Here is a 220,826-nt window from a genome sequence, read left to right as displayed (position 1 = left end):
TGAAAAGAGTGAAAGCAAGTGATGTTCCTGCTGGGGCATCAGAGCTTACAAATTTCATGACTATTTAAGCCCAAATTCTAGCTCTGTTCCTCCAAATTCTAACAGGAACAGCTGATGTAAAAGAACCACACTGGACCATGCTAATGCAAATGTGGCCCAGCAACCTGTCTCAGAAGTGGCCAGAAGCAGACTGTAGGAAGAGAATATATTTGCCCTTTTCTTACAGGAAGAGGTTACCCTTCACATGCCTACCCAGCTCCTGTTATGGCTCTGAAAAAGGTATAACTTCATTGTCTAATTTTCATGTGTCAGTGTGCAATTCTATAATGATGTCTTTGTCAGCCAAACTGGCTTGAGATGTTATCTGTTCCCCCCCCAGCCACTCATTCCTCATACTGTGTCACAGCCACTGCTGCCACAGTGGTGCTGACGTAGATGTTTCACAAACCATATTGTAAAGTGGATCGCTGGAGTTTAAAAAGAAGGTTAAGAAAGAAAGATTGGCTCACTGATCTAGTTTATAGGCCCACAGAGAGACAGATGCAGCAGCACAACCAGAGGGATTAAATTGTGGGACTGCAGCAAGAATCTTTCGAACTGACTTTGCTGATGGAAAAAATAGGAGGGAGGCATACTTGAACCCCAAGGTTGGGGAGGAAGGGAAGAGCTCTGCCTACGATTTGAAACAGTTATTCTATCTTCCACCTCTCCCCAGCCATCCACCCACACAGTCCTGTGTGAACAACCTGCTGAATTCCTGTCCCTTCGTTGTGGTTCTTGCTTCAGATTCAGTGAAAGAGAAATGTGTTCTTACTTTCTTAACATACTACCGACAAGACCTGCAGCTGGAAGATGGAACGTTTACATGCAGCATCTCTGCTGGGGTATAGGTCAGAGGCATAAATCTCTATCCATCAGTTAGGTAGCACAGTAAGTAAATTTACTTTGCACCAGAGACCCTCCTTTCAATACAATAGAGCTGATGCTGTGTTGTAGAAGGGGTCTAACTAGGAAAGCAGATTGTCACAACTGTGCTTAAAGTCACGGGAAGTGTCCTCTAAAACACACCTAAATGAAAATTTCTCTTTTAGGTAGAGAAAAGCTCTCCTTGGAGCTTGTGAGTTCCTCCAAATCCTGGGATGGAATTGCAACTCCATTATGCAAGGTTGCAGACACCGCATTCCTGATCTGACATACCAAGAACAATGGCCCAGAGCTCTTTACCTCCAAGGAATTCAAATATAATTATCGCTGCTATGTAAGTGCAAGTACTGTGCTAAGCAGAATACATTTTTAGTTCAGTATACCCCCTTCCTAACCTTCTTTCCTCTAGCCCTGTTCTCCTGCTGCTAGCTATTTTTCATCTAGCTTTAAAAGCCAAGAAAGAAATTATACAAAAGGAATTAAGTACCAGAAATGCAAGCCATGCTGCAAAAATGTCTTTGCCCCCCATCTAACGTGAGATCAGAGTTGTCTGCCTTGAGCCTAATGCAGCTTGTCCAAAATGCCAGCAGAACACATTCTGTTACCTTAAATAAACGTGCCATCTCCTTGCCACAGAAAACAAAGATCATTTTCACACAAACTGTTGTGGTTTAGTTCCTTCAGTGATAATTCAACCAGTACCAGGCATAACACTTTGGACTTGCCTGCCCTGGCCTCACAGCTCTGTCTTTCACAATTGCTACAGGTCCTTCATTAGCATCTCAAATTCCTCCTTGTCCTTCTCCCTTTCTTAGAGGGGGTAAGAAATGCTTCAAATTCCTGAGTTCAGAAGGGCTTGGGGGCATTCTTTACTCAGTAGAGGATAAGCTGAAAGGGAATAAACATCCCTGTTGCCTTGCAGCTGTCATGCTTGTGACACACAGGTTGCAAACACACTGGCTAGGGTTGGATCAGATATTGATAAGGAGAAAATACTTGGAATGGATTGTCAAAGCCATCTAAATGCTGCTTTCCTGGTTAGGTAGGGTCGTGGAGAGCTATGCATTGCCTCTGCCTCTCTTTTCCTTCATTGGTCTCAGGCTGGGCCCAGTTTCCACAGAAACAAGAACAGAGTAGCAGGAGAACAGGACCAAGTTCAGAGAATCTGCAAAGGTGAATGGTGGTTTAGCTACTGTACAATGCTTACATTGTTTAAACTGCATTTCCACATCACTCACCTCTAACACACCTCTATACAAAGGGCATCTAACTGGATGTTCACTTCCCTTGCCCCCTCCCCGGGCATCTTCTTCCTCCAAAGGGAACTGAGTCTCCCTTTTTTCATCCCTGCAGGACATGGGAACAGCCCCACTTTCAGCCTGCTGCCTTTCCAGAGGTTACAGTGTGTGTGCTAATGGTGCCTTGAAGCTTACCTCATGTTTGCTGTTTGGTTTTGGGTTCAGCCTGCAAGAGTAATCGAGGCCAAATATTTGCTCAAATGAAGTGACTCCGTGGTTCTCATTCCAGTGAGCTGGCTGAGGACAAAGTGAAACTAGCTTGAAATATTCAAGTATACCCAAGAGATGCTTGGAACAAGGGATTTTTCCAGAGCTGTAGAAAATCATCCAGATGCCCGTTACAGCTTTGTTGTGGGAACTGCAGGGGAACTAACTAGTTTATAGCCTACCACAACTAAAGACACTGCTCTTGTCTGCCAGAAACCAAAGTCGGTCCGGTCAAAGCCAAGCTTTGGGCCCATTCTGTTGGGCTATGGCTTTGCAGCCAGAAAGACTTGATGTGCAGTCACACCAGCATTCACCCTCTTCTCTGAGCCTGGAGCCACATTTTTCTGATAAGAGGAGGCTACATCCTTTGTGCATGCAAGTCAACAGCAGGTCTTATAAACACACCCACAGATTCTCAGTGTAACATATTGCGAGCTCTGTGTGGCTGAAGCCAGTGCGTGCTTTGCTCAACAACCCCCCTTTCCGTTCTGCCAAGATTCCCTCCCACATTTGGGACTTCTTTCTTCCCGGCTCCCTTGAGAGCCTCCTCCATTCTCCCAGATCCCTCCAGCCTCCCACTGCCAGCACGCACTGTTTGATACAGCCTTTGGGAACATGTGGGGCAGCACAGGAAGCTGGGCAGAGATGCGTGCATCGTCCTTGTTTCAGCCCTCTGGAACAGAAAACCTGAAGAACTGACAGTACCAGGAGGGAAGGCAGAAAATGAGCCCTGGGGACTTACTGAGGCATTATCTTTGCAGGATGTGAGAAAATACCAACAAATAGATGAGGTATAAGCAAAATGGGAAACCACATTTTAGCCAACATGCAGCCAAAAGCCCCACTTAGTGCAGCCACCTTTTTCCACATTTGTGAGAACACTGTTTCCTGGGATTATTCTGCAACAAAGAAAGCAACTCAAGGGGCACCCTGTGTGTTTGTATAATGAATTCCTGTCAAAAATCAATACGTCACTGAGGAGCAGCAGGCTGCTAGACTGCCCAACCTCCGGCTAGCACCCACCCTGCAATATCTCTCAGTTATCAAGAGGCAGGAAAGCATTAGAAGAACCAAACCCACAGATCAGAGATGTTTGTTGTGAAATCTCTCTGTGTAAGCAGCTACTTGCATTAGGCTGGGAGAGAAGCAGTCCTGCATGCCCCTCTGCCTTCTGGGCAGGGATATAGAAGGAAGTTGGTGAGAGAGTACCCAGACTTTGAGATAGAGGTCCACGCATGACACAGATCTAAAACACTAAATGAGAAGATAGCTCTACTCTCTTCTACCTATTGGGTGAAAACATGTACTAAACAAGCGTGCTAAGAAGTCCCATCCCTTCCCTCCTTGCATTTTCCATTCACATATGGAGCAGAAGCACCCTGTTCATTACAGGGGAGTTGGACTAGATGGCCCATAAAGGTCCCTCCCATTCTATGATTCTCTGGTCCTAGCTGCTCTGCCATTGCCATTTAGCTGCACTGAACTTCAAGCACTCACCTATATACACATTTGCAGCTAATTGTGAGACATAGGAGGCCTATTAATTCTTTGACTCTTTACAGAAGAATGTACATATTTAAAAGCTTTCTGAATTTCCATAAGCCACCCCTTAGATGTGGGATAGCAAAACACAAAAAGATGAAAACTAGATGTTCATTCGATGATTCAGCTTTCCTGCAAAGTTTCTTCCAACAGCCATCAGAACCCTTAAAATAATCACCCTGACCCCTTTTCCCTGTGGTTTAGAAACACATCAGTGATGGGAATCAGAAAGATAAGGGTTTTGTTCTTACTTGGAATCCATGAGAAGGAGTATTGCATTACATGGAGAGAAAAATGCACGCAGGAAGAGGAGGTATGTGTATTATTATTTTTTTAACTTAAGGAATGCTAAGTCAGGTTTGGCTTTGCTAGGGGACATACCAGCTGTCTTCCAGCTCTTTTTGTTATGATCTCTCTTGTACCTTAATTGGAAAAGCAGGGTGTGGAGCCTTCAACAAAGGCTCCCCTTTGTGGTGTGTTAATTAGGCACAGGAGTCAACTGAACCCCTCGGTTATAAACAATTACCTTTCCCCAGGCTCACTTTCATTTCCATGCTACCACGTTTTTTCTAATGTTCTATTTGTTCTCCAGAGTGGACAAAACTAATTTCTAAAATTAGTCTTCTAATTAAGGAGGAAAAAAAAAAATCCCAAGCAGAAAAATATGTAAAGCAAGAGGGGAAACAATATATAATTAGACGCACATAACAATGCCTTATTTGTGTTTCTTAGGAAGGTCTCTTCAGATCACTGTAATGTCTTCTTTAAAACTGGAAACCTGGATTGTGCTCTCCTGGAAGTGACTCTGGGTGGAAGTTCCTGGGGCAGGGAAGAACCAGATCTGGACTCCTGTGTCCTGAAGTGGGTGCTACGTCAGCAGTAGTTCCATTTGCAAAGCCAGGTTTGCATAAAGCAGATGCTTGGCCCTCTGGACACTTCTCTGTGTGCCCTGGCTGACTGATCCTGCTCACACAGCACTGTGAAGGGAGAGGCCTCTTCACCTGTGAGCCAAACCTGGCATCACCCTGATAAGCATAATCTCACCTCTTAGCACTGCACTGCCCCACAGCCACCACGGCACCAGCACTCCTCCTCTTCCTCCTCCAAGGCAAAGAGGAAACTGAGGGGCTGGGGTCTGTCTGTCTCAGAGCTGGAAGAGGCAATCCCAGGGATGGGAAACTGGGATAAGGACAACTGAAGTCTTCACACTAAACATTATATGCCCTACAATGGCACAAAACTTTGTGCTGCTGCTCTCTGATTTCTGTTTTCTGTTGGGTTCCTGGAGCAAGGTGGAGTGAGATACTTTAACCCAGCTATGATTCAGTGTCCGTGTGAACAGCATCATGCTTCCTTTGCCACCCATCCTCCAGCCCTGTGCACTCATACACCAGCACAGATGAGGTCCTCCACTCATCCTCCCCAAAGGCTGTCTTTGAACCCAAGGAGCTGCTTGGAGGGCAGTACTGAATTGGAACTGGGGAAAGTGTAGCTCAGACCTATAGAACCCCAGCTGCACAGTGGGCTGTGCAACAAGGACCCTGTAGGTCTATGTCTCCTGACCTGGAGAGGGCTGTCTGGGAAAAACTCATCATTCCCAATGGCAGCCTCCCAAGTACAGTGGTTCTTTTTGGGAACATCCCTGCCTCTTCTCTCTGAAGGAGACATCTCCTGAAAACATTCTCCCCTTTATTGCATCACATCACATCACATTACAGTCCTCCTTTCTTACTGCACTGCAGTAGTGCAGGTTGCTTCTCAAGCCAACATCAGACCTTGTTCCTTTCCCTAGAGAGCTTTCATGCCCAAGTGAACCATATGAGCTCCACGAGGTGGCAATGAGAAATAAAGAAAGGTAGAGATTGGCCCCAGTGCCCATAGCATGACCAGGTGGGATGTGGGACAGGATCCTGCTCTGACTGACTGGGCAGGCTGGGGAAGCAAGGATCTCATGGAAGCATGCAGCCACTTCACATACGATGGAAAATGTTTCAACTGCTGGAGCTGAGGCCCACAGGAAAATTTTGGGAAGCGTGTGCTGGGTCTAAGACAGGAACCAAGAGAGTCAGTGTTTAAAATATGCACTGACAATGAATTGCTTCATTACTTAGAGAAAAGTTGAGAAGGAGGAAAGGAGTAAAACTCAGCTACATTAGGAAACAGGCAAGCTATTGTCTGATGGGCACACCAGGTTGCTCACTGCTGGTGCAGGGCTTTGTGCTGTTCAAACCCATGGTGTCTTCCTCATCATGGCAAGCTTCTCCTTCCGTGATACAGCAGGGTCTCCTGTGTTTTTGGGTATTTCCTGCTGGAATGCACTACATCTTAGAAAGGGCATTATGTATGCCCTCAGAAGATCATTTTTCCACAGAGAAGTGATGGAGGTTGTTGTCAGTGTGGAGGCTCATGTTATAAGCAGGAGACACAGGACACTGACAGCCACGTATCCCCTTGCTGCAGGGGACCTCACATGGAAGAGGCAGTGCAGGATTAGGGCCTATAGCTCAGCATCCAGCCGGCCCACATGAATTCTCTCTATGGGATGGAGACCCAAAAGCAGCCAGCAGCAATGTGAACAGTGCTGTGTACCACCTTTGCAAGCGTGTTGTTATGCCATTTCCTTTCTTCTCTTAACCCTTCCCTGAAAATAAATGCTCAGTTGAAGGGGGAAGCTGCCAGCCTTCAAAGCACGGAAACTTCTGGCTCACGAGCAACTGAAAAAAGGGAAGAAAAAAACAGTACAAGAAGCTGTGAGCCTCCTCCCACAGCACTTTGTGAAGCGAACGAAGAAATCTCAGAACAGAGGCTTCGTCAGCGTGGAGCTCTCTGAAGTGAGCTTCTAGGCTCCTGCAGAGCAGGGCAGGTAACACTCACACAGCTTTTTATGGCGTTTTTTTTTTTTAAATATCTATTTCCTCAGCAACAACCACAGCCTTATAAGGGCAGGAGCACAGCACTGGAGGCTGCGCGGAGGTGGGGCCTCCCGGGGCTGGAGGCCGTCCGGCCCTGACCTCCTTCCTGGGAAAAACCCTGGGAACCCTCCTGCAGCCCAGCTGCTGGAATGGACAAAACTGCACTCTCCTCCCTTCTGCCCCGCTCCTCCCTGCAGAGCTGCAGTGAATCAGCTGCTTTCTGCATTTTGGGACTCTGCAGGAATCTGGGAGCGATGGGTTGCACAGTCCCCCGCATCCAACATGGGAAACCTATTCCCATCTGGTTGTGATAGCACTGAGAATCGGAAGAAAAAAAGGAAGGGAAAGCAAACAGCCTCTACCCCACGTGGCCGATCAGGCACTGGCAAGTGTGTGAAAAGCTGCAGCTGGCAAACGGTGCTCACAGTGCTGCCTCCCTTGCCAGCTCTGGGATCCCCCAGCAATGCCATACGCGAGTTTGTACAGCCCAGCCTGACCCATCCAGCTCTGCACGCTGGTTGCGAACAAGACTAAACATAAACACACTGAGCATGTCACTGTCATCAGATAAGGCCGCTATGCACATAGCATTCCTAACACATAGCATTCCTAACACGAGTTCATTAGACCGAGGACACGGAAATCAAGGCAGCAGATCACGTACACGAGGTGGCTGGAGTGGGGCAGGGGCACAGTGCGGTCTGCAGCTCTGGTGCTGAGCTTGGTGCCAACCTGCAGGACATCACCCCAGTTTCTCTCAGTGGGCAAAGAAAAGAGAGGTGTCATGGCACCAACCTCCTGAAAATGATACTGTGTTTTGGGAAAGAGCAGGAGATGAGCCACCTCTCTCTTAAGAATGCCACCACAGTCACTCCTTGGCTGTTTGGGGGCTGCGTCAGGCTCAAGAGAGACTGAGCAGCCTTTCCTTTGGGATGAGTGACTCGGGTTAGGTCAAGCTCCAAGTGAACATCCTGTTCCTTCTCAGCCTCAGAAGGTCAGGGCTGTGGTTTGAAAACTGCACAAAGCCAACCCAAACCTGGGCAGCCCCCAGAGGAAGAAGTCCTCTTCCCTTCTCTTCCCCTCCCTCCTCTGACCTTCGCACTCCCACTGCCAGCTCCAGATCTCACAGCTTCATTTAGCTGGAAACTGGCCCAAACTGAGAGGAAGAGCTATGTCTTCATCTCAACCATTTCCTTGGTTCGGTCAAGTGCCTGGGTGCTAGAGAGGCGTTGGACATGCGCAGTCATGGGAAGGACTTTTCAGTGACAAACCAGACAAGGACTGAGGCAATCACAGACCTGGGAGACCAAGAAGCCTCCATTTCAGTGATACCACAAATTAATTTAATTAATTTTAGCCTGTGTACCCTGTGATGTCTGGGCACCATATTTTTCTCCCAGCGGCTCTGCCTCAGCAGTTGTAGGTCCTCCCCCCTATTGTTACTGGAGATGTTTACCAGGTGGATCTGGTCAGGTAGCTTCTCCATTACTCACCTCTCAGCTATTGCTGTGCTCCAGTGGCTCGAGTAGAGGGAGGCGGGGTGCACTGGGCAGCAGCCTGGGCTGGAAGACAACAGAGATCATGTTCTGCTTCGGTGATGCTGCCTGAGGGCAATGCATCACTCCTCTGAGGTCATATCTGTGAGGCACGGCCTTTAGAGCAGAGTGAAAAGAATAGCCACTTGTGGGCAAGAAGCAATCTGAAAGGAGGTAAGTGGGAAGGGAGACCTCAAAGCTTTTACTCGCTGCCTTGGGGACAAGGTATGGAAAATGACACAGAGCTGCAAATCAGCCATGCCTTCTGTGGTATCAGGAGCATGTTGTGATGAGCAATCCCTCAGCAGTCTTCATGAGAGATGGGAAGTAAGACAGGCTGAGACAGGTTGTGGGCTGTGGACTGAGGAAAGGCACGACAGAATATGAGATTTGAGGCTGCCCAAGAGCCACAGCCAGGCAGGAGGCAGGGACAGGGCACCCCGACTGCTTTCAGGGGTGAAAACCCCAGGGGGTCTCTGCACCACCCAGAGAGAGGGCCTGGGGCAGTTTGGTACAAGGCATGTTTTTCACATGCTGTGTAGATATGCATGGCAGGCTGCGGCCCAAAGAGAAATCTGTGTGCTGGGCCTCAGCATAGCTGAAGCGCTCAGAGCAGGACAACGTTTGTTCCCCAACTATAGAAGGTTATTGCAGAAATGCAATAAAACAGGTTTTTACTGTAAGCACAGGATGGGAATTACCAATTGCTCGTGTCACCTGGCTTGCTTATTCTGAAACAACCCGTGGTCTGCTTTAGATCCCATGAGCAAAAAGAGGTTGGGATTAGGGTTGAAAAGCAGAGCTTGTTCCAGGAATCAGCACTTCCTGCTGCACCCTTTAGTCAACCCCAAAGAAAGGTGGGGAGGTGAAATTCAGGCTTAACTCAGCCTCCTCCAGCAGTTCCACCTCCGGACCTACAGAGCCCACCAAGGATTGACCCTGAGCAGCCGGGTATGGGTTTGAACCACTGAATCATAGAATGGCCTAAGTTTGGAAGGGACCTTAAAGATCATGGAGCCCCACCCCACGTGAGCAGGGCTGCCCCCCACCAGCTCAGGCTGCCCAAGGCCCCATCCAACCTGGCCTTGAGCACCTCCAGGTATGGGACACCACAGCTCTCTGGGCAGCTGTGCCAGTGCCTCACTGCCCTCATTGTGAGGACTCTTCCTTACAGCTAACCCAAATCCTACCCTAGTTTAAAGCAATTACCTCTAGGTCCTATCACTCCACTCCACAATACAGAGCTCCTCCCCACCTTCCCAGAGGTCCCATTAGATACTGGAGGTCTCCCCAGAGCCCTCTCTTCTGAGAGAATACAGCCACCATAAGCCATGGGACTTTGCTCTCTGCCCATCCCTTCCAGCTCTGCCATCTGGCACATCTTACCAGGCTTATCTGGTTGCATGCCCTCCTCCCTCCCTAGCTGTACCCCACGGGCCAGACTTTCCTGCTTCACCCCAAAGGCTTATTTTTGTTATTTTAAAACAAACAGAGTTGCGTCTGTTTTGATTTCCAGCAGGAGGTTAGAGGGAGGTCAGAGCAGACATCTGGTTTGGAGATAACATTCCCATCTAATTAGCAAGCCCTGAATAACGAGGGCCTTCCTGTCCCTGTCCCCTGCCCCCCAGCCCTGACCAGGAGAGGGCAATGCAATGGGGCCCGGGCAGAGAAGGAGCACCCGGCCAGGAGTGGCCCCGATGGATGATGTCTCATTTCCACAGGCATCCTCCATCTCCACGCAGGCACCAATGGCAGGACCCCAAGTGTGCTTCCAAGCGTCATCACAAACTGGGAACTGAACTTGAGCTGCAGACTGGAGAGGGGGGAAGGGGAAACCCATAGAGGTACAGAGGCAGGGGGAAGTTGGGCGTCCTTGCTGATGAGTGCTGGAGGAGCCCAACCGAAGGCTCAGCCCCTTGAGAACGAGTGAGGGAGGAAGAAGAACTTGAAGGTTTTGTCTTGCAGCTTCCTGCCAAAAGCTGGCACGGCCCTGAGATTGTGGACTCAGAACAATGAGGCCTCCTGTCACAGCAGCTGCTACAGCCATCACCTGGGGAGCTTCCTGCCACGGGCTGGGGGCAGGATGAGGGGTAGATCCCAAATGCTTTCCTGCAAACTGCCACAGCCTGATTTACACTTGGCTGCATCCCTGCCACCCCCTCCCCAGCACCCGGTGTCCCACGCTCGGAGAAGAGGATGTGGCTGCTGAGGCTTCTCCAGGCAGAAGACACTTTCTTCATCACTTCTGGGTCACCCTGCAGGCAGCAATTCTCCTGCAGGCACCTCTGATGCATTCTCTGTACCCATACTGCTTTAGCTTCAGCACCCCAAAGCACTTTGCAGGTGCTCTCTGGCTGATACACGCTGCAGATGCACCACTTGCAGCCACCAAAGGGCTGGCACGGTGCTGCCGCCGGCTTCTTTTCAGGCCATCATGACTTTCCAAAGCATTCATCTGCTGGTGTGAGGCCGCCTCACGGGTGAGTATTTTTAGAAAGTTGGAGCTAAGACCATGCAGTCACTCCTGAGCTATGCCAGGATGAAAAGAAAACAACTGCTGCTGCCTGAACAATGCAAGCATGGAACAAAAAGCCACTGCAAATGGGATTTTTCAGCATCACTCAAACGTGGCCTAGCTTTGAAAGATGAAACTTGTAGTAAAAAAATAAAAATATAGAGGCTCCCAGTGAACAGAGAGGGCTTTGACAATTTACTTAAAAAGCCAGATTAAAGCAAAATGGTGTTATATAAATACTGGCAGGCGTGCTGCAGCCTGCACGCAGCACAGCCCTGTGTTTGCCCTGCAGCTGCTATGCCGGCCAAGCTGCAGCGCAGTGCTCAGATGCAGCACCTCTGCCCCGAGGCACAGCCTTGTGCTGGGGCAGTGCAGGACTGGTTGTGGACATGCACCTGGGTGGGCCGCAGAGGCAGGGGTGAGGAGACGGGGCACTGTCCTATGAGCTGCTCTGGTCTGAACTTGCATCTTTTGTACTGTACCTTATCTTTTTGCTTAGGATATTGCAGCTGTCTGAGCTGCAACTTGCTGAACTTACAGGAAGCCAAAACCTACAGCACAACCTGGCAGCACTTCCAGAGAATCATAAAAGTTGGACCTCTAGGATCACCTGCTCCAAATGCCAGCCCATCCCATCCCCGCCATGCTTACTAATCATGTCTCTCAGTGCCACTTTTTCACATGGTTCTGTAGGGGCGGTGACTCCACCACCTCCTTGGGCAGCCTGTGTCACTGAAGCACCACTCTTTCAGAGAAGAAAACTTTACTAATATCCAACGTGAACCTTCCATAGTGCAACTTTAGACTGCTACTTCTCATCCTATGCTTTGGAATAGACAGTCCCAATGCCCCATACCCTACCAGCACATCAGGGGGATCTCAGCACTGCACACCTCTCCCCATCATGAGAGCTTAGCAGCAGACCCAAACACCTTGGGAAAGGAGCAGCTGCCTTTGGGCTTGATGCAAGCCGGCAGCAAGGAGAGGAAGAGCCCCCACTTGCTGAAAATTGGGTGTCATTGACCAGACTGAGGGCAGAAGCACCACATGTGAACCTGGGGGAGATTTTGGTGCTGGGCTCAGAGAGCACCCAGGGAGGGAGTGGCAGGCCCAGCTCCGCTCCAACAGGCAGCGATGGCTGCACACTCCTAAAATAGCAGCTGGGAACATGAGAAGCGGAACGCTGCTGTAATGCTTGGGTGGGAGGGAGTCAATGTTTAACAGATCAGGGGAATTTTGGATGTGTTTAACTCCAAAAGGGAAGAACGACATCCTCGCCCTTGGCAGCCATGCAGTTTCTGAAGGATTGCTCACAGGGCACTGTCTATGTGGCTCTTCAGTATTTATCTCAAAGAAACAGTTGTGGCTTTGACATAACGCACCCTAGGGCATAGCCAAATGGGACACTGGCTCCACTTTTCCTTAGAAGGAAGTGATAAAATAGCTGATTTATACTGTCTCTTAAACACACAATGTAAAGTCACTATGTTTTTTCCTGTTCCGTGGGATGGCGAAGCATAAAAGTTGGCTATTGTTGGGTACGTGACGCTATTCCCCTACTCTTCCTGCACATGCAGAAAAATGAGGATGGTCTTTACTAGAAGCGTTCACAGGGCAGCAGGAACACTGAGGTGCACCAAAAAGGCAGGGCAGATTAGAACAGGACACGAGCAGCTTTACTTTTGCGGTCTGCAGTACAAAAGCAAATGCCACTGCCTACTGCTCACAACGTACCAAATTACAGCCCGCTGACATCAGCGCAGGCAGTGCGCTGTGCAGGCAGTGTGCCAGGGTGTGAGCTCAGCCCTGCCGGGAAGGCACCCACCTGGGGGGCTGCGCCGTTCCCGATGGACGCAGGTGGGAACACCGCTGCGGTTGTGGTGGGACACGCAGGACTTGGATGGCTGCTTCCCCGCTCCTTAAAAGGCTGTAAATTGTTGGCGCAAAGGTGCAGAACAAACTCGCCTCGGCGCTTGGAACAACCTATGGCAGGGAGGCAAAATGGAGCAGAGCCAAGGCAGAGTTAGGAGTGATTGAGGGAAACGGGAGTGGGAAGGAAAACAAGAAAGCAGCTTTTACGTGGCTGTTAAGCACATATAATGTCCTCATGCATCTTAGCTACGCAAACCGATGTAAAGTATTACAGTGGGCATCGGGGCATCAGCCCTGGCGTTGTGCTGTGCCAGCAAGAGGGAACTAGGAGCAGGGCACTGCCAGGGGAAACCAAGAGGACCTTGAAGTTACCAAGCATTTGCAGGGAGGGAGAGCTGGGAAGGGCTGAAGGCTGTTGGTGATACGGGCACACAACTGCCTCCCTCGGTCTAAAGGTCGGGGCAATTAAAGAGTCAGAAAACCGCCTTCGTCAGGGCTCACCCATGTGAGCAGACTTAATTATCTACACAGAGGGCAGCTCTCAGACAGGAAAGGAGATGAGGAAAGCATGGGGGGCAGTGAGCCACTGCCTCTGCACAAAAGAGGAGTGCCTTTGCAGAGCCCAGGATTCAGCTGCACCCAATGTGGGACACAGGAGCAGCGCTGGGAGTTCTGTGACAGTGATCCACTTGTTTTGTTTTTCAGAACATTACCTTTTAGTAGAAATCAAGTCATAACCTGCACTCTCCCAACCCATCATTAGGAACCAGCCACTGTTCTGCTGATAGTGCCTCTCGCTTCACTGGACAGATAAGGGGTTCCCCCAGGGTTTCAGAGAATTGAGTTTCATTCTCCAGCTAGACAGATGTGATGATAAAGTTCTCTTTATTACAGACCTACAAAAGGAGATCCATAAAATACTTCTATTTGCTCTTATAAAATTATGACGGGAGCCTGTGGGTTTGCAGAGGATTTGTACCTGTCCTGGGGACATCCAAACAGAGGGATCAAGACAGTTTCCACAGACAAGGCAGAGGCATTCTCATCTTTAAACAAACCCACCCAGAGCAGATAAGCCTCCACATGTTGTGGAGGAGCTGCTCCATGCAGAGAAACAGCTGCCCTCTGCACTGGACTGTCAGATGCTAGACAAAAGAAAAATATTCCTCCTCTTAGCTCAGCAGAAGTTCCACACATCAGCAATTTGCTGATGAACATGGGCTCCTAATCCCAGCTGCATTCCTCATTTTGAGGATGAGCAGCCCTGCTCCTCAGCACCCTTTACAACTACTGCTGCTCAAGAGAAGAGGGGAGCAGGAAGGAAGGATTACAATATTGTCCATCTCCTAAAAACCCCAAACAGAAGAAAACCCCAGGCTGTACGAGGCAGGCAGCCCGCATGCTCCTCAACTCTCCTAGACAAGGAACACACAACATGGACATATCCAGAGGCAGAGGTACAGCCACCCTTTAACTTCAGGCTCCAATGAGTTTCTTGAGGAATGCTTCCAGCTGATCCTCGTCCTTTATCCCCACAAACTTATCCACAACATCTCCATTCTTCATCGCCAGCACTGTTGGCACTGCCGACACCTGGGGGCAAGAGAGACAGAAACCCATGTGAGCAGAGGCTGCAAGAAGCCCAGCTGCAGCCAGTCCCAAATGAAACTCTACAGCTGTGCCCATCCAGAGTCTCCTGCCACGGACAGGGAGACAACTGCAGCTGGCAAAGGACTGAAAGCTTTTCTCTTTGCTAAAGTTTCGCTTTGAACTGCAGGGACTTGGCTTTCTGAAGCTGAGGGCGTTTGGTTGTAAGCAGTAATGGCTCTGCCTGCAGGTGAGGGAGCTGACCCCACAGTGCTCAAAGCTAGCACATACCCTACAAACAACTAGACCGAGTTCCTTCTTTCTGTGGCCTCATCTCTGCATTACCTTATACAGCAGTCTGTGTTAAGTCTCAACAGCTTTTCTAGCTTAAATAAGACCCACAATTTAAAAGACAAGACCACACCTAATATGAAAGCAAAAGGTAAAGCTATTTTCCTCTCCAGTACAAGTTCTCCTTCCCTTTTATCCTATCATAAACAGACAAACCCAGGCTTTTACCAGGCTGCCTCTCTGACATGATGACCTTTAGACATTTTATGGCCAGGGTGGTATCAGATAGGACCTGTATTCCTCTTCAGATAGCACCGGAGCTGAAGGAGGGCTCCCCACCCATCGGCAAGCAAGAAGACGACTTTTGCCATCCTCCAGCTCCCTGCGACCCATCTTTCTTCTTCTGCTCCAGCTGATCAGGTAAGACAGAAATCCCTCTAGCCAGAGCCCAGCAGCCAACTGCACTGCTCCAGGTGCTATTTTTCTCATCCAGAACAAAGTTTGCTGGGAATTATCAAAGAAAACAGCAGTGAAAATGATGACACTCCCTGGGGACTGAGGGTGTGGAGACAGAAGAGACCTCATGGATGTGACCACGAGAAGCAGCTCAGAGACATGGTCACGACACTGAGCAGACAGCCTGTTCACCCCCCACCCAACTCCAGCACAAAGCCTCTCCCCCCATCTACCTCCTGTCCTTATCTCGCCCCTCTGCCAGCCTGTAGGGCCTTCTCTAGTGCACTCCAGCTGTCCCAGCCCTGCTGCCAGCACGGATCTGCCATGCTCACAAATCCTTCCTGCAGGAAACCCTCCAGAGGTCTGGCTTCTCTCCCAGCAGGAGGCTGAGATGAAAGGGACATTTTGTTCTTCCTTTCCCGCCTGGACCAGCAGTCTGTCCTCTGGGGTTTGCGCAGTTCCATCTGAGTGGATAGGAGTGCCGGTGCTGCTACTACCCTGCCAACCCTGCTGGTTCTTCAGCTCCTCCTAGTGACAAGCTGAGGCAGGGCCGGGCTGCTCTGATGGCAAGCTACTTGGGATTTTAGGGATGAGAAGGATACTGAAGTTGATTGGTCTCTTCCTGGCAAAGCTCCACCGAGCCTCCTTCTGGACTGCAAACTGGGTTTGTAACAAGTACCCTGAGGTTACAGGGCCAGGGATCAGTGAGGTGGGTGAGAGCCAGCAGCCCTGCGGAACCCTGCTGCTGCTTAGAAACAGAGTGCTTTGACAGCATCCTTCCTGCCATACTTGGATTTGCTGCAGGGACTATTGCAGGAGTTCATACTTGTCTTTGCTGCTTATGAAGCAAACAGCCTGAGAATTACTGAAAAAGCAAACTTTTTTTTTCCGTCTTTTTTGGGGGCTTGGTTTGCACTGAAACTAAATAAACTCTCTTCTTCCTTCAAAGCATTTCTGAAGAAAAAGTCAAGCTGCTTTTGATCAGCACTGGCCAAACAGATAAATGTAAGCAGACATATGGGCTATTCATGGCAGTGCTCACACTGAGGGAATTCTCTCTCATCTGAAACTGAGGACACCAAGAGCTGGGCACGGGAAGGCCTTCACCCAGCCTTAGGAACAAAGCATAGCAGGAACGAGCTCTGCCAACAACCAATGTCCCCACATCCATCAGTCCTCAGGGCAGCTCACATGCCCACAAGCAGCAGCAGGAGCGAGGGCTGCTCCTTCCCAACAGGCACCAGGCCAAGGCAAAAAGGGAATTTAAGGAATTTCAAGAGAAAGCTAATTAAACAAAAATACTCCTCCCTTCCTGCTCTCAAGAGGTCAAGAGCTGGCTGCAGGAGCAGCAAAAGGCCACAGCTGGCAAGAAGAGGAGCAAGACAAAAGGAGGAACTCTCAGAGAAAGAACCTGCATGCTGCACTACCTGGATGGAGGAGGGTGCCTGGGACATCTCTGGTGTCAGGAAATGCTCCTTTGTGTCATGCTAGATAGGGCTGCTGGGAGCAAACGGCATACTCCAGCTCCTCCTGGGGGCTCTCTCTTCCCCCCCACCAAGGAAGCCAGTGGAAAGTACATTGTGCAATCAGGCAGCAACCTGGGGTGTATGTGTGTGAGCAGGGGAATGGGCACAGGTCGATGAGGCTTCCTGGCAGCTAGCAGGGAGTTGTGAGGGTGGCACAGACCCTGAAACAAAAACCTCAGCCTGTAAATATCCAATCTCAGATGGAAAGACTTAAAAACAAACAAAGAAAAACTCTTTGACTCAGCTTCAGCGTCTCCCCATCAGCTCTCATGCCCACCATCTCTCCTTAGGTGGCAGCTGCCCAGAAGACAGAAAAAGATCAAGCATGAGCATGGTGCATAACCCAAACTTCTGCCCTGAAAAGGATGCCTCAAAACATGAGGATCAAACAAAAAATTTATCCTTTACCCATCTGCAGCTATCCTACTCACCAACACTACCTGGGAAGGGATTCAGCTGCATGCAGAATGGTCAGGACCAGATACATGCATCACTGCAAGAGCAGAAGATGCAGAGACGATCCCAGGGTCCTCTTGCAAAACAAAACTTCACTGTGTCTGTATGTTAGGCTCCAAAAAGAAGCCAGTCCTTGTCTGCACCTACACCATCAGAGCTGCAAGACATGCAGACCCTGCAAATAAATAGCTGTATACCTGCAGCTTCTCACACACATTCAGCAGCTGTGCGTGCAGTGAGTAATCACACTTGAGGAACAAAGGCACCTTCAGCCTCCTTTTCAAGACCTTTCTTCCCATATTTGTACTCTGCTTGCCATTTTCCAGTCATCTGAGATCATCCTCCTGTAATGCTAGCTAATTCAGCCTACTGGAAGGCTTGGAACAGTATCACAGTTAAGCTAATAATCTCCATCCTCTTCTCCTTAGGATGGTTGCTGCAGAACCTCCCCTGAACCTATCAGGATTACCTACTCTCTGACTACAGCAGAAACAGCCTCTTCAACTTGTTCTTACCAGCATCCCTGAGCTGCAGAGCCATCAGGCTGCAATACAGTGAGCCAGCACTCATTCTCCTTGGCTCTGGTGTGCCTGAGAACACACCGCTGCCAAAAACAGCATGAGAGGCTCTTGTGCTCAGCCCACGGAAGCTACAAGTGACACTGGTGGGCAACAGCTGAGAGGACATTCTACCAAAGCACCAGCAGGAAGTTCTCTCTGGGAAAGAGTGGGAGGAAACAAACAGCTTTGACTTCCTCATCCTTCTGGCACAGCAGAGTATGAGAACAGGACAGTACATCTCCTCCACACTTAAAGTGATGGCTTGCTCAGGAGATGGCGTGCAGTTTGCTGGGCATCTCCGGAAGCTTCCTGTGTTAGCCTCAGCCACAGGGGCAGGACTTAGCCTAGGAGAGGGAACAGCTCCATCTGTGTGATACTCAAGTGAAAATGAAGCACTTTCTTACTTTCTTCTCTGTAAAACACAGCAGCAGGATACTCCAACTCTTGTTGCTTACAAGAAGCAGCCAGCACAGTCCTCAAAGGAATTTCTGCATTTCATAAACTGCCTAATCACTGAAGGGGTACAAGGGGGAGAGAATAAAAAAATCAAATATGCTAAAGCTGTGGCCTTCTTCAGTCACCCTGCTTGCTCCTGGGAGCAAGGTAGTGCAGAGACACGGGGAACAAGCACGTGAAACACTAACGCAATCACTGAGGCCCATGCTTGTGAAGAACAGAATGCACGCTCCTGCTGTGCTCAGGTATTCTCTGACCTGTGTTCCATCTGTCCAAACAAAGCCCACGGCATCTCCTTGTGATGCAGCTTAAGGACAAGACTCTGTCACTCAGCAAGAATGAGGAAAGGAGAGAGAGGAAGGGCTGCCTGCATGGAGAATGGTGTCTAAGAGTGCAACAGCCTGGGGCCTGTTACTTCATGCTCCCACCCTAACCCAAGCAACCTGTGCACAGAGTACAATGCTGCACATGCTGACTGCATTTACGGAGACAAACTTCTGTGTGGCTTAGAGGACACACAGATTTCTGTGTTTCTGCAGATGGGGATGCCAGATAAGAGCAGCAGAGCTGGAGGAAAGGCACTCCACTCACTGGAGAGTAACCCAGTGGACCAGGAGCCAGTAGGCAGAACTTGGCTTCCCCTCCCCACCCAGACTACGCTGTGCTGACATCCCCTCTGCAGAGGAACATGCCCTGCACTGACAGCATCAGCAAGCTTGTGCTTTTTTGGTTCCTACCTCGTACTCAATCGCAAGGTCTGTGTGATCATCGATGTCCACTTTGGCCATCACCACCTTCCCCTCCTGCTTGGCCACCATCTTCTCTAACCGGGGGCCTAGGATCTTGCAGGGACCACACCACCTAAGGAAAAAGAGGAAAGTGGACATAAAAAGAGGCAAGTGCAGCAGCAGCTGTAGAAGGCTGGCTGGTACACCAGTACCTTTAGCACTGTTTTCACCTCTTCTGTCTCCATGCTGACCTCTGTGCCATAGGACAGTAGTGGCACTTCAACACTGAGTGTAAACATTAACCAGGTCCAGCAGCCTTCGCTGTCCTCCATACACTTCTCACCACTTGTCCCTCCTCTCACATGCTGAGCTGTTACCCAGCTGATCACATCACCACCATGGTGCAAGCATCACAGTCAGGTGTATTGGCTCTTGCTGATTATCAAACCACAGACTTCAGCTCCATATGCAACCTGATCTAGCGCCAGATCTGGAGGCTGGTGGTCCTGCCTGTGGCAAGGGGATTGGAACTTGATGATTCCTGGGGTCCCTTCCAACACAAGCCATGCTATGATTCTGTGATATGCACTGCATGGCTTACAGAAATCCCCCATTAGCTGCAAAAATTAGAGATGCAGCAGCTGCAAAAAGACCATGGCAAACGTGGCAGATTTTGCAATGTTCTGTACAGGGAAAACACTCACAGCTTCCTCTAGCTGCACTGGTAAGGAAGATGTGAACTTCCTCAAGTGGGGGAAAATGTGAATGAAAGCTCTGAGTGCCCTTTCCATCTAAAATTGATGCTGTGGTGAGATTTGTTTAGCCTCCCTCCACGAAAGGTTCTAGGCTTTCAATTATTCGTCCTCTTCTCCCTGGATGATCACTGTTAACGTAGATTTTGGTTTGTTCAGAGAAGTTTGAGGGGTGTTTTAACATCTGTTTGCCCAGAATCAGCCACAGCTGGCTCATATGACAGCACTACAGGGATATAGAAATACTTGAATAAACAAAGGGAATCAGTATTGTTAATGCAGCAGATTACATCTAGGAATATTTTTACTGGCAAGAGAGTGACAATATCTTTACCAACCACAAATGCTGCTACTGGTAAAACAAGGCTGTTGCCAGTTTTTGGTATTTGTTGTTGAGAGCCCTGGTTCAAGAGCACAGAATCACAGAATGGTAGGGGTTGGAAGGGACTTTTGGCAATTTACCAATCCAACCCCCTGCAACAGCAGGTTCCCTAAAGTAAGTTGCACAGAAAAGTATCTAAAAGAGAGATCTTTAATATCTCCAGTTTGTGCCCATTACCCCTTGTCCTGTCACTGCACACCACTGAAAAGAGCCTAGCTCCATTCATTTGACTGCTGCACTCCAAATATTTATGAACAGTGATGAGATCCCCCTTCAGCTTTCTTTTGTCCAGAGTGAACAGTCTGAGGGCTCTTGTACAGGAGATGCTCCAGGCCCCACATTATCTTTGTGCTCCTCCGCTGGGCTCTGTCTAGAAATTCTCTGTATTTTTTTGAACTGACGAGCCCAGAACTGGACACAGCAATCCAGCTGCAGCTCCACCAGTGCAGAGGAGAAGAGAAGGATAACCTCACTTAAACTAAAAGGCACTGTACTTTTTGTAAAGTGCCTCAGGATAACATTAGCTTTGTTGGCTGTGAGGACACTTAGCACTGAGAAAACTGGAAAGCCACAACGTGATGCTACAGGAACACACAAAGCACAGCGTGCTCCCAAGGGACAGCAATATCATTTAACACTTTTAAGGGGGATTTCACCCCAGCAGCTAACAAAAGATGCTATAGGAACTCCCCAAGCCCGGAGGCATCTGTTACAGGCTGACACAACACACGGACCGAGTGACTTCGGCACAGCCAACCCCGCCCTGGGGAGCTGTTCTCCACCGCCTCTGCAAAGCTCTGGCCTCGCTGTGCGTGGCACTTACTGCGCGTGGAAATCCACCACCACGGGCTTAGGGCTGTTCACCACCCGCTCCTGGAAGTCACCTCCGTCCTGCACGTTGAACGCGCTGCAGCGGATCGCCGAGCCGCCGAAGGCCCGGCTGGATAAGCCCTGCGGGACCAACTGCCTGGACCCGAGGGGCAGCGGCCTGCGTCCCAGGGCCAGCAGCCGCCGCAGCGCCAGCCTCTGGGCCATCTGCGAAGAGAACGGAGGGGACGTGAGGATCACGGAGACCCCGCAGAACTCCGAGCTCCTCTCGCCAAGCCCCAGCCCCACCGCGCGCACGGCTAACAACCCCCGGCCCGCACCTTCCCGGCCCGGAGGTGACCCCTGCCCAACCCCGCTTCCGTCCAGCGGTCCCGCCCTCCAGCGCGCTGATTGGCCTCCCTAACCAGAGCCGTGGACCCTTATTGGCTGCTACGGCTGCCAGTTAGGGAGGAGGATGTTGCACTGCAAGGGCGGATCCCGAGCGACGATTGGCGGAGAATAACGCCAATCAGAGCTCAGGCCCCCATCCCCGCCTCGGAGCGCGCTTTTCGCACGTGGCTCGACGAACGACGGCGCACCTCTGGGTTAACGTTATGATTTCTTTTTTTTTTTTTTTTTTAAGCTTCGTAGGAAGAACATAGCCATACAAAACGTGTTCGTTAGACAAGAGTGCACGGCAGGCAGTAACTCACTTTAACACAACATACACCGAAGTACAGCGGAATCCTGCCTGCCAGCTCCAAGGCAGCAGGATGGAAGTAAGAGCTTCCGTGTTTCATCAGCAATGCACGAACAACACAGACCTGCATTCCCTTCTCAGGATCTACCGGCACCACAGAACCAGGTGGCAGTAAAACCTCTGACATCTGTCACTGGATACAACCCTGGGAGATGCACATGGAGCACAATGGAAGAGTAAGTGGGCAGCCTCTTATCCTTCCCTGGATGAACCCAAATAAAAAGCCCACAGTGCTAAGGCTGTAGCAAGGAGCTTCTGATGCTGATCAACACCAACTGAGCATAACATCATTTCTCCAGTCCTGCATGTCAGAGCAGGTAGGTACAAGCATCCTTAAGAAGCAGCACATCTAGCAAGTACAGTACACGCAAATAGGAGCAAGAACTCATTTGTCATCTCATCCATTTCTTCTGTTGCCCAGCCTCTGCAAACACAAAGCACAGATGGTAGGATCTGTAGTTTCACTGAAACAGCTGGACTCAAAGGATCGTGAGAGCTTTAGGTACAGCCCTGCTATGATCCAGGAAGCACAGATACAAAGGGGTATTCTTTCAGGTGCTACGGAACTGGAAGATGCGCATGGAGATAGAAGTCTATTCTCTCTCACTGTCTCTATTGCCTAGAAATCACACAGACATTCTAAGGCTGAGCTCAAAACTTCTCCTACTTTGCAACTCCAAGGTCTTGGAAGGAACCCCCAGGAACCCACAGACAGACAAATGCACATGGCAGGCAAAGAGGGAGCAATAAAGTGCAGGTAACCAACCAGTCAATGCTTGTGAGACTTCAAGATGACTGGAGGGGATAAAAAGAAATAAGAGAATGAGCATTTTAACAACGTCAAAGTTCACCCAAAACTTTCTTGATGGGACATAGTGCAAATAGGAAAAATATTGGTCATGCTTTATAAAACACAGGGGTAACATTTCAGGTTTTTTGGTGTGGGAAAAGAAAAATGTTAGGACAGGGGAGTTGAGCTCAGTGTAACTGTTTCTGTCCTCACCCAGCTGTTCATCCGTGCAGAGGGAATGTTCTTCTGAATTGCTCTGCCAAAGTGACAAGTTATCCTACTCATACTGTAACTAAAACCCACCACCTGTCTCCACTCAAGCTCTGTGACTGCCCTAACTCAAATGCAGGGAAACTGCCATGAAGTTTGTCTAAAGTACCATGTCAGGACGCAAACAAATCTTCAAGTACACAGAGCATCCAGTGACCAGAAAGCTTCCACCAAGCTGAAACAGAACACAAGCCAGTTCTCTTGGAAGAGGCAGGTGACAGGAATTCCTAAACTCTCCCTTTTTTGACCTCTGGACATCACTGTAAATTACTGGTTTACTACATAAACACAAACACCATCTTCAAGCAACTCTGAACTCTGTGAGGACAAAGCAGAAGCCTCAGCATCATTGGATTCCAGGCTCTGACTTATCCTTCAGAGCATGTTGGTCCTTTTTGTAACAGCAAGATCTGAGCAGGTCTTTGGCAATTCATGATCAGTGGAAAGGGGTGGGATGTAAAAGGCGTGTAGGAGAGGGAAGAATCCCACCGTGGATCTCTGTTACATTACTGTCACAATAGCACCTGTGGATTGCCACGTGGTATGAGAAATTCTAAAATTCATCCTTGGCATTAACAAAGTGGTGCAGAGGACGGAGTGGTATCACATGATCTCTCAGCAACTGGTCTTGGGACCCTTGACGGCTGTCAGGGAGTTTGTCACCTGAGAAGTCCATGACAGCATAATCCTCTAGGAGGCCAGCTTCCACTGCATGATGCCGGAGCCTCTCATTCCCGATAAGTCCTTGCAATCTTGCATACCCTTGCTGACAGAAGGGAGGCAGCTTCTGACGTGTGAGGGCAAAGAGGAAACAGGATTCTGCCAGGGAAAACATTTAAAAAAAAAAAATCAGATTCACCAGGTAAACCATTTAGAGAACAATTCACACAAGCTCTTGAAGACACTTAGAAAAGAAGGCAGAAAGGATCAGGGAAGACTGGAGTTTCCCACCTGGCACTTTGCACCAGGGTTGCAGAAAAGTAACTGACTCAATGCTGCATGCATCAGGAGATGCAGATTGGCACCTCCAGTCTACACTGACAGAAAAAACATTTGAGTTTTCAGCCCTCTGTCATCACATTCATGCCAGAGAACTGGCTGTGTGCCATGTGGTGTTCCCCCATTAGGTTGCCAGACCAAGAAAGGAGGCAGCAAAGGTTCTCCAGCTCCCATATCCCAGCGTTCCCATTTTCACTCATCTCCCTGCTGGAAACAATCTCACCTGTGGTAAATGAGAACAGATAAGGCATCTGATGGCAAAAAGGAACATCTGGATAATGGAAAAACAAGGTAAACTACAGCTAGAAAGGAGATTGAACCAAATCTCATAATGCTCATGAATCTGTGTGCAGTTGGGTCAGTCTTTTTGTGGAGGTGAGGAAGAGCAAAGGCTATCTGGGAACATACACACAGCACCAGCATGTTCTGCTGTTTCTACAGCTGTTTATGAGGGTGGATAGCGATAGGACAAGGGGAAATGGTTTTAAACTGAGACAGGGGTGGTTTAGGTTGGATATTAGGAGGAAGTTTTTCACACAGAAGGTGGTGACACACTGGAACAGGTTGCCCAAGGTTGTGGATGCCCCATCCCTGGAGGCATTCAAGGCCAGGCTGGATGTGGCTCTGGACAGACTGGTCTGGTGGTTGGTGACCCTGCACACAGCAGGGGGGTTGGAACTGGATGATCATTGTGGCCCAGGCCATTCTATGATTCTACTGTCTGGAGAGTGCATCAGAAAGGTGTCACTGACTGTGAGTGTCAGCACATCACAGGGAAATCTCGGTTATTTGCAGAAGAGATCACTCTTGTCACACATCCCTCGTATCCCCCCCTTCTCCTCCTGCATCCTAGATCCTGGGCTCAAATTACCTGCAAAGAAATTGCGCAGGTCAGTGCTGAGGCAGTTCTCCAAGAAGCGCCTCAGTGGCAGGATGTGAGCATTTGGGGCTGTCCAGTCTGTCAGAAAATCCTCCACAATGTGATGGATGGCATCTGGGCGGGGAAGAGGCCAATCTGGGGGATGAAGTCTCATCTCACGCTCTGCCAAGAGAACATTAAGGGAATCTCTCAGCATCAAAACTGCATTAAAAAGGGCTTGGAAAGCAGAAAGCAAACACAGCAGCTGTTCAGTTTTTGTTCTGACCTTCTAATCCCTACTTTACTTCCATTTATGACCCCCTCTGTCAGCTCTGTCCTGAAGAGCCCTGCCACCACAGAGCTCCTCCTTATCCCTGACCACAGTATTTCCTGCCATTTCATTTTTCACTCCAGTTCGCTTTGGGTAGAGACTGCCAGCCAGGCTGAATTGTATTCAAGCTTTAATGCTGCTACCGATCACACTCCTTTCTGTGTAAGTCAGGCCAGACTTCTGGAGATGAAGATTCAGCACATGCATTTCCCAAGGAAATGTGTTCTGAGTGGGTTTGCTGGATAAAATATTCATCTTCAAATGTTTGTTTTGGCTACCCGAATCACTACATGACCTCTCGGACCTGATGGGTCCACAGAAAGCAGCTTCCTTCTGGCAGGAACACAAAACAGCCCAACTCTGACTGCCAGGACTCTGCAGAATGCATACACTGCAGGCTGCAAAGGCAGGCAATGTTCATCGCTGCCTCATGACTCTGGAGACAACATACCTGTTTATTCATCTTCTCCAATGTGAGATCTCTAGTATAACCTACCCCATTTTGGCAGGACTAATGGAAGCTTCTTTTCTTCAGCTCACAAAGTGGCAGCAAGCACCTCACAAGATGGATGTGAAGGTAGTAGAGCAGGAGATTTGCAACACGTTGCAGTCTTGCCCCATACCCACTCTGGCTCTCAACTATCCTCCTCTCTCTCCATTTTGCTCTTATCAGATAATTAACATAGAGGCTAGAAAGCTCACCTGTAGGGAGGCGCTTGTAGTAGTAAATAACAGGGTGCAAAAAGTTGGACTGCCAGGCATGCTGTGCCTCTCCCACAGCTCGGTTGTAGTAGAAGACATCCTTGTCATCTCCTGAGAAATTCCTCCCGTACTCCATGACGACAACAAACAGCCCAGCAGGGGCTTTTCTCCCCGTCTGTGTTTCCAACTCAGCCAAGATTCCAACTGGGTATTCTTCCAGGTATTCAAATGCTGTGGCATTCCTACAAATTGCAACCATAACCGTAAGACCTTTCTCCCACAGAAAAACCACCCGGGATCCAACACTCCCTCCACAGATTGAGGCTAAGGCCAAAGAGCCATCAGATAGTTATCATTTTTAGTCACTACAGATTTGGGCTGGGCTTGATGCAGCGCTTACAAAAGCTGTATGTACTGCTACAAGACTTCATTCTACTCCCAGACTCTGAGATTCCTCTATTAACAGTGCCCAAGGAAAGTTTTTCCCTAGGGACAGTGAAAGAGAACAAAAAATCCAAGCCCAGCAGAAATGCCTGGACCATCTTGGACTTTTAAGAGAAAATAATATGCAGAACTGGGGACAGCAGCACCACTCATTGCAGCGGTACAGGTTTTGAGGTGTCTGCCTGTGTGACATCAATGGCAGCAATGCAGCAACTTTTGTGGTGGCACCAAAGGCAGTGACAGTGAAGAAAAAGAAACGAAACAGTGGAACACAGTGCTGGGAATAATTGCTCACTCACTCACTCTCTCAGCAGTATGATGTCAGCCAGGACACTGAACATCTGGTAGAGGCCCGAGGCCTCGTTCACCCGCCTGATGATGGAGTTGGTCAGCTGTGTAATAGGGTAGACTGCGGATGGCCAGGGGACACCATGGTGACGATTTTCCAATAGGCGGTGGACTGCACGAGCTAAGACATTGAGAGAAACAAAGAGAGCTTATTTAAAAATCCAGCCTTGCACATTTGGGAAAAAAAAAATCCGACTGCTCTGCTGCACACAGATCCTGGCAGGACAGGATAAAGAAGCTTAACCGCTCAACCCACCCAGATTGCTACCAGCTGCAGTGGAAATGCGCTCAGAAAACTGATGTGATGCTGAGTGGCTGGTAAGGGGGCAAGGGGTCCTTGGGGTATTTCATTTCTTCTGAGCAGCTCTATAATGATAAGGATGGACGCGCACACAAACAGAAATTCCCCCTGCTGCTGAAAGCTGTTGGGTTTTAACACTGCAGCACAGACCTCTCACCCACAGCCTGCCACGAGGCACAGCATCTGGCAGGCAGAAATTTATTGTTACATAAATAAGAGACGGCGGGCCAGAGAGACACAAGACAAAACAAAGACAGACAATCAAAGACTTCAGATATGACCCCAAGGCACTTCCATGGCCTCTCCTCCCCTTCAGACTATGCAGCTGCATCTTGGCTATGTTTTGTTATTCTTACTGCCAGCACAAGATGAAGGGTCACCCTTTTCTAGCACTAAGCTATGAATTCTTCTTTGGAAGGCAGCACTGAACCCCAGCCCCTGCCCTTTCTGTAAGCCCCAGTACTCACTTGTGTACCGGAAGCCATGGATGAAACCCCCAGCAGATTTCCTGAAGTCAACAGAGTGGCTAGCAGTGCCAAGAACAAAGAGCCCCCGAGTGCCTCTGGACTCGTAATTGGTTTTGATCTGAGGATATTTGCTTTTATTCCCTCTTCCTGGCATCATTCTAAGGGATCTGATGTGCAAAACAGAATAGCAAGCTGTCAGGAAGGGCAGGAGTGAAAAAAGAAAGAGGGCTTCTGATAAGGCATATATTACACGGCAGTCACGGCAACACACTGCTCCATGTTCCCTTTGCCTTTAGTGGAACTCACTAATTTCCCAAGAGCATAAGGTCAGGAAGGATCTTCCAGAAGAGAAGGGCACTCCTCTCGAGTAGCTGTGGCCACCATCAAATACCAGCCTAAGCCACTGACAATGAACTTCAGGAGATAACAAAGTTAGCAATACCATTTCAAGCTGAAGAATATATTAGGATACAAAGGTGGAATGAAAATTGCACCTTCAGGAGAAAAAAAAATAGCAGATGAATCCTTTCTGTAGCAATCTGCATTTGTGCCATCCTCACTTGAAAGAATGCTACCTTCTCTCGATTTGACATGTTGAGCTATAAAGACACAAACTTTTCCTGCAACTTCCAAGATCCAGCACTGCCATTTGCTCATCCCTACAGCCTATTGGTCAGAGGGCAGCAGCACACACATTCCTACTGGAACACAAACACAGCTGCAGGGCAAACACAGGACTGTGCAGCACCAGGTAACCTGGAGCACATGGAGGCCTGGGCAGTGCTACCAGCAAAAGAGCTGTGATCACCCTATCTGGCTTTCTCCTCCTCCTTACCCTGGCCTGTCAGTCTCTTGCTATAAATATATTCTTCCCTAGACACTGGCTCTGCCTCACCTGTTGTAGATAGAAAAGTCAAACTTCCAGCCCAGGCAGCGGATGACACGGTCATATGGTGCGCGAGTAGCAAAGTTATCCAGTTCATCCTGTGGGAGGGTGATCCCATCAATGCCTGCGCTGATGTTCTTGTTCTCTAGGTAGAACCGAAGTGTGATATGCAGCTTCCCTTTTTTGTCCTTGACAATAGCTAGATCTTCCAGGTCACCTTCCAGAAGTCCGTCCAGAGATTTCAGCTGGTAGGTATCCAGTAGACCATTGTTAATTGCTCTGCAAAGAAAAGGGAAAGAAGAAAGGCTAATCGGCACAGCTGGATCCACGGTTTGGTCTCAGCCTCTGGAAATGGGACAAGCTTACCAGGTGCACCTCAGGGCTTTGATAACACAACACTGATCACTGCCATTCCTGTGAGCCCTTGGCACGCTCCCCAGTGTGCCTTGTACAAATGAGAGGGGAGCTCTGCCTCCTCTGGCCCTGTTCCTGAACACTCATTAATGCCTTAATTCTCACTGCATTCCTGCTGTGTACAGCAGTGCTATTAGCCCTGCTGAAAGACAGACACGCACAGAGGGTGTACACAGCATGCTGACAATCAGCTAGGAAGTCCACAGCAGAACAAGTAACCACATGTGGGTCTCTGACCCCCAGGCTCACTCTGATCAGAGTGCTGCCCTTGCATGATGCAGTCAACCTCTGAACTCTCTTCCTTGATTGCAAAGGGCCAACTCGGGAGCCAGCACTTCTTAATGACAAAGAATCCATGGGAACATCTTCCTGTTTCATACTACTCAGCAGCTGCAACCTGGGCTGCTATAAACCAAGGGCCTAAAGGTAAAAGGACTCATGTTTCCTCCTCCTCCAGTCTGGCTGATCTCCTGAGCAAGCAGCAGCTCTCACTTGTTTTTACTCTAGCTGCATTAGGAAGAAGAACAGTTTCCTACCTCAGATCCCCGACGTAGTGAGTAGCCCAGGAGAGGCGCACGCGGGACCGGCTCACCATGTGGATGAAATTTGTGACACCCAGAATGTTCTCTGCTGTCTCAAAGGCTGAGTTTCCTCGGCCCAAGATCAGCACGGTTTGACCAGCAAAATCCTCCGGGTTGGTAGACACCGTCTCATAACCCTCAACGTACTCCGAGCCAGGAAAGTTTACCACATTGGGGACCCATGTGCCAGTGGCAACCAACAAACAGCTGCAAAAAGAGGATTAGCATTAAAGAATACAAGAATCACAGGAATCAGACTGTCTTTCCATCTCACTGTTCCTAACACAGAGGAAGTGAGCCCTATAGAATCATAGAATGGCCTAGGTTGAAAAGGACCACAATGATCATACAGTTTCAACCCCCCTGCCACGTGAAGGTCGCCAACCAGCAGACCAGGCTGCCCAGAGCCACATTCAGCCTGGCCTTGCATGCCTCCAGGGATGGGGCATTCACAGCTGACCAGGTTGACTGGTACTGCATACATTCCAATTTCAATAAAAACTTCCCCCTAGCTTCACCTAATGACTTGCTCCTACCCTTCCTGTCATTATGGTGATGAGGAGGGCTCCTAAAGGCATTACGTGTAGCACAAATCAGCGTAGACACAGTACTTACAAGCTCCACTTATTTCCTAACCTTCAGTTGCTTGTGGATGTGCAGCGCTACTACGCGTGCTGTAATACTAACATCTTTCACAGGTGGACGATAAGCTGCATAAAAATTACTTTGATTTAAAATGTGTGCTGCCTTTTCATGCAGTGGAATGGACACTTTTCATGCAATGGAACAACAACAACAAAAATTTAAGAGGGATTATAAATGCTATCACGTTTACATGATTAGGACTTGCAACAATGCTGATCGTTAACACTAAACGTAAACACAGCAGTGTTTTCATAGCTCTGTAAGAACAACTGCCCAAGTATTACAGGAATTATTGCAATTGATAAGGAAGCAGCAAGCAGCAGAACTGAGAAGCAGTGCCTGCTCACACAGCTCCCGAGAGCAATTTGCTGATGGTGCGTGGGTGTCCCATGCTGAGCTCTGCCCCCTCCAAGCCTAACAGCCGGCACACCTTTAAGTGACAGTCAGTGTGACCAGCTGACATAGATCTGAGGCTCTCAAGAGAGCTGAGAAATACACTCCATATGTTCATGAGTAACTCCAAGAGGGTTTTTAAGAATGTGGTTGAGTAGCAGTGTGGGATGTGTGTCTGAGCATGACAAGGGGCATTTGGGGAAGCACTCAAGTTTCACTGGGACTTAAAATCATAGAATTGTTAAGGTCGGAAAAGACCTCTAAGATCCACTAGTCCAATCATCAACTCATCACCACTGTACCTGCTTTCTGCCAAAGACAGAATTGAACATCAGAGACTGCATGGCTTAGGTTGAAAGGAACCTGAAAGGTTGTAATTTCAGCTCAGCCCTGAGATCACCTTATTCCAGCACAGCCCCCTCAGCCCCACTGCTCCCCAGCTCCCTCCTGCTGCTTCTGAGCTGAGCAAGGACCTCAACAAGCTGGGCCACACGCGTATGGATTAACTGAAGTGAAAACAATCCACTCCACCTTACGTATCGACCAGCCTATGCCTGATCTGCCAGCTCCTCAGGTGCCTGATGTGAAGCATCACTGAGAGAGGCACCACGCTGCCAGGAGCTGCTAACTTCTCCCCAGCAACCTGCTCACCGTGGTTGTGCTCCAGCCTTGGGCCAGGCTGCAAAATCTCCACTTCAGCAGGCGCTCAAGCAGGCTGTGATCAACCTGAAGCAGGGGGCTCGGACAAAACAACCTCTGATTACTCCACAAGCGAAAAGCCACGCGGAGAGCTGCGTGCCCATTACCTGCACTTGTAGCTCTGCCTATTCTGGTCGCTCAACACAAAGTAGTGCCCGTTCCACGCCCGCGGCTCCTTCTCTAACGTGACGTGAACGATGGCGGTGTCGTATCGGACGCGCAGCCCTAAGATGGCGGCGAAGTCCTCCAGGTAGCGCACCATGGCGTCGGCGTGGGGGAAGAACTGCCTCGAGTAGCGGCGGAACAGCAGGCGGGGCTCGTGGCTGAGGAGCGAGTTCCAGTCATGCCGCAGGTTGAACTCGCTGTTGGACTTGCCTGTGTGCCGCTTGTTGATGCTGATCAGCTTGCGGTGCCGGGGGTAGATGGCGAAGAAGCTGCCGGGCGCGTGGCTGCGCTCGAACACCACGTAGTCGCGGCCGGCCCGCTGCAAGAAGTAGGCGGCTTGCAGGCCGGCAGGGCCGGCTCCTAGCACGCAATAGTCGTGGTAAAGGAAGGCGGCGGCGCCGGTCGCACACAGGGCGCTGAGGACGAGGCGCAGGAAGAGGCCGCGGGCCATGGCGGGGTGGCGGCTGCTGGGAGAGGAGCGGGAGCGTCGCGGCGCGCGGCGCCGCCAACATGGCGGCACCGCCGCCCCTCAGCGCCCGGCGCGGGCCGGCCCCGCCCCTGCCGGCCGCCGGCCAATCGAGACCCGCCGCTCCTCACCCACCCGCCCCACCCTCATCCAATCGAGTGCGAGGCGTGGCTGCCGCGCGTGATGCGCGCCGCACCTGGCCGCGTCCCGCCCGCAGCCGCACCTGCACCATGGACCCGGCCCGCGCCGCTCCTCACGCGCCGCCCGCGAAAGGGAAGGGAAGCTGCGGGCGCGCCAGGCCCGCCACAACCCCGCGCCGCGTCACGTGACTCCGCCTCCGCGCCGGACCACGTGGCCGAGGGCGGGGACGGACCTTAAAGGAGCAGGCAACCCGCACGGCGCTCTCACTACCACGTGGTCGGCCACCCTCCCTCTCTCCCCCTGCTCCACACAGCACACGCAGAACAGCCGTGCAGAGAAAAGCCACTTTTTATTCCGGCTTCTTTGCCCATCCGGCCATTTCCAGCGGATCCCGGTGCAGGGATGTGCCCAGTCGCAGTCCCTGGTGCTCAGCTCTCTTCTTCTGCAAGAGAAAGCACAGTGAGGCTGCCGCGGCAGAAGGAAGAAGCCACATCCCCACCCTAATCGAAACAGGACCACTGCTCCTCCCTGTGCTGTAGCAATGCCCTGGGCAGCAGAAGTAGGCAGTCTGCACTCCACTGCCGCCCAAGTTGTTATATGTCACATAGTGTAGTCACCGTTTCTAAAACTGGAGTAAAAAAAAAAAATAGAAATAAAAAATCCAAATCCAGAAGAACTCAAGGCCTGCTGTTGTCAGCATGAATTCCAGTCCTGTGCTCTGGGCCCATACCTCTAACACATCCAAGCCCTCCCTGTCCATGTGTAGGCACAACCCCACTTCTTGCTCCCAGCTTTTTTCTTCTCATTCAACAGTCCAACTCTTCCCAATATCCTCTTTCCACTACGTACTACAGCATTCTCGGGGCTGCATCTTCCCCAGCCCCATTCCTTTCATCATTCCACCACATTAGCTCTCATCCTTACCCTATGTTTCCCCTTTCATCCAGATCACTTAAAGGCACAAACCCCTTAGAATACTACAAACCTTCCTCTTCCTCTTCTTCCTCTTCATCCTCCTCATCCTCATCTGAGCTGAAGGTGCCATCAGGCAAGCTGTAGATTCGGATCACCTGTTTGTTGGGGTCTTTGAGGATGAGGTACTTCCCCTCATCCAGCTTCATGCAGATGTCAATGACGCAGCGCAAGATGCCCCAGGCATTCTCTATGCTCAGGTTGATCTGGCTGGCAAACTCATTGGGCTTAAACTGCTGTGTGCCCAAAATCACATGGCGGGCAGAATCCTTCACATGGTAACGGGACACGTACCTGGTGGGCAAGAAGGAAGAGAGGAGTAGCAGGGGATTGATTTCAGCCACCGAAGTGACATCAAAAAAACCCAGCATGATGGGTTTGCTTTTGTTTTCTGAGAAGGAAGAACCACCCTAACTCTCCAACACTGAAAGCTAAGAGATCTCCTGGCCACTGGCTGTTGCCATCAGTTACACAACTGGAATCCTCCCACTATCTCAGATCTGATTGAGCAGTACAGAAGAATTAGCACCACAGATAAAAACTAAGCAATTGCATGATAACTTGCGAGTCTAGACTACAGATATCTCACACCCGAAAACAGAATACTGAATTGCAGAACTACCAAGATTGAGTCCTTTTCACTACCCCCAGCTATTATTTTCATTTACAGATAAGATGATATAAGCTCTGTGTTGGTGCTGTGCAAAGAAATCATAGGAAAAGCACTCTGGTCTGGATTTCTGCAAAACTGGATGGCTGGCAGAAGGCAGCACACACAGCAGCTCACTCAGGCCATCAATAACAGGGCACAGACTCAATTGGTTTTAAACTGACAGTTCAAAACGGGCTGTGGTGATACCTCCTCCTCCACTCAAATTCTCAGTAACGGTGCACTGAGGACCTCAATCAAACTCCTGACAGGTAGCATGGTCACTGCATTTATTTCCCTTGCTGTCAATTTCAGCAAATAGGCTGGGAATGGCAGAGGCTGCCTGCTCGTCACACGCATGAGGTCTTACAAGGTCAGCCATAACAGAGGGCACATCAATCAGATGTTGAGGGAAAGCAGTTAAAGCTAAGGCCTGAGCCACCACTGGCACGTTCACTGCAAGCTTTACCCACTACTGTTCAAACTGTGAAGCAATTTTATGATCATCCAGACTCTACCAACAGTTCTCTACAATATAGATTGTGTTAAATCACTGAGAATGCACCTGAAAGATACTTGGTGTGAAAACCCTGTCTTACCCAAGTTTGAGATATTCTGATCCAGCCAGCAGCGCACAACATGTCCAGCGAGCTAATTTGTAGCTGTTGTTTTTCAGCTCTGTGGCAATCACAGCTCCTCTCTGTGAGTCAAGCTTCTGACGCCAGTCTACTCCATTGCAGTACTAAGAAGAGAATCAAAACCAGAGTGAACCTAACAAGCCAGCAGCAATTATCTCTTCAGCCATTGCATGGGGAAGTTTCTCCTATCTAAACTATGATACCTTAACTAGGGAATGCAAACTTCTACTTGCAGACAGAGTCCCTGCACTGCAAAGGGAGAAATGCAGTACAATGGCTAGGAGAGGAAGTCTGCTAGGGATGGTTAACGAGGGCAGCACTGATAAAGATCAGCTACTGCACAGAGCAACTGAGAACCAGAACAGGGTTCAAACCAACTACCTCATGCCTGGGTGAGGCTTAATAGTACTGCTAGTCCACCAAAGCTATGCATCTCTGATGGAAGGTAACTCAGGGGACACCACTAGATGTTTGTCTCATCTTGCCTGCTATACCTGGCTTGTCAGGCAGCAGTGAAGCAGTTAGAGCTAGCTTTGGGATCTTGTTCTTCCTCACCCTGGAATCCCATTCGTTCAGAGTTTTGATGTTGATGAATGACACTTCTCCATTAGCTCCCGTCATCACCCCATCATGCTCACAGCGGACAATGAGATCTATGTCATCTCCCAGCTTCCACCTTCGGTACCTGCAAGCACAGTCCAGATGGTTATTTCTGACCGTGGTTCTTCTCCAAACCTTTCCAAGTACTCAGCAAAATCCTTTCATCCTTTAACCGTTCATTCGTTTTGATTGTCTTTTCCTTGCAAACCACACTGACATCCTGCACCCTTGTCAAAGCTGGGAATAAGAGATACATCAGCATACCTGTAAGCAACAGAAGCTACTTCGTTCTTATCCATGTCATCTTCCACAAAGGGGTTTGGGTTGGGAAACTTGTATTTCTCCTTTCCCTATATATGGAAACAGAAACAAGCAAAAGAACAAAACTTAGAACTCTCCTCTTGGATGAATACTCTGTTATAGCAACCACAGCTGACTTCCCTACACAGAAAAGACACTGAAATAATTAGGATGACTGATGCAAATCCTCATTTCCATGGTAACCATTTCCCTGTAATCATTACTCCTCTTAGCACTTCAGCTTTAATAAATGTACTCAGAAGCCTGCCCACTTTACCAACAGGCATGGGATTTCCTCTTTGTAAAATAAAGGTGAAAATCATTTTATACAAAGAGTCACATTGCTCACCATAAGGAATCCCACCTGGTTCAAGCTGAGGTAACATCAGTGCAAGCTACCTTTACCAACTGAAACACTTCCGTGCTGAGCAGCTGCATTAAGCAAGTCTGAATAAAGTCTCATTTCCAGACTCTCCACAACTCACACCCTACTGCCCAGGACTGCTTGGCCTTACCATCCTCAGACACTGCTGGGAAAAGTTATGGTTGATGTAAGTTGCTTCCATGGCAAGGTTGCGTGGAGAATTAAAGGAGTTGCCCTCTTCCTGCGGTGGTTCATTAGCTGTTTCACTCACTGTCAGTAGATCTGAGAAAAAAAAAAAACAGTCACAAGCTGTTACACTTGGATAGAACTTCTATCGGCTTCAATGAATCTCTACCACCCATGCTGAAGCAGATCAATGTTGAAAGTACTCTCACAGTCAGCAACATATTGCAGCAATCAGTTTGCTCCAGGTATCTCAGTCTTGGCACTGAGACATAGAATAAATTAAAAAAAAAAAAAAAAGCCACCACCACAAAAGCATAAAGAAAACTGGGATTAGCAACAATAATAAATTTCTTTCAAGAGTTTTCCTCACCAAAATCTGAATTGTCCCTCTTGTCAAAGAAAAGCTTGGATCCAACTCTCTGGACAATGATGTCCCAGGAATACACAGAGCGAGTGCAACTCATCAGTGTGGCCAGGATGGCATCTGTGGCAAACACATTCCCTTGAGTCTTGGCCAGCTATGGATACAGAAAACATTATGTTTCAGCAGCACTTACAGACATACCTTTCCTTTCCCAGCCAAGATCAGAAGTGCTACCAAACCAGATCGTGAATTTCTTCTTCCATACTGAGAAAGACAGATTGCTGGGTACACCGCTGACAGCTATGCCAAGTGTGGAGTACTACCTAGCAATCCAAGCACACTCCTGCTCAGACAAGCAAAAAGAAACCTACTGCAAAATGCAAATCTGCTGTTAAAGGACTTGGTTCCTTACTGCTGACAGAGTCATAAAGAGCAGTCCTTGAGCCTCCCTCATCTCCAAAAAGCAGAAAACTCTAGAAGCAGGTTTTCAAGGAACTGAAGTTCCTTTTCCAGCGCTGTGCAAGTACTGGTTTGTTCACCTTTCCTTGGCCAGTTTTACCTTGACCTAGCTTTGCCTGAGGTCTAAGGAAAGTACCAAGGTAATACTTTGTTTCCATTTTGCAAGCTGAGAGATGTGGATTTTTCCTGTTTGTCTTCGGCCTGACTGTGACCGGTCTTGAACAGCACATAATGAAAAGCACACCCTCTGATTTGGCAAACCAGTGAACATACCTTTCGGATAACTGGGTCATCAGTAGTAGTGACCGTATGGAAGATGCGCTTAATGCTCCTCAGCAGCTTCTCATTCCTCGTTGTAATGCGGTCAAAGGCTTTGTCATAGTATTCTAGGGCTCCACAGCACTCTCTATGGGAGAGGAAGGGAGAATGAGCTTGATCACACAAATACCTCCACTGACAAACCACAAAGGACTGAGGGAACGATAGGGCATTCTACCACTCTCAGCTTTGGATACCTCAGTAGGAACATTGGGACCAACCCAGGAGACCCCTTGTTCTCCTGCCGTCCAAAAATTCAGTCTATTCAGGAAACTGTTTTAGGAACTTACATGTCCTGTGGCTCTGACACCTCCAGGTAGCGCATCTTCATCAGTCGTGGGAAATCCATCTCTTCTTTCACCTCCCAGTCACTGCGAACTTCCACAGAGGAGTCACGAGGCTTCTGCTGCGCAGTCAGAGGTGAAATGGGTAAAGAGAAAGAAACACACATAGCACATCAGGATTCAGGCAAGGGAAGTTGCCTCATGAGCACAGCCAGAAAAACAAAGCCATCTGACCAGGGTCAGAAAGCTGGCTAGTTTACCTGTGACTTCTGGTCCCATTTCTGCCTCACTCCAAACTGCTTCTGAAACTTCTTCTGGAGCCGCAAACGATCCCTACAATGACAAATATGTGAAAAGCCTTACAAGAAGTTCCTGACACAAGAAGCTCCCTGCCACAATGACTCCTACACTTCCAAATAATCACCAGAGGAACAACACTTTCAGGTACCAAGCCACTGAAATGTTTACTGAGAATTCTGTTATCGAAACGCCTGGACCATTAAGAGCTTTGTTCTTCACTTCCAACACCCTTCAAATGTTCTTATCCTTAATAACTACAACACAGCTTTCAGAAAGAGTACATTCTGCTTTAAATTGTCACACATACCTCCTAAACTTGACTCAAAATTTCTCCTAAATTCTTAAATAGCTGCTTCAAATCCATGCCTGCGACTATTACACACATCAGCAAAATTTAAAATATCCTGAAATGCTTTGCTAGGAGCTTTGGTGGATTCTGTTATAGTAACTTAAATTATTTATCAACAGTATGTTCACACACTCCAGAAACAAGTGCAGAATGCTTATATGTGATGCCCGCACCTCTCTTTCTGCTTGGCACTCTTTGGCAGTGTCTGCATGCTGAACTGCAGCATGTTCCGCCGGTCCTTATCTCTCCGAAGGTTCCTCTGTAGAAGTGCAGCAAAGAAAAAAAGGACAATTCAGTGGCAAAGTAATTCTGCATTGCTCTATGTCTCTTTTGAGCCTGCTTCCGAAAATAAGTGTTACCTGTGCAAATCGCATGCGATTCCTCTGGTATGCAGTTTTCTGTGTCCGTGCTGTATCCACCAACTGGAAGCTAGTCTCATCCTCCTCATGGAAATATGCATACTGACTTCCACCACCAAACTGTGACGAGTACTTGTCTGGAAATAAAATAAGTCATCTTGCTGTGAACCTTGGAAACAAAAATATGGCACTCCACCCCCAAATTCTCCTCAGTAGCCTTGACTCAAGTCTAATGCACCAGCTAGTACTTCTGCATTAGATTCCACATTTCCTCCCTGCTCTGAGCCTCCCAGAGAAGCACCAGTCAGCACACAGTACAAACCCACAAGGAAACCCTAAGGACAGGGAGAGCCCCACGCAGCTCTCCAAGTGGTGAGACACACTTCTGAAATTAAGAAGCCTCCTCTGCTGAGGCGTGCAGGTAGCCGGTAGAGCCAGTGTGAAACATGAAAGCAGGTATGACGTTTGAAGAAAACTCTGCACAAAATAAATGGCAGGGACAGCCATCAGACAACACGTACTTGTGTATCTCTTATCCTGATATGTGGCTCCCGTCCAATCCGCCACCTAAGGACAAACATAAACAGTCAAAATGAGGCAGTGTTAATGTCGTGTCCCCCCACAGTAGGGCTTCAAATGGCAAAACAAGGGACTGCTGTATGCTCCTCATTCCCACCTCCATAAGCGAGCCTCACAAAATGCTCACAACTGACAAGGTGCCTGAGAACCATACAACATCATATCCCAGAACAGCTCAGGTTAGAAGGAATCTTAAAGATTATCTAAATCCTGCCACGGGCAGGGCAGTCTCCCACCAGCTCAGGCTGCCCAGGGCCCCATCCAACCTGTCCTTTAAAACCTCTGGAATACCGGGCACCCACAGCTCTCTGGGCAGCCTGTGCCAGTGCCTCTCTGAATGAAGAGCCACCTCCTAACATCTAATCCAGCTCTCCAGTCTCGTAGCTCGGTGGAGAGGCACAGGGGTTCACTCAGCAGCAGCACACCGCAGTACCTTGCCCAGGCGGTCTCCCTTGCTGAAGGGCTGGTAGGGCATATCCTTGAACTGCTCGGGCACGGCGCACGGGCCCCAGCCCGAGGGGTTGTCCTGGATCACTGGGGTCACGAATTTCGCCATGGCTCACAGCTCTGCGGGGAGCAAGCGGAACGTCCCCTCAGTGCCCGCCCGCTCGGTGCCACCGCGAGGGGAAGGAAAGGGGCACGGAGGAAGGCCGGTGCGGGCGGGGGCCCCGGCTCGGCCCCACCGGAACCAGCGGTGACGCCGGGGCGGGGCCGGGGGGTCGCGCCGCCAGCAGACAGGTCCCGGTAGGGCGGCGGAGCGGGACGGGGCGGCCACGGCGTCCCCTCACCTGCGCGGCCACGTTACGGCCCCGATGACGGCGGATACGGGAGCGACGGCGGCGAAGGCCGGCGAGGAAAGGCCGCGCGCAGCACCGTCCCGCCCTTATGGCGTCAACACTGCGCGACGGCTACGCCGCCGAGCGCCACTGTCGTAAAAGAGAAAAAGCGAGGAGCGGAGCACGACTGCCGTAAAGCGCGGATATCCCAGCAGGCGCAGTGCGCCCCGCTGACGTCACCTTCGCCATCGAACTGCAGGGGGTGTGGCTGGCAGTGGGGTTCTGCGTTGTGCCTGTAGCCTTTCATTGCCCTGCTGGCAGGGGCGTGTGGACTGCGGATTCGGCCCTGCAGCCCTATGAGAAGGCCAGCAACCCGTCCTCACCGTGCCCATAACCACGTCCTCAGTGCCACATCCACACGGTTCTGGAACACCTCCAGGGACGGTGACTGCACCACCTCCCTGGGCAGCCTGTGCCACTGCAGCACTGCTCTTTCTGAGAAGAAAGTTTTCCGCATGTCCAATCTGAACCTCCTCTGGTGCAGCTTGATGCCAATCCCTCGTCCTATGGCTGTTACCTGGGAGCAGAGGCCAACCCCCACCTCACTTCAACCTTCTTTCAGGTCATTGTAGAGAGTGAGGAGGTCTCCCCTGAGCCTCCTCAGACTGAACAACCACAGTATCTTGGAAGACTGTTTCTTCCAACTGTAGGGGAGCGAAGGCAAAAACCCAGCAGCAAATCTCAGATGTTCACACATCAGAGAGCCCAGAATTGTCCCTTCCTTTCAGAAGAGCAGCATTCAGTTTAGAGTTGTCTACAGCTCACGGGCTGAAGCCCAGCTGTTTGCAGAATAACTTCCCTGGGCGTCTTGCACCTCACAGTCTAGATCAATATTTTTCAGGCAGAGTACTGTGCGTTTCCTCCCTTATTTACCGTGTTTAAATCCTCCTCGAGAAATAAGTGAAGCAGTCTGCTTCGCCAGGAGGCCATGCCATTAATCAGAAGTCAGATTATTAAAGCAGGTTTCCCCGCAAGCAAAAAGAAAAATCCACTTACAGACACGCGGTTTATAAAATACCATTTGTAACTCTCTCAGGTAAACAGCCTTCTTGGTGACAAACGTCAGTGCTGGAACAGCCCTTTATTCCACAGACTCAACCTGAGCAACGTTGCATTCAAGTCCCGCTTAGGAGACATAAAAGGAGCAGAAAGTCCTAAAGAAAAAATGTGACTAGAGAATGAGTGAATGAAGAGAAAACAAGTAGACTGACAAACCTAAGCTCTGCTTTTCCCTCGCTTCCCTTAGAGTCCTGTGTGAGGTGCTGAAAGGCAAGCATAGCACTGCTGCTGCTCTGAAGAGTGCTTGCACTTCGGGCCCAGCCCCTCAGGCTACCTTGTCTGGGAATGGAGCTGGGTATAAGTGTGGTTCAGAGAGGAAAACAAGCACAGGGAACGGCCAGCACAGAATAATAACTCCTGTGGGCACAGCATAACCTACACCTACCAGTTTCTTATCAAGAGGAAAAGCTTCAGCTGTAAGAAAAATCCAGCCTTAAGGAAGGTGAGATTTGTTCCCCCATTTAAGTGGGATTTACTGGAAGAGGGAACTGGGTGGCTTTGACTCACTCTTATTTAGCACTAGACCCTGCCCCTCTCATCTCGTGTCCTGGGCTGCAGCTGGGGCTGTGCTGGTGTCAGCTCCAGCACCATTTCTGGAGATGATTTGCCATCCGGCCGTCAGCTGTCATTAATAGCACGTGAGGCACACAGTGTCCCAGAAAAGTGCTGACTTTGCTCAAAATACACTGGCTTGCAATCACTTGATCTGTGATCCATAATTTCAGTTAATCAGTTAATTAATCAGTTAATAAGGCTAATCACTTTTCCCTGGAAGATGCTTATGAAACAGTCAGGATAAATTGCTTCCATCTGGTTCTGCATTCTTGTCTTCTGCTTCTCCATTTCTGGGATCTACGCTGGTGTTTGCGGATACATAAAAGAGGAGTTTTGTTCCAGCACTGTGGTTGCTGCAGTCCAAAGCCTTTGCAGCCATCAAAAATAGCCAGTTGTTTCTTTTTCTAACTGAGCAACAAACACGCAGTATGCCTGTACCATATATTTAGCTCCCACTGTCCTGAGCTCCTCAGCAAACCCAAAGAAAAGAGTCATCAGCCCTGACACCTTCCTCAAACTGAGAAGCCCAACATTTCCACACCTCTCAGCTCAGACTCTCTGAACTCTCTGTATTTGAAGCAGCAAATCTCACTGCTGGCTCCTGGTTTTTCATTGCAGCCCACCATCGGTGTGTGCAGCAGCTGCCTTCTTGCTCAGCTGCTCTGGAGGCTCACAGTTTCCATCACTCTCTCTGTGTCCACAGCCTGGGAAGCCCTCCTTCTTCCTTGACATTCCTTTTCACATCCCATTCCTCTCACTGTGCTTCTATCTGCCTCTTCCTGCTGCTTTCTGAGGCCAGGTGCTTTGCTGCTACTTTTTTTTCCTGGAAAAAAAAAAACCAGCCCCCGAGCAGCTCCCCATGCCATGAATCTGGTTTTCAGTTTGCTGCCTGTGCAGCCTGGTGGGGCTGGGAGCAGGTGACACCTGGCAGGGTTGCTGTGTGTGCTGGGAGGGTCCAAGCAGGAAATGGGCTGAGTTCATTCCTGGTCAGGGATTGTGTTTCCAGTGAGAAACTTCCTCCATCTACTTGTTCCAACCATGCTGAGTGCTTCCCACATCTGCTGGGGCAGACTGCATTACCTGTGAAGGTGGACTGAAACCTGACAGAAGCAGGCTTCCCTGCCTTTCGAAACTGTATTGCTTCTGCTCTGGGCTCAGAGCCTTGTCCTGCATCACTCATTCCTTTCATGCTTTTATGAAAAGGCTAAGGCAGAGCTTGCTGGAATTTAGACTGCACCCCAAAATTATCTGTTCTAGCGCTGCCTCTTGCCTGGCTTTGGCCATTCCTGTCGCCAGTGTTGGATCTGTCCCAAGGCTCCCCTAGCCCTGAGCATCAGGGCTTGGAGCACATGCACCATCAAAGACGCAACGTGCATCACGCTCCATCCTCAGCTGCTGAACGCTGCCCTTTCCAAAGCAAAGCTGTTGGGAAGATTGTCTCCTTTGATCTGCATTCAGCGCTGGATTTTATCCCGGCAGCCAACAGGCTAATTCCACGAGTTTATTCTGCAAAGCTCAATGAGAGCAGCTGGTGCCGGCAGCGTCCCTGCTGGCTCTGTGCCTGCTGGAGGCGGGGAGGGCTGGTGCAGGGGCTGGGGTAGGAGCCTGGTGCTGCACAAAGCAAGCTGCAAATCCCTGCTGCACTGTGGTCCTGCTTGTGACCCAAGGAAGGGTTCTCTTCGAGAGCCGGGTGCTTGGATGCTGTGCAGGATTGGAGTTGGGGAGCAGAGTACAGCACCATTGGCTTTCCTTACAAGGGCCCTGCACGTGCTAACAACCGCTTCCTTCAGCATCAGCAACGTTGCAGTAATCTCCGTGCAAAAAAATCAGCATCTTCTGGGGCTAAATGTGCTCTGCAAATGCCCCTGCCCAGCTGATCCCTCCTCTGAAAACATGCTGCTTATGACAGCCAGGCAAAGAGGTCTAAGCAGGACATTAGCAGGAGCTGAGGCAGAGCTGGTTCTGCTTTAGCCCTTTTCTCCTTACCTCCCTAAAGCAATGCTACTGAATGACCATGAAGCCACAGTACAGAGGCCACCTATACATCCCCTCTGCCCTAAGGCTTCAGTCTCCAGGAGGAAACGTCCCCATGAAAGGGAACAGGGGCAAGATACGCAGAGCAGCCCCATATTGCCACCCCCTCCCCCCCATCTCTCGGTCAGTTGGAGATGCTCGGATGTGGACAAATGTCCGTCTGGAGGTACACGGGGAGCTGAGCCCTGGGGCTGTTCCTTTCTCTCCTCTTGAGCAGATTTCGGTGCCATCTGCTCTCTGCTGGCTTTGGAGGAGTCAGCCTCGTGCTTTTGTCTCCTCGGGCAAAACCATGCTGCATACAACCCCCACCGGGCTGCGGGTGCTGCGGGGCAGCCGGCAGGAGTGTGTGTCCCTCACTCTGCTCCGAAGAGCTCCTGCTGCAGCAATCCAAAGTGTTCCTTTCTTTCCTCTTCCCTGCATGTCCCTCCAGAGCTGGCACTTCCCAAGGTCACTGCTGGCACCCAGGGCAGACACTTGTACTGAAGCAGCTTCTAACACTGTGGATGGGGCTGAGAACTGTGTAGGAGGGGACTAAGCTGGCACCTCTTGGTTTGAGATGGCCCAGAAAGTGATGCTGAGGGGCTCAGAGCCCTGCATTTGCTCTGACCTCCTAACACTGCACCTCCCCACCTGCTGCCTGGACCCTGTCCCATTGGAGCAAGTCAGATTCTCACATCGAAGTGGGTTATGTCCTTGGGTCTACTACCAGATTTCCTGCAGGAAGGAAAGCAAACAGAAGTGGGGAGTCCTGAAAAAAAAATGAAAAATGTCCCCAGTGCCCCACGTGCAACAGCAGGATGCCGGTCCAGGTCCTGCCATCAAAGGCTGGACAAACTTGCAGGTCCTCCGGCTCTGCTCAGCGCTGTTTTGGGGCCGGGCTGCTGTGCTGGGCTCATCCCACGGGATGGCAGTGCCTGCTCAGCCATGGGCTCAGCCCCGCTGTTGGCAGCAGGGCCTTCGGCAAATTGCACAGCGGTGGCGGCTTCTGATTGACGGGTCCCCAGAGAGCAAAGTCTCTCGTTTCCTCTAGCCCGGAGGGGATCGGGAGCAGCAGGAGAAGCAGCAGCAGTGCAAACCTGTTCTCCATAAGCCAGTGCTTTGCCCTTGCAAATCTGTTTCTGGGTCTCAGCCCACGACCGTACATCTTGACCCCTTTGCAGAAGCTGCTGGCTTCCTCATCACTGACTTTGCGCAATGTCAAGAGCCAATGGCTGCAGAGGGCACCGAGATCTCCTTGTCCTCATGCCCAGCCCTACACCCCCCATCTCCCGTTTGTGTTGACCTGGAGGTTTCAACAAAGGGAAAGTGAAAGGAGGACAGTGGGGTTTGGCATCATTCACACATTGTTCCTCTTGGTGGAAAACCAGCACAAGTGACAGTGTGCTGCCAGAAGGGTTCACGTCTGCACCAGGCTGGGATTTGCAGCCCAGGATCCTGCCACATTGATGTGCCCGTAGGAAGCAGCATGGCCCTTGCTCTTCCCAGAAATAATGGTGAGGCATTGAAACAGGCTGCCTGGGAAGGTGGTGGAGTCACCGTCCCTGGAGGTGTTCCAGAACTATGTGTGGATGAGGGACGTGGTTGGTGGGCATGGTGGGGATGGGATGGGATGGTGGTTGGATTGGATGATCTCAGAGGACTTTACCAGTCTTGATGATTCTGTGATTCCTCTAGCATTCCTCTGCTGCAGGAAGCTTTTGCTCTGCAGGAAAGCAGGGCCTTCAAGTTATGTTGTTTGTGTGGGAACCTCCTGGAAGCGGCTGGAGGTCTCCAGGCCATGCTTGAAAGTTACCCTCCCTTTGCCACTCTAAACCGTGACCTCCTCCTCCTGGCTCTGCCTCTGGAGACTCCCTGCAGCAAGAAGGCCCTGGGGGTGTCTGCTTCTCTGGAGCCAGCCTTGCGATCAGACAGTACCCAGCACTCCCAAGCAAGCCCTGTTCTCGGCCAGCCTCTCTCAGCCAATCTCAATAAAATCACAGTATCATTAAGGTTGGAAAAGACCTCTAAGATCACCTGGTCCAACCTCAGCCCATCCCCACCATGCCCACTGACCATGTCCTCATGGCCACATCCACACGGTTCTGGAATACCTCCAGGGACAGTGACTGCACCACCTCCCTGGGCAGCCTGTGCCACTGCAGCACTGCTCTTTCTGAGAAGTTTTCCACGTATCCAACCTGAACGTCCTCTGGTGCAGCTTGATGCCAATCCCTTGTCCTATGGCTGTTACCTGGGAGCAGAGGCCAACTCCCGCCTCATCACAACCTCCTTTCATGTCACTGTAGAGAGCAGTCTCTCCTGAGCTCCTCTTCTCCAGATCGAAAAACCCCAGTTCCCTCAGCCGCTCTCCATCAGACTTGTGCTCCAGATCCCTCACAGCTCCACTGCCCTTCTCTGGACACACTCCAAGGCCTCCATGTCTTTCTGGTAGTGAGGGGCCCAGAACTGACCACAGAACTCGAGGTGCAGCCTCACCTTCCCCACTCCTCCTGTTGCTTGGCCTCCTGGTTTCAGGAATGTCCCACCATGGCAGTAAGGCAAGCAGCCTGCATGCCTGGCACTCAGCCTTTCCCTTACAGTCGTTTGGCACTGAAAATTATCTGCAGACAAAAGCGCCGTACCTGGGTCTTAATTTCCTCCCTCGCCAAACCATTACTACTAATTATCTCTCCTAGGTGTTGAAACCGTTTAAGCGACACTGCTAAATGCCCTGTGTTAATTTAATTGCCATGGAGCCGGGTTTCCCTGCATGCAGAGCTCTCACAGGGTCTCAGCAGAAGCAAAGCTGTCTCTCATACATTCTTCAGCCCTGTCTCTGTGGGACCAGACACGTTGGCTGGTCTGAGAGTCACAGGGCAGGAGGTCTCTGAGACCCCCTGGTCCTCTCCTGGCACGGTGGTGTGGAGGAAAAGGCTGTGGTGAAGGAGATGGTCAGGAGCCAGCGGAGCTAGTGCTGGTAGAAGTTAGCTGGGACAGGAGGAGCACCGTGACCCTGGGTGAAGACAGGGCTGGCACCCACCTGAAATGTCCGCATAGCCCTGGGGACGGGGCAGAGGAGGACTGCTATCCACGCACAAGCCCTTTGCATTGCTCAATGCGACAGATTCACTAGAGAACGTTAGGGAAGTGCTTTGAACATGAGAAGTGCTGAGTGCTGCTGTTCCTTATTACTGCATGGAGGCCGGCCCTGTCTGGGGCACCAAGCAGAACTGGGCATGCCTAATTCCCAGACGTTGCATTCCCCCTCCTGTCCTGACCCACAAAAGTGAGGAGGAAGAGGGACAACGTGGAGAGGAAGAAGGGAGCACACTTTTAGCCCTGGTGAGGAAGGAACATCTCTGAAAGCCGGGGGCTGAGCTGTGCCCCCCATCGTGGCCGGGCACCATGCAGGACATGGGGCTGGAGCCACGTCTGGTAGCGTCCCACTTGCAGGGTTGGCCACATCCTGTCCCGCTTTACTGCCTCCCCCCTCCCCCCCGTGCCCTGGTTTTGTGAGGGAAGGGTCCCCAGGGAGGAGCTGAAATGGGGCAGCGGGTGGGGGGAGCATGGGGAGCCATGGCTCAGTGATCCCATCCTGCCCTGGGGAGCACAGCCGGGAATTTGGGGAGCGGTCGAGTAAAACCCTCAACACACCCATCCTCATGGCCACTTCTCAAGGCTGGAGGACAGCATGGCTTAAGTTTACCTGTGCTCACTGTAAAGCAAAGCCTCATCATCCCTCCTCTTCCTCCTTTGCTGTGAAGGCTGTGGGGCTCAGTGCCACACTCTGGGTGAAGGCATCAGCAGGGCTTGACCCCATTGCCATTTTCCAGGCGCTCCTCCAGCCCATCAGGGCCTTTTTCACTTTAATTCCACTCCCCTTGCCCCCTCCAAAAAAGAAATCGACTTGAACAAGGACCGAGTTATAAAAAAAAAAAATCTTTATTTCATGTACCAGGAATTTTTTTTTTTTTGTCATTTTCTCTTTTTAAAATTTTTTTTTCTTTTTAACAGTCTGAAAAAAACCCACGAAAGAAAGTAAATGGAGGTCGGTTTTTCTTGTACTGCTTTGAGCTGGACATGTGCAATACCCTCGGAAGAACGCATCGCTGCCAGCCCTCATCCCTCCCCATCCCTGGCAGGGGGGTCCGGCACTTGTCCCCTGCCTCGCCCTGTGAATGCTCCCCAGCTCCATGGAGCTTTTGGGTTTAACCCCAAACACTGCTCTTCCTTATGCTGCATTCCGGGGCACCGAGCATCGCTTGTCCTTATAGGCCGGTGGGGGTTCGTTTTGAATTTTTGTCCCCTTTTTTTTTAATAATATTTTTTGGAGTTTGGAGGGAGGGGGGCCTGTGAGCAGGGGTCTGGATATCCAACCTGCTCCCCTCACCCTGCCCTGGGGGCTGAGCTGAGATATTTGGGGGCAATGGGGGTGGAAGTGTAGGGATGCTTTTAAGCAGAAACCCCACTGGGAGCTGAAGCGGGAGCCTGGCAGGCTCCTGAAACTGGAGCAGCAGGGACGGGAATGGAAAAAAAAAGAAAAAAAAATCATATTAAAACCAGAAATTTGGAAAAAATAGGTCTGAGCTGCCCCAGGGCTCGGTGCACCCATCCTGCGCACCCCACAGCTATGGGGGCAGCCCCTGAGGGTTCTATCCCCAGGGACCCTGACCCTCTTCCCCGCTTCCTGTCCCCATCCCCCCCTGCGCAGGTGCACCAATTCTGTATGAATTCAGCTGAATCCAGGCAGCATGGGGGGACTGCTACAAAGGGACCCCCCCAAAGGGGGAGATGGGTGCCCTGGGTGGGGGGAACGGGGGCTTGTTGTGGGGAGGGGGAGGTGACCAGGCGTATTTGGGGAGCCCGTGAGCATTCACAGGGGAGTGAGTGCGTGCCCCCCACCCTGCAGCAGCCCCCCCGCAGCAGCACGCTGAGCAATGGGAGCCCCTCTCCCCTCCGGGTCCCCCCGCCCTGCAACCCCCCCCTCCACTGCCCACCTTGATTTTTCACAGTTTAAAGCTGGAGAAAATAAAAATGAAAACAAAAATAATGCTATCTGTTTTCTCTTGCAAGTAAATCCACTTATTATATTTACATTTATTTATAGTTGCCTTTTTATTAAAAAAATTGCCACTTTTTTTTTTGTTTTTTTTTTAAGAAACCTTTTTTCAACCTTTTTTTTTTCCCTTTTTTTTTTTTTTCTTTCTTTTTTTTCTCTTTGACATTGTGTGTCTCTGCTTTTTCACGCTGTCATTGCTGACCCTGGTCGGTGGGAGGGGAAAAGGGGGGGGTCCCCAGAGCCAGGGGAGCCCCCAGGACCCCAGGGGACACTGCAGGCAGCTCCAGGGATAGCGGCCACCTTTGCTCATAGGGATCCGCAGGGGACAAGCGGCTCCTGGGCTCCCAGGGGGGCCTGAGCGGGTCCTGGAGGGGCTGAGTGCCCCCCTGCACCCTGAGAGCCCCCATAGCCCTCGGGTAACCTTGGGGACATAGAGGGGTTGCTGCAGGTCCGAGCCCCCCAGGAGCCTGCACTGAGCTGAAGGAAGTGGGAAATGAACCATAAAATTAAAGAACCCCCCCCCCAAACCCAAAGAGCTGCCGCCTCCTCCTCTTCATCCTCCTCCTCCTCTTCCTCCCACTTGGTTTATTGTCGTTATTTCTTGGTTCCCTTTTATATTTTTTTTTTAAATCTCTTTTTATTAAATGTTAAAATAATGGTACATGGGAAATCATGCATTTTCTTTTAAATTTATTTCTATTTTTTTTTTTTTTAAATCTCTTTCTCTCGGTTTTAAAGTTTTTCTTTTTTTTCTTTTTTCTTTTTCTTTTTTTTTTTTTAAGTTTTATTTTTTTTTCTCTGTTGTTTCTTCCTTCACGTTTCCTTTTGTATTTTGTTTGCTTGCTGTACGTTTGCTTTGTGTTCGCGTGCTCGTTTGTCTTATCTCATTGCTCGCCGGTCGCTCTGTATTTTATTTCCTATTTTCGCGCGTGGTTTTTTTTTAATGCCTTTTTTTTTTTTTTTTTTTACACTTTTCTCTCTATGTTTTTTTTTTTGTTTGTTTGTTTGTTGTTTGTTTTTTGCGATTGCGAGGACCCCACCCCGGGGGCACTCACACCTCCTCCCACCCCGCCACCCCCTTTGCCCTCACCACCCAGCCCACCCCCCCATCCCCCACCCCGTCCTCCTGCCTCCTCCTTCCCCACTTGCAGCTCCTGGCGGCGGCTTCATACCGGGGTGGTCCGGCGGTTGGCTGTGTTGGTGTGGATCGAGTCCTTGTTCTCCTTCTGGATACAGTTGTGAACCTGGAGGAAGCTGTTATCCCTGTCGGAGTTGTAGGTAGCGGTAGGGGTGGTGGTGGCCTTCAGCGGGTCCCTGCTCAGGGTGTACATCGAGATCTCTGTTGATGGAAGGGTGTTGAACCCTTTGATCCCGACGGGAGAGGCATCCCTGGAGTGTGAAGGCTCGGTGGAGCGGGAGCTGGAGCGGCTGCGTCTCTGGTAGCGGTACCGGTAGCTGGGGATGCGGGTGATGGCGGAGGACTGGAGGTAGTCCGTGGCGCGAGCGTTGGCGCGCAGCTGTTTGTGCCGGTCAATGAACATGTGGACGGCCAGCACTCCCACCATCTCGGCTATAATGAAGGACAGGGCCCCAAAGTAGAAGGACCAGCCATAGGAGTAGCTGTTCTTCTTGGAGTCGCTCTTCGAGGGGTCTCCAGCGTTGGCTGATATGTATACGATGATCCCAATTATATTACTCAGACCTGGGGGAGAGGCAGCCGTCAGGAGGACAACGTGTGGCGGTGGCCGTGGGATGAGACTCCTGCCCTCCTGCTGCCAGGAGGGGTAATGGGGTCCCAAACCTACCTGCTGGTCTCCATTGCAGCTTTTCCTGGGCAAGCCCTTGCTCCTGCGTCCCCCACACCCTGATGGCCCCCTAAAACCACCAGCCATGAGGCTCCTCCCTCCTTATGTGGCAGATGGAGAGGCTTCCTCAGGGTGTTGCCTTCATCCCAGGTTGGAAAAGCAGCCCTCCCTTACCCCTGAACCTGGCCCATGCATGTCCCATTACCTGCAGACACGAAGAAGATGCCGGCACTCAGGATGATGTTGTGTCGAGTTTTGTAGAACTCGCTGGCTGCAATGCAGAGTCCACCCATGAAAAGCAGAATCACACTCAGGATCGGAAAAATACTAGAGGCTCTAACAGCCCCTGTGGAGGAAAGAGGGAGAGGGGCAGAGACAACAACGCATGTGTCAGAGAGAAGAATCAGGGCTGTGGCAGCAACATGGGGCGAGGGGACCAGAGGGCATGATTTGGGGGAGTCAGAGTAATTCATGGAGGAGTAAAAAGGGGGTGAGAAGAGAGAGACAAAGTGTGTCAGAAGATGCTGGTGATGAAAGAGCTGGGCTCTTTCCAGAGGACAGGAATGGGTGTGCGTGTGCCAGCTCCATACACACGCCATTGGTCAATAGTGGATAGCTCAGCTGGCAGAGGGCAATGACACCGATGCACAAAGATGCACAATGAACCCTAGAGCTCTGGGGGAAAACTTGCGTGTATTCAGCCAGTTTGCATTGGTTTGTGTTGGCACTGTTTGTGTTTTTTTTACTGAGAAGGGCTTCCCTCTTCTCTTCCCAAGAGGAAGTAATCTGTAAAGCGTGAAATGAAGCCTCGCTTGCTAAAGAAAGGTATCAGACGGGCTGGTGCGATTGCTTGTGGAGTAAAGATTGGGAAAGAGGGATGAAACCCTCCTGAAGCAAATCACAGAATCATAGAATATCCCAAGTTGGAAGGAATCCATAAGGATCATCAAGTCCAGCCCCTAAGTCCCAAAGGTGGGACTTTTTCTGGTGCAAGAACAGACTTTTTTCAAAGACCCTGCTGGTGTTTGAGTCCTACCAGGCAGAAGAAATGGGTTCTTTGAGTGGGGGGCCAAGCCCCCTGCCGGTGTGTTAGAATGCAATAAGCAAGGACAAACCTCTCTCTTGCTTTCCATCTCTCCTTGGCTGAGTTTCAGGGAACAGGAGAGTGATAATAACCATCTTAATAGCTTCTGGAAGGCAAGGCAGAATTCAACAAGGTGAAGCTAAATGGAGGTGAGCAAATATCAAGCAACCATCCTCTGTTTGGAAGGTTTCTAGAGGGACGCTCACAACCCTGCTCTGACCTTATCAGTCTTATTTGAGAAATTCCCACATGCTGGGAAAACCAGAACGTGCTGGCTGATGTGGGGAGCTGCAGACAGCATAAGAAGTGTGAGGATAGGCCCTGCTTTCCGTTCCTTGGAAGGACCAAGGAAGCAAGAGAGGGGCAGGATTTAATCTGGTTTTCTGGATTCTTGGGGCTAAAGACAAAAGGATTTGTAATGGTATTTGGATACTCATAGCATCTGCCTATTTTCTAACTTGATGTTAGCAAGTGAACATAGGGACGCCGCTGCTTCCTCTCTAATGGATGTTTAATTCTCAGAAACATGAGATACCTTCTGAAGATGTCTGGCAGGCATCAAGTCTGAGCTCTTCTAGATGGGCCATGGGCATGTCCCATGATTATCGTGGTCCTTGAACCGAAGGGATTGCTTAGGTTGATAACAATGAATACCCTCCTAGCTGCCCTTGCTAGCACCACCAGGCATCGCCCATGCAGAGCACCCATGGACTCAATTTGGCAGAAGGCTTGGGGAAGAGGCTGCGTGGTGGGGTTCTTATGCAGCCAAGCAGCAGAAGCCCAACTTCCTCAAAGGGAGACCTCAGATGTCCTTAACTAAGTGGCCAAATCCCACTTTGAACCTAATTTTTCAAAAATGTTCTGTCTTTGGACACTCTCAGGTCCTGGCATTGGCCAGATTTTGCATGTGAGTCTTGTTCCCTCTGAGAGAATGGATCCACAGCTCTTGGGATGCTCACTCCCTTCCCCCAGCTCTCCTTCCTGAAGTGCAGAGGATGCTTGCAGTTTCCTCACTCCCAAAAACCGTGCAAGCAGTAAGAGCCATCTCTTTTCACATACAAATGAGCTTTTCAGAGTCTAAATTCTCTCTCTCATCTCTGCCGCAGGGCTGGGTCTCCACATCTGGCTTCCAGCACAGCTGGCTGACAAGGAGCAGCTCTGATATGCTGCTGGTCTTTGGAGACCTCTGGTGCTCCACCTTGGGAGGTCAAAATCTCTTGTCTCAGCTTCCTGAATGAAGATGATCTCTTCTCATGGTGCCAAAAGATGCTGTGAGTGTGCAGAGGGTGGAAAAGAAGGCAAGGGGGGAGATCTGGGAGGGGGAGTGAATCCTGTTCAGCTGAGCTCTCAGGGTAGGAGGAAGTGGTGGCTCATTGCCAGCTGGGGTGGCATGTGCTGTGGGTCTGCTCTGTAGAAACGCAGTGTTTGGAGAGAGGTGGAACAAGAGAAAAATGGGTGTCTCCATTCACTGCAGTCCAGCAAATTTCTTAGATCTGATGCAATCAGAGTATGAGGTGAGGAAGCACAACCTTGTTCTATGTGAGGTTTGGGCAGAGAGGATGCTTGAGTTAGATCAGTGATACAGAGGGAAGCTTTGGTGTTCCTGTGCCCAGGATTCAGCTGCAGAATCAGCTGCAACTATGAAGGATGGCCCCTGCAGCTCTCCTCTGTCCGCATGCATCTTGCCCACTGGAGAGGGGCTCAGAAACTGCTATTGTCATGTGCCAAACTCTGATGCTTTTGAGTTAGAAGACTCTGGGCTTATATCACAATGAATTGCTGCTAATAAGAAATGCCATTGGTTGTCATGACACTTGACCTGCCTCAATGGCAGCTCCCAGGGAGATGAGACTGCAGTGAGATGCAAAGACTCAGTGGATCTGGGGGGCCCCTGCCCACCTCTCATAGCTGTCCCTCCCTCTGCCCCCTGAGCTCCACAGGATCCAGGATCTGCACTGCACTGTTTTCAGAGAGCAAAAGGCACCCGATGACAGCACCTATGAGCAGTTTCAGGGAAAAGGGCCTGTGGACTTACGGAGGAAATATTCTGCTGTATCGGCTTCATAATCTGCATCCTCAGGGAAGTGATCGATTTGCTTACACAGACCTTTAAAATTCCCTAGGGAACAAGAGAAAAAAAAGAACAAATGAGAACACCAGCAACCTCCTTGAAGGAGCAACTGCCCTCTGTGTTGCTCCTTACTCCCTCCCTTCCTTTCTCCCAGGCAACATGCACACTCACATGGGGACCATTAGCTGCTCTCCTCACATGCTCACACACCCATCTCCCTCTTCTTTGCACAGGAACACGGGCCAGACACAGACTGAGGTCTACTTGGCCCAATATTCCTTTCTCTGGGATGTGGCAGCACTGGAGGTTTTGGCCATGCATGGACAAGGGGTCTGTTCTGCCCCTGTAGGAGGTGGAACCGGAGTCACAGATGGCAAAACTCATGGGTTAGCATCCCTTCTGTTGGCATCGACTGAAACAACTTCAGGTGTTTGCATAGTTACAGAGAAGCCAATTCCCCACTTGAATTTCACCTGGCATAGCCTCGGTGAATTCCAGTGGTGTTGCGTACAGAGGGCTGATTGTATTTGTGCAGAGAAGTGTTTGTTTTCCTCTGCTGTGAATTTGCTATACCTATTCATTTCACTGGCGGGATATGTTCCATTGTTCCGCTGTTGTACGAGAAGAACAAAAGCTCCTAATCTACTTGCTCCGTATGACTGCTTGCTTTGTGTACCTTTAGCAGGCCTCCTCTTCTGTCCGCTCACAGATTAAGCCTGCAAGAAGCTTGGCATGAGTGTTGGGGTGCAGCCCTGCAGCCAAGAACCCCATGTGCTGGAGGAACCAAATCTTCTGCTGTGGTTGAGAATCTGGGTCACCCACAGATTTCACCAATCTGGTGAAAATCCCCCATACAGGTGCTTCTACCAGCCTCTCTGCTTTAGCCACAGGGCACCCTCTTTCTATGACCAGCAAAGCCATCTCACCAGAAGGCCAGAGAGATCTTCACAGTCCATCATCATCTGAGATTTCTACCAGTCTCTTCTTTTCAACATTTGTGTCACTCTCCTCTTGAAATTAGAAATACCATTGCAGATTGGTAATCTTTGAGCATAGTCATCATCATGGCCATTGGTTGACTGGACATTGATTAGTATACTGAGGTACCTGGTTGTTCATGTTGGTACAGGGCTCTTTGGGAAGGAGGACCACAGTACCCAGGTGGGTGCATGGCTAGGCATGGCTGTCCCAAGGGCCCCCTAGCTGGAGATCAGCTATCAGTGTTTCAAACTGACTGAGCCCTCAGCTGCAGCCTGAATGCTGAGAATGGTAAGTGTTGTGGCAACCTGAGAAACCTGCTCTGCAATCCTTGCCCAGCCATGGTACCAGCTGGGTATGCAGGGCAGGGGATTTTGAAGCTACCACAGTTGTAGATGTTGCCTCCAGGAAGGGTTGTTTGTGAGGAACCTAGAACTCTTCCAGGCTAACTCTTGCCAGACTGAGACCTCAGGCACCATGTCAGGTTCCTGAGTCATGTCTCAGAAGATTTGTTCCAGATGATTTCCAATGATCTCTCAGGTATTTGGGAATATGTAGAAACATAGATGATTTTCCCTGGGTTTTTCTCCAGGCAAAGCCTTGCTGGAACAAGGTTTGGGAGACTGCACAGACTGAAGTTTCTCTGGGTCAGCCCCTATGCTTGGCTCTTCTGGGTCCTGTCAGTTTTTGCTTGGTATCTGTGAGATACCTATCACCCTTCACGCTTCCAAGAAGAGGCTAGTCACAGTGGAGAGAAGTGTGTGTAAAAGGTAAGCACTAGGAGGAGAAAGTAGGAACAAAGCCTCTCCGTGTATCTCTGAAGTGGTATTCCTACATCTAACCCATGGGTTATAAGTTATTAATCATCCTTCCATAATGCAGTTACCTCAAGCGTCTGCTTCTCAGTCATGGCTCTCCTGGAGGGAAAGATCCACAGCCAAGCAAATTTCCCCACTACACTCTCACTTGCTACTTGCCCACACAGTACAAGGCAAGTGGACAGGCTCTTTGAAAACCTGCTCCTAGTGCTGGATGTCCAAAGTGTGCTGCTGCTGATGCTCAGCAGGGTGTTGGCCATTGGGCTGTCCAACCCTGCTTACTTAAAATGCCATGACACTGAGGAGCTGCTTTTCACCCTGGGACGATGTGCTGGTCTGGTCCTGGTTCAGCCCCACTGGTGTTCATGAGGTCAGCGTGGGCAGCACTGGTCCCATTGAGTTGCTGCTGTCTGTGATACAAGCATGGAGCTGTGGCTCCAGAAGACAGATGCTTGCCTGTGCTGTCACAGCTTCTCCTCCAATGCCTCTGAGCTCATCTGGGCAATGGATGGAGAAAGGATGCAGAATTTAGGTCATTAATGTGGTGACTGGGAATAGGAGAGAACAAGATTCAGTTTCTGTTCTGCCACAGGCATGCTGCTGAAACCATTTCTTATCTCTGCCTTGGAGACCCACCTCATGAGATGGGGGGACAGCACTGCTCTGCCTTGCACTCCTCCAGAGGGCACAGGGTGGCTGCACGGCTGTCACAGGCTGTGTATGTGCTCAGGGCAGATGCAACGGCTCAGAAATCAGCTCAATGTGGAGAAGTCGCCTCTCATGCCAAGGCGGCTTGGCAATCCTCTCCTAGACATCTGTGGCCTGCTGGGATGGTGGGACAGCCTCCCCAGCTCCTGTGCCAGTGGAAGCCCCTCAGTCACTTGTGGGGAGGGTTTAGAAAGCTCAGCAGTGTTTCAGAGGTCTGACACAAGGCCCTTCTCCCGTTCTGCACGTGCCATTTGCAAAGCCGGGAAGGGAAGAACCATGTTCCACACCACAGTTAGTAACTCTGAATGCCTGTGCATAAGCACATCTCTATTTTGGAGGATGTGCAGGACTCTGGGACCCCTTTAAAGAGAGAGGAATGATGTATCCTCATACATACTCATGTCCTTTTGCCCTTCCCGTTCTTCCTGATGAACTGTTTCATGCTGTGAATCCCAGGCAGGTGTTGAGAACTGTGACTTCTGCAAGCCCACAAGAAACTCAAGCTAGGCATTTCCACCCTCTTACTGCAGCTCTCCCAGCTTCCAGTTCTCCCCTCACCCTCCAGATCCTCCTCCCATTTCTCAGTATCATTCTCTACAGCCACCTTCTTCCACCCAGTATGTTGCTGTGGGGCTCCTGGGGCAGCCTGATTTTGGATGTGCAGAACAGCTGGGGAAGAATTCTGACTTGTCTCTGGGCCAAAAAGGTGTGGATGCCCAGGTCCATGGAAAACACCCCTAATCCTGGCCCACAACCTTCTGACACAATGGCAATATTCCAGAGCATCCCCCAAGATGCTGCTGGGTGTCCTTCAGTCAGACCCCCAGCATTTACCTGTCCGAGCTTTGGAAAGCTTGGGAGCAGAGGCAGTGCTTTGCACTGTGACCTGCCATAGTGCCAAGAGGGACTGAACATCTAAAACGCATAGACATCAGCACTGACTGAGTGCTTGGTCTCAGAGGGGCCTCCTGCGAGGCAGCCAGCCATCGTTTGGGTACATGCTGTCTATGCAGGGCAGCTGGCAGCTGCCGGCTCTGCTGCAGCGCGAGCCGGACCAAGTTACCCCTGATGGGAACCTGGCTCAGTGCTGTTGATGGCACGGTTTATTTTTGTGCTGCTTTGTGCAGCCCTGGCTTTTTCAGAAGTCTCGCCTGCCTGCGGAGTGCAATCCATTGGCAAATAGTAAGTTCCGAAGAACACAAAGCTGCTCCCTTCCCACAGGGAGAAGGGAATGCTTTTAGATGGTCAGGACTGTACATTTGAAAACTGGGAGCCAGAGGGAGAGACATCCAAAAGGAGAGAGGCAGACAAAGAGGGAAGAGAACAGAAAGACCTGTTTTTCCCAGAATGATTTGTGGTATTTCCATTTACGGAAAAAAGCAATCCGCTGAAAGCTTTCCTTTAGCCTCCCTCTCTAATTTAGCAGAGGTTTTGGCATGGTGGCTTCTGGAGAAATAAATAAAGGTGGCTGGATATAGCTGTTGTCTCTAAAAGCTCAAAATGATGGCTCAGTGTTAGCCAAGGATTCAGCACCTCCACACATTTCCTGTATCATTTTAGCAAGTCACTTAACCCCACTCTTCTGTCACAGAGCGAATAACGGTATTTCCCTGCCTTGGGGAAACAGCCTGAGGATATCTGTATTAGAAACATGAAGGAGATCAGACACTGGAGCTGTTTGGGCCAGATATTTCTCCCATAATGTGCTCCTCCTTGATGTGACCTTCTCTCAGATGAACACGAAGGCTGTGAAAGACCTCCCAGATCCACACTTGTGATTCCTGCCTTAGAAGTAATTGTCATTGCAGATTAAATTGATATTTACTATTTGCCCATGAAAGAAAAAGAGCAAAACAGCACAGGAAGGACAGGAGGGAGGACACGGAGCTCGAACATTTCTTTCTGCTCCAAGATTCTGTTTCTGAGATTATTCCCTTTGGGACCAGGTGGCGAAGCTCGGAACTTGGAGGACAAATTCCAGTGCTGTATGGCAAACTGCTGGTATGTGAGCTTTACAAGTATTGCCAAAGGACTTGCAAGCCAGGAGAGAAAGTTTGCCATCACTGTTCCAAAACGGTGGTGGTGATACCAGTGGGGTGGGAAATGGAGTCTGCAGGGCTTAGCCTGGGAAAATACTGGAGATCCTCTGGAAACTATGGGCCATCAGAAGCCTCATCACCTTCTCGTGTAAATGCAGTGTGCCTGCTTTGATGTGGCCTTCCCCAACATAAACGTGCAGCAGTGCATATGTTAAACAAAAAAACAACAAAACCCTAGCAACATAACCAGTATGCTGCATACATAATTCTCTCCCTGGGGAGAGGATAAAAGAACAAACCACATGTGACTGATATCAAGCCCCATCACTTAATGTGCCACTGAAAATCATTCAGATATTGTGGCAAAGAAGACTGTAAAAGGACTGATGCAAAATAGAAATTGATCTTACAGTTATTAAAGAATATCCCCCCTGCCTACGAGGGAGAACCATTATATCAGCTCTCCTCACCTTATCATTAATAATCGTGTTTATTACAGCTGCTGCTAAGGATCAGATAATAAAGAGTTTTTTTCTGCAGTATAATGGTACAAACACTGCCTTACAGTGCCTTGAGGAGCCTGAAGGAAGGGCTATATCGCACTGCATTAGCCATGACCAACACTGCAGCAGTAAGCAGCCTGACAGGAGCAATTCTGGGAGGATGACTCGGGCTGGGAGGCAGTTAATAGATGGAAATAGAAGCACTGACACAGGTGGGCAGGGGAGGAAAAAGTGAGACACCAGCAGCAGAGAGGAAAGGGTGAGCAGAACCAGGTTCCCATCGTGGCATCATGGTGCTTGGTCTCCTCCTGGGCACCAGGCCTCCCTGCCTCCTCATCCCACCCCATGGCCTCTGTGGAGGGAAGTGCAACAGAAGCAAAACCTATACTTAAGAATATCCAAAGATTTCCATTTATAAGCACCTTCTTGTTATAGGCTTGTAATTTTCAAGAACATTCGTGCCATTGCTTGGAATTTCCCCTGCTTTGTCACAGGCAGAGAGGGGGATTGGCTGAGGAGCTGGGCAAAGGCTCTGGAAGGCGTTTTGGTGCAGAGACAAATCCAGCACGTTTGAGCTTTATAAGCTAAAGCATTGCGGGTGGCTGGTTTTCAGGCACTGCTAGACATCTGTCCAAGTTACAAATTAAAAAACCTAACACAGCAATAATAAAAGTCATTCAAAAAAAATCCTTCTCTTTTTTTTTGCATACGTTCAGTACAAGCGTTTCCCCTGGTAATCAATTGCCTCTATTTTCTAGACGTTGCCAGAATCAAACCTGAGCTGAATTTCTTCTAAAAACAGTAATAAGCAGAAAAACGTTGTAGGCTTAGCTAAAGCTATGGGTAAGTTCACTCCTCCTAATGTTGTATTTCTTGCATTTCTCAGCTGGAATTGAAAACAGTTTTACATCTACATATACAGCAATTGCATGTTGTGATTTCATGTAGACACATCAATAAAGGCATTTGAGTTTCTCTTGCTGTTGTTTTCTTTTGTGGTTTGATGGATGTGTAAAGCACTGACAGCGTCTGTGATTCCTCAACAGATTGTTTAGGAACTCATTCTGCAGAGACTGGTGCACAAAACCTTGTGAACTTCCACGTGTACAAGACCTGCCACAGGGTTTTCAAGGTATGTCAGCTGAGCTGGCAGAAGTTATTGCCTTTTCCATTTAAGAAGAGGCAAAACAGGTCTGTAAATGAGCTGAGAACCAGAAAAGGGGTTGAGAAAAGGGTTTTTAATTATCTTGGCTTATTAGCTTGGATGTTGCAGTGCAGTGTTGGGGTTTAACCTCCCAGAACACAACTGGAGCACCAAAGCTGCCAGTTGAAAGGTGGAGGAATGAAAGCAGAGGATGGTCAGGGCATAGAAAGAAGTCCTGACGAAATAGAAAGGGCAAATGAAAGAAATTGAGATATTCGGGAAGAAAAAAAAAAAGAAACACAGCCAAACTGGCAATTTGTAGCAAGAACATTTGTGTGTGTGTGGAAAATGAGTCAAATGTGACACTACAACTGTGAGCCGAGTGACAGGAAGGGTGATGCAATTATCTGCAGTGAGAGAGAAATGATGTGCATAAGGTGTGGGAGGAAAGGAGCTGCTCCACCACTACCACAGGCAATCCCAAGCTGCGGCGGCACATCCAGATGTCAGGGGAAGGGAGATACTAATGGAAGCCTGGGGGGAAAGGGGTGGATGGGATGAAGGGAGTGTTTAAGAGCTGTTGCTTCTTCTTTTTTTTTTTTTTTTTTTTCCCCTGTCACGGCAGCAATATTGCAACTAGGACAGTTTTTACATACAGGGATACAACGTCAAACTCTCAGAAAGCAGAACGTGTAAACACCATCCCAGCTGATGGGGACGTAGGCACTGAACAGCCTCCAACCTGAGCTGAAAGCACACAGCTCAGCTGAGCCTGGTCCTCCCCAGAAGCACACAGAGGAAATCCTTGAGGCAGAAGATTTATGGTTCAGCTCGTCTGCTGGGGTTGCATTTTCTCCCCGGACAAAGCTATGGTGCTGATCTGTGTGTATACATCGGAGGACAGGGCCAGGTTTGCCCTGGAAGGTTATGTTTTGGGTGGGTGGTGAGATCATAACTCTAGGGGTGATTGGAAGTCATGGCACACGGATACCAACACTCACAATTGCAGTGCCATGGTCAGAAGGCTTTGTGACCACCATTTCATTAGTCATTTTTAAATTATGAAGGAGGAGAAAAGGCAACTCAAATTTTTCACCTCCAACCCTACGCCGCATTTATCTCTGACATATCCTGCTGGATCTATAGGGAGAGGCTGTCCTCGGCTGAACTGGTGCAAACCCAGTGTGACCCTGAGCTGCTCCTTCAGCAGATATGGTCACAACTGAGTGAGGAATTAGGCTCAGCTGGCAATTAGCTTATGAAGTATGTGGTGCGCTTTAGGGTCCTTCAGGATGCAAAGTGCTAGATAAAAATTAGTTATTAATAATAAAAACATCCGAGTACCCCAGGGAAATAATCCAGAGAGTGGAGAAAGCCAAGGACAACAGCAGCTTTTGCTCCATCCTCCATATCCTCTGCCCTTTCGGCGCTGCTGCCCCTCTGCAAGGCCCTCCAGGGCTTGGTAAGATCCCACCCCATGTGCTTAGCAATTGATATCTATAATGAAAACTAGGAGATCAGCCACAGTTGCAAGACTTGGGGTGATTGGCTTTGCTGGGCATGCAAACCCTCTTCTGGCTAGGAAGCAAGTATGGAGGTGGTTTTAGGCAAGAAAGCAGAGCAAGGGCAGGGCTGGCTTTCCTCCAGCATGTCTGACACTGGGGGAACTCAGAGCCCTTCACGCAAGGCTGAGGAATGTCCCCCAGTGCGGGGCTGCCGCACATGAGCGCAGCTGCCATTATGCGCTTACTGAGCTTGCCCAGGCTTTGCCCAGACAGGGAGCATCTCCTTTAAGATAAAGTGCCCTGGGGATTTTGCTGTCTCGTCAGGAAGCAAATGCCCCCAAAACAATAAATAAACCGGGGGAGAATGGGGCAGATGTGATGCACAGCAAGCCCATTCTTGCCAGCAGCTGGGAACAAAGCTATTGGTGTCTCCAATGGCTGGAGAGGGAACCTCCCACCCCAGCAATGTCCCCTTGCTGGGAATAGCCCTCATTGCAGCCCTTTCCCCAGTCCAAAACACGCTAGCGAGCATAGCTTACACCATGTGGAGCTGAATAAGGTATTACACCTAAGTATGGCATTCAGCTGTGCCACAGCTCCCAACATCACCAGGTGAGCGAGTGCTGCTCTGACTAGGTGCTCCTAATCTACATCAAACACCAGATGTCGGAGGAGGTATTGCACAGATTTAATTTCAGGTCCCTTCATTAAGCAGCTAGAGAAAACAAATGCCAAGCCTGACAAGCAGTGTTAGCTTTCGGAGGCTGCTATTAGAACGTTAATAATTTTATTACTATTATTCCTCCTGAGTTGCAGATACCCCGGTGCTTTACAAGGAGACAAAGTGCCTTGGCCCTCTCCTGAAGTGCCTGTAACAAAAGTTAGACTTAAGCACAGCACTGGGGTTATTTAACAAGCAAACAGTGCCAGCAGGGTGTTTGGAAGAGGGAGGTTTATGGCAGCACATGATCATGAGACATTTATGGTTGTGCGTGCGCCTGTATCCTGTTAAGTTTATGTTTGCTTTTAAAATGAAATCCATGGAGGGCAGAAGTGTGCCAGATTTAGGGATGATGCCTGCAAGAAAGGTGAGTGGAGGCCAGAGAGGGGAGGATGATTTGGAAAGGAGCAAGCAGATGGGAGGCTGTGAAGGATGAGCGTTAAAGCCCCTGTGGCACCACTAGAGCAGGTAGGGCTGCTCAGCCATCAGAACCCCTTTGAAGCTTGACTGCAAGCTGTGCTGCTGCACCAATATTTTTTCATTCATTGAACACACTAATTCATTACGAAAGAGTCTGGATCTACGTGCTAGGGCTAATCTCTGAAGCGTTTTCAGCTTTGCTACACGTAACATTGCTCTTGCATCCTGGGGAGGAGGCTATTCATAACAGGATAAAATTTACTCACAGTACCAGACTGGGGAATATCATTTCTAACATGACCTGGTCCCGTTACACTCAGTTAAAAACCTGAAGGGCCGTTTCAGGGTTTTGAATCATGTCCGAGCCACCTATTATAGAACACTATCATAGAACACCTCATGTGACTGGGATCGGATTCCCTGGAGACGCACCCATCAAAGCTTCTTGCCCCAAACTGCACCTCTCTGTCTGCCCCATACGTTGGGTAAGGTAGGTCTTGGATCTGAAGCTTGCTATGAAACCTGCAGAACCAGAATTTGTCATCTGGAGGCTGCCAAAACCTCCTCCAGGCTTGCCTATTTTCCCCTGAAAAAATTCTCAGTTCTTTCTAGAAACACTGAGCTGAAATTCCAGCCCCTTCCCCACTTTCTAATTGACTGCTGCACTGACAGCAGTCTGAGAAGCAACAGAGCCTTAAAATGCTGTGCTGCACCTCAGATCTTACCCTCGTGATCTTATCTTTGTGCTGGAGCTGCCTGTCAGGACGTGTGCCAAGATCAAAGAACTGCAGCGTTTCAGCCTCACTTTGTGTTTGCCTTTCCATGAGTAAACCCTTTTTTATTTTTTTCCTTGTGCTACAGCTGCAGCAGAAAGCCTTTCTCTCTAGCAGGTGGTCAGGGTTTTTCAGAGGAAATTTCTTTGAGGGTTACAGAGACTGTGACTTGATCACCTGAATTCCAGATGAATGAGATGAATGCCTGAACTGTCGGCTTACTGACATTTTCAGTACATCAAACTCATGGTTTTGGTCTAGAAAAATCTTTTTTTTTTTTTTTTTTTTGTCCCACCCAGTCTGCCTCTTTCCTCTATGAACCTCTCTCTGGCCCAAACTGTATTTCCTGGAGCTGCTTTTAGTGAACATCACAATGAGATTTGGCCAAGCTAAGACCTAACCATGCAAATACCTCTCCATGGCCAGCCTCTGCCCCTGCAAAGGGCTTCTGCTGCAGTGTGCTTGGTGATGTGTAGCAAAGCAGAGGGGGTTAATACATCACAGCAAGAATGCTTGGCTTTGCCCAGCCACCGGGATCCTGTAACAACCCTGGTGCTTGGAGATTCCCCAGCAGGGAGGGGAGAAGGTAGAGCATTTCTTGACTAGCTGGAAGCCCTGTGTACAGAATACCTGTGGAGACTGGCAGAGCAGCGTGCAAGCTGGGACTGGATACCTTCCAAGCATCAGAACAAAACTGAGTCTCTCAGTGAAGGATGCTAAATTTTGACAACGGAAAAGGAGCAGATAGACAAAGGGTGAGTGGGAGGGGAAAGCCTTTCCCTGCTAATGCTGTCTACTAGAAGTGTGAAGCGTTATGTATTTCCACATGCCTTCATGTGTACATGGCACTTTACTGGCAGCTACAAAGGCAGACTCTTGCCCTAGAGTTTCATTATACAAAGACCCTGACCTTTGGGGCACCAGCTCAGCTCTTCCAAAGGGGGCTCCCAGCACTCAGGCCTTTGGGATGCATCCACGAAGCCTGGATCCTGCTACTTGTAAGACCAATGGGAAATCACTGGGAACGTGATTAGGTCTGAGATGTGCAGGCTGGAATGAGGAAGCATATGAGAAAGGTCACAAGCTAAACTATTGCATGTTCATTTCTTGTTTGCTCCTGGCTTTAGCTGGGTATCTCTGAATTATTCCTCATTCTGAAGATGCAATGTAGTAAACAAAGTTAATAGTCAAAAGGGGAAATGCTTGCCAAGGACACAGGAGAAGTGGAAGTCATTAGCACAGGAAGACCAGCTGCACTGAATGAGCCCTGAGGGTGGGTGGCGGGGAGGTGGCCAAGGCTGGGCTTGAGAGGGGGAAAGAGGAACAGAGCTATGGCTTTAGGAATGTGGAGCGGCTGAGGAGTGGGAGATGTGCTGGGTCAGCACAGGGTAGAGCAGGGGACAAAGGGAACCGAGCCCCAGCAGAGCCACGTGAGGCCATGGAAATGAAGTGAGGAGCTGAACTTTGATGTCGAAGGAGGCTGGGAGTCAGCACAGGGATTCGAGCAGAGAGAGTGACACAAGTGGAACAGCAGGTAAGGAAAAGATAACGCTGCTGTGCACTAGACTTTCAGTGTGAGTATTAAGCCTACCCTACAGTCCTGCTGGGCCTCTACGTCTCCCAGAATTGAGTGGGTTTGTGTTTTCGTGATCTAGTCTGAATAAATGCAGCACTGCCTCTGGGTTGCTCCTGCCTAATCAATCACCCACACGTCGGGAGCGATAATTCCCAGGAGGAAGCAGTCACAGGGAAAGCACTGTCTGCATGCAATGGGATGAAGCTGTGGGTGCACTGTGGGGCTGAGCATCTCCTCTCCTAGCCCACAGGTGTTGGGCACTACAGAGAGGAAGGCAGTGGGGTTGCCTTCATTCTCAAGAGCTCTCCATTTCCACATTCTACAGGGTTCCAGGGAGATCAGTGCTGTTCTCTCTGCTGTTTATTGCAGTTTCTCTGGATCATGTCCAACTAAGAGTGCTCCCCGCAGGACGGAACCGACAGCATAAGCAAGAAACCTCTCCATCCTTGTGGATCTTCCACAGGAAAATCTCCATCTCCCACCTTCTGTTCAGGATAACATCTGGGATAGAAGGAGCAGAAATCACACAGTAGTCCCTGAACAACAGTTTCTTTTCCTGAAACACGTGGAAAACAAGAGCTAAAGGACGAGCACTATGGAAGATGGAAGGAGGATAGAATTCACCTCCGCATGGCAGCCAGGGACAGGATGTGCCAGGCCTAGGCACCAGGTTTCAGGTTTAAGCTCAGTTAGATCATTCTGAGAGCAAGGACAGCATCCGGATCACTAGGCTGTGAAATGTGATGGATTCAGTTTCTGAAACTCTAAGTGGATCCTTCTCTATTTATTTATTTTTTAACAGCTTAGCACTCTTTCACTCCTGAGACAGCATCCTGCATGTGAATTTCTTCTTTCTTACCTTCTATAATGCTCCAGATTTCTTACAGTCTTTGTTTTATTATTCTATGGTACTCTATTTACTTCTCCTTCCTCCCCAAATATTGCCATGCAGTTTCTCTCCTTCAGCTTCCTGACCTCTGAGACTCTGCTTAATGCACCCAACTTTTCCATCCCTTCCCACTGCTGCCTTCCTGAGTTTGCACCACTTCTCTGTTGTCTCTTCATCTCAGGATCACACTGAAGTTTTGATTGCCTTCAAACATTCTGCCTGCATGCCTACTAGTGTTCCTCTGCTGTGTAACTGGCTCCCTCCTTTCCTCTCAGTCTATTATGGCAATACCTGCAGAAATGCATAATCTCCATTTCTGTCCAACACTGGCTGCATTAAAGAGCAGAAAAAAAAATCCATCACTTCAAGATCTTCTTCAAGAGACTTTGTCCAGTCTCTGATTTTCAATCATTTGGCTTATACCTTTGGAAACGACAGTATGAACACCTTCTCCGTGTCTAGCAGGAGACTTAGGGCAGTTCATGATGTACTGCTCCTATTCCTCCTTCATTTCTGTAGCTGCCATTAGCCCTTTCTCCTCATTTCTAAGACTCTGCTGTTCTTCCCAGAACACCCATGTTGTTCTCACTTAGTCTTTTTCCAGACATATACAATATACTTTTTTTTTTTTTTTTGTCTTTTAGTCACAGATTGCCCTGATTTAGCTCACCTAGACTTAACATCTCTCTTTCCAGAACCTTTCTCATGGCTCTCCTCCTACTCTCTTTGTGGCCTTGGAAACATCTGACATAATTCATTCACTCAAGAAAACAACCACTTCTCTTGACCCTGGTACGTCTCATCATTTAGGCCTATCTCCTTACTCCATCTTTTTACTTTACTCCTGATTCCAGTAATTCCTTAGCTTCTGGTGCACTGCTCAACTCTTTGAAAATAAGCCATTATCTGCTGTGCTCCCAGGCTCCTGTGCTGACATCGTCTTTCCATTTAACAAGCACCCAGATCCTCCTTATTCTTCATAGACTGCTTAAGAGAGTCACTCCCTCTTATCTCTCCTACATGACTGTCCTCAGCCATTTTCACTGTGGGTTCATGCAGACCGTAGTGCAGGAATCTAATGATCTCCTTGCTGCTAATGATGCCTGGTCCCATCTCTTTTTCACCTTGTGGCAGCTTTGTGAAATGGTTGCACGCTCCATCCCTCTCAGGGTATTTATAGGGATGAGGGTACTCTGGTTTCTTAGCAGCTGCTCAACTTTCAGGCACTTCTTCAGACAGAGATGCCTCTTCTGTTCTGGGATTCCTTCTCCAGGAATAAGTGATCTTTTATGTATTTTTCTAATAAAGATGATTATCGTACTTAACATCCATTCTGGTTTACATCTGTAGAGCTCAGAAGTATTTGGAAAAATCCGTAAGCATCATTTTCTCCATTGTAGAGATGGAAAAGCTGAGTCACAGAGATATTAGGGCCAATATTTTTATGTGTTCATTCATTTTATGCATCTCAATTTCTGGGAATCCTGTCTGAAATAACCTAATTGCTTTGCTGTAGGACTTGAAAGGGAGCAGTAGGTCTTCAACACCTTTGAACAATACCAAATAGAGCAGGAACTGTGTGATGATCACGACCACACAGAACTCAGTTACTTTTGGCATCAGAGCCAGAGGCTCCATGCAGGAGAATATTGCTGCTTCATGGTCTTCTTCTGCCTTAAGTGGTGGAGAGGTGGTGATGCTGCAAAGCATCCAGGTATTCTAGAAATTTCAAAATAAATCTGCTGTTTGTGTTGTGACATATCCAGACGTCCTCAGTTGTTTTTATATGTGCTCTGAGGAAGGGAGAAAATCCTGCCCTAGAAGATGTAGCAGTATAGCAGCTGGGCTTGCTGTCAAAATTATGAAAACATTGGTTAAAAATTCTTCTTCTCACGTAGCAAAATCTTCACCCTGAATTTTCTCTATTTTAGGTGAGTGAACTAATTACTTGGCTCTTTTGATTGCCTTTTCCCTTTCTCCCCGTCTAGTGATCCCATCTTAGATCTAAGCAACCTTTTCCGCTGAGACTAGAAAGTATGTTCCAACAGAGAGCCAGCTACAACAAACTGACTTCACAGATGAAAAATGTGTTTCAGAAGAAAATTCCTGTGAGCTCTACCAGTCACTTTTCTGTCAATAATGCTCAAATACACACATCTTTTATATCTTCACTGGCTCTTCCCTGCTTACCTGCAGTACTTCTTGAGTAAGAAAGCGTCTGGATTTGTACCAGATTTTCTCATTTAACTCCCTCACAGCAGGAATAGGTCCTCTTAATCTAAAATGCCTCAGAAAATCCATCTTTCTGTTCTGTCCCTCTTTGAGATCTAATCTGTGTATGCTAGGCTTAACTTGGGCCTTATTTTTATCCAGAAAAGCTGTGGGTGCCCCATCTCTGGAGGCAGTCAAGGACAAGTTGGATGAGGCCCTGGGCAGCCTGAGCTGGTGGGACTTTGAGGTCCCTTCCAATACAAACCATTCTATCATTCTACGTTTATTCTGAATTTTCAACTCTTTTTCCAACCTACTTATGTCCCAACTGCAGATCTACCAGTCCCCATGTCTATAGTACAGTCTGACCTTTGCAGCTTTCTTGCTCCACACTTTTCCAAATTGTGTGCACAAGAAGACAACAGGATTGCATCTTTGCCTGCTCATCTCAGACTCTTTGTTTCTCATGCATTTTGAGGCAAATTTTCAAATTCCTCTCCTTCGTTTCCAAAAGTGATTTGCTCCCGTCTGTGCCATTACTCACATTTCTCTGCCAATGCCAATTTCCTCAGGGTCCCACACAGCTTCAGCTGTTGACCTATCTTTTTCAATTCTGCTTCTTTGGCCTGGACTCTTTCTCTTCTCTCTCTGTCTTGATTTCAATTGATCTCAGATTTGCTTCCAATTGTTTTTTAAAACTTCATTCTTGTATTTTTCCACTGTGAAACAGGACAACCTACATTCTTCCAGTGCGCAGAACAAATGTTACAAAAGATGGGATTTAAAAGCAGTGTAAAAGTACGATTCTGTGCCTGATCAGTAGAAAATCTTTCTCTTTTTTGAAGAGCCGGGGAGATGTTCAGTCCCACAAAACAATTAATCCTTACTCCCATCTGTTTTTAAATCTTTTTTGGAGGAAAGTCATAATTTCCCCTAATTTGTTTGTTGATTGACATTTTTTGACAACACAAGGTCACTTCAACCTCTGACTTGTTTGCTAAACTGTTTCTGCCAGCATTGCTTTAAGTATATGAGATGTGAAATTTAGGTTTTTTTGTTTTGTTTTGTTTTTTTTTCTGACTGGGCACGTATTCTGAATGACTTTTAATCCATGCAATCAACTGGAAATGGAAAATGTTTTACTTTCCATTGCTCCTTCCCCCCCAGAAAGAAACTGCTCCTCAGAAGAGCTATTTGGAAACAATTGTCATTGTGTGTAAATTCTCAGTTTCCAACAAACAAACATTTCCAGTAACAATTTGATTGTGGCTTTAACTCGTTAATAGCAAATACTGTTTCACTGTGGTTTCAACATCTGCTTTTTACAAACGTGTTCGCTTAAATGTTGCTGTTTGGGTAAAAATCCGTGCCAGTAAATATGTTGCTGGAACACTCACAGAAGGCAGATACAAATGGAGTGGGAACACAATCGAAGCAAATTTGTTTAACGTAAATTGAACGATCACATAGAAATGTTTAACGTGCTATTTACCAAAATCCACCTTCTCACGTGTCCGATGGTCACCACATAATTTTTGCAAAGTAAGACACCAGGTCCTGCCAGTCCCATTGGATGGTAGGAGTTAACCAGCAGCGGGAGACGCAGCACACCGAGATTTCATTAGGAGAATAGCCTTAGAGGCTACTCCAAAATTCAGGTCACATACACTGTGCAGTCCAAATGTATGCATGCGTTCAGTCCCACTTTGACTGCAGCTGCAGAATCCCTCCTTGATGAAATAAGCCATTTAACAAAGAAAATGTGACTTGGGAATCAATACTTAAGGATAATGATAGGTAGAGGGTATGAATTGCTACCTTCTCCTGGCGGAAATATATCAGCTTTCTCAATTACTGGTCTACCCAGCTACATTTCTTTCCTTGGCTGCTCTAGGAATGCTTTTGCTATGGCTCAGGGCAGCCTTGCAGGTGCTATTATGAGCACCACATCGGCTTATAGGGTGGCAAGGGACAGACGTGGGGGAGTCTGGCGTTGGTAGAGATAGCTGAAGTTGTGTGAGTTATGTGCCGGCAGGATGGAGAAAATGACATATTACAGCAGCTCACACTGCCTCCAATTCACTTAGCTCAAGCTGTGAATGCAGCCAAATGTATACGATTTGCCGGAATTTTTATTACTTATAAGCTCCCATCTTCTCCATCCCAGCCAGCCAAACCGCTCTCGTGGCTCATTGGACAAAAGGCTTCTGAGTGGGGAAGTCCTGGAGCTCATTCCCAGATGTTGCACGCAGCGAAATGGCTGCAGTGCAGTCATGGCTGCGGGTAAATCAAGGTGGTAGAGGAGCCGGCATTGCAAACATCTGATGAACCATTTAAAAGAGAGCTGACAGAGCCGACAACGCTACCGCATCCAGCTCTGGATCAATCGTGCTCTTGCACACCATTACATGCCTAACGTATAGATTATAAGCTAGCTATAAAACCGATAAGCAGCCCTTGAAAACACTTGCATTTCAGACCCAACAAAACACCAAGTGCTCATCTACCATATGCAGTGCTGTGACACTGTGCTACAGGGTGTACTAGTGAAAATAAGCACACAGATTGGGGGCCATTTGCAAAGCCATTTGAGTGGGTTCCTCTGGCTGTGTAGCTCTGAGGAGGGAGTAGAGAAGCCAACTCCAACACAGTCTTCACTCCCAGCTGGGCACTGTGCTCTGGGATGTGGGAATCATAGAATCATGGAATCATAGAGTGAATTCAGTTGGAAGGGATCTTAAAGATCACTGAGCCCCAACACTTGATGTGGGCAGGGCTGCTACCACCCAGCTCAGGCTGCCCAGAGCCCCATCCAACCTGGCCTTAAACCTCCATGGATGGGGCATCCACAGCTCCTGGGCAGCCTGTGCCAGTGCCTCACCACCCTCTAAGTAAAGAATTTCCTCCTGAGATCTAACGAAAGTTTGGGAAGGTTTCTCTGGCTGTGGGTTTGCTTTGATTGAACTTGACCCAGAGTGGGCCAGATGAAAGCCTTTTTCTGTGTTTATCTAACACGTATCACAGCAGGGGATACTGCTTTCTGAAATACTTACTGTTTCTAATTACAACCCAGGGCTTTCCAGATCTGTGGCATTGGCTGACAGACTGTCACGTGGTCTCAGATTGCTTTTTACTGTGTTTTTGTCCTCCCATTTGTCCATTGGGCCATTGAACTATTGAGCAGCCCCAGCTGACACAGTTTTCAGCCCTGGGACTTACAGCAGCAGATCCTCAGTGCATAGGAACTATGAACCCTTATCACACTCAGGGAAAAAAAAACAGTAGTTTTTTGTCTGAAATAGCTACGTATGTTGGTGTTGCTATTAAACCTTTCCTGATCGGTTTGCACTGCATTACAAAACTACTAAACCCCTTGTGCTTTGGTCAATTTCCTGCATAAAGTGCCAAACAAATGTGATTTCACAAGGATATTTTTCTTCTTGTCTCTCCTGCCATTGGCAGCTCATTGCCTCCTGGTGCAGAAATCCAAATCCAGCAGCACCCAAGCTAATCAAAGAGAGCTGCACTGGGTTCAGACATCTGCCCCTGGTCCCAGGGCTCTGAGGGTGACCCTGATGGTTGGAAATGCCTCCAGGCTCACTCTGAAAGACACAAATTGCTGCAATATACACAACTCATGTAAGAGATGACTCACTAAGAGGAGTCTGCTCACGGCCAGGGAAGCGGAGAGTCTCACGTGCATCTGACTGCAAGGGATTAAAAATAAAGTGTGTGAGATTTCACCTTCCGGTCCAGAGATGCACAAGAAATGTTTCCATGGATTCACAACCTCTGGTGTCCACTCATGAACTCTCAAGGGTCTTGGCAATGAAGATCACAAAGATCTCATTTTTCAATCTCCAGCCTCTCTCTACCTTTTTTTGGAACACTTCCTTGATCTTCTGTGTGAAACCTCAGGAGTTCTGTACCATCAGACACGACAAGACTCTGTCTTGATGTGTATCTCTTTCTCTCTACTTTTGTGCATCACTCTGGAGAAGTCATACAGTATGCCTTCTTTAGCTTTCTTACAAGAATCTGGCCCAGCAAGGCTTGGAGCTTATATTGTTTTAAGATCTAAGATGGGCTGTTTTCAGTCCTGGATCAGTTACATAAGGGGGGCTGCTAGAGTAAGGAGCAGGGATAAGTTTCAAAGATGTGATGCACAAACCAACAAAATCAAAGTATTAATTTTTAAAAAGCCATATGCCTCTGGAAGTTTGAGAATCACTGTTCTTTAGTGATATATAGCATTTGTTTGAAGTTCTGCTGGGATATGATATCAAACCTGACTCTGGCTATATAAAGTCCAAAGCAAACTGGCCTGGCCTCATAACTGACCCTGCTCTGAGGTCCTAACTAGGGACTTTGTGAGGTCTCTTTCCACCAAAAGGCTTCAACCTTCCTATAACTCAAACTTGACTAACACAGCTGTCTGACTGCCTTTTCTTTCCCAACATCAAGTTCCCTGTGATGGGAGGATGTCTATAAGCAATCACAACCAGAGGTGAAAGTCAGTATTATGTCATCGGCGAAGCCTGGAAACCCAGTACTAAAATACATACACAGCATGATAATGGCCGGACTATAAATACCTACAGAGAAACTGTAAAATTTCATCCTGTCATGGGATCCAGCTGCTGAACTTGAGATATAACTAGCACTTGCAAGGAGAAAAGGAATGAGATTGAAAACCATGTATAGGGAAATACAGACTTTCCCAGACTAGCTGCATTTTGACAGACATTTGTGGGGCATCATATATTAAAGAAAAAGGAGCATACAGATGAGTCTAAACAGAGGGAAGGGTTGAGTGCTTCAGCAGATCCACTCCATTGGCTGGTCATGATGATAAGACTTATCATAACTGATTAGCCTTTGAGTTCATTTGAGATGGAAATCCAGGCTTAAGACTTATAATGCATTATTATTTCCAACTTACTAGTGAAACCAAATGAGAGAAAATGACTGAAACTGAACTCCAACTCAGGCCACAGGTGCCTTTTTTGACTTGGGATAAACATGGGCCTATCACATATGAGAAGTGCTATCCACAAAGCAGGAAAAAGAGATTCCTGAAATCATAGAATCATAGAATCACAGAATGGTTTGGTTTGGAAGGGATCTTAAAGATCCAACCTCTGCCATGGGCTGGACTGTCACCCGTCAGGTCAGGCTGCCCAGGGTCCCATCCAACCTGCCCTGGAGCATTTTGAGGGATGGGGAATCCACAAATCCTGATGAAGCAGTGCCAGCAGCCAAAATGCAATGCATTTCTTTGGAAAGCAAAACCTCATCTTGTAGTTCACAAGAAATTGCAGCAAATATCCAAACCCCACTGATTCTTAAAACCAGCAGTAAGTCCTAGCTACTTTCCTCCTCAGCCGTGGGCATGGGGTTTCCTCAGAGGCTTGCCAGGTCACTTCTAGACATGCACTTGCTGTACAAGAAAGAATGGGGGTTATTATCTTTGTCCCCTCTCCAGTGGGGTTTGTACAAATTTATTCAATTACTGCAGTGATGAGACTGGTACGGGCAATGGGGTCATGACTGCAGTTGCCTTGGACCTTCGAGGGTCTCTGGGGAATTGTAGCCCTCTTCTCTAGGAATGCAGCTGCACACTTTCAACCTGCATTTATCTGACAAAGCAGCACGTCTGGAATCGAAGTTCTGCACAACAGGATTCTTCATAATGGACTTGACAAATCTGGGGCAGTACAGAGAAAATCTCCTTGCAAGGGAACAGGTTCAGGTGCACTGACACGGATTTTCACTCTTCAGCAGATGGAGGGCTATTTGGAGGAGCAACACTGGAGATGGCGTTATTGCCAAGACCTGCACCCTGGGGTTGAGGGAAAGGGAACTGTTAAATGGTAAAGTTATGCTGTTAAGAAACTCTCAGATAACTCCAAATCCATTCCTCCACTCCAGCAGAAGGAATCAATGACCTTGAGCAGATATTTCTATTATGGGGTTAGAGAACTTAAATTAAAAAACTGTTGTCCTTGAGGAATGTGTGCAAGGAGAGTTATGAGAGATGTCTGAAGTAAGAATCTAAGATGAAGCAAGAAGTGTACAGCTATCCAAGCAGATGGAAAGTGATAGTGCTGACTGGCCCAACATTCATTTGTATGTGGATGGCGTAGTCTGGGGATGAGCTGCCAGGGATGACTGAGCACGTTCTGTCCCTGAGGATTTCTGTATGGGATCTTTAGTCTGGGATCTCCCTGTGAGCTCAGTGAAGTGTACACCAGTTCCAGACTGTGTTGCCATGCTCCATAACCTGTGGGAGATGAGCAGTGTAAGAACAGTTTCACAACCTTCATTCCTCTGCACTGAAGGAAACGTCCCAGGGAGAAGCAAAGTTCCACAGTAGTCATAAAGGAAAAAGCTAAGATGGGCACACTTCAGCTTCTGATGAATGGCAAAAGGAGAGGGATGAGCAGGCTTTTCCTGTGGTATGCTCCATCCTGCCAGCAGGCTTTGGACTGCTGAATTACTGCTAACTCATTGTGGTAGTCTGCTTGCTAACTCCCCATGGATATAGGGGAGGAGCGAGGCTCATTTGGGAAAAGGCAAAAAGAGAGGGAGTATGGAAAAGATGTTGGACGGCAACCCAAGGGCAATCAGATGTAGTCATGATGCTTTGGCTGAGATATATACTGAATAATACTTCTGAGTTGCCCGTAAAGTCAACTATCTGGCAGAGGATGGCTCTGTATGCTAGCTCAGCATTTGTGTGCTATGGTGAGAATACCACAGGGACTCAGTCCATTTTCCTCATTGAAATGATCAACTCAAATAAAGTGAATTAACTTGATTTCCACCTCACCCTGCCTAAATCACCCTCCTTTGAAGTTCTCCTTCCTCATTCATGCTATGTCTGTGCCCTATATATAAAATCCATTGTGTCTCAAGGGCAGCTGGAGTAGAAACCACAGAAGGGACACAGAGGCCTTTTATCCTAAACAGACTTACACAGAAAATTAATCCCGTTTTGGGACACGGTAACAGCTTTCAGATTAGAGAGTCAGAAGAAGGTAGCATGGCTGGACTGCTGACTGTACCTCTGCTTGCTGCCCTTGAAAGGGACTGATTCAGGGAACTTTGTTCACCCACAATAAAATGCTCAGTGAGTGAAAGGAAGGTGCAAAACCTTGTTCTGATGCTATGTAAGCATATCATGTAACTTAAACTGAGGGATCAGTTCAACTCTGTAACTGTGAGCAGGCATAACCATAGTGGAGTAAGTGGCTGTAAGAAGTAAGAATGGGTTTAGGGACTGACTTTTCTGTTATATCTCTCAGGGAGAAAATCTCAACAAAAGCCACTAGTATTAATGAAAGCCAATTGGAACTTGATAGGAATTATTTTGCTATTTTGTCAGCGTTGGTTGGAACACAGGGATTTAGGAAGATTTTGTTTGTAGAAGCATATGTAGGAACATTGTGCTCTCTCCTCTGGGCTGTGAGATGCACAAACCTTTGGGAATTCGTATTTCTCTCAGGATCTGGTTTGTGTTCAGCTTTTCAGTCTTTTATGGGAGACCAAGAAACCCACTTCACTGGTACTCAATAACTGGACGAGAGGGCAAGAGCACAGATACAAGTCCTACCTGCATGCTCTGAGAGACCCAGAAGAATGGAAAGGAAAGTTGGATTGCGAGCTCTAAACAGTGCACTTCTTCTAAAAATCGCCCCTATGAGCTAGAAGAGGAGAACCAGGAAGGATAAACACAGGAATTTTCACACTGGGTTAAGCTGTCGTGTTGCCAGGTTGCAAAGGATGGTCCTTCTCAAACAATTAAATAGGTCATATCAGAGGAACAGAAAACAAGAAGGTGGGCTCTGTTGCCCACCGCTTGCTTCTGTTGTGCTGAGGCATCAGATTTGCACATCTTGCTAGCAGCTCTCCATATCCATATGGATATCCAGCTCTCCATATCCACAGGTCTGACAGGCCTAGGGGAGGCTCTATGGAGCAGTAATTCAGTTGTGTGTTGTGATGGTGTGAGGGTCCAGGGACTGGAGTGTGCAGGGGACATGGTAAGCAGAGACCAGGTCAGTGTGTAGGACTGAAATTTCCTAGTTGTATTTGCTGGTATTACACTTGGCTCTGACCAGAGATATTTGTTCCTCCTTCTTGGTAGCACACAAACGCTTCCTCCCATTTAAAAGGAAGGAGAAGGAAGAGCTCAGCTGCAGGGGAAAACAGAGAAATCACAGAGCGAGGGAGGGAGCAGTGGAGGAAGGAGCAGGTGTAGCATACGTCCTGCAAGGTCCATCTGTTCCTCATTAACCAGATGTCCCCCACCCACCTCCTGAAGTGCCATTGACTGTACATTGTCAGGACAAGAAGGGGATAACAATGCCACCATGGCGCAGACATTCATACACCAACAGGAGTCCTGCCATGCAGCCATCCTTCCCTCTACTGCCCTTCCAGATTGGATGCCAAGTCCCTCTTTTCCTAATCAGCTTTTAAACAGTTACATCCTCATAACGCTTCTTGCATTATAATTGCCATGTGTTTCATTCTGCTCCGAAAATGGCAAGTTATTTCAGCCCTGCTTATCAAAATCTGATCTTACTTCCTGTAAATGTGTCACCACTTCCTCAAGTATTTAAGCAGGGGAGAGTGAATCCTTGATCTAAAAAGTGATTTTTGGTTGCCAAACTTCATCATTTTAAGAGTCAGCGAGTCCTTGGATTCACACCTGTATCCAAAGAACAGCAAATAGATTTATGGACAATTCAACCTACTAAAGATTATTCAGAAATGCAGGAGGAGCCATAAATTACTTTGTCTATGTTGTTAGCCAAGGATCATTTATAATAAGAGCCCATCGAACCATCTTTACTCCAAGGGTGATCTGTGAGTTGGTCTGTGTGTGGGCATGTCAATGTAGGAAGATTTTGTCTCACCCTAAGCTTTATTCACTGCCTGCTTATGGGAATTCTTCCCTCACCTTCATGTTCCTGATGAAACCAAAGCTCTCTGTCCTCTAAATCATACCCCATCACGGCTCATAAATTGCACTGTGCAATTGGAGCATCTGCTGAGCTGCAGCTGCAGATAATGTGATGCTTCCACCTATTTTCCTTCCACCTACAAAACCATGCAGGTTTTGCTGCGCCCTGTGTCCCTGACATCAGGAAGACGACCTGCGTCCTGATCTTCTCTTGATGCTCTGAGCTCCTGCTCAAGGAACTTGAATGGGTGGAAGAGATCCAGGTGAGCAGGCATCCTCCAGAACCAGCAGTCCAAGTCTCTCGCTTAGGCAAATGTCTCTACCTCATTCAAAGTCACTGTACCCATTGAGCTTTCAGTGCTACTGGATTAGCACTAGGTCTTCCCTGGATGTCAGTTTGGAATGTCAACTCAAGTTGTTCTGGGACCTCTGTATGAGTTGAGTGCCTCCTTGATGTTATAGTGTTGTTACATAGCTGTTGCTGAGGGAATAGTTTCAGTGTGGATGTGTACTTATTATTAGATGGGGGAGATCGTGAAGCTCTTCACATATCTCTGATGGTAGCTGGTCCTAGAATCCTTGTGGGTCATGACTGAGATCCAGCAGAAGGATGTTGGGATTGCTGAGGCCTCTGCATGTTATGAAAAGCTGAACAAAGCCATGTGGGGACAGAAAGGATTAAAGAAAGACTTGGATGAGGAACAAAAGAGCAAACTTCATCAAGAGGCAGGAGAGAGTAGATGGCAGAGAGGGAATTGAATGTTCTCTGAAAGAAAAAGCTAAATTTAGTGGAGGGAATAACCATGTTCAGAAAAGACAAATTATGAGCTGGCAACCTGAAGGTAGGGGATCCCCCACAGAGTCAAAGAGAGAGGGAGCTGTGCACAGGGCATTGTGTTTGTTGTTTTCTCATGATCTGTATTTTCCAAGCAGTGCTGGGTTCAGACATTATGAGCAAAGTTCATCTTTATTGTACTTTTTTTACATCAAGCAGTGCCTGATGAAATAAAGTGTAAGCCAGAAGGCTCGTGCCTCATGACAGCTTTCTGTGAGAGGCTGCATTTAAGCTACCTAGGGAAGTTGTATGAGCCTTCAGGGAGAGGCAACTGCAGCAGGAAGTCAAGCTCCTGGGAGGAGATAGTCAATAAAGGTTCTGTGCCCCTCAAACATCCCTGGAGAAACCCAGTCAGGTGTAGTGCTTGTCTCTCTTTAAGCTCCACAGGCTTAAAGCACACTGGAAAATCAGCAGCTGGATTCTGGGGTAGCAATCTGAAGCACGTCCAATGAGTGGCTCCCGGCCAGATTTGTGACAATCTGATCCATCAAATTCAGAAAATCCCTTTTTAGTTCTACAGTTGACATTGGAAAAAACCTGGGAACATGCTTGGGAACTTAAGAGTTGAAGGCACCTGCTGAACAGGAATGAGAAGAAAAAGAATAAGCAGGTGGAATAAATAAACAAACAATAGTGAGATGGTTCCTTGTGCTGTTGCATGGTAGAAAACAAGCAATAGGAAGTGCCAAAAACTGTCTCTGCCTGCATCATGTAGCATACATGAGTTTGTACTGCTGTGGCAAGTTAATGTGGATGCACAGCCATGGCTTACTTGTGTGGTAGAAGAACACACCAAAAAATTTCTCCAGGTGGCTTCCAACTCAAATGGACAGCCTCAGGAGGAAGCTGGTATCCAGCAAGATGTGAAAAAGCATACCTACAATGACTGCTGTTGCTATTAAACACCGTCTGTTGCAGATGTACACAGGAACTCAGTATTGGATCCTGCTTACATCACAAAGGCTAAGTGAGATAATCTGCTGCTTAGCCTCACATGCATCATTGCAGAACGGAAGAATCAGTGGTTTATGCTCACTTGTACCAGCTATGGATTTGACCCAGGATGCCAACAGAGGCCTTACTTCCCTGACAATCTCATTGCTCAAGACATTGACAGCATGGATTTTCTTTCTCTTTTTTTCCTTTGTTTTATTTTATTTATTTTTTCTTCTTCTGACTTGAAGCATTGTAGAGTTGTTTTTTAACAAATCCTTTTCTAGGTACCAAGTACGGCTGCAACTGCAGTAAGAACAATACCCTGGTGTTCTCCCTTTCCATTTGGTTCTAAGAACCTCTAAGTATCAAAGGGACTTTGCTTTTGAGAGAAAAATAGATAATAATGAATGACTTGAAATAGCTCTGCTGAGGAAAATATGAGTTTGATTTCAGTTGCTGAGGGAATAAGATTTTTCCTGGCTCGCTCTCTGAGTCCAGCAGAAGACTAGCTAGATCTGATGCAGTTCCTGCAGAGACCTCCCATGTGCAAAGAATCCAGGCAAGAAGTACTGTAGAGCTTGAATTTGTTCTAATACATTACTGATTGCATCCATGACATTTCCATGGTTCTTTAGAGATCATCTATGTACTTCACTTTGTAAAACAAGCCCCGTCCTTCTATCACGTTGTGATAGGCAGTGGGGCCAAGTAAACAGAGCTCTGGAAAGATGATGGAGGAATAATCTGGATATGGTCCTAAATCTCAGTAAAAAAATGAGTTCAGCTCTGCCACAGTCTTTGTATATTTGACAAACCATTTAGCCTTCCTGGGTCCCAAATTTTCCAGGTATATCAGGGGCATGGAAGCATTTCCTTGTGCTCCAGAGACACTAGGTGCTGGGATACATCGAAGGATGAGGAATAATGCACTAGCAGAATGACTTCAATTGCCCTGAGAGAACAGTGACGTTATGCAGAGAAAGTACAAACTGAAACCTCACCAAAAGCATTGTTTTTGCCAATGGAAAATGGGAGATTTCCTGCAGTAAATCACCTGCTGGTCCTTGTTTTTCTGACCAGCGATGGCACCAGTGGGGTGGGGATGTCATCCTGATTGGTACCAGTAAAAATTTCCATACCATAATTGCCACTGTCTGCTCTGGAGATGCCACATATCACGGAAAGTAAATTTACTTTGAGAGGCTTAAAAATGTTAGTGAAACTATTATTGTGTTCCTTCTCTGTGAAAGCAATCATCAATTTCTACTAAATTAACCACAGAGACCATGGGATGCCACAGTATTCTTTAAAAAAACCAACCCTCAAACAGTCCTTCCACACATAAAAATGTCAACATTTTAGATTCCTGTCATCTAAAGCGAGTTCTTTAGAGGAGCTGAGTATTTCCAGCTTTCTCAGTGGTATCTGAAACAGTGTAGACAGTGTGGCAGCTAAAGGTGGCTTTGTGCTGCCTTTGTATTTTTCTGACTGTTAGACCAGAAAAGATTGGCTTAGTCTCTGATGCAAGTTACAGTCACCTCAAGGCTGTTCTAATATATACCTGACCAAACCATAACTTAAAGCAAGCTATCACTGAAGAGGGGGACTCCTGGAAGAGATGTATTGTTGTCAGTAATCTTTTCCTCTTGATCCCATCCCCTAAATGAAGGGAAGTTTATGCATTTGTTGGCTACGTGGAGATTTCTCTGTAACAGGGTGATCTCCAAGCAGCCACTAAAACCAGCAATGTGCAGTCATGTTAGTAGAGGGCAGGATCCCTTTCTGACTCTACGGAGTTGGATAGCAATATAATCAACTGGAATAACATGATGTTTTGTCCTCTGAAAAAGAGGTCACTGGTTCAAGACTAGATCTTGCCTGTTTTGGGCCTTGGGCAGGTGGTGTTTTGGAGGGGACAAAACACAGAAATCAAAGTGGCTGTTTAAAGTAAGAAATGAAACAAATGCACATTTTCCAGGGAAGAGGCACTTCATCCATGAGAAGAGGCAATAAACAGGTGCACCAGAGGCTATGCAGCATACTGTTCTCATCATTCCTCCAGTGCATTCCAGGAGGGCTCCTGACAAGTTCAGGAGATGGTATCTAAGGGACTCTGCATGACCCCATGACCCAGCAAAAACCTGTATGACACAGCAATACCTGATATAACGAGTGCAAAATCACCACGATAACCTAGCGTGACCCACTGGATTGACCCTGTGACAAGATTTGATTTATTACAAATGACATGGATTTAATCACTCACCAGAGAATGCTGAATGACGCAGCACAGCGATGCTCACTGTGGCCCTACTGAACTGGCACACTCTGATTGGCTTAAGGAGCACACCCATTGGGTGATTCATCCAATTAACGAGCGGCCAATCCTCCCAAAGCTAATGAAATACAGCTCTATTTTACATGGAGCACTTTCTAGCAAGCCATTTAGGCTTTTCTGCTGTTCTCATCACCCTGATGTATGAGCACATTGCAATTGATGGACAGTTCGTTTGCGGTTGATGATAAAAGAAAACCTTGTTCCAAATATCGTTGAATACCATTGAATAATTTGTGAAATTATAATCAAAATTTAAATGTTCAGTCAGCTAATTAATTACTGTATAGGCTTAGTGTACACTGAATGTGCCTTTCATCCCAAAACATTGAATTAGAACTTTTAAGGACTATGAATAGTGAGGCAATCAGTATTAAAACACTGATGCAAAGTGCGTAAACTACATCTCAAATATAGTTTGAAATTTCCTTCAGACTATGAGGAAGATGCTGTGGTTCTTCAGTACTGGAAAGGAAAGTATAGATAATTTCAAGGTGCATAGCAAGCTGTGACTAAAATCAGTATGGCATCAACATTTGTCACCCAGAGCACAGATGTGAGGCTTGGCCCTTAAATTACATCCAGTTGTTTCACACCACTTAATAACACAAACCAGAAAAGACATTTGCTTAAATCCCTTTTGAAGACATTCTGTCTGTCTGATATAAGTTCGGAGACATGTGAATATGAAGGCACTGGTAGATGCTTTTTTCCTCTTTCACTCTGTAATGTGTGCAATATACACAGGCCAGAAGACCAAGTCCAAATGTAAAGAATAACCAACAAGGCCTATTGTGAACTGCCTTGGTTCGATAATGTTGTCTCATCCCTCATAATAAACCTCTTTTCCTATCAGAGCCTCAGTTTCCTTTATTCACTTTGCATATGTTTGTGTCTAATTTCCACGAGATCCTGGCTTATTTCCTTCCCAGCAAGAAGAGGAAATCTCCCCTCAATAGCAGACCTTGTTGTAAGGCCCCACAGGTTTTGCTACAGTCCAAAACCAGATTCTCTCTCACCTGCTCTCACCACTTTCCTAATCTGATGCCTTGTTGTTTTTGTAACAGCATGTAGAGATGTGAACTGATCTGATTCCCATCCTGCCATCTCCTGACCCAGTTCCCAGGGCCTGATTTTGTAGTATTATGGGCATTTATTCCTGAAAATTGATTACTGGCCCAGAGGGTACGTATTTGTTATCTGGAAAAGAAAGACGGCATAACTATTTTTCTTGAATTAGGGCCTGAAAAGGGCAGGAAGTCCTACTGCATTAGCAATGAAAGGAAGAAGAGTGGCTCAAGAGAGTCTTGGCAGGTTCAAAAATCACAGCATTTGAAAGTAGAGTCCACATTTGATCACCTATCAACAATTTATCAATAGCACAGTGATTAAAAACAAAGCTCTTTCACTTCATTAAACACATTCAGTGCCATTTGCTCTACATTCCAAACGGCTGAAATGATGTTCCGATGCAGCCTATTTTTAGTATTTCTGATTAGTTCATTATTTGGGAAAAGCTGCTGATGATATATCAGTTGCAGAGATCTAATTCTTGACCTGGATCTCAAAGAAGACTGAGGTTTTATATGGGTCTTAAGAATTTGTTTGGATGAGAGTTCAACATCCAGCCCTGCTTTGGTGCAGCTCAGTGAAGAGATGGCCATGGAGTTTTCCTCTCCTTGAAACCATTCTTTTGTTTTTATTATAGGGAAGAAGACATGTAACATATTATACTTTTTTTTTTTTTTCTTCAAGAAAACTAAGATCAAGAATGACAGAAAATGAGCAGTCTCAGTGAGAATTAAACAAGATACTCAAAATAAGTGATCTCTTGGGTGTCTGAGTAAATTACCACCCCCAGATCAGATTTTTATTTATTTTCAGAGCAAACTATTTCTTTGCTGGTAAATCCTGCAGTTTTGTCATGAATCCAATGAATTTTCACTGGTAAGTGACAGCCCTGGAGACAGAAGTGGCCATGTATCCCCAGGGCAATAACCACATGGGTGAAAGCATTCCAGCATTGCCTTTTCAGCAAGCTTCAGCCCTCATGTGAAAGGACAGAATCTGCGGGTCACATGGAGATTAGTCTCTGTGTCCTTCAGCCCTGCCTGCTAAAACCACAAAGGAGAAATCCAGCTGTGATGGCTTCTTCTGGCTCCAGATCTCTCACCTACTCAGAGACGCATCTGGGAACAAGCTCCCTTTCAGAATCCCAAATAACATGGTACCCTTTCTAGAAAAACTGATACGAGATGTGAACAGTTCATTTCTTTCATACTACCTGTGGTTACCTAATAAGGGAAATAAACCTCCAAGTACACAGGCATACCTGTTTGGAGATACAGGAATTAGATTTAGATTGAGAATTAAGTGAGGCTCTTGCTATAAGTCTCCATGGCACAACATTATGTGACCTCACATGGGTCTCAGAAGCAGCACACGCGAGTAAGTGCTGCATCCTGACAGCTCTCAGACATGCTGCTAATTTGTCTGTGCAGAGCACTATGCTTGAGTAGCCATTAGAGATGGAAATACCTAAGTTAGCTTGCTTCGAGTTATTCAGGTATCTCTTTCTGGTACTGCCTGGTGCTGGGCAGATGTGCTTTGTTCTGCATTCTGCTCTCCTTACTCTGGAGAAGGCGATGAAATACTCTCTCACTGGTATCAAAAACAGTGATCCAGAAACAAGATTGAAACGTTTCCTGTATTGTGCTTTGCTGTATTTCATGTGTCATTTATCATCTTAGATTGTCACTTCTTTCACATCCGAATGAGAACTTTTGTGTATGCACAGTGTCTAGAATAAGGTGCTTCCATCACACATGAAGCATTTTGGTGCAACTGCAATGACACAACAACAAAAGCAAGTAAAATGCTCAGAAACACTCTGCTGAAGATCAACAGCCAAAGAGGAGCATTACAGTTTGGTTCTTCTGTTTTACTGAAGATAATCTGTCCATGCCATAGATTCTGTAGCACAAAAACTGTACCCCAGGCCTCCAGAAGGAGACAGGTCTAAAGCAGGGAGATACGTCATAGGAGGTGGCCATATCTGCTTTAAATTGCTTACACGAAAAGATTTTGTAGCTTCACCAAGAAAAGGCTGAGGCAAAAATTGTACACTGCAGCTCCTTTGACTCTTCTCACCAGCCTTCCTTTGTCAATCTTTTGTTGCCTGAGCAATGAGTACTGATCACACTTCCCATATTGGTGGTGCAGCCCCATGTTTGGCTTGTGTGATCGATCCTACCCTGTCTAAGTGTATTTAAATCCTTCTTTATGCCATGGAACAGAAGAAGAGAGGGTGAAAAGGCCTCTAGGGGTGTAACTCAGGAGGAAATCAGTGCCATTCCACAAGGCAGAGAAGATGGACGAGGAGGCTGTCTCTCCATGCATCAGCTATGACTGATATTCCTGCTTCTCTCAGACCAGAGCAATTCAAGACTGTCCTACACATGATTTCTCCTGACTCACATTTCTCTTTCTGACCATATATCCCAGCTATCTTCAAGGCATCTCCTTCTATCCCTCACCAACTCCCCATGCCGTGCTGTGGCTGAGTCCTGGGTCCCCCTTATCTCAGCTCTCCCTCAGGCCAGTCTGGCTTTACAGATGCCACAAGATCCTTCCATTCCCAACCTTCCCTTTCTTTCCAGCAAACAGAGATGCTTCCCTCTACCATAAGTCTACTCCCAGAAAAAACTACAACAACAAAAACCAACAAAAAAAAACCCATGCACTTGGTTTCTGCAGAAGAGTGTGAATCGTTCCTGGTGCTGGTGCCTCCACATCCTCACAGTGTTCTTTCTTGAAGTCTTGTCTTGCTCTGAATGCTTTCCCCCTCACTGTTCCTGCAAATGTGGGCCAAGCTGTAATGATGCAGCACACAGAAAAACACCTTTCTTCTGTGATCTTAGACAGCCCCTGGAATTAATTCCTGGAAAGCTGCTCTTGGCCTTACTGAGTTATTCTTTCCTGCGTACAAAGGGAGAAAGTGATGGCTGAAATGGGGGAGAGTGGTGAAATGATTGGGGAAGAGTGCTGCAATGAAAAAGCAGTCACCTGAAATTTAGGAAAATTGTCAGTCTTACATTTTTTTCCTGAGTGCTGTACTGCTCTTTGCATTACACTTCACTCTGCAGGGTTGGCATATTAGTTTCTCTGTTTTTCCTCCTCCCAGTAGTGAAATAGCTGCACCGCTCTGCTCTCAGCAGTTTTTTCCTTCAAGATGATGAGGTGCTTGAGTACAGCTGCAATGGATGTGTCTTAGCTAGAGGACACCGAAACCTTCAGCTGCATTAATCCCCAGCTGTCCACAGCTGCTATGTTAACCCAAACCCTTGCACTTCAACAGACCCTGCAATCCTCTCTGGTTTCCTCCCAAGCTTCCTATTGAATTCTCTATGAATTTTCTTCTTCTGCAAAGGAATACGTCGATCCTGCTTTTGGGGACACAAAGGCAGCAGAAGAAATTTAGACATCTCCATGACTAGAAGACTTAGGAGCCTAGCCCAAAGCAAAATCTCTCCCATCTTGAAAGTTATAAAGAATCTTTGTTCAGGTTATTTCTTGAGGGAGCTGCTACATGTCTCCACTTCTGTTGTTTTACAGGTCAGCTTACAATTTCTCTTTACACTGAGTACTGGCAGGCTCTGGCACGGAAATCATCTGTGGAGTTTCTAGGACAGAGGCTTCTACACCGAACTGTAGCACCCCTTGTCTCAAAAGCACATTGCAGGATTGCTGTGAAGCAGGCTGGAGGAGGTAGGAGCCTGGAAATGGCTACTCCTGGACCTTTCCTCTCCCGTGGGCTGCGTTTCCATAGCACGTTGAAAATCTGTGTCTCTCACTCAGCTGTTTCCTTTGCACACCACCTCCTCTTTCTGTCCCCAAAATACTCAAAACCACCTTCTTCACCATGCCTACAATGTTCCCACTGTCTGTGGCCAAGTGTGAACTCCCAAATGCAGGAAAACCATCCTTTAGTCATGTCATTTAGTAAAGGTTCATCCTTGCTTCGAAATATTTCCTGAACTTTATTTCACCCCTCAAGCGCCATTCCTTAGTCTCTGAATATTTGATTTCTGCCTCCCCCCCTTCACACAGGATGACATTTTTTTCTGCTCGAGTCCTCTCAGGCACTGCTGATCTTGAAGCTGCCCAATTACAACCACTTTTCTTGTGCTGGTGACACCTTAAGAGACAACAGCAGCTGCCTATAAAGGGCCTCTGCCATCTGTTTCCTCTGCCACTTCTCTGAGACAGCTCTAGCTATATACAGAAAAATATTTATCACAGTTCATTCACTCCTTCAGTCAAAAATGAGTAAGAGAAAAATGTCTTCTTTCATGGTTCTGCCACTGCCCTTCAAAAAAACCATGACCCTCAGCCTAAGGAAAAGGGCAATGCTTGAATCTAAAAGAAAGCAGCAGAAATTCCTGATGATTGATTCCTTGGGACCCTGTACTCTGAAGGCAATTCTGAGGGCCATCTGCATTCAGAAATGACTCCTCAGGGCTCTCTGAAAGGCAAAAGTCAGAGCTAGGATACTTCATCTCAACTCCCAGGCTTTCTAACTGACCACATCTGAAAGGAGATACACATGCACACGCATGTACACGTTTAACTGTCAAACCACTTTCACCATTTCTCTGTGGAGGATGAGCTGGGATTGGGGGTGGCTCCTACCCAGGAGAACTGAGGAATTGAAATATAAAGGGAAGAGAAGAGAAGAGAAGAGAAGAGAAGAGAAGAGAAGAGAAGAGAAGAGAAGAGAAGAGAAGAGAAGAGAAGAGAAGAGAAGAGAAGATGGCACATCTGAGAGAGAAAGTGAAGAAAAAGGGAAGAAAAGTAGAAGCAATGAATTATGAAGCGGACTGATGAAATGAGCAAAGAACAAAATGAAAACAAGAAAGGAAAGCTCTAAGCAGCATTTCCAGGAGGGAGTGAAGCTCCAGAAACAGGTTCGCAGAAATGTGCTATTTGCAATGGACAGGTTGCAGGAGTCAGCGAATAGGGTTGGATGAAAAGCTGTGTGACTGACAGTGCTTGGTCTATGACACTGAATGAACATGACCATAAACCTGGGAAATATTCAGTGTTCAAGTGAGATCCATCACACTGCAGCTACACTGGTGGTATAAACAGGACCTGAAGGAAGAGGGAACTTCCCTGAGCGATGGCAAATTTAAGAATGAAATGCAGTTATGAAGGAGTGGGAGGAGAAAAATAAAACACACTAAAAAAATCATGTTCATGGAGAGAATGAAAACTGAGAAATAGGAAGAAATCCAGGGGATGGAGGTGGATAGTGTTATTCTTTATTTGACAGAATGTATACTTTATACAACAAGCTAAATCAGAAATTTATAGTTGTTCCGCTTCTAGCAAAAACACACACCAGAGGAATTCCTATCCATGGATAGCATGGCACTGCAGTCTCAAGTTTTTGTATACCATCCTCATTTTCTCTTTTTCTAGGCTAACAGGTAGAAGTATATGCTCTGGGGGAACAGGAGATCCAGGATAAAGTCCATATACTTCTCTGGGGAGTTATAGATTTGATAGGAAGCTGGTATAAAAGCTCCAGCAGCCTGTGCCGCAGAAACAGAAGTGGATTTCACCTATCCTGCAGGGCTTGTTATGAAAACTCTGACTGTGTAGTTTGGAATTTTATAGGGGAGCTTTTCCGTAGCACAAAGGGGATAAATGGAGCTGGGAGACAGAAAGCTGTCAACAAATGACAGAGATCTCATGAAAGACAGAAATGCAGAAGGAAGAAGGAAGCTGAATGTCAGGGGATGAATGGTCTCCTCTACCCTTTCACACTTCTACCAACCTCAGGTGGGGAGCCCATAGGAGGATTTTGTCCCACAGTGAGGGATGCCAACCTGGACTTATTTAGAGAGGGTGACAGATGATGAAAATTGAAATAGTTTTTAGAAAGGTACAGCTGGACTGGAGGAACAGCTGGCATAAATGGGTATCCCATGCACTGAAGGCAAACTGAGCCCCTGCTTTGTGGGGTATGGCGTTGTGGAAGCAGGGCACAGGGTGACCTCGAGGGACACAGCTGTTTAAAGCATGCACAGCCCTTCCTCAGCCTGATTTCCCTCTTGCCTTCATGGACCGTGAAAGCAGCACAGCTCCTTCCAAGTCACTGAGGTTGCAGCAGTGCAAAGGAGGTGAGAATCAGACCTTCATCCCTTGTGCATAGGAACACTACAGTGTTGTACGTCATCAGATGCCAGTTCAGTAATCACTGCCACAGATGCAAGAGAAAAGAGACAACCTCATTTCTAATTTAGTCATGATAGCATCAAAGAGACCCAAAGCCTACTGCTTTCTGGAAAGCAGGGATATCAACAATAATAGTTCTTTGCACTTATATAGTACCTTCATTGCTAACTACTTACTTCATACCCTGGGGTGTGAAGAAAAAGGACTCCACTTAATTCTGTATGCTCTTAATTGCTCTCTATCCCAGATCCTTTCTAACAAAATATGATAGAAATACCTAAACTCACAGTTAATTTGTCAAATTAGGGCAGTCATTGACACTGGCAGAAATGCAGGCCTAGTTTGCATCTTCTGTTGCAATTGCATAGCACAACATCTAGAAACAAAAGAAACGCCAGACTAAGTAAATCTGAGCTCTGTTTAATCCCTGACAAATGTTTCAGGGAAGAGGCAAGAAGCACATGGCAGTCAGATAGGGGATAGACTGCCCTTGTGAAATGTTATCCTAGTTTTTATGGAGCCTAGCTTAATTGCTGAATTACGAAACACCCAAAACGCTGTTCATATCCATTATGAGGATGCTTAATTTTAGTGAACTCCGTTGTAAATGCCCACTTGCTTGCTAAATGTTGTTAAAATCTTGGCCACAGGAGCTCCGGTGGCAATAAACTCCACAGCCCTGATACGCATCAAATGAGAAAGCTTTAACTGGGTCTCCGGTGACTCACGTCAGGTCCTCTTGTCTGTGTGTTACAAAATGGGGAAATCAAGAGCTACTGATCCATCTTCTCTTGCCCATTCATTATTCAACACAATCCAATTGCTTTCCCACTCATTCACCTCCTTTTCCAGGCAAACACATTTAAGTCTTTCAGGCTGTCCTCATACGCATGGTCTTCCTTACTCCTCCTTATCTCTGTCCACTTTTTATGAATCCTCCTATGGTTTTACCTTCTTTCCCAAATGACTCCTTGTGCTCTGTTATCCACTCTGCTCCACTCCTAGTGCTAGGGGACTTGCTGCTGGTGAGTTTTCTGTCTACAGCCATGCACTGCCCTGAGCCACAGCAATATTCCTTTTTCAGGGAACTGAGGATCTGCTGCATTTCATTTAGAGCCCTGCAAGCCCTACAGCCCTCCTTTTCCCATCAGCCGATGGTACTCTCTGATCTGACGACTGAGACCCACTGAAGACCCCAGCCCCATTCTCCTCACCCCTCCGGGGTGGTCCTGAGGATCTCAGAGAGAATCCTCTCCCTGTAAGCAGCTTGAAAAGGATGGCTGTTTGCTGAGACGCTCCCTGTAGTGCACAGCAACAGCCCCAGGGTGATGGCTGCAGAGACCCCGATTTTCCCATTGGAGCCTGGCCTGATTCATGTCTGAGGGCTGCTAGGGAGGGTATTTAGGGCTGCCGGGAGCTCCTTCCAGCCCAGTTGCTGGCTGCATGCAGATGAGCCAGCTCATCAGCTGCGCTGCCAGTGAACCCTCCGGCCACGGAGGTTGGAGGCTGCAAAGTGAAGGGATGTCAGCTTGACCACAGGCAACGAGCAATGAGGGGAGCACAAGGGGGGAGGAGGGGGCAGAGGGAGCCATAGTGCCCTGTGGGTGAGAGAAGGCAGCAACAGCAACCGGTGTCATAGGCTGCTTAGAGGGGGGGGGAGGTTGGCCAGAGAAAGAGGAGGGGGACGTCCACCCCAAGGGGCTGCCTTGGAAAGGAGCTTTGAAAGGATGGGGTCTCTGGCCTGAGAGAATGCGAGATGGGGGCAGCCAGGGTGATGTGACGGCAGAGAGAAAAGGAAAGAGGACAGACAGATGAGATGGCAGGAGCAAAGGGGACAGAGGAAAGCAAGGGCAAGCTAATGTAACAGAGGAAAGAGCAAAGGGGGATGGGCCTCGGAGAACTTGGAGAGAATCAGGGAGGAATAATGAAGGGGAAGCTGCTTCTGAGAGAGCGTAGAAGAGACGTGAAGATGAAAGAGAAAAATAAAGAGGAAAAACAGGGGAGGGAAACGAGAACAAATTAAAATGGAGATGGATAGAATGAGTCAAAGATGGAGGGTGAGGAGCGAGCTGGGGTCACACAGGCAAGGGAAAAATAACTTTGGGGTGCATTGCGTTTGCAATGCTCCCCACACTCCTGACCCATTCTGCGCTCTGCATTTCCCTGTTGGGCTGCTGCAGCCCTGGGGCTGGGAGCCCTGCTGGTGACCCCTCCTCAGGTAGCAGACCCCAATCCTCTCAGAAAGCCTGTCTCAAAGGGGAGGCTGTGGTGCCCAGGAAGGCAGCAGTGCATCTACAGCAGCGGGGCGATGTGAAGGGGGAAGCAGTGCAGAATGCGGTGGCGAGGGCTCCCCCTGGGATAAAGAGGGTATGCTTGATTGGGAATCCTGCTCTTAAAACAGGGGCAGGGGGCAGAGCCAGCTGAGAGCCTGAAATGTTCCCCGTTCCCCTCGGCAACCTCCTCGCTTCTGCTTTTAAAGGAAATAAATATGGAGATGCTGCTGGCGAGCCCCGGCGGCCCTCCTCCCATGAATTCCCGATGAGGTTGCACTGAACCGCAGCTGAGTGAGACGTAGTGGAGGGGCTCGGGTGAGAAAGGGATGGGTTAACATGGAATCGTGGGATAGGAATAGCTCCTGGTCTCCCTGGCAAAGAGACATTTGTTCTATCTCTGTGTAATTTCTTTATACATTACTGCTGCCACACTGCATCTTCATGTCCCTCCCACTGCATTTCGCTCTCACTCTCTTCAGCAAGGCAATTTCTGGTGCATTTCAGGACAATATTAACCCATTCCTCTTTCTCTGTCAGTAGGGAGATCCAGAATTTAAACACAATTTAGAAGTCAGTTCTAGCAGCTGGCTGGCAAGGAACAGCATTTCCTTGTCAAATCTGAAATGAAGTGAGCTTGCAGGTCTCAGCCCATTGAATCCCCAGCTCTCAGTGATGTGTGAATTTAAGCTCTGTGAGAACTAAACCCACCAATGCCTGGGATCCCATGTGCCTCCCCCTCACCACCTGCACCCCACTTCTGGAAATCCTTTGCCTCCCTCTTCACACCAGGCCCGTGCAGCTCTGCACCCTCCCTCTGCCTGGCAGAGGCAACACCGGCAGCAGGCAGTGCGGCACTGAGCCTCTGCCTCCTGCATCTCTGGGCTGTGCTCTGGGATGCTGCTACACTGCCAAGCGTGGGGACTCTCATTCAATCTACTGCTATTTACACTGCTTCCTCAGAAATCTTCTGGTGTAGGACAAGAAGAGGCAGGGGAAAGGACCCCACCAGTTTTGTGGATCCATAGAAATAAGACAGCTCTGCAGAGTGGAACTAGGGATGAGGAAAACGAAGGGTGAAAGATAGATAAGAGAGAAGACAAGGAAGAAATGCTCATAAGATCATGTGAAGGGAAAGAAGTGGCCCATCAGCAGACAGCAGTGAAAGAAGCAGTGTGGAAAAGAGACGCAGCACCAGGACTGTGTCCAGCGCCTGTGCCTTGCCTTGCCTTGCTGTCGGCTTTTCATTTCTGCAAACACCAAAATTGCACTTAACTCTCATGCGCTGCTCAGATATAACTAACTGGAAAGGGAACAGATCAGCTCATTAATTTTCCTTGGGAAGGGTCTCTAGGCAGGAATTATTTTCTGCATCAACATCCATTCAATTATTTGCCTTCACACCAGTAAGATCTACAGGGATGTCTAACCCCATGCGCATCACTCATGCCTGCCTGCCCTGAACTCCAGTCTCTTCCTTCTCAGTATAAAAGCCTCCCATACCTATCCCTTTCCTAATAATAATGACAACATGACAAAACCAATAACCTACAGATATAAAATACATTTCATTTACTTGCTTCATAAGACCCTGATAAGGCTTCGTCATTCACTTTTTGAGATCCTGTAGGAGATCTACAGGAGCTAATGAAAGAATTAGACAAGGCATCACTCATAATAAGAAGTGTTTTAAAAGCATTCGGTGCCAAGGAGGAATTAGGCTGGAAGCTCCGCAGCCATTTCAAAGTTGTAAGAGGTGCAGCACTTTTGTGCGCCATGAGCTCATGGGTCTCAGCTGCTAGATGTACATTCACACTCCATATATACGTGGTCAGGGGGCTGAGGTAGGTTCTGCCATTTTTCTTGTAGAGCAAAAATTTTTGAGCACCTCAGGTACACATTTAAGCACTCCCAAAGCCTTAGAGAGAAATATCTGAAGGAAGATTAGAAAAATAATTGGAAGCATGGTCTGCAGTAATGGGAACCACCATCACCTTTCTGCTCTAGCCTCACTGTTGAACAGGGGCTCCCTGTAGGATGCAGGAAAGAGAGGAGAGGGATCCCAACAGAGGCTGAACACCCAAAATGATGCTGCTGTTTGGAGAAACACAAAGCTCTGAAGATACTGACTGAGAATGTTGAATGACTGGACAGAGGGGAACTGTAAAATCCTAAAAGCCCAGGAACCAAATTGTTCAAGGGGAACTCGCTTTCTGATTGCAGCATATCTGTGCATACAGGCTGAGCCTCCACGTTCCTTTTTGCTATTGGATATCTTGGCTAAGATAAAGAAATACAATTTACCACAGCATTGAAATATGAAGAGTTCACCATTTCTGACAGCCTACAGTGCTGGCTAGTGCTAGCATTCCCTTATGTCCCCCAAAATGAAGTCAGCCTCATCAGAGCCTTCCTATTGTTAGCAGAAGATTGTTTTGGCTCCTTCTTTGATTATTTTCTCATTAAAATTCCTCTGCCCTCCTCTTCAGTGACTCTCAAAACCTTATGGGCCTGCCCCATTTCTGTCCCACACTCATCTCCAGGTTTTTTTTTTCACACTGTGAGCAGGGTGTGAGCAGAGTCCAAGGGTTTGGCCATTTCCACAGTCTCCTTGGGAGCAACTTTTTCCTTTCCCAAACCTGTCCAACCCATGCACCACAGGGGAAAGGAGCCCCTACAGCACCCTTCTCCACCCAGATTGCAGCTCTCGCTTGGGAGATCAAGTGAATCAAGGACACCTTTCTGATTCCTTATGCTGAGAAGGAAGACAACCTTCTGGCTTATCAGATATGATATCTGGAAGTTGCCCAGTGCCCTCTCATGTGTGTCTATTGGGGGTATCTGGCTGTGCCATTCTGGGATTAAGGAGTGACAGCCACCAGCCCATGCAGACTTGGGATGAGGGGAGCCAGTCAGAGGTATCCTCAACCATGAGGAACAGCCATGCCCATGTCAATGCTCAGTGTATGGCCATGGAACTCCTGTTACCTAGCTCACCCTAAAGTTCTGGGACAACCTGTGTCCTCAGGCTGGTGAGGGTCAGAGCAGGGTTTGCTCCCAGGCAGTTCCTAGAACCTTCCAGCCCCACTTAGAACTTCTGCCCCACATCCAGCAGTTTTGGGGAGCCAATCAGGCTCCTCCTTTGTGTGGTGGGGACAAAAGAGAATCCCACCATCTCTCATGCTGCCTTTCCCAGCTCTTGTGTAGGGCTGCAGTCTGAGTTTGCATGAGAGCATGGGCAGGGGACCAAGATGGCATTGGGAGGAACTGGGAGCACTTTGGAACCTTCAATAGAGAGCATCCTGGCAATTTCCCTTATCACGCAACCACTTCTCCACAGTCCCTATGGGGTCCTGCTGGATGTAAATGAGAAGGAGCCTTGAGCTCCTCCAATCTGACAAACCTCACCCGCCCCTTCCTCCTCCCCCTCTGATCGTGTCCCTCTGGATCTGGCTCTATGGGCACATGGACATGATCTGAATTCACTGCCACTCCTGGCCAGGGTCCTCACACCTCTTATCTCCTCCCCAGCCTCCTTCCGCCCTCTGGCTCGGGGACACAGCTCATGAGGGGAGTTCTCCCTGCAGCCTCCCTCCCTCCTCACATGGCTTTGCTTTTGGGCTTGCTTTTTTTTTTTTTTTTTTTTTTTTTTTTTGCCTCCTCTCTCATTAATTTTTAATTAAGGAGATGTCTCTCTCCCCTGTTGTAATGAATAGCCATGTGAAAGCCTTTTCATTCTTTATTAATATATATCTCCATATATTTATCTATTTGGAGGAAATGCGTGCATGTGCGCGAGCAAGTGTGTTTAAAACATCCCCCATTAATTTACTGCTATTGATTTTCTGGCGTGGAGACAGCATATAGTATTCAGCATAGAGCTCCTCTGCAGGATATGTTAAAAGGCAGCAGTTTGGGTTGACAAAGGGCACTAAATGCAGTATGCGTCAAATAGACCATCGCTCAATGAAGTCACTTAGCTATTCAAAACATGTCCAGCCATCACTCAACCGTTTGCACCAAGAATGGGGGGGAAATTTGCTCTTCTTCCCGGACACAACCATTTCTAAACAGCAGCTCTAGCTTGCTTTGGTGGGAGATATTAGGACATACACAGTTTATTCCCCCTCCCCCTGCCTTGCATCTCCCAGTGTACTCTCAGAAAATCGCTCCTGCGGTACCTGCTTCCCCTCTTGCCCATCAGGGAGCTCCAGGCACACCCAGCTCTGGGGGGCACTAGCAGACCCAGGCGTTATTCACAGGCACCCACCAGCCCTTTTAGCCCACTCTCTGGCTGGGGGCTGATTCATAAGCAGCATTTTGATACTGGGCTGCAATGTGCGCTGCCTTGCTCTCGCTCCCTCCTTCTCACTACGTGTATAACAGAAAACCACGCATTTACATTAGTAGCCCCTATCTCTCCAGCACCAGCTGCAGTCCACCTCCCCAGCCCACATGTATGCCAATAGCAAGACTGAGCAACACATATTTAAAAGTGAACCGCTGGCCCCTCGCTTCTCTCCCCCTCCCTTACGAACGCCTGATTCCAGAAGTTGGCTGCGGCAGTGGCTTTTCTGCCATCAGACATGTCACTGAGTTGCTGTGCAGTTCCACCACATAAGACTTGGGCTGATTTTTCTATACAGACACTTGTTTATTTTTAGCTTCTACCATAAACCTTAAAGAAAAGCCCCCAAACAAAAATCTAACCCCAACAACGAACAAGTGGGGGAAAGATCCCAGCCCCAAAACAAACCAATCAGCTGCCAAATAAACCCCCCTGCACCCAGCCCAGTAAGATGTGGTTGCTCACAGACATTATGAAATGCTCTGAACTCTGCTCGAGAGGACTAGAATCACCAGATTTACCGTATGAGACATTTTGGACATAGCAGACTTATTTCCCATTCTCTCTTTTTTCCTCTCTAAAGTGAACCAATAATTGCATCTGAATTGCTTTGCAGTCACCTCCTCCCCACATTGCCCCTCACTCCCAGTTAGTCTTTGCAAATAAGCCATTTGCAAAGAGACAAATTATTTCACTCTGTGGTTGCAGACGGAGCAAAGCAATAACACAGCATTTTGGCATTGCTTTCCCAGGCAATACAAACAATCTGAAGACAGGTAGATCACATAGTTGCTTTTTGAAAGGGTCTCTTGGTGTTTTTGTAAGACACATATTATTCCCGTCAGAAGGGGGGGGGGGGGAGTGAAATTCTGGGGAGAGTGTAGGGCAGAGGCTGAGGAAGGGAAGAAGGGAACGGTGCAAAGAATAATTTGCTTGTCTTCTTGCCTCCGTACCCCATGTAACTAAGCCCACCACTCTCAATTGTGGTGGAAGGAATGAAGTTAGAAAATGGTGGAATGTGAAGGGATTTATTGGGAGTAGTGTGTGTGTGTGTGGGGGGGGGGGGGGTATGGGATAGGGGGAGAGGAAAGTGGAGGGAGGTGGGGGGGTGGGGGGTGGAGATCCAGAATCAAATACCTTCCAGGCAGCAGGTTCTCCATAATCCAGAATGGGTCATGACTTCCTCGTTCTTTTTGCTGGTTTCGTTCTCACTGACAGTTTTAGTCTTGCAAACCCCTCTGGAGTAAAGCCAGTAGTCGGTCCCCACAGCTATGGTCATCAGGCTGAAGGCAGCGAAAGCACCAACGGTGGTTAAAAGCATCTGAACACCTCTGTCAAAGAGCCCCATAATTCTTCATTATACAAATACCCAACCGCCTTCTGATTCTTGGGGTGTGTGTGTTTAATAAAATAAAAGAATAATAATTCCGACTAATAATATAATGGGTATATATAGAGAGATAGATATCAAAAAAGAGAGGTAAGAAAGCCCACGGAAAAGAGTGTAAATTAGAAAGACCACACAGGAACAGGCTTGCCTTTTAAATCGGAAACGTTCTGGTTGAAATATAAAAAAAGGAAAAAGGAAAAAGAAAAAAAAAGAGAGAGACAAAAGAACCAAGAAAAAAACAAACAAATAAAGAGAGAACCCCCCCCAAAACGAGACGCCTTAATCCCTTTTTCTAAAATTCTGGTCTCCAGTTTCCATATGTAATGGCTAATTTGGAGATGGCTTCCACAGTGAACAGGGGAGCAGCAGCAGCATCCTCAACACAATCTCTCATTATCTGGACCTAGACAGTTAGAGACTGTAAGAGCAGAGATGCAACCTTCAGTCTTCTTGCTTAGCTCTGCAGCCTGCGCCATGAAAATCCTTTTCCTTCCCAGTTATCTTCCTTGGGTTTTTATTTTTTTTCTCCCGGCAGCGGCAGTCGCTCCAATCCTCTCTCACTTTTTCTTGCTTGCTTCTCCTTCCTTTCGTTCGCTCCTACCACCAAGCCAGACTGCCCAGTATACTGTAAGCCCTTGATTTCAGCTGAACAGGTGCCGAGGTCTTGCCTCCCATGGCTTTTCCGCACAGCCGCGGCGCTCGCTCCCGGCGGAGGTGGGCGAGGAGAGAGGGGGGCTCCTGGGGGAGGAGGGGGACAGGCGCGGCGTTCTCCTGGGCTGGGGGCTCGGAGCGGCGCCCGGCTGCGGCACCCCCTGCCCCGCGGCGGCCCCCGGCGACTCCCGGGCCCCGCTACTGCATCAAGGCGGCGAGGCGCTGGACAGATCCCCCGCGGCGGCGGCGGCGGCCCGCGGTGCTGAAGGACAGCTCCCCGGTCCGCGGCGCGGGAGGAGCGCTCCCGGCCCCCCGGTGCTGAAGGACAGCTCCCCGGGCGGCAGTGCCGGAGCGGCGCTCCGCGGCCCGCGGTGCTGAAGGACAGCTCCCCTGCCCGCGCCGCCCGCGCCGCCCGCCCTGCCCGCGCCCCAGCATCCGCGGGCGGCAGCCGCCCTCCTTCGCTCTGCGCGGGCAGGCAGGCAGGCAGGCAGGGAGGGGCGGAGGGGGCAGCCTCCCCCCTCCCTGTGCCTACCCCGCCGCTGCCAACCCCGGGCTGAGTTGCTCCCCCCGGCTGCCGGAGCCCGGGGGAAGGCGTAGCTGGGGCTCTCCCTCTTTCTGCCTTTCAGCCTTTCGCCCCCACCCGCACCCCCCCCTCCGCCCCCCGGCTCAGCTGCCTCGCATCCCCGCCATACGTGCCCAGAGCGGCAAGCACAACCCGCACACGCTGCAGTTAGACCCGTACAAAACTTCAGGCAGCCGTTTTCTCTCCCCAGGAGACGGGTGAAATGTAACGTGGAAGGGTAATTTAAAAATAAGCATTTATTTCTCTTATTTTTGTTGTCGTTATTATATTTAAGTGCTCGCTTCTCACTCTTCTCAGCTTTGCTGCAAGTTGCATATGTTTTGGTGTTGCTCGTTTTCCGTCCCTCTGTCTCCCCCTGACCAATGTTGTGTGAATCCCTGCATTTTGACTTTCTCTTCGTAGCTTTCCGTGAAATCCCATAGCTTGTTTCAAGAAGCAGACATTTTGGGAAGATTTTTCACAAGAAAGGTCGATTTCTTGTTATTACTGTAATTTTGCTAAGGAAAGGGACCACCAAACTGAATTCCTCTCCCCCAACCCTGGAAAGTATTCCACATTTCAATCTTCATTTTTCCAGAAAGATGCATGAAGTGAATGGATGCAGGCTGAAATCAGTGCTTAAGTTTTTGTGTCAGACACAACTTGATAGTACCGAGAATGTATATTAAATTGTGCAATGCTAACATCTTGGTATGTCATAACTGTCTCTTCATTCCTCAGCAGTATCATTACATCAGGTTAATTACATTAGTCACCTCCTCGTTCTATACACGTAGCTGCTCATTAATGCAGCAATCATAAAGAAAAGAAATCATCTAATTCATGATGCTTCCGATTTTGTTTCACTCTGATCAGATTCATTGTTCGGTTAAGAGAGCAGAAGGACTGCATTAGGTTCACTGCTCTTCTAGGGGAATTAAGGGGTTGAGGGGAGGGGGTGCCGGATAGTTGAACCAGTTGGAGAGCTTCAGCCACACTGTAATTTTGTAACTCCATTTATCTCCTCCATTGTCCTTCTCTGGGTGCAACTGGGATTGGCATTCCAGGACAATCTCCCTCAGGACTGTTGGACATGAAGGACTCTATGGAAAGCAGCAGGAGAGGAGGGGGCACAAAAGGCAGCTGAGCATTTCCTCTCTTCAGAAGAGACCTGAGTACATGATGGGGTGTTTACCAGCAAGCACGGATGGTGTGTGGCATCAGCCGTATGCAGATTGTTACCAGCAGGTCCTGGGGAGGCAGAAGGGATGGGGGATGAGGCAGGTGACAGTGCAGGTTGGGTCCACTAATACACTGCTGAGGGACAACCACAGCTCCTAGCCTCATCTGGGGGGGTCCTGGCCTTCTTCTCTCTTGGAAAAGGTTTTTTTGTTTATTTGTTTGTAGGGCTTTTGTTGTTGTTGTTGCTTGGTTTCTTGTGGGTTTTTTGTTGTTGTTGTTGTTTTTTTCTTTTTCTCTGCACTCATGGAGCTGCCAAACAGCTGAGGATAGGCAAGGGAGGAAGTGGCCCTTGTGGGCTGTGTATTTCAGCTTGCTGGAATAGTGGTGAGCATGGTAGCTGTGGGGAGGCTCTCTGAACTGTTGGCCTTGGTTCAAATGAAGGGTGAAGAGATACAGAGAGTCCTCCTAGGATGGTGGGAGATTACAGCTCTACAGAGGTGGCTTGAGATGAGGATGAGGTCCTCCAAGGCTTTTAGCTAGGGGAGCTACACAAGAACACCCTAGGACTTCTCTGCTCCTGAATGCTTTCTGCTAAAAGAAGGAAGGTTAAGGGATGAATGTACCATTCTGGTGGTTCTGAGCCATTTATTTTTGTGTTGGTGGTCATTACTCTCCATCCCACCACTGAGGTTCTATTATTCAAAGGAAGGTTGAAAATTTGAGCCAGGAGCCTGGAAGACTCTGAAGAGGAAAAATTTCAGCAGACTACGTTGGCATTAAAATCCATCAGGCATCAACACTGAGTACATGGAAGGAAATCTCTCCAAGCAAAGTGGGCTCCTCAATTATTTTGTGCTCTCAAAATAGTGCGGTACAGCTCTCCCATTAATGTCACAAAGCATCCTGGCTGGAGTGAGTGGAAGCAGAAAGGATTCAGGCCTTATAGAACCTCACTTGTGCCCAAACAGCAGGGTCATTCAAAGAGGATAGGGAGAAAAGGTATATTTTCACTGTGGGCTCCCCTGGGCACCCCATGCTGTTAAATGTTTATTTTACTGTGACAGATTGGAAGGCCTCTTCAGATCAGGGTGTGTGGGGCTGCACAAATGGGAGCTGTCTTTTGGTAGCTTCTGCTGGAAATTGAGTAGAGTGAGACAAGTAGAATGAGTGAACAGCCACTGCGGAAGTTGCAGACTGGGACTTGCAATGCATCCCAACACAGAGAAAATTCACAGATTTCATCTGTAATCAGAAAAATACTGCTGGAACTGCTGGATTACTTATCTTCACATTTGATTAATTCAGATAATTTCAGAGGATGAAGCAGAAGCTGGGCCAAAACAGAGGCCCTCAAACTAATCTGTAACTGTTGCCTTTATTATGTATTTCTACAGATTTTGCAAGTTTGATTTCAGATGACTCCACAAACAAGATAGGGACACATTCTCTCCAAAGAAACTGCCAGTACAAGAAGGCCAGGCCTGCAGAACAATGAGTCTTTTAATCTCTGCCTAAGAGCAGTGGGTCCTGTGATGGTTTATTATGTCTCAGGATCAGGACTAAAGGTGACTTCCTGCCTCACACTTCCCAATTTTCAGAAATAATTCTCTTCCTGCTACCCTACTTATATCCTCTTAAACCATTCACAATAATCCCTCTACAGTTGTTCTAAATGCTGCTGGAGAAGAACAGAACAAAGGCAATGCAAATGCCAGAATGTCCTGTGTGACTGCTTGTGCTGTGGCTAGATGCTGGGCTGAGATTTCATCTTTCCTACAAAGAATCGTTAAAAATGATATAACAAAACAAGAATATAGATTAAAAACACTGTGGCAGAATTTTACAACAGTTGCATCTTACTGAATAGCGCAACACAGAATGACATCTATAGAAGAGTAAGGAGAGAGAAATTAATAGTCTGGAGGAAATAGAGAGATTTTAAATTACATTTTAAATTACTTGAAATGAGAAGCTGATGAGACAAGGAGCCGCAGGAAGTCTGCTTCCAATGGCAAACCAAGAGTGCTGCTATTTGTGGAGAGAAGGGGCAGTGCTGTAGGAAAGAAAGGGGCACAAGAAAGATACAGGAAGGGAGATGAAGGGCATGAAGTTGGAAACAACTCCATGGGATGGTAATGGAACTGAATAGAGTATCTCTGGATCGAGTGCTGCAGTGGAGATTTTTGGCTCAGGATAAAATCAGACAGTGATTTGGTACCAAGGAATCTTCATACTGGGCAGGCCATCTCAGGAGGTGCTGCTGTAATGAGATGTAAAAGAAATGGAGTTGATGCAGTTGTATTTGCAGGCAGAGCAGAGGTGTTAATAGACAGCTGCAACAGCAGAGGAGATGTTAGGAAAAATAAATTGGGGTTAGAGTGATGATTATAGAACTGAAAACCAATGGGGCAGAAAGATATAAGTGAGATATGATCCAGAAAAGGAATTAATATTTAAAAAGTTTCACTGGAGAAGGTTGAAAAAACCCTATATATCCATGTGTTTAGATAAGCAGAGAGGGTGATCAGAGCAGTCATCACTGGCATTCAAAGCTGGGGGACCCAAAATATGCAAGAAACATTATTTACATCATATCTGCACGCTGGTAGTATTCTTAGACCAATTTAACAAACTAGCAAACTGAAGAAAGAAGAAAATTTGTGTTTTGTCCAAGAATCACATGTGGAGATGATAGAGAGATAAATACAGATGTACAAATCCTCAGTGGTCCTCTCTCCTTAACTTCAGGTCTTTTAAGTTGAGGATCAACATAAAAGTGTAAACATCAAATATTTGAATACTATATGAAATTCATCTCTAGCATAACACTATGATCAGAAGGGGAAAAAAAAGGAGACGTGGTATAGAGGTCTCACAAATAAACTGAGGAAGTCTCTCTGCAAAAGTGATGTTGGGGCTATCCCAAGAGTGCATAAAAAAACTACACTAGATATAGGTGGACCAAGTGTGAGAGTATAAAGCTGTAGTACGTAACTCCCTCAATTTCTGACATATATCCTTGTTTAAGACAAACACTTTGCAAAAAAAAAAAAAAAATCATTTACCCATAAAACACTCTTATAATGTAATGCTTGAATTACTTTGCAGAGGCACTGAGGCACTGAAATCACAAACCCCACCAAAGCTATTAGCGAGATCGGAGTATTGTCATAAATGAATTGAATATCAATGGTTGTCCAATGTTGCACATTGAGTCTTGAAGCTAAAGCACCTGGGCTTCCAGTGCAAGATTCCCTTGTCTCACACAATGTTTTTTTTTCCACTGAATGGCAATCTCTGAAATGTTCGCTACCTCAAATAACAGGAAGAAAGTCATCTCATGTGCCTTATGGATTGAATTATTCAAAAAGGGAAAGGTGTCCTTCTCTATTTGAAAGGGAGAATGAGAGAAGATTGGGACTCCTAGGATGACATTTCCGCCATGATGAATTGCTGGGTTGAGAACTGTTTTGCCTCTCTTTCCCTTTCCATGCTGTGCTGAGGTTTGTGTGGACAGCAGCCTCCTAATCAATAGGAATAGAAAAAAAAAAAAAAAAAAAATCAATGCCTGCAACCCATTAACTGTAACAGAGGGCAGGCTGCTAACCAATCACTCTAGCTGGAATTACAGTATTTGGTAAAGTATCCTCAGTTAGGATATATATGCATACACATGCAAACTTACTGAATAGGACTAAAACAGACAATTAGTTGTGGGAAAATTCCCCACCTCATCAGAATGTCTATTCCATGTATTTGCCTGTGTTAAACTAAAGACACTATCCTCTTCACTCAGATGCTGTCCCTCATAATTCTCCACTCCAGAGTGTACATTATTTGGCACGTGACATATAATTCGAGCCTACCTTCATGCTGGCCCATCCTGTGTGTAAAAAAAAAAATGCATTCCTCCTTTACTCCCTGATAAACTATGTCCCATAGAAATCCAGTTTAAGACCTGATTATTCATATGCCACTCCTATTCTGTTGCTGTATCCTCAGATCCTTTACCTAAATCTTTTTTTTTTTTTTTTTTCCCCATCCATATGCAAATTCAGGCATGCACAGTTCTCACAGACATCCATATACTCCCAGTCCTGGAAGCATATTCCAGGAAACAGGGCAAAGAGGTACAGAGCCTTGATACCTGAATAAACAAATGCCTGAAAAGCAGAGTGAAAGGATACAAATGAGAGGAGAAAAAAACCCGAGCTGAGTCACACCTTCCTCACAAAAAGTTAGTGAAAAGAATATAGCACAGGCTTTGTGATCAGAATCTGCTTAAAGTCAAGACACAAGGGAAAAGGTCTTCAGAATAGATCATAGAGCAATGCGTCTCACTGGAACTACATGAAGTATGGGCAGAAATATCTTGGTCTTGTTCATAATAAATCCATTGCCCATCCATCAATTAACTATAACCAGAACTCACACCAGATCCACTTCTCATAATCAGGGATGGTCTCTATTGCTCAGAATCCATGGGTTAAAAAAGCCATAATTTGTTGACAAAGAAGTATAGAAAATTCCAATGAGGAAATATGCAGCAGCTGCGGTTTGACTCTTAAAGAAGAAAAAAGCCTGTTTTTATGTAAACATAGCAGTAATCAGAGAACTGTAAAGAATAAGGTGAGAAAGAGAAGTTGTTGGGTTTCTTTTTTTTTGAATTGAAGGTTTTTGGTAGCTTCCTGGAAATATCAGCACAGTGATAAATGCTGGAGGAAAGGTGAGGCCTACAGTGAGGATGCTTCGTGTTGACCTTGATCAGTGTTCTCTGATATCAGACTTTCCTCCAGCATAAAGGGCGCAGAAGAGGACAAAGAGGATCCTATGCAGCCTCATCTAGTCAGTATTATCATTTAAAGCCACAGTCCAGCCTGAACACAGCTTTTGCCTCTGGTCCCCACCAGCCACAGAGGCATTGCTGAGGCCTTCTGTATGGGACAAACTTGTTCTTCTAGGTCTGGAGGTAACAACACAGGTAATCCTTCTGCAAAGGAGCTATACAGTCGTCATCTTCAGGGCATCCTTAGCTCTTCTTCTGTGACATAGCTTAGGGTATAATGGAAGGAATACTTCTAATTTCTCTGATGCTCAATGAAAAAACAAAAACCAGGATTAAAAAAAAGACTCTTGAAAGAACATCCTAAGCAAATTAAGAAAAATGGTTAGCCTCTGGGATAGATCATATCATCCCTCTGACTTTTCAGAGGGACAAATCAAGGAAAATATGTATCCCAGCACCTAATTGAGAGCTCCGTGAGTAGGGAATCTTAGAAAATTCATAATCACAGGGTTCCACTGACATCAGTGATAACAGGCAAATAATTTTAAAATGGGGAGGATTTCTTTTTGTAGCATCTTACTGTCAGGGAGACATCTCATGAAATGTACATGCATTGCAGACGCTGTTTCATTGAAAGCCAGCAGGTGTATTGTGGACACAGAGCCATCAAATTAATTCCTAGGATTTGGTTTTGTATTACTTTCATAATTGTTTAGGATCCAGAGAGTGAATTCCCATACAGGAATTAGGTTAAACACACTGAGTTAAGACAGTCAGATGCTAGACCACAGTGATGCACAGAAAAGTGTACGTGAACAGAAGCTGTAGAGAGGTGACATTCCTTTTCTCGGGAATGGGGGCCTATTTTAAAAAGAAAGCAAAACACATGTGTATCTAGGCTTTTAAGTCCATGTTTAGACATTGAAGAACTGCCCTGATTTTCAGTTATGCTGAGCAGTCAGTATCTCACATTGATTTTACAGAGATGAAGAGGCTCCAAATGACTCTGAAAATCTGGATGTCTGTTTTGATATCTAAATGTCATCTTAACAGATGACTCTTATATCAACAAAAAATTTTTAATAGAAATGAAATCAGAAGTTACTCATCAGGTTTTGCCACTTTCAATCATTCACTGCAGCTAGTAGCCACTTGTGAAATTTTCTAGGAAAGGTCTGAGAGCAGTGTTTACAGTCTGTGGAAAATCATGGCAAGTGAGGACTCTTATGCAGAACAAACCAACTCCCAGCAGCGCCAGGGAGAGGAGTTGGTTCTTCCAGCTTAACCAGGCCAGGCTCAGAGCCTTGGTGACATCGCTGCTGGTGGTGTGAGGCTCCTTTGCAGCACCATCCTCGGCAGAGATTGGCCAAACATCTCCAAGGGTTTGGGGGTACAGTCCTTCTTGGTTCTCCACTAATCTCTTTGCTCTGTTGTTGCCAGCTCTGACCTGGTGAGCAGGTCTTGAAGAGAGCACGGTGAGGTGTATCTCCACTATGTTCCCCATTCCATGCAGGGGTCAGATGGATGCACATAGGAGAAGACCACTCAGAGGCAGGAACATGGAATTTCAGGCTGGTTATTCCCTGAGTTAAGAAGGTAACTGTAGATAAGCAGAGCCTGTGCAGGGCTTGGCTTTCCTCCCATGCTCACCACTCCTGCACTCTTTCACAGGACACTTTTCCAGGTTGCTTGCGTCATTTAGATAAAACTGTTCAGTTGCCATCTTTCCAGTAGCCAGTCTGAAGTGTCAAATCACTTCTCTGTTTCACAGACCACTGGGACTTTCTCTGCAACTGACCTATATTAGTTTCAAGCTTCATTCGTTCTGGCCTGCACTCCCCTCTATTCTCCCACATGGAGCACATGCACTGCTCCTCCCCCTCAAACAAACACCTTTATACATCCAAGGACATTGTAAAAATAAAATGATCACAACCTGGCCCTCCGGGAACCTCAGTTTTACAGTTCGTCCCACTCTGATGCCAACAGAATTCACAACCCAGTTCAAAAGAGACAGACGGAGAGTGAGAGAAAGCAAACAGACAGGCACAGACAGGAGGAGATGGAGGAATCAGGAAGAGATTAAAAGGAGCAAAAGAAATGAAACAGGGCAACTAGAAGGAATAAGCTGAAACAACAACGAGAAGCATATAACCTAGAAGCCTACAACATAATAGATGAAGTTAGAGGGAAGAGTATAACATTAAAATGGCAGAAAGTTGAAGGAAGACATAAATAAGGAGACAAAAAAGATGCAGCAAGGGACAGAAATGAAATGGTAAAAGAGAGAGGTGCTGGCTAAGTCAGGCAGCAAAGCAAAGTGGTATCTATGACATGAGGCAGAATAACCGAGAAGGTGCCTATAAATTTGGGCACTGTTTTTTTTTTCATGTCTCTTTGTCCATTGAGAGTACACTGTGAGGAGAAAGGGCAAGAGGAAGGAGAATAAAATTATAAATAAATGTCTGACCTGCCATCATAAACAGCTCCTAGCAGTCAAGCAGGTACACTGGAAATAGGCAGTCCACAGGTTGCAGATGCTCAGGTATATTGCAGTTCAGCAAGCAGGAAGCACCCTGCACTAGAACAGTGGCATTTACATTCCCAGGTCCACTGGGTCTCTGTGCATTGGCAGTGAGCCCTGTGTATAAGAAAATGCTTCTTTTTAGTCTTATGGAGTCATGCTTGTATTTCTGCCCTCTATCCTCTCTCAGGTCCCACTAAGAGAACCTCAGCCCCAAACACGAGTACTAGCACTGTTAGTCTTCCTTCTTCTCATAAGAGCTTCCCTCCTCTCTCCCCGCCATATCTCCATTCTTATTTGCACTCTGAGGGCTGCTTTGCCTTCCCACACCTCTCTTCTTCCCACATTTTATCTCTAGATTTGCTCTTTTGCTCTTTCTTATAGCTCTGCTTTATCTCTTTCTTCTCTCCTTGTGGATGTTCTCCCTCCCTGTCATTCACCCAGTTCCCCCCTACACAGGCATATACAAACACAGACACACACACAAGCAGTTGCTTCATCTCCATCTCTGGTTATCCAGTTACTTATTACCATAGCACCTAGCTGACACACATCTCTCTCCCCACTACATATCAGACAACTCTGCCTGTCTGCCCTTCCTTCTCAGCCTTGCTCTCACTGTCCCCAGCCAGTCCATTTCTTTGTTTCCCTCTATCCCAGTTCTTTCTTTCCCTCCTGCCAATCCATTCCTCTTGCCTTCTCCCCTACTCTGCCCATCTGTCTGTCTGTCCTTCCTTCCCACAGTTCTCTCTAGCTGATACATATGTACCCCCAGCCATGTCCCTTCCGTGCCTTCCCCTGCTCCTTCACGTATTTTATCTCTTTGTGTCTCCTACACACCCAGGCCCACGCTTGCTCTCTCCCATACTGAGAGGAGGCGGCGGCAAAGAATTTGCTGCTGACCGCTGCATTGCTAGGAGGCAAACACATGGCTGGCCTTGTGCAGGCCAGTTTCTGCCTGAGTGCCCCAAGTCACATATCCCCAGCATCATCTCTGGCACTGGGAAAACAGATGGTGTAATAAATGAGAGCAGTCTAATAAAAGGAGGAAAGGGTGCCTGCTTCAGATGCCCCTCACCCGCAAAGAAACACACATCCAACATGGGCAAAGCTCTCTCACTCCCATACCAGTTCAGTTTTGTGCCAGAACTAGCTGGATGAACAAGCTCTACCCTAGCACCAGATGGAGAAGAGAGGGGCAAAAGATGGTAGTAGTGAATAGGAAGTCCAGTGCTTTTTCCTGACATCAGTGTATAACCTCACAAAAGTGAGTATATGTGAGGATTTAAGGAGTCTGAAGGTAATGAGGGGAGGAGGGGCATTATAGCATGGGAAGCATAGCAGAGTTGTGGGGATGTATGGCTACAAGCAGCAATCAGGCCTCCATGTGCAGGGACTGTTCATAGGCTAGAGGCGTGGACAGTACAGAAGAATCAAATGGTTGTGAACCACGTGGCATCCAGTGGTCACTTCTGTCTAGGTGAAAGGGATGCCACCCTACTGGCAGTCTCAGCTAGAAGAGCCATCACCAGCAATGACTCAGTCCACTTAAAGGAAATATCCACAGGCCTGAGTGGGTGCAGAAACTAGAGAGGGCAGAAAAAGCTTCATTAGTCTGTTTGTGTCCATATCGGAAATGTCCTCCTGACCTTTCCCAGTTTCATGACACTGTCCAAGAAAGCTCCCTTATACCTCCCCTGATATCTGCATTCAGAGACTTGCAGCATCATATCTAACTCAGTTCCAATAAATGACAATTGTTTCCTGTTTATAAGCTACCAGCATTCCTAACCCATCTAACATTCTCCTGTTGCCTGCAGCCTGATACCTCTCTGCTGACAATAGCACTGAAAAGCGTTATCTTAACCTTGTAAACGGTCTTTCCTAGACATACTGTTCTGCATTTTATGCCTGATGCTTCAACTGCAACATGAATTCACAACATGAACACTTCCAGTTTCAGCCCCCACACTGAAGCCATTCAACATCACAAAATCCAAGACCTAGAAATAGCACACAATGGCCACACACAACTGTGATACTAAGAGTAAGCGATGCTTCACAAGAATTAAAATTGATTAGCAAAAGTGAAGGGAAACCAAGAGAGAAAAGACATTCCACTCAATCGCAGCTAAATGCATTTTTATTATAGTTAGTAGCAAATTCACAAACAGGGTGATTTCTATCTGCTTTACACTGACCACATACACATTGCATTTTGTATTTTTTGAGGTTAATACTGATATTTTCAGGAGGTCTTCTGCTCTATTAGCTGGTCATGAAGAGTTTCTGTTGTGAAATGTCAATCCTGAAGTTGTAATGGTCACTTTTGCTTGGTCAAATGAGATGAAGGTTCTCTTTCCATTCTCTGAATGGGCGGATATAATGTATGGTGCAGCACAATTATGTGTAAGCTTATGTGTTAGTCTCTCCATCCTCTCTCCCCAGGAAAAAAAAGGTTTAAGCAAGTGTATCACTCCAGCTTCTGGTAAAAGAATCTAACCTCTTTTTTTTTTCTTTTTAAATAACACAAAAATTTGCAGGCAATAATTGTGTTTATTTCCTTGCACTCAGAAATCCTATCGAAGAATTGCACTCAATCTTTTCCAATCTTTCTTTACATTTTTCCACCCTTTCAGACCAATAGTGTCTGTAGTCTACCTTTATTTTTTTTTAATTTTTTTCCAGTCTCCCCTGAATATGCTCCTCAGAGCATCACAGCTTGCTGTGTTTATTTCCCCACGCTACTGCTAGGCTTACTATTATGGGTTTTCACTATTGCTGCATAACTCCAGCATCAACTCTGTTACACAGACTTTAATCCAACCTGCCTTTGTCTACTGCAAACCCTTTATCTTGAACCTAAAAACTCATGCTTGCCATTGATCTTACTCATCATGGCTCTGAATTCCCTAAACCAACCTCGACCAGGAGATCTCAGTCCTGCAAATTTCTATCCAGTTATTTATTCTTACCACCTGTTCTACATCCTGCAGTGTCATCTAGCACTATATTGTATCCTTGTTTTCCCTCAATGGCTCAAGCATAAATTATGTTTCCTCTCATTTAATTTCCATACATAACTCTACAAGCCAGAAAAAGCCTTAGGTCTTTCCATCCATATTTCCCACTCTCCCTCTGCAAATCCCTTGGGCTTTTCATGAAGGAATATAGACCGTACTCATTCCTATTCATTCCTATTCCCTTACTGCTCCTTCATTTCCACTGTTTGAGGCACAGCAGCTTAGCAGTTCTGCCTATATACCTACTCTGCTCACACTCCCTGACTAGAAGTCTTCACATTGTATATTTTTCCAGTACTTGTACAGAAAGATAACAGGCTCCACATTTCTCCAACTGATGCATATCTGGCTAGAGGGAAACTCATCAAACTGACCCCATCCCTGACCCCAGTTTGACATGTAGGGTCTGTCACATTTCCCTTTTAAACATTGCCAAATTTGGATTTGATCTCAGAGACCAGGAAAGAGAGCAATTCCAGACTTTTCTTGACAAACAGCTCTAGGGGAAGAAATATGTGAAGCTGTGACAGAAGAATGAGAGAAGAACCCCCAAGGAGTAAAAACAAAACAAAACAATAAGCAAACAAACAACCAACCACAACTCCAAGTCAGAATGAGAACAGCCAGTGTCAAGTTATACTGCAGCAAGCTCTGAAGAGCCGAGATGAGGCTGCGGAGACTCCGCTGGGGGTCTTCTGCCAGAAAATTACACTCTAGACTGAGCAACATCCCCACCTGTCAGGTGATTTCAACAAGGAGTCATTGCACCTAAAGTTCACAACACCTGAAAGGACTGGAGATTGAGATGCTCTCTTTTTACTCCCTCCCTAAGCCTTGCTGTTCCGGGTCAACAGAGCCAAGGGCAACTGGCTCAGAAGACATTGTTCTCAAGGCAAGATGACAGCAGGAGGAGAAAATAGGATGCAAGAAGCAGAGAGATGATTTGCCCTCAGGCTATGAGAAACGCTGAGGGGGCCAACATGGCCCTCGAATATTTCCTGCTTGCAATCCACTTCTGCTGCAGAAGGTCCTAGAAGCCTCTTAGCCCCAGGACCAGAGTATCATCTACAAGATCGAAAAATTACTTGCTAAAAACAAGCAGTGGTGGCTATTCTCCATGAAGAAGTGGAGATAAAATGGAAAAAGAAAGACTCAGGGAAAGAGAGAGGGGTCCCATAACAGATGGTGTCAAGAACAGACACATCTTCCTTCTACTAACAGAGATCTGCTATCAGACCACCGGCTTTATATAGGCAGATGAGAAAACAACTGCAAGCAGCTGTCAGCTGAATATCATTGATACAGCAATTATTAAAAGCAGAGCACAGTCCTGAGTGGGGTATGGACCCCCATGGATCTGCGTAAGCACCAGTAGAAAGCATTTGCTGCCTAAGGTACAGAAATGCAGTGTTTTCCCTGCTGTCAGCACCTGCGTCAGGCTCCTGGTTTCTCTTGAGATACAGCTCTTAATTGGGATAGATTGTACATTTTCTGCTGTAGCCCGGCCCAGCTCCCACTTTAATTGCTAGTTTATGACTTAGCCTGTTTTATGCTTTCCACGCTACTTCTTTCCCCACTTAATCTAATAGAATTATAGAAAGTATTGCTGGGAAGACCTCAGGAGGCCGCAGTTTATCCTTCTGCCCCAAGGCAGTATTTCATTTTCAACAACATCATGTGTCTTTTGCTATCAGGTCAGATCGGTCCAAGATGTATAGAAGGTAAAGAAATGAAGCTTACCCAAGGGAGTCAATTGGCATAACTTACTAAATCCAGCCCTTTAAGCCACTGATGTTATATCAGAAATAACTCTGACCAAATAGTATCCTTTATCAGATCAGTTTTCTAAAAGATGTCCTTTCTTGTTTTAAGTCTGTGAAATGAACAGATCTCTAGAAGAAATTGTTCTGACAGCCCCATTTCAGAATATGTGTTGCTTTATTATGAACAGCAGTGACCACTCCATTGTTAAGATTGAACAGAAATTATCACTGTATGATCAACTTTGAAATTCTTATTAAATCCAACAACAAGGATTAATCTTTCTGGAATTTTATATCCTGCATTTCACTCCATGGTAGAACATGTCTGGCAAGACAAAACAAAATTATGAAAGCAATCTTAATGAGACAACTTCACAAAAATGAATTTCCAGTAAAATTTCAGAATGTCAGTCAGTTTATGAGGTTCATTCTTCTGAGATAACTTGACTAAAATTCCACTTCTGTTTATCCATTAATTTCTCTAAGACAAAATGTCTTATAGTCTTGGGAACAGTCAATGAAGAAATTCTAAAACAATAAAAAAAATTTTACCACATAGAGCAAGGCACAAGTGTAAAAAGGTTTCTATGTAGTAAAAAAAAGAGAAATGAGGACCAAAGGAAAGGTAAGGAGGAACTCTGAAGAGAAAAGACAGTTTTTTCCCCCAGTCAAAAAAAAAACCAAGCAGGAAAAAGGACTACATACTTCTTAAAGATGCTAAAGGCCTGCTTGTTTCCTCTCCTGTCTTTTGAAATTTCAGTTCTGGCTGAATTAGGGTTCTTCTGGATTGTAAGCATGCATGCTGAACACACAGAATCACAGAATCATATAATGGCCTGAGTTGGAAGGGACCTCAAGGATCATGAAGCTCCAGCCCTCCAGCCACACACAGGGCTGCCAACCTCCATATCTAATACTAGACCAGGATGCCCAGGACCCCATCCAACCTGGCCTTGAACACCTCCAGGGATGGGGCATCCACAACCTCTCTGGGCAGCCTGTGCACCTCATCACTCTCTTAGTAAAGAACTTCTCCAACATCCAACCTAAATCTTCCCTTCTTTAACTTAAAACCATTTCCCCTTGTCCTCCCATTATCTATCCTTGTAACACCTACAGTAATGCATAGCTGGACATAGAGGAGCTGTAAGAAGACAACAATGGCCAGCAGATATGCTTTCTGCCTTCCTCCCACTGTCCTCCACAGCACCTGTAATTTAGGGAAATGCAAAAGCTAAGCAGCAAACAAGCATCCTCACTTTATAGACAAAACTTTTCCACAGCCTGGTTGTATCTGACTCCCACAGTCTCCATTCACCCTTCACTATTAGTCTCTATAACCAAGGTCACAAATAAGCTAGGAAAACAGCATCACCTGCATCATGCTGCTATTACATAGCCTGTTAGCTAAAAAGAATAATACATTCTGCTTTTAAAATGCATTCAGAATGACAGAGATGGTAATGGCCAAACACACTATTTTGAAGGATGTTAAGTTATGACTACTTTAGTGCTTGAAATAGTTCTGTAAAGAGTAAGGTGAGCTATGTGCTTTAGACAACCCCTTTTCTAATTCTAGCCTTGGCCTGCAGAATGAAGGAAAGGGGCAATGGGTGAATCCCTAGTGCTAGCTAATTAGATTATACATTTCCTTTCTCTGGCAATATATCTTTCCCTGCATGGGATGCATTTTTCTTCACTAACCTATCAAAAGCAGCTTCCCAATAAATCACAAATCACCACCAGCACTCCCTTAATGAGATCCTCCAGCTTTTGTGTTCATTTAATAAAACACTGTTCACCAATCTTCATCTTACTGGTGCATTTAGACTGCTTATTTGAAGTTATGGGAGGTCTTTCTGGTGCAGAGAGATTGAACTCACCCGTTAGAGATCATGCAGGATTAATTTCATCACCTATTCCTAAGGCATTCACACACCCCTCCTCACCCCCATGTACCATATCACAGGGGGCAGACACAGCTAGCAGGCTATTTTCAAGATGAAAAAAAAGTCTTGTGTTGCAATCACATCATCAACAGAAGTATGGGGAAACGAACTACCTTCTTTAGATCAGCTCAACATCCAAAATAACTTTTATTCCTAATAGTCAGAGGTACTAGCATCCGCAGGCAAACTTCCATTCAGCCTGTGTAAATCAACAGACACCCCCAGGATTAGCAAGGCAACCAATGTAAGGTAAAGTCAACCCAAGCCAAAAAAGGTGAGTTGTTTCTAGTGACCCTAAGCCCATGGAGGAGTCCTCTTTTTCTTCAAATAAGAGCTTTCCCAGCTATGTCTTTTTTTTTTCCCAAGTGGATTTGTGAAAAACAAAACAAAACAACAACAAACCTATTTATTTTCTTTTCCAGCAAGCTCAGGGCCTGCTTAACCTCTTTAGCTTGTGTTCAGGCTCCCTAGCTAATTCCCAGCATCAACATAGTGTTGCCAGTGAAATGAGCCCAGCTGCTATTGCAGGTTCTTGAAGTGCTTCATAAACTCTGCTACAACATCTGCAGTCATATTCCTAGCACTGGGCATAAAAGTGGTTATAAAATATACGTATAAAAGTATTGAAACACAGATTCCTGAAAAGCTTGCTTGAAAAACTCCTTAGTGTTTATTCTCCTCAGAAATTAGCCTTCCTTATCGAAGGGAGGCTAAAATAGTTCTACAAGAGAAGAAATGCTACAGTTTTGAATTCTTTAATGTTAGGTCCAGCTGCAAGGCAGTACATAACTGGATGTTTTCACATACTGCATTAGCAAGTATTAGCAATTCTTACATATGCAATGTCAACATCTCACGCAGTGTTCTGTCCAGGCTTTTACCCCTTCTGATACAAAATTTCCAGCTATATGTGGCTGAATCAAATTAACTTAGCTAGTTTGTCTTTCATTTCCTGAGTCCTGTTTCCACAATTGAAAGCAGAATCATAGTTTGTACTTTGAAATTCAAGGATAAGCTGGGAAAGTTTAACAACAAAGATGAATGATTCTAGTAAGGGATTGAGAACTAAACCTAAGAGAACATGATGTGTTAAGTTCAGCTGACAAAATACAAAATGACACAGAAACAAATAAAATAACAAATGCATGAAGAAGGAAGGGCAATTTCAGTTTTAGACTTGCCCCTGGAATAAAAGAGGTATTCTCACCATATGACCTCATTTCACAGGTAAGCCAATTTGGGTAAGACTATACAAAGTCCTTCTTGCTTCAACAGAGGTAGCTGCTTCAGAAATTTTGTGACCTGGGGCCAGCAGAGGGCACTGCGTTACCAAGTGACAATGGCACAGACGCAAGACAGACCAGCAGTGGAAGAGCCTCATTGAAGAAAACCAAATTCTAGGCATTACAAGGAGGTGTTAGTCATCACTGTATCAATCCTAGAACTGATACAAATAACACTGTTAAAATAGACCTCAAACTCTGGGCGTTCCCAGAAACACACCTAAATCCAATCCAACTACATGTCCATTTCAGGCCACAGACTTTCTACTGAAAATGCTTTGCAAGTAGTAGGGCTGAATCAGTCCTGCCCTCCAACGTACCAGTGCTGGGTTGCTTAAGCTGCAAAATATCTTCTCTCCTCCTCCAAATCTCTACATCCTTGCTTACAGCAGCAGGAAGTTTGTTCAGACATGAGACAAGGCACTATTATCAAGGCAAAAAGCTGGCAATTTCCATTCTGCCCTCCCCCTTTTACTCTGCCTCCTCCAGCCTAACAGACTTTCAGTGAGCAGAGAACTGAGGTAAAGGACATGAAGGGGATGCTAAGATAGCAATTCCAAAATAATGTCTTTCCACTCGCTTATTTCTAGTTTATTTTGAATTACCAGAAGATGACCGTGAAGAAGCAAAAAGCTCATCTTTTTTCCTCTCTCTGTATTCCAATCCATAGGATTCTGGGCACTAGAAGAAGCTCTGAAGTTAAGTCATCCCAGTCACGGCCCTCAAGCTAGTGAGTGAAAGGTTTCCACTTTTTCTTTGTACAGTTGGTGGAATGACTTTGCCAGGATGTTGAAAGGGGCCTCAAAATTTTTCATCTCCTTCTGTAAAAAGAAAATTGTAAATGACAGATGAAATAAGCATTTTACTATTTCTGCTCAAACAGCTTCACAAAAGATAGACTAAAACAGAGGGTGAGTTAGAGGACAAATAAGTGTAAGTGAGCCCCCAGTTATTTATCCTCAGCTAAAAGAGAAGATAACTTTACAAATTCCCACTTCTATAGATGGTGAAAAGAGCAGATACTCACTACTGATGTCTCACAGTATTCCAGACCATGTTTGTCAGCCCATTCCTGTGCTTGTTTCTGTTCCACAACTCGACGACCAACCAGATCTGTTTTATTCCCCACTAAGACACCTGCAGAAAAGAAAAAGAAACAAAGGAAATACAACTCAGAAATGATGATTTGTTAGCAGTAAATTTGGGGATATTGCAGAAGTATCTGAAAAAGTTGGGGTGAGGCAACTGTGACTATCTAGAAAAGTTTCCACTAAGGAACGATCTAAAATACATTCATGTCTTTATCTGCACTGTGAGTTGGAGGAAGCCATGCCTGCACCTGCCTTAAAATAAATGCTCTATATCGCAGCTCAACAGAAAGGACTGCTGCCATACAAGAGGGGTGCAGATAGCAAGAATATCATCCATTTCTTACCTGGGATGTGCATTCCAACTGCTTGTGCCCTCAGCTTTTCCAGCCACTTGGCACAGTTGTTGAAAGATTGCTCATTAGTGACATCATACACAAGGCACAGGACATTTGGTTGCTCCCACTGCACAGCAAGAAAGGAACATTGTCAGCTCTAATGAAACCAATGTGGTCAACAGCCAGTCCACATCTGCATGGCAAACACAGATGCTAAGATAAAAATAAAAAGCCTAATACACAGGAAACCTATGTCTGGGCTGAGGTTACACATCTCTGTTGAGTTGATTAAATGGATAGCTGGCACTGAGTGATACAGTCTTGCTTTACTTCCTCATTTCTATCTTTATGGTCCTGCTCCTTTATTTGTACCAGTTCTGGCACTCATCTTATTCCCAGGGAAGCTGATTCTTCATGCTCAATCAGCACAAAATTAATCCTATAGAAAAAAATTAGAAAGGTTTTTTGCCAGTTTGAGAAGCTGAGTCAGCTTCCAAAGGGGTCCCTTGCAAATCAGACCTGGTGCAAGGGCAACAGGGCAACTGCCTCTTGTAGACCAGTATTAGGTTGACTTAGCTGTCTTGGGAAACTTCATATCAATTAACTGATTCTACCTTTCAAGTGAGATAGTACAATGGAGAACTGTACCAGAAAATACAGGAATGACTGAAGGAAAAAAAAAACCATACAACAGTCAAGGGCAGTATTATGCTCAAGGACAAAAATGTGTCCTGCTGTATCAAGATATCATTACAAAACAAAAAACATCACTGCTGAAGTAGCAGCAAAAATCGATGTATTTCTGAGAAATAGAAATACTTTAACCAACAGCACATCATTACTCTCAGTTAAAAATCCCTACTTCTTTTGTAAGAAAACTGAAGGATTATCTGCTTTCCTTCCTCTTCAAAGTATTTGTTCTAGCACTTTTACAAGTTTCAGAAAGGTAGAACAGGAAGCATTGGCAACTGAAGTAAATGCTCCCATTTGCACTAAAGACAAAGTTTGCTATATCTGTCAGACTGAGGAGTTCAGATCTTCAAAGCAAAAGCACTCCTTTGGAAGAAGAGGACTGTTACATAACACTTACCAGTTTCTCCAGCATCTCAGAAAATAGATCCTTGCCTGCAGAGTCAAAAATGAAGAATTCCTGAAAGCAGAAGCAGAAAGAAGGTTCTTGCCAGGAACACTGCAATGTAGAGGAAGGTTTTGAAAGTAAATTACCACAACTTGTCATCCCTGCATTTTATTCAGTACGGCAGTCCCATGTTCCTAAGAGACATGCTTTTTGGCACTGTGCACACCCCATCTTCAGACAGTATGATAAAAGAAGTGGCTATTTTTTTCATGTATAAATGATAAAAGGATTACCTCCAAGGTTCTAGGCCTTGTTTCTACCTCTGCTGGAAACAGAACACTGGGAAGAGTGGGACAGTAAAAAGCTAATTTTCACTATTTGTATAAAATGACACAGGTGTCCACATTACAGTAGTGGAAGTGTAGGGTATTTAAGGACAAGGAACAGTTTTAGCTTCCGTAGTTCTAAGAAACATGAACTAAACCTGATTGTCCTAAAAGACAGAACAGAAAGCAAAAAGTGCTTGCAACAGCTTTGGTTTAAGATGTCCTTTTAGACACAACTATGTAAAACACATTTCAAGATTAAGCTAACCCTTCACAAAAGCAAGCACAAGAAATTGCACATGACCAGTCTCACTTCCTTACTGCAACTTAATGGCCTTACAAACATACAGTGCAACCTTCTAATGGAATGAGATGGAAAGGGAGGCTTGAGCTCCAGATGTCTCTTTCTGACCCAATTTATGTCACAGAAAAACTCACCACACTATCACTTGTCTCTGGAACTGATATAGCCTTCACCAACAGTTCAATGCCCGTTGTCTGTCAAGAAGAATCAGGAAAAGAGGGATCAGAAGAGTTTTTAAGAGCCTGCCCAACTGCATACCAACTATGCATAAGATTGAGGCAATTTTTGCAAATCATTACAGTCCCATCAAACAGACTGCTGGGAACTCAGCAGTGCTCCTCATAGCTTTGGTAACATAGTCCTCCTTACGTGTCACAGCTGTGTAGGTTTGCTCAAATGTGAAAAAGAGTACCAGCATTCAGAGCTTTGTTTGTATACTAGCATATTAGTTAAAATCTGTGGGGCTACATTCACTGTCACACTGCTGCTCTAAAGCAGCCTCGGAACATTTTGCACCAACCATGTGATCAGCTAACATATGGGACTGAGATTATTTGTGCCTCTTCCACCTTTTATCTCATTCTGCTTTGTAGCTTGTTTGTTTGTTCTATTTCTATCCTTAACTTCTGGTTTCCATCTTTATTTCAATGAATAAACATAATATAGGGTTGGGTTTTTTTTATTCCCCCGCACTCATATTTTCCTTTTTTTACTTTACTTATATTTACTTTTATTTTTATCCTGCTTCTGATTAGTCATCACCATTGATTATCTCACTGAAAGACTGCAAACTGTATCCTCTTCATCTGGGAACAGTTTCTGCAGATTATAATTATCCTGGGGCTATGCAGAACATCTTCATGTTTGCATAGTGATAAGCACAATGTCCACATGCACACTGAATAGTTGGAATTAAGAGCTTTCTCCTTCAGCGATGCTTTTTCATAAAGTGTTTCCTAAGGGGGGGAACTCTCTCAGACCACAAAATTTCGGGAAAATACTGTTTCAGAAGGAAAATTAGAACAATTAATTAATTTACTCATCATTCTTTCAAAACCAGCATCCACATAATGTAAAAGCTTACAGAACGTTAAATCATTTCTCTTCTAAGAGAAAAAACTATGTAAGACCCACCATGAATGCATCAACAAACCATATAATTAACTTTGTTCTAAGGCTTCTTATTTATCTCATGTAACTTAGAAAAGTTTCTGGAGAGCAGATTGAGCTTGTTGTGTAAATTGCACTTACCAATGTATAGTTCTTCTGAAAATGAGCCCCATCATTGCGGAACATCTGAGCTAAAGCACTCTTCCCCACAGCTGGATCACCTGCAAAACCAAAGATTAAAAAAAAATAATAATAAAATTATTTCATCTTAGAGAATCTTATTTTCCCTCAGTTCTGATCCTATCTTATGCCACAAGACATTGAATACTAGAACTCTGAATGCAGGCAAGGTAACTGTCACAAAATAATCTGAAACATACTACCTATGTGATGAAATAAATATTGTTATTATGCGTATTGATGCTGAAATCAGGTTTTTGCTTGATGAACAATAGTAAAGAGTTCCCAGATCAGGGTTGAATTGCTGTTTGTTTTAGAATTTATGTTTAGGAACCTACCCTATACCTTTACCTAAGAACTCACATTTTCCAGGCATGGTGTTACAAAGAATCTGACAACATGATACGGGAGACTGAACTGCACAGGCTGTTCTCTCTCCTCAAAATACACATTTCCACAAATTCAAATCCTTGTTAGTGTTATACTGAGTTTAGTGGAGAGGCAGGTCTTCCATATAGTACAAAGCTGCTTAATCTGGTAGCATTCCTCGATGAACTCTTCTTGCTGACCCTGCTAAGTGAGCAGCTCTTGCTGACTCAATGCTGCTGGTGGCTCATTAGTTGCATCCTGGGCATAACAGAAGCAAATGTCACTTGGCTGGAGAGGAAGCCTGCTGATTCATCCCTGTATGGAAAGCAAACGAAAGGGCTTTCATTTTTGCTCCTCTAGAACAAAGGTTTACTGGTGTCACTTGCATAACACTTTGGGCAAATTTCTGCCCTTCTTTGGCCCACTGTTACAATGTTCTGCAAGACCTAAAGGAATAGCAGAGAACTGCAGAATTCACGTAAGCCCAAATCTTTCCATGAAACAGATCACAGTCCTTGCAAAACAGAGTTAACTTAATGTTCTCAGGGAGCTTATCTTCTCTTCACATATCCTTTCAGCAGCCTGAATAGTTCAAAAGGGACAAAACCCAGGAATTAACTATCTCAGTGTTCTAGCTTTTTTCTGTCTTGAAAGGAACACTCATGACAGTCAAGCTGGAACACAAACCTTCTATGTTATATTGGTAATAAACACACTCAGAAAGGGGTACATTTTGGCCCAATTAGAACTTCATAGGTGGTGTTTTGAAAGAGATTGGGAAGTTATCTCCTCACATGATATTTCAAAGAAGAGTACTTTGGATACTAACAATTGCTCCTAGATGTATCAACCAAAGCAGTTCTTGTTTAAACGTTTTCAGTATGCTTGCTTACTTTGAGCTGAGTTGGGTTCATAATATTTAGACAGGAAAATCTGGTAAATCAGCTTGTTTGTTCCCTGATCAGTTCAAGCTTGTGCTGAAGACAACACTCTGTTCTGAGTGGAAGCTATTCTGTATTTCAATAGATAATTAGATCTGTCTTTGTAAAATGAGATAGAGAAGCATACACTGCTACAAACTGTGCAAGCTTCTTTTATTTTCAACACCCAGTGCAAATTCTTACCTAATCTGCTCCTTTTCTTTTATTTGACAGCCTCAGCTTTTTTTCCCCCTCTTTTCTTCTTCTTTGCTGTTCTCTTAGCCCATTACATCATTGCACTTCTTTCTCAAAATAAGTTTCCTTGCATTTTCCATTTAGTTTGGTCTCAACTGCAAATACTGCATCCCACAAAATTTATTCCATCCATATTTCTGTTATTCTGCCAGAAACTGTTGCATGTCTCTAAAATGTCTGCTACCAACAAGTTTATCTTCTTTTACAAAGAAAACCCTTTCATGTTGCCTCCAAAGTAAGCTTCACAGTATCTTGGTTTGTGTCTGTAAATTACTCTTGAGATAACAAGGAATCGCTTTCTATTGTCAAGTTAATAGCCTCTCCTCTACTAACAAAAGTCCTTTTCCCTCTGTTGTACTCTTGACCTTGGCGCAGCTCCCAATACTGTCAGCCATTCTATTCCTCATAATCATTTCCTTAGGTACACAAGAGTTTCTTGATCTACCTCAGACGTTTTTGCTTCTACCGATGTAATTGCATTCTCTTGTTCTCTCTAGGTTGTGGTTTCTCACCTCATACATCTATTTCATTATAGTCATCTCTCCTGGAAGAAAGACGTTATCTTGCCTGGTCTGCAGCATTCATTCATTATTTTCAACAAGATACACATACTATCCTAGTACTTAGGAGCACTACAAACAGATCTGATTCTATGACACGGAAGAGAGCCTTTCTGTTGTTTGCACTGTGAACAGAATTGAAAGGGCAGCTTCAAACCCAGTAGGGATTAAGAACATAACTGAGTCACAGAAAGAAAACCTGTGTGAGTTCGGGAGTGTCATGGAATCAGCCTGGGCAGCTGATTAAAGAAAACCTATACTGGGTCCTGGAAACTTCTAAATGGGAAGTGATGTGCAAATCTTGAAGATGGTTAAGGTACTCATGTTGTCTATGGTGTCAACAGGGCAGCAGGGAGAAGAGCTCTTTTGCATTTGCCAAAGCTTGCACTTCGCTTTGTGCAAGATGACAAGTTACCTGCTTCCAAGGAAAAAGCAAAAACAACAAGGAAAAAAGAAACAACAAAACAACAACACAAAGATTTAATTCTGGATGGAAGAAAGCACATTTGGAGCAAGGAGTTAAGCGCAGAGTTGTCTGCACAGCAAGGCGTTCTGGTTCTGCGCTCCCGGCCCATAGCACGCGCTCAGTGATGAGCCTTTCCTTCCTGCGGCATTGACAGCCGGCTGAATTCACTCTCGGCACCTCCCTAATCCATTCTGATGGAATAAAGCGCTGTCTTCACCTCACTTCTCCCTCGCTCAGATTAACCTCCAGTTCACGTGTGGACAAAAAAGCCTTCGTGAAGCAGGCGCTCTTCGCCCTCCCCCTCATCCTCCATCCTCCCACACCCACTCGCTTCGGACCCTGCCCTTCCTCAGCCGATCGCACCGCACTTCGCGCCCTCCCACGCGAACAGCGGGAGGCGGTAACCACCGCCCCATCCCTCGGGGATGCTGCTCTGCCGATCTGCCAGGCCGCAGGGCCCGCCACCACCGCCCTCCCAGAGCTCCCGCCTCGCTGAGGAGGCCGGACTCACCTGCCAGCAGGCACTTGGCGGAGAGCTTCACCATCGCCCAGGACCGAGGAAGGCGGAGGCGGCGGGTCGGGAAGGCGGCGGCGGCCGCCACCGCGCTCTGTCGCGGCCCTAGCAACAACGCGGCCCTAGCAACGGAGCGCCCCGCCTTCCTCCGGCGCGCTAAATCCGGTTGGCTGTGAGCTCTGCTCGTCAAGGCTAGCCGGAGTTACTATTGGCTGCTGTGTCTTTGCCCGCCCTCCGAGCGTCCTGTCACTCAAATCCTGGTCCCGCCCTTCTTGTGGCTGAGGCGGGGCTGAGCGCTCAGAGGGCGGTGCGGCTGTGGTACGGATTGCTAAGGCGGGGTGTTGTCTGCCCAGCAACTACCTACGTATGAGGAACCGGCTTGTTATTGGGCAGAGCACAGGGGACAGTACCGCGCAGCCAAAAATAACTCACTTGGAAAAGGGCAGAAAATAATAAAGTTGTGGGCACAAGTCTACAGAATAAGAGTTTGGAAGCACTAAGAAGCGAAAAGACAAGTGAGAGTGAGGCAGAAAAGCCTCTGTCTTACACCTGTCTCCTCCCCACGCAATGGAATCTTCCGGGCATAAGGGCCCCCACTCGCATGCATGGCGGGATCTTTTCTGCGCATGCGCATGGCTGGCAGTCAGAGGGCTCGGGCTGCTCTGCGCATGCGCTGTGATGGCCTGGTGTCGAGTCGCCCCTGGTCCTTAATGGACGAGGCGGGGTGGAAGGTGTCGAAGGGGCGGTTGTTGCGTCTTCGTTTACACGCCAGAAGGCTGTGGTGCTGTTCAGCGAGAACTGGACGGGCTGAGAGTTGGGCGGGGAGGAAGGAACCTGATGAGGTTCGACAGGAACAAGTGCAGAGTCCTGCATCTAGGGAGGAATAACCTGCTGCAAGCAGAATCGCCTCCTCCAAAAAAAAAGCAACTTCATATATATACCAGTTCCTGATGCTGTGTCCCTCCCCAGCTTCCAGGCTGAGAGCACTGAGTCTGTTCTGCCTGGAAAAGAAGGCTGAGGGGAGATCGTATCAAAGCTTATAAATATCTGACAGGTGGGAGTCAAGTGGATGGGGCCAGGCTGTTTTTAGTGATGCTCCACAACGGGACAAGGGGCAGCTTGCACAAACTGAAGCATAGGAGGTTCTGTATGAACTTGAGAATGTATGTATTTATTTATTTATTTACTTTGTGGGTTGCAGAGCACTGGAACCTGCTGTTCAGCGAGGTTGTGGAGTCTCACAGAGTCACAGAATGGTTCGGGTTGGAAGGGACCTCAAGGATCATGAAGCTCCAACCCCACACCACATGCAGGGCCATCAACCTCCATATCTAATACTAGACCAGGCTGCCCAGGGCCCCATCCAATCTGCCTTGAACCCTCCAGTGACGGGGCATCCACAACCTCTCTGGGCAGCCTGTTCCAGCACCTCACCACTCTCTTGGTAAAGGACTTCCTCCTGATATCCAACCTAAATCTTCCCTCCTTCAGCTTAAAACCATCTCTGGAGGTATTAAAAACCTGCCTGGAAGCTTTCTTCTGCAATGTGCTCCAGAGAACCTGCTTTTAGCGGGTGTTTGGACTAGATGATCTCCAGAGTTCCCTTCCAACCCCTACAGTTCTGTGATTCTGTTCTATTTGTGCAACCTTTGCATTATCCTTGTCTATTTGTAATATTGTCCCAGTTTACTGACAGGTTTGTATGCGAAGGCTTTGAGACTTCATTATGATGTACTTGAGATTTATTGATCGTGTCTGTAATGTAAATGTAAAGTACTATCCATCAGCATTTACCAAGGTCTCCAACATCTCTACCATTTCACTCTGGGGATATTTAATAGAAGGCATAGATTATGCTAGAAGTGGAATTGTCATTGCTATTGAGAATTTCTGCTGGCTACATCCTTCATCACATTCTTTACTTCTAGCACCCTGGTCCGTTGTCTCATTTCCATGTTTCCTGCTTTCCTCTGCATGCACTTAGCATGCAGCAAGGACTTGTATCCTTGCTTTATTTCAGCTGTCCTTTTGCCCCACACATTATATATATTTTTTCCTCTGCCTGATTTCTCCTAGGTAAAAGTCCTTCCCTTGTCTGCACTGACAGTGATAGATTAAGGATGGAATTACTTATCTACACCTTATAATCCAAGCAGAATTGCATTCTGCTGTTAGCAGTCCACAGGGGTTGCTGCTGAATAAATTGGAGTACTGGTAGCTGTGCTCACTGAAGCTTCTCTCATCTTGAATACATGAAGAGGGAGGGAGAAAGAAACCCTGCAGGCTTGAAAAAAAAAACAACCAAGCCAAACATAACACAAAGCAAAACACCAAAAACCACAGCACAGGATGAGGTTCTTACCCCAGAGAAGTGTTGATTAAGTTAAATCCTGTACTTAGCAGCTAAAGAGAAATAGAGCACTCCTTTACTCACACATTTCATTTCTTTATCAAATATAGCAAGGTTCCTTACGTGTCAGAAGTGCCCCTTGTCTAATGTGAGCAGGATAAGTTGCCCTGGCAGCTGCAGGACCATGAAATTTGAAATCATGTTTTCTTTAGGCAGTGGTCACGAAACAGCAAATAAACAGCATGTGGGGCTCACAGTTCATCGGGTTCCAGACAGCACCGTGGCTCCAGCAGGAGCAGCAAAGAATGGCAACAGCAAAGTAAAGTAGGGCTTTGCAATAGGGATTAAACAAAGGTGATGTGATCTTTTAAACTGATAAATGGTTTGTGTATCTGTGGGATGCTTAACTATTCCCTTTTGTTATGTCCTTCACAACGTGTGCCTGTTCAAAAGTGATTCTGGTGTGGCAGAACTCAGTAATATTCCTAGGACTTGGTTTTGTATTTCAGATTCAAGGATTCGGGGTATGTTCTGGGTTGAGCAGGTTACAGCCTGTGTCTTGAATGGGCTGATGATTCTGAGGTACTTATGTAGCTCTCCTTGGAGTCAGCAGTGCTTCTCAGGAGGGCATTAATGCTGGTGAAAGGAATTAGTAGATCTTTAGGTAACAACTTGCTTAAATACAAACTGTAAACTATATCATCAGTTCCTTTTTAAATCTTATGTTACTAAAAAACAAACAATATGACAAAACAGAGTAAGAAAAACCTTGAAAATTGAAAATTGATGAATGTTCAGAGTTCACGTGGCTCTTAATCTGTATGCATCCTCAAACACTGACTTTGAATATTTAGTGATATGTCTGGAGAGCTCTGAAAACTGCAAAGAAGTGAGGGGGGATCCCTCAAAATTGCTTTTTGTTTCTTTTTTTCAAAGTGAGACTATTAGCACAGAAGTATGGATGTGGATGCTTTCTATATTGCTGTTGATAGCAGGTCTTCTGATCTTGCTCTTTTGTGGTAGGGACCGAGACATGAAGGCTTTTTGGATGAGACTCTGCACTGAAATTTAAGATGATTATGAAATGGTGGAATCAGCCAAAGAATTTTTTGGCAGCTACAGCAGCACTTCTGACCGATCTGGCAAATCTGCCATTTGTTTCTGATGTACTACACTGGGAAAGTGGAAGTTAGAAATGAATGGTGGTTGTAACATCAATAGAAAGTGGTAAATTATTATATGTAGAGTAGGTATCTCTGCAAGGTTAGAGACTTGGTTTGAGTATGCTAATTTTAACTGTTTTGTCCTCTATTCTGATGAATATGGAATGAGGGACAGATTTCTCAAGGATGTGTTCAAATCCACGAGGATAAAGATAAGGAGAGTTATTTGGAATAATTATTCTGAATATGCCTGGAAAAATTCCAGCTTGATTCTTTCTTATTTGTTTGCTCTTGCCTATAGTAAATAGGAAAATCAGAGTCACAGTTTAGTGTCAGATTGCACTGAAAAATAGTATGGCTAGGAAAAATACTGGGAAGAGAACCCTAATCTTTATGCAGTTTTTAGCAGTATAGCCCAAAGCATTAGACATGGATGGCTGATTTGGAAGCTGAAGTTTCATACAGAAGTCTTCATGTAATATAGATTTCTTAGCAGTGGTTTATATGTTGGGACTAAGGATTTAGTGTGTCCTTGCATGCAGTCTGCACCTTTCCCAGCTCTGAGTATGCTTTTACTGGAGCAGCCACTCTTGTGCTCATAAGCAAGCACTGAATGTGCTTCTGCATTGTGGGGAAGGGGCTGTAACATACAGAATATAAGAATGTGTGACGTCTTCAGTTGTACTACCCATAATTTCATGGTGCCATTTGTTATGTGGTGATGATGGTCATGGTATCAGCTGGAAATCTTTTTTTTTTTTTTTTTTAATCTCTGGCTGCTGTCAGTGCTTAAAAAGCAACTGCTAGGTTTACACTAGTACCACCTCTTATATTAAAACTATAAGACAAATTCCATCCAGATAATCAGTTTTATAAAAAGTAAGTGGTGATGTTTTGTTTTATATTGTTCCTAAGTTTTTAGGGTTTGAATTTTCAGGATTTTCTCTGCCACCATGACTGATAGAATTTTTTGCCCTTTCCTGATAGCTGAGTGTCAGCCATGTGACCACAGCTTTCATGGGAGACAGAAAAAAATAAATACTTGAGACTCCTGAAAGAAATCAGGAATCTGCATCTTGCTGCTTTCTACCATATCCTCTTGTCTAAAAGGTTGTTGTTTAGGCACAAACTTTTCCATACTATGCATGTCTTTTCTTTTCAAGGTCAATTTATGATAATGTGTTGATAATATAATAAAACCTCTCCTTCCCCAAGCTATTCAAATCATCACTCTAATCACCTGTTCTGGATTTTTATCTCCCCAAGTTCCAGACCCCAAATTTCTATGTTGTTCACCCTCTGGCCTCTATATTACAGCTTTCTCCATAAATTTCTAGCTCTCTAATACTAAAATCAAAATTCCCCCTCCTTAATTCCCTGTAGGTGTTCACACCAGCTACTTCCTTCCCATTTTCTGTCAAGCCTTGCTAGATGAACTCTTCATCACTTTTTTCCTACAGATGTGGATCCTTGGTTCCGGCTTCTGACGAAGTCTTAAACACAGAGTGAGCTAATAAAAATTCTGAATGAGTAGGATCTCGAGCTTGTAAAAATAGCATACATGCTGGGGAAAAAAAAATAATTACGTGGGGAGCCCTTCATTGTTAACCTGCTCTGTGGTTTGTACTCAGTAGACTAGGTGAAATTTTAGGCTAATTTTGACCTATTAGGCCTTCAGTAAGAAATAACTTACATTATACCGCTTACCTTCCTTTGGAGCATTCAAAATGAAGATACACTTGAATGCTAGGATCCTCAGCAGGCAAAGAAGAAGATGTAGGCTCATTAAATTTATGGGCAAATGTCTCTTAAGACTCCTCTGCTTTGCTAAGAAGACTATCACGTGTGAACAAGAGAGTTAATGCATGCAGGGAGGAACAGAAAAACACTGGCTCTAGTAATGGAGATTGTTACAGAACATAATTGAACACTGACTGCAGCAAAGCTGAAAGGAGACTTGCATTACAATTACATAAAATCTTTATTTTTTCCCCTAACCTCTGATTTGAGCTGTCTGACTAAGAGCAGGTGCTGGGCAATAGCTCAATTTCAACAACCCATTGCAGCTGAAAGAGTGGATGCAGTTGTGCTGTATCCAGCAAAATTGAAAATTACTTTAAGAATTGGGATGGAATGCAAATGTTTTAAGACAGAAAATCTTCATTCATTTACAGAAGGAAGCCTAAAATTAGCAAAGCCACATCATTCTAATTTGTCTCTATATTAGAGCAGTAATAAGTGCTTGATAATTTGCTCTTACCTTTCTATTTTCATATAGTGTTACATTTTTAAAACTGCGTTGCAGTATGGAGCTACAGGAAATGAAGTTTGTTAACCATTGAAATATACAAAGTACCCTTCCAGGCAACATTTCCAAAACAGAAAAATGGTTCTAAACCATTTGGCTTTTCAACAACCCATGGCCTGTCCATCCAGTAGTGCCTATTAGACATTTGACCTCACTTTCTCCAGCTCAAGCTCTAGACTGGCAAAGTTGGAATTAGCAGATAGTTACTGTATTCTTTCCACTTGGCAGCTTGAGTATCTGGTTGTTAATGCCAGCGTGGTACCACTTAGAATGAAACCATCTGCATTTTTGTACGTGAGCTGTTAACGGCTCAAGATGAGAATCCCCTAAATTAAAACCTGTAGTATTATGAGCTGGCCATTCTCATTCAGGCACTGACAAGATCCTTTCACTTAGATTTTCCTAGATGGAAGACCAGATAAGTTTATGAAAAAAAAATCTTTTCTAGCTATATGATACATTGCCTAATTAAGTACATTCCAGTGTTTTTATTTAGGTCTTTTTATGTTTGTATTACTATATTCTTGCAGCTACTGCAGTTCCTTCTATTTATTTGGCAGCTGGAGAAGTGACTCTAATATTTGCATTTATATTAATTTTTGTGTTTAGAAGTATATCAAGCTTTGTCAAGCTTTGTCACTTTATTAACTAGGAGAACACTAAGCAGAAATGTACCTCCTCCCATGTGAAATAATTGTCCCACAGTAGGAGATCCTGCAGTGTGGGAAGGTTTTGACAACTGATCGCTCATTATCACAGCTAATCTCCTTCAGAAACATTTTGCTTTGCTCTCACTTATTTAATTGAAAAGCTGTTTTAGGAGTGGGATTTCTAAAGAGTGTTTCTCTTTGGAAAAGAGAATCTGCCAAAATATCATTTGAGAATGAAAGCTGAGTTTGTGCAGCAGTTTTCATTCACACACACCTGAGCAACGAGAGAGGCCAGGACCTAGGGGAGGTGTTCCAATGACTTGCATGTACTGAAGACTGGGGGAAAGCGTCCTTACTCTTTGCTCGAAGATGCAAAGTCCGAGGAGGCAAAAGAAGCAAATGAGAAAGCTTTTCTTCAATGAAGTGAAGAGTGGAGGCATTCATGGGACGTTAGGCAGTGATACACTCGTGACCGGTAGATAGACTGTAAATATAAATTCTACCTCAGTTTTTGCAAAACGAACAGGTGTTATGGCCTCCAGTCCATTGGTTCCAAAAATAAGGCATGTGGGAAATTGCTGATCCATGAAACTCCATTAAAAGCTTGGCAGGAGACCTTGTAAAGCATAAACAGTTATGTGTTTGTTGGTTAAAGATTTGGTACTGGTAAACAGTGATCTTAGAAATGTTAAGAGTCGATGATGATCTGTTGGTGTAAATCTTCTTTGCTGAATATTTTGTCCTTTGTCAGGAAATCATATTTTGTCTCTGACTTGAGGATCTGCTTCTTCCTTTTGAGCTGCACCTGAGAGAGATCTCTGTTTCTTTTCTACCAATATGTAATATCAATATGAACAAGTAGTATCTTTTTCATATGGGTAAACGTAATTTACTTATCTTAAATCATCCAGTTGAGTCTTGTTTCAAGCCACTGGTTTTATACCTGATGAAGGGATGTGTGTTGGTTATTTAAGACTTTGTCATTGATGTGATGATGGAATTGTTGCTGTCTTTGTTTGTTTGTTTAATAACTTCTGCTGCATTACAACCAGGGAGTAAACTACAGAGGATTTACCATTCATGACAAAGATGATAAAGAAAATTAAAGGCAAGTAAAGGCAAAGAAAATTAAGGTAAATGTTTCTCAGAAAAGCTTAATTTCTGTGCAAATAAGCACATCTTTCTGAGTGAAATTGTACATCACAGGGCAATGTGGATTTTTTTACATACTATGAATCACACCTTGCTGGAAAGCCTGATTGAATTTTAAAGCAAATTCTGCTTTCTTCAGTCTTCACAGCAAACAGCTGTGACAGTCTTAATGATATTAAAATGAATCATTTAATACATTATATATGTTCTGTTTTCTTGTAAAATTATGCATTTAAGCTTGCTGTGTTTTGAGTCAACTGGGGAAATTCCACCTAACACAACGTGGTTCTGAGAGTTTTTCTTGGATGGAAATGGAACAATTCAAGATTTGAGAGTGGCCTGGAAGTAATCTGGGAGGGAGAAATAAGAACTGAAGACAAACACTGAGAAATCAGCAGTGAAGGAAGTGGTAGTTTAATAACTGATAAAACGGTCCTTTTGTGTTTGGGCAGAAATGTATTTTCATTAGACACCTGGTTTTTTTTTTGGTTTTTTTTTTTTTTTTTTTGTCTCTACTGCTAAAGGCATGAAATACTGAAATATGAATTTAAAATCCAGTTAAAAATAATGATTTAAAGCAGAGTTTGAGAGTTCTGATGCTGTGGGTAGATGACCCAGGTATGCTGGCTGCATATTTGCACAAACAAACCAAAGGGGCGGATAGTGAGGTGCTGATTCTTGTTTAGAATATCAAGTACTGCTACCATGAAAAGTGAAGGTGCTATGCTGGAGGTCTCTGAATGTATTGTAAGTGGTATTCTGATTGTAACTCTTTCTGTCTGAAGGTAAAAGGATACTTCTTTTAATCTTATCCAGTGGAAAAATAGAGGCCAATTAGACCCTAAGTGCTGCTTGTTCAGGGGTGATTGAGAGACAACTGTATAAACAGACTGATGGAATCACTGGAGTCTTCAGACTTTTATACCAGTAAAGTATCTCAATGAATGTTACTTTAATGTGCTTTATTTCCAATAGAGTTTTTTTGGTTTTTTTTTTTTTTGGTTTGTTTGTTTGTTTGTTTGTTTGTTTGTTTTTGGCAAAGCCCTGGATAAAATTACAGGCTTTTTTTTTTTTATCACGCACAAGAATGTATTAAAATGTAAGACAGACAGAGAACATAAAAGCCTTTGGCTGTATAACGATTTTTATGGTATTTCTTTGATTGAATGGATCTTTATTCGTGATGCTTCTGTGTTCGTGGGACTAACGTTTTGTTCTGTGGCCCTCTGTACTCTTGTAATTACGCCTCATTACCACTTGAGGTCAGCAGCTGCCGAGAAAGAAAATAAATAAACCATCTCTCTTCGTTGCAATCCATTTTCATTTGCTTTATTTGGATACTTAAAAATCAATACATTTTTCAGGTCCGTATATACATTGTGCAAAACTAGAGGATTTCTTTTGGATGAACAGCAGCTTCAGCAAAAAGTCTTCCTTGTAAGTGACTATAGAGGGAAAACCTAGGATGGCTTTAGGGAGTGTTTATTGGCTTTGCAAGTAGCATCAGCAATTGCTGTGGCAGAGAATGGAGTCTGTACAATGTGGTGGTGACAGAGTTTCAGTCTTAACCTTTTTTTTTTTTTTTTTTTTTTTTTTTTTTTAAATATGAGATTAATGATAATCAGAATGGATTAAGATATTGTTGCTGCAGGGAGTAGTTTGGAATCAAGAGATGGCAAATACCTTTCCTCTTAATTGAAGTATTAATCAATGTTCTGTCAAAATGTGGGGGAAATGTTGTCTAAAAGTGATTTATTTCCACTCTAAACGTTGATTAAAAAAAAAAAAATGGAGAAAAAGCAGTAGCTTGGTTTCAAAGTTACTGACAAAGATTTGGGAAAGAAGCATTTGCTTCTTTGCTCTGTCATAGCCTTACCATTGGCTACTTACTTCTATAGTCTGAGACTCAGTTTCCTATATGTAATTCTAAGAAAGATGTTCACTGTTTTTGATAGTTGTAAAAGATACATTTTTTTTTTTTTTTATAAAAATATTTTTGATACTCCATTTTAACAGTGGGAATGGCAGCATTAGCATCACAGCCAAATCTTGATGCTCCTTTCCTCACATTTGTAATGTTGTCTCTTTTGAGTAATATATCCTTTCTGTCCCAGGTACTTGCATAACACTGCTAATAAACATATCCTGTGTTTCAAAAGTGATTTTAATACTTTACAAAGTTATCCCTGTGCATGATGAGCAACTACTGATACTCTTGTCAAATCTTAAAATCCCCATGCACCAGGCAGATCTAGCAGACTACATACAAATAATTTACCGGTCACCCAAATGCATCAGAGAGAAGATGTAGGTTAACATATAGGAAATTCATTTTAGCTATAGCAACTGATTAAGTCAGAAGAACAAACTGCCAAATGAAGTTGGGTGATTGCCATCGCTAGTGATTTTCCAGGCTATGAGTATGCATCCATCTATGGCTTAAAAAGAATGCAGTCAGTTCTGCCACAATTCAGAGCTTGGACTGAATGACTCATTTTGTGCAAGTTTTATCCCAAATAATTACACTTTACCCTAACTAGGGATAAAGCAGCAGGGGTGTCAGCAATAAGTAAATAAAATAAATAAAATAAAATTTTCACTCAGTGTCTGCCAAGACTACGCGAAATAAGAAACAAGTGATAGCGAGAGAGAGTGAAGCCCAGATTGATGTGACCTTTATTATTTTAACAGTGTCTTTCAGCACAGTTACAGAGTTGCAGGATTGCAGAGAACAGAGCTGGAGTATAAAATAACATAAATAAATAGAACAGGAGCCAAAGCAGTCAGCGGGAAGTGGTTGGAATTGGGCAGTGAAGGATGGGTGAAGGGTTTGCATTGCTTAAAGCCTTTATGATTCAGCCACCATTGTTGCAAATTCTGGAGAGGGGAAAAAACAAAAAAAAAAAAATCAGATGTTAAAAAAAGGAAGATATAAAGAAAGAAGAATCAAATTACAATGATTACAGATTCACTGATGTAGCATAGACATCACAAGAACAGAAGAACAAAAGAAATCCAAGTTAATTAAAGTTAATTCCTAAGTCGCTGTTGACTTAGGAAATCTTGTAGTGAAGTGAAATAATTTTTTGAGGGCAAGGGAGAGAGAAGCTATGCATGCCAGACTGTCAGAACTGTCCGCTGCTATTCATGTGAAGAACTTGATTGGTTTCCTGTTTTTCTTTTGTAAATCTCAATGGGATGAAGGCAAGAGCTAGAAATTTAATTCTGCAGTCAGATAAATTTTCTTTCTATCAGATTTTGGCAAAGAGACTCATGAATGAGTCTTTCAGAGTATTTGTGCCCCTGTGTTATAAATATATATATATATCAATTTAAACTTGATTTTGGACTGGCAAATTGACTGAAAATGATAGATTACAAAACAGAAGGCTGACTCCGCTGTAAAAACCTACGTAGTAATGTTGACCAGATTGATGATGATGAGAAAAATTCCTGTGATTTCAGAGGGCTGGGATTTTATTCTGTGGCTTTTATTAGTTTTATACCCATAATGTTTACATAAAAGTATCTATCTGCAGCTTGGGATAATTTTATAGTGTAATATGTATAATGCCTTTCAGAGCTGTATTACCTATGGGGGTTAAACTTCATAACTCCATCTAAACTTGGATGAGTCACAGTTGTATGTACTGAAAAGTGTTAAAAATGACAGATTGAAAGGAATCCCAGCAAGGGAAACAAAGACGATGGAAAGATTAGAGGGTCTACAGAAAGAGAAGTTTATGGGTTTAACATAACGAGCTGAGAGGAAGGTAACAAATGGGAGGGAGACATCTGTAAAAGCTCAAAAGAAAATTATTGGAGTTTGACATAACAAAGAGCAATGTCTTTCAACTAAAAAAAGCAGGTGAAAATTAGGCATTTTACAGAACATTCTAACATTCAGCTGGAAAATGTAAATCTCTAACTCATTGATATCTCTACTGATTTGTATGTACAAACATTCAAATATATAATTCTTCTGATGACGTGTCCAAAAATATTTTGCCAAACACCCGCACGCCAGACTGAGAAATAAGTGTCAGAGGGTTTAAATTAAATTCACAATTGTCCATAATTTTGAAAGAAGTACATCCAAATTAGGATTAGTTATGCGGATTACCTAACATGAAACGTGTATAAATCCTGTACATGGTGAGGGTGCTTAGATCAAAAGTGTTGCAAACTGAATTTAAGAGATAACATAAACCACTTGTGATAGAAACCCAGGCTGTTCTGGGCAGAAAGGGAAAGTGGTTATTAAATCAGTGTGAGAATAGATCCTATAGAGAGAAACATGAACTCCCATAGATGAAACCTTTCTAAAAGGGAAAACTAACAATGCACATTCTATTAGAACAAGCTGTCATACTTGCTACTGCTAAATTAATTCATTTTTAAAACAAGCTGTATCTACAAAATGTATTTGGAAAAGGTTATTCAACCTGAAGCAAGAAAATTTCTATACAACCTTATGCTAGTGATTTTATCACTTGATGGCAATATATTTCAAGGGTACTTTCTGAAAGCCACCAAACCATAAAGCCATAAAACGTTCCTTCATGAATAATTGCTATACACTTCATACTTTATCCAGTATCTTCAGTATTATACTTTATAGTTATTTCAGAGATGCTCCAGCTGAATAATTTTGCAAACTACTTTGCCAACTATTTTCATGTGAAGGTTAGTTCAACTCTAGGTGGATTGTGGATGCATTGTCACAAAGCATATTCACATATGCAAAATTTATGAGATATGGCACTATTTACTAGACCTTGTATGTTGCTCACTTTGGTGATAGCTTATTGCTGTTGAATGGCCTGTTGGTGAGATAACCCTTCTGATTGACTGCATCCTCTCCTATAGCTGCAAGTCGCCTTCCAAACAAATATAAAAATGCACAAATGACAATAAAAGGATTTACAGTATTTTGCTTGCTGTCTTGCATTAAAGCTCTGATGTAAAAGGAAAGGATTGTCCCACTGTGTTTAGTACACCTTAATGGTATATACTCTAATGCATAGCTGGTAGTACTTTACCAAAACGACAGATTTAATTACAGAGAACAAGTTGTAGAATAATAGTTTCTCTCACTGGATTCAATTTCTACGTTATCAAATGTATTTATAATGACTTACACTAATTTATTTTTTAAAAAAGCAAAGAGAGAGATAAGAGAAGGACTTCCAAAAGATTTTTCTCTGCTGTAAATGACTTTTACTAGTGGCAAGGTTATGGCAAACCAGTTGCAATTTGGAATGCAGGATGCCTCACTTTTGCAACTTTTAAAGAAAGTAATAGGAATATTTGTAAAAGCTTTAGAAGTTGACCTGTGTTGAGTAAAAAACTTTGACTTAGGGTATTTTTTTCCTTTTGTTCCATCTACAGCATGCGAACATTGAAAATTTTCTACATATACTTTAATACTTACTTATACTCTACGTATACTCTATACATACATATACAAACTAGGAATCTGTTAGTTATAAGAAACTGAAAAGCACGATGTGTCTGTCCACTGCTAAAAACATGATAAAATTTCAATAAAGCACTGTGAACGAAAGTCTGCCTTTTTTTCCTGCCTCCTTCTTACAAGCATTCCCCTGAAGCTGATGGTGCTACTTCAGTATCGCTTCACATTTCAATCTGAAAGCTAATGCTTGTGCTTTTATTAGGTAACCAACCTGGCTTTGGCCTAGATTTTTTTTTTCAAATTCTTCATTTTCTGTTCACATCAATGAAACATAAAGAGGCTTGGCATCTCGGAGAAGATAATTTTGTCTTGCATGAACATGCTGCAGGTTTTTAGCTCCTTGAAATGGGCTGAGCAACCACAAATTACAAATCTCAATTCAGTAAGTTGATACAATAATTTCTGGGCTGGACAGTCTTGCAGAAATGAAAGAAAGCTTTAAATGAGAAACCTAAGAGAAGAATTTGTAATGTGAGACCTCATATGAAAGAAGGTTGATTAAGAGGTTGAGATTAATGTTTGTGGTGAAACAGCTGGGAGAAACAGCTTTGTGGTGGTAAAAGACAATCCATTAAACCTGACTGCTATATGATATGATGTACATTTATGACTGTGATTAATTTAGGTGGTTAGTTACGAGCACTTATAATCTGGAATTGGATTTATGAACCAAAGGAAAAGGTATGAAGTATTAGTCATCCTCGCCCTTTGGTCACAGTTCCAGCTGTTTTCTTTGCCTGTTCTTCCAGTCTTCATGGAAAACGAAAACTGTTTGTCAGAGTCAAATTTAAGAAAGGGAAAAGGAACAGATTTTATGCAGTAGTGATGTGGCCAGAAGAAAGAAAAGTAAAGAAGCTCTTCATTCTCATTATTTGATGTAAATTCAGAGTAATTCTATTTCAGAGTTAAGGAAGAGTGGTAATTGCAGAAGAAGGAGAAAAAGAAGTGTTTCATATTGTTTTGTTATAGTGTAATAACTTTCAGACATTGTGCCAACTTTAAAAAAAGTGCTACGGTCGATATTGCATGAAAGTGTTAATGTCATTCTTTCACATTAGCCAAAATGGCTCTGCAATATACTTATTTTATTCCAGTTGAGCAGATTTTTGCTCTGCAGCCTTCTGCATAACTGAGAATGTGTCTGAGGTGAGGTTGGCCAATCAGCTGCAAGCTTACTTACCTGAATCAAGTTTTCTTCTGAAAACTGTGCCCACTGATTTTAGTGTCAGTGCCACTCATTTTAATGGGAATAAGAAGGCCCCATGTAGTATATCAAATGTTAAATAATGGCATAGTCCTCAGCCTCGGTAACGCTGCTAAAGTCTAGCAAGAGCTTCCCCTGAGTGCTTCACAATTGCTCCTCTGCAACTGTAATATAATCAGCATCTAATAAATGAACAACTTCTAGATTAGAAACAGGATGATAGTCATGGATATGCCATTGTGCTACAAGCAGACGCTTCAGCAAATATGTCATCTGACTGTCCAAGGATAACTCTGTATGACACTGCTTCAGCTTCTAAATTAGGAGACTGTTAGATAACCTCATTTTGTCTTTTATTCCTTTTTATAATTGCTTTTTATTTGGAGACAACTTTTTTTTATTGATCTCAGAGTTCAGATAAGAGAGATGTGAGGTTATTATTATTTTTTTTTTTTAAAGATATGTTTACACTTCAACCTATCATGTAGTTTATCAGCATGGTGAAAACTTAGCAATTGCCTGCTGTCTGGGTGATTTAGTGCTCTGGCCACAATCCCCTGCTATCATCTCCTGCAGTGAGGAAGGATGCAATTCAGAAATGCCTCTTCCAGTTTGTCTCATGGATACAGAAGAAAAAGAGGGAAAAGGGAAAACATTTTCTTGTGGGCCAATTTGATTCATCCCAAGGGGAAACTGAAAACAGAAGTAATTTTTCTAAAGCATCACTGTGAGAGGGAATTTCAATCTCCTCATAGTTGTCATATTTAGAAAAAGAGAGTGATGAGGTCTTTAGGCATGAAGACCTACACAGGCACTAGCAGAGTGGATGGACTGTTATTGGATGACACTGTGGTGGCAGACTCGCTGTACTTTGAATTTTAAGGACATTGCAAGACTTGGAGTGATTTCAGAAAGCATTACTTTCTTCTTCATTAGTCACCAAGGCAGAATGCTGGTACTCAGCTATTTTCTTTTCTTAACTCTATATTCACACCTTTCTGTGAAGTCTCAGTGTCCTGACCCACCCTGCACTGAAAAGGAATAAAATGATTTTAAGAAGAAGTTGTGTTGGTATTTATTCCTACGTCCTTTAATTACAAACTGAACTCTAAACTCTTGCCCCCTCTAGTGTCGGAATTCGGCTCCTATTTCCCCCGAAGCCTGCGAGCAAGGTACGGGCAATGTAGCAAGGCTTGACATTTCATTAAACCCACATTGTGCCCTTCAGAAGGTCATAGCCCGCGGTGATTCCTACTTTTACTCCGTTCTTGTGTGTAAGAGTAATATTGGATTTTTCCTATGGAAGTCTATTCCTCTGGTTACATACCATCAGCGCCAATTTTACCATCACCGTCCTTATCTCCAGCAGCCAGAAGAGCCTTTGTCTCTTTGTCTGATAGGTCTCTGCCATCTGGGGTAAAGCCCTTCAGCACAAACCTAAAGAGCAGAATGGAACAAAAAAAAAAAAAAAAAAAAAAAGGAAAGGAAAATTGTTTGTTTGTTTGTTTGTTTGTTTCAGAACAGTTTAGCTTAGTATTTATTCGCATTGCTGTTTCCATATATGAGGTGGAATCCATGGTTGTGTCTTCAAGTAGAGGTCATAGAATCACAGAATCACTTTGGTTGGAGAAGACCTCTAAGATCACCTGGTCCAACCATCAGACCATCCCCACCATGCCCACTGCCCACGTCCCTCAGTGCCACATCCACACGGTTCTGGAACACCTCCAGGGACGGTGACTGCACCACCTCCCTGGGCAGCCTGTGCCACTTTATTATCCAGAAAGAGCACTGTACTCTGAATCTAAGTGAAGTACCATCCACGAGGTATTGATCACTCAAGAGTTTGAGGGATCCCGCAGCTAGCTAACTCCAACACACTATTTTTCTTACAACCAGCAAACAACCGATTATTGTACACGGATACCAGTTGGGAGGCTGAACCATAAGCTGTTGTCTAGAGTCCTGTGAAAAGGAACTCAGACTCTTAAGGTGAGGCTATTTGAGAAACACCATATCTTTACTTACTTTAACTCTTCCTCTTCAATGAAGCCACTCCGGTCTTTATCAAGGATATGGAAAACCTTCTTCACATCTTCCGGGCTCTTCTTTTTCAATCCCACCATCTCAAAAAACTTCTTGTAGTTAAAAGATTCGGCTGCTATAAGGGGGTGAAAAGCCATAGAATGATTTAGAAAAATCTTTAAAACTTATATACATACATAACTCTGTGCTTTTCTTCCTTCCTGCTTCATGTCCCATCCTGGGAGGCAAAAGTACATTCTAGCCTTGCTGTGGCAGGAGCTAGATACCTGCACTGCAATAGTCATGCTTCACAAACACTCGTTTAAATAAACAAATGGTAAGAAGGGCACTGTTTCCACTTTGCAGATGAAGAACTGAGCTACAGAGGGATGGAGACTTGCCCAAGGTCACACAGGAACTCTATGCAGAGTTGGAGGCTGAAGGCTAACTTGCCTACTCTCATTTCAGTGCCTTAAAATATGTCTTGCTGAGTTTTACACTAAAAAAAAGAGAAGTGTTCAGAGAGCAAACTCCGCCTATTAGACCACTGTCACTTTCTGATATTTCCACCCCCGTGGACAAGATCTATTTTAGTGCACATGGCTCGTACAGTTCTGGTCCATTTTTCCTGAAGGCTCGCCTGAAATTGGAATAGAGCATTCCTACCACTAAAGGCGTGTGCAATCACAGTCTTTAAGCTCAGGCTCTGCAAGGCAGCGCTGTGCTGTTCCTGCAGGACCCTCTGAGACAGAGTCGCTGGGGAAAAAGCAGAGCCCTGGAGATCGGAGAGGAGATAATACATGGGGTTTACCTGCTGCATCCTTTAACCAAACAACCTCTGTCCCACCCGTGCAGCCCCCTGCTAACGGCTATGGTTCAGCCTAGGAAGGTGCTGCTGAAATCCAATCCCATGACCTCCACAAGGTGCTGAAATATTGTTGTTGTTATTATTATTATTATTATTATTATGCATCTTTGTTCCCACCGCAGCTTTTCCTATTACATAAAGCAAAGAAAGATCAATCACTCGGGATCTGCTTGGTTGTGACCCGTCATTAGTAGCTCCTAATTACTTCTGCTCCGGGACTTGGAAACGGCCCTGGAACAATGGGAGTTAATGAGGAAAACAGCTGCCGGATCGAGCAGAGCAGTTCGTTGGTCCCCGCGACTTTGTGGCTGCTGAGTTTGTTGGGGCTCAGCGGGTTTTGCACTCCCTCTGTTCGGGAAGGTCACCGCACAGAGCAGGAGAGAAAGGCACTTCGGGTCAGGGGGGGCATAACGCCGCTGTTTCCTTAAGAGCAACCCTTAACAGTAGGAGCACAAAGCACGAAAAGGGTTTGCCGTCAGTTTTGAGAAGAGATGAGGAATATCTGAACACCGGAGGAGCCCGAGATATATGGGACGTAGGGACCGCTGCAGCCATTCGCCCTGCAGAAAGCTCCTGCAGTCGAGCAGCGCACTCGCTTGTTCTGCTGCCGTCCCTTCTGCTCCATCCCGAAAAGCAAAAGGGATTCCGCAAAGGGAGTAAGGAAAGAGCGGGTTTCATCTCCTTGAAATGCAAAAGAGCAGTTCTGCAGTACTTGAAACTGAATGTTGGATGGCTGGAAAGCTGCCGCCGTCCCTATCCTGCATCAGGACATAATCCCCCTCCGTTCCCTTAGAAGTCTCCTCTCACGAACAAAGCACAGCCTGCAGCTGCTGCTCACCTTCCTTTAAAAAGGAACGAGCATTTCACCTCCTTCATGTGCAGAGCAACTTTGCTGAGGATGCAGTCCTGCTACCTGATAAACCTGTCACGCCTTCGCCGCACTTCTGAAAACGCGTCCTCTTTGCTATCTAATCTAGCTGTAATTTTCCCCTAGCTTAGATAAATGCACTGCCATCCTTGGCTGGAGAGACGAAAGGGAGAAGAAAAAAAATAAAAAAGAAAGAAAATTAAGCACTCACCTGAAAAGGCTCCCACAGCCTTCTTGATATCCTCAGCGCTGAGCACGTCAGTCATCGCCATCCTGCAACTGTTTGAACAGGGAAGCAAGTGCGAAAAGATTAAAAAAGTGCTTTTCTCATCATTTCTGCTCATATGACCAAAGCTGCAGTGCCGTGTGGGGATGATGGCACGTCGGGAGCGGCTGGCCCGGCGCCAGCTACGGATAAAGCTGCTTGTGGCGGAATGCCACGGGCTGCCGCTCCCCCGGTGCGTACGGAGCGGTCCCCTGAAGGACGGGGTACGGGGATGCCTTCGTGGGGACCCGGCCGGGAGCGCTCCCTGCGGGGCGGTGCCTTACGGGAGCGCTGCGGGGGCTGCGTCGGAGCGGCCGTGCCAAGGTCAAGTCCTCGGGTGCGGTGGAACTGCAGAGCGGATCCCTTCCGTTGGGGAAGTCGGGATGAGCTTTAGCAGTTGTAGTCGGAACTGCAGCATATGCCAAGCTTCAAGCGGCTCTTGGGGTCGGGGAGCAAATGGAACGGAGCTCGTGAACGTTTGCTTTCTCGTTCAAACACTTGAAACGTCCCCCTCCCATCCCGCCTCCCCCGCCACCCCCCCTCCCCTTAGACCTCGTTTCTTTCGGGCCACTCCATATTAAGCATCATCCGCGCTGAATTCATTATCACATCCCCGCGAATCCCACGGCTGCCTCTCGCACTGTGCTGCAGAGCCCTCCGCGATGGGATCTGCCGAAGGGGAAGCGGGAGGTGACCCCGCACTCGTGCCGAGCTCCTGCAGGGCGCCGGGATCCTCAGGCAGGACCCACAGCCTCAAAGAAGCAGCTAAAAGGACTAAGGGATTCTGTGTTTTCTAGGTTTGTTTGCTTCAAGAGACAGTGCCCGTTTCTCACCTCGGGTCCAACCCGCTCGCAGAGTTTGGGCGGGAGCCATCGGGTTGAGGTAGCCAAGGTTAGGGCCCAGGAGTAGGGCAGATCTCGGTAGGAACACTGGCATCTCTGCCTGAGGACAGGCGGGGAGGGAGGCGGTGTGGCAGCAGCATCCCCACCCGCTGTCAGCAGCTCCTGCCCGACCCCGCTGACGCAATGGCACCCATGGCCCGAACGCCAGAGCGGCCTCAAAAAGGAGGGGGCTGCTTTGCAGGAGCGCCTGGCTGTCGGTAATCCCTTGGTAAAAGCACGAGCCCCCACCCTCACCTCGGCGGCCCGAGTTCAGCTCCAGCGGGTGAGTCATTAGCGTGTCACCGAGCGCAGAAGGACGGAGGAGGAGGTGACGTTGGGGTCCCTTCTTTTTCTCTTTTCTTTTTTAAACAGCGAAGTCTTCCCTGTGGGAGGGACTGTCGTTTGGAACCTTTTTTTTTTTTTTTTTTTTTTTCCTCCCTAATTTCTATGTATTTCCTAGGATACAAGAGAGGCTTTGTTGTCTTCAAGGACAAACATTGGTGACGGATGGGGGAGCAGCATCCATCTCTTTTACCCACAGGACGGGATGCACACTCAACCCGGAGGGCTCTGCTCTCCTCAGCTGCCCTCAGATTTCCTGAAGTGGTTTCAGGGCCGGGAGGTGGAAGTGGTGGAGTTCGGCTCAGAGGATGGAGCTGAAGAAGCTCCGTGTAGTGCAGTCAGTCGTCGCCCTGTTTTACACAGGTTAATTGTAGTCCCGCCAATATACAACCATTAACAAGAGAAATCACCGTGCTGGTTTCACGATCTTCTGTAATCGGCATCTCTTTACTTGTTCGTATTGATGAAAGAGAAAAAAAAAAAAATCCTTTTTTTTTTCTCTCTCTTCTTCTTCTTTTTTTTTTTTTTTTTTCCAATGGAGACGCCTCCATCCTGCTAGGACATCCTCGTCCCCTTTGCCAAGTTCAGCATCGGTGCCAACCGCTCAGGAGCTGGGCTTCACCTTCCACCACTTCTTTGCTTTCTTTTGTGACCCCGTCCCCGAGGTTACTTCTTCCTTGGAGCCCCAGAGCCTCCCTTAGGGTCCCCACGAGCGGGGCTGGCTGCTGCCCATCGGCCTCCGAAGATGCTCTCGTTGCTGGTGAATCGGGTTTCGGTGTCGGCCCCGCTCTGCTGACACGGCAGCGCTGATAGAGGGCTGCCCTCCCCCACACGTAACCCAAGCCGGGGGCTGACAGAGCTGCAGTGCTCGGAGCCTCCTGCCCGAAGCCTCGCTCCGCACCCTGGACTGGGAACCCGCATCTCTAACGATGCGGGAATCCCTCAGGCCTCAGCCTTTTTGTGGAAGGGAAGAAGTGAGAAACACCAGCAGAGCTGCCAACGCATCAGTTGGAGCCCTTTGTGTAGCACGAAGCTCACTGTCTCCAGACTTCCCGTAGAAAGTCAAAGCAGCCGCACGTGGATTTACAAAGCGGCACAAAGGGGATCTAAAATGCAGCAGTGGCCGAGGCCCGTCTCTAATCTCGGCACAGCATCCGCCAGCAAATTTCTAGAAGCTTTCAACCGCCCAGCTTTAGTCACAACTGTGATGCTATCCTAATATATGTTATCCTAATGTATGCTGTCCTAATATATGCTATCCTAACATATAGAAGGCGTTTCACGAATTGGCAGTTTCACACTCGACCCCTCACCTTTTCCACATCATCCCTCCGAGATGAATGACACGTTTTGCTTTATTGCTGAATTTTTGCCAATTTCTTTCCCTTTTTTCTTTTTTTTTCTTTTTTTTTTCTTTTTTTCTTTTTTTCTTTTTTTTTTTTTCTTCCTGCCCGAACTCTTTGCAAAATCTACACCGTGCATTCCCAAGCTGACTGCAGGGTTTTGCAGAGATAACTCCCCCTTCTTGTAGCACCAACGCGGTGATGTCCTCACCGGCATCGAGGAAATCAAGTCGAAATCGAGCCGCCCTTGCCAAAGCAAGCGACTCTAGAGAACGGGAGGAAGCAGCAGAAGCCCCACGCCAGCAGCTCGAGCTGCAGGCAGGCGAAAAGGGTGACACATCCATCTTCCTAATGACCGCAATCAAGGGGAGCGCATTCATTCCATCGTTGCGCATAACGAGACATTCCCTTTCTGCCACGTGTTTTGGAGTTGTTTTCTTTTCTTTTTCACCTACTGTGTGTGACTGAGCACTTCAGCAAATTCTGCTTGAGGAATCCTCGCGTTCTCCTGCTCTTTCCACTCTCCCTTCCCTCTTCTGTTGTTTCCACTTTCTCACTTTTTCCCCGTTTTTTCCTCCTCATCCCCCCTCAATGTGTTCCATTTCCTCTTCCTTATGGCCCGGAATCTTCTCTGCGGGAATCCACTCCTCTGTGCGGGGGAGATTTGCACCTCTTTAACCTTCGGTTTTTGTCTGTGGGAAGGGCCATAGGATCAGAGTGATGGAGGCTTTTCCCCGTTTACTGTCCGGTCGGGCGAAGGTCCGGGATTCTGCCCGGACCGGGCGAATCCACGTTCTCTGTGGAAGTTTCAACATTTTCTCGCTACTTACCTTTTGGATCTCTCCTAAGCACTCCTGATAAGGTTCTTAGATACGGACGTGGTCATAAAGAAGTGGAACTCGGGTTAGGGACCCCACTTATATAATCTCTCCTGCTCTTTCTATTTTTAGCAAGTGATACCCACTCCTCACTGGTATCTGATATTCAGGGATTTTGGTGACGGTGTCACATTTATCTTTTCCTTAACTAAGGAACACTATTAATAATCCTTGGCACTCACCTTCGCCTGGCTGTGAAAACCTATTACCTCGGCAAGCTGATGGTCTGCTTGAGACTTTATTGTTAAGGGGAGAGGCGGGCTGCGGGGATCAGCTGTGCAGAGCAAATGGGCCTTCAGATTCCATCAGATGGAGGCAGCTCGGAGAGCTCCATCAGGGAGTCCAACCTGGAGACAGGGCCCTGCTCAAAAAGAAGATCTCACTCTCTACAACGATCAGAAAGGAGGCCGTAGCGAGGTGGGATTCGGGCTCTTTTCCCAGCTTAGGGGATAGGATGAGAGGTGATATCCTCAAACTGCACCAGGGGAAGTTCAGGTTGGATATTAGGAACAATTTCTGGATGATAAAGAGCAGTGCTGCAGTGGCACAGGCACAGGTGGTGCAGTCACCGTCCCTGGAGGTGTTTCAGAACCGTGTGGATGTGGCACTAAGGGACGTGGTCAGTGGGCATGGTGGGAAATGGGCTGATGGTTGGACAAGGTGACCCTGGTGGTCTTTCCAACCTTTGTGATTCTGTAATTCTATGATTTTATGAAGATACAACCACTTCATCCATTAGTGGAGGAAAATAGAGGCAATTTGAAAATTTGTCCTCATCTCTCCTTAGTCTTAGCACAAACCACTTGAAACCAGCCCTAAGCTGCAACCCCCACCTAAAGCTGCACCGACCAGCTTTAGAATCATGGAATCATGAAGGTTGGAAAAGACCTGTAAGATCATCTAGTCCTGACCTTGACAGGTGGCAGAAATAATTTTTTTCAGTGCAGGCCACAATCAAAATGTAGGAGGTGCTTCCCACAGGCAACTGCAAACTCTGTGCAGCATTGGTTGTTCCTACAAAATCTCCAGTCTGGACCCCGTTGGGCAAGGTGCTGTGGAAGCCTAAACAATTTACAACCTGAGCTCACTTAGGAGAAGTGGAGGACTGTAAATGAAGAGATACGGTATATATGGGCATAATAAATGGACTCTAACATTCTCAGTGTATGAATTCTCTTTATGTGCAGTTGCTTCTTCAGGGGAAACAAACCTTTGAAGATGCCTCTATTTTTTTACTCTATCAAGCAATAATAACAAAATAAAAGCACACGTGAGAAATATTTGCTCTTTTGTACTCCACCTGGGGACACTTTTCTTGATTTTGAATGTTTTTCTGTCAGGGGGAAACAGTTTATGAAGGACTGTGAATCATATTTATCTGGAGTATATTCTGAGGTAACAACATATATTTTCAGTTTCAGGATGCAAATCCAACATTTCTTAGGCTGCTGTGACACAATGAAAATTATCTTTCAAGGCAGGTGTTGCAAAAGCGAGATTTGATTCTTCTAGCTTCATTAATTGATCCTAGAAGGAAGGAAAGATAATTGAGTTGTGTGTGGGATAAGAATATTTAAAAATATTTTGCTAATGCCAGCATCATTACGATGCCAAGTTCTGTGATAACTTGGAAACTCTCCAGGAGCTTTAGATAATTTCAGAAGAGGAAGCTTTATTGAATCAAAGATGACAAGTGTTAATTCAATCAATTTAAATTTCTCTCCCTTATTTAATTGTATTACATTTCCTTTAGCGGTCTTTGAATTTTGCATGTACTACAGTAGTGGGGAAAGGAGTATTGCATTTCAGGTGGGCTCCTTTATTCCTCATGCTGACAAACCTTCCTCTGTGCCCTCGCTCAGAGCAGGTGAAGCCTACTGCTCAAATACATTATAAAGCAGCTGACTCTCGTGGATTCAAATGTTTCAGCCGAATGATGTGTTGCCTGTGGAGCAGTACGATTCAGCAGTGCTCAGTTGGCTACCTTCAGTGATGCAGATCTTTCACATATTATATACTTTTGATGCGTACCACAATCACATTCTGGTTTAGACTTGCCAGCATCTTGTGGTTATCAGCTGGTTGCTGTATTTCCATTGGTAGCCAGCAGAACAACTTTTCCCTCTTCCCTACGTGTGGCAGCTTAGAGCGGATAAGGACAGTAGGACGGTCTTTTTGACTACTGGAGTATGACTTCCATTTCTGTCTGATCTGTTGGAGCGAGAGCAAGAGCAAGGCTGGCCATTGCGATTTCTCTGAGTAATTCAACCATAAGAAAGCTATCCTGATTAACAAAAATCCTTCCTTAAATCCTTTCTTATCCATTTATTTAGTTCCTGCTAATGCTTATTTAGAAGGAGAGAAGCAGACTTATGACTTTGTTGGACAGATGTTTGTCAAGTGTTTCGTTAATTAAAACTCTTTTTACTTTTTAAGGATAGTAGTAAAACACTACTAGTGTTTTACACTAGTAAAAAACCTGATTTCTCCAGGTTATTAGTACAGATTTGACTGAAAGTGAAAGATGAGGAGCATTGTGGCTACAGGACACTTGACAACTCAGAGTTCACCTATATGAAAAAATAGATTTTAGGGAGAATGTTTGCTTGGCAGCAGTTGTCATCTCAATCAGGCTTGTTCAGGAGTAAAATAGGACCAGACTTCCCCTTTGATAGACATAAATACTGCAGTGTTAATTGGGACTCTCATCCATTTACACTTCTTTTTCTCAGTCCATACATAAACAAATGTGAGCTGAATAATAAGGTTCCCCAAGTCCATACCTGCCAGTGTACCTGAAATTTTCAATGTTAGTATCATAATGCATCACCAGTGCTTTAAAAGGTAAGCTTGTCTTTCTGCTGTCTTCTATCTAGTACATGTAAGCCATACAACATCCTTTATTGGAAAATAGATTCTAAAATTCAGAGTTTTCATTGATGAAAAATGTTTCTTTGGTGCCAGTTAACTTTTCTCATACCTTTTTAGATCATCAATCTCTCATATAACTCTCTGGATTAATCTATTTTTTCACTGTCTTATTGGTGTTTATGCCTTCCATTTGATATTATAGTTATAATATCCTCTAGTCCTTGCATTAGTCAGGGTATAGCCTGTATACAGAACTACCTATTTTACATCTTTCCTCACAGATAAGTCTCTCTATGCCTGTAATAATTTTCTTTTTCTTGCTTGTTTTGGTGTTCTTCCAGTTTTGTTGACATTTTCGTGGTAGGTATCTGTTATAGTTTCTAAACTGTTCCTGGGATATAAGCCAGGAGTGATAAATCTGCTTAAGTTTGCTGCAGTCCAAGACAGGTGTGTATCTATTCACATTGCATTTAGGTTTGGAAACAGCGATTTTAAACCTTAAAGAAAACCAACAGATATGTATATACAGTATGCCTGCAGCATATTTCGTATTAAAAACATTTTGAAGCATTTCATAGCCATTACTCACAACATACGAGCCCCTCCAGTTTCCTCTACTGCAAAGCTTTATGCTGAGCTCACCTATGTGTCCACCTATAGGCAGGATAGGAAGCCTTACAATGACATTATTTTCTTTGGTGTTGGTTTGTGTCTGTTCTTTTCCTCCTTGCTTCTGCCTACAATATGCTAGGTATATGGTCCTCTTCCATATTGACTCTAAATAAAGGAAGGAATATTGCATTGCTATTATGTTAACTGAAATGATAAACTTTAACTGCTCCGTATTACTGTAAACTATAAAATATTGGGAGTCTAATGTATCAAAATGTTGTACCAGAAGTCTTTTGGAGACAAAGGAGTCAATATTAGTTTGAATTACTATAACTCATTTGGAAGATGAAATATCAGTACTCACATTAGAAGTTGTCCAGAATTGCATGATAAAACTGGAAAAAAATTCACCATGTTAGTGAGAACAATTTCCAAATTTTTCAAAGGATAGTAATAATAATAATAAAAAAAAGTATATAGGATATATAGTAAAGATGTGACACCTATTACATTTAGAAACTGCCATACAGTTTCCCAAGAATGTTGTGATACTGAGGGCTTCAATGTATGGAAGAGGGGAATAGGCAGATTCATGAAGGAGAGCTCCATTGAAAGTTACCTAACTTATATAGGCCACATCCAGCCTGGGAAGTTCCTGAGATAAAGCGGTTGGGATCTGGGATGGGATTTGGGAAAAGTGTCCCAATGTGTTTCCCTTGTGCTTATCTGCCTCCAAAGACTTTTGTATGTGTCCACCACTGGGGACAGGATTCTAGACTGGAGGGAACATTTATTTTTTAAGTGATATTATTTTCCTCTTATTTTCCTTGGTGTAGTTTATGATAACCACACATGTGAAAAGTGGAACAGTCAAGTGGAGAGAATATATGTGGAAAATACATCAGTTAAAAGAACGACTGACTACCCATGGGAAAAAAAATCTTTTTCCTCACTAATATAAACCAGGAAACTTCAGTCCTTTTTTACCATGACTATTTGCTTATATGCTGCTCTTCTCTTCATATATGGGTTCTTTAGGCTGCATACGGGCATGCTTGTTCAGTTGTACCTATAGTTTACACTATTACTATGTGATTGAGAATACTAGTTGTTTTGTATGTATTAATTATTGTTTTTTTCTGCCATATGGATTAAATCAGATTGATGAGATGCTCCACCCATGGAGGCACTCAAGGCCAGGTTGGATGTAGCCCTGGGCAGCCTGAGCTTGTGAGTGGCAGCCCTTGCCCATGGCAGGGGATTGGAACTGGATGACCCTTGATGTCTCTTTCAACCCAAGCAATTCTGTGATCCTATGATTCTAGCTTTTTAGGTTCCATTACTTCCTAATATTCCATGCAATTGACTATTTTTGGTTTGCCTGATAGAAGGTCATATTCCTAGGATCAAGATTTAGTAGTTCTGTTTTTCAGTGTGACTACTCTGGTAATTGGCTGAAAAGCTGAAAATAGCAAATAGCTACAAGAGATACCCCAGACACCAGAAGCAGGTCACTAATAGTCCATGCCACCAGTGAGTTTTGGGAAAGCTGCAGCTTGCATTGCAAATAATGTGGAAAAGAATGTGAAATGTCTTGAGCAGTATGACCCAAAGGAGATAATCCTTATGGAAATCAGCAATAGGTGTTTCTGTGCAAACCCCTAGTGAGAGTTAGGCTCAGATTACTAAACACAAAAAAGCTAGTGCTGAAAAAGGAGGTCTGTGTATCATAACACCTTCTAGCAACTCTCAAATGCATACTTATAGCAGGAAAAAAAGCTGTTAGTCCCAGTGGGAAGCCTTGACCCTGGGTTAAGAGAATGGAAACAGTTGGTTTTCTTTACAAGACACTCGTGGGTATCAGCCATTTGTCATAATTGACACTCTGGTGGTGTTCACACTGAGATGGATAAGCCCATGTAATTATTACCACAGGGGTTATATTCTAGGAAAATGGGCACAGCAGAAAGATGGCTTCATTACTTATTTCCCTTTGTATCAGACTGCTGGAAGGGGAGCAGTCGAAGCATTCAGATCAGGGTAGGTAGCTTTTGGGGAAATCAGATCTCTGTTTTAGCAGCTGGAATCCTGTGGTAAGACAAATTCTGTTAGTTCTTCTCTAATCTTTTTTCCCCCTTATGTGCCTTTTTTCCCCCTTATGCTTTTGTAATTTATTTCAGAGCTGTTAGTGCACAGTGCAATGGAGTTAAGTCAGAAGTTTGTAAAGGACTCATATATTTCTGGGTAAACACTGAGTGGGAGGAATTCCATGGCAATGATGCTTGAACGGGACTTTCCCTGCCAACCTCCAGGTAGAAAGTTCCCAGTAAGAAAGTCTATAACTAGCATCAGAAATGAGCAGGGTTACATCAGCTCTTTGTTCATCATCACTATTTCATTAGAAAACAATTCTTCCATTTACAGGATTGGTAAATCTTCTCAGGCTCAGGTAACAATTTCAATCCCTCCAAGGAGAGTATCAGCAAATAAAAGTCATCTGTAATATGGTAATGTTCTGTAATATGGTTTGGTCATCCTAATGAAATGAGTTCAACAGTCCCAGGTTGGTTGTTAATAGACGCGCACAAAATAAACGTGCTGTCACCAAAAGAATGTCCCCATGTAGTTCCCAGACTGAGTCAGACCCAACCACCCAATTCCCCTGCACTTTCTCTCCTTCATAAATTTGGGTTGCTGTTCTCTTCTGCTGAATCTGGGATTCCCCTATCTGAATGTCAAATTCAGAATTTGAATTTATCTTTCGTAACACACTCATCCTCTCATCTTCTGGGGAGAATGTATATCAAGGATACTCTAGCATCTTCTTAAGGGTTGTGGCCATTACTGGTGAATCACAATTTCTTACAATTCCCTTTTAAACACTACTTTTTATAGTAAGCTCATCATCTTGTTGATATTTCTCTGTAGAGCGATTTCGTTTTCTTCTCAGTGATGTGAAAAAAAATTATTTTCATGATTTACAGTATTATTTGCAAAAAAAACAACAACAAATAGCTTTATTGGGCTAAATCATTTTATAAAAACTACCATTATCTTTATTTTATTTTATTTTATTTTTTATTCTGCACATCTGAATTATTTCTTATTATGGACATACATTTGTTTCCTTAGACACTGGTATACTGGTATTCTCTCTCCTTCCTAAAGCAGTTCAGAGTGGCTGTTTCTTATGTAAATCGCCTTACTATTAGGCTTTTTTTACCTCACCTTTCAAAACGTTGTGAATATTCCTTGTCCAGGTAAAAGCAATTTTGTAATCTAAAAGTGGAGCATCAAATGTAACATGTGGTACAGATCTGAATGATACGCAGTGAAGCTTTGGGTTTGTGCTGAGGTGTTTTCACAGTCACTTGTAGGAAGCAGTAGCTCCCAGAACCTTTGGGTTTTGATCTCAGCAGGACAGGAAGCTGCTGTCTTGAAGAAGAGTGAGATTGTTTGAGTGAAATGTTCATTAATACCTTGCTTTTGAACAAAGCAGAGGCTCGCAAGATACAAGCAATGTGATTTTTGTCAGCGTATTGCCTCTTTGAAATGAATCATCTCTGTTATTTTCCTGCACTTCTGATGACATTTCTACCCCCTACCTTTTGAAAAAGAAAACAAATAGCAGAGCATACTAAAAACTGCTGATCTCTGAGCTAATGGACCTCATCTACCTTCATACACTTCCTTTACTGCTGTCTGACTGTCTTGGATTCTTGTATCCTTTTCTTTATTGCTGCTTTTGATCTCAACTGTGAGAAGTACAGCCCATGGTAGTTTCACTCATGTGAAGCGCAGGGATCTTCCCTGTGACAGAGGGGATCTGTTTGGTACGTGACCACTTGTGTGCTACTGAGATCACACAGTGTACTGCACAGAATATAGAACCACAGAATCATTAAGGCTGGAAAAGATCTCTAAGTTCATCTGGTCCAACTGCCAGCCCACCCCCACCATGCCCACTGACCACGTCCTCAGTGCCACATCCACACGGTTCTGGAACACCTCCAGGGATGGTGACTGCACCACCTCCCTGGACAGAGAAGTCTCAATTTCCATTGCCTTTCCTTAATAGAGCTGGATTTCTCCCTCGTTATTAATATTATTCATAAGCATGTATGTTATAATAGCGCTTGCAGCAGTAATCTCAAGAGGCAGGGGAAGGAAAGTGGCTCTTCTCTCGGGAGACAGAAAGTTTGCTAATGCCCTGTGAGGGAATGACAGATGATTTCTCTCTCAGGTTACACACGCTCTAAATCCTCTTCACCATTTCTCTCCAGCAATGGGGAGACCAGATGCTACTGTAACAGCACAGAGCTTGTGTGAGTCCCTTACAAGGACCTTTTATTATTGCAATGAGTAAAAACAAGTGGCTTACATGGCCGCTCCCTATTTTTAGAGATGCTTACATTTCTGACGGACGTATTTGATCCCCTTACATGGTTTTGGCTAGTTTTCCATCGTTGATTTTACTTTGATTTTTTTCTTTTCTTTTAGTGTGATATGGGAGGATGAAGGTGGGAGAAAGCTAACGTCTGTTTCTCGGAGCTGTTGTGTTGGAATCTGTTAACCTGACATTTTGTATGCTGTGATGTGCCCAATTCCCTTCCTAGCTGTTCCTAGTAGCCATGGGGATACAGACAGCAGAAATCACACCTCTCACACACACTTTCTCTACTGAAAAGCAAAACTGGTGAAAATGATAGACGAATGATTGTGGAAACAAATCTTTGATGTGACCTCAGATAAAAATGCTACGAGGTTTTTGAAGAAGTTTGCCTTCACTTCACCATTATACTGTAACCCAGTGTGCAATAACTGCTTTTATACCCAGAGACCAGTAGTCTTAACTCAGTTGCCTTTTTAGGACCTGAGCCATCTTCTACATTTGTCATTGGAACTCCTTCTGGTGCTTTCCTTGGAGATTTGACCAGACCTCTCTTCCAGGGATTTTTATAGAAATTTCAGTGAGATAGGGATCGGTTAGCAGCTCTGAATAATTACTTTGTGGAGAGAAGGTCGATCTGTTATGAACTTGATTGAGATGCTGGTCAGCGTTGGTACTGATCTCTAGTTAGATATTGCTGGATTTTGAGAACTTCTGATAGTTTATTCACAATTACTGTCCTGGAGGTAAAAAGTTGCTTCCTTATATCTTTTCCTCTTAAACATTCTTTTTTTATATTCTATATCTTTCTATATTTTCTTAAAAAGATTCTTTTCCATTTCCATGTTTTGTTGGCTATTTTTTTTTATTGTAAGGATATGTAATAGTCCATCTTCTGATAGAGAAGTGCACAGCTCTGGAATAATAGGGGAATATGACATAGAGTCATCAAAACTAATCAGTTATTGATGTTGACATGCAAATTATTTCAGTCTGAGTATTTTACTACTCATCTTAAAGAGCAGGATAGAGAGCTGAGGGGTATCTGTTCTGATGAATGCTTTGAGTGTGAGAGCAGCAGCAAGGGAATGATTGATTGGGTGAGGACAAGGGCTGAGGAAAAGATACACATACACACACAGAGGCACACACACACACACAGATAAATACTGTCCACCACAAGTGTGGGCTGGAAAAGACACCTCAAGTGTGCATGCAGCCTTCGTATGCATAGAAATGCCTTCTCCAGACGTGATGCACACACTTGTAGAGGAAAGCGTGTGCCTGTGAGTGTTTATGCACGTGTGCATATCTGAAACAGAGGTAAATGATAGACAGTTTCAGTAGTTCATTTCTTGCTTTTATAAAATCAGGAAATGGTGGTGATCTTCAAAAATCTGAGGAAGCTTTGAGAAACCTTTGGAGAAAAGCACGATTCTTCCGACTCTTGTTAAGTAGAACATTTGGAGCTGTCTGCTCCACCTCCCCTACCAGAAGTGCATCTGATACACTGTACAGAGATTTCAAAGTTTAATTTAGCTTAACTCTTGGCTGCAATCAACTGCTGATAAATTTAGTTGGGGGATTAGGGAACCTAAAAGGCTAATAGCTCCTTAGAAGGAGCCTGAAGATGAGAGAGCAAAACAAAAACATCTGCTAAAGATCTCCCTTAAACGGTGGCACACCACGCACTGCTTACAGAAAGTCATCGTTTTACAGAAGTAAATGGGTGGTTTTCAGGAGAGAAGAGGTTTCTGTAGGTACAGACGCTTGGAGGAAGAAATCCAAAGGTGCAACTATTTATGTGTTGTTACTTTTACGAAGCCAAGGAGGTGATATCCTGATTGGAATCAATAGCGTGTAGCAAATACCCTTCAGTAGCTCTAGATACTTTGCTATCCCAAAAGAAAAAAGCTGTTGGTAACTTGTCATGCCTACTAAATCTTATGTGTAGACTGTCATGTTTAGATAAGGTCTTTGCACTTCTGTGGCAGTATTAATTCAAATGAGAATTCATAAGCAGGGCTTCTTAACACTTTCAGCAGATAGTAAAGGGGATGCATTGACCAGTATTTCCTATGCGCAGTCCAAAAAGAAGACTCAAACCAAATCAATCCATGAAAATTTGCTCAGTTATTTACTTGGAGAATAGCCTTATTAGAAAAGATTAGAAGTTTCTTTTCCTAAGTGCTCCTTCCTCATTTGTTTTTGTATTGCATCTGTTTTTGTAGATGCAGCTGTAACCAGGGCCTTTCGTGAGTACTGCACTTCAGTGTCTCACAGAGAAACAACTCTTGTGCCAAAGATATTGTGATTGTGCATCTCTGAAATCTGATTTAGGATTTAAATGGGAATGGTCAGGAACTATTTCTTGCCTCTCCCTTCCTTCTCCTGCTATCCCAGCTATATTTTCAGTTTTTCCATTGTCCGATGGCCCAAGAAAGGACTTATGTGAGAAAAGGTCAAAAAAAAAAAAAAAAAAAGTATTTGAATAATTATTATTCAAATTAAGATGGAGTAATCATTCGATAAAAATTAAATCTGCTTAAAAAGAAATGTCCCTTCACACAGAGTTTAATTATCTGGTGAGTTTAGCAGCTGGATGTCTATTATTCCAACAAAGGGTTCACTGAGATTTGAAAAAGGATTATATGTAAAAGTAGCATATCTGCTGTTAGCCTATCTAAGCCTTGTAGGCTTTGAAAGCATCAGTCAATCATCAGGAGGACTAAGTATGGGAACTATGCTGGCTGACTCAGCCAAATGTGTTTTGTTATTTTTTTTTCCTGCATCGTATAGGTTAAGGCACTATTGGAAAGAAGGGACTCAAAGTAGGATTACAGGTCTACTCTTAGGAATCAAAAGATGGATTCAAGAGTGAGAGAAGCTAAACATTTTGTTAGTACAAAATTTTCTGATGTTCATAAACTCTTTGCAGAGTTACATCATGACATAGGTGGACTAGTAAGCATTACGTCTGGCATGCAAACGTATGTGAACAGTGTCATTTCTGATTGGACTGTGGATGTAAGAATCCAATTTTAAGCTCCATAACTTTTCCTGTATCCTTTTTTTTTTCAGCGCATCAGACACGTAGCCAGGCATGCTAGATTTATTTATATGGTTTTATTTCTTTTAGTAAGTATCTTCATGTCTAAAGGCCGTAGCACTGGCAAGAATAAAGAGACTTAGTAGGAGCCAAACTACGTTGACAAAAGAGTATCTGAAGAACTACATTTATTACTGATATAATCAGTGCAGTTTGGTGCTTGTGCAGTGCATGTGTTTTGCCTCTATGCATTTTCACAATGACTGTCTTCCACTCCTCCCCCAGTTGCAAGTGGGTTTCTATCCAGATAGTCAATATTTCAGTTTTTAGGATCATAGAATGGTTTGATTTGGAAGAGATGTTTAAGATCATCTACTTCCAAACCCCTGCTATAGGCAGGGAAACCTCCCACCAGGTTGCTCAAAGCCCTGGCTCCAAAACAAGCACTAGTATTCCATATAAAACCTTGCAAGCATTTAGTAGTGAAGAAAAATAATTTCTCATGACCTAATGGCTATTTTTTTTGACAATTAATGAAGCTAGTCTTGTTAGTAATCATTAGCCTTCATCGCCACAAATCACCATTGCTGACTCATGCTTAATTCATGTTCTCCATCAGGCCCTCCCAGGTCCCATTTTACAGGGTTGCTCCCCACACTCTTTCTAACCTGGCTGCAGGACTTTACCTTTGCTGAATTTCACGGTTTTGCTGTTGGCCTATTGCTCCAGCTTGCTTAGGTCCCTTTGAAAGGTGGCTGTGCCCTCCTGTAGGCCAACAGAATGCTGCAAAAAAGTGCTTCCATCCAGTCAGGCAGGAAACAAGATACAGATCCGGATAACTGGAGAAAATGCTAAAGCAACCAAACACAAGTGCAGGCATCTTTGACATCTCCCTGTCTTGGACTTGCGTCCTTTTTTGTCAGCCAGAAAAATGACCTCTTAGTGGTTCTCTTTTCCTAATAGTACTCCTCTTAAAATAGCCCTTTTCCAGTGTGGAATTCAAAGAAAACACAGGAAATCAAAACAGAGAACAGTAAGAATAATGGCAACAAACAGAAAACAGGAGAATGAGAACATAATTCAGGACTGGTTTTAGACTCTTTCTAAAGATCAAATCAATAACTAAAATATGAGAAGAGAAATGATGAAGGTGTATGAAAGAAAAGGATTTGAGCAAAGCTGGTCAGCATAATTGCTAGCATCACAGAGCTGAAAGAGGGAGGAGGTATGCTAGGCAGCCATGCTGGCAGACACTGGAAAAGGGCTCTGATCTGCTGGCTTTTATAACAGGAAGTCTTGGCAAAGAGCATTATCACTTCAGGGTACCTGAGGCAGATTTTTAGGTGACAAGAGAGCATATCTCAAGCAGAAATAATCCAAGGAAGGAAAGGGAATGGTTCTTATTCCTCAGTTTTCTCTTCCTTTTTCCTAATATAAATCATCCCTGCTTATCTAAGAGAAATAATTTATTATCAGCCTGCAGGCTGGTCAGCTTCAGGTCTCCCATAAATTAGATAGTCAGACACATGTGGGTCAAGTGCAGAAATGCAAAGCTTGTCTTCAGAGGAGGGATGGATTCTTCTCAATCCTTCTTTACCTTTGAGTGCTCTTACACATCTCTATTTAGTGCCTTTACAAATTTATGTTCCTTTTTCTGTCCACTGCCCTTACTTCGCTTTTTATTGAGCAGATATTTTGACAGCTACATCAGTGCAGTATACAAATAAGCTGACTTCTATGCCTTATCTTTTGTTTATTCCACACTCTACATATGGAATAAAGGACTATGTTCCTCATCCTGGTCTTTCCTTCTTTGTTCTCTTGTCCTCTTCACACTGAGAGGAGCTACAAATGAAGTTGTCTGGACATTAAAGCTCATTATACTCTATTGCAGCTGGACACCAGTAAGTATCTCATTTCTTTTAAAATTCTCAAGAAAAAATTTCTTTAGTCTCAGCTATATCTCTGGACTATGACAGCACTTGTCACACTGTACAGCTAGGACTGCCTTCTTTTTCCTTGAGACCAGGTCTGCACTTAATACTGCAGGTCAGTATAATTATACCAAAAGAAACATTTGGGGGGAGGATATTGTACCATCCAAAGAAGTCTTCAGGCAGCACACTTTATTTTGTTCTAATGGAAAGTGTTTGCAGTAGAAGTGAGAATTACTTTTTTTTTTTTTCTATTTAACCTATTAACTATAGGTAGTTTGCCTACCTATTGGTTGATCAGTCAAAGCAACTTAAAAATGGAGGAGGGAGAAGAGAATGGTGTGGGATATTCTCCTTCTGGTATTATCAGCATCAGAGTAGAAATAAGCAGTATTGAAAATGAGTCTAATTCAATGCTTTCTGTACTGTGGAAAGGGATGACTCCACTATAAAGGTTCAGTAAAAGTTGGTCCAGTTGGCAGAAGCACTAAAGGGTATCTGGCACAAAAGTTTTTCTACTTACTTAATGGGAACACATCCACTTCCAATTCCTTTTTGAGTACGGTCAGGCCGGGTTTTGAAGGCTATTGACCATTTTGATTTTGATAGAATCTTGAATAATTCAGACTCTTGTCTGAGATGCACAGACATCAACTGGGGTCGGGAAAAAGAGACAGTAGCTTCTCTTTAAAACCTTTGATTATAATCTTGCAGAAATTGGTTCTTATTCTGTCTCATTGTAGAATTAAAAAAGCCTCATGGCCAACAGTCTGATTGAGTATAACAGCAGCTTCATAGGATTTAACGTAACGAAAAAAGGGGAGAAGAAAGTGCCTTGAGTTGACTTTTTGGAATTGTTGGCAGACCTATTGGATCAATCTGTTGACAAACAGCACAGGGAGAGATGGTGAAAGATCCCTTGTATATCCGAGAGCCAGAAATTAGCCAAACAGCTCTGAGAAGCTTGTTGCTTGTCTGGCTCATTTCCACCTCCCTTCCCCCATTTCTCCGCAGCAGAAGCGGTGTTGGAAGGTGTGTACTCTGGTTGGCAGGCTGTCGGAGGAGACTGGCCTCAAATTACACAGCATGAGAACTCTGTGCATAAAATTAGCATCAGAGTTCTGTGTATTAGGCGCCAGGGAAAAATGTCACATTCAGCAGAACTCAGAGGCGAGAGGTGGAATAGAAAGAACTGGAATGGGACATCATATCCCCCGCCACTTCTGAGTGTTTCACAGCAGGCTGAACCGAGACTCTCCCAGTCAGACAGCTTGAAACAAAATTGCTCAGATAGCAAATACATCTTATTGTATTTCATTGTAAAAAAATTGATTTTTCCTTTTTTCTCCTTCGCTTACTCTTTTTCCTTTTATCTGCAATGTCTTACTTTGTGCCTTTTCACAAGGAGATCCCTCTTCACTCATGAAGAAGAGCTATTGACATTTGGTTTTCTGCCCTCCTTTCCACTCTCCTGTTATCTGATTCCCAGTGAGAAACCCACTGTGGTGGCAATAAATTCCAATTCTACGGCAGATTCTACAAGCTGTTCGTAGTGGAATCTGGCAAACTAAATGAAGGGCTGGCAAACAGGGCAAAGGCATTAAAGCAGAGAGACGCAGCTCTTCAAGGACTGGATTCTTCAGATGCTATCTCAGTAGCAGGTATGTCATTCAGAAAAACCATTGCAGAAAAGGTCACGTCTGAGGTTGTGTTTTGGCTCCCTCCTTACATCATAAAACCAGGAATTTTTTTTTTTTTGCTGTGCCAGTCTTAGATTGCCCTGAAGCATGTATGGTGGATGGTGCATTTTCATCTGTATGTAGAGGTGAATTACCAAGAGATGTGTGGTGTAGGTGCACCTTTGAGTGACTGTTTGGAGATATACGTAGGTCACTCCAAAAGTAATGCTTCCTATTTATTTCCATGGAAACTGCTACAGCTCAGTAACACTATTTGATAATGCAAATTCTCAGATACAAAACACTGTTTTTCAATATAGTCACCACCACGAGCAATTCATTTTCACCAGTGATAAACAAGAGCAATGAACAAAGGCAGTGATCAGAGTTCATAAAAATTTGCACTAGCAGAGGTGAGCCACTGTCACTAATGCCACAGCTGAAACACAGCACCCACTGCCTCACTGTGCTCACATCCACTGTTTGGTCTCCACACATGTTCAGCAAGCACTGGTGAATGTCAGTGGGTGCCATTTTTTCCATGTGAAGTAATTCAGTGACACACTTTTGCTTCATACGCACTTCCATGGCTGAGGCTGTTTTGTCAGACTGCTGCTCTGCTGCCATCTGTCACATGGCTACAAAATGTAATGTTGGTGGGAAGGTTCAACCTCTACTGCTATTTCACCAACATCTGCAAGTGATGTTGTGGGCCAACATCATAAAATAGAAGGCATTACTTTCAGAGCAGCCCTCGCACCTGTACACATACATACATTCACTCTACAGTCAGAGCATGTTTTTATAAGACAAAGTTGGCAGCAATGTCAATTTGATGCCTTTCCTCCCCTTTTAATCCATATTTATTGCTATAATGTGAGTTGATCTGAGAAGCTGATCTGTGGTTTAGAAAGTTTTTACATCTGGATCCATCGGCATTATACAGCACAGCCTCACACGTGCCTTTCTGTGGGGCAGGAAAGAGCAAGACTATGTGAGGACAGGGTATTTCCTAAAGTACATGACCATATACTCGTTGCATGAAGCCACATCAGCCAACAGCCATTACTTTTGCTGGGCTCAGATTACTGAAGCAATCCGCAAGCAGGCTGATGCCAGTCTTGGGCAGAAAGCTATTCCTCATTTCCTTTTCTTGTTCCCTTTTCTGTAGTAGAACAGGCCCAGTGGCTACTGCTGTTTAACAGATGTGATATTTTGGCAGCTGTATTACTTTGTAATAGATCAGGAGTCAGTTCTAAGACCTGACACCAGCACATACATTACTGGCACACTATTAAAGAACGACGTTTCTATATTTTCAATTTCCATTTGATTTTAAGAGCAGGTGGGCTGCTAAGGATGATAGTTGTGGTTTATCACTTCTCACCTAACCTAGCCAGAAAATTATCACTCTATTGAGTTTTTCCCCACCTCACTATCTTCTCACGAAAAAAAATATTACTGTCAACCCTATTTTACAGATGACAATGTTGAGGGATAAGGAATGACATAGTAAGTCAGAGGCTGAACAGAAAGCATTTAATTAAGAGCTCTCTCATTTAGACACATTTCTGTGTAACGAGGCAGAGTTCTGCCTGTTGAGATGTGGAATACAAAACCTCCAGCTTTCACACCTGAAATGGATATACTGGCAGCTGGCTTGGGATGAGATTGCTTATTTTTACAGCTACTTCTGGGCTCATTCCACCAGCTTAAGGCATAAAGGCTGAATTAATGGCCATTATTTGAGGCAAGCTCTAAGTGTACACCATGAGGAATACTGGCAGAGCAAAACTTTGAAATTTATAGCGTCTTGATGCTTATAACTTCTACATTTGCCACTTGCTTTCCTATCCTAATCTTTGCCCACCAGTTTTATTGGGGAATATTGTCCCAATTTATGAACCATAATCTCTCTGTAATAAGCAGGCTGGATATGTCTGCATCAGAAAATTGTGCTTCTTTGACTATATCAGTGTAGCTTAAGTAGTACAACTCCCCTAGGGTAATGACAATTATACCAGTGTAAAAGTGCATATCCAAATATAGCTGAGTCCCACATGGGAAGTTACCTTTATACCAGTAATAACTAGGTCCACACTGAGGCACAGATTTATATCCCTAACCTTAGGAACCCGAGGTGACCAAATCGGGAATATAGTTATTTTATAGTTCACATATATTTCAAGGAGCTATATAAAACCTTTAGAGGTGGAGTTGGCCCACTTGAAGTGTGATTTATTGACCAGAGGTGTGTGTCTCTCTTCACTGTCTATTCAGAGAACTTCCACTTAACTAAAAAAAACATTCATCTGAAGTTTCTAAACTAAGTTAAAGGAATCTAGTCACAGGATTTCATCAAATGGATGGGGAAGTTTAACTATTAGGAATGGTGTAGGATGGTTTGAATGCAGCACTGCAAATCCTAGCCCTAGTTTTGAGATTTGGGGAAGAGCAGTGAAAAAGAAATTGAGTAGATCTTTTGAACTAATGAAACAGATGAAGTAGAATCTTCTTTGCCTTGAATAGCAATAAGTATGACTGACAGATTTCTGATTCTTCAGAGACATTTAGGAATCTAAAACACAGAGAAACTCATACCAGGAAAGGTCACTGCTGCTGTGCACTTGGAGCTATTAAGCTTCTGGAGGAATGGCTGTAGGCATATAGTTACCTCATGGAGATGTTCTACTTCTGTGCCTGCAATGGCCATTTACCAGATTTGATGCTGGTAGTTAACTGGACTGTCAGTCCACCTCCAGCTCATATCTGTCCTACACAGTAGCAGTGACAAAGTCTGACATATTTCTTTTCTCTTTCTTCCCCTTTTGCTTCTTTTATCCTGGAAGTGACATGCTAGTTGGTTAAATAAATGCTCTGTTCCTGTTTCCAAGCTTCTGTTTATTCTCACTCAGCCTAATCATGGGCATGAGTACGTGTCTGAGCTCTGCAAGAACAAAAAAACCCACCCATTGCTCATCAAGAAGTTACTACTCTTGTGGTAAGATTTCCTGAATTCTTGCTTTCTCAAGCAATCATGTTGTATCTTACCTCTATTTAAAGATCCATGGTAAAGGCTGAATTGTTTTCCACAGTGAGATGGCTACAGCACCAAGAACTAACAGAATCCAGAATGATACTCTTCAGTGCATATTTACAAAATAGCTGATAGAGACTAAAGAAAACCCACACTTCTGGGGGGTACTTTTTATTCCTCAATTGCCATTCTTTCATGAGTTGCATTACTCGAGCAGTTAAGGTGCAAAGTGCGAGATTTAATTATGAGATCTGATTGATATCCTAAAAACAATTTCGTTTTAAAAGATGGCCACTGTTTCTTTAGTATTTGCCCCTGCGGTACGTATTTGTCTTGAGTAGTAATTTCTACTATAAACTGCATGATCAAACTCACTGTCACGAAGAGTGGTAAGTGTTCACCTCTACATTTCTTTGCTTTGAGATGGATTGTTTAGCTTTGTTATGTTAGCATGGCATGATCATAGTTTTTTTCTGCAACTTTCTGCTTTTTACCCTAAATAGGCAGTCATGGAAACTGTAACCAGCTTTAAATCAAAGCATATTTCCTAAACTCTACATATCTGTTTTCCTGTACTTTCTTCCTCCCAATTCAAAGTGCTCTCAGCCAATATGGATTGAGCCACTACCTGATGAAGAATATAAAAACAATCCAATCTGTTTCTTTTCTGTCTTCAAAGCATATATCCGAGAAAGAAAATATTGTTACAGACCGCTAGAGCAGCTCCCTCCTAAGGATTTAGTATCACTACCTGCAAAAGAACACTGACAGTCACAAGGCAAACATAACAAGCTTATTTTATGTAACTTTTATAAAAATTTTTCACAGCCATAATTCAGTTATGGGCACAGGCTGCCCAGGGAGGTGGTGCAGTCACCATCCCTGGAGGTGTTCCAGAACTGTGTGGATGTGGCACTGAAGGACATGGTCAGTGGGCATGGTGGGGGTGGGCTGGCAGTTGGACCAGGTGATCCTTCTGGTCTTTTCCAAATATTTTAGAGGTTCCTTTAATGATTCTCTGATTCTATATGTGCTATTATAATAATGATAACAAGTTTGAATATAACTGTATTTGAAAATAATGTAAATGTGCATCAAAGCCTTCCGAAAAGCAGATGGTGACTCTAAAAGCAAAGTCTGTACAAGTATGTAATATGAATATAGCCCCAAATCACTTTTTCCCAAATCAGTTTGTCAGTTGCAACTCAGCCTCAAGCAACCACTCAGCTACTAATGCTGTTGTGCTACGGAAACAAATATTCTATATACTTTTCTAAAACAATAGATTGAATGAAAATGTTGTGTAAAACAACTCTTTTGTTTGTGTTTCTTTTTGCTGTTCAGATTTCTTGCACTGATTGTTGCAATATTCTTTCCTTTATAGATTAATACGTGATGGGATCAGATATCTTTTAATCGTATTATTCTTCTTCACTTTGTTCTGTCACTTAATACATTCTTTCTATGGCTGATGATTGAATGTGGTTATGCAGTACTTTTATAGGAAGGTATGCAACAGATAGAAATTATTTTTCCTTTTCCTTTTCCTTTTCCTTTTCCTTTTCCTTTTCCTTTTCCTTTTCCTTTTCCTTTTCCTTTTCCTTTTCCTTTTCCTTTTCCTTTTCCTTTTCCTTTTCCTTTTCCTTTTCCTTTTCCTTTTCCTTTTCCTTTTCCTTTTCCTTTCTTACTGGTGTACACAACCAAAGTGATACATTAGCTGTAGTAGTAGTAGTGTATGTAGCACTGTCATCAGAATTCATTTAGGTGAGGATTTTTATTATGTTCCTTTATAATAGACTCTTTCAATTAAATAATTTGTTTGTATTAATTGTACTGGATGCCTGCTTTTTCTTGCATATGAATAAATCAGCTATACATTCTTCTGAGAGTGGAATCTGTCTTTTCCTTTTCCTTTTCCTTTTCCTTTTCCTTTTCCTTTTCCTTTTCCTTTTCCTTTTCCTTTTCCTTTTCCTTTTCCTTTTCCTTTTCCTTTTCCTTTTCCTTTTCTTTTTTTCTTTCTTTTTTCTTTTCTTTTCTTTTTTTTTTTTTTTTTTTTCCAGAAAGCAACTTCTTCAGTTTGGTTTAGTTCAGAAAGAGAAAATACTTTCAGGATCAGAAACTTTCATACCACGTTTAGCATTATATCGTCAAATCAGTATTACTACTGCCTGTAATCTCTAGTAGACCAAAATGGGATTGGAAAGCTGCTATAAAGTTGTTTCTTTTACTCACCCTGCAGCATAGCAGTTGCACAGACAATTTATCTGAAGTTGTTTGTCAAGCTATTCTCAGAAAGCCTCATCGTGTAAAGCCAGGCCAACAATGAACTAGCGTGTTTATGTCATACCTTCTGTCTCGTAAAAGATGTATCTGCACCATATCTAGGTTGTCTCACAAGAGATTTGAAAAGATTAGGATGTCCTTTTTATGAATTTCACATCAAAACTTTGGAATACATCAAATCTTAGCATCCTTCCAGTCTTTCTCTTCTGTTAAAGTTTTGCCTAGTTCTTGTGCCTTCTACAATCTTTTTGCATATAAGGAGAGTCCCTCTGAATTTTCATGAGTTTATATATACTGATCTTGGAATTAAAAGTTCTGGTCAAGGTGATCTTCTTCTATTTCCTCTTGAAGGTCAGGAGAAAGCAAGAAGATTGCAGTTAGAAAATTTATTTTCTCATTCAGGGCAAAGGAAAGAGAATAATTAGTCTACCCTTAGGTTACATGAGAACTGCCCAGATAGCAGGCCTAATCAAGAAAATGAAATACATAGCAGAGTGAGGAGATCTGGAACATACTTATATCCAACATCAGCATATTAAAAGTTCACAGGAAAGAGATGGGTGAAGAATTTATTTCATTAAAATGCAGTAAAATTGAGTTTACTCTTAAGTCTGATGATTACAGTTGTCAATAGATCGTTGCAGTGAGGGATGCTGGTTGAGTTTTGCTCCATTGAGATGAGACTTTTTTGGTGCTTGATGGCAGAAGGATGAGAAGAAACAAGGTATGCACTGAACGTGGAATAGAGTTAGAGGCTGAAGGGTGGAGACAAAGGTATTACAAATGACAACTTTTTGGCTAGGGTGGATAAGATATACCACAACTTATTCTTTGCATTAGGAAATGATGGTTTCTCTGTCACTTTATTCCTTTTATTTTCTTCTTGGAAGATTTTAAACTCACATTACACAAATACTATACCACTGCCCTCTGTGTGTGAGGCCGAATAGTTACGATTCTCCTTGGGTGATCTGTGACCTTGTCTTTGTGGATGGCGAATGTGGATTGTTTGGAACATATGAAGCTGAAAATTCTCTGGTCTTTGCAGGGCTCATGTCTTACTTGTGTTGATCATTCCTTCAGAACTCACTTTCTACCACCTGTGCCTGATTTCCTGGCACCTGTCTCTTTGACAAGGTTGAATTTCCTGACCATCCTTTCTGTTCCTCCTCACAAATTTATTCTTTAGCTCCACCTCCTGGCTCATGGTCCAAGGGAAAGAGGGTCCTTGGGTATCACAGGGGCTCAAGAAGGGATCAGAGGTATTAATTCTAGCTTATATGCCTTGTTAGTGCAGTGACGTTATAGCTGGGGCTATGCTGGCCCACTCATACTGGCTTCCAGAGACAAGTGATTCTCTGAAGGGGTGAACAATGTCTCACAGTTTTTGCGTTTTGTTGGGCTTTTGGTTTCTCAACAGTGGCACTTTCAATACGTAACAGAACTCACAAAAGAATCTTTCTTTATGACTGGTTTTATTGTAGTACTTCCTCAATTCAGTGGGGGTGGGGAAGTACAGAAGAAACTGACACTGAAACATTAGAAAAAAAGATCTCTGAGGCCTTGCAAAGGAGTCTTGATTTATACAGGGACAAGCACTGTGAGCAGTCTCATCCTATTCATTCAAGATCTACCTAAGAAGCAGAGGAACAGAGCTTAGCCATCTGGATTTGGGAAGCTGAAAAGCATGTCTCTCCCCCGACAGCTGCGAGAAAAGAGGTAATATGTCTGTCCTTCCTTCCTACAGGCCTCCATGTAGCCATTACGATCTGCGTGTTTAATTTGGCAGCAAGCTTCTTTGATGAGTCTAACAGGCTTCTTGTTACCATAGCTGCCTGGCTATTGGGTTTCTTAGTGTGGAGCACGCTATGTAATAAGTTGGAGTGGACTTTCTTTCTCCTTTCCTAGGAAATGTTCATGACCTGGGACAACAGTGAGTCACTGTCCTCTTTATAGCCACAAACAGTTTTGCTTTTACTGGGATTTGTGACATGAGTGTTTGTAATATGACTATTTCTATCTCTTGATCTCCATAGCCACATCCCTCTTAACAGTACGTGGTGGTATTTACGGTATTGTGGGTGGTGTTGATTCATGCCATTCTCCTTGTACAGCAAGATATTACAAGACTTTGCATCATTACTTCAGCCCTCCAGAAGAGCTACGTGTTGCGGAAACCCCTGCTTGGAATGTCTCATAGCAGAATAAATTAAGCATTTTTTTTTTTTCTTACGACCAGAAGATGTAAGATTACTTCAACTTGGCATTCCCTAGTGGATCCTTTTTACAGTTTGTTTTTTCTCTCTATCTCACTCTTGATCCTTTTTATTTAAGTGTTAATATAAATACCACTCTAACAAGTGGTACAAGATGGAAGCAAAGGCGAACGTCTTCTATTCGTTGAAGATTTTGTGCCAGTGACAAGGTCCCATAGGACAAAGCACCTGACAGTCCATTTGTTTTCTTGTGTGGACAATGTAGACAATAAACATCGGAGTCTGGTCACATGGCTGCCCTTTAGGTGTTCCTTCAGGGATCCCCAATCCTCTTTCTCCTTCCTGAGTGACTAAAATCTTTTCTTCTTGCTTCACAGTGATTTTGACCAGCTTCCAGACGATGTACCTGTTTCAGCTAACATTGCAGATATTGAAGAGAAGAAAGGCTTTACTAATTATTATGTAAGCAAGGCGATTTATCTCTATATGCTCTCATCTCTGACAGGTGTCACCAGGAGAACCTGGTGTAGCTGCTTTTTGGCATGAATAGTTCCATGCTGAAAACATCTCAGTGCTTGTGTTTTCTGAAAGGGAGATCAGTCTATCACACATTTAGTCCAATTTTTTTTGTTGGGTGAATCCTGACAAAGGTGTCCTCTAATACTAATACTTTTTAGTTTCTAAATTCTTACCTAATTTCTGATTTATTTCCCGTTAGAATGTTGTAACCTTGGTGAATATAGTGGGGAAAGGAATTCAGAGAGGGTAGAAGGGGAGGGTATTAGATCCATTTTCCCATGGTACTGGCAAGTTAGGATTCTGCCATCTACATAGAAGATAGCATGTCTTCCATATCATATTTAGATCTGACCGTGAGTCATGAAAGTGTGCACACAAAAGGAATATTAGGGAAAAGGATGAAGATTTTCTGAAGAGGGGTTTTGCATAAGACCAGCTCAGTATGACCTCTGCAGATTGTGCTTTCTTTCCTGGAGACATTGCTCATAAAATCTTTCTACAGAAATAAGCAGCTTTTACTTTAGAATGCAGTGATATTTTGCTGCTCAATCTTTATGTTTCCTGATGGATCCAACTGCAATGTGACTCAGAGGTCAGTGCATGGAAATCAGGGACTCTTACAGCAAACAAGTTTGGCAACAGATAACGCCATAGGAGTTTGAGGGAAGTCATTAAAAGTAAATAGTCTGAGGGTTTTTTTTGTTTGTTTGTTTGCTTTTGTTTTTCATTCTATCCTTACTTTTGGTCAGATTACATAAACCATCATTTCTGAAAATGTGTACTTCAAAGTCAGAGAGAAGTATGAATGCCTTCTACTCTGAAATCCAGTTCATTTACATTCCTGTCTATAGATATAGATGTACATCCTACTATTGAAAATGTTGGCTTTGATTCCTTGGTATCTTCATTCTATTTTACATGACAGTATTTATATTTACCTCCTTAATATGGTTTGCTCTTCTCTGAGGGAAGGTGTGTAAGCACAAAGTGTCATCTATTCATTTCTGGTTTTCATGAGATAGAAAGCAGCCGCAGGAACAAGATGTATAGGAAAGTTGAACCCATACTTATACCACGCTATGTAGTATTAAGCTGTTAATTTCTAGTACTTGAGTGTGCAGATGCTTAATTGGAGCCTTGCCTTCCACTCTGCCTCTAAGGCAATATTCCTACCACTGTGACACTGCCTATTGTATGCCTCACACTAATTTCTAAACTATTTTTATGCCTGAATGTCAACCTGAGTCCTCTTTCTCTGTTTCAGATGTTTGTCATTGAAGTAAAGATTAAAAGTGGTGGCAGATACCTGATTTTCCGACGCTATCGTGAGTTCTATGCCCTACACACCAAACTAGAGGAGAGATATGGGGGGGAGAGCAAGAATAGCCCTTTTAGCTGCACGCTCCCTGTATTGCCAGGTAAGCTGTGAGTACCAAATCTGCACGATTAGTAGCTTTGTCCTTTCTTAGTCTGTCCTTGAGAGGAGGGCACTGTATGGAAGTACACAAGATAACTATCTGGGACAAAGAATTAGTTCCCAGCTGTGGAAATTAAAGAAGTCAAGGCCCATTGATAGTCCCTCCACATGTGGTAAAATTCATATAGAAACCTAAAATCCTAAAACCTATAAAACCTAATATCTATTTTCTTGGAGTTCCTGCTTTCTCTTGATTGCATTATTTCTCTGACAGCTTCCATTGTTTGTTTGTTTGTTTGTTTGTTTGTTTTCAATAACTTCAATAACTGCCACTGGTTCTATGTTTCCTAGGGAAAGTTTATGTTGGGGCCAAACGGGAAATTGCTGAGAACAGGATTCCTATCCTGAATATCTACATGAAGGTAAAACTTTGTCACAGGATTGCACTGAGCACTGCAGATACTTCACCCCTTGAAATCAACAGAGAGAGACGTTACTGTTGTAGTCCTGGGTATCTGCTGCTCTCTGCACATTTTTTCAGAAGACACAGCGTCCACACATGGGACAATCTGTGATCCTAGTCGCCAGATTGTTCAGACTGTAGGGATCCACTGGAATACGCACTTCACAAAGGAAGTGAAAACCTGCCTTGATGTCTAGATAGATACATTTACAAAACAAACAAACAGGATGTGTGAGGAAATGGTGAATTGTAGGATGTTGCATGAATATGGGGTTAAGTTCACCTAAGGGATTAGTAAAGCAGAGTGAGCTTTGGAATATACCTGCTTGACAGTCAGGATACAGCCAGCAACATCGAGGTGAGAAATTATTGACTGCAGGTTAACGGGAACTCTGACTTTAAATCAGTAATGGTCTGAAGCGTAGGTCAAGTCTCCCAGTGCTTAAGATTGCCCTCTTTCCACAGTCATTCACGTTCTGAAAGGAAACACGAGGAAACAATTTACTCCTGCAGTAAATCAGGCACACAAAGAGTGAAGCAATATGTTGGCCAACTCTAAGAGTAAACAGGAGAAACTGTCAGCTGTTCAGCCTAGTCCTGCTGAGGGAGAAGGGAGAGGAGGGAGATTTTTCTGGCAGCAATAAATATTCTTCATGATCTTGTAGATCAGAGAAGCATATTTGGTACATGCAAATAAATAGAGAATTGATCTTTCCCACTGTTATTACTCTACTTCCTACTTGCTCTTGGCACAGAACCTACTCTGCCTACCTGTTTGGGTGTTGATGGATGAAGAGGTGCGTCTGTTCTTCTACCACTCCAATTTTGATAGTGAACAGGTGCCCAGAAGGCTGAGACGGCTTCGCCCACGGACGCGCCGAGTGTAAGCGATTGACATGTTTTTTTCAGTTTGATGTAGGAGATGCTGTCCAGTTTTGTGAGGAAAGAGCTAAAAAGCTCTCTAATTCTACCTGTTGATAATTCTTTAGTGATAATATCTTGTGGTTTTAAGTTGAAGGAAGGAAGATTTAGGTTGGACATCAGGGGGAAGTTCTTTACGGAGAGAGTGGTGAGGTGCTGGAACAGGCTGCCCAGAGAGGCTGTGGATGCCCCGTCTCTGGAGGGTTCAAGGCAGATTGGATGGGGCCCTGGGCAGCCTGGTCTAGTATTAGATATGGAGGTTGGTGGCCTGCATGTGGCAGGGGTTTGGAGATTCATGATCCTTGAGGTCCCTTCCAACCCAAGACATTCTATGATTCTATGATTTCATGTATTATAATGTTCAGGCCAAGCTTAAGGATGCAGGCTTGCACCACAAAAGTCACTGTGAGTTTTGATACCAAATCAAATGAGATCTGGTTCAGACAATAAATGAAACTGAATATTCAGCCTGTTCTTGTCCTTTGTCTGAATATAGGCCCGTCTTACATGCCAGCAACAGCACCCTTTGCTAAGTAGATGTTGTACCTCATTACCTTCCACGGAAATTAATTTGCTTTTCAACACAGAAAAGATGGACTTGATTCCTTTTCACTTACTCCAAAAGGTGCAAAACCTGTGAATGTGTATGCATTCCTGAATGTATGTATGACAGCAGTTTGAACTGAGTGCCATAAATGCTAGAAACAGAAATGCCCAGAAGGTAGAGTGGAGGGGCTGAGCAATGCTGTAAAAGACAGGTCCAGCATACTCACTGTATTGAAAATTCCATCTGTTCTCAGCAGCAGACATCATCAGATTGCTGCTGCTCTGTACTGAAACCAGGAGAACTAGGGCAATGTTGCTGCATCCATATTTATTCAGTGCTGCACACATAGTCATGCACTTTCTCCAGTGATTTGTGGCTTGTCTGCATTGTAAATAATGATAATGTGGACACTGTACCGATCACGTAGTGTTTCTGATGACTAAAAAGACAAATTTACCTCCCTGTTTTCTCTTTCCAGTAAAAGCATTTCATCCCAACTGCCTGTTTTGGACCGTGTAGCAACTCCTCGGGCTGAGGTGAGTAATCCACACAATCTGTCATTGAGGACAGAGATTAGCTCTGTTTTGCTCTGGTATCTCTTTGATCAAGATGCCTCTTCCAATTAGAGCTTTGGGAAGAAAGGGAAAGTGAAATTGACACAGGAAAGCAATTGCTTTTAACAATAATGAATGAAATACAGAATGGAAAGAAGTGCTCTGTTCCTCGTTACATAAATAATAAGGAGGGCTGTTGTGAAGTCAGAATAACAGGAGATTCGAAACTGAGAGACATGTACTGCCAAATGGTCTGCATTTACATAGTTACAGCCATAAATTACACTTAAAGCAAACTGAAGCTTCGGTCTCATTGAATTCAGCATATGTTTGAAAGCTTTGCAAGTGAGGCATCCTGGCAATTTATGTAACATTAGAGTTATGCTGAAAGTGCCTATACTCTTCTCTTTTGCTGTAAATCGTCTCGGTATTAGACACATAGAACTGCCTTGCAAGTGGTGCTTGTGGACTTGCTTTCTGGAACACGTGACTTTTTCATGTTAATAAAAAACATGCAATTGCTTTGAGGTTGTTTTGTTTCTACGCTGATGATAACCGCTCTCAGATCTGCCATATCTCTTGGGTTTTATGTATTCTTTTATTAATATTTAATCTACCTACCAAAACTTTTCAATAGATCAAAGAAAGGCTTTTGAAAGAGCTATTAAATAGACATATGAACTGCTAGCATGATAGTTATTGTCTCTTTTTATTAGGAGAACTGTAAAAGACAGCCTTATAGAGGATCTGAAATTTGGCATTAACAAGACCAAAAGAACCATCACAACACTGAATAATAAGGAATATCTTTTCATTTTTGCTCTTCTAAGAGCATTTAAATGACTGCTGTGTTCTCAAAGGACAATGGGTAGATGTGTGTTTATGATAACTCAGCAATTTTAATTATTCAAGAACAGCCTGTTAAGATGGTGGCATATGTTTGCCTCTTTTTTTTTTTTTTTTTTTTTTCCTGAAGGGGGCATCTAAGTTCCACTTTAACCACACATTAGTTTCGTGGACTTTCCCAAATCTCTCAGTTCAGCAGACAGGCCTGAAAGCTAGGTGTAGAAAGAACAGTTAGTTACCCTTAAATTAGGACACAATTCCACAACTCCCTAAGGCTCTTTGTGACATTTTGCAGCAAATCAGAAAGCTGTAAAACTACAGAAATAATACATTTTTGGTTTGATTCTCAGGATTTCAAGTTGTCAAGATTTCAAGCTGTCAATCGTTTTCAACTCTGCTGACTTACTTGCTTTAATGTGTTTTCAATGTCTTCATTTCCCTGGTGCTTCATGTCCTGACACTTCTAGAATCATAGCATGTAGCCCTTTCAGAGCCACACTTATCCCGATGCTCTCACTACTCCCACAAAGCATTTTTGCGTGTGCAGAGTAGGAGAAGGAATTGTGAGAACTGCACGCTGCAGTCATTTATATGACCTTACTTCAGAAATAGATCTGTGCTGACAAAGTGCATACTATTCTGCTGCTTACCTTCTGTCTGTGCACTTCAGGAGCAGATTAAAAAAAATATATATATCACATGTATAACTCTGAATTAATAATTTCAGTTTTATTGCTTTCCATAGGCAGTATTTGATTTCTCTGGAACCAGTAAACTGGAACTCAGTTTCAAGAAAGGAGACTTGATCTACCTACTTAGCAGAGTAAACAAAGACTGGTTGGAGGTAAGGCTGTGACAGTGGTACTGAATTATTGGCATACCTTTACATATTTCATCTCTACAGTAGAAAGGGGCTTTTCTAGTCCTTGGGATCCTTCTCCTTCTTTCAAGGGGAAACTGTATCATCATTGTGTGTCACAGCCAGGAAGAAATCCTTGACTCCAAATTTGAAATTGTTTTCCCCTGTAATGGTTTTTAGCTTACAAATTTCCTGCCCTCTAGACTTCAGTTTTCATTTGCATTTTCTTCTGCTGGAATGTCCTTTAATTCTTTGGAAGTGATTAGAGCACAAAAAGGCCGCAGAAAGGAGATGGAAACTCCATTTCAGCGATTAATTGGTTTCTTGCCTCGGGGTGAGTTGCTATATACTTCATGCTTCATACCACAACACACGTCAGCTTAATTACAGAGAACTTGGGCAATGCAGCAGTGTTCTGAAAAAAGGATGAGGAGAACATACTGCCTGTTTGTTGATACGGTATCTCTGCTTGCTCGAACACCACAGCATTCCCTAGTAACCATCTGATGTTCATCTTTTTGCACTCAGTTTCACTCATTTGCCTTGTATTTGACTATACAATTGTGTAATCCTTGTGTAGAGATAGCATCAGGTCACTCCCATAGCCTGTCTTTTCTTGCTTTTAGAAGAACAATTCTTACTGTTGTTTCCATGGAAATTAATTAAATTTCAGAACTTATCATATGTAGCCAAAATTGCAAGTTTTTCTTCATGCTAACCCTTCCTGTAATTCCAGGGAACAGTTAATGATGCCACTGGGATTTTCCCATCTGCTTTTGTGAAGATCATAAAAGATTTACCGCAGCAGGAAGACACAGTTAATAAAATACGCTGTTATTACTATGATGAGACAGTAAGCACTATCAGGTAATAAGTAGTCTTCCCAGTTTCTGCTGAAAAGATGCCAATATTCTCTTTCATGGTATGCAATTATTAGATTTATCTGTGTTACAGGGATATATCAGTGGAAGAGAATCTGAGCAGCATTCCATTATTCAAAGATCTTATGGAACTGATAAAGTAAGTGGAAGCAGCTAGATGCCTATTTAATATCACTTATCCAGTTTCTTCCAGTCCTAAATTTTCTACATTTTACTTGGCCATCGCCATGTTTTGGATGTGAAACTCTTTTCAAGTGTTCTCAAGAGTGTGTAATGTGATTTGGCTGAGGCCCATCTGTGCAGACAGCAGTTTGCTTTGGGATTGTCAGCAAATGTTGCATGCCACACACAAATGCCACATGTGTTCTGGGCAGTATTTTCTATTTCTTGCTGTAAGATCAGAACCATGCTCCCAACCAAGGATCTGTTGTCTAATATACTTCTTTAGGATGCAGGACACCACTTTATAATTTGTAAAACCAGCGTTGAACTAGATTGAAGTAGCACTGAACATCAAAACATTAGAATATTGAATATCACTAATATTGTGATACAAGTAAATATTCTTCCATTCCTTAACCTGCCCTTCTCTCATAAAAGGGAACCGTAAGCAGGCAATAGTGGTGAGTAACCACAGTCAACTCATATGTATGGGAATTTTTTCCAACTCACAGAGTAATCATGCTGTGCACGTGGACTTACTGGAGATGGTTCTGTCAGGTTTCTTAGCTTAAATATAACCCAGCATGAATGCGTCTGTAGGATTTTTAGTATTAGCTGTATCAAGAATGCCAAAAGACCCAAGGCTTAATGTGACATTTAGAAAAATTAATTAGATTGCCTGTATATTGTTCATCATGTGTCACCTCCCAGGCATTCCCTGACTTGTGGCAATCAATTCATTTCTTTTCTACCAGGCAGGAGTTTGACCAACATGACATTGTTTTGAATTACCGGGACCTCGACGGCGATCTGATCCGGCTGCTCTCTGATCAGGACGTTGAGCTCATGGTGTCTCAGAGCAGGAAGAGGTCCACTGACAAGCATTTCTTCCCTTGGAAGTTGCACATCACTCACAAGGATGACTTCAGTGTCTACAGCACTAGTCCAGTAATAGGTGATACACAAACAGTTAGGGCAACATGAGTGCTGGAGGGTAGCAGTTCTAGTAGGTAGCTACATCGTTCTTCAGGAATCCTTCTCTGCAGACAGTTTATTTTAACAAGGCTTTGAAGACATCTTGAAAAGAGTCAACTTGCCTTTCAATGTAAAATCTGTACTTAGCTTTTTGAGCTGTTTAGCACTCCTCTGTAACAGAGGTATCTTCATGAAGACCAGAGAAAGTGAGGAATAGAGAATTTGTTCACAAAGCAAGTCAGTGTTACACTGCAATAAAGGTTGAGTGTCCTGAGCCCAAAATCTGCTCTCATCTCCACCCTTGCTTCCAGAGCCAATTACTTGCCCAGAATGTTTTTATAAGCTTTTATTTTATTTTATTTTGTTTTATTTTATTTTGTCCCTGACTGCAGTTCTGGAAGCATCAAGAAAACTTTATTTCAGCAAACAAATTACAGCCTGGTTTTGCTTTCTTCTTTCCCTTGGCCCATATTTTGAATTCTGTAAATCAAATCTAGTATACTTGCAGTGTTACTTATAGACTTCTCGTAATTGTACAGTCTATTTGCTTCCACATTCTGGGATAAGTGATGTGATGCCTGTCCAAGTAGTAATCTCTTCTTGGTCTCTTTTCTTCTGCTTTCTAACCCCTCACTGCAAAACAGAACTAACAATAAATTACTGTATCAGACTTCTCCATAAATAAACTTATACATTTGTGTTTTTTTTATCAGTTTCTATTGTATTTTTAAATTTTTATTTTTAGAGGGGATGAAATAATTAATGCTCTTTTAATTAATTAATTAATTAATTTTGTTTAAGAAGGGAACTTGGAGAAAGAATTTAAATATTATCTATTTAGCTTTTCTTAAGCAGGAGTTTGTTATTTAAAGAAGCCCCAAACTTTCTGGTGTTTTATTTATTTACGGTCATGCAATTAAAATGTTCTTCTTGAACAAATTTATTGCTGCTTGTTACAATAACAAGTTACGTATGCTTTATGTAAATCCTACAATACCTAAAATACTGTATTATAAAAATACCATGCAGTCATGGTGTTAAAAGGATACCATCATGCATAAATATAATCAGGAAAAAAGTATTGTGCTTTAGATTCATTTCTTAGTTTCTGTGGCATTAAACTATACTTCCCCATTTAACCTTCCCCATTTATCTGTAGCTTTACATTAATGCATATTTGTGTTGTAAATAATTGAAACAATTTATATTGAAAAGTAAGCATTTAGTTTCCTTAATTGAGATCAGTAAATAATTTCTTACTTGACTCTTTATTAAGCATATAGACCTAGCAATATACTAAATGTGTACAGACCTGTATAAGAAAATATTCATTTTCCAAAGTCCTGTTACATGCTGCAGGACACATATGCTTTTCAGGTTCAAAAGTTCCACCTGAAGAATCCATGCATATTGAATTCCAGTGCTAGATTATATATCACAGAATCACAGAACTGTGGGGGTTGGAAGGGACATCTGGGTATTGTCTAGTCCAACCCTCTGCTAAAGAATCTTCTCTACAGTAAATCTACTGTAGGCATCCTACTTAGGGAAGAAGCCAAGCAGATTTTTAATATCTCCATAGAAGGAGATTCCACAACCTTTCTGTGAAGCTTGTTCCAGGGTTCTGTCATTCTCACAGTAAAGTAGCTTTTTCCTTTTCCATATGGAACGTTCCATGTTGCAGTTTGTGCCCATTGCCCCTTGTTCTGCCACTGCACAGCACTGGGAAGAGCTTGGCCCCATCCATTTTACTCCTACTCATTAGATATTTATACGCAGTGATGAGATGCCCCCTCAATCTTCTGTTCCCCAGTCTGAACAGTCTCTGGGCTCTCAGCTTTTCCTCATAAAGGAGATGCTCCAGGTCCCCATCATCTTGGTGTCCCTCCCCTGGTCTCCCTGGTCTCTCTTAGAAGTTCCCTGTCTTTCTTGAAACTGGGAGCTCAGAACTGGACACAACACTCCCAGTGTGGCCTCAGCAGGGCAGAGGAGTGAGGGACGATCACTTCCCTTGACTTGCTGGCCACACTTTTTGTAATGCACCCTAGAATGCCGTTGGCCTTCTGGGCCACAAGGGCACACTGCTGGCTTATAGCCAATCTGTTGCCAATTGGGATATCCAGGTCCTTTCTACAGAGCTCCTCTCCAGCAGGTCAGCCCCTCACCTGTACTGCTGCATGAGGTTATTCCTCCCTAGGTGTAGCACTCTGCATTGCTCTTGTTGAACCTCATCAGGTTCCTCTTCTTCCAACTCTTCAGCCTGTCCAGACCTCACTGAATGGTAGCACAGCCTTCTAGTGTGTCAGCTACTCCTTCCAGCTTTGTATCATCAGCAAACTTGCTGAGGGTGGACTGCATCCCTTCATCCAGGTCACTGACAAAGATGTTGAACAAGAGCAGGCTCTTCCCAGTGGGGAGAATCACTAGCTACAGACCTCAAACTCGACTCTGTGCTGTTGATCACGATACTCTAAGATACTCATGAGAGACACAGATTGTCATCCTTTTTCCAATGATGTAAGATTTTGATGGACATTATTTTATTAAAATATTACAAACAGTAACTTCTCACTTTAAAGGGTTTAGGATGGAGATGAAATGACATGCAGTGATGTTAGTAATCTTGCATCATGTGATATACAAGAGAATACATTGTAATTTGCAAACTAATTGGAAACATGCATGTAAAGGTTCTGGTGTACAGGAACACAAGTTATTTGTGCAAGGAGTTCAATGGGGCGAATAATATCTGATTTTTGTGGACAGCTAGATGCTAGTGTAACCAGAAGCTTATTAAGTCTGTTTGAAGATGGAGGAGCTGAGGAAGAAAAGAAAGGAATAATGTCTTCTGGGAAACAAGAAATCTATTTTCTATGGGTAGAGAAAGAATACATAAAAACTTACTGGCCTTAGAAAGTCAGTGCAGGAGAATAATTTTCTGCATTTATACTGTAATGCAAAGTAAATTCTGCTATTCCAGTAAAGTAATGTAACTACAGCTTTTATATGAACACATCTTAGTATCAAAATGACACAGTTTCCTCAGATTCTCCCACAACCTCCTTGCTCTGTACTTGCTTCCCTTCTTCACGGAATGTATATCTTTTCCCACTGCACACTGAAGTAATGGAGCAAATCATCTTGGCGGAGATTGCACGGCATGTGCGTGGTGTCCAGGGGATCAGGCCCAGCCAGCACGGGTTCATGAAAGGCAGGTCGTGCTTGACCCACCTCATCTCCTTCTATGACTGGGTGACCAGACTGATAGATGAGGGAAGGGCTGTTGATGTAGTCTACCAAGACTTCAGCAAAGCCTTTGACATGGTCTCTCACAGGCTTCTTCTGGGGAAACTGGCTGCCCGTGGTCTGGACAGGTACACACTCCTTTGGGTAAGAAACTGGCTGGAGGGCCGTGCTCAACGGGTGGTGGTTAATGGAGCAAAGTCCAGCTGGCGACCTGTTTCAAGTGGTGTCCCCCAGAGGTCAGTACTGGGGCCTATCTTGTTTAATATCTTTATTGATGACCTAGACGAAGGGATTGAGTGTACCCTCAGTAAGTTTGCAAATGACACCAAGCTGGGAGGTGGTGTGGATCTGCCTGAGGGTAGGGAGGCCCTTCAGAGGGACTTAGATAAGCTGGATCGCTGGGCTGAAGTGAATGGAATGAGGTTCAACAAGGCCAAGTGCCGGGTCCTGCACTTTGGCTGCAACAACCCCATGCAGTGCTATAGGCTTGGGGATGAGTGTCTGGATGATTGTGAAGAGGAAAGGGACCTGGTGGTGTTGGTTGATGTTCGGCTGAACATGAGCTGACAGTGTGCCCAGGTGGCCAAAAGGGCCAGCGCCATCCTGGCCTGCATTAGAAATAGTGTGGCCAGCAGGAGCAGGGAGGTGATCATCCCCCTGTACTCAGCACTGGTGAGGCTGCACCTCGAGTACTGTGTTCAGTTTTGGGCCCCTCACTACAAAAAAGACATTGAGGCCCTGGAGCGTGCCCAGAGAAGGGCAACGAAACTGGTGAGGGGTCTGGAGTGCAAGTCTTATGAGGAGCGGCTGAGGGAGCTGGGATTGTTTAGTTTGGAGAAGAGGAGGCTCAGGGGAGACCTCATTGCACTCTACAACTTCCTGAAGGGAGGTTGTGGTGAAGAGGGGTTTGGCCTCTTCTCCCAGGCAACAAACAGGACCCAGGGAAATGGCTGCAAGTTGTACCAGAAGAGGTTTAGGTTAGACTTAAGGAAGAACTTCTTCTCTCAGAGAGTGGTCAGGCACTGGAATGGCCTGCCAAGGGAGGTGGTGAAGTTGCCATCTCTGGCAGTGTTCAAGAGGCGTCTGGACGAGGAGCTGCGAGATCTGGTTTAGTAGCTTGTGGTAGCAGTGGCAGTGTGAAGACGGTTGGACTAGATGATCTTATAGGTCATTTCCAACCTTGTGATTCTATGATTCTATGATTCTATGATAAATACATTATATAGCTAAATCTGCAAAGTATGGTTTTGTTCAGTTTTATGGTCTAGTGGCAGTGCAGAACAAACAGACATAAGAGTCCTCTTGTGTATCTGGGAACTCATCTCAGCCCCCTGAAGTTTACCCACAGAGTGACAGCCTGAGTGCGTCTTTCACAGAACCACAGAATGGCTGATGGAAATTCTGGAGTTCATCTAGTCCAATGCCCCACTGAAGCAGGGACACACAGTCCATGGTACCGTGATAGATGACACAGTACCACAAGCACAAAATCCAGAACCTTGTCCAGGTGGATTTTTAAGATCTCCAAGGAGGTTGCCCACTCTGGGCAACCCTTGCTGGTGCTCCATCACCTGCACAGTAAAGAAGTGCCCTCTGATGTTCCAACAGAACCACTTGTGTTCCAGTTTGTGCTTTGCACTGGATATCACTGACAGGAGCCTGGATCCATCTTCTTTGCATCCTGCCTTTAGTTATAATACAAATTGATGAGGTCCCCCCTAAGCCTTCTTTTCTGAAGCCTGAAAAGGAGCAGCCTCTCAGCCGCTTCTCACAGGAGACATGCCCCAGTTCCTTCATCATTCAGTTGGATCTTAGTTGGGACTGTTACTAATAGGTTCATGACCCTCTTCTACCAGTAGTACAATCACTAACATGCAGATTAGCAACGACATATTTCCTTCCTAATTTAACAGTCCCATCTAAGTAAGTACTTTGGGGCTTAAAATAGGAAGTACAGAATGCAGTTACAGGCAGTTGCTTTCCCTGAAAGGGTGTGGTCTGCTTCTTTGAAATTGGCATTTCAATGTACAGCAGGTATATAAAAAGTATAGTACTTATTTTAAAGACTTAATATCAGGATAATCTTGTACTCATTTATAGATTCCTTTGTAGGGAAGTGGCTGGTTGCTGCATCAGACGATTCTCATACTGCTGGAGAAGCTGAACAGTGAGGGTCATCCATCAGGTTTTATCATCTGCCTCACAGACAGCTCTGGATGCAGGTAAGGGAACTGCTTCTTTCTGGGGAAAGCAAAATAGCAGTCCTCTCTCATGGAAAGTCTTGAGAGCCCTTAAGGGAAAGCTTTGCAATGATTATGCAAGGGCTCATACAGCTGTTTCTGGTGTCAAGAAGCGGCATTCAGCAATCTGAAAGTCAACAGGAATTTAAAAGGAGACCTCTCCATGTTCCCCCGCAGTAGAAAAGAGCTAGAGAGTGCATGTTCCCTGAGTACAGGGGTCTCAGCTCTGTAAGCTTATTATACTTTTGAGAGAGCAATGAGAAATGGCCAGAAGACCTAGTATTCTAGTACCAAAGACTTTGGGCCATAGTCTTTGAACTTCTCAATAAACTCTAGATCTTGACAGCCCCCAAAAGAAGAGAAATAATTTATCTGAAATTGTTGCTAAAATTTGCAACTTGTCTGGGGAGTAGCTGGAGCAGTTGCATGCTGAAGAGAAACCTGAAAGCAAATGAGTACAGCAGTTCAATCACAAACTAAGGAAGTATGTGGTGTGGAATAAGTCTTTATGGAAAGCAAGAAAAGGAATTAACATGCGGATTCATTAAAAAGAATATAAACATGAAGAACTTAAGAATGAAAGAATTTGCAGGTTGACACTATTCACGGAATAGGCATTTTTCTACTTATTAGTTTTAGCTGAAAGAATTCCTGTGCTTCCTTAGATAAACACATTTTTACTTCTTCATTCTTTGCTCATGTTGCAGGTTCACACAACAAGAAAACAGGGCTATTACCTGTCAGTAAAGGCTTTGTAGACATTCTGTCTGAATTTTTACAAAGTAAATACGCGGAAGGAGGTCTTTCTGAATGTCACTCCATAACAGTGCAACGCCCTAAGTTCCCTAATTCAGTTTTACTTCTCTTTACATGAAATGAAAACCAGAAGCTCCACAATAAGACAAAAAGAAAAGCTGGCAATGAAAACATTTGTTTTTAATAAAAACATATTTTCAAAGGACAGTATGAAGATGAAAGGGTTTTGCATCTTTTTGCTAAATCTGACATCAGTCTTCAGTGACCAAGCCATTAATGGTGAGTTTCAGATTTATAATTTCTTTTATTTGATTCTTGCCTTTTTTCTATTCTTTTTTGAACCTGTCCCCTCTCATCAGTTACTCTTCCCCATTTTCTACTTTCTTTTGCTACCATCCTCTCCGCTGTAGGACAACAAGCATTCTGACCAAAGCAGTCAGTTTGAGTCGGGCACAGGTGCAGACAGATAGGTGAGAGTGTGGAGGTTGGCTCCAAAGAAGTCCAATAGAACAACACAAAAAGATCAAATAATTACCTCATCCCTGCTGACACAGTGATATTTACTATGCCCAGAAAACTGTCTCTGCTTGGAATTGATACTTTGGCCAGAAACACGTCTTGCAGGCTCAAAGGTCTCACTTCACTATTGTTGTACCCAGGCTTGACTCTTATGCTGTGGAGATGTGTGGAATGAACACAACTTCAAACATATTTGCACCAAGGGTCATTATTTGGTTCCATCAGATGAGTGTTGTCACTGGTGCCTTTCCCATTCTGACGGCAGAATCATTGTACTTCCCGCTAGCTCTCACTATTTCCATTTGTAAGCAGTGCATCTTTATTTTGGCTGGCATGCTGTTTCAGAAAGCGTTCCGATGAAGAGCTTGAGATGCCACAATGACTACAACTCTCTTGTGACGTGCACATGGAAGGAACATTCAGAGGCTCATGCTCTCCTTGGTTTGACTCTGTACCAAAGGAATATTATTAAAAAGTAAGTACCTGAAATGGACCGTGCAGGAAAAACATCCAAAGAGTATTTGGCCACAACTTGGAATCTCTGGGCCCGCAATGAGGTTTTCAGAAAATACCAGCTGTTATTGGGTTACACTCAAAGTCGTGCTTGCTACTGATGCCTCTCCTAAAAAGGGGAGGACTTCTAATCATGTGCCAGGGGAGTTAATTTTATCATATTTTCAATTATTTTCCATAAGTTTGCAGCAGAATCCTGGATAGGAAATACGAAGGGGCACGCAGATGGCTGTCCACGAGGTAGAGAAGATACATTGAGAAGAGGAGTGGGCTCAAGGGTGATTCATAAACCTATCAGGGGGAGATGTTTCCCCAGTTATTTTGCCTGTTTAGGATCATCACTGAGAGTATAGTTTTGATCAGTTCTGAAGACCCTGAATAGGCTATGCTTGTGAAAGTGTGAGCATGGGTAAGTTCATCTGTGCTATCAATCTTCCTCCCAAAGATACCGGTCTGTTGATGAGAGTATCTCTGTGCTGCATCTGTTTCCTTATGAAAAGGGAACAGAATCAGCAGACTTCATCAGTTGTGAGGATAAGAAGGGCCAAATAGGGAGGAACAGGCAAGGAAGAGAGGAAGATAAAGATGGAAAGCTGAGAAGAAAATGTATTAGCATCTTAGGATACAGAAAGGAAAGGGAGAAGAGGGAACGCTTGATTTTATTGTAGGTAAGAGAGAATTGATATACCTAAAAGCAGATGAAATGAGCTGAAGGTCTTTGGAAAAGAACCTTGAAGCCAGATATTATGGAAAAAAAAAAGAGAAGGAAAGAAAAGATGAAAGAAATTTACTCTGATGTTGTGAGTCTGCACTGGAACACTGTTTTATGATGGAGTGTTTTCAGTGGCTGATACAGGAATCGTGACCGGTCAGTCTCATCCTTTCTTCATCCCTGGTTTCCTTACTAGTACCCAACTTTGGCTGTTATCAGTACTGCTGAATAATGCCTGCTGACATATGGTTGGCTCGGAGACCTCATCCTGTCCTGAAGGACAGTAGCTGAGCTCAGATATCCATGGCTTTATCTGTACGGGAACAATGGGCATGAATTCATAGGCTCATGCAGAAGTCCGGAGGGTACAAAAAGGAGTACTGCATCTCTTCAGCAACTCAGACTTCTGCAAGCACACAAAGCTTGTCCACTTCTGACTACATAATATATTGTTTTTAATCTTGATGATGCTTTTTGGCCAGGAGAAAGGCCATCTAAAGTGATGCCTAGCATTCTGGAGGAAGTTAATGAATACATACGGTCTCTAGACAGAACAGAACTGCTAAGGCTATAGAAGTACATTTTGGCTGAATTAAAAAAATGCTTAAGTGTCTTTCTGGGACTGCCAAGGGAATTCCTTCAAGAAGCTAAGGATCATCAGAAACATCCTTGCCTTTCACTCAAAGTAAACTATGCATTTCTCTGATACTATTTTTCATCAAACTATTTCTCACATAGAATTCTGAGATCATCAAGGGTTAGATTGAAAACTAACAAAACTAGACTGATATGAAAACAGAACATTATGTTGCATACTTTGAAATGAAAATCCATCTATCTATCTTTGATAAAAGATTAATAGTGATAAAAATGCTAGTAATAGTAACAGATGCAGTATGGGAATATCAGTGATAATGAGGATAGAACTTCCCACATGAATTAGATAATCATTATGGGGTGGAACTATTTTCTGACATTTATTTTTGCATGAACTATATAGGACCAGGTCAGACATTATAGATTACTTTTTCTATTCACACAGTGTCAGTGAGGAGATGCACTGCCAAAAGGAGCTGGAAGATTTACGTGAGGCTTCAGATTCCTACAGCCATTGGATTTGCTCGAAAACAGTAGAATACTTTGGAATCGGGGTGGATGACTATTACAGCTTCAAATCCATGCAGAATCTTGAAGCACAACTAGAAGTTCATCTTTTCCAAAATGGTAAGGAATAAATTCCAAGGCAAATTTTCAAATGCTTTTGGGGGATCTTTGAGAACCTTCTGATGTTCAGTTAGGCGATGAATTGCAATGATATTGCAAAAACTGACAAACAGTTCTACCTAGAGATTGAAAAGGGCGAGTTGGAGGTGGACGTTGGAGGGGCACTCAACAAGCAGCTGCCTACTATAGGATTTGATAAGATATTGTGGAAATGAGGAAGCTTAACTACATGTTTTGTTCCCCTCTTCATGTGCCTGTCCTCCATATTGCATCTCATGTGTTGTACCTTCATCTTGCAGTTCAGCCCCTTCCACCTCAGAACCTCTCAGTCAGAGAAAGTTCAGGAGACTTCTTGCTGACCTGGACAGCACCTGATGGAAGCCAAGGCCTGGGCAGTGCATTGGAGTACGAAGTTGCTTACAAGCGGGAGTGGGAGTCCTGGGAGGTAAGAGCAGGAACAGCTGGGCTGACCTGGCCCTGGCCGCAGCCTTTTGGCTGGTTGAGGGCTTCTGGTAAATGCTATGCAAATGGGCAGCCTTTCTGTTCTCTGGTACTATGAAGAGTTGCAATAAATGCTGATTTAGGCCAGGTGGAAGAGGCTTTGTTTCTGTCTGCAAGTGACTTTTCTGGTGAAATACCACTTGTCCTGACTTGAATGCTAACATCAATTCTTCGCTGTGAAAAAGCAATGCAATTTTTTGAGTTGGAATTTATTTAGCCCTGCGTCCCTCCAACATGAATTTAAAGCACGTTAGAAGAGCAGCCTGTGGGCTCATGTGAGAGAAAGGCAAAACACCTTTGAAAATGTTTCATGTGCAGGGGACAGCTTGGAGATGCATCTGTACTCCTTCCCTGTCTTCCCTCCACCCCTCACCACTGTTTCCCATTCTCCTTCCTTTCCCCTGCTGACAGAAGGCTGCTTCACGCCTGCTCTCCAACACCACTCGTTGCCACCTCAGCCACCTCATCCCAGGGAGCAGATACACTGCCCGTGTGCGAGCCAGACCGGAGCAGGGCAGAGGTTTCTCTGGGCAATACAGCGAGTGGAGCACAGATGTGTCCTGGGAGACCCCCGAAGGTAAAGGGGGATGGAGCAGGGCTGTGCAAGGGTGGGAGGTCAGGCTGAGAAGCCAGGGCAAGGCAGTGATCCTTGTGGGTCCTTTCCAAAGGCAAAAGTTGCAGGGGAAGCCCCTTCTAGTCATGGCTTTCTCTCAGAGAGCCTCAACACTTGTTTCACTGGGATACTCCTAGCAATAATGAAATGGCTCTGGGCTGTGCTCCCCTGAAGAAGGTCTGGAGCCCTCCATGGCACCTGATTGTGACTTGGGATGTGGCTCATGAAGAAGTCCGCTTATCGTCTTCCATTGTGGTGTTGGTCTTGCTTACACTTGGAAGGCTAGGTATGTCCTGAAGGGCATGGAGAAGTTCGAAAAGCAAGCAAGATCAGGTGCCTATCTTGCCCCTTTCAGTGTACTTTGTGTTTCCACCCCATTGTATGGTACCTGTTCATGCAAGACAAAGGCTTTCACTGGACTTTTCCTGCCTCTCAGCATGCTGTCATCTTCTCTGTAGGTGGCATTCATCCCAGGAACCTTCGTTGCCTCTTCAACGGTGCAAATCTGAAGTGCAGCTGGGAAGTGAAGAAAGCGATTGCCAGCTCTGTCATCTTTGCCTTGTTCTTCAGGACCACTCCAGCATCAGCGTACGTGATCTGCCAGTGGCAGCACACTTACCTCTGCCCATCCTGTTGGGCAGCTGCTCTGTGCCATTCCTGCTGATCTCAGCACCACCTCCTTTTCTCCCCTCAGGGAAGAGGAGTGCTCTCCTGTGTACGAGAAGGCTTTGCCCCATGTGCCATATGTGGTGCAGAGCTGTGGGATCCCTGTTAGCAATATCAGCAGTTGGAGCCAGTATCAAGTGTCTGTGCGGACCAAGACGGAGGAGAAACTGATAGAAGCCTACAAGAACAGTGAGTTCCTGTGTGGAGTCTTGCCTCTCCTGGGAGTTTTTTGGGAGGGTGGCTGCATGGGCAAGATATGATGAGGCAGTCAGTGGGAGTGAGGAAAGGTGTTTGGGAGGAAGAAGAGATTTGACTTGGTAAGGGAAGCATATGGTTGATGTGGTGGGTCGGATCCACTGGAGCTCCCTGGGGTTTGTGAAGTTGTCCCTGGAGCACAGCATGAGGTAGGGCTGATCTGCTGCGTGAGGTGTGACAGTGGATTGTCTCTGCCTGTATGCACCTAGAGGTACTGGTGATGTTTTCACAGACTGGAGCCAGGGAGAGTTCCGCAAAGGTAGAAGAGATCACTTTGTAAGTGAAAATCTTAGGAAAGGTGGTGGATGATACCAGAAGATGTTGAATGGGTGTGCTGGGTCTGTTTGTTGATATGTACTCTGGGATATTCTCTGTGTCCTAGTTAAGGTGCTGCCACCTGCAAATGTGTCAGTGGAACTGATGAAAAACCAAGAGTATGAACTGAGGTGGAAAAAACACACTTTACGGTATGGTTTCATAAGACAGCAGTATGAAGTCCAGTTCTGGAAGCACAACCAATATGAAAAGGTGAGTGATAAGAAGTGCTGGATTTCTCTTTGCTTTGTGACTGGGGATATCAGTTCCTCTGACCTCTTTCATTTGTGCTTCTTTCCTCTCCCCAGACTGTGCAGACAATAAATATTACCAATGATGAACCTCCCTTCATCTTCACTGATCAGATGTTGTCACCGTCTACAAAATACAGGGGAAGAATGCGTGCAATGGTGAATAAACAGGATTATCAGGGATACTGGAGTGAATGGAGTGAGGAGTTCACCTGGGAAACTGCGAATGGTACTTTTCACCCAGGCAATTTTTGTCAGGTTTTGTGTACGGTGTACGGTGGATGAAATGCCTGTAGAGAAACACATACGTTCTTGTGATGGATGTTGCAGGTAGATCCAGACACGTAGCTGTGGTGGGGCTGCTTAACACGGTCACTGTTCTGTGTGCACCCTTTCAGTGCAGCAGGAACGCTAACAAAGGCAGTGAGCAGGATCGAGCTTGTAAGCATCTTTCCTGCTTGCCTTCCCCAGGCTAATACAGGTAGCTGTGAAGGTTTCCACGTGGAGAATCAAGAAAAGATCCTAGCCAAAGACCACTACTGTTTCCTGATCCCATTATTATATTCTGCTTTAAGGAACTGAGGAGCTTGAGAATGCAGGATGACAGGACAAAAATCAGCCTTTTCATTTTACAGAGAGTCTGTGGCTTTGAGCAAAAGACACACTGGATTGTACTGGAGATGCAGACCATATCATGTTTATGCAGTTTCTGGAGTTAGAAGCAGAATGCCTGTGATTACTATGGTCATGTGCCCAAAGATATGTGACATTCATATTCTAGAATTCTAGAATTTGTCCCTGGGAAGCTTGAAGTAGCAAAATGTTTACCTCGATGTTCATCTACATCCATCAGCAGAGGCAGCTCAGGAGAATCTCTGAGATTCCCATCTCTCCAGGACTGTACAAAGTCAGGCAACCTAAGGCCTCTGTAGTCCTCTAACGTTCATGGTGAATTCCGCTACCTAACCTGGCTTTTATTGGGATAAATTATTTTCTCCAGTGTCAGTGAAGACTAGAAAAAGAATCAGTGAGGGAAAAGATGACTTCCTTTGGTCATCAATAAGGTATTCAGGACACATTTGTTCTCTTCTCTTCTACCTTCCAGATATACTTTCGTGAAGAATGACCTGTATGCAACAGCTGTTATGGAAGGGGGGCCTCAAATGTTGACTTCCCATTTCTTTTTTCTCTCTTTCAGTTCTTTCACCAGTGGTTCTCCCATTGATGCTCCCAGTTCTCATCATCACTTTGCTCGTTGTTGCTTACTGCAGCTCTAAGTATTTACTCAGGTAAGTTTGTGCCGTGAGGATGCGATTCAGCTGTGTGTTGGCCACATTGGCCATGGGAGTGGAATAAAGGGTGAGGCACTGCTTGTCTGCTATGAGAGTGGTCTATGCAAAGAGAAGCTTTGGTGTGCAGTGTCAGCCTTGTGTGTGGCTGCACACCAGTGCGAGTTTGCTGCTGGCCTCCCAGGCCACGCTGGGGCCACGCAGAGCAGCATGGTGCATGAGGTGGAGTCTCTTCTTCTCGCCACACTGAGACACGAACCTTGAAAACTGTGTGTTGCTGCAGGCAAAAGAAGCTGTGGGAGGAAAAGATTCCAAACCCCAGCAAGAGTCTGCTGATCCAGAGCTACTTGAAGGTAAGAGGCATCTGTATCTTTGAAGGCTCATTCTTTCTTTCTTCTTCCTGAATCCCAATAATGCCAAGAGCTCCTCTTTGTCACCTAATCTGCAAGGAACGTGCGCTTCAATTAGTCTGTTCCTTGTTGCCCAGTCCATATGCAACAGAAGTGAGATTGTGCATTTATACCTGGAGACTTATTTGTGTTGCGCTTGTCAGCATGACAGTGATGGAAAATCAAGCTAGGAAAATTTCAGTATTTTATCTCCTTTGCCAGAAGATAAAATGTTTCTGTTTCTACTAAGGCCTTCTGTTAAGTTTTTTTCATGATCTTTCAGTAAAATCTGTCTTTTCCTTCCCCCCTCATTCAAAGAAACAGCTTAGTATTCTTGTTTTTAATCCTTTACCTGTTTCTCTATCCCTAAGAGCTATAATTTCATGGTTTTGAATTTGCATGAAGCCATCGCTCTGTTTATTGTAGTGAGATCCTGCAGCCTTTATAAGATCTTTCAGTGAACAGCTCCATGCACTCGAGCTATACAGTGTTATGCAAGGTCAGTAGAAAGGCAATTTGGCTTTGAAGCAAGATTCTTCTGGAGAAGTGAAAGCACTTAGAAGTCATCTTACTGAAAGTTGTATCCAACTTTTCTAGAGTGCATTGCCAGATACTTTCGCCTCTGCTACCTATTTTCATTCTCCATGATTCTGCTGCTGATAAGACACTTATCTTTCCTCATGTCTGCTTTCTATTTTTTTTTTTTCCAGAAAGTTCCTCTAGGAAGCAGGCATGCAAGCAGCCAGCTGGACCTCAGCAAATGCAGCCTTGCGGAGAACATGGATCAGCCTAGCTTTCTTCAAGTTGTGGACAGGTGAATGAAGAGCACATTGCAGTCACACTGTGAATGACATGCTCATAGAGCTCCCTAACTCATGGGAAGCCATAGTCAAACGTTCTGTCACCAAAAACCCCATGGCAGTAACTTTTGAGCTTGGGATACAATTCTGTGCTATTTGGTGTAACTTGCTCACCTATACCGATCATTCTAACCTTAGCTATATGCATAGCTACTTCAGTTTTCTACTAAGCTTGTGTTTCTGCTTTGTGTTTACCATAAATACATATCTCATGAGCAATTTTTAACTGTCCCTCCTTCAGGCAGACAAAGATTTTGGCAGAGTCCCCTGAAGTGCAGACTGAAAGGACAGAGGTTTCTTCCCCTGCATTGGACCTACAGAACCCATACCATGCTTTAAATGTGCCAGAGCATGCTCCAGTTGTCTGCCCAAGTCAGATTCCTGGCTATTCATATTCTGTTTCAAGGACAAACTGTGCTGATGCAAGTATAACTTCCCAGAAAGCAATCACTTGCTTTGCTTTCAATGGCCCATACTTGTACAGCCCAGTGATGTCTTCTCAGCCTGAAGTGCAACAGACCCTGGACGTGACTTTGAATCCAATGGGAAAACAGGAGAAAGCAGTGTCCCTGCAGTACGTGACCCTTCCAGACAAAGCTAATCCCCAGGCTGCACAGAGGCAAGAGCAGCCAGGAGCAAGTCCTCTGCAGCCCTTCCTGCTCCCAGAGCAGAAGGAAGTGATGCAATACCTCAACAAGAAGGAAGTTTCACCACTTCCCACCACCTGTGGGAAAAGCACAGACGTGAGAACAGAAGAGCAGAAGCCTCCAGAAGCTCCTGGCTGTCCGGCGTTCCTTCAGCAGTGCCCCTTGGAGTACATCACCACAGACAGCCTGTTGCTGCCATCAGCCACCAGCACCACACACCTGCCACTTGCCACTGCTGAGGGGAAACCCTGTGATACACAGGAGCCCCAGCCCTCCAGAGACTGCTCTTGCCATGAGGTTTCTACTGGGAAAATTGGTGTCATGCTCCCCCCTTCAGGCCAAGTGTCAGCCTCTCCTGAAATGCACCTGGATGCATTTGGTGACTACCTTGATGTCCGTTCAGGTCACCATGGACCTTTGGAACTCTCAAAGATTTCTTTGCCCTTTCAGCAGAAGGGAAGCACTCTCCCTAAAGAGCAGCCGTTGTCTGAGGGTAATCTGGTGGTGTTAAATCCTGACAGCACTGAACCAGTTTTTCTTTGCCAGGTCGGTGACTATTGCTTCCACAGCCTGAAATCCGGTGAGAAGTTGTGTATGAGTCAGGAATACCCCCAAATCAAGAAACCTTCTGGAGGCAGGACAGTACCTGGGAAACCTGTACCAGATAATGAATCCGTCACTGGCAAGGAAGGGGATGTATCAAAAATGCAGGCTATTCAGCTTTTCAAAAGCCTGAAATCAGACGATTACTTCTCCTGGCAGCAATCTTTGAGGATCACAGAAATCTGCTAAAGGAGCAAATATCAATGAATAGCTAGGCTAAGAGTAGCTGAAAGAGGTGGCAGCTATCTGATATAAACAAACTCAGCAAATAAAGAGAAATTCCTTTTTCTGTCTTCCAGTGCAAGATGTTGAAAGCCAATGGCCAATCAATAGCTTGATCTCATCCTCAATTTTCTTTGCAATTTTGTCATGAAAGACCATCCAAATATCATCACTATGAGATAGCTCTTGTTTTATTAGATTCTTGGATAATCTACAAAGTACACTTTAGCCTTCTTATAGTCCTGCACTGGTTGCAGCCATTTTACCATAGCCGCAGACTGCAAGGAGCAAAACCTGTTGGAAGAAATGCTGGCTTGAATTTGTGAAATGATATCAGGTTGAAAGCCGATTGGAGATATAAGACTGTTTATCTTTGTTATATAAGATTGTTTCAAGTAATTTTATTATCTTTTGTGTGTGTGTGAAATAGATCAAAGACTCATCAAGGACCTTTAATTATTTCTACCTTTTCACTACTAGCATCAATTAGGTATCATCTCAGATGAAAAACCACCAGACAGTTATAGAAGCATAAATTGAAAATGAGAAAAAATGGCCAAAACTTTTTTAATTAAAGATGCATTGTATCATGGTGTATTCTAAGGATAAGAAGAAAACATTACTGAGATACATGAAATAGGCTCTAGAGAACCATAGGGAAGATATATTACTAGAGGAAAACCCAAGGACTCATTCAGTACTGTGAGAGGAAGGGAAAAGGACAATAAGAGAGAATGACGAGAGAAAAGCTGTGAAGGTGCAGAAGCCTGTGTCTTTTCTATTTCTCACTGTTTGATTTTCTTTTAAGTTCATTGGCTGTTTAAGCACAATATAACGCATCTTAACCATGTGATGTGTTCTTTTCTTTTTTTGTTCTTCCTAAGCTGTATTGAAAAAAGAACCATTTTTTTTACTTATTCTGCTTCTGTAAATAAAGTGTTGCAAGATAAATGCACAGAACTACCACTCTGTGATTAGTGAAAGGGCTTGGTTTTAGATCTGAAGATGGGCTTGCCATTCCAAATATATATATAATTTTAACTAATAAAATATATTATTTCTTCTTACAAATCTCTTCTTCCATGCCTTAAGAATGTTGTATTTACAACAACATTATGATTAGTTCTTTTGAACAGACCTTAAAAGATTCTGTAAGTTCAGAACTGTCACCCATAAGTTGACCTTGCCATATTATTTGACAGACCTAATGAGAAGGAGTTCTGTGTTTGTGCCTGCTGATTCCTCCTGCTGGTTTAATGGGACAGTGCTGATTCAGAAATTGCAGAGAAATGCATTATTTTCCCCCCATTTAATTGCTTACTAATTTAAATCTGAAAGGAGGCCAAATTCAATTTGACATTCTTCATTGGAAAAGGCATACAGTTGCAGCCACTAACAGAGAATATTGAGGAACACCTTAAATGATTTTCAGTTTTTTTAGTCTCTTTGGCCTTTTATGCATAAGAAAGCCAGTTTCTTCCAGGCTGTATGGTTGTGTTCTATCTAGGCTGGTACTAAAAGGAGATGCTCAAATTCATATGCAAATCAGGTATCTGGATTCAGATCTCCGATATACATCACCTTGGAGTCAAAGCTTCCATAGACTTTGTTTTTGTCTTACATTTCTTCCTGAAGTAAGCATCTCAATGAATAGTGTAGACCACCTTTTACAACTCTCTGACTCAAACTTCAAAGAATCTGCCTGTGTTTTGACAGTAAGAAATTTTCTCTTTCTTATTCTCAGGTAATAACTTTATTATTGCTTTGTAAGAATAAATCTCAACCAGAAATGTATTACCTGACTTTGCATGAGATTAAGTTGCAAAGTACATTATGACCTCAGTAGTTCCAATGACAATCCATGTGGAACGAGTCAGTTGTTGTGGTTCTGCAAGTCTAGGGGTTGTCTTTTACATAAAGAAGGAAATTGAGGGTGAATGGCTTAACAGAAAAGGAAACAGCAATGGAAAGTCCACCGAGGCCTCAAAGAACAGCAGCTGGAGAATTTCTGAGAAAACTGTATCTCTACAGCGTAAAGCCCAACCCACCCTGACAACTGCTGTAGACTTTCTTGTTCATACACCGTCAAACACATTTGTACACAGCCTTTTTCCTATAAATGTCCAATGATTAATCTCTGATTCCTCTCACACCCTATGATGCTGTTTCAGCATCTAAAGACATTGTTTTCTCCCCCTCTATGTGGAGGAAAGTCCATGATATAGGAACACAGATGAACACAATGGGGCTAAACAGTCATTACATCCTGTCTGATATTCTAGCTCTGACCATAGCTTACAGCAGATATTTAAAGGGGGAGTGTAGTAAGCACAGAAAAGTGCACAGTAAATAATTTCATCCTTACCTGATATGTTTTCCCAGAACCTGACCCAAAACCTTCCTGGTTGTTAGCATAGGCCACACTGCTCTCTGCTCTTCTGGGCACACCAGGGTGCAGCACTGTGTCACAACAAACATGGTGACCACGATCTGCAACAGCTGAGGTAGCAGTGAAGACCCATGGGCCACGACCTTTTTGGGCCTATGTGTGCACCCAGATGGACCTCCCCAGGATTGACAGAGCTGTCCACACCTTTGGCTGTGGGGAATCTGGATGTCCCTCAAGGGCCTGAGGGAGGTGTCATGGGTGCAGGTGTCCCCAGCTCAGTGAACTTCTTGAGTGGATGGCTGGGCTGCAGGATGAGATTACCAGGCTAAGAGGCAGTGGGAACCAGAGAGGGAGGTGGATTGGGCGCAGTCTGACTCAATGCATGCTGACAGCCCTGTCCTAAGTTCCTGCAAGGGGAAGATAAGCCTGCTTCTCACTGGAAAAAGGTCACAATAACACACAGAGTGAAGGGGGATGGACCCTCATTTCTGCTATCTGCTTTTTCTCATTCAAGTTGGGTATCAGGAGATTGTGACAAGGATAGTGCAGAACATTAAGAGAGACTCTGCACCCCTTGGAAAAACATGGAAGAGTTTGGGAGCGCAACTAGTGTTCTCTTCTGTCATCCCAATTGGTGCTGAGAACTGGAAAGAGAAGAACAGATCAGGTAAATGATTAGCTGTGTGGATGGTGCCAGGATCAAAGCTTTGGGTTCTCTGATCCTAGACAGGCCTTTGAGAGACTGGGTATGTGGGCATCAGATGGAATGCAACTGAGCAGGTGGGGCAGAAGTATTCTGAGAAGCAAGACGGCTGGATTGATTTGCAGAGCTTTAAACTAGATTTGATGGAGGAAAGAGATGGAGTTCTGTGTGATAGGGAAGGGCCAGGAAATGAGGGCAATTTAGGAAACAGCAGGGAAAAAACATCTGAGTTGTCCCAAAGGATCTTGTGAGAACCTCTCAGATAAGATAACATTGCTAGTAGCCTGAATGAAGTGCCTCTACATCAATGCATGCAGCTTGGGTAATAAACAGGAAGAGTTGTAAGCCACCATGCAATTAGAAGCATATGACCTAATTGTGATCACAGTCATGCGGGATGATATACATGACTGGAGTATGATGACTGAGTGCTAGAAGGTTTTCAGAAGAGAAAGAGGAGTGGGGGAGTTGGTCTCTATGTTCAGAGTTGGACAGAGTGCAAAGAGCTGCATCTGAGAAACAGCCACGCTCAGGTTGAGAGCTTGTGGGTGAAAATCAGGGTCTGGACCAAGAAAGGACATTTGGTGGTCAGGGTCTATTACAGGCTGCCTGATCAAGGAGGAGCCTATGGATGAGCCATTCTTGCTTCAGTTATAGGAAGCATCGCACTCATGGGAGATACTGACAGGGAATTTAGCTACCTGTATGTCTATGGAAAAACAACATGTCAGGCTGCAAACAATCCTGAAGACTCCTGATTCTTGTTGAGGATAACTTCCTGCTCCAGGTATTAGACAAACTGACTAGAGAATAAGTGCTTCTGGGCCTGGTCCTTACCAATTCAGAGTAGCTCATTAAAGAGGCTAAAATGGGAGGCACTCTGGTCTGCAGTGACTGTGACTTGGTAGAATCTGTGACCTTGAGGAGGATGGGCCTGGCAAAAAGCAAAGTCAGAACCCCAAACTTCAGGAGAGCAAACTTCAGGCTGTTTAAGGAATCAGTGAGTGAGTTCCTGTGGAAAGATGTCCTTAGAGACAAAGGAGTGGAACAGAGTTGGCAACTCTTTCTGGATGTCTTTCTGTGAGCACAAGAGCTGTCTGTCCTCCCTTATACGAAAACAAGCAAATGAAGCAGGAAACCAGTATGGCTCAGCAAGGACCTGTTGGTCAAACGGGGGTAAAAAGGACATGCCCATGCAGTAAAAGCAAGGATGTATCAACCAGAAAGAATCATAGAATCATAGAATCATAGAATCACAGAATGGCCTGGGTTGGAAAGGACCTCAAAGATCATCTAATTTCAACACCCTTGCCAGGGTTGCCACTCACTAGACCAGGCTGCCCAGAGCCACATCCAGCCTGGCTTTAAATGCCTCCAGGAATGAAGTATCCACAACCTCCTTGGGCGATCTGAATATTGTAGCCAAAGGACTCTGGTCAGTGGCTCTATGTCCAGGTGGAGGCTGCTGATGAGTGTCCCACAGGGGGGTCTGTCTTAGGACTTATGCTCTTTATCAGTGACACATATGTTGGGATCAAGATCATCCTCAGCAGGTTTGCAGATGACACCAAGATGAGTGGTACAGTTGATACAACAGAAGGAATGGACACCATCCAAAGGGACTTTGAAAAACAAAAAGAAAGGGCCCAGGTAAACTTGATGAGGTTCAGCAAGGCCAAGCGTGAGATGCTGCGCTCAGGTTGGAGCAATCCCAGACATGTCTATTCTTTGAGAATTCCTTGAGAGTAGTCCTGCCGAGAGAGACTTAAGTGTCCTGGTAGATGAAAAACTTAATGTGAGCCAGTAGTGTGCACTGACAGCCTGGAAGGTCAACTGTATCTTGGGCTGCATCAGAAGAAAGGTGGCCAGCAGGGCGAGGGAGGTCATCCTCCCTCTCTTTTCTGCCCTTGTGAGGCCCCATCTACAGTATTGCGTCCAGGTGTGGGGCCCCCATCCCAGGAAGGACATGGAGCTGTTGGAGCAAGTCCAGAGGAGAGTCATGAGGATGATAGAGGGGAGGAGAACCTCTCCTATGAAGACAGGCTTACGGAGCTGGGCTTGTCTGGAGAAGGTTCTAGGGAGACTGCATTATAGACTTCCAGTATTTAAAGTGAGTTATAAGCAGGAGGAATATCAACTTTTTACAAGGATAGATAGTGATAGGTCCAGGACAGCAATTTTAAACCAAAGGAGAAGAGATTTAGATTAGATGTCAGGGGGAAGTTTTTCACTGAGAGAGTGGTGAAGTGCTACAACAGGCTGTCTAGAGGTTTTGGATGCCCCATACTTGGAGGCATTCAAGGCCAGGCTGGATGGAGCCTTGGGCAACCCTATCTAGTGCTTCATCTAGTGATTGGCAACTCTGTCCATGGCAGGGAGTTTGGAACTAGATAATCTTTGAGGTCCCTTCCAACCCAAGCCATTCTGTGATTCTATTATTCCCCTATTCACAGAATATATATATATATATATATATATATATACGTATATGTTCTCTTATATATTGAAGAAGTTCTTGTGAGTGGTTATATCTGCTGACTGTGGTTTTGCTCAGATTTTAGAGGTCTAGTGGCTGTGAAAAACAGACTGAAGAGTTATATTATGTATCTGGGGACCCATTTCAGCCCCTTGTACTTTACTCATGAAAGCACAAATCTGAGTACGTCTTTTATAGAACCACAGAATGATTGAGTTTAGAAGGAACAAAGCCTCAGTTTTCACTTTAATCTACATATTATAAAAATCATCATCAATTATTAATTGTTGAAATCAGTAAAATGTAAATGGTTTTAAAATATTGCTCAAATTCAAGGATTACAGTCTGTCTAGTTTCAAATTACATATAAACATACAAGCACAAAGTAAACAATGATCCCACTCATGGAGCTTTTAAAGACTACAATAAAGCAAGAAACAATACTGGAGTAGAAAGAATTCCTTCCTATCCTTTCATACATCTACTGCATTCGATCCTTTTTCTTCCCCTTTGTTCTTCATAAATACACTAATCCCAAGAAAAGATAATTCTTAACATACAGATTAGCAGTGACATACTTCCTTCCCCATATTTCCCACTTAAACAGTCCGCACTGAGAAAGTGCTTAGGAGCTTAAAATAGGAGGAACGTGACTGTACAGCTACACAAGCATCTGCTTTCCTTGAAAGGGTGTGGTCTGCTTCATCAAAACTGATATTTTAATGTATGGAAGGTACAAAAATCTTATGTAGATTCCTTTGCAGGGAAGCAGCTGGTTGCTGCATCAGAAGATTCTCATAGTGCTGGGGAAGCTGAACAGTTAGGGTCATCCATCAGGTTTTGTCATCTGCCTCACAGACAGCTCTGGATGCAGGTAAGGGAACTGCTTCTTCCTGGGGAAAGCAAAATAGCAGTCTTCTCTCATGGAAAGTCTTGAGAGCCCTTAAGGGAAAGCTTTGCAATGATTATGCAAGGGCTCATACAGCTGTTTCTGGTGTCAAGAAGCAGCATTCAGCAATCTGAAAGTCAACAGGAATTTAAAAGGAGACCTCTCCATGTTCCCCCGCAGTAGAAAAGAGCTAGAGAGTGCGTGTTCCCTGAGTACAGGGGTCTCAGCTCTGTAAGCTTATTATACTTTTGAGAGAGCAATGAGAGATGGCCAGAAGACCTAGTATTCTAGTACCAAAGACTTTGGGCCATGGTCTTCTGAAAAAGAAGAGAAATAATTTATTTGAAATTGTTGCTAAAATTTGCAACTTGTCTGGGGAGTACCATATTCAAGAGAAACCTGAAAATGAATGAGTATGGAAATTCAATCACATACTCTGGAGGTATGTGGTTGTGGAATATATTTTTGAGGAAAGTAACAAAACAGAAGGAAGAGTAGGAAGATTAGAAAGAGCAGAAGGACGAATGAATATGAAGGATAAATTTATTCACAGAATATGCATGTTTCTTGTTAAGAGATGAAAGAATCTGTGCACTTCCTTGTATGTGCACATTTACTCTTCAGTCCTTGATCATGTTGCAGGTTCACACAATAAGAACAGGTTTCTGCCCCTCAGTAAAGGATTTGTGGATGTTCTGTCTGAATTTTATCACAGCAAATTAGTGGAGGAAGTTCTTTTCAAACATCACTTCAAGACAGCAAAATACCTAAGGTTCCCTAATTGAGTTTTACTTCTCTTTACATGAAATGAAAACCAGAAGCTCCACAATAAGACAAAAGAAGAGTGGGCAATGAAACATTTTTTTAATAGAAATGTATGTTCAAAGGACAGTATGAAGATGAAAGAGTTTTGCATCTTTTTGCTAAATCTGACATCAGTCTTCAGTGACCAAGCCATTAATGGTGAGTTTCAGATTTATAATTTCATTTATTCAATTCCTGCCTTTTTCTTCTCTTTTTTGGACCTGACTCACTCTTCCTCATTTTCTATTTCCTTTTGCTCCTTTCTTCTCCGCTGTAGGACAACAAGCATTCTGACCAAAGCAGTCAGTTTGAGTCGGGCACAGGTGCAGACAGGTGAGAGTGTGGAGGTTGACTCCAAAGAAGTCCAATAGAACAACACAAAAAGATCAAATAATTATCTCATCCCTGCTGACACAGTGATATTTACTATGCCCAGAAAACTGTCTCTGCTTGGAATTGATACTTTGGCCAGAAACACGTCTTGCAGGCTCAAAGGTCTCACTTCACTATTGTTGTACCCAGGCTTGACTCTTATGCTGTGGAGATGTGTGGAATGAACACAACTTCAAACATATTGGCACCAAGGGTCATTATTTGGTTCCATCAGATGAGTGTTGTCACTGGTGCCTTTCCCATTCTGACGGCAGAATCATTGTACTTCCTGCTAGCTCTCACTATTTCCATTTGTAAGCAGTGCATCTTTATTTTGGCTGGCATGCCATTTCAGAAAGCGTTCCGATGAAGAGCTTGAGATGCCACAATGACTACAACTCTCTTGTGACGTGCACATGGAAGGAACATTCAGAGGCTCATGCTCTCCTTGGTTTGACTCTGTACCAAAGGAATATTATTAAAAAGTAAGTACCTGAAATGGACCGTGCAGGAAAAACATCCAAAGAGTATTTGGCCACAACTTGGAATCTCTGGGCCCGCAGTGAGGTTTTCAGAAAATACCAGCTGTTATTGGGTTACACTCAAAGTCGTGCTTGCTTCTGATGCCTCTCCTAAAAAGGGGAGGGGAGGACTTCTAATCATGTGCCAGGGGAGTTAATTTTATCATATTTTCAATTATTTTCCATAAGTTTGCAGCAGAATCCTGGATAGGAAATACGAAGGGGCACGCAGATGGCTGTCCATTATTAGGTAGAGAAGATACATTGAGAAGAGGAGTGGGCTCGAGGGTGTTTCATAAACACATATCAGGGGGAGATGTTTCCCCAGTTATTTTGCCTGTTTAGGATCATCACTGAGAGTATGGTTCTGATCACTTCCGAAGACCCTGATTAGGCTATGCTTGTGAAAGTGTGAGCATGGGTAAGTTCATCTGTGCTATCAATCTTCCTCCCAGAGATACCGGTCTGTTGATGAGAGTATCTCCGTGCTGCATCTGTTTCCTTATGAAAAGGGAACAGAATCAGCAGACTTGATCAGTTGTGAGGATAAGAAGGGCCAAATAGGGAGGAACAGGCAAGGAAGAGAGGAAGATAAAGATGGAAAGCTGAGAAGAAAATGCATTAGCATCTTGGGATACAGAAAGGAAAGGGAGAAGAGGGAATGCTTGATTTTATTGTAGGTAAGAGAAGGTGAAATGAGCTGAAGGTCTTTGGAAAAGAACCTTGAAGCCAGTTATTATGGAAAAAAAAAAAAGAGAAGGAAAGAAAAGATGAAAGAAAATTACTCTGATGTTGGGAGTCTGCTCTGGAACATTGTTTTATGATGGAGTGTTTTCAGTGGCTGATACAGGAATCGTGACCGGTCAGTCTCATCCTTTCCTCATCCCTGGTTTCCTTACTAGTACCCAACTTTGGCTGTTATCAGTACTGCTGAATAATGCCTGCTGACATATGGTTGGCTCGGAGACCTCATCCTGTCCTGAAGGACAGTAGCTGAGCTCAGATATCCACAGCTTTATCTGTACGGGAACAATGGGCATGAATTCATAGGCTCATGCAGAAGTCCGGAGGGTACAAAAAGGAGTACTGCATCTCTTCAGCAACTCAGACTTCTGCAAGCACACAAAGCTTGTCCACTTCTGACTATATAATATATTGTTTTTAATATTGATGATGCTTTTTGGCCAGGAGAAAGCCCATCTAAAGTGATGCCTAGCATTCTGGAGGAAGTTAATGAATACATACGGTCTCTAGACAGAACAGAACTGCTAAGGCTATAGAAGTACATTTTGGCTGAATTAAAAAAATGCTTAAGTGTCTTTCTGGGACTGCCAAGGGAATTCCTTCAAGAAGCTAAGGATCATCAGAAACTTCCTTGCCTTGCACTCAAAGTAAACTATGCATTTCTCTGATACTATTTTTCATCAAACTATTTCTCACATAGAATTGTGAGATCATCAAGGGTTAGATTGAAAACTAACAAAACTAGACTGATATGAAAACAGAACATTATGTTGCATACTTTGAAATGAAAGTCCATTTGATAAAAGATTAATGGTGATAAAAATGCTAGTAACAGTAACAGATGCAGTATGGGAATATCAGTGATAATGAGGATATAACTTCCCACATGAATTAGATAATCATTATGGAATGGAACTATTTTCTGACATTTATTTTTGCATGAACTATATAGGATCAGGTCAGACATTATAGATTACTTTTTCTATTCACACAGTGTCAGTGAGGAGATGCACTGCCAAAAGGAGCTGGAAGATTTACGTGAGGCTTCAGATTCCTACAGCCATTGGATTTGCTCGAAAACAGTAGAATACTTTGGATCCGGTGTGCTTGACTATTACAGCTTTAAATCCAAGCAGAATCTTGAAGCACAACTAGAAGTTCATCTTTTCCAAAATGGTAAGGAATAAATTCCAAGGCAAATTTTCAAATGCTTTTGGGGGATCTTTGAGAACCTTCTGATGTTCAGTTAGGCGATGAATTGCAATGATATTGCAAAAACTGACAAACAGTTCTACCTTGAGATTGAAAAGGGCGAGTTGGAGGTGGACATTGGAGGGGCACTCAACAAGCAGCTGCCTACTATAGGATTTGATAAGATATTGTGGAAATGAGGAAGCTTAACTACATGTTTTGTTCCCCTCTTCATGTGCCTGTCCTCCATATTGCATCTCATGTGTTGTACCTTCATCTTGCAGTTCAGCCCCTTCCACCTCAGAACCTCTCAGTCAGAGAAAGTTCAGGAGACTTCTTGCTGACCTGGACAGCACCTGATGGAAGCCAAGGCCTGGGCAGTGCATTGGAGTACGAAGTTGCTTACAAGCGGGAGTGGGAGTCCTGGGAGGTAAGAGCAGGAACAGCTGGGCTGACCTGGCCCTGGCCGCAGCCTTTTGGCTGGTTGAGGGCTTCTGGTAAATGCCATGCAAATGGGCAGCCTTTCTGTTCTCAGGCACTATGAAGAGTTGCAATAAATGCTGATTTAGGCCAGGTGGAAGAGGCTTTGTTTCTGTCTGCAAGTGACTTTCCTGGTGAAATACCACTTGTCCTGACTTGAATGCTAACATCAATTCTTCGCTGTGAAAAAGCAGTGCAATTTTTTGAGTTGGAATTTATTTAGCCCTGCGTCCCTCCAACATGAATTTAAAGCACGTTAGAAGAGCAGCCTGTGGGCTCATGTGTGAGAAAGGCAAAACACCTTTGAAAATGTTTCATGTGCAGGGGACAGCTTGGAGATGCACCTGTACTCCTTCCCTGTCTTCACTCCACCCCACACCACTGTTTCCCAATCTCCCTCCTTTCCCCTGCTGACAGAAGGCTGCTTCACGCCTGTTCTCCAACACCACTCATTGCCACCTCAGCCACCTCATCCCAGGGAGCAGATACACTGCCCGTGTGCGAGCCAGACCGGAGCAGGGCAGAGGTTTCTCTGGGCAATACAGCGAGTGGAGCACAGATGTGTCCTGGGAGATCCCCGAAGGTAAAGGGGGATGGAGCAGGGCTGTGCAAGGGTGGGAGGTCAGGCTGAGAAGCCAGGGCAAGGCAGTGATCCTTGTGGGTCCTTTCCAAAGGCAAAAGTTGCAGGGGAAGCCCCTTCCAGTCATGGCTTTCTCTCAGAGAGCCTCAACACTTGTTTCACTGGGATACTCCTAGCAATAATGAAATGGCTCTGGGCTGTGCTCCCCTGAAGAAGGTCTGGAGCCCTCCATGGGACCTGACTGTGACTTGGGATGTGGCTCATGAAGAAGTCCGCTTATCGTCTTCCACTGTGGTGTTGGTCTTGCTTCCACTTGGAAGGCTAGGTATGTCATGAAGGGCATGGAGAAGTTCAAAAAGCAAGCAAGATCAGGTGCCTATCTTGCCCCTTTCAGTGTACTTTGTGTTTCCACCCCATTGTATGGTACCTGTTCATGCAAGACAAAGGCTTTCACTGGACTTTTCCTGCCTCTCAGCGTGCTGTCATCTTGTCTGTAGGTGGGATTCATCCCAGGAACCTTCGTTGCCTCTTCAACGGTGCAAATCTGAAGTGCAGCTGGGAAGTGAAGAAAGCAATTGCCAGCTCTGTCATCTTTGCCTTGTTCTTCAGGACCACTCCAGCATCAGCGTACGTGATCTGCCAGTGGCAGCACACTTACCTCTGCCCATCCCGTTGGGCTGCTGCTCTGTGCCATTCCTGCTGATCTCAGCACCACCTTCTTTTCTCCCCTCAGGGAAGAGGAGTGCACTCCTGTGTACGAGAAGGCTTTGCCCCATGTGCCATATGTGGTGCAGAGCTGTGGGATCCCTGTTAGCAATATCAGCAGTTGGAGCCAGTACCAAGTGTCTGTGCGGACCAAGACGGAGGAGAAATTGATAGAAGCCTACAAGAACAGTGAGTTGCTGTGTGGAGTCTTGCCTCTCCTGGGAGCTTTTTGGGAGGGTGGCTGCATGGGCAGGATGTGATGAGGGCAGTCAGTGGGAGTGAGGAAAGGTGTTTGGGAGGAAGAAGAGATTTGACTTGGTAAGGGAAGCATATGGTTGATGTGGTGGGTCGGATCCACTGGAGCTCCCTGGGGTTTGTGAAGTTGTCCCTGGAGCACAGCATGAGGTAGGGCTGATCTGCTGCGTGAGGTGTGACAGTGGATTGTCTCTGCCTGTATGCACCTAGACGTACTGGTGATGTTTTCACAGACTGGAGCCAGGGAGAGTTCCGCAAAGGTAGAAGAGATCACTTTGTAAGTGAAAATCTTAGGAAAGGTGATGGATGATACCAGAAGATGGTGAATGGGTGTGCTGGGTCTGTTTGTTGATATGTACTCTGAGATATTCTCTGTGTTCTAGTTAAGGTGCTGCCACCTGCAAATGTGTCAGTGGAACTGATGAAAAACCAAGAGTATGAACTGAGGTGGAAAAAACACACTTTATGGTATGATCCACTGCTGTACCAAGTCCAGTTCTGGAAGCACAACCAATATGAAAAGGTGAGTGATAAGAAGTGCTGGATTTCTCTTTGCTTTGTGACTGGGGATATCAGTTCCTCTCACCTCTTTCATTTGTGCTTCTTTCCTCTCCCCAGACTGTGCAGACAATAAATATTACCAATGATGAACCTCCCTTCATCTTCACTGATCAGATGTTGTCACCGTCTACAAAGTACAGGGGAAGAATGCGTGCAATGGTGAATAAACAGGATTATCAGGGATACTGGAGTGAATGGAGTGAGGAGTTCACCTGGGAAACTGAGAATGGTACTTTTCACCCAGGCAATTTTTGTCAGGTTTTGTGTACGGTGTACGGTGGATGAAATGCCTGTAGAGAAACACATACGTTCTTGTGATGGATGTTGCAGGTAGATCCAGCCACGTAGCTGTGGTGGGGCTGCTTAACACAGTCACTGTTCTGTGTGCACCCTTTCAGTGCAGCAGGAATGCTAACAAAGGCAGTGAGCAGGATCGAGCTTGTAAGCATCTTTCCTGCTTGCCTTCCCCAGGCTAATACAGGTAGCTGTGAAGGTTTCCACGTGGAGAATCAAGAAAAGATCCTAGCCAAAGACCACTACTGTTTCCTGATCCCATTAATATATTCTGCTTTAAGGAACTGAGGAGCTTGAGAATGCAGGATGACAGGACAAAAATCAGCCTTTTCATTTTACAGAGAGTCTGTGGCTTTGAGCAAAAGACACACTGGATTGTACTGGAGATGCAGACCATATCATGTTTATGCAGTTTCTGGAGTTAGAAGCAGAATGCCTGTGATTACTATGGTCATGTGCCCAAAGATATGTGACATTCATATTCTAGAATTTGTCCCTGGGAAGCTTGAAGTAGCAAAATGTTCACCTCGATGTTCATCTACATCCATCAGCAGAGGCAGCTCAGGAGAATCTCTGAGATTCCCATCTCTCCAGGACTGTACAAAGTCAGGCAACCTAAGGCCTCTGTAGTCCTCTAACGTTCATGGTGAATTCCGCTACCTAACCTGGCTTTTATTGGGATAAATTATTTTCGCCAATGTCAGTGAAGACTAGAAAAAGAATCAGTGAGGGAAAAGATGACTTCCTTTGGTCATCAATAAGGTATTCAGGACACATTTGTTCTCTTCTCTTCTACTTCCCAGATATGCTTTCGTGAAGAATGACCTGCATGCAACAGCTGTTATGGAAGGGGGGCCTCAAATGTTGACTTCCCGTTTCTTTTTTCTCTCTTTCAGTACTTTCACCAGTGGTTCTCCCATTGATGCTCCCAGTTCTCATCATCACTTTGCTCGTTGTTGCTTACTGCAGCTCTAAGTATTTACTCAGGTAAGTTTGTGCCGTGAGGATGCGATTCAGCTGTGTGTTGGCCACGTTGGCCATGGGAGTGGAATAAAGGGTGAGGCACTGCTTGTCTGCTATGAGAGTGGTCTACGCAAAGAGAAGCTTTGGTGTGCAGTGTCAGCCTTGTGCATAGCTGCATACCAGTGCGAGTTTGCTGCTGGCCTCCCAGGCCATGGTGGGGCCACGCAGAGCAGCATGGTGCATGAGGTGGAGTCTCTTCTTCTCGCCACACTGAGACACGAACCTTGAAAACTGTGTGTTGCTGCAGGCAGAAGAAGCTGTGGGAGGAAAAGATTCCAAACCCCAGCAAGAGTCTGCTGATCCAGAGCTACTTGAAGGTAAGAGGCATCTGTATCTTTGAAGGCTCATTCTTTCTTATTCTTCCTGAATCCCAATAATGCCAAGAGCTCCTCTTTGTCACCTAATCTGCAAGGAACGTGCGCTTCAATTAGTCTGTTCCTTATTGCTAGGAGAAGTTCAGTCCATATATAAGCTAGGATATTTTCAGTAGTTTAAGAATTTAGCTGACTGAGTCAATCCAGCGTCATTTGAAACTTCAATATCTGTTGCTTTTCATTGTCTCCAGATAGTAACTACTCAGAAGGTTTTATAATGAGATCGTAGGTCTGTTTAAGATGCTTTTATTTTGAGGGGTTGAATTTTCTGGAATAAACATTACTACATGCCTTTCTGTTACCATTCCTGTCTTGGAATGAGAGGAACGTAGTTAGATAGCATTTGTTCGATGAAGTATCCTTCCCTCCCTCCCTCCTTCCTCCAAAAGTGAAAAAGGAATGTTTGGAATAGGTGAATTTTGGTGGTAAAACACTTCAGTCTTGCAAGAGTAGAACTTCTAATTCTACAGTGTTCCCACTCTACTCCCACTGCCCTCCCAAACCTGTTTTTGTGCAACAGTTGACTTCATTCTATCTTAATAACCTGGCAGTACAATAGTTAAAGTTGTTACATGACCTTTGTGTGAGGCAAATGGACACTTACATATCTACATTTGTGTGTGAGTGAGTGCCAGGACCTGGTTCATACGATTGGCCTCAGCTCATCAATCCAGTCTGCCCAGATCCCTCTGCAGAGCTTTCCTACCCTCAGGCAGATCGACACTTCCTCACAGTGTGGTGTCATTTGCAAATTTACTGACAGGGCACTTAATCCCCTTGTTCAGACTGTCAATAACAATATTAAACAGGGCCAGCCCAGTACTGACCCCTGGAGAATGCATCATCTGCATTTAACTCCATTCATCACTCTTTGGGCCTAGCACTCCAGCAAGTCTTTTTTACCCAGTGATGGGTACATCTACCTAAGCTCTGGATTGTCAGCTTCTCCAGGAAAATACTGTGAGAGACAGAGTCAAAGGCTTTACCAAAGGCTAGACAGAGTACACCCACAGCCTTTCCCTCATCCACTACATGGGTCCACCACCTGGTTGCAAGAGATAAAGACCTGCCTTTCATGAACCCATGATGGCATAGTCTGATTCCCTGGTTGTCTTGCATGTGCTGTGTGACTGCACTGAAGATGATCTGCTCCATGACTTTCGCAATATGATAACCTGCTTCCCTATCCACAAGCATTCAGTGCCTTAATTTCATGGTTTTGAAAGTTCCCATCCTTGCATTGAATCATCTTATCCCTTGTTTTGTAAACATTCCAATAATTCTATTTCTCTGGTCGCCTCACATAGATAATAGACTTTCAACTTTTACAGGTGAAACATTGCCTGGAGAAAACAACTATTTCTATCACTGAAATTGTACCCAACTTTACTAGAGCATATTACCAGATGCTTTAGGCTACTTGTTTTCCTTCTCCATGGGCAATGTGTGGGTCTTGATTCTATTGCTGGTAAGACACTTCTCATGTCTGCTCTACTTTCTTTTCTTTTCCAGAAAGTTCCTCTAAGAAACAGGCATGCAAGCAGCCAGCTGGACTTCAGCAAATGCAGCCTTGCGGAGAACATGGATCAGCCTAGCTTCCTTCAAGTTGTGGACAGGTGAATGAAGAGCACATTGCAGTCACACTGTGAATGACATGCTCATAGAGCTCCCTAACTCATGGGAAGCCATAATCAAACGTTCTGTCACCAAAAACCCCATGGCAGTAACTTTTGAGCTTGGGATACAATTCTGTGCTATTTGGTGTAACTTGCTCACCTATACCGATCATTCTAACCTTAGCTATATGCATAGCTACTTCAGTTTTCTACTAAGCTTGTGTTTCTGCTTTGTGTTTACCATAAATACATATCTCATGAGCAATTTTTAACTGTCCCTCCTTCAGGCAGATGAAGATTTTGGCAGAGTCCCCTGAAGTGCAGACTGAAAGGACAAAGGTTTCTTCTCCTGCATTGGACCTACAGCACCCATGCCATGCTTTAAATGCCCCATGTGTCTGCCCAAGGACAAACTGTGCTGATGCAAGTATAACTTCCCAGACAGTAATCACTTGCTTTGCTTTCAATGGCCCATACTTGTACAGCCCAGTGATGTCTTCTCAGCCTGAGGTGCAACAGACTCTGGATGTGACTTTGAATCCAATGGGAAAACAGGAGAAAGCAGTGTCCCTGCAGTACGTGAACCTTCCAGACAAAGCTAGTCCCCAGGCTGCACAGAGGCAAGAGCAGCCAGGAGCAGGTCCTCTGCAGCCCTTCCTGCTCCCAGAGCAGAAGGAAGTGATGCAATACCTCAACAAGAAGGAAGTTTCACCACTTCCTACCACCTGTGGGAAAAGCACAGACGTGAGAACAGAAGAGCAGAAGCCTCCAGAAGCTCCTGGCTGTCCGGCGTTCCTTCAGCAGTGCCCCTTGGAGTACATCACCACAGACAGCCTGTTGCTGCCATCAGCCAGCAGCACCACACACCTGCCACTTGCCACTGCTGAGGGGAAACCCTGTGATACACAGGAGCCCCAGCAGGCCACTCAGCTGTTCAAAAGCCTTAAATCAGATGATTACTTCTGCTGGCAGCAATCTTTGAAGATCACAGAAAATCTGTTAGAGTAAATATCAGTGAATAGAAAGGCTAAGAGTAGTTGAAAGAGGTGGCAGCTATCTGATAAAAATGAACTCTGCAAGCTAAGAGCAAATAAACAATTCCTTTTTCTATCTTCCAGTGCAATGTGTTGAAAGCCATGGCTTGATCTCATCCTCAGTGACCTTTGCAATTTTGTCATGAAAGGCAATCTAAATATTACCATGTTGAGAGACATGGTGTTTTTGAACTTTTAGGCTTAACATGGAGACATTACTGAAATATACATATTGGAGGAATTCTCAAGGACTTACTCAGTACAGTAAAAGGAGTGGAATGGGCGAGTAAAGGAGAACAAGATGAGAGAGAAGATATGGAGGTGCAGAAGCCTGCGTCTGGTGGGATTTTTCCATTTCTGTATGTTAAAATATTAAAATGATTTTCTTTTAAGTTCATTGGATGTTTATGCATGTTATAATTCATCTTAACTACGTGATGTGTTGGTTTTTTTTTTTTTTTTTTTCTTCATAAGCTGTATTGGAAAAGAGGAACCACTCTTTTACTTATTCTGCTTCTGTAAAGAAAGTGTTGCAAGATAGATGCACAGAACTGCCACTCTGTGATTAGTAAAAGGCTTTGGTTTTAGATTGAAGGATAAACTTGCCATTCCAAATATATATATATTTTATCTAATAAAAAATATTATTTCTTCTTACAAATATCTTCTTTCATACCTTAAGAATGTTGTACTTACAAAAGCATCAGTCATTTGAACAGGCCTTAAAAGACTCTCTAGGTTCAGAGCTGCCACTTACGAAGTAGAATGTTTTCTCTTGAGTTTGCTGTATTATTTGACAGACCTAATGAGGAGAAGTTCTGTGTTTGTGCCTGCTGATTCCTCCTGCTGGTTTAATGGGACAATGCTGATTCAGAAATTGCAGACAAATGCATTATTTTCCCCCCATTTAATTCCTTACAAATACTATTTTAAATCTGAAAGGAGTACAATTTGATATTCCTGAAGGCAAATGGCAGCTACTAACAGAGAATATTGAGGAACACCTTAAATGATTTTCAGTTTTTTTTAGTCTCTTTGGTCTTTTATGCATAAGAAAGCCATTTTCTTCCAGGCTGTATGGTTGTGTTCTATCTAGGCTGGTACTAAAAGGAGATGCTCAAATTCATATGCAAATCAGGTATCTGGATTCAGATCTCTGATATATCATCTTGATGGGCCTTGAATTGCTACGGTTTTAATAACCAAGAAGAATAGGCAGTGGGAGAATTTCTGCTCCACTCAGAGTTTTCAAATGAAGTTCATTTATGTTGTGATCAGAACTCTGAGCATTGCCTATTCCTCCTGCACTTCACTGGGCATTTGAAGAGACAGCTCTTGGAGACAGGATTTATGGATACAAAGATATTTATAGGTGCAAGAACATGATCCCACAGAGCAGCATGAATAATGTGAAAATTACTTGAGGAGCTTGGAACTTGAAGAGTAACATGCCACTGTCCAGGCAGAAGAGCTCAATGGTGGTTTTCATCAGCAACTGTAATAATCATCTTGGAACAGAAATAATTTTTGCTATAAGGGTTAGCTGTGCAATATCCACCTAAGCATCATTAAAGAAAATATGCAATGGACAATGGAAGCAGGAGAAGAACGTACAGCTTCTCTGTGCTAGGGAAGTCCAATTATTACAGAGTTTCAGAATCAGAGCTTCCATAAATTTTGTCTTTGTCTTACATTCCTTTCTGCATGAGGCCTAGTTGCAGTTGGAATGCTAAAATCATGCAATTCTGTGTTTTGTTGGCTTTGGATCTGTTGCATTTCCTAGGTCTTAGCTTTCCTGATCAGTAGCTCAAGCCCCAGAGTTACTGTGCAAAAGGAGGTTGTGGCTACCTTCCCTTACGCTAGGTACTCGTATTCAGGAAAGGAAGCATTATGATGGTTGGGCTATATGACTTTAGTAGTCTTTCCAACATTAATGATTCTGTGATTCTGATGACACAGGATGCACTTGTAATAGGCTCTAGTGATTAGGTTTGCTACAAAGCAATTTAAGTCCCTCACCCTTTATATCTGAGAGGTGGTTCTCCTGTATTTCCTAGGTAGCCAAAGTGGACATCTCAATTAATAGTGTAGATCACCTTTTACAACTCTCTGACTCAAATTTCAAAGATTCTGCCTGTGTTTTGACAGTAAGAAATTTTCTCTTTCTTATTCTCGGGTAATAACTTTATTATTGCTTTATAAGAATAAATCTCAATCAGAAATGTATTACCTGACTTTGCATGAGAATAAGCTGCTAAGTATATTGTGACCTTAGTAGTTCTAATTATGATCCATGTGGAACTAGTCAGTTGCTGTGTTTCTGCGAGTCTAGGGGTTGTCTTTTACATAAAAAAGGAAATTGAGAGTGAGTGGTTTAATAGAAAAGGAAACAGCAATGGAAAGCCCGCAAAGAACAGCAGCTGGATAATTTCTGAGAAAATTGTATCTCTACAGCATAATGCAAAACAAGCCCAACCCATCCTGCCAACTGCTATACACTTGTTTATACACTGTCAAACACATTTGTACACAGTCTTATTCCTATACGTCTCCAATGATTAATCTCTGACTGCTCTCGTGCCCTATGTGCTCCCTCTGTTCTTACTGCAGAGCTGAAATTTCCATGAAAAGAAACCCTCAGAATCATCTTATGTAAATGGAGAAGAGCTTGCACAGTGATTTCAATGCCTGTTTTGGCCACTTGTAACATTTTCCTTGTGGCTCCCAGTATTCTTCAGCCTCAACCGTAATAACTCCTTGTATTACTCCATGGATATTTCACCATGGTGTTAAGCAGGTGGGCTCTGACCCTACAAACTTGGTCAACGTAAGACAGATTTTGGTCCAAAGCTTTGCAGATTCATTATGTTCTTTTCAGTTCATTGATAGAGGAGTGTATGGTTCTCACCATTGAAGGCTAAATTCTTTGTCTAAAAACAACAGATGTAAAGCTATCTGAAACAATTGACTGACTTTTTCCTAACTGTAGCAGAAATGCTAAGTTGCAGCCTGAACCAGTGATTGAACATCTGGTGGGAAGGCAGGGCCAGCCCATGGAGCTCAGCTGCATGCAATAAACCTGAGTGACCAGAAGGGGTAGAGCCAGCATCCATCCTTTCCCAGACCTTATTTAAGGTTGGCAATGGAGAGACAAGGGTTTCTTGGTGGACATTCTTGCTTGCCTGAGGCTTTCTAAAAGTAAGTAGCTTCTTTCCTTTATATCTGTGCCCATGGCTGTTGCATTTGTGCAAATCCTACTAGTTGTAGTCTGGGACCTTGCTTCTGAACTGTCTTTGCTGCGCTTTCCATCACGTTACACAATCACTGTTTCAAAGTCTTCTAGAACCTTGTTCACAACGTGTGCTTTTTGAGTGGAGTATTTTTGCATCTACTGGGGTCATGTAGTATACTCCTTAACAAGTTATCTGTCTTTCACATTCAGAAGTCTGTAGGATAGTTATGGATATCTTGAGTTTATTTTCATTACTGGATACTCACGATGGATTCATGATCACAGAATTGCGGGGGTTGGAAGGGATCTAAAGAGATTGTTCAGTCCAATCCCCTGCTAAAGTAGGTACCTTACAGTAGATTGCACAGGTAGGCATCCAGATGAGTCTTGAATATCTCCGTAGAAGGAGACTTCACATCCTCTCTAGGCAACCTGTTCCAGTGCTCTGAAACACTTACTGTGAAGAAGTACTTCCGTGTGTTTTTATGGTTTGTATGAAGCTGTTTCAGCACCTGAAGTCATCATTTTCTTCTCTTTTACATGAAGCAAAGTCTGTGATATAGAAATGTAGATAAACATGGTGGGCGTAAAGTTGTTACACCCTGTCTGATATTCTGTCTCTGCTCATAGCTTACAGTGGGTGCACAGAAAAGTGTAGTAAGCACAGAAAAGTGCACAGTAAATAATTAAATCCTTACCTGATATTTTTACCTGGCATCTGGCCCAGAGCCTTTCTGAGAAGTCTTATTCCTTTGTAAGAAATAACGAATAATCATTCCTTATTTACAATTTCACTCTTGTTTGTGCTACTTTAATCCTCTGTCATACCACCTCTGGGTTTTGTTTTGTTTTCCCAAGATGAGGAATTCTGGTGGGACTACCCTCTCTTCATATTAATTCAGTATTTCTGATATCGTTAGTTGGACTTGTGCACCTTTTCTATTTCTTCAGTGTATTCTGCCGTGTTAATTTAGGCATGAGAGGACAAGAACTGAATACAAGATTAAAGAAATAAGTGATTGAGCCAGTCAATGACGATTGGACTCTCTCACTGCCATTATTGTTTGTCTGCTCTTACGCCTTCTTTGATGTTGTTTTGTAGATAGAATTATTTTTCTGTAAAGTGAATTACACTGCACTTATTAACATTGAACTTAATATCCCTCTTATACCTTGTAACTCAGTGTTTTCCATCATGATTATATTTGAGTACTCCAGTTAAAACTTTGAACCTCTCAGTTACCCTCTTTTCCAGATCACTTATTATGCTGAACAACATAAATTCATGGGGGAGTTCACTTAAAGCTTTATCCAATATGAAAAATAACCACTTGTTTTCTGTCTTTTGCTTGCCTTTAATCTATGTAAAGGAATATTCCATTTTTATTTTTTGAGGGAATTCATGAAGCTTTTCAGAAATCTAAATAGAATACAGCATCAAGATGACCCAGTCTCTGTTAGCTCCTGGAGCTCTTTCAAGAGTTCTAGTAGTTTTGTGAAGCATTAATTCTCTCTATCTACTACTTCTGTTTTTCATTATGGTCTATATCATCTACGCAAAAACCAATATTTCCCTGTATTCTTGTTTGAGTCCTTCTCAAAAAAATCTCATTTGGTACTTCCTTTTCTCTGGTACTGAAACTAAACAAAGCCTTTGATTATTTGCTGTAATTATTTGGTCAGCAATTGCATTTTGAGTTCCTGTATAGATTTTTATTATAAGAAAGCAAGTGAGTACAAATATAGGTTATGCAAGGCTTGTAGGAAAGATACTTGTATTTTATTAAACCAAAGGATTTATTTGGAAAAAAAAAATCAAATTATCATTTTTCTTTACCTGTCTTGCCTCATTTACCCTTTCAGAAAATTGAGGCTACAGAAATCCTACTTTTATAGCATGGGTGGATTTGCAGAAGACTTAAGTTCTCTTCTGAGTTTTTAAATGATTCTTTTAAACAGGTCTTTTGTTACTGCAAACATTTGGCACTTTAAGTAGCTTTTTGGGCTTATTATTGTCTCTTTATTTTGTTGTTGCTCTTTCAACTTGTACTGGGTCTTGTTTATTATTTAGGATTAAATTATAGTTTATCTTTTTTTTTTTTTCCTTGCATGTACTTTAATTAAACAACTCCAAGAAGCAATTATGTACAGTGACTAATCTGTACCTACATCAGTACTGGGAAATAGATGTCATAAGGATAGAAGACATGGAACAATCATGGAACCTGCACATACCCAAACTCTTTTCCCCACTAGTAGGAGGGGACCTTTTCTACACTGTGTATTGGAAATTGTCCTTGACTTGTTCATTGAGATGGATAGCAGACATATTAAACTGTTTGCTAACAATTGAGAGAAGCTTGTGATCACAGTCCAGAGCTCAAGCCTTTGTCTTATCCTGGTGTAGTCCTCCAGTGCAGACTGTGTCACAGTGCACTATTATATTTACCTTGTCTAGCATGATTGGACTGTTCCATTGTTATTGATTGTCTGCCCTTCAAGCTCTCTGATTGTCTCTAGCACTTCACTCACCTCAATTTGCTCAGATGATTGATAGCACAGCACCAAAAACATACGGCTCTTTTTATCATGGAATGAAATTGCACAGCATTGAAATTCTGTATTATAACAATACTGTTTGTCACCATATGTTCTTTAGCATTAATGTGTAAAAAGAAACAACTTGTCTTATAAGAGATCTGTTTTCCTTTATTAATGTTCCAGTGAACACTTTCCTATCATTAAACTTGCATAACCAAAGTTTCATTTTAAAACAAATATGGGCATTCCCCAGTGCTTCTGCCACTTAATCTACTTTAAAATTGAGGGATTTGAATGGAGATATTTGGACATTTGACTTGATCTGGTTGCCTATCTTGATGTGTGGTCATTACTTGGAGTATTAGTTGCTTTTCTTTGTTTTGTTTTGCTTGTTTTTCAGTACCTTCTATTTTATTGATTTTTTTTTTTTTTAAAGTCATAGGTTTTCTGTGATTTCAGGCCACACAGATATATATCACTCTGAACAATTTACTTTCCCCACTTGGCATGTTTTCCTCGGTTTTCAGTTTAAAATTATCTCATAGCACTTTTAATCTTAAATGTCACCTGCACCGATTCTATTTTGATTAGGTAGATTCATCTTATGTAAACTCTATCTACCTCAAAAATTTACCAGATACCAGTAAATATAATCTCCTTTTCTGTACAAGTTCAATCAATCATGCACTGAACCTTTGCTGTCTGACACAGTATACATGACAAGGACCATTTTGAAAAATGCTTCTATGTCGGACTGCTTTTTTAGTTTCTTGGTTTAAGCTTTCTTTCAGGACCTCTCCAGCTGATCATCTGTTATTCTTGTTCATATGGTTAATTACCATTGAGTGTTTCTCTTCACTGACTATGAAGATGTCTGAATTCCTCATGCTATGTGCCATGTTTTAAACTGTATGTGCTTTTTATAGTAAAATGTTTGTTCATGTTTGTAACTTTTTCATAATACTGCTTAATTTTGTTAGAAATGAAGGAGATCTTTTTCTCCTAAAGGGAGGCTATCTTGCTTAGGACACTCAGCTACTTTTGAACCACCATGATATCTGTTGGTTAACTCTCAGTTATATAACTTATAGCTGTCAGGATACCCTTCTTGAAGGTGATCTTGTCCTGCAGGTGAAGATCAGATCCTCAGATTAGATTCATTCTGCCCTCTAGGGGTATCTAATCTGCTGCCCTGTCCATGATATAGCATGCTGGACAGAGCTTCCATTGAGTGCAAGGCTATGGATGACCTATACAGATATGACAAGATTCATACTGTGTCTAAAGGATCATCTGGCTTCATCCTCATGTTCTCTCTTGGAGGTGAAATCCTCGACTTGTCTATCCTTTCAGCCAAAGTATAAATCATTTTTGGGTTAAAAAGTACTGTCTGACTAGTAAATGGCTTTTTGGTGTCTTATCACTTTGTGACTTTGGGTTTTCTAAGAGAATGAACTTAAGCTTAATTAACTTAATGAACTTTCTGGTCAAGGATCCCATCCCAAGTGGAACTTAGTAGTAGTCTTGTACATGTTGCCATTGAATTTGTGGCTGTCTGCTCACCGTTTTATACATCCATGTATAAAACTGTATATTCACTGTGGCTCTGTTTGCAGAGCAGAGGAAATTCAGGATTTAAGACTCATCCCTCCTACCTGGTCTTTTTAACAAAAGAGTTGTCTTCAACATCTATCCCAAGTTGTTGTTCAAGATTGTTAGTGGATTTCACTTTAGATAGAAAATTAATATGTTATTGCTGATCTATGCACATTCCATGCAAGCTCAAGTCACTCTAGCAGCCTTACTGAAGAAATGTGTTAGTTCCAACCACAGGAGCTTCATGCTCAATTTTTACCAACCGTTGTTCTATTGCAGAAGCACTGCATCTGAAAGGAGATCCTTCATGCTTAGGATACTAAGATCTCATTTGACTTAAATTAAGTGAGAGGCGTTATGCAATATTGCTTGGAGACACACACATTGTGAAAATGCTTTACAAATGTGAAAAGGAGAAAAAGCAATTATGAATGATTGAAGTATAAAGTTCATGGTTATTCACTACCAGTCTTTTCTCCTTTAAAGGCACTGAAAATAAGTGGAATAATTTCTGTCCATAAAGAGTAGAAAAAAAAAAAAGAAGATACATCTTTTTCATGTCTGTGAAAGGAGTGTGAAGAGAAGGACAGTGCAGATGTGACCTTCAGCAACTGCAAAGACAAGTCTCCAGTCTCAAGTTTGTATGCATGTAGTGTGCAGTAATAGGTTTTGCAGCATGTCCTGAAAATTACTGCCAACCAGATTATTCTTCCTTTCTTTGGCTTACTCTGATTTTCTTCTAGTTATCTTCTTTTAAAAATACACTTCCCGCTGCCACTGATTCATAAAAAAAATTGTGGACAATTCTGAATTGCCTGAATTCTGCCTGAACTCTGTTATTTTCAATGGATGAAGGCAAGGTACTTTCAGTGAAGTCCCCAACTCTTCCATTCCAGAGACTGCACAGTCTAGGTAACAGAAAGCTGTAAGAAACTTCACATCCTCCCACTCTGCTAGTTGCCACCACTATTCTTCCTAAGATTAAAAAGATCTAAATACATGTAAAATTACATTGTCTCCATCTCAGTGCATTTTCTTCACTTCTACTGATGCAACGTGATGTTATTTAAATTAAAGCGTGACTTGAATTTTAATCCCTTAACTGTGGTTTTCTTATAAACAGAATTAGCACTTCTGATGCTACTATTTTGTATGGAGACAGCATTACGGGAGTTAGGTTGCATCACTAAGAAGACATTCACAATGCAAACTAATGTTTTATTTAATGACTGTTTGAATTTTCCTTTCAGAAAACATTGTACACAAGGAGGACGGTGAGTTAAAGGGGAGATTTTGAGTACAACTCAGCAGAAGAGAGAACAAATTACATATCTTTTGCTGAAAGATTAGTCTCTCTTCTTGGGAAGTGTTTAAGCAGAACACTGAAAAGTACTTCCTTCCCTCTTCTTCAAAATTGTATGACATCTGATCAGGCACTTAGCTGTTTAACCTTCCAGCTTACAGCATAAGTTTGAGATAGTGAGTCACGCATCTGTCTCTTTGCTAAAGACAGTAACAGCATAACCAAAGAGGAAAGAAAGCACAGGCTTATGCGAAAGGGTAAGACTGTAGGTGCCCCACCAGCAGTTGTATTTGCACCAACTCCCTGTGAGTGATAAATAAGAAAGTCACATATCCACTTCCTCTCTGAAGCACCTGTCTTGAAGATCACTCAGCATTCCTTTAAAGCAAGTGGGAGGAAGGAATTGGCAACGAACGTTCTCCCTTCAAACAAACAAGGGCTTAAAAGCCCTATGAATCAGGGCTTTTTGTAATGGGCAGAAGTACAGGGACGATATCTCTCAGCTTGCCAGAACTATATTATTGTAAGGGGGAGTGGTAAGAAAGATAAGGAAGTGCTTCCTTTTGAACAGGTTCATTATTCAGTGGAACAGAGGGTGTACTTTATGTGGATTGGGAGGGTGAATCAGCGTGGATAATTAATTCCTTCTCATAAAATAGGGTTTATTCCTTACTCTCAAGGTGAAAGAAAGTGGTCAAAAACCTTGTCATTAGTTCCAAAAAGCAAGTTTTGATGTCCTCTGGTGAAGCAGTAGAAATTTTTCTTCTTAATAAGCATCTCCATATCAAACTATATTGAAAGGTTGCTCCAGTGTTGATGAAAAGGTAGTCTGGGGCCAAGAGAAGGCCCAAGGCTTACCCAGCAAACCACATGAGTTTTGCTTCCAGCTAAAGCAGATGACAAAGAAGGATGTACAGTAGCTGTAGAGCATAAAGGAAAAACAGTCAATGATGCAGGGAGTTGTTGCCTGACAAATCATGCTTGTGTGTAAAGATGTGAAGATGACAGTTAATCATTCTTCTGGCTCTATGCACAAAATGAAACAATTAAGAGTGAATTTCAGGCTATTTGTCTTTTATTTATTTCCTTCTTTCTGTTCTATTGTTGTTCTTTTATCAGAACATTTCTCCATCCTACTTTCATCTTAGTGACAGAAAGAGAACGAGACTTTGAGTGCACATGTGTAGTTACCAGGGCTACACCATGGGCTCCAGATGTACAGTAATGGCAAGGCTGTGAATTATATTTAGGTATGACCTCAAACTTCATGGGCCAGACAACATTCAGTCTGCTAGTATTTTTATTTAAACTGAGTAGTCATGAAGTTTCACATCCAGCTAGGACTGACTATTGTCTGTATGAGTGGTGACTTTGCCTATTAAATATCTTTTTGGTTTATACAAGAAAAATACTTTTCCAGCCTGTCAATTTTCCCCATCAATAAGTGTCCCTTTGTTATGTCTATTGATGTGTCCTGGTTTCAGTCTCCTTTTCTTTATGGCTGGCTGCACCCTAAGAAACAGGGAGCTGAGAACCAATTGATAACACAACTGGCAGAGCAGAGGCTACAGCACCTGTATGAAGTGAAGAAATTACTCATTAATTACTCCAAGTGTTATAGGTCCCAAGATTGTATTAAACAAAAGGTAATGAAATAATAGGTATGCTTATACCCATGCTTGTCTGCCCAGCTTCTTGTCTGCTGGAGTTCTGTGGAGCTCTGCAGTTCAGCAAAACAAACAGAGGTACAACCTCAGAGCTTAGATCACACTGAGTGTCAGATGGGGAATGGAAAAGAAAGGATGTTTTTCACATTTTAATCAAAGGCACAAAGACCAATGAGGTTTAAAAACATCAAGTGTAAGACTTCATACTCATCTTTTGAATTAGAATGTATATATTTAGGAAACAAATTTTACTGTAATGAAACAATTCTAGCTTTTCTTCAGAGCTTGTAGATAAGATTCTTATTTGTGGCCTGGGCTCCAGCTAGTGTAGTATCCAGCACGCAGATGCAAATGCTATGTTCTGGCTTGGGAGAAAGTTGAATCACTACAGGATAAGGAAAAATAGTATGCACAGCATGATAATCAAGGACACACTAATTATTTTGCTTGAGTGCAGAAGGGTGTGCTACATCAGATACAACGTTGTTAACAGCTAGTTAGCATGGCATAAAAGGCTTCTTCTCTGTCCTTATGCTGGTAAGAGCATAGCTACTTGGAAATAATTTCTTGAAAACAAGCCATGAGACAGTCACAAGTTGTACATATTTGTCTTACTGGGTTTCCTATCAGAGATACTGGGTTGTGTCTGTCACTATCTTTTTTTCACTACTTCTGCTTCCTTTCAAGAAAACACAGAGCCTGTGAACTGGAGAGTATGAGGGAGAGGAAGGGACAGAAGGAGGAAATAATAGAGGAAGGAGAAAAATAGATAGCAGAAGCACGAGATGGAGGGCTGAACATCAGATAGATTGAAGTGTTAAGAAAACATGTGAAATGAAAATGGGGAAAAAAGTTGTCTTGGTTTTAGTTTTGAGAAAGAACTATTGGATTTAGTCACAGTCTGACATGACAGCTGATGAAGTCAATGGACACAGGGTTCCTGCACTGGGTGAAAATAGTAGGTTCACATAAGTGCCCCTGGAGATGAACACGCTGTAGAAAATTTGCCGAGAACTGGGAAAACATCCTGAGCATTAGTAGAATTTACATGCATAAACTTGCACTCATCAGTCTTGCTTTTCACATTTCACTCACACAGCGTAATTCTTTTAATGCTTCATAAGTTAAAAGGCACTCTAATTGTTTCCTCATAGCAGCTTTTGTCTCCTTGTGAGAATATGTTGTTGTTCAGGCATGTCAAACCTGCAGCCTGCATGCGGCCCAGCACAGCTGGGCCTGGTGTCTGGCCCTGGGCATGGTACCATCACTCAGCACTAATGGAACACTTAATGCTGTCTGGACTGAAAACAGTGCATTGGGGAGGGGTAGCAGTGTAGTGCTGTCTCAAGTTGTGGCAAATAATTGCATGCCACCAACATTCTATCACATTTTGTTGCTGTGTGACAGATGGCAGCAGAGTGGCAGTCTGACAAAATGGCGTCTGACATTGAAGTCTGTATAGAACAAAGGCATGTCATTGAATTCTTCCATGTGGAAAAAATGGCACTCATTGATGCTTGCTGAATGTTGATGGAGAGCAAACAGTGAGGTGCTTGCACAGGCTGCCCAGAGAAGCTGTGGATGCCCTGTCCCTAATGGTGTTCAAGGCCAGGTTGGATGAGGCCCTGAGCAGCCTGGTCTAGTATTTGATATGGGGGTTGGAGCTTCATGATGCTTGAAGTCCCTTCCAACACAGGCCATTCTATGATACGAGCACAGTGAGTTGATGGGTGCTGTGTTTCAGCAGTGGTGGCAGTAATGGTGGGTCACCTCTGCAGATGCAAATAGTTACAAGCACAGCATGCAGGCTCTTGTTCATTGTTGGTGCAAATACGTAGCTAATGGTGGTGACTGCATTACAAGAGAGTGTTTTGTGGTTGAGAATTTGCTCTATTAGTATTACTGTGCTCTTTGTATGCATTGTAGTTTCCATGGAAAATGTTAGGAGGCATTACTTTTGGAGCAACCTTCATAGCTGTGGTCCAAGTGGATTTCACTTCACTCACTGTGGCCCAGGCAAGCCAGAAGGTTGGATACCCATGCTGTTGTTCCTTCTATTGATGGCATTATGCCTATTGCTGCTTTTTGAAAAGATCATGACAGCACAGTATGACCAAACACATTCCTGGGAATGGAGCCAGCAAGGACACTTTCTTCCATGTAGGAAAGGAGAAAGCAAAAAGTAGTGTGTACTTTGTACAGTCTAATCTTTGGAGGCACTTTAAAAACTAAATGGCTTTCTATTCTCCTTATCTCTCTCTCAGCCATTTCCCGATCTCATCTGTAAGGGCCATGCAAATCTTGTGATCCAAATAAATGATATCCCAGTAGGTGGACATCACCAAAACAGGCATGGTGTGATGCATACTTCAAATTTTATGAATATAATGGCTGAGTTCCACTGGAGTTAACTCTTGTGTGTGTGTGTTTCTCACTAGCAGAATTCTGCAGCCTTATCTATCTGCACATCTCCCCTGAACTGCTGGATTTGTATTTGATCTCACATCTGTGACGTCTCCATCTCCTTAAGGCAGTGTTGCTAATCTCCGTTCCACAGACAGAGATGGTGCTATTTTTGCCTCTGTGTATTATCTTCTACTTACGCTAATTGACTTCCACCTGATCTCTGTCTCCCTGCAGTCTAAGTCAGTGATGCATAACTCTAGGGAAGAGGGGTCTTGACAAAGATTAACTTCTCAGTTTCTTGTCCAATCCCAATACTTCTAGCTTTACACCCCTATCTTTGCAATCAGCCTGACCCCTTACCTTGAAGATCCTTCTGTCCCACTTCATCCACTGCTTTAAAGAGGAGCTTTGCTTCCTATTTCAAACCCAGCTTTCCATGCATAAGTGCTCTCTGTTCTTCATCACATGGTTGTGAGAATTTAGATGTGAAGGAAAAGTTTTCTGGAGGACAAGAATGTATTTTGTAGCTATGAAAGTGTGATTGCTTTGTGTTTTGCTCCTTTGTGGCTTGAAGATTGAAGACAAACAGATCTCATCTTGTTTTGACAAGAGAATGAGGGCTGAAATGTGAAGAGGACCTGCTGTTGGAGCAAGGACAAAAAAGGGAAAAGCTGGTAGATAATGTTAGAGCAAATTGAAGGGGTATGAAGGTGCCAGGAATTTATTCACACTGACAGTTTTTAAGCCTGTGTCAATCTATTAAAGATGGCCTGTAGCAATGTTACTGCTGTGTTTAGATAGGGAAGCAGCATGGCCCTTCAAATGAGAATACCAAGGTTGTTGGGACAGAAATTTCTTTGAAAAGATCACTTATGAAGCACAGGTTGATAAACTGTTCGAACTATAATATGCATTGACCAACTAGGATGGAAATCTTGGCTGAATTCCTCCTAGCCCCGCTAAGCATAATCTCCCTCACAGACAAATATGCATATTCCTTTACCTCTTTCTCACTCAGAAATGACACGCTCTCAGCTCATTCAAGCAAAGACTGACTTTGATAGTGGAGAGTGTACGCAGAACTGCAGAAGATCCAACCACGGAGACTGATCAGTAATAATTCCTAACTGTTCATACAGCTTCAAGTTTGTGCCAGGTCTTCAAAGGTAGAGGGGTGATGACAGTGCTCTGTTAGAGGCTGTGGAACAGTCAGGGGGAAGCTGGCATAAATTGGCTCTTGTGTTTTGTGGTTATATGCTTCTTAGGAGAGAGATCAGCTCTTCTCAGTGTACACTTTTGTAAGTCATGTGAAGGGCAGATGGGTTACGTTAATTATTTCTTTGAAATCTTACTTTGCCTTCCGAGCACCCTGATCTAGATCTAGCTGTAGATGTCCCTGTTTATTGCAGGGGAGTTGGACCAGATGACCTTCAAGAGTCCCTTCCAACTCAGATGATTCTATGATTTTCCTTTTATCAAACTTCACACTCAGTACATGTAAGATTTCTGAGACAAGGCCCTTTATTTTGAACTGCAACTGCAAAGTATCACTGAAAGCTCTAGAGCTACATAAATGCTGATGCTAGCAGTCACGTTGCCTGAGTCTATACTGCTAAATAAATCAGGGCCAAGATGTAGTATCAAGCACTGCCTTGTAACTGCTCATACTGCTTTTTGTTGTCAGCACTCTCCGGCTATGGTTTGGCCTCTGCCAACTAATGCTCTCCAGGGCAACATCCTGGTACAATTTGAGAGATAGAACAGGGCAGTCACTGTTCCCAGTGGGCAACATGGACATCATTGTAGCAGGTTTGGCTTTCTGTAGTGTCCTTCAGCAGAATTCTAGTAATTTTGTACCTAGGCCATGCAACGCACAGTCTTGCTCTCATACTATGAGTACAGCTGTAAGACAGTTCTCACATTGTACTGCATGCATCACTTTGATGAAAGCAAGCACAAAAACTTCATTTTATAGGGCACGGGGGTTTGATAGAATGAAAACGAAGGACTTTAAACTAAAAGGGGAGATTTAAGTTAGATGTTAGGAGGAAATTCTTTACTCAGAGAGTGGTGAGGCACTGGCACAGGCTCCACGGAGAGCTGTGGGCACCCCATCCCTGGAGGTGTTCAAGGCCAGGTTGGATGGGGCCCTGGGCTTCTTGATCTGGTGGGTAGGCAGCCCTACCCAGGGCATGGGGTGGGACTGCGTATGCCTCTCCAATATAAGCCTTTGTATGATTCTATGACTCTAGTCTGTGTTTTAGACTGTAGAGAAACTGGCAGGCAAGCAGGGCTATGCAGTGTGGACATGCTCATTTAGCATCAGGTCCATTCTTTGGCTCTGTTTTGCTTACGATAAAAGCACCACCTTTCTCAAAAGCTAATTTGTTCTTGCACATCTTGGCATAGAGTTGGAGTTGGCAGTAGATGCTTGGCGCCTTGCTGTTGCACAGAAAAGGCTGAGGCTTGCATCTTCTGAGGAAAATACGAGAGAGGTGGCCAAAGATTCATTCTGGCTTCCTGGAAGGCTGTGCAGCCCCTTACAGGAGCTCCTGTTTGTATGCAGAGATCACCTTAGAGAGCTGTCAATTAGGCAGCTGTCAGTAGCAGCTATGCCCTTTGCTTTTCACCTAAACAGGATGATTAAGAACGGTTCAGCTGAGTTCCCTGGAGCTAAGGCAGAGACAGTGAAGATTCCCTATTCTACACTGATTCTACAGATCTCTTGTCAGACATCAGAAGTGCCAC

At 44.5% G+C, this 220,826-nt stretch overlaps 9 protein-coding genes across 24 annotated transcripts; 3 read left to right on the top strand and 6 right to left on the bottom strand.

Annotated features, from left to right (window-relative positions):
• Positions 1–13,671: 13,671 nt before the first annotated feature.
• Positions 13,672–21,260, bottom strand: TXN2 (thioredoxin 2). Of its 2 annotated transcripts, XM_031600095.2 has the most exons (4): positions 21,148–21,260; positions 20,823–21,034; positions 18,875–18,998; positions 13,672–14,398 (listed from the first exon to the last, which is right to left on the bottom strand). In XM_031600095.2, exons 2-4 carry the CDS (start codon positions 21,032–21,034, stop codon positions 14,282–14,284), a joined length of 453 nt encoding a protein of 150 aa, XP_031455955.2. In that variant the 5' UTR covers positions 21,148–21,260; the 3' UTR covers positions 13,672–14,281. The 2 variants fall into 2 exon arrangements, with proteins under 2 accessions (XP_031455955.2, XP_089999041.1); XM_090142915.1 differs by lacking the exon at positions 21,148–21,260 and having other exon boundaries at positions 20,823–21,132.
• A 151-nt stretch (positions 21,261–21,411) lies between these two features.
• FOXRED2 (FAD dependent oxidoreductase domain containing 2) lies at positions 21,412–31,666 on the bottom strand. 2 transcript variants are annotated; one of them, XM_090142881.1, is made up of 9 exons: positions 31,550–31,666; positions 30,803–31,327; positions 28,914–29,165; positions 27,973–28,242; positions 27,078–27,244; positions 26,265–26,430; positions 25,518–25,759; positions 24,497–24,667; positions 21,412–23,445 (listed from the first exon to the last, which is right to left on the bottom strand). In XM_090142881.1, the coding sequence occupies exons 2-9, from the start codon at positions 31,309–31,311 to the stop codon at positions 23,180–23,182; spliced, it is 2,043 nt and encodes a 680-aa protein (XP_089999007.1). In that variant the 5' UTR covers positions 31,312–31,327; positions 31,550–31,666; the 3' UTR covers positions 21,412–23,179. The 2 variants fall into 2 exon arrangements, with proteins under 2 accessions (XP_089999007.1, XP_031455952.2); XM_031600092.2 differs by having other exon boundaries at positions 30,803–31,324.
• Positions 31,667–31,797: 131 nt separating this feature from the next.
• Positions 31,798–39,133, bottom strand: EIF3D (eukaryotic translation initiation factor 3 subunit D). Of its 2 annotated transcripts, none has more exons than XM_031600093.2 (15): positions 38,977–39,133; positions 38,622–38,755; positions 38,131–38,176; positions 37,610–37,746; positions 37,424–37,509; positions 36,862–36,934; positions 36,608–36,723; positions 36,273–36,405; positions 35,547–35,694; positions 35,142–35,272; positions 34,591–34,676; positions 34,282–34,411; positions 33,688–33,830; positions 32,453–32,733; positions 31,798–31,909 (listed from the first exon to the last, which is right to left on the bottom strand). In XM_031600093.2, exons 2-15 carry the CDS (start codon positions 38,742–38,744, stop codon positions 31,896–31,898), a joined length of 1,647 nt encoding a protein of 548 aa, XP_031455953.1. In that variant the 5' UTR covers positions 38,745–38,755; positions 38,977–39,133; the 3' UTR covers positions 31,798–31,895. The 2 variants fall into 2 exon arrangements, with proteins under 2 accessions (XP_031455953.1, XP_031455954.1); XM_031600094.2 differs by having other exon boundaries at positions 36,608–36,720.
• Positions 39,134–48,822: 9,689 nt separating this feature from the next.
• Positions 48,823–105,074, bottom strand: CACNG2 (calcium voltage-gated channel auxiliary subunit gamma 2). 4 transcript variants are annotated; one of them, XM_031600099.2, is made up of 5 exons: positions 104,934–105,074; positions 95,030–95,175; positions 52,635–52,718; positions 49,721–49,861; positions 48,823–49,412 (listed from the first exon to the last, which is right to left on the bottom strand). In XM_031600099.2, the coding sequence occupies exons 2-5, from the start codon at positions 95,169–95,171 to the stop codon at positions 48,877–48,879; spliced, it is 903 nt and encodes a 300-aa protein (XP_031455959.2). In that variant the 5' UTR covers positions 95,172–95,175; positions 104,934–105,074; the 3' UTR covers positions 48,823–48,876. The 4 variants fall into 4 exon arrangements, with proteins under 4 accessions (XP_031455959.2, XP_089998970.1, XP_031455958.2 ...); XM_090142844.1 differs by lacking the exon at positions 104,934–105,074 and adding an exon at positions 95,722–96,405; XM_031600098.2 differs by lacking the exon at positions 104,934–105,074 and having other exon boundaries at positions 95,030–95,703.
• Positions 105,075–107,649: 2,575 nt separating this feature from the next.
• IFT27 (intraflagellar transport 27) lies at positions 107,650–121,070 on the bottom strand. Of its 3 annotated transcripts, none has more exons than XM_031600101.2 (8): positions 120,511–121,070; positions 117,793–118,113; positions 117,391–117,470; positions 116,274–116,333; positions 115,522–115,581; positions 114,441–114,558; positions 114,033–114,142; positions 107,650–113,826 (listed from the first exon to the last, which is right to left on the bottom strand). In XM_031600101.2, the coding sequence occupies exons 2-8, from the start codon at positions 117,803–117,805 to the stop codon at positions 113,728–113,730; spliced, it is 540 nt and encodes a 179-aa protein (XP_031455961.1). In that variant the 5' UTR covers positions 117,806–118,113; positions 120,511–121,070; the 3' UTR covers positions 107,650–113,727. The 3 variants fall into 3 exon arrangements, with proteins under 3 accessions (XP_031455961.1, XP_031455962.1, XP_031455960.1); XM_031600102.2 differs by having other exon boundaries at positions 117,999–118,113; positions 120,511–121,066; XM_031600100.2 differs by lacking the exon at positions 117,793–118,113 and having other exon boundaries at positions 120,511–121,067.
• Positions 121,071–130,129: 9,059 nt separating this feature from the next.
• On the bottom strand, positions 130,130–140,083 carry PVALB (parvalbumin). 4 transcript variants are annotated; one of them, XM_090142830.1, is made up of 6 exons: positions 139,979–140,083; positions 139,395–139,784; positions 138,789–138,856; positions 136,845–136,977; positions 136,144–136,253; positions 130,131–131,013 (listed from the first exon to the last, which is right to left on the bottom strand). In XM_090142830.1, exons 3-6 carry the CDS (start codon positions 138,847–138,849, stop codon positions 130,985–130,987), a joined length of 333 nt encoding a protein of 110 aa, XP_089998956.1. In that variant the 5' UTR covers positions 138,850–138,856; positions 139,395–139,784; positions 139,979–140,083; the 3' UTR covers positions 130,131–130,984. The 4 variants fall into 4 exon arrangements, with proteins under 4 accessions (XP_031455963.1, XP_089998956.1, XP_089998950.1 ...); XM_090142824.1 differs by having other exon boundaries at positions 139,395–140,034; XM_090142819.1 differs by lacking the exons at positions 139,395–139,784; positions 139,979–140,083 and adding an exon at positions 139,127–139,351 and having other exon boundaries at positions 130,133–131,013.
• Positions 140,084–159,805: 19,722 nt separating this feature from the next.
• NCF4 (neutrophil cytosolic factor 4) lies at positions 159,806–173,208 on the top strand. Of its 3 annotated transcripts, none has more exons than XM_031600104.2 (11): positions 159,806–159,822; positions 163,731–163,860; positions 164,735–164,819; positions 166,141–166,294; positions 166,645–166,715; positions 167,512–167,639; positions 168,703–168,760; positions 170,370–170,468; positions 171,220–171,350; positions 171,438–171,503; positions 172,282–173,208. In XM_031600104.2, the coding sequence occupies exons 2-11, from the start codon at positions 163,829–163,831 to the stop codon at positions 172,508–172,510; spliced, it is 1,053 nt and encodes a 350-aa protein (XP_031455964.1). In that variant the 5' UTR covers positions 159,806–159,822; positions 163,731–163,828; the 3' UTR covers positions 172,511–173,208. The 3 variants fall into 3 exon arrangements, with proteins under 3 accessions (XP_031455964.1, XP_089998924.1, XP_031455965.1); XM_090142798.1 differs by lacking the exon at positions 159,806–159,822 and adding an exon at positions 163,389–163,403; XM_031600105.2 differs by lacking the exons at positions 159,806–159,822; positions 164,735–164,819 and having other exon boundaries at positions 163,649–163,860.
• A 4,501-nt stretch (positions 173,209–177,709) lies between these two features.
• Positions 177,710–189,341, top strand: LOC116233302 (cytokine receptor common subunit beta-like). Of its 2 annotated transcripts, none has more exons than XM_090142790.1 (15): positions 177,710–177,781; positions 177,860–177,969; positions 178,695–179,022; positions 179,608–179,737; positions 181,530–181,711; positions 182,011–182,156; positions 182,627–182,789; positions 183,284–183,413; positions 183,520–183,680; positions 184,129–184,274; positions 184,370–184,541; positions 185,511–185,601; positions 185,885–185,954; positions 186,701–186,804; positions 187,092–189,341. In XM_090142790.1, exons 3-15 carry the CDS (start codon positions 178,863–178,865, stop codon positions 188,287–188,289), a joined length of 2,853 nt encoding a protein of 950 aa, XP_089998916.1. In that variant the 5' UTR covers positions 177,710–177,781; positions 177,860–177,969; positions 178,695–178,862; the 3' UTR covers positions 188,290–189,341. The 2 variants fall into 2 exon arrangements, with proteins under 2 accessions (XP_089998916.1, XP_089998907.1); XM_090142781.1 differs by having other exon boundaries at positions 182,624–182,789.
• Positions 189,342–190,140: 799 nt separating this feature from the next.
• On the top strand, positions 190,141–205,730 carry LOC116233301 (cytokine receptor common subunit beta-like). Of its 2 annotated transcripts, none has more exons than XM_090142771.1 (16): positions 190,141–190,354; positions 191,226–191,378; positions 194,655–194,764; positions 195,598–195,742; positions 196,311–196,440; positions 198,215–198,396; positions 198,696–198,841; positions 199,312–199,474; positions 199,969–200,098; positions 200,205–200,365; positions 200,815–200,954; positions 201,050–201,221; positions 202,183–202,273; positions 202,557–202,626; positions 204,196–204,299; positions 204,587–205,730. In XM_090142771.1, exons 1-16 carry the CDS (start codon positions 190,156–190,158, stop codon positions 205,305–205,307), a joined length of 2,817 nt encoding a protein of 938 aa, XP_089998897.1. In that variant the 5' UTR covers positions 190,141–190,155; the 3' UTR covers positions 205,308–205,730. The 2 variants fall into 2 exon arrangements, with proteins under 2 accessions (XP_089998897.1, XP_089998895.1); XM_090142769.1 differs by having other exon boundaries at positions 190,175–190,354; positions 199,309–199,474.
• The last annotated feature ends 15,096 nt before the right edge of the window (positions 205,731–220,826 follow it).

This window comes from Phasianus colchicus, chromosome 1 (genome assembly GCF_987193195.1).
Source record: "Phasianus colchicus chromosome 1, bPhaCol1.hap1.1, whole genome shotgun sequence".
Lineage (NCBI taxonomy): Eukaryota > Metazoa > Chordata > Aves > Galliformes > Phasianidae > Phasianus > Phasianus colchicus.
The sequence above is the reverse complement of the archived record's forward strand: the minus strand, read 5'-3'. Positions and strand labels throughout refer to the sequence as shown.

Excerpts from the sequence above, each read along its gene's own strand:
- TXN2 (XM_031600095.2), bottom strand. The coding sequence starts at position 21,034 with ATGGCCCAGAGGCTGGCGCTGCGGCGGCTGCTGGCCCTGGGACGCAGG. Across the intron at positions 18,999-20,822 it reads GTGGTGGATTTCCACGCGCA|GTGGTGTGGTCCCTGCAAGA; the intron begins GTAAGTGCCACG and ends CTTTTTCCTTAG. Across the intron at positions 14,399-18,874 it reads ACCTTGCGATTGAGTACGAG|GTGTCGGCAGTGCCAACAGT; the intron begins GTAGGAACCAAA and ends TCTTGCCCCCAG.
- FOXRED2 (XM_090142881.1), bottom strand. The coding sequence starts at position 31,311 with ATGGCCCGCGGCCTCTTCCTGCGCCTCGTCCTCAGCGCCCTGTGTGCG. Across the intron at positions 28,243-28,913 it reads CACTACGTCGGGGATCTGAG|AGCAATTAACAATGGTCTAC; the intron begins GTAGGAAACTGT and ends TTTTCTTTGCAG. Across the intron at positions 24,668-25,517 it reads CTACAAGCGCCTCCCTACAG|AGCGTGAGATGAGACTTCAT; the intron begins GTGAGCTTTCTA and ends TTCTCTTGGCAG.
- EIF3D (XM_031600093.2), bottom strand. The coding sequence starts at position 38,744 with ATGGCGAAATTCGTGACCCCAGTGATCCAGGACAACCCCTCGGGCTGG. Across the intron at positions 37,510-37,609 it reads ATCGCATGCGATTTGCACAG|AGGAACCTTCGGAGAGATAA; the intron begins GTAACACTTATT and ends GCACTTCTACAG. Across the intron at positions 36,406-36,607 it reads GTGTCAGAGCCACAGGACAT|AGAGTGCTGTGGAGCCCTAG; the intron begins GTAAGTTCCTAA and ends CCTCTCCCATAG.
- CACNG2 (XM_031600098.2), bottom strand. The coding sequence starts at position 95,240 with ATGGGGCTCTTTGACAGAGGTGTTCAGATGCTTTTAACCACCGTTGGT. Across the intron at positions 52,719-95,029 it reads GAGAACCTGCTGCCTGGAAG|GGAATTTTAAAGGTCTGTGT; the intron begins GTATTTGATTCT and ends CTTGTTCCCTAG. Across the intron at positions 49,862-52,634 it reads TACAGCAGAATATTTCCTCC|GGGCTGTTAGAGCCTCTAGT; the intron begins GTAAGTCCACAG and ends TTTCCTCCACAG.
- IFT27 (XM_031600100.2), bottom strand. The coding sequence starts at position 120,544 with ATGGTGAAGCTCTCCGCCAAGTGCCTGCTGGCAG. Across the intron at positions 116,334-117,390 it reads TTCAGAAGAACTATACATTG|ACAACGGGCATTGAACTGTT; the intron begins GTAAGTGCAATT and ends TCTTCTTGACAG. Across the intron at positions 114,559-115,521 it reads CTGAGATGCTGGAGAAACTG|TGGGAGCAACCAAATGTCCT; the intron begins GTAAGTGTTATG and ends CTTGCTGTGCAG.
- PVALB (XM_031600103.2), bottom strand. The coding sequence starts at position 138,921 with ATGAGCAGAAATGATGAGAAAAGCACTTTTTTAATCTTTTCGCACTTG. Across the intron at positions 136,254-136,844 it reads ATTGAAGAGGAAGAGTTAAA|GTTTGTGCTGAAGGGCTTTA; the intron begins GTAAGTAAAGAT and ends TCTGCTCTTTAG. Across the intron at positions 131,014-136,143 it reads TGGTAAAATTGGCGCTGATG|AATTTGCAACAATGGTGGCT; the intron begins GTATGTAACCAG and ends TCCCCTCTCCAG.
- NCF4 (XM_031600104.2), top strand. The coding sequence starts at position 163,829 with ATGTCTCTCCCCCGACAGCTGCGAGAAAAGAG. Across the intron at positions 163,861-164,734 it reads CGACAGCTGCGAGAAAAGAG|TGATTTTGACCAGCTTCCAG; the intron begins GTAATATGTCTG and ends CTTGCTTCACAG. Across the intron at positions 164,820-166,140 it reads AAGGCTTTACTAATTATTAT|ATGTTTGTCATTGAAGTAAA; the intron begins GTAAGCAAGGCG and ends TCTCTGTTTCAG.
- LOC116233302 (XM_090142781.1), top strand. The coding sequence starts at position 178,863 with ATGAAAACCAGAAGCTCCACAATAAGACAAAAAGAAAAGCTGGCAATG. Across the intron at positions 184,542-185,510 it reads CACCTGGGAAACTGCGAATG|TTCTTTCACCAGTGGTTCTC; the intron begins GTACTTTTCACC and ends TCTCTCTTTCAG. Across the intron at positions 185,602-185,884 it reads AGCTCTAAGTATTTACTCAG|GCAAAAGAAGCTGTGGGAGG; the intron begins GTAAGTTTGTGC and ends GTGTTGCTGCAG.
- LOC116233301 (XM_090142771.1), top strand. The coding sequence starts at position 190,156 with ATGACCTCAGTAGTTCCAATGACAATCCATGTGGAACGAGTCAGTTGT. Across the intron at positions 195,743-196,310 it reads CAGTGACCAAGCCATTAATG|AAAGCGTTCCGATGAAGAGC; the intron begins GTGAGTTTCAGA and ends ATGCCATTTCAG. Across the intron at positions 202,274-202,556 it reads AGCTCTAAGTATTTACTCAG|GCAGAAGAAGCTGTGGGAGG; the intron begins GTAAGTTTGTGC and ends GTGTTGCTGCAG.